This window comes from Marmota monax, unplaced genomic scaffold, assembly GCF_021218885.2.
Source record: "Marmota monax isolate L192 unplaced genomic scaffold, Marmota_monax_Labrador192_F-V1.1 WCK01_AAM20220418_F8-fsc00037, whole genome shotgun sequence".
NCBI lineage: Eukaryota > Metazoa > Chordata > Mammalia > Rodentia > Sciuridae > Marmota > Marmota monax.
In genome coordinates, this window is record NW_026693245.1 from 8667616 (window position 1) to 8955973 (window position 288358).

Genomic DNA, 288358 nt, shown 5'->3' on the forward strand with positions numbered 1-288358 from the left:
AAGTGCTCAATAACTATGCTGAATGAACATATAGTAGTTCAGAGTCTGGTATTGAACAGACTGTTCAATAAGCATTTGTGAAAGAAAGGCATATTAGTTGCTTCGTGACCAATCTTCTTGCCTTATTTTCCACTTGTATGCAGTTTTTACTGTTGTTATTCTTTCTAAAAACAAAACAAATAATATATAAAATAAAATCATATTGAGTAAAACAGGAACTAATAGACTGTTTTAAAAAATATGTTAGGGTTTGGGGCTGGGGTTGTGGCTCAGTAGTAGAGCACTTGCCTAGCATGTGTGAGGCATTGGGTTCGTTTCTCAGTACTGCATATAAATAAACGAATAAAATAAAGGTCCATTAACATCTAAAAAAATTAAGAAAGTATATAAGGGTTGCTTTCAAATTAAAGTATCTAATTCATTGGTTTTTAGCATATTCATAGTTGTGCAATGATCACCTGAATCTAATTTTAGAATGTTCCCATTAACAGTCACTCCATACTCCCTCATCCTCTGGGCCCCACAACCACTAATCTACCTTCTAAACTAAAAGAATGTATTTGCCTATTCTGGACATTTCTTTTGAATGGAATCATGCAATATGTGGCTTTCATTTAGCATATGTATGATTTCATTTAGCACACTTCTTTCCTTCTTTTGTTCCTTGCTAAGTTGCTGAGGCTGGATTTGAATTTGTGATCCTCCTGTTTCAGCCTCCTGAGCTGGTGGGATTACAGGTGTGCAGCACTGTGCCTGGCAAAAATACTAGGCATCTTAATAGCTAGATGTAAGGCAAAACTCATTTTGGGTTAGTTAGTTGAGCATCTTTTTAATATCCTGTTGGCAATTTCTATGTTTTCTTTGGAAAAATGTTTACTCAAGTCCTGGTCCATTTTTTTTTCAATTGGGAAAGTTTATTTTTTTTGAACATCGAATTGCAGGAGTTTCTAATATATTTTGGGTGTTAACCCTTCCAGATACATGGTTTGCACATTTTTAAACCATTTCTGTTGGTTGCTTTTCATTCTGTTGTTTACTTTGCTGTGCAGAAGATTTTTAGTTTGATGTAGAAACTGTTTTTGCTTTTGTTGTCTGTGCTTTTGGTGTTTGATCCATGAAATCATTGTTAAGAACAAAGTTGTGAAACTTTCCCCCTATTTTCTTTCTTTCTTTCTTTTTGGTACCAGAGATTGAACACAGGGGCACTTAACCACTGAGCCACACCTCCAACCCTTTTTTATATTTTATTTTGAGACAGGGTCTCATTAAGTTGCTTAGGGCCTCACTAAGTTGCTATGGCTGGCTCTGTACTTTGAATCCTCCTGCCTCAGAGGTCTCACTCCATAGATAGCCGACTCCATTGCTCTGGGCCTGAAGTATTGCAGAGGAAAGCAGCTAGGATATGGCAATCAGGAAGCACAGAGTTCCACTCATCAGACAAAAAATGAACTCCAAAGGTTTGCCAACAGTGACCTACTTCCTCCAGCCACACCCTACCTGCCTACAGTTACCACCCAGTTAATTCAGCCATGGATTAATCCACTGATCAGGTCACAACTATCATAATCTAATCATTTCACCTCTGAAAATCGTTGCATTATCTCACACACATGAGATTTTGGGGGCCATTTCGTATACAAAGTAATAAAAGTTTTATAGTTTCAAGTTTATGTCTTTTTATCCATTTTGAATTGATTTTTTGAATAGAGTGTACATTAAAGGTCCAATTTCATTCTTTTGCAAGTGGATGCCAGATTTCTCCAAGTGCCATTTATTGAAGAGTCTGTCTTATTTTGTTGTGTGTTCTCAGCCCCCTTGTCGAAGATTTGACCATATGTGTGAGTTTACTTGTGAGTCCTCTATTCTGTTCTGGTCTATGTCTTTAGCCAATATCATACTGTTTTGATTACTGTAGCTTTGTAATATGAAATCAGGAAGTATGAGACCACCATCTTTTTTTTTTTTTTTTTTTTTTGAGAGAGAATTTTAATATTTATTTTTTAGTTTTCGGCAGACACAACATCTTTGTTTTGTATGTGGTGCTGAGGATCGAACCCAGGCCGCACGCATGCCAGGCGAGTGTGCTACCGCTTGGGCCACATCCCCAGCCCCCGAGGCCACCATCTTTATTGTCCTTAATAATATTAAGACTGTTTCAGCAGGGCTGGGGATGTGGCTCAAGCGGTAGCACGCTCACCTGGCATGCGTGCAGCCCGGGTTTGATCCTCAGCACCACATACAAAGATGTTGTGTCTGCTGAAAACTGAAAAATAAATATTAAAAAAAAATTCTCTCTCTCTCCCTCTCTCTCTCTAAAAAAAAAAAAGACTGTTTCAGCAATCTGGTGTCCTTTCAGTTCCATTTCAGTTTTAGGATTATTTTTCTATTTATCTAAAAAATGCCATTGAACCTAGGGAGGATTGAACCCAGGGGCATTCTACTACTGTGCTACATCTCCTATCCTTTTGAGACACGGTTTGCTAAATTATCCAGGCTGACCTTGAACTTGTACTCTTCTGCCTCAAACTCTCCATTAGTTGGGATTACATGTGTGTGCCATCACTCCTGGCTCAAATATTTTATTCATTTTGATGCCATTGTAAATGAGATTGTTTTCTGAATTTCTTTTTGGGATTATTTATCATTAGAAATGCAACTGCTTTTTGGTGTCATATCCAAGAAACCATTACTTAATCCAAGGTCCTGAAGACTTACTTTTTTTTTTTTTTTGCTACCGGGGATTGAACCAAGGGGAGTTTTACCACTAAGCCACACCCCTACTCCAGCACTTAAAATTTTTTTAGTTTGAGATAGGGTCTTGCTAGTTGCCAAGAGTGGTCTTACCTTCCTGCCAGTCCTCTCTGATGACGACTCCTTCTACTTCCAAATGTCTCTGGTATAAGAATTGATTTAATGAGAATAAGTGGCATATTCCTATCTATACCAACACTAGGATTCAACAACTTATTTGAAAAGCATGACATTTTCTCACCTGATCCTGTTTTTCTTGCCACATTATATTAAACTTCAGGGCACCCTCCCACTTTCCCCAATGACTATAGCACCTGGCCTGGTCTTCTCCATCCCTTTCCTGCATTCAGTGCTGATGAACCACATGCTGGTCACGCTATTCCTGGACCTATCTTCAGTGACTTCAATCTCCATTTTGCTATGTATCAGTAGGGAAACGCTTTAGGTTTATTTATTATTGGAACATGTACATGTTAGACTTTGAGTTATGAAATTATCTTCTTTAACCAACCTCCCTACCTTTCACTTATTCACAATAAATTTGAGATTAGATTGTGATCCCTTTGTTTTCCTGGTCCATGGCCTGTTCTGGACCCTTTTATTTCTATCTAAACATTTTTAGTCAACATGTTTCAGTGATAGTCTCCTTCATTCTAAGATCCTATAATCATGTGATAAAACAACCCCACCACTGACTTTATTTGCTCACCTTAAGCAATTAAGCCTTGCTGAAGAAAGCCAAGAGGCTTCCAACTTGTTCCCTGTAGTATGCTTCTTTAGTTCTTTTTGGGCTTTCTCTGATGTCATCCTTACACCCTGCTGGGTATTTCCATCTTGTCCATTAATTGGTAAGAGTCTTCCCACCTAAAATCATCTCATTCTTTAACCTACTATGCTCTTTTCCCTCATAATATCCATAAAGAATATTACTTACTTGCTGCCCCAGCTTTTCATTTACTCCCTAAAATTATGATTTGTGCCTGTGTGGAAAAGAGTTAACAGAGCAGGCCAAAGGTCTTTAGAAGGAACTGCTTACAAGAATGGCAATTTGGATACAGCCTGGGAAGTAGGCTTTTAAAAAATTCTTGCTTTTTAGGAAAAACTGTTTTGTTCTAGAGGCATGAAATATCCATTTTTCTTCAGGAATTCTGAAGTTTTGGTAGGTATGCCTGGACTTTGTTCCTATGTGATATCCAAATGCTTGGAATGATCTAAAGTGGGCTACTCAGGACTGCACAACACAGAGGAAGCCTGTGTAGATTTTTCTAAACTTCACATTTGTGTCTTTTCCTATTGTATATCCTTTCTCTATAATAAAAGCCTCTGAGTCCTGCAGAAGTCCTTCTATTTAATCATCAAATGTGTGGATAGTTGTGGGACTTCTGACAGTGTCCTTTCTTGCAACTTTCAATTCAAACTGTTCTAAAAGGTTGACATATTCATCAGGGGGAAAAAAAAAATCTAAATCTAGTAGCCTTAGTCCATAGCATCTATTGACAATACTCCTGGTTCCAGAAACTCTCCCTCCTTGGCTTCCATGATAGCCCTATCTTGGCCCTTATTCATCCAGCATTTACTAATTACCTGTATGTGCCAGGCCTTGAGCTCGTTATATATTAATGAAACAATCATGAGGCAAAGTATGGTTTAGTGGAGAAGACAAAAAACAGATCTGAGAAAAGTACTATGCTGTGTTACTAACAGGGGGATGTACTTCAGTAGGACGGTTTGTTCTATAAAGATGCAGTACATTATTGCAGAACTTATGTGAAAATGCTTAAAAAACTGCTGGGCATCTTCTAGGAATTGAAAAGGAGTCTGGAGTGACTGGAGTACAATGAGAAATGGGAAAGCAGGGAAAATGAGGGTAGTAAGGTCCAAGTCATTTAGAACTTTGTAGGTTACATACAGAACTTTATATTTTGAGAGTAATGGGAAACCAGTAAAGGGTTAATCACCCAAGTGGTATAGCTTTTATCTTTCAAAATAGGGAGTTCTATGAGATTTTAAAATTTAAAAATATTTTCTCTGGGGCTGGGGATGTGGCTCAAGCGGTAGCGCGCTTGCCTGGCATGTGTGCGGCCCGGGTTCGATCCTCAGCACCACATACAAACAAAGATGTTGTGCCCGCCGAAAACTAAAAAATAAATATTAATAAAACAAAAAAAATTTTCTCTGTTCTTTGATGATTACTAAACTCCTGTATCTTTTTTTAAAAAATATTTTTTAATTATAGGTGGATGCAGTATCTTTATTTTATTTTTATGTGGTACTGAGGATCGAACCCAGTGCTTCATGAATGGTAAGGGAGCGCTCTACCTCTGAACTACAACCCCAGCCCATCAACTCCCATATCTTAATCATGTCTGAAGAAGACTAACTTTATGACCCTAGTCTTTTTGTGTATATGTGGTGCTGGAGATTGATGTGAGCCACTGATTCACAATATCAAAGGAATAATGGTTATATTTCAGAAATTTAAGTAGTTCTAGAGTCATGATGCTTTTGCCACTTATTATCAGTATGATTCTAAACAAGTTATTTCACTTCTCTATGCCTCAGAGCACAGAGAAATGGGGTTAACACAGTTAACTACCTCACAGGATTTTGTGGAGTACATCAGTTAACAGACAAAACATTTGGGGCACTAGCTTGCCCATACAAAATGACTGATCAACTTTAGTTCCATCTGTAGGACTCTAGAGTTCCTATGCCTCTGTGTGTCTCAAGCTGAACTGCCTCCAGCACCCCATCTAGCTCTTTCCGCTGGCATTCTTCTTTATATTAAGGGCACTAAGGAGATTCCAAACTGTTGTCACATGGACTCCCAGCTGTCAAATTCAAATTCCTTGCTATACTGCAAGTAAAACCGAAAATTAGAGACTGTTACTAAGTATTATCATTCACTTCCATCTATATATAAGTTGATTATTTGTCAACAAATATTAAAACTGAGTATCTATTATGAGAGTCAATTGTACTAGGTTTCTATAAAATTCTAATCTTTTGTCCTTCAGATATAATTTCTACTGCTTGATCTAAGAAGGACTGTATTTGAAGTTCACTAACAATCTACTAATGTAAAATGAGAAAGTAGCCGAGTGCAGTGGTGCATGCCTGTAATCCCAGCAGTTTGGGAGGCTGAAGCAGGAGGTTCGCAAGTTCAAAGCCAGCCTCAGCAACAGTGAGGCACTAAGCAACTCAGTGAGACCCTGTCTCTAAATAAAATACAAAATAGGGCTGGGGATATGGCTCAGTGGTCAAGTGCCCCTGAGTTCAAAAGGAAGCAAAACAAATAAAATGACTGAAAAATATCTAAACCTGCATGTGGTAACACGTGATAATTCCAGCTACTTGGCTGTGACAGGAGGATTTTGAGTTCTAGGCCTGACTAGGTAACATAACAGGACCCTATCTCAAAAAAAAAAAGTTAAAAAAAGAAAAATATCTATGCATGTTTTACTATCTCAACTTACCTGTTCACTTGTGGGTACCAAAAGCTTGGTTCAAAGGTGGTAATGTTAAAGCTTTGGAATGACGAAATAGGGCAAGCTATCTAACCCAAACTTGATAAGTAAAGCATTCATCATTTCTGGCCATCCTCCAGCACTACATCTTTATGTTTTCTGATACAGAAAGAGGTGGAATCTATTGGTTGTACACTTATTTAGGTTCCAATTTTGAGTATCAATTGTTAAATAACTAACTTCTGAAGTTGTTCTTTTTTATGGAAATTTAATTATAATAGCTTTTAAGTTCATTTTGTTTTCTGGGCTAAAATGGTCTAAATTCTCCAAACCTCAAGGGCTGACAGAGGATGAGGCAGCTACTCAGGAAATAACAATACTAAGTTATAGATACTACAGAAGAGGATACGGCAGCTACTCAGAAAATCACAATACTAAGTTATAGATACTTCAGACAAAGGTCTTGCCCTTAAGGCACATAACAGTGTGCAAAACATGGATGATACCAAAGAATTTATTGTAAATGTAGTGGCAAATACACTGAGAATAATCATCATTAAAAAGTAACTAGAAAATTACACATGTTGAAAGTCTGTGCTTTTTCTTCCCCCACCACCTTTAGGTTAATGGCTAGTACCAACATTTTAGATAATGAAATACTTAATAAGATGGTCCATTTTCACATAATTTCACGATTGTATCTTCATCTTAATTTCAGTATCCATTACTATTCTCTGTTTTAATCAATTCTGTAATGATCTGTAGAATCTTGTCATCTGAGTAAAAAAAAAAAAAAAAAAAAAAAAACACCCATGAATAAATTCAACACTGGCTAACTTTCCAATGTATATGCATGTAAATAAGAGGAATTCTCTTTAAAATATTTTCTTAAATTAAGAATACAAAATCAAAACCAACAATATTCACTATAATACTAGAGATACCTATAAAATATTATTTGTTGTCCTATAAATGTTATCTATTATTATAGTTTCACTATAATTCAACAACAATAACAAAAAAAAATCAACATTTTGGAAAAAAGTCAATATTGATTATGTACAGGCTAAGGTCCAAAGACATAATGTGGTAAAAACTGTTTCTTTTCTTTGTAAGAAATATTTTCTTTAAAAATTCAAGATAAGATGTTTGCTTACAACTTTTTCATCTGGTTGAAATAATCCTATTGACTTTTCCATGTTCCTCAGAGTATGGCAGGATTTCCATAAAATGGGCAAGGAAGAAGAAACTGTTATCAGTTTCTTCATGTTTAGACCAAAGGAAATAAAAAATTGTAACAGGGAAGTGTTCTTGGAGAGGTGTCAATGGGGAAGTGACAAGCTTCTCTACATAACAAAGGGAACCAATACCCACTGATTTGACAAACATCAAGAGAGGAGGCATTATTTGCTAAGGTTGTTCTGTTAACAACTACCCTGAAATTGTGACTTCCTAAGAATCTCATAATCACTCTTTTAGAAAAGTTGTAATTATCAGAGCTAATTCTAAATTCTAATACTGAATTCTGCATTTACACTTGGTTTAAATGCTCTGAATTTCAGTGGTTGCAATGGAAATTTAAAAAAAATTTTTTTTTTGTAGTTGTAAGTGGACAGAATGCCTTTATCTGTTAATTTTTATGTGGTGCTGAGAATCAAACCCAGTGCCTCACACATGCTGGACAAGTGCTCCGCCACTGAGCTAGAGCCCCAACCCTGCAATGGAAATTTTGACAAATGTTATGTGATGGTGTGATGGGAAGCATATAGCACCAATAGGAAGATATTCTCTTCCTACAACTTCATTCTAATCAAGTCTCTATTATACAACCACTAGTTTACAAGAAATACAGGGACTAGAAAAGATGTTAAATCAAAGCATAAGGATGTAACCACTCAAAGCCTAAATGTGGAACATTCTCCATTAGAAATATAACCCAAATTATTAAATAAATGAAATTTGTTAATTTTAATAAATTGCATTTAAAAGGGGGATGATAGTAAAGCAGAAGTATACAGAATAAAAGACTGAAAAAAATGGCTATAGGTTTCTCCTATAGAGATCAGTATGTCTGGGATAGTCCTTTGGACCCTGCATTTTTATAACTGTCAGGATGATTTTTATGGTTAAGTGTCAATTTCAGATTTCTGTTGAAGGATAATGTATTTATTTTTTACAGATTAACAATTCTGCATTTGTGAGAAATGCATGGTAAACCTAACAGAAAGTTCCTAATTCTTATTTTTTTTTTTTTAAATAACTATGTTACTAGTTTACTAGGATGCTAATTAAGTAGTAAAATTTTATGCTCATTTTTATTATCCCTTTTTTTTCTGTGAAATGGTCAGTTTAGAAGCAAAGTTTAGAAGAGGTAGGAGTTAAAAGATTTTTTTTTCTATTTTTTTGATACTAGGGATTGAACCCAAGAGTGGTTGTTAACCACTGAGTTAACCCCAGCCTTTTTCTTTATTTTGAAACAAGATCCTGTTAAATTGCAGAGGGCCTTGCTGTCTTTGAACTTGTAATTCTCCTTTCTCAGGGTCCTGTTCTCTGGGATTACAAGGGTGTACTACTATGCCCAGATAAACTAAAAGAATCTTAAGAGAATATGTAATTTGTGAATAATCAGAAATTATCTGAGTTTGATGGAATTCAGCATAAAATAGATTTTATTAAAATTTTTTTTAGTCACATGGAATTTATAACTTCAATGTGCTATCGTGTGCTTTAACTTAAAATAAATTATAAATACTGTCTTCCACATATATATTCTCTTCCACTGTCATCATAATCAAACACTTACTTTCAAGGGACATCTTTGGATTTTCAAGCTTTTTTCTTAAAACAGAATCAATGAGAATTCTTAGCTGCTTGAAAATTACAGCTATCTTTACAGGAGCCTGTTGAGAGAAGATGACAGATTGGACAAAATTGATCCAGGTGAATTTGAGTGTCTTTAAATAAATTAAGGTAAGACTATATATCTTTCATCTTACCTGCCTTAGCAAAGCTTGACTTTTAACATAAACACAATGGAAAAACATTAGCAAATTACTTCTAGTAGTTAAGCTATGCAAACATATTGAAATTCTTACTAAATTTGATATTTGTTCCCCAAATAAAGCAACTATTATTCCAATAACTTTTCTTATATAATTCGTGGGAGTTAAGACTAAAGTTTGGGGATGGAAATTTTTTAAAAGCTTTATTGAAGTATAACTTAACAAACCATAAAAACACACTCATTGTTAAGTATCTAATTTCAATGATTTTTAGCAAATTTATAGAATTGTGCAACCATCACCACAATCCAACAATAGAAATTTCTACCACTAAACTTTTTTACAAAGTACCAGATAATTTTTTTTTTTTTTTGTACTGGGGATTGTACCTTGTAGTGCTCAACCACTGAGGCACATCCCCAACCCTTTTAAAAATATTTAGAGACAAGGTCTCTCTAAATTGCTTAGGGACCTCACTAAGTTACTGAGGCTGGCTTTTTTTAAAAAAATTTTTTAGTTGTAGATGGACACAATATCTTTATTATATTTATTTATTTTTATGTGGTGCTGAGGATCAAACCCAGTGCCTCACATGTGCTAGGCAAGCACTCTACCAGAGCCACAACCCCAGCCCCTGAGGCTGGCTTTGAACCTTCGATCCTCCTGCAACAGCCTTCTGATAATGCTGGGATTACACAATGCGTGCCATTGTACCTGGCCAGATAATTTTTTAAGTTACATGTAAAATTCACCTCTACAGATCTGGGCATACAGCTATCATGGTGAAGCCTAATAAAATTTTTTAGATTTGCTTAGTTTAAGCTGGTCGATGTTGATGGTGCTACAAAGAAACAGATGCACTTATTGCCAGAAATAAGCATATCTAGGTTTAATTTATACAGAGAACTTGACAATATGTATTAAAAACTGAATCTGTTTGGTCTTTGTGTGGCCAAACACAGTGGAATGAATGATCCTGAATTTGGGGATCAATAATTCTACATCTGAATCTTGCTCTACCAATAACTAATCCATGTAATCTAGAAAAGTATTTCTATATAGCAGCATCTCTATAGAAAGGAAATTAAAAAAAAAATCTAATAAGATTATTAAGATATTATATTTGAGATAATCCATATGAAATTAACTATTGATATACCTAACACATGACAAGTTAATAATTGTTACTGATAACAAATATATATACTTTTATAATAGCAATATAACTTGATTTCTAAATTTAATAGATTTAAAACCATACAGGCAGGATAAAATAAAGAAGTCATTTATTTTAAACTGTAAGAAGAAAGTAAGTAAACCTCAATAAAAACTTAAAAATCTACTTCAATGTTATTAGAAGTTGAAAATTTTTATATAATGAATAAAATCAGCTGTGCTCTGTACCTGAAAATAGATCCAGCCATCAACAGAAAGAAGACGTTCTCTGTGTTGAACTTCTATATCACCACCAAAGAGTAAAACTGGAAAAGGGGTTATTAGGGTTGTTTCCCTCAAATACACTCTGGCATACCTTATCTACATAAGAAAAAAAAGGGGAGAGAAACAACTTCACAGTCTAAAAACAAAAATTCATTTATCTGTTTCATATAAGCATTTTTCAATAATGTCACTCTTTTTAAATCATTCTCTTATGTGAATTTTTCAATTCTGCAGTAATTACTATCATCACCTATGTATTAAAAGGCATTTTAAATATTTTTTTTTTTTTTTTTTTTAGAGAGAGAGAGAACTTTTTAATATTTATTTTTTAGTTTTTGGCGGACACAACATCTTTGTTTGTATGTGGTGCTGAGGATCGAACCCGGACCGCACGCATGCCAGGCAAGCGCGATACCACTTGAGCCACATCCCCAGCCCCAGGCATTTTAAATATTATCTGTAAGGTTGAATTATATGCCTTGACCATAAATGAAACTATGTATAAGTAATTATTTAATGATATTAAATAATTAATGTCATAATAATGTTATGATTACATTTCAAAGTTTCTGGTTTCTAGATAAATGTTCAGTCAGTAATTTCTCATGTTTTACATTTAAGTTTCATAATATATTGAGTGTTTTCAAGCCAGTGCTAGAAATTATGGATTCTTGTTACTTTAAAGGTTAAGAAATATAATAAAGGCACTCTTATAGTAACGTGGGAAGAAATGTGTTTCAATTTGATGTTTTCTTTCTTACTGCCTTAAAACATGAGTCAATACAATAACAAAAAACACACACAAAAAACCAAAATATAAAGCAAATAAAATGTCATCATAATCTCTACCATACATTTAAAGTAAGAGAATGGAATAGCAATGTAGCTATGATTCAGAAGACTGTTTTAATTGTAATCTATAAATATTTGCTATTAAATTAGGTGATACTATGACTCAGACTCTTGCCCACTAATCCATAGTTCTACTACCCCATCCAAGATTCCTCTTATTTGGAAATGGAACATACAACTTGGTCTTTTTTCCCTTTTGAAACTTTATTAACTGATACCTTAATTAACTATCTGTTATAACTGTCTTTATTCCAAGTACAAAATTCAGAGAAAATTCTACTATTTTTCTCTTACTAAATGAAAAAGACATAAGTATTATTTTTGAGAAGCTATGTATGTACATCTAGATTTCAAACACAAAAAAGAATAGCTCAATTTGAGAACTAAGTTAGATATTTGTTGGGACATAACTTGTTATAAATGACTTCTAGAAAAATGTTCTGAAAACTAGAATTTAAGAACAAGTACTTTACCTTCTCCTGGTATAAGAGCCATCCATGAGTTTGTAAATCACGATTTACTGAGGATGGATGTACTTGTGCTTTGCCTTGGGCTGTTTCCACTATGCAAGCCAATTTTTCTGTAACATCCACTGACTTTGTATAGATTATCTTCCCCACATTGTCATATAGTCCAGCAGCCAATACAGCTTTAAGAAGGGCAATTTCTTGGAAAGAGAGGGTCTGTGAGGCTCTGTTTTCCTCCCAGCTGGTAGAAGTTGAGGCAGATGAAAATCCTGCAGCCTTAACCAACTTTATTAATTCCTGCTTTACATCCTAGATTGATTTATGTTTTTTAAAAAAGACATAATCACAATTGATTAAAAGAGAGAAATTTCCAAATAACTTTGTAATTTGTATTACTGTTTTCCATAAAAAACAGACAAGATGCCAAATTATTATTTAGTTGACTTCCACCCAAATTAAGTTAGGGTAGAGAAAAGAGATACTGGAAAGTTAACAATTAGAGCCAGATCTTTCACCATGGTAAGATTTTAGATGTTATAAAATATAAGCATTTCTATGAGAGCTGTTTCAGTAGTAGCTATCCTTTTTTTACTCAATGAGGATGGTCACAGAATAACAATGAAAAAGAATTAAAGAACTGTGATTACATTCTCTACCTTTTGTCTCTGGGAATCTGACCTTAATTTCCTAAAGAATTCGACTTCTTTTAATCTAAAATTGTGACCTAAAACATTTTTCTACCTTTAACAGTGCCAATCAGCAAAGATTACTACAGGAAGGATGAACATTTTTCAAAGTACACAGGATATAAGTAATTAAAAGGTGACATTTACACTTAGGATATTCTTTAGGCTTTTGGTCTGGGGTAAAATAAACACTGATTCCAGGGGAGGAAAGACCAAACAGCTGCTCTAACACCAGAGTTAGCAAAGAGATCTAAAACCTTGCAGATCAGAGTAGGTGAAGAAAAGGATCAGACAAAGAAGGCAGTGAGAAACAATCTGGAGGTTGGGGGAAGGTAAGGTTTAAGTTAAAGGAGAAAGGGCTAAACTGAAGAAATTGCCACCTTTGGACCAAGGAACCAGTATTTCCACATACTGAATTTCAGTCAGTTGGCCCAGAGTGGCTATTTTCAGAATGTAAGAACCTCTATAGGATGATTTACCTGGTTTGTTAAAAAACAAAACAAAACAAAAAGGAAAAAACAGGAGGGGGTAACTATAGATTAAGAGACTTAAGGGATATATCAACCAAATTTAATGGGTATTCCTTGTTTGGATCATGATTTGAATTAAGTTAAAAAAATTTATGAGATCATTAGGGATATTTAAGCACTGTATAAATATTAAGAAAATTTTTAAAAGGTGTGAAAATATTAAGGAAAACAAAAATCCCATACTTCAGATATACATAATGATCTGATGCCTTGGATGTGCTTAAAAATAATCTAGAGGGCAATTAGTAGGAGAATATAAATTAAAGCAAGATTGATCACATGTTGATAATTATGGAAGCAGGAAATGGTTACCTGGAAGTTCATTATAATAGTCTGTCTATATTTTAGTATAATGAAGAAAACAATTTTCCAGATTCAGAACTGTAAATTATGCCCCTTTGAGATTCTTTAAGTGGAACCGAGACTGATAGAGGTTAACTATCCTAATTCCCATACTAGTGTTATTTCTAAGGAAATATGCTGCCTTTTTAAAACAAAAAATCATTTCCCAAATATATACAATTGTTAAGTACTGTTTTAAATCACTATGTCATACATATTGGTTACTTGTTGGAAGTAACAATGGAACAAAAATTATAAGTTTATTAATTCAGTAAGTATTTATTAAATTCTTACTGTGTGTCAAGCACTAGTCTATACATTCTTCTTCTTCCCCCCTCCACCTAAAAATAAGCCTATCATAGTTTTCCATCTGACTTTAGAGAAGTGTGTTAATTACCTCTAGGGTTAACAGTGATGTTCTATTAAGAAAGTTCCTTCGGCAATACATGATTTCAGATCGATAGCCTCCTTCTTGCCGTGCTTTCTTCCATCTAGATAAATGAAATGTTGATAAATGAATAAAGTTTATGTTTTCTTTCCAAGTTTTCTTTTTCAGAGGTTGTAACCAAAGTAAGGTTTAATTAAATTATAATCATTTAAAGAGAAAGGTTCTTGCTTTTTATAGCAGCTACATTTATATAAGAATTTCAACTACAACATAAACTTTTTGTTTACATATAGTAATAAATTACTAAATGACTCCAAACATGATAAATGAATATATGTAATCTCAAGAAAATTGTTTTTAAATTTTAAAGAGCATAAAACTATGAAATTCTAACATACTGTGACAAATGAAAAAAACTTGAAATGTCAATAATTTTAATGACAAAGATTTCATTTCTTAAAAAGTAAATAACCTCAGGTCATTAGCATATTGATACCATGTAGATTCTTTCTTTTTTTTTTTTTTTTTGAGAGAGAGAGAGAGAGAGAGAGAGAGAGAGAGAATTTTTTAATATTTATTTATTTTTAAAAAAATTTTCCACGGACACAACATCTTTGTTTGTATGTGATGCTGAGGATCGAACCCGGGCCGCACGCATGCCAGGTGAGCGTGCTACCGCTTGAGCCACATCCCCAGCCCACCATGTAGATTATTTCTTTACCCTAGATAAGCATTGTAGATTGTCAGATGGTCTGAATCTGCCATAGCCAAAGCTGATTTTGCAAGATCTGCTTCATCTTTTCGACCAATTGGTGTGGTAAAAGGAGACTTCTCTGTCATAACTGCTGCCAGTGTTGCCTATCCATAAATAACCAAATAATTTATCATTAGAAGTATACACTGAAACAGATTTACAAAAGAAAGCAAATCATAAAACAATCACACTGTAAGTTGTCCTTATTTTTAATAATACCATATTCCATCATAGCTAACTTATATTTTCATTTTAAGTAGTAACTCTCAGTTTCATTTTAAAAAATGCATTACTTTATTTTTATCTTCTGAAGGAGGTAAGGAACCCAAATTAGAGAAAAAAACTGAAAATGTATATAAGTGATTTATAGTCTGTCATGTAGGTAGAGGCAATCTCAGAATCACAGCTCAGTTATCTTAACTCCTACTGCTAAATCACGGATTGCCATGCCTTTTAAAAAAATATGCTTAACTTGTTGCAACTTTTCAGACAAACTATCATGGTAGAGGTAATTTTTTGAATTTGGCACAATCCTGGTGAGTAACCCCTTCCTCTCTTCCTTCTTCCCTCCCTTCCCCTCTCTCTTCCTTCTTTTCTCCTTTTGTGGCGCTAGGGATCAAATCTAGGGTCTCATGCATGGTAGGCAAGTGCTCTACCATGAGTGACATCCCCAACCCCACACCTAGATCTAATTACTAAAGAAAAAGAGAGAAAATAATAGTTGTTTTTAAACAACCTTGATTTATGCCCAGAAAAGGACACAGCTTGATAAAGACAGTGCAGAATATGTGCCCAAAGATTCAGACAGATGCATAGAATGAATGAATGAATGGAGAAAACAGAATCCTGATAACTACTGGCCCAGAAAGGGAACACAGATAAAAGAAAAAAAATAAGTTTTGATTCTAGTTTTCAAAATCTGTGGTGTTTAAAACTTCCTTTGAATTATCTACCATATATTCAACTAAATAAATATTTCAAGTGGGTTGTTTGATAGCAAAAGTTCAGACAAACTGAAGTCACATAACAGTACCTGTAGTATACTTAAGTAAATGAATAGATTTTCAAGTATATAAAATAAAAATTTAAAACTTAAAAATTATTTCCAAACTTGAGAATTTCCTAGCAAAATGACATTTAAAGTGAAGTAGCAGCAGTATCATTTCACTTACCACTGGATTGAGACAGCCAAATATGGCACCAAAAATAAGCATCTTGCCAATTTTGACATTCACAGGTAAAGCTGCAAGGTGTTGGCCCAATGGAGTCAGTTTAGGTTCATTTAGTTCACAAGCTCCAATTTTTCGGAGTAAATTCATTGCATTGCTGATTACTTGAAGCTGAGGAGGATCTAAGGCTTTGGATAGGAAATCCTCAGGAGAACCAAGATTACATTTCTGCAGATTGAAAGAGTGATAAAATTGGTATGTGAGCAGAAAGAATTGATACTACACAAACAGTGGAACTAAATTTTGAGTTCAGTAAAATTTTAAGCAAAGAGGGTAAATGTGTAAGGTTATCCTTATTATTTTTCTTATAGTGGGGCTGGGGAGATGTATGTGTTTGGAGGCAAAGGTAGAAAAGAGGATGAGATCTTCCAGTCCACATTTTTGGTTTCTTCACTACTGATTTTAGTCAAAACTCTAAGAAAAGGAGGATATTATCAGTCTAGAAGTCCTTGGTCTGTTAGTGCTTCTCAATTTCAGCATTACTAAAAGTTTGTGCTGGGTAGTACTTTGTTTTAGGGAGCTGTCCTGTGCACTATTCATATGTTCAGCAGCATCCCTCATCTCTACCCACTAGAGACCAGGAACATTTATCAATCCCTGCCAGTTATAAAACCCCAAAATGTCTCTAGACAACTCCACATGTCCCCCTGATAAGAACTACTGATCTAGGTTGTATTTCAATACATATGCTGTATTTTAATAGAAACTATGAGTATTTATGGCAAAATCAAAGCACAGTGGATTTATACTTATAAAAAGATGGAAAGGAGCACATATTAAAGAACAAGATACTTGAAAATCTATAAAGCAACATAAAGGCAAGATAAGTTTATATTTTTTTTTTCTAAAAAGGGTGAAGAACAAAAAAATTCATCTAAGTTCCTAATAACAAATACCATAATATGAAGACATAATTCCTCCAGAGGTACACGCAAGATTTCAGGAACAGAATAGTCCATAAAGCCTTCAAATCTGAAAAATAAGATAATATATCTGGAATGCCACCTAGTACTGATTTGGACTTTTTGAATTTGAATGCGGTGCCATACCTCTCTCTCGTGTATAATCGAAAGCAGAAGCCATCTCGGACCCGCCCAGCTCTCCCCTGGCGCTGCAGAGCACTAGCTTTACTCACAAAAGTTTCGACCAAGGAACTCATTTGACTGCTTTCATGGTACCTAAAGAAATGTTTTAGGAGAAAATAAGTAGATAACTCACATTAAAATTGGAAAAACCCAGAAATATTTGACTCTTAACATTAAGTTAAATATAGGTTGTTTTGATAATGAAGTTTTTAATACCAAATTAAAAGCTCTGGTACAAGGAAAAAAGACAAGCTTGTGTCATTTACCCTTTCTCAAATTAATCTGATCAAGGATTATTATTATTTTTTTTTAGTGGAATACCTATGTAACAAGAATTCTTTGAAATAGTTTGAGAAGTGCTAGTGTCAACATTAAAATTCATCATACCTTTCATAAGATAAGTTAAACATTGAAAACATTTCCTCTAGAGGTACGATCAAGAACTTATTTTTTATTTGACAGTATTATTTTTCAAATATTTCTACAGTGTCCTAATATTAGGGATAGTGTATGTAATTATAAAGTAGTAAAGGCAGTGTACCCAATTTATGCAATATAAATATTAAAATATTTATAAAGTAGTAATTGTTTTGTTGGTGATTTAGTTAAGATTATCTGTTATGTTCCAGTTACTGTACAAGGCACTTTCAATTAGGATATCTTCATTTTTCTCACTTACACATAAAAAAACTGATGATTAGAAAGTTTTTACTTTCTTCAAGATAACAAATCAGAGATTTAAATCCAGCTGACTCTAGATTTATGTCCTTTTGTTATTATCCCACAAATAATGTTTTTCTTAAACAATTTATTTTAGAAACAAAAAAATCTACAAAAAGTAATGTAAAAATTTTTTAGCACTTTCCTAAAAGTAGTAGCACAATGGCCTCACAACCCCATGAAATGAAATTCTTAACATTTAGCCTCAGACATTTTAAAGTTTCCTATAGCTTTTCTAAGGCTTTTTGCTTTGGGCAGAATTAAGACATTTGGGATTTTCCCTATATGATTCTGTAATTTCTCCTAACAATTCAAGAGCCCCAAACTCTTTCCAGGTTAAAAATGTCTTGATCTGGGAAATTCAAACTTACTTATTTTCTTTTGTTCTTCCAGTATCAATTACAAATACAACATCTGGAATAGTGATACCCGTCTCTGCAATATTTGTTGCTAAAACAATCTGAAAATAAACAAAACGCTAAAACATTTAAACAACTTTCAGCAACATATCATCATTTAAACTTCTTTAGATAGTTTGAACTGATGAATTTTTAGTATTGTTCGTTTTTGAGACAGCATCTCATTAGGTTGCCCAGGCTAGTCTCAAACTCATGGGCTCAACGATCCTCCCACTTTAGCCTCCCAAGTAGCTAAAATTACAAGTGTGCATCATCATGCCCAGCAGAACTGATGAATTTTTAAAAATGAATTTCAATTTTATTCACAAAAACTTAAAATTTGTTATTATTTTGTAATTAATTTGCTCTAGTTTCATCAGCTCAGTTTATTAAAGTTGATTTTTATTATAAGAAAAGCAACATTCCCCTAATTCTAGTAAATCATCTTAAAAAATGACAGAGTAGAATGGGAAACTGGGTCAGTGAATGGAGACAGCTCAGTGCAACCTTTCAGATTTCTTAGAAGGAAAAAAAAAAAAAGGCAGATGATTGACAACTGCTTACTATCCTGCTTCTTTATATCTTTGCTTTATGAGTTTGTCCTGAATTACCTCACCTGTAAATTAGGAGGTAGAAACAGATAAATTCTGCAGTCTAAACTCTCTAGTTCTAAAATTATTAACAGTGATTACTGAATAGTGCAATCTTTTGCATTTTTATGTTGTTGTTGAATAACTGGAGATAAAACTTAGGAAATTCTGAGTCAAATCCAATAAGCATTGCTCTACTTCTGTGTATTTTGATATTGAATAATTGCTTCTTATTCATTTATTCTAGGAAATGAAACCCAGATTATGAAGAGCTGGATGGGACCTATGTGATCATTATATTTCAATAGTGTTTAAATTTTAATTTTTTTCCTTTGGGTTAAGAGATGGAACTCTTTTCTTCAAACAAAATCTTACAGGGAAGCCCAAATGTTGAAGATCAGAGCATAGCCTCAGGATCCCTATAGTTCTCAAGGCACAGTTAGAAAATCAACAGTTTAATTCAACCTTTCTTAAAGAAAAGTGAGGTTGAGTAGTTGTCAAAGACTACACAGATGGTGGCAATTTAGCAACTAGAAACCAGGCCTCTTGCATTACAGTCAGGCTTTTTCCAACAGCTATATCTTTCCCATAGTTCCTAGATTGTGCTCAGAGAAAGGGTTCAGAATCTGAGATACTCTTTGTCAAGAAGAATCCTGAGGAGAGGACACAATGAAAATACTGAGACTATTTCCATAATATAATGATCTTTGTACTATAAAAACATTCAGGAAAAAAACAGCTTAGAAATAGGAATTCTCCTGGGACTTAAACAGCTCCTGATATCCAATTTCCTTCAAAATGCCTTCCTGGGAAAAGTAGTGATTTGTTTTTTTCACAAGCAACATTTATGCCATATTTTCAACTACCACTCCCGTCAAAAGTCTTGTCCCTTTAATAGCATGTAATGTAAATATTCAAATGCTTGAGTTTTAATATTGGGTTCACTTCTGACTCAAGTAGAGCACTAGGAGTCTGTCATGAGTAGGTACTTAATAATTTCCTTCGATCATAAAAAGTCACAATGTTTTCATGAAATATGATCAGGTGGATCACTATAAATTTGATGTACTGAATTTTACCTTCCTGACTCCTGGAGGAGGAAGTGTGAATGCTGCTGCTTGATCTTGTGTTGAAAGAATAGAATGCAGAGCTATCACCTTATATCTGAAAGTTAAAATCATAGTTCTTAGCAAGAGTTTCTCTTTAGAAGACACTGCAAAGAATAACAAAGTTTATTTGCATATAGAAAGCAATTTTCAAATGGTTTATCATGAAAAATTTAAACACACAAAAGTTCATAGAATAGTTGAATAAAATCCCATGTAATATGAACAAGTTACAGATTGAATATCCCTTCTCTGAAATGCTTGGGGTAAGAATTGTTTCAGATTTTTAAACATTTAGAACTTTGAATTTTGTATTAAGGTGGCTCAAATTGTATATGAAATATAGGGTCTAAAGAATTTTTTAAAATGTCGTAATGTTAATGTGAAAACCGTGATATCAATAGTAAATTATATCAGAACAGATGAACATTTGCGTAAATACGATAATTTATAATGTTGTTGAGTTATTTTGTGGGGTGATGCTGGGGATTGAACTCAGGGGCCCTCAATCACTGAGTCACATCCCCAGCCCTATTTTGTATTTTATTTAGAGACAGGGTCTCATGTGTTGCTTAACACCTCACTGTTGCTGAGGCTGGCTTTGAACTTGCGATCCTCCTGCCTCAGCTTCCTGAACTGCTGGAATTATAGGCATGCACCACCATGCCTAGCTTCTTGTTGTTTTTATAAGGTTAAGTGGATTGGGGGGAGAGTCACCATTTTATGCTTAATCACAGGATTCTCTCTACTTAATCATACTAAGAAAATAGAACAAATGCAGCTATAGTATGTAAAAATTTTTACTATATGAAATGCTATAATAGAAATATTAAACACAAAGATTTAACTCACTGTTTACATTTTTCACTTAAGGTGAAAAGACTTTGAAAACTCTGATTAAGACTTTTTTGTTAATATGTATTTTTTTAGTTGAGGGTAGATACAAAATACCTTTACTTTTTTTTTTGTGGTGCTGGGGATCGAACCCAGTGCCTCACGTGCTAGGTAAGTGCTCTACCACTAAGCCACAACCCCAGCCCAAGACTTTTAATGTTTCAAATGTTTTTCTATCTTAAAATTACAAGGAATATAGTGAAGATTTGTAGTTACCGTTCAGAATAAAATCTTCTATCATTTGACAGGAGATCATACAACTGTTGAATATGAGCAAGACCTGGTAAAAAGATCAATACTGCTCCTTCAATATTTCTGAATTGGGGACTTTTGTCTGAAATTTTTAAAAAAGATAAAATATTGAAGATTAAAAAACAGCATCTAAAATATTAATAAAATAGCTAATAAAATAAAGAAATATTTTATCAAAACAGAGAGACACTAGAAATATACCTAAATATACAAGAAGTTCCAGAATGAGATCCAGGTTGATTTTGTGAGGATTCATGTAGGAAATAGCATGCTGAGTGCGGTTGCTGTACTTTTGGTAAAAAGGATTTAAGTCGGCACTTGTTCCAGTATAAACTGGAATGTGTTCCTAAAAGAAACACACCACAGAGAGCTGAATGAAAACATTAAATATTTTTGTAAGAAAAACGAAGTTATTTACATCCATTCAAATCTACTTTTTTCATTGTCACCATTACTGTTGTTAAAATACAGCAAGAGTACAATTTTCAAGTGGAAAAAATTTAAAACTTCAAATCTCTCCTATAATTTATGTATTATTCTGTGGCATTTAAAAAGCAGTCAGGCCAAGAGAGGACATAATAATTTTAATATGGTAATTTATACCTACCTCATTCCTCCTACATTCTACTTTGGCTATAAATTCCAATAATCTCTTTTGAAATAACTAAACTTTTCTAAAGTTGTTTTTTTAGTTTGTAATTCCTATCTTTGGAATTTCAGAGAAAGATTTTAGCTTTTGCTTTCTGGGGTTATCTGTCTTTTAAAAGATAAAGTAACTTTAATTTTGTATTTCCATCAGTTTGGATATTTGCATGAAATACAAATGAAATGTCATAGATGTACTCAAAATGCTGGATATAGTACCACTGGTTAAAATGTCAGATAATGTAGCTTTCCTGATGTTTCTAAAAACACACAATTGAGACTAACTCCCTAGGAAGAATTGTGCTTGCCCCAAATATTGTCCCTATATATCTAAGACTGGCTCTTGCCAGGAGGGAGGGTACTAAGAAGACCAATGGCAAAGATCTAGATTTTGGGCCTGCATCATCTAATCACTTACGGTGAAAAGACAAAGTATATAAAACCACTATGAATTTACTCCTTAATAATTGATCACTGCTATGAAATTGTTATAAAAGCTGCTTCTTATTTACATAGTCCTTTAATTTTTTGTGTTTGAGTGGCTCAGAACAATGTAAGAGAACAATTATATTACAAATTAAAGACTATAAAACAATGCTTAAAAAATGATCTTTAAACTTTATTCACACTCGTATCTGTTTCTCTTCTACCAAATTATACCCAAATCTACTGCGTGAGCCATATGAAATTCACATGGCAGGTTATGCCCTGGATATCAACACTAGATCTCTTTCAAAAGATTTTCTTCTTACGTGGTACTTTTTTATCCCCCCAGCTTTGCCAGTGACATTAAGGGTTATTTCTTCTTCCTCCTCTAGAAATTTTTGACAATATTCCGAGTCTTTTTCCAACACAAAGCCTGTTTCTTCTATTATATCTTCAAGATGAAAAACCTGCATAGAGTAAGGCAGATAAATGGGTGAACCCAAATTCATTTCAGAAATATAATAAAGAGAAAAAGGGGATTATCACCTTTTGAATGTTACCAAACTAGATTATGAAAACAATTTTTTTCAGCATTACTTGGAAATGAAGAATTTTGTTAATACAGGTGGGTTTGTCACTTAAGTCTCAAGACAAATTACATTATGATGTATTTTTTAAATGTGAAAATGGATAAAAGAATAGACTTCAGCAGCTGAACTAAAAAGATAAGCATTAAAATCAGGCAGAAGGGGCTGGGGTTGTGGCTCAGAGGTAGAGTGCTCGCTTAGTACATGCAAGGCTCTGGGTTCGACCCTCAGCACCACATAAAAATAAATAAATAAAGATATTGTGTCCAAATCAGGCAGAAAAGAAGCTTCAAAGATGACCCTAAACACAGAATAGGTTAAAAAAAAAAAAGAGTTCCTTAAAGCCAGGTAGCCACTCTCAATCTGGATATAATGGTTTTAATGTAGAACTAAGTTTTATGCTCTGTAGCCCTTAGGTCAGTTGTCAGAACACTCCTTTCCATCCTGTCCTCTCTCAGGCAAGGCAGCACCAGCCATGTCATTCTCAAGGCTATCTCCAGGCCCTCTCTCGACTTGTAGAATCCAAGGAATAGTTTGGGGCTCAAACTACAAGGGACTATGTTCTGGGAAAACTATGTTACGAATGCAGCTTTTGCTTACACACATATTACAAGAAAAACTTACCTCAACAGGATAACTTCTTCCTGAAATTCTGAGAATAGGGCAGTGTGTGAAATACGTAGAGAACTTTTCACTGTCCACAGTGGCACTCATCAGAATCAAGTGTAGATCAGAACGTTTCTGTAAAATTTCCTTCAAGATAACTAATAAGAAATCTGATTGGACACTTCTTTCATGAACCTAATATAAAGATATACCAAAATTAATCATATATAAGGTCTAGTAAGAGGTTTAAACAATTCCACTTGCCACACTGTAGGCTTCTACCCTAGGATATGGCTTGGAGATCAGACCACATGTGGCTGATAAGAGTAGACTGTCTCTCAAACTTAAAGGAGTGACTCCTAACTCTCTGCTATTAATATAAAACTCTACTGTTATCACTACAGAAGACAGATGGTTTATCCACTATGTAGGAAAAATGGAGATAATCAGTAGCAATCTGACAGGTTCACTATTACCATTCACCAAAAAGAATTTTATGCCCTTCAGTGCATGCACTTTAGAGAAGATCACTGTGAATCTCCTATACAGCATAAACAAGATATATTCTCAGGACTTAACAAATATCTGCTAAATATACAAGTCTATCTTCTTTCTGTACTCTTATTTCTATTCCCTTTTATAACAGATATAAAGTAGCATACAAGATAAACTACATCAAGATAACAAAACTGTGTTCATCATTCACTGGCTTGGAAGGCAGGCAGTAGTGGTTAAGTGTTTGAGCTCTGGAATCAATTATTTGGGCTTAGTTCTTGGCTTAGTGATTTCAGTCAAGTTATTTAACTATCTCCAGGTCTATTTCTTTTTCTATAAAAGGAAAACACAAATCATGTAAACTTCATAGAGCTGTTGGGATAATCAAATGAGATAAAACAAAATCTTCAAAACAGAGCCCACCAAACAGTAAGTTCTCAGCATTTTGTTAGATGCTGAGGTTTGCAAAAAAAATCCAGACAGTTTTCTTTATTTAAGGATTTTTAGTCATTTGGGATATTGTATATGGTGGCCCAAAATCACATTGATGGGTAGCTAATTCAGGTGATCAGGAAAGGTACCAAGAAAAATTGCCAATAATTCTGAGAATTGAATGATGAGTTTGAAAAAAGGTAGTGGGAGAATAAAAAAAAAAAACAAAACAAAAAAACAAATAAAAAAACCAAACAACAACAAAAAAACCACAGGATGAGAAAGGGAGGACAGGGTGTTAGGTCAAGGGACACCAACATATAAAATCATGCCCTATGTTCAATCTCTAGTAACAAATAAATAAATAAATAAAGTACATAAGATGGAAAGGGAGATCGTAATGTACTTCAGGGGAAAATAGAAACTCCAGAGGTACCCCATTAATAGTTGTGTAAGATCATATTAGAGAGCTGAGACTTTATGCTAATAAGTCAAGGAGGGCAGTGATTAAAGCATTTTAAAGCAGGGAAATCATGTGGTTTGTGTTTTATTTTAAAAATAAATGCTCAGGAGTCTGAGGCAGGACTGAGAGTTCAACATCAGCCTCAGCAACTTAGTGAAGATTTGTCTCAAAATAAAAAATGAAAAGGGAATGTGGTTCAAAGGTTAAGTGGTCCTGGGTTCAATCCCTGGTACAAAAAAAAAAAGGTTACTGGCTACAATTGGTCAATGTAATAGAGGAGAACAAAACAGAAAGCTGAAGTTCAATTTATGAGAGGCTTTTATAGTAATAAGATGTGGTGGTCTCATACAAGGGTGATACCAGTGAATTTAGAAAAAAGTGAATGAACTTCAGAAAGGCAGAATATACATGAATAGGTGAAAGGATTTAGGGGACTTGGGGGAAAGAAAGAAAAGCTTGGATGTTTTTACTGTGGGGGTTTGACTAGGTGATTGTGAGGATCATTCACTGAGATTCAGTGAAGAGAAGGGGCAAGATACAAGGAATGTGCAGAAGGGGTAAAGCTGAGTTTTGGAAATGCTGAATTCCAAGTTTCTGAGACTGAAAGTATCTAGAAGGCGGTTGGATATTTACATTTGAAGGTCAGGAAAGAAAACACCTGATGGATGACATGGGTCTGGCAAACCTCATCAAACAGATGATAATTAATACAGATAAAGATTGCATTAAAAATAAAAAAAAAAGAAGATAAAATATGTAGACTATTAAGATCACTTGGTATAGGTGTTCAGAAACTGTATGTTAAGTATATGAGCAGCCAGCAAAAAACGTTACTTAATCTACACATTGACTATAAACTAAAACCAATCATACAATTCCCCAGGGAATTGTACTGTTTTGAGCATCTTCATAAAAGAGTCTTGTATAATATAATGAACTCTGCCCAACATCTCTTACATCCTTATATTTAACATGATAATGAATTTCACTGGGCTTATTTTATTCTTACTATATTGTTTAAGGGGTTGATGGTATGAAGGGAAGCTCAATTCTGTTAATCATTTCTACAATATATGGCTAATACTAAACATCAAAGAAAACACCTTCTGGAAGTTGATCTGGTTTTTAAATTACAGTTCATCTGGATCTATATTTACCAAGCAATTTTCTGCCAATAATTTGGAGGTTCTGGAGAACTTACTGACTAGCTGACAGAAATAATTCAACTCACCTAGGAGTAAATATTTCTCATTATAAATATATTTTTTGCCTCATTCTGACTCTTGATGGTACTGATATAATCTAGGTCTAGGCCATGCAAAGCCATAGCTGTGACCCTCATCATCTTGTGCACCCTATGGGTAACCCTTCCAGGGAGAAGGAGTTATCCAAGGGCCTACTAAACAGCCATTTGGCCTCCTTCTAACATGTTAGTGATAAGGTACAATCTGCCCCCATTAAGGAAAAAAGACTCCTTACATAAAAATTCCTATACTTACCTACTACCACAATATTAATTATTAATATTTCTATTAACATTTTCTAACCAAAAGGAGGAAAATAACAAAATAATCTCCATGTTGTTGTTGACTGATTAAAAATCACTGAATGACTAATTTTTACAATTGCTTTCTTAATTTAGTGAATGAATTAACATTTACAAAAAACTTCACACCAGAGAAATTTTTAGTATTTTCTGAATAATAAAAATGCTATATATCTTATCTCTTTTTGAAAAAAAGATACACAATCAAATTACTTAACATAGATAGGCTAGTATGCCATTTAAAATAATTATAGTGTGAAACTTTTGGTATAACTCAGTGTGTATTCCAATTTGATTCAAGTAGAGGTAGGTACATCTGGAGAGAAAAAAAATGACATATTAATGATTTTTTTTGCCTTTTGTTTAAGAGTTAGAGCAAACCTTTTAAAAACTAAGAGGCAGAATAGTGGTAAAGAGCCCAGACTGGTATCAGAATGCCAGGGTTGAAGAACTTACTGGCTATGTGAATTTAGCAATATGTGACATCTATGTACTTTGATTTCCTCAACTGTAAAATAAAGATATCTATTTCATTAGGTTGCTGGAAGGATATAATGAATTTATATAAGTGTGTGTGTGTGTGTGTGTGTATTGGTGAATGATCCTTTGAATAATATCAAGTATATACCAAATATTAAAGAGCATTTATTAAATAATTAATGAGACAATGGTTAGAGAAAATTAAATAATTATTATTTGTAAAGTATCTGTCATTTAGTAAGCATAGACAAATGTTAGCTAGTATTAAAAGTAACATCTTTCTGTTTTTTAAATTTTTATTTTTGCTGCCCTGGGGATGGAACCCATGAGCATTCTATCTCTGAGCTATATTTCAAGTCCTTTTTATTTTGAGATGGGTCTTGCCAAATTATCCGGCTGACTTGAACTTGGAATCCTCTTGCCTCAGTCTCTGGAATAGCTGGGATTATAGGAGCGTGCCACTGGGCATGGCAGAAGTAGTATCTTTTTAATAGAAAAATGTTAGAATCTATTCGGACACAACTATAAAATTTACTTACCTCATCTACAATAACATGAGACACATTAGTTAGAAGACCATCTTCTTGAAGTTTCCTTAGTAAAACTCCTGTAGTACAATAAAGTAACCGGGTAGATTCACTAGCTCGAGATTCCATCCGGATCTGATATCCACACAAAGCATTCTGAAGGAGAACACAAATTTTGTGATTATATTCTCACAAGTAATTTGGGAAACAGGCTATAAAAAGTGAAATAAAAATAGGCTGGGGATGTGGTTCAGTGGTTAAGTGCCCTGGTTTCAATCCCTGGTACATAAAAAAGAAGAAAAAAAAAAAGAGAGAGAGAAAAAAGCAAAAAGAAGCATAAATGCTGATCTTGCTGCTATAGAGTAGTCTAAATCTATTTAAAGCAATTTATTATCATCAAGTGTTTCCCTAGTTTTCAGTTACATAAAACTATACAACCCTTTGTTCCCTTTAAGGAATTGATGCAAAAAGCTGTTCAGCTGGCTTCAAGTACCATTTATATGATCATTAAAACATTGGTAAATATTAAACTAATCTTCTACTATAGTATCTTGGAACAAAAACATTGAGGTACTCAGGAACAGAATTTTAGAATAGCTTCCACCAAAATCCTGTAAAGCAGATGAACAAAGCGAGTATCACACCTAATGGAAATCTTCAAGTCTCATCCATTCCTATCATACTTTCTTTCTTACTCCTGAAATCTTTCCTTTGACTTATGCATATGTGTGTCACCCCCTACAGCTGCAGCAAAGAAACTGTCTATCCTCCTCCTTATATTCTGACAGAAACCCAATTAGCTAAAAAAAAAAAAAAAAAAAAAAATTAACGAGGTTGCTCATCCTAGAGATGAAAATATTGTATGCCATCTCCAGAAAGAAAAATTCAAAGTAAATAAACTGAAAGTTACATGAGCTATATTTGTTATACTTGGTTCTAACCAGCTTAATTTATTAAATGAATCCCTAATTCTTTATAGTCAGCCTGATTAAGGTTTAGTCAATTTTGCGCACATGAAATGCATGATAATAGTTGAGTCCTTTTTCCATTTTTTAAAAAAATATGTGGTTTGAAAATAGCTTAGAATTTTCATTTATGCTGTTTTTCCCTTTGCTCATTAAAAAGAATGAATGAAAATCATTCAGGGATGCATTCCATAGAAAAGACTTGCAAAAGATATAATAGATTAAAATATGGATCTGTTTATATTTTTTGTTTGACTTTGTACGTAACTTATTTGAACATTCAACTATAAAGATAATATAGTCTTCTTTTATATGAGAATTTTAATGACAGGATTAATGATAAACTTTTCATATGAAGGACAATAGCATAATATCCAATTAGAAAAAACATGAGAAGTGCCTGAAACATGCTATTGAATGACCAATAACAGCCAGAATCAAATATGGTCCAGGTTCCAGTTGGATCCCAAGAGCAAAAATGAGTAATGTCATCACTCACTGAGGTGGAGTACAGTATCTTACCCTTCCTCCAGGTCCATTTTCACAGCCCAATTCATCACACACTCTGGTGGCTAAACTCACTGCTGAGATTCTTCGGGGCTGGGTACAGACAATGTTACATTTACTTGTTTCCCGCTCATTTAGGAGCAAATCTTCCAATAAAAAATGTGGAACTTGAGTGCTTTTACCACTCCCTGTTTCACCTGCCACAACTACTACCCGGTGCCTTTTAAGGGTTTCCACAATTGAATCCCTATGTTTGAACACAGGTAACTGTTGTCTTTCCTTTAGAAGTTTTTGATATTTGGGTGTACTTTGCAATTTTCTAAAGAGGTTTCTAACAGGTTCTAAATCTTCTGTATTTGCTGACTCTAAAGACAGTGTAGAAAAATCCTCGTCAGAAACTAAATTTTCCCAAGATTCCTCAGGATCATCAGAATTTTCTCTTTTATTTTCAGAATGCTGTTGTTGCTGTTGCTGCTGCTGTTTCAACTTATTCAAAAGTTTGGCAATAAAAAGATCACGTGGCTTATTAGTTTCCATTTTATTTAATTCTTCCCTTTTCTTTTCTGCATCACTCCACTCCAGCCAAACATCTCGGTAAGTGGGAGGTAGTAACTGATGAACAGACTATAACGGGAGGGAAAAAAAAGCAGTATTTTATTTTCACTACTGGATATCCAAATTCAGCAGATCTAAGCTTAGAAGGATAGTTACATTCTTCTTAAAATGTAATTGAACAAACTAGTAAGTTACTATTTTAAGATACATATGCAAATGATGCAAATTCATAAGTAGCTTATTATTTTCAGGTTTCTTGACTTATTAGCTATGTGATTTTGGGGGCAGTAACTTTTTTGTGCCTTAGTTTCTGCATTTAAAAATGAATAACAATAGTCTCTTCATTATAGTCTCTTCAATGTCTTATGAATATTCTTCATAAGATTATTCCAAAGTTAACTTTAGGTCAGCACATGTGAAGTGCTTATTCCTAGAGCATGGTAAACTATAGAATAAATGTTTATTATTTATTCCTACAGTGGTACTATATAAAATGTAAATGAACCATAGAGCACTTAAAAAACATACAAAACTTCCTTTGAGATTCTGGCAGTTGATTAAAGTTATAAATTAAAGTATTTTAAATGAACTATATTGGGTGGAATCTAATTTTATAGTATGAAAGAACTCAAAATTATCTCTCTGACATTGTAATTTTTACCAAGTAAATATAGCTTACAATACTTTATCTTGCAAACAAAAATAAAGTCATACAAACTTGGCCAGAAATTAGAAAAGAATTACTATTTGGAGTTCCACTTAATTAGCAGCTAAAATTTTCAATGGCTCTAATTTCCCAGTTATTATAAAAAGGAAATGCCAACAAGCCAAGTTTTAAAAAGAACATGAATTCTGTTAAAGAGAATGGAACTGAAACCATTCCTTCAGTTGTACTTTATTCTTATCTTTCCTCAAACTGGAAATATATTATTCATATAGCCTAAAGCTGAAAAAACCAATGTCTATAATGTTAAAGTTAAGAGACAATATAACACTAAAAGAAAACAAGCCAGTGTGGTGGCCTGTAATCCCAGAGCTCAAGAGGCTGAGGCAGGAGGACTGCAAGTTCAAAGCCAGCCTCAGCAAAAGCAAGGTGCTAAGCAACTCAGTAAGACCCTGTCTCTAAATAAAATACAAAATAGGGCTGGGGATGTGACTCAGTAGTTGCTCCTAGGTCCAATCTGTGGTATCCCCCCAAAAGAAAACAAACGTTGAAAAATTCTCTTTAAGTGAACGAAATTGCACTTTTAATCTGTAAATTAGTATAGCTAAAAAAATTAGATAAAAAAACTGTCTCTTTTGGACTTCGACTTCTATCGAAGGAGAGAGAGAGATTGAGCTGTGTTTAGGGGGTGAAAGGAAGCCAAACTCAAATGGTTTAGTATCCCTTATCCAAAATGCTTGGGACCAGAAAGATTCTAGATTTTAGAATATTTGCATATACATAAGGAGACATTCTGGGGATGAGACTCAAGTCTAAACACAAAATCCATTTATGTTTCATACATACCTATACACATAGACTGAAGACAATTTTATATAATATATTAAAATAATTTTCTTTGTGAATAAAGTTTCTTGGTATAAAATTTTCCATTTGTGCCATCATGTCAGTGCTCAAAAAGATTTGGATTTTGGAGCACAATTTCAGATTGGAAATGTCTAACCTGCACATCCATTATTTCACAAATCATTTTTGAAGCCTCTAGGCCTAAAAAGTCTCACCTGCCCTTTCACTAAACGATACAGGGCTAAAGTAGCTCCCAGGTGCTGAGCTTGCATGCCATCCTCTGTTAAGATTGTAGGGCATACTACTAGGACATCATCATCAGACTTGATTACTCTTACCCTACAGAGGAGTCAAAGAAAAAAAAAAAACAACACTGAGGTCAGATTATCAATAAAGTGAAAAATCCGTTAACAACTTAAATTTATATTAATTATTTTAATATTTTCATGAAAGATGCTGCATACGAATTTATACACACTATGAACCTGAATGTGAATTCAAGTTGCTCAAATGAGTTTCATTTTATACTTTTCTAAAAGTCATTTCAGTTAACCAGAAAAACATACCTACATTTCCAGTATCTACCTACTGGGACTTTTTCAAAGGAAGGATTTGGACTCTTAGGAAGATTCTTCCTAACCCAATCGATAAGAAATTGTTTGGGAGACTTTCCAGTCCAGCTTCGAGCAGTATAGTCAAAATTTCTTACATCATGAGATTCTTTCTTTTTATCTAAAATGGAAGACAAAAAAATGGTTCTTTAAACTAGTCATGCAGTAATATAAATTCTCTTTTGAGTGATCAAAGTCCTCTTGCCTTTGGGAACAGCACTTTTGGAAGACAACAGGAAAAAGGTTAGACAGAAAGGTTTGCTTTTCCTTAAGTAGTGAACTAGACCATAGAAAATTCTGCATCTTTAAAAGAAACTGTCTTGTTGAGCACTGTGGCACATGCTTATAATCCTAGCTACTCTGGAGACTGAGGCAGAAGGGGTTTCAAATTTGAGGCCAGACTCAGCATCTTAGTGAAACCGGTTCAAAAAATAAAAAGGGATGGGGATGTAACTCAGTGGTATTGCATTTGCCTAGCATGCACAAGATTCTTGGTTCAATCCCCCGTCCCTGCCACACACACTCTTGAGGAATTTATATATTCTTATAAAATGTCCACCTGAATGACAACATTTGGTAGGCTACCCCATAAGCAGTTACTGAAAAATAAGTTAGATGTCACTTTAGTTACTACTACCAACTTCAAAGGTTTCCTGTTATATAAAATATAAAATGAAAATTCCTTATTATTGCCAAAAACCTTCAGTGGCCATTTCTGCCCACCAGTTGCCACTCATCCCTCATGCCCATTATGCTGTGATCACACTGGCTCTCAAGTCAATTCCCCAAATGCTTTAAGTCTGCCTAACTCAATACAATATAGTAGCCACCAGCTACATGTAGCTAATTAAATTAACTAAAATTAAAACTCAGTTTCTCAGATATAGTAGTCATATTTTTAGTGTTTCATATTCATATTTCCTAGTAGTTGGATATCACAGATATAGAACATTTTTTAAAAATATTTTTTAGATGTTGATGGACCTTTATTTTATTCATTTATTTATATGTGGTGCTGAGGATTGAACCCAGTGCGTCACACATGCTAGGCAAGTGCTCAACCACTGAGCCACAACTGCAGCCCCTGATACAGAACATTTATATCACAGAAAGTTCTGTAGAACAATGCTGATATAAGCTCTTTTTTCACCTTAGATTTCTAATGTTCTGTCTTGCTTCTTTGGAGGCTTTTTTTCACCAGCTTGCTACCAGGCTAATATCTACTCATTTGTCAGATCTCAGAGCTAAAGTCACAGCAAAGCCTTTCCAATCAAATTAGGCCATCCTGATACCTCTATGTTAAAAGCCAGTTTTATTTGATAGTGCACATCACAATTCAAAATTACACATATATCTGTTTAAAGTTTACCATCCCTACTTAGGCTACATACATGAATAGGGCAGACCAGGTTATTTCGTCCACTACTATATACCCAACACTTGTCATTATGAACAATGATTCAATAAATATTATTGAAAGAATGGATATTTTAATATGTAACAATTCAGTGTAGAACTATAATATGCAATCTAGAAATAAATAAATACTAGCTATATAAATATATAAGTACTAACTATATCAATAATTTACCTAGGAGCACACAGAATTTCATGATCATTTATGTGTGGTGGCATGGAAGGAGCTAGGGAAGGCTTAAAGAAGAGCTGCTGTTTGGGTTGTACCTAGGGATAGGTTGGCTAGTAGCACGTAGCAATAAGAGCAGAGTAACGGAACCATGAAACAACAAATGTTTTGAAGAATGATGTGGCTGGAGTATATATAGCTGAGAAAACAAGGTAGAAAGGTTGGTTGTGGCAAAGAATTCTGAATGCCAGCTAAAGGATTTGACCTTGTTACTGACGTAGTCTTTATCATGATGAAGGTTTCTATCAGGAGGGGTTAGGGATGTAACTCCTGACTTGAGTTCCTGAGTTCAATCCCTAGCACCACGGAGGGGGTTAAAAAGGTGTGTGTTTGTTTTAAATAGGAAACTCTCATTTCAATCTGTGTTACAGAAAAGCACCTGGTGTTTGGAGAATGACTGGAGAGGAATGAAGCTGAGACAAGGTATCTGTGATTCCAAAATGCTCTACAAGTAAGTTACCACAATTGTTACTGCTTTAAAAAAAAAAAGCTTATCAAAGTGTAATTACACGGTTACTTAGGCAGTTTGCAAAAAGTCAAAGTAACACACTTATGACTGATATTTTGTTACTCATAAATTATATCCTGACCACTTTTCCTTCATTTTACCTTTCTCTTCTTCCATAGCAGCTGCAGATTTTTCAAATAAATTAAAGTTCAAAGCACTCTCCCCTTCTGTGGCTATAGAAGGCTTTTTCCTTTCATTTTGTTGATGTGAAACCTTTATGGCCGGGTTGAATACTGGATGGTCTTCTAAAGTTTCCATTTCTACCAAGAAAGATATTTAGTTTCATTTACTTTTTAAATTTTATATTGTTTTTAAAAAAACTTCATCAGAAATAAATACAAGGGGGTTAGGGTTGTGGCTTAGCGGTGGAGTACTTGCCTAGCACATGTAAGGCACTGGGTTTCATCCTCAGCACCACATAAAAATAAATAAAATAAAGCATTGCGTCCAACTACAACTAAAAAAATAAATATTAAAAAAAAAAAAGAAATAAATACAAGGAATTGTGTTCATGTCTTTTTCTTGAATGGACATAGTATTTTAATGTATAAATCTGGGGTTGGTGAACTATGTATAACTTCTAGGACAAATCCAGCCTGCTGCCTGTTTATGTGTGGCTGGTGAGTTAGAATGGTTTTTATATATATTTTCAAATGGTTGAAAAAATAAAAATAAGACTACTGGGTGACATGTGGACGCTATATGAAATTTATAGTTCAGTATCTATATAAAGTTCTATTAGAACATAGCCATTCATTTCTATATTGTCTTATGGCTGCTTTTATGTTGTAATAACAGAGTTGAGAAGTCATGACAGAAGCTGTATGGTCCACAAAGTCTACAATATTTATAATTTGGCGTGTTATAGAAATAAAGTTTGCCAATCTCAAACATGAACTGTCAGGAAAGAGCAGACATATTTTTAAAAAGACAATACATTTCTACACCTAAGAATTTGAAAATGTTTACCTCTTTGAAATTTCCTTATTTTTTCTTGAGCCTCTCTTTGGCCTTGTTTGTTTTTTTCTAATTTAAAAGTAGCTGCTTGCTCCTTTACATCCAGAAGTTTTGCTGCAAGAGTCAAGTATCGTTCATTCTGTTCCAAATAAAATAATCGAGAAGAAATAAAAAGAGCAAGATTTATCTATGGCACTATATTATATTAAAACCTATGATCTTTTGGCTTGACCCTTTAACCCAACAGAGCTACTTTTAGGATGTTTTCACTAGAGAAATAAAACAAATGGAGCAGAGAGACATTTAAAAAACAAAAATGGAGTTCTGAGGAAAGCGGATGTGACAAAACAAGGACATGACTCTGCTAAGCAAAAACTACAAGAGTTGAAAGCCAGACTCAAGTTATGGTTTTTTTCCCCCTTAGGTTAATAAATGATGGCAGACTATAAACATAAAGGCATATGATAGAGAAAATAAAAGCATATGTGGTGCTGCTATGAAATAATTGTTAAGAGGAAGAGGAAAAAGACAATTAAGCAAGCAGAACAAGGTGAATTCTGGGACCATTTTGTGTAGAAGCAAACATCAAATGGTATTAAGAGGAGGCTTAGGTATCTCCTCAAATTCACCAAAATCATACTTATCCTTTCAATCTTTCCATATAAGGCACTGATACTACCATCCCTTTACCTTTGTATCTGCCACCTTTGGCTCCCTTAACATTTTTATCCCCAAGGAACGTATCGCCTTAACTTTTTAAGTGGAGAGTTCAGTGGCATTAAGAACATTCATATTGCTGGGCAACCATCGCAATTACAGTGGATCTCCAGAAGTCTTTTCATATGGAAAAACTAAAATGCTATACTGATTAAATAGTAACTTCCCATTCCTCCCCCTCCTCCAGCCACCAGCAACCCCTATTCTACTTTCTGTCTCTATGAACTTGACTATTCTTGGCACCTCATATAAGTGGAGTCATATAGTATCTGCTTTTTGTGACTGGCTTATTTCACTTAGCATAATGTCCTTAAGGTCTACTCACGTTATTGCATGTGCCAGAATTTCTTTTTTTTTAAGGCTGCATAATATTCCTTGTATGTATATATATGAAGCATTTTAATTTTTTAAATTGTCAATGGACATTTATTTATTTATATGCAGTGCTGAGAATCAAACCCATTGCCTCACACATGCTAGGTAAGCACTCTATCACTAAGTCACAACCCCAGCCCCTATATGAAGAATTTAACTTATCCATCAAGTACTGGTTGATGTGAATTGTTCCAGCATTTTAGCTATCAAAAAAAAAAAAAAAAAAAAAAAAAAAAAAACACTGCTAAAAACACAGTGTAAATATCTCTTCCAAGACTCTGCTTTCAATTCTTTTCAGTATGTACCCAGAAATGGAATTGCTGGATCATAAGGTAATTCTATTTTTAGAGGAACTGCCAAACTATTTTCCACAGAGGCTATACCACTTAATGTTAGCACAAACAGCACACATTGGTTCCAATTTCCCCATCTTTATCAATACATTTTTTGTTTTTTGGTAGTCACCACCCTAAATGGTAAGAAGAGGTATCTTGCAGTGGTTTTGATTTGCATTTCCCTAGTAGTTAATAATGTGGAACATCTTTTTTGTGTGTTTAGTGCCATTTATATATTTTTGGAGAAATATTCCTTAGCCTGTACATTCAGTAAAGCACCAGTTTTTGCTGATTTTTCCTTTGAAATGTCTGTCTTCCTTTCAAATTTCAGTCATTATATCACATCTGAGTAAGTGCAACAGCTACCAAAATGGGTAGGGTAGCTTTTCAAATTACTTTGAACTCCCTCAAACTACTCAATTTGAGCTAAAATGTCAAATTCTTCTTGTCAGTCAGCCAGTCCTATAGTGGCTTTTTACCATGTAGTTAACATTCATTTTCTGGGTATCAAAGTCTTCCAGTCTTAAGTGAATTCATTTATTTACTCCTAACATTTATCTTTGCACATCTATTTTTTAATACCTAAGGACCTGTGTATAATTCCACCTCTGCACCCCTTGCTTCACATTATTTTATTCATTTGGCCAACTTTCTATCATTCTTTGCCTGTTTGAACTCTATGCATCTTTCAAGTTTCATTTCTTTCAAGTCTTGACCTAATGCTCCCATCAGAAGACACCTCTTCTTTCTCTGAAACCTAAAGCAGACTTAAATTGCCCTAAAGAATTTTATTTTGGGGCTGGGGTAGTGGTCTAGCAGTAGAGCGCTTGCCTAGAATGTGCAAGGCACAGAGTTCAATCCTCAGCACGAACAAAGGTATTGTGTCCAACTACAACTAAAAAAAAAAAAAAAATTAAAAAAAAATTTATTTTTGATTTTAATAAGGCACAAGGCTAAAAAACTCGTGTAGGAAAAAAAAAAAAAAAAAAAAAAGGTTTCTATCCTACCTTACTCTACTAAACCTAATCACTAATAAGAGCTTTCTGTGTGTCTTCTAAACTTTAAGACTGTCAATATGTGTTTTTCTTTTACACAAATGGATTCATCATATTACACAGTATTCTATAACTTATACCACAATGTTTGTTTTTTCACCTATTGACAAACATGTGTGATCTGCAGTGTTTGGCTATTATGAGTATTTGCATACAATGTTTTCATTTTTAAGGAAATATCTGCACATGAAATTGTTGGGCCATTTGGAAAGTGTATGTTTAACTTTATGAGAAAGGGCCAAAGTTTTCCAAAGTGGTTGTATCATTTCATACTCCCATTAGCAATGTATGAGTTTTCCAGTTGCTCCAAATCCTCTGTAACATTTGGTATTACAGATCTATTTTAAAATTCAGTCATTTTACAAGAAATATAGTGATATCTCACTGTAGTTTTAATTTCTCTGATGACTAGTGATATTGAACATATTTTATGTTCACTGGCTATCTAAATATCTACTTTTATGAGGTGTCTGGTTTTCACAAGTTCTTAGGTAGAAGTCCTTTGTCAAATATGTGTATTTTAATATTTTCTTACCACAACTTGCTTTATTCACTGTAATTATCTGGATCTTACATGTTCCCAAAGACCCTTAACATAAAGGCTTGGCCACTAGCTTCTGGTGGTAGAACCTATAAGAGGTAGGCCTAGTGGAAGGAAGTTAGGTCACTAGGTGAGAAACTTCAAAGAGAATACTGGGGATTTAACCCAGGGGTAATTTAACCAGAGAGCTACATCCCTATATCCCAGCCCTTTTAAAATTTTGAGATAGGGTCTCACTAAGTTGCTCGGGAGGCTTCACTAAATTTCTGAGGCTGGCCTTGATCTTAACATCCTCCTTTCTCAGCCTTCTGAGCCACTGAGATTTCAGGCATGTACCCATGCCCCGGGCAAACATTTCCTCTTTATAAGTGGATTCTCTATGGTATTTTGTCATAGTGACAGGAAGCTAACATATTCCTTTCTTAGCATATTCTGCCTTACATTATTATTTTATCACATGATATTTATTTTCTCTCCAAACTATAGGTTTACTCTGTAAGGGAATGTATTTTACATTTCTTTATTATTTAAAGCCCTACCTCTTACAGGTTCTTTATTATTTAGCACACTCCCTACATGTAACAATCATTCAAAATATTTGATGATTATCTCTTTAAATGTGGGGAAAATGTAACTAACATCTATTAAGAAATTACTCTGGGTCAATTTTTTACTTACTTGTTATTTTATTCCATCTTTATATCAATCTGTAGAGGTATGTCTCCAATTTACAAATAAGGAAACTAAGGGTCAAAAAGTTAAAAATCTTATCTAGGAATATTCACCTAGAAGCCTACTTACAGGGTCAAATTTCTCTTCCTCTTCTAAACTTTTAGAATTCTCACTCTTATCTTCTTCATTTTGTTGTTCAGCATATCGCAAAATCCACTCTTTCATATTTACTTCCATAGGTTTTTCTTCTTTTTTTGTCTAGGAAGAAAAAGCAAACATCTGAAAGACTTAAAAGTTAGAAAAAGGTGTCAAAATCACCAACTGTCTGTTTTAATACTTCCTCATACGAAAAGTGGGCATATAAAAGTCTCAAAAATCATAATCTTTATTCAGTGAAGTAAAAATGAACGCAAGTCAATTTTACTTTGAGAAGTCTAAACTGGCAAAATCCAAAAAATATTTTTACATAAAGGGGTAAAAAAGAATGAAAAGAACACTGTTAAAAACTAGTATTGTTTCTTGAAAACTGGGGTTTTATGAGGATGATGCTTCCATAGGTGTTTGATAACATGAAAAATATTTAAGTATAATGTCCTAATAAACTACACTTCCCAGGGTTCACATCCTCCCACAATTGTCTTCTATAGAGATTTTAGGTTTGGCCATGTGACTTGCTTCAACCAATGGGAGATTAGCAAGACTGATTAAAGCACAGGCTTGATAAGAATTTGTATACTGGGGCTCATTGTCTAAAAATACAGTTGGGCTTCTATATCTGTTGGTTCTGCATCTATGGATGCAACCAACTTCAAATACAAAATATTCAGGAAAAATTGCATCTGCACATAAGAACTTTCTCTTGTCATTATTTCTCAAGCAATATAGTGCAACAACTATTTATATAGGATTAAAATATATGAGAGGATTTGTCTAAATGATATATCAAATACTACATTGTTTTCTTTAAGAGACCTGAACACCCACAGATTTTGGTATTCTCATAGGTCCTTACAGATATCAAGAGACATGTATATTTCTTCTTGGAAGCCAGATGCCCTGTAAGGAAATCCAACTCTTCAGAGACCACCACATGAGGAAACCCACACTTACTTATCATGTGAAGAGACTGCACGATGAATGGATGCCTGGATAGTCTCTAGCAGAGGCCATCAGTCACGTGAGCGAAGAAGCCATTTTATTTTATTTATCTTTTAAAATCTTATTAATTTTGTTTTTACTTTTTTGGTTCTTTTTAGTTATACATGACAGCAGAATGTATTTTGACATATTATACATATATGGAGCCTAACTTCCACTCTTGTGGTTGTGCGTGATGTGGAGTTACACTGGTCATGTATTCATATATGAACATAGGGAAGTTATGTCCAATTCATTCTACTGTCTTCCCCATTCCCATCCCCTCAGTCCAATCTGGTGAACCTCTACTCCCCTCCACCCCCATTGTGAATCAGCATCCACATATTAGAAAGAACACACGGCCTTTGGTTTTGGGGGATTGGCATGATAGTCTCCAGTTCCATCCATTTACTGACAAATGCCATATTTTCATTCTTTTTTATGGCTAATATTCCATTTTGTATATGTACTATGTTTGAAGAAGCCATTTTAGATGTTCTAGCCCCAACAGATACCTCCTAGAACAGAACTGTACAGCTGACCCAGAATCATGAGAAATAATAAATAGCTGGTGTAAGCCACTATCTTTTCTGGCGGTCTGTTATTGCAATAATAGATAATTAAGACAGGCTGTGATAGAAAAGTCTGGCAAACCATTTATTATTTTTAAGAAGTAAAAATGTTATAGAAACCTAATATTTGTATTCTTAAAACTATATGTACTTCACTCTGATCTTATATAACTTTTAATGTTTAATTCTTAAATTACCTTAATCTTATGGTCTTCTTCCTGTTTTTTTGTTTTAATTTGCAATGGAGGTGTAATAGTGGCTTGTATTTGAGGAGACTGAAATTTTGCCCTACTTTTAGGTTGCGGCTCTTCAAATTCCTGACTGAATCCTTCAGGAAGCGCATCTTAAGATAAAAACAAACTGTGTTGAAAATAAACATGCATATGATACATAAAACACATTTGCTTTACAACAGATAACAAATATTTATTTGTTAAACATAAATCCTGAAAAACACTTAAGAGCATCTAATTTCCTTCTACCTCTTATCTTCTAAAAATAGAAATCTTAATAATGAGCCTGGTTTTACTTGTCAAACTAGATGTGGGTATACTAATCAGGCTCCCACATTTTTTTTTTTTTGTTAAATATTTTTTTAGTTGTTGATAGACCTTTATTTTATTTATTTACTTATATGTGGTGCTAAGAATCAAACCCAGTACCTCCTCACACATGCTAGGGGCAAGCACTCTACCATTGAGCTACAACCCCAGCCCTTCTCCCCAATTATTTTTTTTTTATACAAGGGATTGAACACTCAGGGGCACTCAATCACTAAGCTACATCCCTACCCCTATTTCTGTATTTTATTTAGAGTCAAAGAGTCTCACTGAGTTGCTTAGTGTCTGGCTTTTTGCTGAGGCTGGTTTTGAACTGGCAATCCTGCTATCTCACTCCTGAGTCGCTGGGATTATAGGTGTGCACCACTGCGCCTGCTCCACCAAATTTTTAGAAAGAGATCATAACACTTTCTACTCTTGCTTTCTGTCATAGCATGTGGTAGTATCCTCAATCACAAAAGCTGTTTTCACTTCAGATTCTTTCCAAAGATTACAACCATGATCCTCTGTTTAATCAAATGTTATTAATTTAAAGACAGCCCTAATTTGTAAAACCAAAATCCAGGAGACCTAGCCTAATAAATTATAGACGGACAAAATTTAAATTTTCTTGCAACCATAACCTCCATGGAAAATACACTGACAACAGATGAAGGTAAGAACATTTAAAATAAAAGTAAACAGCTACAACTGTGAAACATTTTAAGGACCAGTCAAAAATTTGATATGAATACTGAAACTATTTAAAAACATTTTAGAAACTGAAGAAATTTAATGACAATACTATTTACCATCTGAAAGGTTTAAACAGAGCCAATCCAAGGCAGAATGAAGATCACCTCCATGTAAGAGTGTATTGGTCATGGCATCTTCTATGTCCTTGGTCTTAAATGAAAATGCTTGTAAAGCCATGTATAAATCCTATAAAAAGGAAATATAAAAAAGTCACATGTCAATTTTCTTTCAGTCCTAATTTTATTCTGTCATTCATTTTAAACTAGAAAGTCTGACACAAATTAGAATTTCAGAAATATCTTTTGTGAGGGAAGTGAGGTTATAGCTCATGGATAGACTACTTGCTTAGCATGCACAAGGCCTTGGATTCACTCCCAGCATTACCACCCCCCCCCCCAAAAAAAAAGAGAATAAAATAAAGAGAGGGAGAAAAATAGTTATTTCACTCCCTCTTATTTGAAAAGTTAAATGTGCTCACTGTAGTGAGAATTTGGGAACTATAGATATATTTTTAAATGATGGATTAGGAGAGATTGCCCATTTTCTCACTGTTCAAAGATAATATTTGTAGTACAGTATGTTTCCTTTCAGTCATTTTTCTAAAATTTGGAAAACAAATTTCAAATAACATTATAACATAAATCTCTTCCCCAAAATTACTAGAAACTGTTCAACAGCACTTATCACAACATGCCTATTGGTAGATATAATTACATACTTTCGTAAATCTGAACACTGAGAATTTTTTATTAGCAATGCTTCAACGGACATCTTTGTATATAAAGCAGCTTAACATTCTTTCTATAGCATGATCTTTAGATTGGGCAGAACTGGGTTTAAATATAGATTCTGCTTACATGTTACTTATTAATAATCTTGGGCTATAACCTGTCATTTTCTTAAGCCTCAATTCTTTCACTTGAAAAAATGGGATCAAAAACATTACTTTGTAAGATTATTCTATCAGAGAAATGTAAGCAAAGTACTAACAAATAAGGGCTTAACAATGTAATTTTGGGACTGTAACTTAGTTTTCATGTCACAATTTAAATGTATGCACTTCTATCAGGTATAATTTCTTCTCCATTCTTGCAGCCAGAAATCGTCTATATGAAATCTCAAAGGAAACTGAAAAGTCTTCTTTATCTCATATGTGGGCCTTTCTTAAAAATACCCTGGTAAAACTACTAAGGAACTTACAAAGGTCTGCAAAATACCTGTAACTTTTTAGCTGTAAGTCTTCCAGAAATCACTCCCTTGTCAATATTTTGCTTTTTATGTTCATTGATCACTCCAATAATTCTTTGCTCTAGTTTATTATTAATTACCACCTGTTGAGGTCAAAAAGGTCACATTAATTAGAAGCTAAATTATTAAAAGATTAGAAGCATATCAAACAGCTTTTTATCAGCTACAAGCAGATACAATAATAATAATAATTATTTTTTTTAAGACTACCATTCATCTGACCACAATCCTACGTCATACTTCAGGAAAAATGGGATATGAAAAAAGCAATAAAATAAAATTCCCTATCCCTCCCCCCCAAATTATCTTATAAAGCCTCTTGAGAAGACACTGTCCTTGGACCACCCTTGGGTTGCTATGATAAAGACAGATTACTAAATCCTACACAAAATACTGACTAAAGAAAACTTAGAAATGGAGCCCAGAAATCTGCCTTAATGTAAATCAGCCAAAGCACAAAGGCTGAAGGAATAAATGCTACCCTAAAAAAAGACATATCAAATAAAAGTAAAATCTTTTTCTATATAGTAATAATAGGCTATACAAATTCTTTTTCTTTTCTTTTCTTTTTTTTGTTACCCGGGATTGAACCCATGGTTGCATAAGCACTGAACCACATGCCAGCCCTTTTTAAATGTTTTTTTGAGACAGAGTTTTGCTAAGTCCTTAGGGCCTCACTAAGTTACTGAATTTTCGATTCTCCTGCCTTAGCCTCCAGAGTCTTTTGGGATTACAGGCCTGTGTCACCATACCCAGCAGGTTACACAGTTCTTTTGGCTCCTAGAGTTCAATTCCCATTTTTTCCTACTAATAATTTATCTTTTGTTCTTTCCCTATTTTTAACCTAAGAAACACACAAGCATCTACTACAAAAAATACCTTTACTGTTTCTTAACTGAATGTGTACTAACAGCTAAGCTAAAAAATATACTTCGGGCATTCAGCCTAGCCAGGAAACAGACAAATAACCCAACATGGCAATGCTTTGCAAAGATATTTTCAGTGTTGTGAAGGGACTTCATGGGGGCCACACAGGTAACAAATGAAAAGGGGAAAGTGATGATATTCCAGGCAGAAAGCAAAGGCTTAAAGGCATAAAAATCATGTGGGATCTGGGGAAACAATGAATGTGCTACAAACTAAAGTTTTAAAGTGGAGAAGAGGCAGGAAAGGTATAGTAAGTCAGATCTGAAAGGATTTTATGTATGCCATGCTTAGAAACTTGATACTTTTCCAGACCCTCTCAACATATGTGTATAATTTATTTCTAATTAGTAGAAATTAGTTCTTAGATTACTATGCATAAAAATTTTAAATAACCCATCATTTTCTTATACTTAAGGATACTTTTTTTTTTTTTTAAAGGGAACATTTCTTGAAATGACTTAAAAACTTACTCACTTTCAAAATAGATTTATCCAGATTTGCAGGACCACCAGAATCATTTGCAGAATTAAAACTATAAATTTTCGGACCTGTATGTAACAGACAACAAATAGTTAAGGCAATTTAATGATTAATATCCATTATATTATTTTCCTGTAAATATTATATGCTGAATTTCAGCTATCCCCTACTTTACCAAACTCAGCAATCTAGTAGTTAGTAATACCCCTCTAAATTTTCTAAACCATTTTATCAATTAACATTCTTCTTGGTTAACCAGTTTCTCTTGAACTACAAATGCCTATATATCTTTCAGGTTAAATCCATCATTAACTTTGTATTTTTTAATCAGATGTTTTTCTTCCTGGCACGTAGCTAAGGCAACTTCTTGGAGAATATGAGATTGTTGGGAGAGAAGATGGTAATTCTGAAGACAAAACACTCTTCCTTGAAAGTGGGAGTGAAATGGAAGTAGGTGTTTCCATCATCTTTTCTCCTTGAACTCAAGCCCAAAGTTGCTGAATTAATTCCCTATGGCTGCCATAACAAATCATAACAAACATGATGGCTGAATACAACAAAAATTCATAGGGCAGAAGCAAAAAATCAAGGTATGAGCAAGACCATGCTCTTTCTTGCTTTATGCAAGACTCCTTCTCCTCTTCCAAGTTCTGGTAGCCACAGGTGTTGCTTGGCTTGTGATAGTTTAATTCATCTCTGCCTAATTCTTTATATGGCCTTCCTATGTCTTTCCATGTCCTAATATTCCTCTTTTTTCTTGATATTAGTCATTGGATTTAGGGCCCACTCTAAATGTAGGATGATTTCATACTGATATCCTTAACTAATTACATCTGAAAAGACTTTCCCAATAAGGTCACATTCTGAGATTCCAGGTGGATATTACTTAACTCAACCCAACAGTTGCCAAGCCTGTTCCAGTCAAGAAAAACACTGTATATTCTCAGTCCTCTAACAATGAATAACCCGGAAGGAATAAATACTATTTGCAAATTTTTGGTCACATGATCTCTTTATTCTCTTAAAAATTGAGATTCCAGATAGTTTTTATATGGGTTATATCTGTTGATTTAATTTACTACATTATAAATTAACAGGGAAAACTCAAGTATTTATTAATTAAAAATAATAAACCCATTGTTAATATACATAATATATTTACTAATATATATCTATATTTAAAAAAAATAGTTTCCATTTTTTGCAACCCCCCCCCCCCCCCCTTATATTTGGTGCTAGGAATTGAACTTAGGGACTCATGCAACAAATCTAATTAATAGCTAGTATCTTTGTCAGCTTAGGCTGCCTAACAAAATACTACAGACTTCTGGGTGACTTATCTAACAGAAATTTATTTCTCACAGTTCTGGAGTCTAGGAAGACTAAGATTAAATTGCCAGGTAGGTAGACTTCTTTTCTTGGTATGTAAGTGGCCACTATTTTGCTATACATTGTGACTTTTCCTCTGTGCTTCCTTGGAGAGAGATTGAGCTCTGAGAAATCTCTTCTTATGAGGATACTAATTCTATTGAATCAAGACCCCATCCTTATGACTTCTTTTAACCCTAATCACCTCCTTAGCGATCTCCTCTCCAAATACAGACACATTAGGGGTTAGGGTTTCAATATATGAATTTTGGCAACAGTCAATAATATCGGTTTCTGCATTCAGTCCACCATAATAACACACTTCACGTATCCTCTGGAAAACTCCACTTTACACTCAGGAGAAAATGAGCAAAAGAAAAGACAAGTAACAATTTAAGAATAATACCAGAGGGGCTGGGGTTGGGGCTCAGTGGTAGAGTGCTTGTCTAGCATTCATGAGCCACTGGGTTCAATGCCCCGCACCACATAAAAATAAAAAAATAAAATAAAGGTATTGTGTCCATCTACAACTACAAAATAAAAAAAAAAATAATACCAGAATCTTATAAAACTTAGCTACTTTTTTGGGGGTAGGGGGTACTGGGGATTGAACTCTGGGGCACTGAACCACATCCTCAGCCCTATTTTGTATTTTATTTAGAGACACGGTCTCCCTGAGTTGCTTAACACCTTGGTAAATTGCTGAGGATGGCGTTGAATTTGCGATCCTCTCGCTTCAGCCTCCCAAGTCACTGGGATTATAGGCCTGTGAAACTGTGCCCGGCTACCTACTTACTTTTATAAACCCTAAAATAAGGAAATTTTTTTTTTCTCACTTTGAGACACTTAAACATCAAATTTAAGTGTTGCTTATTATGGTTTCAAAAATCGAAGTCTTTGGCTTACATTAAATTCTGTAAGATTTAATATAATTAGACATTTTAAAAGAAAAAAACTTTTTGAAGGTAACTATTGGAAAGTAACTACTGTTCTTTTACTTTTGGGCAGTTTGAACAAGGGATATTTGTGGTTTCCTGAATTTCTGCTGTGCTGAGGTACTGAAGGCTACCTGGAATATTTTAAAAGATAATAAAAATTCTATAATAGTGTTAGTTTTCTTCTAGTCTTAGACTTTACCTTACTTCTAGTAGTTTCTCTTATAAATTCATGTCAATAGTCACAGAGTGCATTTCTGGAGAGTCTTAACTGTTATTGTAAGCTCAAGCACACAATTAGCATCCACAGTTATAACCCTTCTTTGTGTGTATGTGTATGGTACTGGAGATTCAACTCAGGGATCTCTACCACTGAGCTATAATCCCAGCTCTTAGACAGGGTCTTGCTACAGAAGCTTGCCTTAAACTTGTGATCAAATTCTCCTGCCTATATACCATTTTTGGGAGAGGTACTGGGGATTGAACTTAGGAGCACTCAAACACTAAGCCATATCCCCAGCCCTATCTTGTATTTTATTTTAGAGACAGGGTCTCATTGAGTTGCTTAGCACCTCGCCATTGCTGAGGCCGGTTTTGAACTCATTATCCTCCTGTCTCAGCCTCCCAAGCCACTGGGCTTCTTTAACCAGCATGAATAGATTCCAAGATTTGTAATGCACAACTTTTGATGAAAATCCTCCATTTAAAATGTATCTATATTTCCTGACATAGTACAAAGTACAATAAGCAAAATCCAGAGTTTTATGATGCGTTACTACAAATATAATACTTATGTAATCAATCTTAGAGAAACTATTGAAAATGCTTAGCTTATGTTTTATTGATTTCCGAGACTGCTTTAATTTTCTCTTTTGTGATTCTTTCTTCTTCTCTCCTGTCAGCTGCCAATTTTCAGAATGTCAACCTAACAAACACTTCCCACCCTCAGCTTTTCTCTGTTACACAGCAAAAAGTGAAGGTGCCAGAATAAATGAGATATTCAACCTTATTAAGTTAGTAACTCTAAGTTTAAATACAATTCTAAGTCAGTAGGCCATGGAATGAAGTTGGTTCTTACTCTTTTGCCAAGAAAAGTGCTTGACAGCTACTTTCCTTACTGCATATAGACATTTTCCAGTAAAATTTGGTTCTGTGTTACAAGTAGTAGATGTTACAGGAAATCTAACTAGAAGGATGGTGGTATGTAGCATCTCCAAAAGTATTATGAGTTCCAAGTTTATAAATCTGAAAGGTCATGGAATAATGCAACATTTATAACTGTCTTTTAAAATTTTATTATATTGAAGTTGAGGCAAAGAAACTGATTTTCTCAAAATGATTTGGCTGATGAAAAGAAAATTAGCCAGAATCAGTTTCATATTGCCAAGTACTCTTTCTTTTGAAACATATACATTTTATACTGTTTTGTATTTTAGATCCAACAATGATGCTACTGTCCTCAAAAGACAATTGCTTTTGAGTTGTTAGACTGTCTTCTAATCAAGGTTATACATTACTCTGGTCAAAATAAGATCTTGTCTCTATCCTCATGGCGCTAATATTCTGAAGTAATATAATTACCAAGCAACTTATTACCCAAATAAGCTATGAAGAGGAAGTACAGAGTGCCAAGAGAATAAATGAGTGAATTGATGTAATCCAAGCAATTATGGCCTGTGGAAAGTATACACTACCAGAGCCACCTGACTGATCATTTTAAATTGCAAACTGGTTAATGTATGTTCCCTATTTAATATCAACACAAACCCCTTTGCACAAATCCCAAACTGGTTAATGTATGTTCCCTATTTAATATCAACACAAATCCCATTGCACTTGGTCTGGACCCTTCCTAGACCTCAGATGTCATTTAACACACTCCTTCTCATCTCATTTAAACTTTACTATTTTCTGTCCTTCACATAATGTTTTATTTTGGTGATCTCACCCCCAAATATTTAAAATGACATATTTTATGAGTTTATTCATGACATCAGTCTCCCAGTATTACTTCCCTCTTAAGATTTTAATTCTTAAATAAATTCAGATTTTCAGAAACGCTTTCTGTTGGAAGAAAAAAATTATTGAGCCTCTTATTTTAGTCTCATTCATACCATGACAAAGCTGCTGAACTAATTATAAGTAGACTAAAGGCAGTGATGCTTCTAAGGCAAAAACACAGAAACATAAAGGACAAAGAGGACTCAGAAAGGGCAAAGTAGGGAAAAGTCTTACATCTCAAGGCTTTTTTTAACTGTTCCCTCTGCCTAGAATGCTCTCCACCCATTTATTTGGGTAATTAAACTTAATACGCCTCCTTTGCTTAAATATCACCTTCTGTGTGATGCTTTCCCTGACCACCCTCTTTAAAATTCAATCTCTCCACACCTTCCTCTCTATTCCACCTAACCAGTTTTATGAAAACTTCACAGCACTTACTGCATCCAATGTAGAAGAGAATCTTCTGCCCCCAAATGTCCCCACCATTTTTCCTCCTTGCCTTGCTATAATGTAAGTTCCTCAAGAACAGTGATGTTTTATTCTTATGGTACCCCAGTGCGTAAAATTTTGCCTGGCATATAGTAGCTCTTCAAAAACTTTTTTGATGAAATGAGAAAACAAAAGGGTAAGAATACCCAAAATTGTGCCAAAAGCCCATTTGATGGCACTAATGGTTTTATACCTTTAGAGTACAGCACAATTTTGATATACTCTGCTATGTACAATCCTTCAAAGTATTTAGAAAGATACAAAGAAATGGAACAACTCTCTATGTGAGGAAATAAAAAGAATTGAGTGCCTTACCACTTTTCCCCCTCCAAAGTAGGCCTATTATCTGAAAAGATTCAAAAAGAAAAACAAACAAAAAATTCTGTACAAATTTAGTAGATAACCTCTTGTCTTTATTTCCTTTCTTGATTTCTTGGCTTTGATAATTTCTTTGAATTTTTCTTTATCACCTATCCATGGATTCTTTTGAGTGACAATCTGCATAACATTAGGGATGAAGATATTAATACATATCAAATATATTCCATAATTTTGTAGGATATATAAAATATGTAATCCCTCATATACCATAAGGCAAGACCTAACTGTCAAAAAGAATGATATAAACAACCATAACACAATAGTTAAGGATATCAGGATGAATTCAAAAAGGAGTTGATACCTAATATGGTATTATAGAGTTTTGATAGATGTTCTACAGACAGATGGCATTCCACAAAGAGAAAATGGCAGAAAACCAATAGTTTCATTTAGAGCAATAAAAATGCACCAGATGTCAACATACTTTATATACAACCAGAGACATGAAAAATTGTGCTGTACACATGTAGTAAGAATTGTAATGCATTCCACTGTCATTTATTTATTTATTTTAAAAAATCAATTAAAAAAAAAAGAACACAACAATAAGTATTAGAGAGGATGTGGGGGAAAAGGCTCACTCATATATTGCTGATGGGACTGCAAATTGGTGTGCCCAATATGGAAAGCAGTATGGAGATTCCTTGGAAAGCTGGGAATGGAACCACCATTTGACTCAGTTATCCCACTCCTCCGTCTATATCCAAAGGACTTAAAAACAGCATACTACAGGGACACAGCCACATTATGTTTATAGCAGTAAAATTCACAAGAGCTAAACTGTGGAACCAATCTAGATGCCCTTCAGTCAATGAATGGATAAAGAAAATGTAGTATATATACACACTGGAATATTACTCAGCAATAAAAGAGAATAAAATCATGGCATTTGCAAGTAAATGGATGGAGTTGGAGAATGTAATGCTAAGTGAAGTTAGCCAACTCCAAAAAACCATATACCAAATGTTTTCTCTCATATAAAGAAGCTGATTCATAGTGGGGTTGGGAGGGGGAGCATGGAAGGATTAGAAACTCTAGATAGGGCAAAGAGGTGGGAGGGTAAAGGAGGGGCATGGAGGTAAAAAAGATAGTGGAATGAGATGGATATAATTACCCTAAGTTCATGTATGAAGACACAAATGGTGTGAATATACTTTGTATACAACCAGAGATATGAAAAACTATGCTCTATATGTGTAATATGAATTGTAATATTCTGCTGTCAAATATAATTAAAATTAAAAAAATAAAACAGAATGTGCCAGATTTACTACAGCTAAAAATACAAAGGCTGGAAAGAGGATCATCAATTGTGGGAGACCAACCTTACACGTGACTGAGTCACTCACCCCCCTCCGCCCCCCCCCCCCAACTGTGGCACTCTGCCACAGAAATGTGGCAAAGCTTTCCCCACCCTTCTTGGGTCCAAGGGTGGGTGTCTGGTCCATGGGTGTGTCTTGCGACAGCCCCATGGGTGAAGCTATGCTCACCTGTTCCTTTGTAATATAACCCCTTGCCCTGTTTAGGATAGAATCTTCCATGGAAGCGCCTTGTGTGTGTCCCCTTCTCTTACTGTGCCCTTGGGTGTGGCCTACCCAGGTGTCAGTCAACCTGCTGACAGGGGACATCATGAAGATAGACTCAGCCCCCTGAAACCTGACCCCTTGCCTCATTTGAATAGCTTCTCCTCAATAATGGGGATCAGCCTGAGCTCTAGCTGTCTCTTTCTGCAGATCCTTAAGATCAGAGGAGCTGTCACAGCGACCCCAAAGGTATTTGTGTCTCTTGTGTGGTTATTTCGTGCAGCCCAGTTAGCCCAGTTTATCTGGAGTGACCCCTGGGCCTTTTAGTTGAGAGAACAGAAACCGGGCAATCAATATTAGATGAACAATTTGGATTTTCCTGCAAAGTCAGTGAGGAAGCCATGGAAGAGAATGGTAACTATAAAGATCAAAGCAACATTTTTGGAAGATCAATCTGATGCTGATATATTGGAGACTGGAGGAGAAAACAGAACAAAGTTGGGTAGACCCATTAAGTGACTCTGTTGGTACTCTAGGAATTTGTGATTATTTAGACTAGAGTGTAATAGCACATGAAAAATGAGAGAGTATACAGGAACAGATATGCAAGTGAAGACTTCACAGAGCCTGGCCATAGACTGAATGCAAAGAATAACAGAGAGCATCAAAAGTAACTTTTGGGGTTGGGGTTGTGGCTCAGTGGTAGAGTGCTTGTGTAGCACGCATGAGGCACTGGGTTCGATCCCCAGCACCACATAAAAAAACTAACAGAAATAAACAAAATTAAAATATTGTGTCCATCTACAAATAAAAATAGATTTTTTAAAAAGTTACTTTTGATCTTGGATAAAAACTTATGTGGAAAGAGAAATAAGGAAGTAGAAACAAAGTTAATTTGTGGAGAAAAGAGCAGTATAGTATTAGCCATGTTAAATTTGAGATGCTTCCAAAAAAATAGGTCCAGGTTAATGGTGAAATGGCTGATTTGTGCTTGAAAGCAAGGCTGGTGTATGTTGGAAAATTACCTATAAAGAAAAGACAGAAGTAATGGAAATAGGTGAACTCTCCTAAGATCCTAAGAGAGCTGGAGGAGGGATCTATATTGTAAAGGATAGACACCTTCGGAAAGGTTCACATTTTGGAGGAGAGTGGAGGAAATAGGAGTCAAAGAATACAACAAATGACTATCAGAAAGTTAAAAGAATTCAAAGAAACTTCAGTAAAAGACAAAGGGAAACCAAGATGTGGATCCAGAGAGTAAAATTACCACAAATTAAGGAGAAATTCTACATATTGGTAATGACAAACATAACAACTCTATAGTTAAAAGATAACAAACTGCAGGGTAAAGAAATCTTACCCACCTTTTAGCTGAAGGTTTGGTATCTGCCCGTTTCTCTAGTCTCATCTCCTTTCCTCTTTAGCAATGCTCATATTCTATGAATTCCTCAAGAGCTCGTTCTTGACTCCAAATCTTTGCATGTTGTTCATTACTATTTGCTTGGAATACTATTTCTGCCATGCCTTATCAAGTTAACTTCTCATCTTTTTGATCTTTCAGCTTCTCACCTTTTCTGAGATCATTCACAATTCCTGCTCCTCACCATAAGAATTAGATTATCTTATTAAACTTTCCCCACACTTTGCAGCACTTACCAATTATAAAGCAATTATGCCTATCTGTGTGATTAGTTAATGCCTATCTCTGACATTAGACTGACTGGCAAGCTGCAGGAGAGGCAATGTTTCCATTTAGCTCATTTCATTCCCCCCCCCATTCCAGATGTCTAAGTATTTGTGTGTATGCATGTATACACACATGCTTAGCTAACAGAAGGAAACTGTGTATTAATTTCATCTTTTGAAATCGCCTTAATAGTGGCCTGCAGATATGCAGCAGGAGTTGGACATCTCCAAGGTGAGTTTTCAAACCAATGTACAGAGTAAGCAAAAAATGCAAGGATGCGGAATAAGAGTGAAGATAATTTTGCAATAGGTTACATCAATGTTCAGTGTGTAAGTACTGTAATTCCTATTAAGTACTGATTTTTCCAGAGCATAGAGTGTACTACATCATTACTAAACATGATAAAAATCAGGCAAGAAAATGGGGCAGGCACGAGGAGGTAGAACTCCACTACTACCCGTCTCTGCCTTAGCCTAGCCAGCTGGGTTGATGGTTCAGAATGGATCCCTATTGAAACAGCAAGAAATGCAATTACTTTGTTCTTGGAAGAAAAGGTGCGTTAGAAGGGAAAGGTCAGGCTGCAACAGTGCTACTGCAGGAATTCTGGAGGCTCAGAGAGCTTAGATTTATCTGAAAGGCGGCTAGGAGCTAACAGCTCCGGGTGTGGGAGATACAAATTTTTAGCATGATGGTCCGCCCGGGTTCGAAGGTTCTTTCCTGGGGACAAGGAGTAGAAAGTTCAGGGTGGAGAGTTCCTCGTACCTTGCTTGACTCGGGGCTCCCGGGTGATGGCAGCGGCGGCAGGAGGCGGCCTGGCCCCCGGCTTCTTGCTTTGGGTTTCCCCGTCAGCTCCAGCCTCTGCAGATTTGGCTCTGGAAGCAGACACAGCGGCTCGGGCCGCCGCAGCTCCCGGCGCCTTGTGTTTCTTGTTTTTACCGCCCATGCTGTTGCAATTGCAGCAGAAGATTCTTCCAGGTCTCAGTCTGGCCTCTACCACAGCAGAACCCACGAGAGTTCTTCACATTACCCGGCTCCCGCGCCGCCATCCAGCATCCTCCATCCGGGCTTCTCAGACCTGGGCGACTGCTTCACTCAGTTGGTCAGATTCACCAGGCTCCGCCTCTTTGCCCCCCCACCCCCACCCCGCTTCGGGAACCTGCCGCATGCCGGCTACCGAGTGCTGCGGTACGCGATCTCTTTAAAACCTCTGAACTGTCTATCCGCTAGTAATCCAAAAGGAAAGGAAAGATCAAAACAAAGAAACAAAAACAGAGAAATTCCTTCGGTCGTGCGACTCTATTACTTTTGTCTCCTACGGGCCACGGTTGAGCCTCCGCCTGGCGTCACTGTCGGGGCGGTCGCGGAGCCTCGTGGGTAAAAGGAAGATTCGGTCTGAGCTCGGAAAGATGGCGGAAGCGTTTGGGGATGAGCTGTTCAGCGTGTTCGAAGATGACTCCACCACTGCGGCCGCAACCAAAAAAGACAAAGAAAAGGAGAAGGGAAAATGGAAGGGCTTGCCAGGGTCTGCAGAAAAAGCCGGGTAAGAAAGACGTCCAAGATGTTTTTTTTTTTTTTTTCTCGGTGCCGAGGGCAGAAAACACGATTCTTAGGAAAAGCACAAAATGTGTGTACTGTGAGTGAAGTCGGAAAGTGAAGGGGTTCTGGAAGAAGAGAGGTAGGATAATACTGATTGGGGGAAACCCGATCTTGGCTTTCCCCCGTACCGCCAAGCAGCCTGAGCCTCTGCCACAGCTCTTTCCTTTGGCCCACGGTACTGACTCCCATCTGCGCCGCGGGGCCGTGAGGTTTCCCTTAGGTTCTGGGCAAATGCCCAGTTCCTAGCACGTAATCTTTTATAAACGAAATTGATGACTAGGTGAGGGGCAAAGAAGCTTAGAAGAAACGACGTGGGGGTTAAAGAACAAATAGAAACAAGGGAGAGATTCTAATCTCCACGCTATAGATTTCTCGCCCATAAAATGGAAATTTGATAGTGTCTACCACTTAGGCTGTCATGAAGATTAAATGAGACAATATGTGTTAATCTCCTAACAAGAGTTCAGTACATAATAAAACCAAATAAATGCAAGCTATGAGGAGTTTATTTAGAAAATATTTAAAATTACTAGACCCTAAACGTGTAGAGTAATGCATATAACCACCATAAAGTGTTTATAGCAGAACAACGGAATTCTATTATTTGAATTATGGAAAATAAGGTGGTTCATTATTAATTAACAATATTTATTCTTGTTGTTGCCTGGAAAATACCAAAGAGGTGAATGAATTAGGCATGATTTCATTCTTGAGGAATTTTCTAAGGGGACAGAACACATTTTAAAGAGTTATAACTTTGCATTAGTCAGCAATGGACATAAAATGAACGGTATGTACAGTTAAGTACTATATAAGTTTGAGATATCTGTGATGTTTAGGGGAGCTTAGATAACAGGATATTCTGGATTGAGGAAATAGTAAATTAAATTAGTGTTTCCTAACTTGGGGATGGGATAAGTAAAAGTATAGTTCAGGAAAATTACTTGATTAGTGATTGGCAAAGTATATTTTAAGAGTATAGACACTGAAAGCATGAAAGTAGGTTGGAAAGTATTTTCATTTGTCTAGTTTTGAGATGAAAAGAACCTCAGGAAGTAGGAGAAGGAAGGAAAAGATATGAACATTTTGTCAAGGACAAAATTAAGGAGAACAACAGAAGGGGGGTCAGAAGAGACAGGTTTTTAAAATGTGTATGTCAGGGAGAGAAAAATAGGTAAATTCAGAAGTTTTGAGACAAAGTGAAGCAATGGTAATACATCCTTATGGAAATGTACATTGGGTAATTTTAATGAGGGTTGTAAGAGAGATAGACCTGTAGTACTGGCAGTCTCTTATCTCAATAATGTTATTTGAATTGGTGCTGGTTGAGGTGGCGATCCCTATGGGAAAGTATAATGACACAGCAGAGAACTTCAAGAGAAATACTTAAGACCAAAGAGAGATTAGAGGGATGGCAGAAAAACCTGGAGTGTGAAAAATAGTTTTCACCTCTCATTGAGTTGAAGGAAGTGGAAAAGTTTGGGGGAGCTTAAGTATTTTTCAATAGTTACTTTTTAAGTGAGCAACTACAGTATTACAAAAATAATATATGTATGATTTCCAACTTTATACTTTACTTCACAGATACTAATTATTCTACTTTCCAGTGCAGTAGGGTTAAGTTTAGTAGTCTGAAATATAGAAGAAAGTTAATTTATATTTTAATTTTATTAGGAAATATGTGAACATTAGAGAAGGGAAATATATAAGAAAATACAGAGCATTAGTAACTTCAGGTACTTTTTTTCTTTTTTTTACTACCAGGACTTTAAGTTAGGCTTTCTCATCTAGGCATTTTAGGAAAGAATCCAGTTTGCCTGGGATCATAATCATTGTGTATAATGTGAAATTCTATCTGGTCTCTAAAGCAGTAGGGCATATTCTGAAACTGTAGTGAAAATTTGAAGATCCCAGGTTCAAAGACAGCCTCAGCAAAAGTGAGATGCTAAGCAGCTTAGTGAGACCCTGTCTCTAAATAAAATACAAAATGGGGCTGGGAATGTGGCTCAGTGGTTGAGTGCCCCTGAGTTTAATCCCCAGTATTCCCTCCCAAAATAATAACTGTCTTTATGTATTTAATACTTTAGGCCAAATGCTTTTCAAACTAGGAGATTCTCAAACCATATATATATGTAAAAGGAATGTCATGTACCTACAATTTTGTTTCAGCAATATCAAGTAATGGTAAATCTATTTCCACCCATACTAGGAGATTGTCAAACTATATACATATACTTATGTTACATAAAAGGAACGTCATGTACCTATACCTTTGTTTCAGCAATATCAAGTAATGGTAAATCTATTTCCACGCATACCCTCTTTTAAATCAAATACTACCTATCATGTTATTTCTCTCTCTTTCAGTATTCATTTCATCCCACCCCCTCTAAACAAAAACAAAACTAATAGTAATTCTTTGATAGTGTCTACTCAGTTCATAGTGAGATTTCTTTTATTGTCTTTAAGGGGTTTTTTTGGTAGGCGGTTTGTTTGAATCAGGAACCAGACAAAGCCGGTATACTGTTTTAGTTGTTACTCCTTAAGTCTTTTCTCCATCAATCTCCCTCTTGTTTCTTTATGTCATACATTTCTTTTTTCTTTAAGAAAGAGACAGACTGAGAGGGAGAGAGAGAGGTTTTTTTAAATTTTTTTTTTTAGTTTTCAGCAGACACAACATCTTTATTTGTATGTGGTGCTGAGGATGGAACCCAGCGACACATGCATGCCAGGCGAGCGCGCTACCGCTTGAGCCACATCCCCAGCCCCTATCATACATTTCTTTTTGGAAGGACGAGTAAGAGAAGAAACCAGGCCACTTGTTCTGGAGAGTTTCCCACATTCTAGATTGCTTTATTAGACAGTCATTTAACTTGTTTCTCCTTCCTAAGTATTTACTTTAGTTTTAACTTATATCTAGTTCCACCATTGTCCAATAGTCACTATTCACATAAAGCATTTAAAATATGGCTTGTCAGAACTGAGATGTACAAAAAGTATAACATTAGATTTTGAAGACTTAATATGAAAATAGAAGGTAAAATACCCCATTAATTTTTTAAACATTTTATTAGTTATTGATGGACCTTTATTTATTTGTTTTTTTATATGTAGTGCTGAGAATCGAACCCAGTGCCTCACATGCCAGGCAAGCACTCTACCACTGAGCTACAATCCCAGTCCCCATTAATTTTTATCTTGGTTATAATTAACATATTTTGCATAAAGTGGGTTAAGTAAAACAAATTAAAATTTATATTACCTGTTGTTTTAAATCTGTTAAAGTGATTACAAAATTTTGAATTTATACGTAGCTTACATTATATATATGCAAATTCATTTGGCAGTGGTAATCTGGAGACTTGATTAGATTCAGGTTCTTTTGTTTTAGATAAGAATAATTTATAGTGGCATGATGTATTTCTGTTGCCCTACATCATAAGATGCAGATTATCTGTTCCATTCCAAGATTAATCAGTAGGTTATAATGTTAACCAAGATCCCTCATCAGCCTTTCACATAATTGCTTTAGCATCTGCTAATGGTTGCCTAAACCCATCCTTTCATTAGTAGTTGCAAAGTAGAGATTTTTCTATTTTTATCATTTATTTTTGCTTGAGTTACCTGTAATGTCTCTTAAAAAAATTCCCATATTAGCTCTTTATCTTGAATCATAGTTTGTAAAGAAAAGGCAGAATTAATGCTTGATTCTTTTCAGTTTTTAGAGAAATGAATTCCTTGAGAACATCCTTTCTTTTGTGTGGTTGCCCACCTGCCTGCCTTTCTTCCTTCTACCTGCCTTCCTCCCTTCCTTATATACTTGAAGTACACTAAACCATTACCACAATCAAGATTGAAATATTTCCATTACCTCCTGAAGTTTCTTGATTTTCCATTGAAATGCATACCCTTTCCTGCAGGCAACCACACAGATCTGTTCCTATAGAACAGCTTGCATTTTCTAGAATTTTACTTGAATTGAATATTATTTAATCTGTTCTGTGGACATATCGTTTATCTATTATGGACATTCATTCAAGTTGTTTTTATTATTATTTCTGATACATAGATGTCCAATCACAGATCAGTGAGAACCCTGCATGTTGGTTCTTACATCAAAAACTCCATCAGTTTTAATTACTTGTGCTTTTTCTTTTTCTTTTTTTTTTTGAGGGGGGGATACCAAGGGCACTTAACCACTGAGCCACATTATATTCTTAGATAACCCTTTTTATTTTTATACAGGGTTTTGCTTAGTTGCTTAGGCCTTCACTAAGTTGCTGAGGCTGGCTTTGAACTTGTGAACCTCCTGCCTCAGCTTCCCAAATTGCTGGGATTAAAGGGTGCTTTCTGCAAAAGATTGTCTGAATTGCCTAAACATTTTCTGCCCCAGACTGGGATTGAGATAGGGATTTAGGATAGAGGGAGAGAAATACTGAATCTTAAAGGAAACACCCACAGGCCATTGAGATGTAGAAAGCATAGGTATAAATTTCTAGCAACAAGCTGCTGACCCCTGCCCTTGTGAAATGAGGGAAGTAGACAAGTGCAGGGGACATTGGTACAAAATTGTTCAGCTCCACCCTGGATCCACCTCCGAGTCAGGCCCCTGATACAACTCTTCTATAAATATTGTACATCCAGCCCAAGTCAAAGCTGCTTCTCACTCTGGAGATGACGTTCATTTTCCCTTGAATGTGTATCAGCCTTCCTAAATAGAGTATGATGAACTTGGATTTTTGTTTATCCAATATATGAGAAATTATATTTCAATTACTGTTAATTTATAATTTTCTTAATATGAATAAAGCAAAGCATCACTTCTTATGTTCAGAAGCTACTTGATTTTCTTTTTTGTGAGTTGGTCATTTTTTTTTTCATATTTTAGAAAATGGATAGTTAGTCTTTTTCTTCTTAATTGTAGAAGCCCTTTTATATTATGGATATTGTTTCTCTAATCTAAATTACATGTATTTTTCCCCTTTTTTGACATTTAAAAATATTTTAATGAGCTACATGCCCAGCCCTGGTTTTACATTTTGCATGTGTATCTCACCATTTTAGTCCAGTGCCTTTTATGGTGTTGAACAGGTTGTCCAGGTATTCTAAAACAATTCCTTTACAAGTATTGTAGGTATTTACAAATGAACAAAAATAATACATGCATTCTATTATGACATATAGCCAAACTTAACACATTAGGAATTAATTTTAACTTGCTTTTGTATACTTCTCCAAATAAAACTTTCTTGAGTGCTGGAATTATAAGCATGTACCACCGTGACTGGCCACCATTCTGTTTTAAGCCTAGTCAAAAAGTAGGTGTTTCTCTTTGGCATGTGTTATTCTCCAGGCATGATAACAACAATTGGTTGTACTAAACAATCAGTGCTCAATTTTTATTACAGATATATCTAAATGTCATTCAGATAGCGTAAGTACTTTTAAAAACGTCTTTTGTTTGTTTTTGGTACCAGGGATTGAACTTGGGGAGCTTAGCCACTGAGCCACATCCTCAGCCCTTCTTTTTATATTTTATTTAGAGACAGGATCTCTCTGAGTTGCTTAGGGCCTCACTAAGTTTTTGAGGCTGGCAGAATGTCTTATTTTTTTATATAATTCTAGACTTTACAGAAAAGCTGTAAGAATGGTATTAAAATCGTTATACATTTCACCTAAATATCCCAAATATTAATATTTTTACCACATTTGCTTTCTTCCCACACATATATGTACATATGTATATATGTGTGTGTGTATATATATATATATATACATGTTTGTATGTTTATACTTTTCTTTGAACTATTTAGAATAAGGAACTATTTAGATTAAGATGCAGACATGTTCCTTATTTACCTCTAAATTCTTGGTACTTCAGTGTTTGTTATCTGAAAATAAGAGCATTCTTTTATATAACCACAGTACAGATTGCAGTGATCAGAATTAGGAAATTAACATTGACATAGTATTATAATCTACAGATTTATTCAGATTTTGACAATTACTTTAATGCCCTTTATAAGAAAGGGATTCTATGTTGGAGTACATAATTTGGTAGTCATGTCTTTTTAGTTTCGTGTAGCCTGGACCAATTGTTTGACTTTCATGAGCTTGCAGTCTTTGAAAGATTACAGGCTGATTTTTTTTTTTCCAAAATTTTTTTTAGTTGTCAGTGGACTTTAATTTATTTATATGTTGAGAATTGAATCTAGTGCCTCACACATGCTAGGCAAGCGCTCTACCACTGAGCCACAACCCCAGCCCAGATTACAGGCTAGTTCTTTTGTAGATTATGAGTTACAGTCTGATTGGTTATAATTCTTTTTGGTCAAATTTATTGTTTGATAAATTTTTTTAAAAAACTTATGTGACCATTTCTTTTACTCTGAGTTTAAAAGTACTTTAAAATAAACCTAAGAAAATATGAAATAAAAAAGGAATAGTGTTCAATTTTACTAGTTATAGAGTATTCTGAGCTTTGATTTGCACCATTCATCTGTTTAAGTAATGATGTTTTTCTTCTTAACGGTGTATACAATACATGGAGCAGTAGTTTTTAGTATTCCTCTTAAAGTAAGAACTGATATATTTCCATTCAGGAAACGTTTTGATGCCAAATTGCAATCAGAGTCAACTAATAGTGGAAAAAATAAGAGAGATGTGGATTTTGAAGGCACGGATGAAACCATTTTTGGAAAGAAGCCCAGGATAGAAGAGTCAGTAACTGAAGACTTAAGGTAATATTTCCACAATAGTAAATGTTAGTAACTCTTAATTTGGTATGAAGTTTTTAAAATTGTTTATATATTGGGTTTTTTAAAAATATTATTTTAGTTGTAGATCGATACAGTATCTTTATTTATTTATTTTTATGTGGTGCTGAGGATCGAACCCAGGGCCTCACGCATGCCCATATATGTTGGCCAAATATATTATATTTTATAATATACTTTTTGCTGAGTTAGGAAAATGAACATGATATTCTTTATATACTATGCAAACATGTAAATATAACACATTTATGTAAGTTTGGAGAATTGGAAGACAATATAGAAATGATTCATATTTTGATACTTTAGAGCCAATTTTGGGAGAAGAATCTTGAAACTTGATTTTTTTTTTTTTAAAGGATAAGTTATGTTTATTTATGTCTCAAGGTGATCACTGAAGAGTAAAATAGGAGAGAAGAATAAAACTGACCCAGTGGAAGGAATAAGTGGGAAGGACCATTAGAAGAAATTAGATATTTATTGTTGCATGTAGCAGTAGAGTGGTTATGAATCCTAAGACTCTTGTCAGTGAACAAGACCCATGGGTATATATGGCTGAATATTCCTTGGTATTTGAATTTGTCAGATTTTGAAAGCTGTAACTTTCTACAATGATACCAGTGTTTTTGGTTGACCTGATTTCAGTTGTGGTGATGATCTTTGCAATTTTTTTTCTTTATGTATTATATTCTAGTTAGGCACTACCATGAAGAGCTTATTCTTTCTGAGATTTTTTTTTGACCAGTGAACTAGTAAAATTATCTGCTACAAATGATGGTAGATGTTTCACTTAAATATTTAATATGTACCATTTACCCAAGCCAGTGCATAATATTACCCAAAATTAGTGTGTAATATTGGTAGTTTAAAAGTCTTCGTTACTGGGCTGGGGTTGTGGCTCAGTGGTAGAGCGCTCACCCAGCATGTGCAATGTCCTGGCTTCAATTCTCAGCACCACATAAAAATAAATAAATAAAATAAAGATATTGTGTCCAACTACAACTAAAAAAAAATAAAATAAAATTGTAATTATTGGGTTCTATCCAGATACATGGATAAGTATGATTATTGACTCTAGCACAGAAATATATATAGTTTTCTTGAATTTTTCGAGTCATGTCATCAATAAACATAATGCAACATTTTGATGAGAAGGAACATTTCTGTAAATTATAGCAACATCTAAATTAGACTACTTTATCTTTTGTGTTATGTAATGATTTTTATAACCAGCTTCATGTTTTGAAGGAATGACAGTACTTTGAAGAGGTATTTTCTGTTCAAAATAGTCATTGGAACTAAACTGACATAATTCTTTCAATATAATCTTCTTGATGGTCTATTTGTTCTGTGTTTATAATAAATTCCTGGAACATGTTGAATTCTCAGTATGCATTTGAGTAATGTGACAGATTTTCAGAGTATTAGTAGTACAACTTTTTCCAATATGAAATATTGATAATTGGGTAGTATCATTTTCTTTAACAATACAGATAGGGGGCTTATTTATAGAAAAACAATTTTTGTCATTTTAACAATTTTTTTTCTTTAAGTTTGGCAGACCTGATGCCCAGAGTTAAGGTACAATCAGTTGAAACTGTTGAAGGATGTACACATGAGGTAAGCACAAAAGACATGTACTGCATTAGTAACCTAAGTGGGATTTTTCTTTATACTCTGTGGTCTGATGATCAGCAAGTAATTTAACCCTGAAGGCCTTGGAAACAATAAATGGTTTTTGTGGCAATTCATAGTCAAGAGAAAGAACGTGGGAGCTTTGTAATAAAGTCTTGGTTCAGACGCTAGCCCAACATTTTTTCTAGCTACAGTCTTAAGTAAATTTGTTAACCTCTTTGAACATTGTCTTTTGAATTTGTAAAATTGGAATGATTGGTTTTACCTTCTGGAGTGTTAGTAAATATCATATAAGAAAATTCAGTGGAGTACTCAGCACAGAGTAGATGTTTAGTATCTGTTTATTCTTATACTCCTAAAGTCAACTAATGGTGATATTTTTGCAGGTCACTTGATATTTCATGTCTTGCTCCAATGACTGATAAATTGCAGTTTCTCTGTTCTGCCACAAGATGGTGATCTTTGATGGCTTTTAGTATCCATTTAGAAGGGAGGATTTATATTTCTAAGTCAGGACTTTGACACTATTTCTTTTTATTTCAAATATAGCAAGTTATTACTGGTAATTAGAGAATATTTTTCTTAAATATATATTTTTATTTATTTATACGCGATGCTGAGAAACAAATTCAGTGCTTCACACATGCTAGGCATGCGTTATACCTCTAGCCACAATCCTAGCTCCCTGGAGAATCTTAAAGTATCTATTGAATGAGCAGAGAAATTCCAAATTAATAAAAAATGGTTTTTATATGGAGTTAGAACTTTATTTGTTAAAATAGCTGTTTTACTAGAACGTTAGGTTCTTAAATATCTATCCCTTAGATAATATTTAGTTTTTCAGATGTAATGCCAATTTGATCATTCATTTCACTCTTAATTTTAGACTCTATACTATCTGGGCTTATGAAAGTCAGGGAAGAGGAAAGGAAAAAATGTCTATATCTCCTGCATTGAAGAGCTCAAAAGTTTCCCTGTGCTCTGTGATTATCTTTAATTCTGCCATTCTATCATCCCCTCTTACTTTCTGAGCAGGTAACTTTATCAGTTACTTTATGTAGAGGCTTGAGTTGGAAAGTATTATAACCTCTTATCACCAAGCCTGTCTGTCTCTGTCATTATCTACCAAAAGAAAAATACATTACCACTTCAGGCTAACTATGATTGTTCTGCCAGTGGTCTTGACTATATCTTATCCTGTCTTCAAAGAGACTTTCTCAGTTTTGTTTTCCCTTGTTTGTGGAGTTTCCTTTTCTGTATTTGCCATTTCCTATCAGCATCTGAACATTCAAAAACTTCTCTTTTGTTGAAAATTATTTTTCATCCACTATATGTACTGTATTGTTTTTCTCCCTGGTTATAGTTATTCATTCAACAATATCTTTTGAGTGCCAGGTACATTTTACTGCATACTGAGTATGAAGAGATAAAAGAGATACAGTCCCTTCTTAGAATTGCTATTGAGTTGTCTGCTTCAGGAAACCCTCTTAGATTTCTTAACCTTTCATTTATCTTTCAAGCCACTACAATTAGATTTTTCCCTATTTCTTTGAAACTGCTTTGGTAAAAATCACTAGTGACTAATTACTAAGTATTTAATTCTTGATCATTCTACTAGTGTTCCACTTTTCTGACTCCTTAGTCTCTATGTGCTTCTTTTTCTACCTCTGTTATTTTGTTATTATTCAGATTGTTTTTAGAGAATAAAAACACAACTCTGATTCTTATAGAAGTAAAAACATAATTTTGTTTTTGGTGCTAAATCTCAGGAATGTTAAATTCTTAATTGCTTACTGTTGATATTCGTTATTCATATCTTAGAAAGTACCAGGAGAGATGTGGTAGAAGTCAGTTTACTTAGCCAGATACGGCTTACCAGTTGGAGCATACCTTGGTGGGGATCACACCATGATTTGAGGCCTAACTTTCATACTCAGCTCTAGAAAATTGATTTTGTTATAGTAGCAAAGGTTGGGTACTCTAGGATAGACTCAGATTCATCATACATACAAGATGTGGTGGGGATGGGGGGCTATACCAAAGAATCTCGTTTCTTTTTTTTTCCTAGTTGTCGATGAACCTTTATTTTATTTATTTACATGTGGTGCTGAGAATTGAACCCAGTGCCTCACACAGTGCTAGACAAGGGCTCTACCACTGAGCTACAACCCCAGCCCAGAAGTTTTCACACTGTTAAACTATCAAGGAATCAAAGTTAGTAACTTGGTCTTGGAATCATAATAAAGAGAAATATATAATCTTAAAGGAAAAACTGATGAGAACACTTCATATCCCTCATGTTTGTTTACTTGTGAGTTGTTTAAAATATCTCTTTTATAAATTGTGCTGTATAAACTACCAAATTCTGACTTCTGGTTTTACTTTATAGATTTCATTTTGAACATCACATTTCTTCTGACACATCATTCATACTTGGTATTATTCATTAAGTTTCATATTTTCTTAATTATTCGATCTTTAGTCATTCCTTACTGAAACTCTACTCACGTTATCTATAGAATAAATAAGAACTAATCTTATTCAATATTTGTTAATGGAAGTTTTGACATTTAGAAATGATTCCTAATTTCTGTGTGTACCTTACTTTAACCTGTGGCTTTTTACACTAATTGTTTACTTTCCTAGTGTATGGTTAGGAATGTGTAAACATTGGTGATATTAATCTTTTTAAGTCTTGAGAGTTTGGGTACATTATGAACTCCAGATCTTAATCTTTACTGGAAGGAAATTAATTTCCTGTTCCAAGCAATCAGAGGTATCATTTTATTCCCTAGACTTTTCTTTCCTGTGGTGACATCCCATTTTCTATTCTTCAACCTTTTTGAGTATTTTTAATGTCAATCAATATATTAGGAATGGAAAATGTAAATAATAAATACAGTTTCTTAATAAATACAGTTTCTTCAGGGAGATAACCTTACAAGTTTCAGTTACATTACTGTTAGACCAAAATTAGTAGAGGTATTTTTAAATGTTGTAGTTTGACCTTTTTGCTTTGTTAGGCAGGGTAGTTAATTTTATGTCTAAGACTATTGGAAACGTTCTAGTTGATCACTCTGATTTTTTTCAAACCATCGTTGATTTTTGAAGTGCTGAATATCAGTAAGTTTTTTTTTTTTTTAAATTTTGACATCAGGTTGCACTTCCTGCAGATGAGGATTATTTACCACTTAAACCTCGAGTCGGAAAAGCAGCAAAGGTATGGACTTTGGATAACACAGTTTATAAAGTTTGAGAGACTTTTTCCTTAGAAATCTTTAAAAAAATTTTTTTTACTTCCGTGTGTGTGTGTGTGTGTGTGTGTATGTGTATCAGAAAGATGACAGCTAAAGAATATAGTGGGAACTATATTAATATATAATCATGCTGGAAACTAAGAATTATGCGATAGATTTTACAACATTGGAATAGTGATTGTTAACCTTGTTAAAGAATCTAATGAAAGTTGTCAACCTTTCTTTAGAAAAAAATGCACATTTGTAAGTGGTGCTGTAGTTTTAGAGGTTCTGGAAAAACAGACTGATTTTATTAGATGAATTTTGAAGTCCTGATAGACCTTAAATGATTAACAAATTTTTTTTTTAAACATTTAATCGTTAGTTGTAGGTGGACACAATACCCTTAATTTAGTTTTTATGTGATGTTGAGGAACGAATCCAGTACCTCACGCATGCTAGGCTAGCGCTTTTCCTCTGAGCCACAACCCCAACCCCTGATTAACAGATTTTTGAGGTAGTTTTTTCCAGGTAATTTTCTGAAATAAAAAAAGGAAGTATGTAGGAGTAAGCTTGGAATTCTTAAAGCCTCATAGTTATTTTATTCTGCTTTTGCTGAATAAACTGAAGTAAAAGACTACATTTTTCAGAGCCTTAGAGTACCTTTCTCTGAAGTAATACATACCTGTTTTAGGGGTTGTAAAGATTAATTATGATATATGGAAAATGTGGTGCACAGTGCCTATCACACAGCATGTTTCTTGTAAATACTAATGATTGTTTTATTATTATTTAAATATAATGTAATAATTAAAAGATTAAATGGAAGAGTAATTTATGCCATTTGGGAAAAAAAGTGTTTTTACTCTTCCTAATGTTTTCTTGTAGGTGGTATATTTCCTAAATAAAATCATAAAGAAATGCTCCCAGAATGCTTTTGGCGGCAGTCTTTCTCTTGATGATACCTAGGTTTTTTCATGCAGATATTAATGTTTTGTTTTTGTAGGAGTACCCGTTTATTCTTGATGCTTTCCAAAGAGAAGCCATTCAGTGTGTTGATAATAATCAGTCTGTTTTAGTATCTGCACATACATCAGCAGGGAAAACTGTATGTGCTGAGTAAGTAACTTTCTTTTTAAATAAAATCCTGAAATCACTAGAAAGGGATAAGAGAAGGCATCCTTGCCTTGTTCCAAGTAGTAGGGAAAATACATTCCATTTTTCATTATTAAAAAGAACATTACCATAGGTTTTTCATAGATACCCCAGTTTGGGGAAGATCCCTTCTGTTGTTCCTAGTTTGCAGAATTTGTGTATGTATATGTGTGTGCACACACATGTATGCATATAAAAATATTTCTGTACTAGATTTTGTCTGATGTTTTTTGGGGTCATGTATTGAAAAGATATGTTTTTGTTTTGATTTTTGTCCTGCTATTGTGACGAAATATGTTGATTGGCTTTCAAATGATGAATAATTCTAAGAAAAGCAGCATTTGGTCATGATGGTCTTTATTACCATGTTGTTGGATTTGGTTAGTTTAGTTTTTGTTAATTTTTATATCTGTTCCTGAAGAGTATTGCTTTTTAGTTTTATTATAATGTCTTTTTCTGGTGTTAGTAACAGGGTGATGTTTACTTCTATATTTTTCTTTGGTTGATCTGACTAGAAGTCTGTTGATTCATATTAATCTAAAATTTCAGCTTTTGATTTCATTGATTTTCCTCTATTCTGTTTTCCTTTTTATTGACTTTCTCTCTGATCTTATTCTTCCTTTCATTAATTTTGGGCTTTAGTCACTCTTTTAATAGTTTCTTTAGGATAAAAAGTTGAGGTAATTAATTTGAGATATCTTTTTCCTAATATATGCATAATTTAATGAGGTAAACTTCATCTAACATTGTTTTAGCTGTATCCCACAATCTTTTTTATGTTTTATTTGATATATTTGTAAAATGTTTTTAAAATCTTGATAAATTATGTTTGATCCAAGTTCTGTGTGGTGTCATTTTCCTTCTGCATGAAGAAATTCTTTAAATATTTAATATTTAAGTTCTTTAAATATTAGTGTAAGTCTACTAATGAGAAATTATGTTAACTTGTATACATCTAAAATAGTCTTTCTCATTTTTGAAAAGATATTTTTCCTTAGTTAGAATACTAATATTTTTAAGATCACCTTTTTGACTTGTACAGTTTGTGACCAAAAAAATTCTCTGAGATCCTTTGTTTCTCTGTATATGTCTTTTTTTTTCTGGGTCTGCTTTAAATATTTTATCTTTATCACTGGTTTTAAACATTTTTGCTTATGATACACCCACCCTAGTGTAGTTTTCATGGATTTCGGGTTTGTTTTTTGCAGTGTTCCCATGGTTGTCCTTCTAGGACTCTACTTACTTTATGACAGTTATCTCAACTTACTGATTCTATGTTCATTTTTTTTTAATGTTTTATTTTGGGGTCATTTCTAATATAGCATCTCAAATTCATTATCCTCTGAATTGTTAAATCTGCCATTAATCTCATTTAGATGCCTTATTTTAAAATTTCAGATATTGTGGTTTTCTTTGCTAGAAGTCCAACTTATTTATTTTTTGTTCCTTATCATAATACCATAAAGTACAATCCTGAATGTCATAGTCTTTCAGGAGTATTGAAATCCTGGAAGATATAAATCCCTAAAGTCCTGAAGATCAGTCCCAAAAAATAAAAATCCCAAAAGTTGAAAATTTGACAAAATCCTGAAAACCACAGTTTCCAATGGGGAAAAAATGTCTACATGAAAGTTGTAGAAGGATGAATTCTTGGAAGGAATTAATGTGTTTTCTGTTGTTAGCACAATTCTGTATGTTTTTAAAATGAGGGTGTTTCTAGTGGAGATGAGTATGTGAATCTCAAGTGGGTGAGGAAGATCTGCTTTATAGAGAATGAATATGAACATATTCTTTAAGAAGAGATGTGCCTAAAAGAGGAAAAGTAGCTGTGATAGCCACATGATGCTTGGAAATAAAATTAACAGTCATGAGAGTTGGCCAACTCTTAAGACTACACTGGTACAGTTGCCCAAAATCTGTCCCTATAGGCAGTTTTTTATATGTTGAAATTTTTTTTCTTTTTCTTAGCATTTTTTTTTCACTTTTTTGTGTTTCTTGCCATTAGACCCAGGCAAATGATCATACTGGGCAAGTGCTCTGCCATTGAATTATATATACTTCAGCCTTTTTTCCCACTATTTTCCAGCATTTAAAAAAAAAAAAAAAGTTATGCTCTATGTTTCATCTTTGCTTCACTTCTAATATTGGAGAATAAATTAAATAAAGAGAACTCTAATTTATGTTTTGCGTTTTTTGAAAATTTAATTATTTGAAAGTGCATTACTACAACATTGATTCGTATTTAAGCACTGTCCCTGAACAGAAAAACATTGAAACTTTATCAGTAAATAAAAGAGACATCTTTTTGTACATCTGCCTTTGTGAAAGTTAAAGTTTCTTGAGATCTTGATTCTTCGGGCAAGCTGCCCATGGAGTGGCAACCTATCAATTTTTGATAGGTCTCCTTAAAAAGATGGGTTGTTTATTACATTATTTCAAATGATTGAAATTTAAAAGCTGAGTACACACAATTACTAACCATAGTGATATACATTTTACTTTTTGACCTATTATGGTTCATCTGCTCATAATTGTTATATCCATGCATCTATCAATATATCTGAGTGTTTATGCTCACAAAAATAATATGTTAATATAGCCTGCTATATTATGTAAAGTGGCCTATTAAGTGTTGTTCTGTGTTTTATATATTTCTCAGATTTCCTTACAAATGTACATAAACATCTTCTAAAGAATTTGAAATTTTTTCTTTTACCTTTTTGAGATTTTGAGTTTGGGGCATTTTGATTTTGGGAGATTTCAGCATTAAGAATTACAGTGTTCAGGTTTGTATCTTTCAGGATTATGACTCAAACCTGTATTTTTAATATATCCCATGTATCTTAACATTCCTTTAGTTTTTTGAAAATATGGAATACAGTTAGAAAACTTTTTAAATGTTCTGGTTATTACTGCTTTTGTCTGTGTTATTTTCTGATCTGTTTTGATATATTAGACTTTTTCTTTCATTATGTAAAAGTATGTTCCTGCTTCTTTACGTACTGCTTTGATTGGTTGTTTGGCTATTTTTAGTTTTTAATCGCTTGACCATGTTGTGACTTTACATGATATTTTTCTGTTTCTCGTGCTTGAGTTTGTTGGCCTCTTAGATTTGTGGGTTTGTTATGGTTTTCATCAAATCTGGGAAATTTTAAAATATTTTCCCATCACTCTAGTCTTTTGAGGATTTCAATCATAGTTGACCACTTTAAGTTGTTCCAGAATCCACTGATATTTTACTTGCTATTATTTTTTTGGTGTTTATTTTGATTCATTTTGGTAGTTTCTATTGCCATGGCTTCAAGTTTATTCATAACTCTTCTGCAGTATCAAATCTGCCCTTCTCCTATGTTTTTCATCGTAGACACTGCATTTTTCATCTTTAAAGTTTGACTTAGGTCTTTCAGTGTTTTCTAGGTTTCTACTTAACATGTTATTTTCTTGAGCATGTAGAATATAGTTATGTAATGTTTAACATCCTTATTTACTAATTTGGTCGTTGGTCTTATGTTTCATTCCTGTACATACTTGAGATATATGTTCTGTGTTATAAATTACTTGGGAAAATGTCTTCCTATTGAGGCTTACTTTTATGATTATTTTAGGCAGGATCAGAGCAGCATTTAGCCTAATGGTGGGCATATGTTTCTCACTACTCAGTACTCTTCTTGCTATTCCACCCAGTGTCTTGTGAATCATAAAGTTTTCCAAGGTGGTTGGTAGAAATCCAAATTACTCCCAGTTCTGAGTGAGATTTGATCATTTTTATCTTTGCTTCTTTGGGTTGGTTTTTGTCTGGTCTCAAATAGTTGCCTAAGATTTTACTGGTCAGTACTGTCTGATTACTTATAAAGGCTCAGCAGATATTCAGCACCCTCTCTCTGCAACTTTGTCCTCTCTGGTATTCTGCTCTGCAAACTCTTAATTGCCTTGGCATCCCCAGACTTACATGTTGATCCATTCAATTTAGGAAAACCTCTAGGTTCTGCCTGGGCTCCCCATCATGGAATTGTCTTATAGTTGTTTCAATTGGGTGGGTAAAGGTAATCCCCATTACTCTGTCTTAACAATAATTGGATGTTTTCTGTATTTTTAAAAAATATTTTTTAGTTGTAGTTGACGCATACCTTTATTTTATTTTATTTATTTTTTAATTTTATTTGTATGTGGTGCTGAGGATCGAACCCAGTGCCATGCTCCTGCCAGGTGAGCGCGCTACTGCTTGAGCCACATCCCCAGCTCCCTTTAAGTACTATATTATATTAAATATTATATTATAAAATATTAATATTTTATCACTTTAAAGATTATAATTTGCATTTTTAATGTCATCACCAAGTGATATATGTGTATTAAAGTTAGAAAGGAACTTGGCCAAGCTAAAAAAAGTAGATTGTGTTCTTAGAAGAATAGCATTACCTTAGATTATTAGAGGGAAGTGAAAGGAGAGGAAGGCAGGGGATGGGGATAAGAAAGAGAGAATGAAACAGACATTATTTATGTATGTATGTGACTGTATGACCAATGTAATTCTACAATAAATTATATATTTCAATCATTCCTTGGTATTGGTGGGGAATTGGTTCCTGTTTCCCCCTTGAATACCAAAATCTATGGATGCTCAAGTCACTTATATTTAAAATGGCACATTATATACATGTAATCTACATACATCCTCTCATATATTTAAGTCATTTCTAGATTACTTATAATTACCTAATACAATGCAAATGCCAAGTAAGTAGCTGTTATCCTGTATTGTTTAGGGAATAATGATAAAGTCAGGTTTAATACAAAGTTTTTTCCCTATCTTCTGTCTGAGGTGTGTTAAATTGTAGATGCAGAACCTATGAATATGGAGAGCCAACTGTTTTTCAATAGTGCACGTATCTAATGTAGGAACAAACACACCTTTGTTGAATATGTTTAAACTTTTATTTAATTAATATTTTTAAAAATATATGACAATTTAAAGCAATGATTATAACTGTATTGCAGGGTTTACAGTATATGCAGTTGAAATAGATTCATACATGAGATAATATTAAATAGCACAAAAAAAATATTACAGCCAAGATTTCAATATAGTATTTTACAGAAATTGTGATTGTGATAAAGGTGAAGAGAAAAGCAGTAGAGTAGCTATTAAAAAGGTAAATCGAATAAAACTAAAGACTCAAAAAGGGAATTAAAATGGTATACTAAAACAATAGTGATTTACACGATAGAATGTAGTAAAGGAGAAAACATGAAACAGACAAGAGACATCAAAATAATATTATCAAAATAATTGCCAAGTCAACAACAAAAAGCAAATGTAAATCCAACCATATCAATCACTAAATTACTAAAATCATATAAAATATCTTCTCCAACCAGAAATTAAATTGGAAATAAAGAGCACAAAGATATAGGAAAATCACCAGATGTTTGAAAAGTAAACAGCATAAGAGAAAATCAAAAGGGAAATTAAAAAATGAATGAAAACAAAACCATAGAATTAACAAAATTTGTGGGGTGCATCTTAAGCTGTACTAAAGAGAGAAATTTAGAGCTTTCACTATTTACGCCTGAAGAATTACCTAAAATCAATGGTTTGGATGCGAATTTCCCCCAAATGCTCACATGTGAGACAATGCAAGAAAGTTCAGAGGATAAATGATTGGGTTATGAGAGCCTTAACTCAATTAGTGAATCATTCTCCTGATGGGATTAATCAAGTAGTGACTGAAGGCAGATAGGTTGTGGCTGGGGGAGGTGGGTCATTGGGAGCATGGCATGGAGTATGTATTTTGTATCTGGCCATGAAGTCTCTCTCCCTTTCTTCTTCTCTTTCACTCTCCCTCTCTTTTTTTCTCTCTCTCCCTCTCTCTGCTGTCTGATCATCATATGAGCTGCTTCCCTCTGCTAGAAAGTTAAGACAAGAGTATTGTGATTTGGAGTCCCGCCTGGGCATCTAAGACTTGTCTCAGAATTTAAAAATAAATTTAAGTACTCTGAGGACTGGGTTCAATCTCTGCTACTGCCCTACCAATAAAACTTGTTTACTCATAGAGTTCTTTTTTTTTTTTTTTTTTTTTTCATATTTTTTATTTTTTTTTTTTAGTTCTCGGCTGACACAATATCTTTGTTTGTACGTGGTGCTGAGGATCAAACCCGGGCCGCACGCATGCCAGGCGAGCGTGCTACCGCTTGAGCCACATCCCCAGCCCCTCATAGAGTTCTTATAATGCAACAAGACTAACAAATCAATTAAAAATATCAGCAAAAATCTGAAATAAACACCAAAATTAAATCACCAAAGATGGATAAATAGATAAGTACATGAAACAGTGCTTACCAGCATCATTAGTCATCACAGAACTGCAAATTAAAATCACTATATGACATCACTACATACTCACTAAAATAGATATAATAAGAACTAATAACACCAAGAGTTGGCAGTGATACAGAGAACTAACACCTCATATATTACTGGTAGGAATAAAAAAAGTTAATGCCACTTTGGAAAATAGTTTGACAATTTCCAAAAGAGTTAAATACTTATTTTCATTAAAATGTAGAAATTAAATTTCTGGGTTACCCAAGAGAAATGAAAACACAGACCCAAAGACTTACACAGGAATGTTTTTACCTGTATTATAATAGCCAAAAACATGATCATGGTTATCTGTGGCTGAAGGTACAAGTGAATTTGAATGCAAATTGTATGGATGCAAGTCTCCTAAAACTGATGAGGGTTATATAGTTGAAGTAACTTTTTAAAACTCACTGACCTGAGTATTTATAATGAGTGACATTAACTGCATGAAAATTATATAGTAGGAAAACTGTGTCCATAACCCTGGCAAATTTTTTAAAATATTCTCTCTGATTTTCTATCCTAGGATTTGAGAGCAGGTTTCTGTACACATGTGAAAACTTTCTCTAATATAAATTCTCCTCTTTAGGAAAAATAAAAACCAGGTTACATAAATGGCCAGAATCCAAATGACTATATACGTTAACTTTAAAAGCATAGTGCACCCAATATAGCACTATTTTATTTGTCTCTCTAAGTGAGATAAATAATTGAACTAAGAGTAGTTAAACCTATTTTCTATAATACCTATGTCTTAGGAGGAAACTAGCATCTAACTGCAGCACCTTTTGAAAAGGAATGAACTGGTAAGAAATAAGTCAACTCCACTGAACAGAACTGGAGTGGTAGAGGACTGTACTGTATTTGGGGCTGGAAAATAGATCAAGACATCTGCAAAGAGTTGATGCCATAAGATGACACTGCAAAATCCAAAATCACTCCTCTCTTTCTGAGAAAATTTCATAGGCTAAGAAAGTGTGGACAGAACTAATAAATAGGTGACTAGATAAGTGTTGACTGTACCAAAAACATGAAATAAAATTCTAGGGGTTGGTGTTGTAGCTCAGTGGTAGAGTGCTTGCCTAGCATGTGTGAGTCACTGGGTTAGATTCTCAGCATTTTGCATATAAATAATAGAATAAAGGTCTATCAACAACTAAAAAAAATACTTAAAAATTTCTTTTAAATTTTATGGCGCATGAAATATATCACTGTGCCAAAGTAAAGGGAATGATAGGATGATTGGTGTCATTTTATGTGTTTCTTTTTCTACGGTCTTTACTTTAATTGCCTCCTGTTAATAGTACCTAATTCAGGTGCCAGCAGAAAAGGTAATAGAAAAATAAAATATTATAGATTATTAAAAGTCAAACCAAAAAAGTCAAGTCTGCAACAGACTACAAAATATCATTCATGTTGAAGAATACAATCTACTTTTTTAGCTTGGCCCAGTTCTTCCAACTTTAATACACAAATATCACTTGGTGATGACATTAAAAATGCAGATTATAATTAAAATATTATATTAAATACTATATTATACAATATTAATATTTTTCTCACTTTTAGATTATAATTTGCATTTTTCATGTATATGATATATGTATATTAAAGTTAGAGAGGAACTGGGCCAAGCTAAAAAAAGTAGATTGTGTTTTTAGAAGAATAGCATTACCTTAGATTATTAGAGGGAAGTGAAAGGAGGGGAAGGCAGGGGATGTGGGGATAAGAAAGATAGTAGAATGAAACAGACATTGTTTATGTATGTGTGTGACTGTATGACCAATGTGATTCTAAAATATGTATACCCAGAAAAATGAGAAATTATATCCCATCTATGTATGATATATCAAAGTATATAAGTGCATTCTACTGTTATAAGTAATTAAAACAAATAAAAAATTTAAAAAAAGAAAGAAAATACTAGCAAAAAATTAAAAATTTTATTTTATTTTCCTATATTTTGTCCAATAGAAAGACTCTCATAAGTTTATTTAACCAGGGCTGGGGATGTGGCTCAAGCGGTAGCACGCTCGCCTGGCATGCATGCGGCCCGGGTTCGATCCTCAGCACCACATACAAACAAAGATGTTGTGTCCACTGAAAACTAAAAAAATAAATAAATATTTTTAAAAAAAAAAGTTTATTTAACCAAAGAATGTAAAAGAATTTTACATATAAAATAATATATAAAAACTAGAAACTTTAAAAAAAATGCAGATTATGATTCAGTGATTATAGATAGGGTGAGGCCAGAGATTATCCAGTAAGTTCCCAGGTGAGAATCAGTGTGTCTGGTATAAGAACAATACTTTCAGTAGCAGAACTCCAGGATAATTTTATTAATATTTTTAACTTTTTATTTTAAAATTTGCAGACAGGAAAGATTTAAAAGGAAAAATTTTTCAGCAAGCTTACCATGGAGGCATAATTCAACATTTTGCAACATTTTTAAGAAGAAAAAATTGGAAATAATCCAAATACTATCAGGAGATAAATAAAACCATTGTCGTCTATCCATATATAATACAGTACAGTTTTAATTAGATATATAAGTGTGCTTTTGTCCTGTATATCCTTATGAATAACTCTAAAAACAATAAGTGTTTCCTTATATCCTTACTAATTCTAGGCTATAATTTAAAATTTTTATCAGTCAAGCATATCTGAAATGATATTTAGTTATTTTCATAAGCATTCCTCAATGAATTATATCTTTATGCCCTTACATATTCCTTTTTAAAAATTTGTTAATTTTCAATATATGGATTTGGACATATCATACATGTATGGAGTATGACTTATTCCAATTAGAGTCTCATTTTGTGATTTAACATGATATGGAGTAACATTGGTTGTGTATTCGTATATGAACATAGGAAAGTTATGTCTGATTCATTGTTCTGTGTTTTCTATTCCCATCTCCCCTTCCTTTTTATTCCCTTTTTGTAATCCAGTCTAATCCCCCAACCCTTATTCTATGTTTGCATTCACATATCAGAGAGAACATATGCCTTTTGGTTTTTGGGGATTAGCATATTTCACTTACTGTGATAGTCTCCATTTCATCCATTTATTGGGAAATGCCACAATTTCAAGAATAATGGTCTTTAAGTACACCCATGTATTTATTTTTTTCTTTATTTCCTTTGTCACAGTAGTGGGGATTGAACCCAGAGGTGCTCTACCTTTGAGCTACAACCCTACTATTATTTTTCATTTGAGAGGGGGCCTTAAGTAAGTTGCAGAGTCTGGCCTGGAACTTGGAATCTTCCTACCTTAGCCTCCTGAGTACCTGGGATTTTAGGTATACACCATTGTTTCTGACCATACAGTCTTAGTCTTAATTCCTTGATTCTTTGGTTGTGTTTTCTTTCAGCCTGAAGTATTTTTAAGAAAAATTTTCATAGATCTGTTTGTTAACACTGAATTTCTTCAGTTTTTATTTGAATCTTCTTTATTTTGCTTTTTGTTTTTAAAGGATTGTCACTGGATATAGAATTCTTGGTGTTCTTTTTTTTTTTTCTTTCAACACTCAGGACAAATCATTCTCTTAATGCTGTTTCATTCTACTTTATTGGTTTGTTGGTTGGTTGGTTTTGGTACCAAGGATTGAACACAGGGGTACTTTATCACTGAGCCATATCCCCAGCCCTTTTTATTTTATTTTTTTTATTTTGAGATAGGGTCTTGCTAAATTACTTAGAGCCTCACTGAATTGCTGAGGCTGGTTTTGAACTTGCAATCCTCCATTCTCAGCCTGCCAAGCCACTGGAATTACAGGCATATGCCCCTGAGCTTGACTACTTTGTTGTTTCTGATGAGAAGTCAGCCTTAATTATTGTATTCTTTTGTATTTTGTTCTCCTCTGCATATTGTTTTCTGTTGCTGCTGCTTTTCAAAGACTTTGTTACTCAGTAGTGTACTATGATGCTTACTTGATAAGGTCCTTTTTCAAATTCTAATTTGGTTGTGTTTTTAATAGTTTTGGTTTCTGTTGAGATTGCCTACTTATTGAATCTTTGTCCTGTTTCTCTAATTCTTAGAAAGTAACTTCTTATATTTTAAGGACATTTTTCTAATTGCTGTTTTAGAGTTTTTCTCTGCTAAGTCCATTATCTGGGCCACTCTGAACAATTTCTTTTCTTTCTTTCTTTCTTTTTTTTTTTAATATTTCTTTTAGTTGTACACAATACCTTTATTTTTGTTTATTTATTTTTATGTGGTGCTGAGGATTGAACCCAGGGCCTTGCATGCACCAGGCGAGTGCTCTGTGGTTGAGCCACAACCCCAGTCCCACTCTGAATAATTTCTTAAATCTGACTTTCCTTTGATTATAGATCATAATTTTCTGTTCATTTTATATCTTATAATTTTTTTAAAAGTAGGCATTTCAGATAATGCATGTAGCATGCTTGTATTTTTTTTTTTCATGCCTTAAAATTCCTATTTGATCATTTTGGGACAACTTTTAATTTTTTAAATTGCTGGTTTCATTATTTTGGGTGATAATATTGTTTTAGTTCCTCAACTAGATTATAAGGCTGTAGTGGACAGAAACTGTATCTTAAACAAGGAGGATCTACCATAGTGTTAGAGGTAATTCTAATTTCATGGTCTTTGTTTAAGTACTTTACAGAATTTCTGTTAAAAACAAATAGTATTACTATAAATTCCATAGCTGCAGAAGAACTTTTCTATAATCAGAACCGACTATAACTTTTAGTTAAGAACTGATTTGATTACTATTATACCTGGGAAAAAGAATACATATAGATTGACTTGTTTTGAAACTCTGGAGAACAAATACCCACTTGTTTTCTATGGTTTTCTCATCGTACTCTGTAAATGTATAAACTGACAGGCAGAGAGGTTCTAAACTTGGAGGCCCATTAGTAATATCAAAGTTGTTTTCTTGCAGGAAATAGGGTAATCATTAGTAGTCCATTAGTATTGGCAATCAAGTTTTATTAACTGAATGAGCAGAGCTAAAATTAAAATGTTCTTATTCATTTATACTATTATATTTAGAATTTATTTTAAGATTTATTAGTATTATTGTAATAAATAGAATAGATATAAATGTTCTGCAAAGTCAGTATTGGAAATAATGAAGGAAAGATTGAACATTAAATTACATATTAACAATTTAAAAAAAATTTTTTTTGTAGTAGTAGATGGGTGCAATACCTTTATTTTATTTATCTTTATATGGTGCTAAACCCAGGGCCTCACATGTGCTAGGCAAGTGCTCTATCAGTGAGCTGCATCTTCAACTCCTACATAGTAACAATTTTTGAGATCCTGTACTTGAAAGAAGTTTTATAATTTCTTTATTGTTAATTTCATTTTACATTTTTAGGTATGCCATTGCATTGGCCTTAAGGGAAAAGCAGCGTGTAATATTTACCAGCCCAATTAAGGCTTTGAGTAACCAGAAGTACCGTGAAATGTATGAAGAATTTCAAGATGTTGGTCTCATGACTGGAGATGTGACTATTAATCCTACAGCATCTTGTCTTGTTATGACTACAGAGGTAATTTATATAGTGCCTCACTTAACTTTCCCTTTTAAATTTAGCTAATATATCTATTAAATTAGAATGTAATATTTTATCACTTTTTAAATAAAATACGATACTTCATTTTCTCAGTAGACTTATTTGAAATGAATACAATTTATTTTAAAATGTTCTAGTAACATTAAATGTATTTCCAAATTACTGCTACTCCTCATGTTGTATGGATTCTTTTTTTCAAGTACTTTAAAGTTTTTACTGTCAGTGACATGAAAATGTTTTGTTGATTATGTATACATAGTTTCTTATAAGTAGTGGCTCTTTTTGTTCCATGTGATTTTGTTTTTTTTCCTCTGCATCATCTAAGTGTTGATTAAAGTAGGTAAATAATCAGCTTTTTAAAAAATGCAGTATTTAGCCTCTTCTTATAATCATAGTTAAGTTTTGCAATATTTAATAACTAAGGTTTACACATGATTAGCTATCTTTACTGTTTGAGGTACTTTTGCTCATACTTTAGTAATATCCTTTCATTTTACAAGAATATAGTATAATAGCATAAATTAGGTTCTGTCTGGAGAGTCAACAAAAAGCATCTCTCACTTTTCATTTTGGTGTTCAGTATAACTTAGGCACCAAATCTATCTATGGAAATTTTCTTTTAACTCCAAAAATAAAAATAATAATAAAAAAGATTGTTACAAAGAGTCTGTGTTGTGAAGTGATGATGCAGTAAACAAGGGGCAAACTGTGGGATCCATTGTCTCAGAAGATAGTTTAACTTTCTTTCAAATCCTAGGAAGTGCAGCCCTTGGGAAAGTGCTGTGCATAAAAGAAAGTGGCTTTATATCCTAAAGCGTAGAGATGATAATGGTTCTCTTCTTGGATTATATTTGATTAGTAATTCAAGTTGAGAAGTCAGAGATATGTAGCCATCTAAAATTATTTTAATATATCCAAAGAATATCCAGAATTCCTTAATGGGAAAAAGAAAGTTTTTGTCTATTAGATGTTGTGCTAAAATCCTGCTAAATTCCCCTCCCCTTTTTTAAATAGATTTTAAGAAGTATGCTGTACAGAGGTTCTGAAGTTATGCGAGAAGTTGCTTGGGTTATTTTTGATGAAATCCATTACATGAGAGATTCAGGTATGTTCTACAGTGCTGAGATGTATAGCATGTATTTCACTAAAGAATGGTATTAGGAGCGCTGGGGTGGTGGCTTGGTTGTAAAGCACTTGCCTAGTATATGTAAGGCATTGGGTTCAATTCTCAGCACTGCATATAAATAAATAAGGGTCCATTGACAACTAAAAAATATACATGTATAAAAAAGATTTTGACCTTAAAAACAAAGGCATTAAGATTTTGAACCAAAACTGCTCAATTTTGCTTTCAATTTTTGTGTTCCTAGGATTCTAATAAGTTATAGCTTCTTTAAATTGTAGAAATCATCATGAAACATTTTCCTCAGGATTTCAAGTAAAGCTCCTTAATAACTTTTGGTAACTTTTGTTGGATAAGAAAATACTAATTCAAGCCAGGCGCTGTGGCCCATGCCTATAATCCCAGGGGCTCGGCAGGCGGAGGCAGGAGGATTTCTAGTTCAGAGCCAGCTTCAGCAACTTATGAGCAAGGCCCTAAACGATTCATAGAGACCCTGTCTCTAAATAAAATACAAAAAAGGCCTGGAGATGTGGCTAAGTAGTTAAGTTCACTCCCCAGTACCAAAAAAGAATAGAAATTCAAATAAAGCAAATTAGTGCTGGGGATATAGATCAGTGTTAAAGCCTGAGGACTTGGGTTCAATTCCCAGTATCACAAAAAAACAAAAACAAAACAAAAAGCAAAACTGGCTTGCTTTTAATACAGAACTCTTTAATATCAATAACATTAAAGAATTTCTAAAACTTCTTACAAGGTTAACATTCTTGATTTTTATTGTTAGTTTAGTTTTTTACAGTAAACTAAAATGTGTGTTTATGGTAAAAAGTGGAAGTAGCATGTGAAATAAAAATGAGCAAAGAGAAAAAATTATTTATATCCTTTATTCTGGCTATTACATTACTATAGTGGAAAAGTAAGTATACTGGGAATTTTGGGAGTTCTGAGAGAGTTAATGTTAACAAAGAGGTTTAAAGGGTAATGTTTCATATGTACACACTAAAAACAGGATTTTTTATTTAAAAGCACAGAATTTGCTGTGTTTTTGATAAAAGTAATAGAATTTAACAAAGTGTTTATTAGTATTTCACCCTTGTCCACTTCACTCTATTAAGCCGTGAACAGAATGGTTTTGGTTTTAAAATCATGAATCCCATGTTGATTTGTTTATTGTAGGGAGGAACCTGTCAAATTGACTTTCCTGGTTTTTTTCCATTTTACTAAAAACTGACTTATTAGAATTCTGGTGTTCATCAGATCTTTCTTTCATCTTCACAGGACCATTATGGTAATTTAAATGAAAGATGCCATATGGAACAGTAATAGTTTTAACTTCCAAATTTGTTTTCATAGTTTTCTACAAGCCATTAACCCCAGCTTTTTAAAGTGTAGTGGTAATACTGTTTCCCTGCCTTGTCACTGGGACTCTGAAGGAAAGGATTCAATCTGGAACTGCTTTTTTTTTCAGGCTATTTCAGAGTAGATGGTGTTTTAATGTACCAACTTTCTAATTCATAGCTTCATGATGAAAAGTAGTTTTCAGTAGGTTTTGTCGCTAAAAATATGCTTGTGTAAAGTGCTCTGCATTTTAAATTACTAAGCTTAAGAGAAAATTATTTTAGATAATTGTCACCAAAATGTCACTGAATTCCAGGGTATATTTATTTTTTCAGAGCGTGGCGTAGTATGGGAGGAAACTATTATTTTGCTTCCTGATAATGTTCACTACGTCTTTCTTTCGGCTACTATTCCAAATGCCCGACAGTTTGCTGAATGGATTTGCCATTTACATAAACAGGTATTTTCTTTCTCTCTTTTGATGATGCTATTATTTTTACAGATTGGCCTTACTGTACTTTTCTTCTAATGCTATTCTGATTAGAATAGCCTTACTACTTCTTATACAAGTAGCTTATCAAAATCATCTAACTTTTTAGAAATGCTGATTTCTTAGTCCCATCTCAAACCCTTGGAAGATAGATTTTTTCGAAGTTTCTAAGTTAATCCTGATTATCCACCAGGTTTGGAAATGACTGTATTTACTCTGACAGTGAGACACAAATACAAAGTAGAGTTTCTTTCCTCTTAAGGCTTTGGTACCTAGTGGTCTCTTGAACATTTAATTTGATTTGATTTTTCCCATGTAACATTGTCACACTTTCTTTTGTTTCCATTTTCTTTGCTAGTGCAGATTTACTGTCTGTCTAGGCTCTGTAACAATTATTTGTTTATGCATACTGAATTTTTTTTGCCCTTAATTTTTCCTCTGCACTAATATCCTCATGAAAAAAATTTTTTAACCTATTTATGAGCACTCCTATAGAATGTTTTTAATACTTTCCCACCCGATGTTGCCTAAAGGAGAGAAACCCAGTGGATCTAGATCTGCTGGGATAGCTAGATCAGTCTGCCGCTTTAGAAAGATTTTGAAAAACATTTGTGGGATACAAAAAGTTCATTTACCTCAGGAATCCTTTGTATCACCATATTATTCCATAGAAACAGAGCATGTTCTGTGTACTTACATTATCCCAGGAGTAGGTAATGGGTACTTGAAATATAGGATCACCAATTAGGGAATTGGTGAATTGAGACAGTCTTGTATGATTTTGGTAGACTTAATTTTTCCTCTTTCCTCTTAACTAGTTTTAAAAATATTCTTTTAAAGTATTTTATTTTTACATGCTTAAATCACCATTTTAATTACATGAGATCTTTTGGATGGGTCAAATGTACATTTTTATGTTGAGGAGATAAAAAGTTTGTGTATGTAATTATTTCTTTCTTTTTACAGCCTTGTCATGTCATTTATACGGATTATAGGCCTACTCCATTGCAACACTACATTTTTCCAGCAGGGGGAGATGGCCTTCACCTTGTGGTTGATGAAAATGTAAGGGTTTGTCATTCTGTCATACTTCATTATCTTGTTTTTCCTTGATATTGAACTAGAGAAAAATGGCAGAGATGCATATTTTTTTCTCAAATAGTTTTGCATTCCAAGATTTATTTTTTTAAATATTTTTATTTCAGAATTTGTATTTGATGCCAGGCATTGTGGGACATGCATTTAGTTTCAGCTACTTGGGAGGCTGAGGCAGAACGATTGCTTAGTCCCAGGAATTTGAGGCCAACCTGAGCAACCTAGCAAGACCCTGGCTTAAAAATAAATAAATAAAATTATATTTGAGATTTGCATTTTTCTTATGCATGAATTTTTCTGTCTTCCTTTTCTAGTATTTAAAAACATCTGAGAATTGAGGCTCTAGATGTGTTTCAGATGTTTTATGCCTTGCTTTTCACAATTCCATTCCTTCTTATTACCTCTTATTACCTCTCATCGAGGATTATGTTTTAATTATTTTAGTAACCTTTGTTTTATTTATTGTTAAATTGTTTTTATTATTTGATTAAGCTTTGTGTTTGAGTTATGAAAAATGTTTGAATTATGATTAAATGTAAATTACTTAAAAAGATCTTTGATTTCAGGGTGACTTCAGAGAAGACAATTTTAATACTGCAATGCAAGTGCTTCGAGATGCAGGTGATTTGGCAAAAGGAGACCAGAAGGGGCGGAAAGGAGGAACAAAAGGTAATTTGGAACTTTGTTTCAAGAGGAATTTACATGTAAATTGTATATTCAAATTATTCCAATATTTTATGTCTTTAATGTTTTTCTCAGGAATCTGTTTAGAGTTCTAGGTGATATATAGCAAAATTGAATGAATAAAGATTGATCTCTACATTCATTTTGATGTAATTTGAATAAAATAGAAGCCACCCAATTAAAGTGTACAATTCAGTGGTTTTTAGTAAATTCATGTTATTATCGAAGCTTTTTTTATATTTACACATAATTCACATACTATGAAGTCCGTTATTTTAAAATACATAACTTGGAAGTTTTTAGTATATTCTTTGAGTTTTAAAACCATGACCACTATGTAATTCCAAAATATTTTTATCAACCTTGAAAGAATTCCTGCATACATTAGCAGTCATTATCCATCTTATTCACTCCTTATTTTATTTATTTATTCTGTGGACTTAGGCAATTACTAATCTACTTTCTGTCTATGGATTTGCCTTTCTGTATAGCTCATATAAATGGAAATCAAAAGTGGTCTTTTGTGACTGGCTTCTTAAAGTTTTTAAGATTCATTCCACTTATACTGTGTGTCAGTACTTCATTCTTTTTTATGGTCAAATAACATTCCATTCTATGAATAATACCACATTTTATTTCTCCATTCACCAGTGAATGGACATTTGGGTTTCTAGTTTTTGATTGTTAATGAATAATGTTGCTGTAAACATTCTCTTATGTACTGCATGTTCTTGCAGGAATATATGTGTTTTATTTTTTCCTTGTTATGTATCTAGGAGTAAATTGATGGGTCATATGAAAGGCATATGTTTAACCTTTGGGGGACTACCAAATTATTTTCCAAAATGGCCTCATCATATTACATTCCCATTAGAGTGTATAAGGGTTCCACTTTCTCAACATTGAATCCAGGGATGCTTAACCACTGAGCCACATCCTCAGCCCTTTTTGTATTTTATTTAGATACAGGGTCTCACTAAGTTGCTGAGGCTTGCTTTGAACTTGCTATCCTCCTGCCTTAGCCCCTGGTATTACAGATATGTACCACTCTGCCCTGTTCTCCGCATTCTTGCTAGTATTTAGTGTTTTGTGTCTGTTCGAGTTTTGTGTCTATCCATGTAAATGTCAAGTGATATTTCTGTGTGGTTTGATATACATTCCCCTGATTGACTAGTGATTTTAAGCAATTTTTTATATGCTCATTGGTCATTTGTACATCTTTGAAAAAATGTCTATTTCTTAAACTTTGTCCACTTGTAAATTAGATTGTTTGGCTCTGTTGTAAAACTTCTTTTTCTATTCTGGATTTTAGACTTTTATCAGACAGATGATTTGTAATATTTTTTTGTGTTTGGATGGGAGTTTTTTTCTTTTACTTTATTAATGAAGTCCATTAAAGTATGAACGTTTTTCATTTTGATGAAATCTAATAGTAGATTATTTTCCTTTTATTGCTTTTGTTTTTGGTGTCATATCCAAGAATACTTTGTCTGACTTAAGATTATCAAGATTTTATCCCATATTTTAAGAGCTTTATAGTTTTAGCTTTTATGTTTAGGTCTGTCATCCATTTTTAATTAATTTTGGTGTATGATTTATCTACTTTTTTTGCAGGACCATCAAATGTGTTCAAGATAGTGAAAATGATTATGGAAAGAAATTTTCAACCTGTAATTATTTTCAGTTTTAGTAAGAAGGATTGTGAAGCTTATGCTCTTCAAATGACCAAATTAGATTTCAACACAGGTACTACATAATTTGTCTGTAGTTTTAATGTGGTGTGAAAATTAATGTAAAATATATTTCTAGTAATGTATCTGTTGTTACTTAGTACTCAGCATGTTTGAAAAGTTTTAAGAGACCCTTGCTTTAAATTTCTTTCTTCTCTACCCTCTTTTATTAATAAAGATAAGTATTAAGCTTTATATTATTCCCAGATAACTCTACAGAGAAACATTAAAATCATACCATCTTTCTTTTCATTGCAGTTGGTTATTGTGGTTCTCTCTTCTGCTTCTTAAGAATTAGTCTTTTGATCAGACTACTTTGTCTTATAAATATTGTGCTTCATTCCTAATAGGTCACTAACTATGTTGAAACTGAAAGTAGTAAAAACTTCTAGGAATATATATTCACTATGAATATACCTCACTAGCCTAGTCAAGAATTGCAGTTGTGATTAATACTAGCCCAGTTGTCATTCAGTTCTGCTGTTTCATAGGCAGTTCTTACAGTGAGTAGTAAATGATATCTTGAATCATCCAAAAATCAAATTTCCATTTTATTGTTTTCTTTATCAAGATAGAGATTGTTTTCTTTTTTCTTTCTTTCTCTCTCTTTCTCTTTCTCTCTTTTTCCCTCCCTCCCTCCCTCTCCCCCCCCCGTCTCTCTCAGTCTCTCTCTCTCTCTCTAAAACGATAGATGGTAACTACACAGCTTCCTAATGCCAATATTTTTTGAGTGAATTGCTCTGCTTAGAAGTGTTTTCTCTAAAATACCGGTGCCAAAAATGATAAAAGTTTTCAAGATTATATGTTGATTAATTTAACAAATATGTATTGAGTAATTATTTGATAGTACAAGAGGACAGTCCAGTGATTAAGAGCATGGGCTTTGGTATCATTATTCTAACAGTTAATAGCAGTGTTGATTATATACACTAAACCTCACTTAATAAAAGGTGGGTAATAATAAAAGGTGGGTAATAATAGTTGTTGTGTCCTATATTGTTAGAAATAGGTGTTACTTGTAAAGCACTTAGTGTAGTTATTTGTTACTATTTTTATTTGCTTTTTTCATGAATTTAGTCTTCTAGATACATTTTTGAGAGACAGTAAATTTTATTAATTATGTGGTGATTTTTATCTGCTTCTTAAGCACTGATTCTTTACTTTTACTCTGTAGACTCCTATTGTAATGTGTGAAGTTTGGTATCAGACTCATTTTAATATTTATGTGCCCTTGAATTTTCTCTTAGACGAAGAAAAGAAGATGGTTGAAGAAGTATTTAGTAATGCAATTGACTGCTTGTCTGATGAAGATAAAAAACTCCCTCAGGTAAGTTTTTAAAATTACTAAGTATAGATGTTAATAAATGGCTTATATTAGCTTTTGTTACAGTGTAGCACTGCTTGTACTTTGCAGCCTTGTATACTGAAATGATACGTTAATTTGTATTTTAAAGTGCTGAAAAGGTAACTGGAGAAAAGATTTGGGAGCTTTTCACCAAAAAAAAACAAAGAAAAATAAACACATGATCTGAATATTACTGCTTTTGTTGCCACATTATGAAATTTTTAGTGCTAGTACTATTTCTTAATTCATAAGAATACCAAATACAACAAAACAGGAGAGTACCTAATCAAAATTATGTTTAGTGAGGAAATTAACACTACTGTAATCATGTTTTTCTTTTGAACGTTGAAATTGCATGAGAATTCTAAAATATGCTGATACTTAGGTGCCACTCCCAGAGATTCTGATTTGATGGCTCTGGTTTCTATACTGTTACTAGATTTCTTTCAAAAACTCCCTATGTGATTCAACTATATATCCAAAACTGAAAACTACTACTTTAGATCAACATAGTACATGAAACTTTTGTTATATGAAGACAAATATTTGGAGTAATACTCTGCTGTACAAATGAATGCTTGATTTGTAAGGGATTTATTTAAGACTTACAATAGCATGTTTGTTGACCTTTAAAATGGTATTTATAAATCTGTTTTGTAATTTTTCTTCTCAACTGAATTATTAGTATAAAAGGAATGAGCCATATCTTTATACAAAACTTTGTTATCTTAACATACTTCTAATAGTAGGTATTTGATGTTGTTTTATAGATGTTAATGATTATGTGTTTATTTTTAAATGAAGTTCATATTTATGTTAAGTCTGGTCATAGTTATTTTTCTTGCTTATGAATGACCAGTTACATTTTAGGTTTGTTTGTTTATTTTTTAAGATACAGAGTTTCACCTTGTTGCCCAGACAGCTCTGAATTCTAGATTAATCCTTCTACATCAGCTTCCATAGTAGCTTGAACTATAGGTACATACCAACATGCTGGTCTGTTAATTTATTTTGCACAGATAAACTCTATTCTCTTAGCTCAGGATTATTTTGAGAGCTTGTTTGGAGGTTCTAGCAGGGGAGCGCAGCTACTCGTATACCCTTGACCGAAGAACGGTCCTCCTCTATCGGGGAAGGTCGTCCTCTTCGACCGAGCGCTCAGCTTCGGGAGGGACGCACATGGAGCGGTGAGGGAGGAAGGGGACACCCGCCTAGCCAGCCAGATCAGCCGAATCAACCCTGGCGATCAATGGGGTGACAGATGTCGCAGCCAGATCGCCCTCACATCCATCTCAGGATTATTTTGGAGGAGATGAAATGATCCTGAAAAATTTGAGGCATCAAAGGATTTGTGAAATTTATTCACACATACTTATTATGTCATAGATAAAGGAAGGCCAGAGTTTGTTTATATTTTAAGTTAAATAATATGGCAATATGGGGTTTGGGTTTTGCTTTTATTCTGATAAGATTTCATGAAAAGGTTTTTATTCTGAAAACATTTTATGCTTTCTTTAAACAAAACATTCTTTTTAATTACCCATTTTTCTTAATATTTAGTTTAACATTTTAAAATGTCCTATCATAAATGTTATTCGAAAATCACAGGTTGAACATGTACTTCCTCTTTTGAAGCGAGGGATTGGTATTCACCATGGTGGTTTACTTCCTATTTTGAAAGAAACTATAGAAATTCTCTTTTCTGAAGGATTGATAAAGGTATGGTTTTATTTTTATTTGTAATGCCACTGAATTGTGTCCTATAGACAGTTTGAAGATTACAGTTAACATTGTTTGTGAGCAGTTTTATTTTGTTTCTTCTGTGTGGGGGATTGAACCCAGTTCCTCACACATGGCTAACCAAGCACTCTATCACTGAGCTATCCTCACAACCTCTCTCGGCAATGTTTTGATTTTTGTGTTTATTCTTAAAGAATAAATTTTGGCATGCAGATTAAAAAAGAAATCATGTTTCCTTAAAGTAAGAAATAGTATCACTGTTGAATACCTTTTGGAGAAGGTGCTGTCTACTTATTAGACATGGAGTTGATTTAATAAGTGAACTTCTTCCTACTGATTAAGAGGACTCATTTAAAGAAGACAAGAACTGCTTGTTAAAGTTAGGAAAGAGAGGACTGGGGTTGTAGCTCAGCAGTAGAGCACTCGCCTCACACATGCAAGACTCTGGGTTCGATCCTCAGCACCACTAAAAATAATTAAGTGAAATAAAAGTATTAAAAAAAAGAATTAGGAAAGAGAGTTATAGACTGTTTTGATTGAACCCATGGAAAGTCTAATTTGATTTTCTAAAAATTTACATTGATGCTTGAACCCAGAGGGTTACAGTTTCACATTGGAAACATGAGCTTCTATATGACTCACCAATTATTTTATATTTAAAAATCATTAAAATTTTAAAAAGGATGGAGCTTTATTGGAGAATTTTAAAGCCTTACATAGAATTTTTTTAAGAAATAATTTTTCATCCTGAAGAATGTATTTGAGGTATCAGGGTATCAGGGATTGAACTCAGGGACACTCAACCACTGAGTCACATCCCCAGCCCTATTTTGTATTTTATTTAGCGACAGAGTCTCACTGAGTTGCTTAGTGCCTCATTATTACTAAGGCTGGCTTTGAATTCACGAATTCAGAGACGATCCTCCTGTCTCTCCCTCCCAAGCTGCTAGAATTACAGGTTTGAGTTACTTTAATAAAGATTTGGTAATGTTTATACTGGGTCTTAATAAGTCCCTTTTTTCCCTTCTAGATTATAAATTTGTGAAGTTTTACTTTTAAAGGATTTTTTTTAAAAAGTATGAATGATAGTTGTTTGTTGTAAAATTCAAGTAATTATAAATAAAATAAAAAGTGAAAGAGATGCATTCCTTTCATTTCCCACAAATACCTTCATTCCTTTTAGCCAATGAATATTAAAGTATTATCTTTCCTATTGAGGAAAATTTGGTGTCTTAGTGACATGTACATATATCTTTTTATGCTTCAACTATTTTTGTTGGTTCAATCTTAGTTGTGATCCTAAAGACTGAGTCTGACCTCCCCTGAGATCACAGTGTTGAAGTGATTTCCAGATCTCTTGTATTATTAGTGAAGAAGCCAGGAAATTTTGCAATATGTGTTTAGAAAAACATTGTACAGTTTGAAGCTTTTTTAGACAAGTTGAGAGAATTCTTGTTACCGCCACTAGAATTTAGAATAGGCTGTTTTCCTTGAACTAAAAAATTTGGGGATACAAGGGACATCAAATAATATCTAATACTTTTGTATGCAAAATATTGCAATACATTTGCAAATAGCATCTTCTCTGTTATTTTTGTAGGATCTCATTAAATAATTAAAAATTATTGATAGTTTTTTACTCCTGAAAATTGTAAGACTGATTTTTATCTTAAAATACATGTTTAATTATATATTATTTGTTTAGGCCTTATTTGCCACAGAGACTTTTGCTATGGGAATTAACATGCCAGCTAGAACTGTTTTATTTACAAATGCCCGTAAATTTGATGGGAAGGATTTCCGATGGGTGAGTAAAGTAATTCATATATTGAAATAACTTTGATTTTTGTTTTACCTAAAATGATTTTGCTTTGGAAATTTTTCAGTCCCAAATACTTAAGAAATTGTACCTGAGCTTATATGGTGGAGATTCCTTAATTTGAAAAAACTTCAAAATAATAAAACACTAATGACCAACATGATGCTCAAAAAATTTTGGCTTTTGGAGCAGTTCAGAGTTTTGTATTAGGGTTGCTAAACTGATAAAGTCTATGCATGTTCCAAAATCCAAATTCCAAACATTTCTGATATGGGATATAGAAATCTGTACAAATTACAGATTTGAAATCTAAAAATTAATCAAGAGTAAACCATGGATCCCTTATCTATCCAGTGACTCCCAGAAGCTCCTTTGGATGAAGTAGTTTGGTGATGGGAGATAAGTCTATGAGTTATTTTTGAATTCTTTTAAACATTTTAAATCTAGAATGTTCATTTCTTAAAAGTTTAAGGTATGTAAAACACCCCTATTACAATGGCTGTTTGCAGCTCACTGTTTTCCCCTTCAAGTATAAAATAGAAGTTCTAATGGGTTTACATACATATTTTGTAAACACAGAACAAAAGAGCGTTGGGAGCATGGGTGAAACAGTGAACGGGGTAAATAGTAAATCTTAAATCCAGAGAAAAATACCCCATTCATCAAGCAGTTACCAAGATTAGATACTGGGATGCTAATGTAAAATCAAGAACTAAAAAACCCCAACTTTAAAGAGAATAGTACCACATGAAAGTTAACAGACATGCAACATGTCTATAATCTTATATCTAAATATTATAGATGCTCTGAGAAGCATTTCTAGAAGGATAATATTGTAAGAAGGGAAGTCAGTTGTATGACTCATTAGAGTCAGGGGAGACTTCATAGAGAAGGTAGTTCTTTACTATCACCAGGTGCGTCTTTATCAGGAAGGCAGTGAAGCATTGGTAAGAGTGAAAAGCAGTGATAAACGAAAATTTTCTACATTGAGTATTCAGTATGAGCCAAAGACTCATTTAGTATAACATTTGGGGAGAATTATAAGTAGTCCTTTATCTTTGAAATTTATCATTGATTCTTAATATAATTTCTCCGGGATTCTTTTCAGCTTTAGAGACGTTTCAGGCAGTAATTACTAATTATCAAAACCCTGACAAGTACCCATGGTAGAAGCATAATAACAACAGTGTTTTTTTTTTATTTGTTTTGTTTCAAAATGTATTAGATACTATAAAATAAAGAGAAATTTAAGCATAGTGGGCAATGTCAATTCTCTAGACATTTTTTACGTACCTTCAAAAATGTTTTTAACTTACTTTTTTAAATTGAAAGGGGTAATTTATGTAGAATATGATTTTTAATTATAAAGAGCTATCTTTCGTGTTTTGTATTTTAAATTAATGTAATTTTTGTTTTCCATAGTCTGTCAGCTTAAAATTAAGAGAATTCTATGTGTAAAATTGATGCTATAAGAAAATACATACTAAGTCTTTTGTAACTTGATCCTTGGCATTCGTTGTCCTTTTGTGGGAAATGTTATAGTTTGGATACGAGGTGTCCCCCCAAAAGCTCACGTGTGAGACAATGTAAGAAGACTTTGGGGCTGTGAAAGTCTTAACCTAATCAGTGAATCACTGATGGTATTAACTGAGTGGTGGCTGGAGGAAGTGATTAATTGGGGGCATGGCCATGGGGTATATATTTTCTGTCTGGATAGTGGAGTTTTTCTTTTTCTGCTTCCTGATCAAAATGTGAGCTATTTATTTCCCTCTGCCACACTCTTCTGCCATGATGTTCTGCCTCACCTAGAGCCCCATGAAATGGACCAGCCTTCTATGGACGAGGACCTCTGAAACCAAGAGCTCTCAAATAAACTTTTCCTCCCCTAAAATTGTTCTAGTCGGGTCCTTTAGTCACAGCAGGGAAATAGCTGACTAAAACGGTAATACAGGATCTCAGGATAAGGGTAAGTAAGGAGCTGAATTTAACAAAGCAGCCTCTTCTTCATGATTCAAGATCATAATTTCCTAATTATGATTTTAAAATTATCATTGATGCCCTTTGATCCTGCTGAGTTTTTTATTGAATTTAAAAAAAAATGTTTTGATGCTTATAAGAGTTGCTATTTTTGTTGTTTTTATAGTACTTCCCTTGTTCTAAGATGACTGATCTATTCTTGTTTGATATTATAAGTAGTATGCCTTCTTATAAGCATAGTGTTTCTTCACTCTTTTTGAGGTTTTTCTTTTTAATGGAATTCAGACTTATACATGTACTTATACAAATAACTATTCCCAGTGTTCATGTGGTTCAGTGCTGCTTTGAAAGGTTGCATATGAAAGATTCCTAACGTTTCTCCACTTGTTTATCCTCAGTGGCAGATGAATTGTACCAAATCCCAAGCATACATATGAAGAATTGTGCCTTTTTTAATTATAGTTTTAATTTTATCTTAATCTTACTTCAGATTTAGAAAATGAATTATGGTCAAGTCACTGTATTTGGTTGAGTTTGGTTCATTGTTTGCTTTCTCAGATTTCTCTGTTTTTCAGACTATTAGACTGAAAGTTGTTTTTTGGTTTTTTTTTGTTTTTTTAAATACCAGTGAATAAGCCAGTATTTCCTGGTAGCTGTGGTGTATTTGAAAACATGAATCAGCAGTTACTGGCTTAGAGCTAAAATTTAGTTTTGTAACATTATTCTCGGGCTGGGGATGTGGCTCAAGCGGTAGCGCGCTCACCTGGCATGCGTGCGGCCCGGGTTCGATCCTCAGCACCACATACAAACAAAGATGTTGTGCCCGCCGAAAACTAAAAAATAAATTTTAAAAAATTCTCTCTCACTCCTTCTCTCTCTCTCTCTCTCTCTTTTTCTCTGTGTGTGACGTGTGTCTCACACTGTCTTTAAAAAAAAATCATTATTCAAGTGTTTTGCATTTGGGAACTTCTACTTAAATTTTTCTATAAGTTCTTGTTGTTTTAAATCGTGTTTTCTTCCTTGGAATGTAGAAATTTTATTTGTAAAATTTAAAATAAAAATTCAAGAACATGGGGGAAAAAAAAGGAGTTTCTCCTAAACTCTATTTTAATTGTGTTCATTCAGATTTCCTCTGGTGAATACATTCAGATGTCTGGTCGTGCTGGAAGGAGAGGAATGGATGATAGAGGAATAGTAATTCTTATGGTAGATGAAAAGATGAGCCCAACAATTGGAAAACAACTACTTAAGGTAACTGAGTTAAGGTTCCATGCTTTTACAAGAATTGTAGAAATATACTTCAGGAGCAACTTCACAATTAGTTGTGTCGGTTCAAGTACCTTTCTAAAAGTAGATGATTTTCATTGAACTATTTAAATTTAGGTAGGTAGAAGAAAATAACCACTCAAGATACTGATATCTTGCATTGTACTTCAGCTAAAAGATGAAGAGCCGCTTATACAATGGAGGTGGCTGGGAAGATGCCCAAAGAGGGCAGAAATGTTTATTTCAACCTCTAGATTTAGGATACCTCTATTTGCTTCCTCCACTGTACAAGTTGCAGTTTACCTATCTGATAGGAAGTGGGACACATAATATTGATGTTTTGGACAGTCATCTTCCTCAATCTTTTCAAGCCCAAATGCTTTAATAAATTCATCTAGCAAATATACTTTTACAGTTCTCTTTGTTAATTATAAATATCTTAATCATAAATTTGTATTTTAAGCTTTATTGAAAATTAGCTTTTTATTTTGTTTGCCTAGTTTTTGAATTTTGGATGGTTGAGGAATTTTCCAGAAGTTTAACTGCTTGCTTTCCTTCTTTATTTAGTAAGAAGTCCTTAGAGAAAACATAATAAGATAGGAAACATAAAATGAACTAAACACGTAACATTAATTGCTAGCCAATTAGCTCCTCAAATGAAGCTGTAAAACATTTTAAGTTACACCTATGTCTGTATGTATCAAATAGATTTCTGTTTAACTTCTAAAACTTGGGAAGAATTTACATTGGGTAGTTATTACATACATATATCAAGGGAAAATTAGATAAAGATGTCATGTATATTTTTCTTTGTTTTTATAAAAGTGAAGACAAAGCATGACTGTACATATTCATAATGGTCATAGGGTATCATGTTTTCAGTTTCAAACATCAACACTTGAAAGCCTTTTCACAAGGATTCATATAACTTTAATTCTTCATGGAAGGAAAATTACACAAGACCAAAAATTTGTATTATTATTCTCTTTGACAAGTGGCAGATGTAACAAGTACTGTTTTTCTTTCCTTGTATTATATGTATGAAAAGAACAGAATCAGGTTGCCAGATTGTAGGAGGTAATATTTTTAGGATAGCATCTGGTTCTTTAAGTACAGTTTCATTCCATTCACTTGACATTTCTGGATTTGTTGCTCTGTAAGTGTAAAGATCTGTTGTCTTTCATTTAATTCTTAGAACATTTTCAGCAACCCAAGAAAGAAACCCTCTACTTCTTAATAGTCACTCTCCTTCACTACTAAAATCTGGCTTCTTAAGTTCTAGACAGCTACTAATCTTTCTGTTTCTATAGATTAGCTTATACTGAACATTTCAGATGAACAGGCTCATATAAAATGTGGCCTCCTGTATCTGTCTTTGTTTGCTCAATGTAATGTTTTCAGGTTTCATCTTGTGTCATGTGTCAGTACTTCATTTCTATTTTATCAGTTAATATTCCATTGTATGGGTATACTACACTGTGTGTGTGTGTGTGTGTGTAATTGCTTGATTGATTTCGGTACCAAGAGGGAATTTATATAGTCATATATTACTGCTGAATAGAGAAGTGATCCCAATATTACAATGAAATTATAGTTAAGAAGATTCTTTTAACAGAATCTTAGATTCATCATACTAAATAAATTGAAATTGAAACTAGAACAGTTAAGATGGTAGTGTAAAAATGTGGATGTGTAACCGATGTGATTCTGCAATCTGTATTTGGGGTAAAATTGGGAGTTCATAACCAACTTGAATCTAATGTATGAAATATGATATGTGAAGAGCTTTATAATGTTTTGAACAACCAATAAAAAAAAATTAAAAAAAAAATAATAAAAAAAATAAAGTTTTCACTATAAAAAAAAAAAAAAAAAAAAGATGGTAGTGTAATTTAGGTATGATTTGATGAACCACTGAACTGAAATGGTAGCAATGGTAAGAAAGCAAAAACTAATCTGAAATGTATTGAGGAAATAATCTGTAATGATTAATTAAAAGGAAGGGGGGAAAAACAGAAGAAAGAACTCCTAAATTATAACTTAAGTGAGAAACTCATTTTCCTTTAATCTATGAGAGAAATAAGTTGGTTAGATAGGGAAAAAACAAGAGAGATTTTATTTTAAATAGTATAACTATCTTATTTTTCATTCAAACTGGAATACTGTAAGATAAAAGGAAGGGGCTATTAGTATTATACCAGTTCAATAGGGAAAGGTTGGACTACCTTGGGCTTACTTGGATACAGTGTCAGAATCTATGCTGAATTTCTGGTAACTGAAAATTCAATTGTGTGTCTTGTATAGCAGTTAAAAATACAGAAGCATGGACTGTGGTTGTAGTTCAGTGGTAGAGCACTTACTTGCCTTGCACATGTGAGGCACTGGGTTTGATCCTCAGCACCACATAAAAATAAATAAATTAATTAAAGATATTGTGTCCATGTACAACTAAAAAATTTTTCATAAAATACAGAAGCAGGGCTAGGGTTGTGGCTCATCGGTAGAGTACTTACCTAGCACATGCAAGGTCCTGGGTTCGATCCTCAACACCACATAAAAATAAATAAATAAAATAAAGGTATTGTGTCTTAATACAACTAAAATAAATATTTTTAAAAAATACAGAAGTAGAGCTTGGGTTTAGAAATAAACATTTGGCATATTGAAACCCCAGATTTCTTAGAGGAGGTAATACAGAAGATAAAAATAACAGAAAATTAAAACTGAGCCTGTTTGCAGAATTAAAAAATAGCTGAAGTTGTCCAGTTCCTCTTTTCTAAGAGTCTGTTATTTATGCTAAATTTGCCCCTCTTTTGGGCCTTATTGTTAAGGTAAGTGAATAAATTTCCGAATTTTATGGCTCTTGAGGTTTTCAGAGTTAAATACCTTCATTTGATATTCTGGTAAAAGATCTACTTCTTTTTCTCATAAAAGCTGTCTACATACATTTAAAAGTCTGAATTCTAAATGGTGGGTCTGTAGTTCTCAACTTAAGATACCCTGAATAATAGAATTTGCATATTTTACTACACCGTTTAGAAATATTTAGCATACTTAGTAAAATTTCTAAATATTTCAGCATATTCCCTCAATGATTTAGTCATTCTTTTATATAATTATATACTTTCATACTTATGAGGTATTAGCATTTAAAAACATACTTCCGAAGAAAACATTGCTAAAAAAAAAAAGTTTAGATGTAAAGGTAATATTTTGGATATAAACCTTATTGTAAGTTAAGGTCACACTATTTTAAAATTCCACAATAAAATTTATTGTATCTTACAATGAAATATACTATCTATTCCTTAGTCTCGCCCTTCTTTGGTAACAGCCACAATTAGGAGGACAAAAAGGAATTATTGAAATATACATAAAGAATGGTCTTTAAATTTAGCAGTTTGTCACAGGAATTTCAGGATACTTTTATTGGACTGGGGACGGAGGTAAGTGGTTAGAGCACTTGCTTCACACATGGAAAGCCCTAAGTTCTCCAGCACCATCAAAAATAAATAAATAAAAATTTGAAAATGCATTTTTATCTGAGTATCATACCAATATAATTTTAGTGTGCTGTGTCAATATACATTAACTCATGCTTCACTAACAGATGTAAATTTAGGAACTTAAGACTTGTTTCTCTTACCTGCTATGTATTCATTGCTGGTTGGTAGAGGAGATTGTACTTATCATTGTTAGATCTGATGATACCACAATAATCTGGTACATTATTAGTCACTGTGCCAGAGGGGAAATGATAGCTTTTCACACCAGCAAGTAAATAAGCACCCAGGAAGTGACATGTCACTTTCCTCTCAATTTATTAGGGGGCCAGAAAAGCATGATCCTACCATGTGCTTGCAAAGCAGAAAACTAAACACATTTGGCATAGTGTTTTAATTACTATTGTCCTAGTGATTTCTTTTTTCCCCCTTCACTTTCCCAAACATCAACTATTTTATCACTTTACATTAGTCATCTAAGGGAAAGAACTAGTATAGTTCTGTAGTATCACATAACATAGATTAAATGATTAAGCATTATAACATTAAAATGCTTATAAGAATTTATTTAAAAACTTATGACATTGATATGTTATTCTCCCTTAGGGCTCAGCTGATCCTCTAAATAGTGCTTTTCATTTGACTTACAACATGGTTTTAAACTTACTACGTGTAGAAGAAATTAATCCTGAGTATATGTTGGAAAAATCCTTCTACCAGTTTCAGCATTATAGAGCAATTCCAGGAGTAGTAGAAAGTAAGTATAAAATGACTGTAACAGAGAAAGTAAGTATAAAATTACTGTAATAACAAAATGACTGCATTGCTGACTGCATTTGGCCACTTTTTTTTTTTTTTCTCTAGTAAGGCAAAGCTTGGTCTCTATATAAAAAAGACTGCAGAACTAAATTCTGGTCTTTTTATAGAGAGGAACATTTGGCAATACAGTTTTTTCTAGTTGGTTCCACCATAGTACAATTTATTGGTTTAGATACAGATATATGTATCACATTATTCATGTTCTGGAATAATAGTACAACCAAAAGCTTGGCATATTAAAATTTGGTTTGTAAGAAACATGTATATATTAGTCTTAACCTTTTACTACTTCTCATTATGAGAGTGTCACAGCATAAGCTTATGAATGATTATTGAAATATAATGCTTTAATGTGGATTCATTTCACTGCCTTTAGAACTTCTAATTCCTGATATTAAGATAATGATTTTTAAAGTCCAAAACTAAATTTTCTATGGTAACTACATTCAAATTGTTCATTGATCTTTATAAAGGGTAGTGTGGCAGGTCATCATATAGTGCTGATTTAAAAGTAAATAAAGGCAAAAGTTTAAGTTACTGGTTTACATAAATATTATAAAAATAGTTCACAGTTATTGCAAAAAAAGAAAAGTGCAGTAAACAGAAAAGCCAAAACCATTTATAATCTCACACAGGTGGCTGTACAACTACTGTTAACAGTTTGTATTTCTTCCATCCTTTCTCATGCTTGTGCTTTTCTTTTTTTATAAGGTAAATACAGTTGAGCTTTTTTCATAATAGTTACTATTGTGCTTGTAATTTATATCATTGCTTATTGTTTATATCATATGTTAAATATTTACCCTATGCCTAGCCTGTATTAAATGTTTTACATTTACTAGCTTGTTAATTGTAGCTTTTTAAAATTGAAGTTCGGGGGACTGGGGTTGTGGCTCAATGGTAGAGAGCTCACCTAGCATGCACGAGGCACTGGGTTCTATTCTCAGCACCACAAAATAAAGATATTGTGTCCACCTAAAACTTAAGAATAAATATTTTAAAAAGTCATAAAAAAATAAAATTGAAGTTTAAGTTCCTTTGAAAAAATGTGATTTTTTGTTGTTGTTGGGTGTGGTGGTGCACACCTGTAATCCCAGCAGCTCAGGAGGCTGAGGCAGGAAGATCACAAGTTCAAAGCCAGCCTCAGCAAAAGCAAGGTACTAAGCAACTCAGTGAGGCCCTGTCTCTAAATAAAATACAAAATAGGGCTAGGGATGTAGCTCAGTGGTTGAGTGTCCCTGAATTCAATGCCCAGTACCCCATTCCCCCAAAAGAAAAATGTGATTTTTAAAATAAGTGCATAATATTTTATTTTGTGAATATACCATTATTTATTTAACAATGAGATTTCTTTCTGTCTCTAGTATGTAGGTCAGTTCTAATCTGTTTTTTTTTAAAGTGGGGACTTACAACATGACTTACAATGTGGTTTTAACTTACTACGTGTAAGTAGAGACCCACTCACCCACTCTTTTTTTTTTTTTTTTTTTTATTAATTTGTTGTTGTCGTAGATGGACAGCATGCCTTTATTTTATTTGGTTTTTTTCATCTGATGCTGAGGGTTGAACCTAGCGCCTCACATGCCTCACCCACTCATTTTTATTGTCGCCAAATTAAATGAAGTATAATGTGCCCTAGAGGAATGGAAAAGGCTTAGGAGATCCAAGAAAGTTAAAGTCTATCTTGGTGGCTTGCTTCAACAGCACATATACAAAAATTGGAACGATACAGAGAAGATAAACATGACCCCTGGGCAAGGATGACATGCAAATTCGTGAAGCAGTTCATATTTTAAAAACAAAAATTTTCTCTCATTGTTTTTAACCTTTGCCTAGATGATAACCATAACTATTTCCCCTTAATACCTCTGGTGTTAGATAAAATCTTTTCAACATATAACCTGAAGGAGCTTTGGCATCATTTTACAGATTTAAAAATGGGTGTGGGTTAGAGCTAGAGAAATTAAGTCAGTGTCTTAAGTTATACATTTGATTTATGGCAGAATCAAGATTAGAATCTTGGACTCCTGCTACCAACCAATCTTTTTAAGAAGAGGACAAGAGTATCTCTAGTAACTCCCTTAACTGAAATAAAATAAGGATGACAAAAGAATAAAAAACTTGAGCTAGGTGGTTTTAAGACTCACCTTTAAATTTTCAGAAAGTTGTTGAATTTTTAAAGCACATCTATAAAATCAATGGCAAATATATAATTTCAGATGTTTTTATTATTTTCTTATAAAAATATATAATGCCATTTGTTGATAGCAAAGAGAAAGTATATTTTTAGTTTTAGAGAACTGTATTTTCTTTTTATATGTTTTTTTTAGTTGTTGATAGACCTTTATTTTATTCATTATTTATACATGATGCTGAGAATCGAACCCAGTGCCTCATACATGTCAGGCAAGGACACTACCGCTGAGCCACAATCCCAGCCCTAGAGAACTGTGTTTTTAAGGGAGCTATAAGTCTCCTCCCACCAAGAATTATGTAATAATAAAATAAGATCAAGAAGATTTAAGTATACTTTGGATTTGAGTTTGAATCAAATTTAAGTACACTTTGGATTTGGGTTTGAAATCAGATTAGCATGAGAGAAGGAAATTCATGAATTTTAGCTCATATCATAGAAATTTCAGATATTTTCATTGAAACAGGTATATGGTTACGATAGTTTAAAAGAATTAAAGTCTTACTAGGCAGCACTAAGTTATGCAAAGTAGGATAATTACATTTATATGTACCCAGTGGTTAGACTGGTTTATAAACTGAATAACCAAGAGAAACAGAGATGCGTGTTGGTATACTTATATTTGCTTCCCCCCGCCCTTTATGTAGTCCAACAGTCTATTTTTATACTTATTTTGCATTTCCATAGAAAATACCATAAGTACATTGGGATGTAGAGGGAAAACTTCACAAATATTTTCTTATTTATTTAAAGCCCTTCTATGACTCTGAGTTCACATTGTTCATTATGACTTTGACCAAGACTCTGTTACTTATTCTGTAAACTTAAAATATAACCCCTATTTCTCCATTCCCTATCCTCTATTTTCTCAGACCTCAGCTTTTGTTTTGTTTCATTTTGATGTAATTCCTGATGTTTACCCTTCCTAGTGTTGCTTGTATACGTGCATATCTTCTTGCAGTATGCTCAGTCCCTACATATGTTTTTAAAGAAATGATGCCATTTTTCTAATACTTTGAAACCTGAAATGTAGACTATTATTTTTAAAGATACGGAATAAATCTTTATTTAGTAATACAGTGCTTTATTTATTGTTATACATCTTTTCATACAAGAGATACTTATAATTTGGTTTACTGAATTATAGTAAAACTAGGATTTCACTGTTATTTTATTGACTAAAAAATGCAAACCTAATTTAATCCTTTTGTTTAGCTTCATTAATTGATTATACCATGGCTAATAGTAGAGTTGTGGAATTAGACATGGGTTTGATTCAGTTCTACCTGAGCCTTAATTATTTGTTCTGTGATATTGGGATAATGCATCTCATGAGAATTAAATGAAATAATGTTACATGCTTAGTAAGTGCTTGTTGTAATTACTGAGAGTATTACTCTTGATCAGTAAAGCAATTTACACTTGAATCTGTTGAAAATTTTGCATAGTATTGGGAGTGGCAGTTTGTTTCTCTGTCATTCACAGGTCTCTTCTACGTATTTGGTTGCAAACTGTCTTAAGAGTTTATAGGTGTGTTTTAAATGTTACTTCCTAAAATACTGGTGTCAAGTACTCATAGGATCTTCTACTTTTTACCCTTCATTGAAACCAGCTTCTTATGCTGATGTACTTTTACTCTCTGAATGTGATAGGAGATATATAGTTGCCCTACCCACCCACTCCTACCACCATCCACAGTTGAACATTGCTTATTCAGCCACCCATGATCAACTGTAGGTGAAAATACTAAATGGTCCAGAAATAAAATAATTCATAAGTTTTAAATTGCACTCCATTCTGAGTGCCATCATGAAATCTTGTACCATCTTACTCTGTCCGCCCTGGGACAAGAATCATCCTATCATCGTTGCTGTATATACTGTCCACTTATTAGTCACTTCATAGCTGTCTGAATTATCATATCTATTATTATTGTATCACAGAGCGTTGAAGAAATAGCACAAAGGTAGTGATGCTGTAAGTTCAGACATGCTAAAAAGAAGAAGGTCATAAATTACTTCCTTTCAGTATCATCTTACATTATCACAAAAAGAAGAATGTAGTACAGTAAGGTATTTTGAGATAGAGTCCACATTCACATGGCTTTTATTATAGTATATTGTTTATTTTATTATTATTCTTAATCTTGTACTGTGTTTGATTCATATATTAAACTTTATCATTGGTTTGTATGTTTAAGTTAAAACATGGGATTTGGTACTATCCATGGTTTCAGGCATCTACTGGGGTTCTTGTAACGTATACCTCATGGATAAGAGAGCACAACTTTTTTGTTCTTTCTTTAGCTTTTGAGAAGAGATTAGAGAAATTGAATTCTTTCAATTTGGAGAAAAATCAGGGCTTGCCTATACTTACTGACTTTCTGGGGTGGTATAAAACTGTAGTAAGTCTTAGATACAAAATAATGTGAGTTTTAAAAATATCTTTAAATATTTTATCTCATTAGTTAAATGATCTAATATAGAAGTGATTTGGAGTAGAGGAAGGTAGATAATAGGGAAGCATGCAAGCAGATAATTTATTATCTCCTTAAACTCTTTCTGTTAATGCTGTGTTCCAATGAGTACTTCATAGTGTTACTTCGTAAATTTAGGTGGAAGAGCTGGATTATCATTTCATTGTGCAGTTTTTATTTTCATATAACTTCTTAATGACTTCTGTTATGTATCTTTTTGTAGGTTTTTAGTTTTTTTCTTTTTCTGATAATTTACTGCCATATTATGTATTGTTATGGACAGCGTTCTAGCCTTTAATGAATTAAATACAATCCCTGTAAGCAGTGATGCAGTTCATTTAAAAGTAACCAGAGCTGGGTGTGCTGGTGCATCCCTGTAATTGCAGCTATTGAGAAGGCTGAGGCAGGAAGATCACAAATTCCAGGCCAGCCTGAGCAACTTAGCAAGACCCTGCCTTAAAAATAAATAATAAAATTGCTAGGGATATAGTTTAATAGAGTGCCACTGAATTCAGTACCCCAGTATTGCACCCCCCCTCCCAATAAAAAAGATCCAGTCATTTAAAAATAACCAAGGTAATGCTTTATACTCAAGGGAATACAAAAGACTAGCTATTTGAGAGAACAGTTTGTGAAATGGTTGATAATAGTATTAAAATTAGCATGTGTGAGACCCTGAGTTCAATCCCCAGTACTGCCAAGAGAAAAAAAGAAAATGGGAGAAAATATTTGCAAGTTATCCATCTGGATAATCTGTCTAGTATCCAAAATATATCAAGCACTGTTACAACTCAGCAACAAAAGGCAATTCAGTTAGACATTTTTCTAACTTATGTAGAAATGGCCAAGAAACACATTAGTCATAAAGGAAATGTAAATCAAAACCACTTCAGTCACTGAGGTGAGTTTTTTTTTTTGTTTTTTTTTTTTTTAAGTAACTATACCATTTTCTTAATGCTATAGTTACTGTGGACAGTAGTTTGGCAGCCATCCTCAACAGATTAAATACAGAATTACTTTGTGACCCAGCAACTCCACACCTGAATATATATTCAAAAGAATTGAAAATGTGTTCATATAAAACTTGGTCTCATATGAATGGTCATAGCAGTACCATGAACAGTAGCTAATATGTGGAAACAATCCAAATGTTCATCAGCTGGTAAATGTGTAAACAAATGTAGTATATTCATATAGTAGAATATTATTCAAACATAAGTCATGAAATACAGATACAAACTACATCCTGAAAACAATATGCTAAGTAAAGGAAGCCAGACACCAAAGGCCACATATTGTATGATTCCATCTATATGAAATATGTAGAATAGGCAAATGCATAGAGAGACAGAAAGTATAGAGAGAAAGATTGGCAGAAGCAGGAATAAGGAGTATTTGCCTAAAGGATATGGAATTTCCTTTGGAGGTAGTGAAAAAGTTCTGGAACTAGATAATAGTGGTAGGGGGTACATTGTGAATGTACTGAATATTACTAATGGTACAATTTTATGTGTATTATGCCACAATAAAAATAGTTTGTTAACAGTGGGTTGGAGGTATAATGAAATGAGTAAAGAAAGGCGGTCAGCACTAGAAGCAAGATTAGGGCAGCAAGTAGAATCCAGTATAATTTGATTAACTAAGAGATAAGTTGGAGACAAAGAAGGTAAATCTTAACAGAAGGGGGAAAAACGAGACATCATGCCCTACAGTCTTCTCTGAAGATCTTTTTCTTAAAACATATAATCTATGCAAACTAACTTTTCCAAATGTAGTTATAGTGGGAAAATAAATTTCTTGGTTATAATTTATGTAAGGTATATAATTTTTTATATCATGTATATGTTTTATTTACAGAGGTAAAGAACTCAGAACAACAGTATAATAAAATAGTAATTCCCAATGAAGAAAGTGTAGTAATCTATTATAAGATTAGACAGCAACTTGCCAAACTGGGTAAAGAAATTGAAGATTATATTCATAAACCAAAATACTGCTTACCATTTCTACAGCCAGGCCGTTTGGTAAAGGTATGTCTTTGTTCCTTCATAAAATATTTGAATATTTAAAAATATTCTGGATACTGTAATATTTTCTTTATCTTGATAAAATGCTTCTTGCTACAATGGTTTCTCTATTATATTATTTAACTATTTCACATTGCTCAGGTAAAGGCCTTTTTTAAAACTTTATTTATTTTAATTAGGTATATATGACAGCAGAATGCATTTTGATTCATCATCCACAATTGCAGCACAACTTTACATTTCTGTGTACACAATGTAGCAGTGTATGAGACATATATGACCATATGTGCAGTCACATGTGTCTCTAGGGTAATAATGTCCGTCTGATTCCACCATCTTTCTAGGTGAAGGCCTTTTAATCACCACCAGTTTTCATTGTGGGGAATATAATTTGAAAAAGTCTTGGGGTTGAATATAAATTATTTTCAGTTATGAAATATCTTTAAAATGAGGCCATTTTAATTACTAGAAAAATTTATTAGATATAAAAAGACTTGAAATACACTGACATTTTTAGCATTTGTTTGCCAACTGAGACATTTCCTGTTATTGCTATTCTAGGGTCTATGAAATTTGCCATTGACTTTTTTCCCCCCTGTAGTATTAATGTCTTGTTCCTGAAATTTAGCAGTGATTTTTAACAAATATTAGGAAATTCAAGTTTTATTAGCCTATAATATAAGACCTGGAAGGCTACAATTGTCTTTTTTGGATGTAAACATTATTATTTTTTGCTGTCTTTCAGGTAAAGAATGAAGGAGATGATTTTGGCTGGGGTGTAGTGGTGAATTTCTCAAAAAAGTCAAATGTTAAGGTAAACCAATTTCCTTTGAGTAAAATTTCATATATATTGTTGTTATTGAAATGTTTTTTAAGACTCATGAAGATTATCTAAATATAAATTTACCCTAAGAGGAGAAGTAATAAACTCTTACCTTAAGGAATTAATGTTTTGAATAATTTAAATTTTATACTTCATAGTTAATTTTAAAGCATTTCATCACATCGGAAGGAAACTTTTTTATCCCTCACTTTTCCTCAGCCCCATACAATTGTTTGTCTGTTTTCTATCTGCATAGATTTGTCTATTCTGGAAGTATCATGAAATAAATTTTATGTAATATGTAGCCTTGTGATAAGCCTTTTTGACAGTATAATGGTTTCAAGGCTTATCAGTATTTCATTCTGTTTTATGGCTAGATAATATTCCAGTATATAAGGATATACCTTATTTTTTTATCCATTTATCCGTCCACTGACATTTAGGTTGTTTATACCTCTTAGCTGTTATGAATAATACTCATGTAAACATTTGTTTACAGGTTTTTAGTGAACATAGGTTTTAATTTCTCTTGTGTATATACCTAGGAGTGGAATTACTGGGTTCTTTGGAAACTGTATGGGGTAAGTGGTTGAGGAACTGCCAGATTGTTTTCTAAAGTAGCTGTACCATTTTACATTCTCATCAGCAGTGTATGATGGTTTAGATTTCTCAGCAGTCTTACTACACTTACTATGTGACTTTTTAAATTCTGTTTGGTATGTAATGGTATTTCATTATGGTTTTGATTTTATATTTTCCTGATAACTAATGATGTCCGGGAAATTTTCAGCTTCTTATTCGTCATTTGTTTATACTTTGGAGAAAAAATGCTTCGGATCCTTTTTCTGTTTTCAAGTTAGAGTTATGTGCCATTTTATTGAGTTATATGAGTTCTTTATGTATAGACTATTTATAATCTTATCAGGTGCATGATTTCTTTTTTTGTTAGAGTATCAAGTAATTTTATTTTAAAAACTTTATTGATTGCTCACTTTTCTAAAACATGTACTGAGAACACAACAAACTCATCCAAGAGTCACTAATCTTTGGAGGACAGAATGAAGCCCTATACATGGAACCCACAAATGTTTTTCCTATGCTTAATGTCTTAGCTTTTGCTTTCACTCCAGGCTTCCATGTTTTGTCACCTCTGAAAAGGGGAAGGACAGTGGTTAAAAGAATTATGTACAAGAGGGTCACAACCAACTTTTAGCTTATCTGATATTAATGACTTGTATGTTCTAGTTTCTAACTTTGAGAAACAGTATTGGATAAGCACTGTCAAATACCTAATCCCTGCTTACATTTACTATTCTTATTCTTTCAGTCACCTTTGGAATTGGTTTTTCTTTTATTGCAGCTTCTGTTTATTCTGGAGCACAAACCCTGAAATTTATGTGTAGTGTCCATGTTGAAATAAAATGTTATTTCAGGCCCACCCTAGTGACTGTAGTGTTTATACTCTGTAGTGTGTATTGGGTATCATACCCTTGGTCATGCTGATCAAGTGGCAGTCCAATGCAAGGGGCACACAGGGACAACTTTTCCACTATCAGTCTTGTTCCCTGTTCTATGGTCCTTGGACATTGCTCCACAGTCAAGATAAAAATTTTGAATTCACTGGCCCTTCCCTGCCAATTGAAATTATGCTCTTATAGAACAGGGATCTACTTCCTTGCCATTAATTCAGTGGAGTTTTCAAAAGATGTCAGGAATATTCTTTGGACACGTCCTGGGATGGGGCTGGAGGGTCCTGGCTTTCACTCTAAGGAGAGGGTTCCAGCATAGCTGATTTTTTTTTTTGGGTCATCAGAAACTCAGGAATTGCTTTTTAGATTGTGGTCTGAATATCTAGTTTAGTTTTGAATCTACCCCCTGAGAAGAAATCCTGTCTATGATTGCCAGGCTGTCCCAGCAGAAGCTGTCAAACAGGTCCTCACTCTTGAGCTGCTCCATGGTGTTGCTGGAAGGGTTGGGGGTATAAGGCAGGGCTGGTGGTGCCCCCACATTGCCCACCAGTCCTTTACCCTGTTCCTGCAAGGGAAACAATCTGGCTTCTGCCCTGGGACTGAGAGCCCCACTGAGTTTATGGTGGCAGAGGTAACAGCAGAAGAAGCCACCCACAGGTGCATAGTTCCAAACATTGTCTGTTTTGTGGGTTGTCTTCACTGTCTTGATAGAGCTCTTTACAGTATAAAAGTTTTTAATTTAATGGAATCTAGTTTCACTTCTTTTCTTTTGTTGCTAATGTTTTTGGTGTTATCGAGACCACTACCAATATCAAGGTCTTGAAGATTTACCCATTTTCTTCTAAGTATTTTATAGTTTTAACTCTAACATTTAGGTCTTTGATCCTTTTTGAATTAATTTTTATGTATGTTGTGTGATAAGGGTGCAAATTTATTCTTCTCCTAGCACCATAGGTGAAAGTTCTTCCTCATTTGAATCATTTTGGCACCCTTAACAAAACTCTGTTTATGGTAGACTCATGGGTTTATTTTTGGACATGCAATTCTTTCCCATTGATCTGGATGTCCAGTTCTCAAGCCAGCACTTTTTCTACTCTTTCAGAATTGTTTTATTGCCATCTTAAAAATATTAAACCTTCTAATTCATGAACACAGCATATTTTTCTGTTTATTTAGGTCTTAAGTTTCTTTTTTTTAAATATTTTATTAATTGTTGATGGACCTTTATTTATTTATATGTGGTGCTGAGAATCGAACCTGGTGCCTCACACATGCTAGGCAAGCGCTCTACCACTGAGCTACAGCCCCAGCCCGGTCTTAAGTTTCTTTCAGCAATATTTTATTTCCCAAGTATAGGTTTTATACTTATTTTCCTTAATTTATTCCTAAATATTGTAATCTTTTGATGCTACTATAAATGAAATTACCTTCTTCATTAAAGGTGTATAGAAACTTCTTCATATAGAAACCCAGTTGTATTTTATATATTGATCTTATATCCTGCAGGACTTATTTATTCTAATTTTAGTGGAATATTTAGGATTTCCTATATATTGAATCATGTTGCCTACATGATTCACTTCTTCCTTTTCAATCTGGATGCCTTTTTAATCTGGATGCCTTTTATTACATCTTCTTGCCTAATTCCCCTAATTAGACATTTTAGCAAAATGTTAGTAGAAGTGATATCCTAATGTTAGGGGGAAAATGTTAAATGTGATGTTGCTCTTGTTTTTTTTTGTAGGGGCCTTTCATCAAATTCAGCAAGTTCCCTTATTTTCTGGCTTGTTGGGTGTTGTTATCACGAAAGAGTGTTGAATTTTGTCCATTATAGCTTATGTGCCTATTAAGATGATCATGTGGATTTTTTTATTCTGTTTTCTATTCTGATGTGACATATTACTTTAATTGATTTTCAGGTGTTAAACCCACTTTGGATTCCTGTAATAAATCCCGCTTTGTTGTGCATGTTATTTATTTTGTATATTGCAGGGTCCAGTTTGCAAGTTTGTTTTTGAGAATTGCTCCTAAGAGATACGGGCCTTGGGCTGAGGGTGTAACTTAGTAGTACAGTGCTTAACTAACATATGTTAAGCCCTGGGTTCAATCACCAGCTCCACGAAAAAGGAAAAGAAAAATGAGATACTGGTCTGAAGCTTTCTTGTGGTGTCTGTCTTATCAATGAGGTAATGTCAACGTCATTAAATGAGTTTAGGAAGTGTTTCTCTCCTTCTATAAATGTTTTAGAAGAATTTTTGAAGAATTGATATTTAATCTTTAAATATTTAATTGAATTTGGCAGTGAAGCCACCTAGCCCTAGACTAGTTCTTTGTGGGTATATGTTTCCTGGATATGACATATTCAGATTATCTGTAACATTATTCAGTAACATTCAGAAGTTTGTATCTTGTTAGGAATTTAGTCTTTTTCATCTTGATTATGTAATTTATTCATATACAATTAAAATATTGCTTTATAATCCATTTTATTTCTGTATGGTTGTTCATAATATCTCCACTTTCACTTCTGATTCTAATAATTTCAGTCCTCTCTTTGAGCAAAGGTTTTCAGTTTATCTCTAGGTATTTTCTAATTTCCCTCTTAATATATTCTTTGACATCTTGATTAGTTAGGAGTGTGTAAATTTCCATATATTAGTGAATTCTCCAAATTTTTTTTTAAATTTCTTTCCATTTTTTCAAGAACATACTTGGCATTGTTTCATTCATTTTGAATGGATACAGGTTCGTTTAATGGTCCAACATAATGTTCTGTCCTTCAGGTTTTCTGTGTGTAGTTGAGTAGAATGGATATTCTGCTATGTGGGGTGGGATATTATAGAAATGTCTCTTAAGTCTAGTTAGTTTAGGGTGTTGTTCATGTTTGATATAGTATAGACATTTGAACGGTTAACTTTTGCATGATATATCTTTTCCTCTCTTTTATTTTCTGTCGTTTTCATATCAGTAAATTTGATGTGTTCTCTGCTCCTATATACAGAATATAGTGTGATCTTGTGTTTTTATCAAACCTAAAAGTCTATTTTGGGGGGTTGTTTAACCCATTCACATTTAAAAAGGAATAGTTGAGTTTATATCTGTCATTTTGTGTTTTATTTTCTGAGTCTCATGTCTTATTTCTTCTATTTTTCCTTTTTTGCATTAAATGAATATTTTGCATTGTAGCAGTCTAATTTCTTTTCACAATATATTTCCTAGTGATTGCTAGGTTTTTCCATATACATTGTAAATTACATCAATAGGCCTTAGGTTTGTACCAAGTTATTTCCAGTGAGATATAGAAACATGATTTCTATTTATCTCTACCTCATTTTCCCATCTCTTTACCGGCTTAGATTCTCCTCCTCCTCCCCCTCCCTCCCTCCTGTTTCTTTCTTTTTTCTTTTTTTTTTTTTTTTGCAGTGATAGGGATCAGACCCAGAGACTCATGTATTTTAGGCAAGAATTTTACCATTTTTCCTCTTTTTATAGTATTGTTGTAACACATATCTATAAATATTTTAATCCAAACAATGCGTTGTTATAATTATTTCCTTAGTATAATTTACAGCTTTTCAGTATTTTTGGTGTTGGAAATCCAACACAGGGCCTTGTGCATAAGAAGCACCTACTTTACCACTGAGCTATAACCCCCAGTAGTTTTAATGGCTTTTGAAGAAGCTTAAAGCTTTTAGAAGAGAAAAGAGAAAAATTATTTTTGTAACTGTAGTTATACTAACATTTATCATTTCTTGGTTTCTGTATTTGTTCCTATGGATTTGAGTCATCTGAAGTTACTGGTTTATCCCAGAAGAGCTTTGTTCCCACCACCTCTTTTGTGCTGCTAAATACACTGCATTTTGATATATTATAGCTTAATAAAACAGTATATACATACTGTTTTTACATTGCTTCTTCAATAACTTAAAAGGAAAACTCATTATTACCTCTCTTTGTGTGTGTCGGGGGGAATTCATATAAATGTCTGGTGTCATTTGCTCTCAGACTGAAGAACTTTCTTTAGTATTTCTTTTGAAGCAGGTCTGCTAGCAACAAATTCTCTGTTTTTGTTTATCTGGAAATGTCTTTATTTGGCCTTAATTTTGGAAATTTTTCTGAAGAATTCTCAGTTAACAGTTGTGTTTTATAATTCGGGGTGTTTTTTTGTTTTTTCCTTTGATATGCCAACCCACTGCTTTCTGTATTCCGTTATTTCTGCTGAGAAGTTTCTGTTAATCTTGCTGGAGTATTGTAAGTGTTGTGCTGCTTTCAAGATTTTCTCCTCATGGTTTGTCTTTCTTCATTTTTACTGTGGTAAATTTCTAAGTATAAAACTCTGCTGTGTACTTCTTTGCATTTATCCTAAAGTAGAGAAAATTATATGGAGATTAAATATTTTTCCCCCTGTCAGTTTGGGCAGTTTTCAACCATTATTTTGAGAAATTTTTTTCTCTTCCTTTCTCTCCAAACCCTCCTTATATGTGTAATTTTGAGTTTATTGGTGTCCCACATTTCTATGACATACACTAAGTTCATTTTTTTAATTATTCCCTTTTCTTTGAATTGAATAATCTCTATCCATCTGTCTTTAAGTTTGCTAATGATTTCTGCTGCCAGTTCAGATCTATCATTGGGCCCCTCTAGTGAAAAAAAGTTTTTTTTTCATTTCAGTTATACTCTAAAATTCTAGAATTTCCTTCTGAATCTTTTTTATAATTTATCTCTTCATTGATATTTTCCAGTCAACACCACATTGTTATACCTTTTATGTTCCCTCATACAGTTTATCAAACATAATTATAATGACTCTTTTAAGTCTTTGTTTTAATCAGTATTCGGTCAGTCTAACATCTAGTTTCTTATATGCCTATATATATTCTTGGTACATGGGTCATAGATAATAATTGCCTGTTTCTTTGTACATTTCACTATTTTATTGGAAATTGGACATTTTAGATAGTATTGTAAGTCTGGGTATCGTTCTCCCTTGATTTGTTTTGTGCCTATCTAAATTATTTGAGTGAAGTCTCTTGTATCCCACTTGCCTCTTTTACACCACCATCATTAAACCTTTTACGTTGCTTCTGGGTGAGTAGGGGGAACATAACTGAGAGAGAGAGAGAGAGAGAGAGAGAGACACCACCATCATTAAACGTTTTACGTTGCTTCTGGGTAAGTAGGGGAAACATAGCCTAGAGAGACGGGGGGGGGGGGGGGAGGGGAAGGGAGAGAAGGGGAAGAGAAAGAAAGAAACTAGGTTTATTCTGCAAAGTAGAAAGCTTACAATTTAGCTTATAGCTCTCATAAATATATAGGTCTACGAGTTCTTTTCCTTACTACTTCCACCATTTTTTAGTTCCCTTATGCTTGAACTTTCCAAATATTTCTTTGGGAAAGTATAGCTGCCTATTTGAGGGATTGCCGTTCTTCCTTGGAAAAAAATCTCTAGAGCCAAAGATCTAAAGCTGGGAGTGAGGGCATTGTTTCACTTGATATGAGTAACAAAGTTGCTTTTAGGAGCTGAGGGCTGGGTTGAGGATGGTTGCAATAACCTCAAGTCTTCCCAGCTTGCTTCTCCCAACATGAAACCCAGTACCTTATAAGGCAAGGGAAAAGCTGTTGAGACCCTTAATTCTCAGCAGCACCACATCCAAGAATGGAACCTTTGGCTGACCAAGGGGTGCTGAAGAAAAGATCCCTACTCTTCAGCCTCTCTTGCCCAGAACTTAGCCTCAGCAACAAGTAATTGGGAACAGGATCAGAAATGGCATTCACCTGAGTACTGTGGGGAGAGGGAACTCTCCTGTATTTTTGGATTCACCAGTCTAGAGTTTCTGCTTCAAGCATGGGAAGAGTGAGAGAAGGGAGTAGGGATCTGTTGTTCTCTCTGAATTTTAGCAGACTTCCTTTTTTAAAAAAATATTTTTTAGTTGTCAATGGACCTTTATTTATTTATTTATTTTTAATGTGTGGTGCTGAGAATCGAACTCAGTGCCTCACACATGCTAGGCAAGTGCTTTGCCACTGAGCCATAACCCCAGCTCCTTAGCAGATTTTCTTGATAGGTTGTTTCTTGTTTGACATATATATTCTCTAAGAACACTTCTAGGGACATTAAATGGTTGGTTTTTCAAATTTTCTCCAATTTTGCTAGGAAGTGAATTTGCAGAGCTTTTTACATTACTGTAGCCAGTACTTTAGTAAATCTAAGATTTTATATATTTAAAAAAATTTTTTTTTAGTTGGACACAAAACCTTTATTTTACTTTTATGTGATAATGAGGATCAAACCCAGTGCTACGCGCATGCACTAGGCAAGCGCTATACTGCTGAGCCACAACCCCAACCCCTAAGATTTTATATTTTTTGGGAAAGAAAAGTTTTAACTAATATAATTATGTGTAGACACTATAGCCAGAGTTTTTAAAAATTATTTACCTCCATTGATCCTTAATCCATGTATAAAAGTTATACTACTCAATGAGAGTTCTTTTAGGTAGAAGCAGAAAGAGGATTAGAGTGGAATACATTCATTTTTTTTCTGTTTAAATTGGTAAGTAATTTTTCTATTGAGCCACTTGTATTTGTCTTTTCACTAAAAATGTGAAGTATATTAATTTTAGAATCTAGGTCAAAAACACTAATCTAAATATTTTTGTGGCCAATAGATTTTGACATCAATGGAGAAAAATATACACTGTTGAATAGTTTGAGTCATTTAAGGAAATACAAATTTAACTTTGACCATTTCACATTTTTTTATGTTCTACAGGTTTAGAATTATCAAAATTACATTTTAATATGGTAATTTCAATTTATAGCAAGAAATTAGTCACATTTTAAAAAGAATGAAGAGAAGTTAGGAAAACGTAAATTAAATTATGATTAAAATAGAACATATGAACAAAATTTTAAAAAAATTTAAGGTCTGACAATTATTGGAAAACTTAAACAACACAATAGCTGTTTTTTATTATGTGAAAGATGATGTTGATCCATCTTACAGCATGTTAGGTAAGAAAAATTTTATAATCTTAGGAAATATTTTCAGTAGCAAATTTTTATTTAGTGTTATAATTAAGAAAGCTTTCAAGTGTCTTCAACCTTAGTAACACTTGAGGGTATTTGCATAATGTTGTTTTAAGTGGTAGCTATATGAAGGCAGATGATCATGTATGATATGTTTCAGTTATCTATGTAATTGTTCTATAGATGGAGAATACTTAATTTATTAAAATCTGAAGACTTGTCTATAACAGTTCTAGATTATCTAGAAACATTAAAGATTGCTCCTAAGTCTTAACAGTTTTCTTTTATGCAGATATCATGTTCCCTAACACTTTGGAGTTAATTAATTCTTCAAACTATACAATAAAACTTACTTAGAAAACCTCTAAGGTTCATTTCACCCTCTGAAAAGGGAACATGACAATCACTGAGATGCTTTATAATCTTTGGCTTCTGAAGAAGAGTTGACAGTTGGTCATAACTTTGTTTAGCTCATTGTTTATAAAATTGATTTCTAAACTACTAGGCTGTATGATCTTTGCAGACAAATTATCTAAATCATAAATACATCCATTTTTGTTCGTGTCTAAATCAAGCTGAGTTATGTGTTGAAACTTCTTAAATAATCTCCTTTTGAAAAAGTTGATGCTGGGAAAAAACTAGCTTGTTTTCCTTTTGGATTGGAAAATGGAGTTTATTTTTTAATTATTATTTGTATTAGTTATTGATGGGCTTTTATTCAATAACTAATTTGTTTATATGTGGTGCTGAGAATTGAACTTAGTGCCTCACACATGCTAGGCAAGCACACTGCCACTAAGCCACAATCCCAGCCCCGGAGTTTATGTTTTTTAGGTTTTTTTTTTTTTAATTTTTTTTGTAAATCTGAAAATTCTAATTGTGTTTATGGTTTGTATTTGCAAGTATGTTTTATTTTTGTTAAATATTGGTTAGTTTTTTGCCAAAATAGTTTGTAGATACAGATTCATTTTCATTTATTGACAGATTTTTTATTTTGTAATGTCTTGGGTAGAAGCCAAGTCTTTGCCATGTTCCCCTTCAACCAAAGTAATTTTCCTTTTATATATTTCATGCAAAAGAGATTATTTGAATATTTTACTAAAGAGTAAGGAGTAATTCTTTTGGGGGGGGGGATTGAACTCAGGGGCACTTGACCACTGAGCCACATCCTCAGTCCTATTTTGTATTTTATTTAGAGACAGGGTCTCACTGAGTTGCTTAGCACCTCGCTTTTGCTGAGGCTAGCTTTGAACTCAGAATCCTCCTGCCTCAGCCTTTTGAGCCATTGGGATTACAGGTATGCACCACCATGCCTGGCAAGGAGGAATTCTTTACTGTAACAAAAAAGATCTCTTACTGTTTGAAATTACCAAACAAAGTATCATAGTACAAAAGATGTGATTAGTCCTGAGATCTAGAGATATAAAAAAACAAAAAGCCAGGCATGGTGGCACACACCAGTAATCCCAGCAGCTAGGAGGCTGGTGCAGGAGGATTATGAGTTCATAGCCAGCTTGCAAGGCTCTGAGCTACTCAGAAAGACCCTGTCTATAAATAAAATATTAAAAAGGGCTGGGAATGTGGCTCAGTGGTTAAGCACCCCTGAGTTTAATATCTGGTACCAGGAAAAAAAAAAAAGACTTTGTAAAATGATATGAAATCACATTATAGAAGTGCTAGTACACTGAATAGTAAAATCTGCTTTATCTATTTTGCTTGTTTAATTGGGGTGACATGGATATTTTATTATTTTGGTGATTTGGATAATATTTTTTTATTTTCTGATACTGATCATTTTAATTTATTTTTCCAATTTTTGCATTTTATTTCACAGTGATCTTACTATTAAATTAGAATTCATAAGTACCAAGTTGTTGCTGTGTTTTCTCATCCAGTGGCACATGTTGAAGAATGCTAAAACAACCTTCATTTTATGAAATAAGCATTTATTGCACAGTGTGTGACAGTCATAATGCTAAATGCTGAGAAAACAGATCCTGTATACATGGAACTTAAAAATTTGGGGTCCATTTTTCAAGAATTAATGAACTTTCTTTATCCTCTTTTCCTAGCCTAATTCTGGTGAACTGGATCCCTTATATGTAGTGGAAGTACTTCTGCGCTGTAGCAAAGAGAGCTTGAAAAATTCAGCTACTGAGGCTGCAAAACCAGCTAAACCTGATGAGAAAGGAGAGATGCAGGTTTGTACTTTCTTAGGCTTCAAATACTTTGTGAATTATTTTTTTATCACTGGAGTTTTAAAATGTGATTATAATGAGCATACTGTCATCATTTCTAAATTAGAAGGTTTAAGGTATTTTGGCATACATAATTAGAGCCTCTAATCATGAGGATGATTAATGAGATTTTATTTATTTATTTTATTAAATTATGACCAGGTAATAGTAATAGTAATAAAGATAAAGAGAAATTAAAAATTTAAGTTTCACACAAAGCTGCATTTTATGAGAGCTGTGAATATTTTTCATTATCACTTGTGACTGATTTTACAGTTTGAATCCATTTGTGATGTGTATTTCATTCTTATGGCAATAATGGTTGAAATAGTGTTTCAATAATGAGAAATTTCTTCCCAAGTTTTGTAAGTTAAACTTAACTTTTGTAAGCACTTAACTGCTGAGCCACATTCCCCTCCCCCTATTTTTAATATTTATTAGAGACAGGGACTCACTGAGTTGCCTCCAGCCTCATTAAGTTGCTGAGGCTGGGTTTGAACTCAAGAACCACCTGCTTTAGCCTCCCAGGTAGCTGTGATTATAGGTGTACACCACCACATTCGGCTAGGTTTTACTTTTTACTTATAATCTACTAAGATAAAAGGGGTAGGGAGCTGTTACTACTTATACCTGTGACATACCATAAATATGCCTGCCTTTGATGGATCCAGGTTTAAGAAATGACAGGTTTTGAAAATGTGTAATATTAATTGTGTTTTTATTTATAGGTTGTTCCAGTTTTGGTGCATCTCCTGTCTGCTATTAGCAGTGTCAGGCTTTACATTCCTAAGGACCTTCGGCCAGTGGACAATAGACAAAGTGTTTTAAAATCAATACAGGTATGCATGTTCGTTTTATAACAACTAGAAATTTTATATAAATAGAATTCATAAAGAGGCAACTGAAATGCTTTTAAATATAGTCCTTTCAGAAAAGCTATAAAGAGTACCAGGAGTGGCAATTATTTTCATAAAATGACTACAGCAGATAGATATACATGTAGACTTGTGCTTTCTTTGAATTTGTCAGCAAAGTGCATTACTGTTTTGTACTAAATATGATTTGCTTTGTTCATTAGGAATGAAAATAACTATAAGCTCAGACTGTGTAAAAAAAGTGTTATGTATAAAATCATGTGCCAGGACTTTTAACCATTTTTTAATATAGTTAATAAATGGGTGAAATAATTTAATTTTCCCCTAGAAAAAGGAAGGTTTCAAAGTTTTGTCAATAAACAATTAAGTAGCATTGAGGGATCTGTACAGGAATCTGAGAAAACAAAAATAAATAAATGGAATGCTTTTGGGTTAACATAGGAATTTTTAAGCTATGGTTCATAGGGGGATTTCCTGAAATAAATGATTCTTTAGAAAGTTTTATAAAATTTTTATGTATATGTGGATATTGTTCCAATAAAATGTTCTGGAAGACTTTAAAAGTTCCCAAAGAGTTTAAAACTCTCCTAACTAGGCTGATGATAGATAAATGTATTTTACAAGCTCATCAAGTATAATGTCCTGCTGAAATCTTTTTTTCTAATATTTTCAAAACAGTGGTTTAGTTATGAAGAGAAATACACGTTAGTCATTATTAAGTTGACATAAATAATGCAGTCATTCTGAAAACATGATTTCTTTGTGCATCTGCATTAGGTCAGTTTTTCTGCTAAATTTAAACTTAAATTGAAATGAATTTTTGTTTGGCAAATTGCATTCTTGTCCTTTTGTCTTATAGATCACTGTGCTTTGTCCACAGAAACACATTTCAGCTTTGACATTATCTTTGTTAGTAACTTCACTTCATCTCTCTCCCCCACCACCCCCTGGTGTTGGGGATTCAACCCAGGGCCTTGTGCAAGCAAGGCAAGTACTCTACCAACTAAGCTATATCCCCAGTCCCTACTTCATCTCATTTTTATCTCATTATTTTTAAAAAAGTTAGGCTCTTGTTTTATTTTGCCCCTTTGTAGACATTTATGTTAGTTCCCACATGCTGAGAGCCATAGCCAGTTGGAATGATGCTTGGCATTTTTGCCAGAACAGAGTGGTTGAGAAGTGATGCCAGCCAACCATTGAGATGATGATGGTTATGTTATTAGACCCCTGCTGTCAGCCTTGGCCTGCTACTTTGGAGTTCTGGAGGGGATTCCCATTGGTTGGGGAAGTGCTGGAGGAGGGATTTTCCGGAGGATGGATTTCTGGTTGGTGTGGTGTGTCCTGGGAGAAGAAAATAAAGGGGGTGCAGAGAATAAAGGAGTTCCTGTTTTGAATCTACAAGGCTGTGTGGTGGCTCGGTTATTTTGTGCCCAGCCAGACTGCGGCAACCACATATTAGGAAACCAGTGGATGAAAAATCAGGAATATTATCCTGGTAAAAGAACCCTTCTTTTAATGACTACAGAGTTCTCTTTTGCTATTTAATTTTTATACTTTAGAAATAAAATTTTAACATTTTTCTTGTCCTTGAATTTCATGCCTGTACTCTGTTTCTTAATACATAAAAATTACCCAAGTTGATGTATAAGATAGTGATTTTTGTATTAACACTAGCCCCCTTTGAGTAGGGCAGACAACTGGAAACTTCTATGTGCACTTAAAAACCATAATCAATTTCTTAAAATAGTTTTTATTATTGACTGGACATCAATGTTCAATGTCTTTGAACCTTTTATATATGTTCATTTCTACTCTTATTGGTGCTCCTCCTTATTTTCATTTGTGGTTTTTTTGTTTGTTGTTGTTTGATTTTTTTTTTGATTGTTTGTTTGTTTTTTTGTTTTGAGATGTGGTTTTGCTGTGTTGCCCCGGCCACTCTCAGTCACTCTTAGACTCCTGGGATCATTTGGGCTCAGATGATCCTCATGCCTAGGACTACAGATATTTACCCTAGCTAATGATGATTGTTTTTGTTGTGGTGGTGGGGCCAGGGCCCAGCACATGCTAAGTAGGCACTGACTAGTCAGATTCTGTCTGACCTTTAAGACCTATCCAGAACTTACTTATCTCAGTGAGATACCAGCCTGTGGTGAATTACCCCTTCCCTAGACTCATATGTTCTTTACTTAATAGGTAATAAAAAAGTTAGTATTTAAAGGATTCCAGACACTTTAAAAGTTTCTGTTTTCTAATTCAGTAGTGCCCTGTCTAGGAATCAACTCCAAAGAAAATTCTGGAAAATTCAAAACAATTTGCACATAAGAGATGTTAAATACAGAATTATTTTACAACAATCTAATATTGATGATGGCCTTATTAGATCAGTAAGTTGTAACTTACGTATCCTATTCTATTGACCTATGCGATACTAGATTTATTAGAGACTTATAATAATATTTCCCTTTATCAGTAACTCATAGCATAGCAATTAAACAGGAGTTTCAAAAACCATTGCAATTGGAAAATGCCTTCCAGTTTAACTGAGAAAAAATATATGTAGCATCCTTTTTTTATGTCTATGTGCATATAGAAAAAAGATAAAAGGAAGTATTGACTTAGTTTACTGTTATTAATTGTCTTTAAGAGAAAATGAATTTTACATATTATATTTTGTTTCAGGAAGTTCAGAAGCGTTTTCCTGATGGTGTTCCTTTATTAGATCCTATTGATGATATGGGCATTCAAGATCAAGGTTTGAAAAAGGTCATTCAGAAAGTAGAGGCTTTTGAGCATCGGATGTATTCTCATCCACTTCACAATGATCCAAATTTGGAAACTGTGTACACACTTTGTGAAAAAAAAGCACAGGTATGGCAGAAACTTCATTTTTATGATAAAATTCTATGTACTTTATTAAGTAAATGTGGTTTTCATTTCCTTGTCCTATTGGTCTGATCAGATAAAGTGGAATTTCTGGCTCGATTTTAAATTATCAACTTTCAAACCTATCAGCTCTCAATAGCAAATCAAAATAAAGTCATTATAGTATAGTTCTGTGTTTAATGGATGAGGTTTTTTTTTTTGTTTTTTAAACAGCACAATACTCACCCTTTTAAAGTGTCCCAATTCAGTGGGTTTTTGTTTCTTTGTTTTTTACTACATTCACAACACCACTATCTAATTCGGAACATTTTCTTCACCATAAAACAAACACATCCAATAGCAGTCACTCTCCATTTTCTCACCCTTCAAACCCTGGCAACCACAAGTATACTGCCTATTCCAGACATTTCATATAAATTAAATTACATAATATGTGTCCTCTGTGTCTGCTTTTTTCACCTAGCATATTACCTTCAAGGTTGAAGAATTGGTACTTTATTCCTTTTATAGCTAAGTAATATTTCATTGTATGGATATACCATGTTTTGTTCACCCATTCATCAGTTCGTGGACATTTGATTTTTATCCCACCTTGGTTATTTTAAATAATGGTACTATGAACCTCTTGTACAAACTTCTTTGTGAACCTGGGGTTTTTTTATCTCTTTTGAGTGGAATTGAGTAGAATTATGGGATCCTGTGGAAACTAGGTATATTTTTGAGAACCTTCCAAACTTTTCCAAAGTGGCTGCATCATTTTTGTTATCCAGCAATTTATGAGAGTTCCATGTTGTCCACATCTTGATTAAAACTTACTGTTGTCTGTATTTTTTTACTTTAGCCATTCTGATAGTTTGAAGGTGGTAATAGATTAGTTTTTTAAGGTAGTTGTAATTTCTACTCAGTAGAAGCAGTCTTACAGCCATTACGAATAGTGAAAAAACAATAGAAAAACAATTTTGAAGTAAACACTCTTCTTTCTAATAGTCTCTCCTCTTGAACTATAATGTTTTAATGTGTGCAGATTTACCTTCCTCCATTAAAGTGATAATTCCTTTCTCTTATGCTTTTTTGGCTTTTATTACAAACTACTTTTCATCAATACATTTGTCTTTCTTTCTCACAAACTAGATCTTAAGTTCCTTAGGTTCAAATGTTCCATATTTGTAACTCTCCCATAGTGTTATATATTTATTGTAAAGTAGATGCCAAGAGTTTCTGTCCTTTGGCTTAATAGAATAATACATTTAGTTCATAGTTTTAAAACATTCTTTTTCTAGCTTTTTGTGAATTGTGATCTCCCACGTGACTACAAGACACATTTTGCATCTCTTACCCCTAAGAAGCCTTCCAAATCTGGCCCCTCAATTGTCAATATTTTAAGTTCTTACATCTACTGATATAGGTTTCTCACTTAGTGGAATTGAGACTGCAAAATGAGGCAGTAAAAAGGATATTCTTATAGCATTATTTAAAAAAGCAAATGACTGGGACTGGGGTTGTGGCTCAGTGGTAGAGCACTTACCTAGTATGTGTGAGGCATTGGGTTCGATCCTCATCACTACATAAAGAAATAAATAAACAAAATAAAGGTATTGTGTCCATCTACAAGTAAAAAAAAATAAGAAATTCTTTATTAAAAAAAAAAAAACAACAAATGACTTAAATACTTGGGAATTAATCTAACCAAGGAACTAAAAGAGCTCTACAATGAAAATTACAGAACACTGAAGAAAGATTAATTTCTTAAAAGATGGAAAAATAGGGCTGGGGCTGTAGCTCAGTGGTAGAGTGCTTGCCTAGCATGTGTGAGGTACTGGGTTTGATTCTCAGGACTGCATATAAATAAAATAAAGATCCGTCAACAACTAAAAAAATTTTTAAATGTTTTTTTAAAAGATGGAAAAATATCCCATTTTTTTGATAGAATTAATATTGTCAAAATGGCCATATTACCAAAAGCAATATGTAGATTCAACACAATCCCCATCAAAATACCAATAGTATTCTTCACAGAATTAGAAAAACAATTGTTAAATTCTTTTGGAAGAATAAGAGAGCCAGAATAGCCAAAGCAATACTAAGCAAGAAAAGCAAAGCAGGAGGCATCACAGTACTTGATCTGAAATTACACTACAGAGCTGTAGTAACAAGAATAGTATGGTATTGGCATCAAAATAGATAGAAGGACCAATGGAACAGAATAGAAGACACAGAGACAAACCTATATGTCTACAGCTGTTGGACATTTGACAAAGGTACCGAAAATATATTTTGCAGAAAAGACAGCCTTCATAACAAATGATGCTGGGAAAACTGGATAGCTGTATGTAGAAAAATGAAACTAGACCCCTATCTCTCATCCTATACAAAACTGAAATCAAAATGAGTCAAAGACTTAGACCAGGAACTTTATAACTACTGGAGGAAAACACAGTCAACACTCCATCATACAGTGTTCCTTAACAAGACACCCCCCACCCACAAAGTGTAAGAAATAAAACCAAGAATCAGTGAGATGTCATTAAACTAAAAAGCTTCTGCACAGCAAAAGGAAATGATTAAGAGTGTGAAAAGAGCCTTCAACATGGGAGAAAATCTTAGCCAGCTATTCCTCAGATAGGTGATTAATATCCAGAATATGTCTAGAATTCAAAAAACTTAACACCAAAAAAAAAAAAACTAACCCCATCAACAAATGGGCAAAAGAACTAAACAGAAATTTCTTAATAGAAGAGACAAATGGCCAACAAATATATGAAAAAAATGCTCAACATTTCTAACAATCAAAGATATGCAAATCAAAACTACACTAACACTTCCTCTCACTCTAGTCAGAATGGCCGTGATCAAGAATATGAGCAACGATAAATGCTGGTGAGCTTGTGAGGAAAAAGGTAAACTTGTACCTTGTAACCACTCTGGAAAGCAGTATGGACATTCCTCAAAAAACTATACCACATGACCCAGCTATCACACTCCATGATATTTTCCCAAAAGATCTAACATTACATACCACAGCAAATTAGCCACCTTAATGTTTATCAAAGCACAATTCACAGTGGATAAATTATGGAATCAACCCAGGTGCCTGTCAATAGATGAATGGATTAAGAAGTTTTGGTGTATATATACAATGGTTTCTACTCAGTCATTAAAAAAATGAAATTATGGTATTTGCAAGTATATAGATGGCAATTGAGAATATCATGCTAAGTAAAATAAGCCAAATTCCGAAACTCAGAGGTCTAATATTTTCTCTCATGTGCGGAAGAAAGAAAGGAAAAGAAGCAAAATAAAGGAAAGGGGGAGGGAAGGATAGAATAACATAAAGGGAAGATTAGTAATGCAAAAGGAGATTGAGAGGCAGAGGGGAGGGATGGGTTAGGGGAGGCAATGCGGAAAGAATCCCTTAAAAACCCACACACATACTACAGGAAATTTCACCTTTATGCATAAATAAAAAGAACCAGTCAAATATTAATAAGTAGATAAGCAAAATAAAGAAGGGAAAAGGGGGAGGAGGTTATGAACTAAAATTGAATTTCATGCATATATGAGCTTATTGGGGTGAACCCAACTAGTAGGTATAACTATGAAGCTCTAATTTAAAAAAAAGAAAAAGCAATTTAATATAAACAATCTCAGTGTTGATTGGTAGGAAATGCTGATCAATACAATGGAAACCAAGATTCTCATTAAAGAGAAAGTTGGATTTATATGATCTCTTTGGAAAAGAAATCCTAATATTAAATGGGAAAGGAAGCTTATCTCACTCATGTGTCATGGGGGAAAGCTCCTATGCTTATATATCCATGCATTATACAGAGATGTGTATTCTTTTTCCCCCAGGTAGGGTCTCACCATATTTTCACTTTATAATTGAGCTTTCTTTACTTTCTCTGCCTTAGATTGCAATAGATATTAAATCTGCAAAACGAGAACTGAAGAAAGCAAGAACTGTCCTACAAATGGATGAACTCAAATGTCGCAAACGTGTTTTAAGAAGGTTGGGATTTGCTACTTCTTCTGATGTCATAGAGATGAAAGGACGAGTAGCTTGTGAGATAAGCAGGTAAAGTATTGTTTTTCTGGAAAGTTGATTTTAAGATAAGATAATATTTTTTAAATGAAAGGTGTTTATCTTTAGCAAAAAGCTGTGTTAAATATAAACGTGTCATAATACCTTTCACATTACATACAGTTTTAGATCACAAAATTAAGATATTAGAAAAAGGTCGAGTCTCAGTAATTAATACACAAACACACACATGCGCACCTCAGCCATTTGATATATTTTATATGAAATAGTTTTTTAGGGGCTGGGGTTGTGGCTCAGTGGTAGAGCGCTCACCTAGCACGTGTGAGGCCCTGGGTGGTATCCTCAGCACCACATAAAAACAAATAAACAAAATAAAGGTATTGTGTACAACTAAAAAATAAAATATTTTTAAAAAAGAAATAGCTTTTTAATGCATAATGTAATTTTTACATAATCTTAGTTTATGCATAATCATGTGTGTGTAGAGAAAGAGAATTTATTTATTTTTATTTTACATATATGAACATTTCTCCATCTAGAAACTAATAGATAACCATTATCTTTTTATGTGTGTTGGAGATTTTACTGAAATTTTGGGCTAACCATAAGATATTACAATAGCATATTAGAGATCATAGCTTAAAAATGGATATAAGATAGAGTCATCTCTCTGTATTCTCAGGGTTCTGCATTCACGGATTCATCCAAATGTGAATAGAAAATATTTTAGGGGAAAAAAATGGCATCCATACAGCACACATACAGATTTTTTTTCTGGTCATTATTCCCCAAATAATACAGTATAATAATTATATATTGCATTTATAATATGTATTATAAGCAATCTAGGGATTACTTATATAAGTTTGATCTATTTATTCATATGCTAAAATTCATGTTACTAGAATTATTTTTTTCTGGTATGACCTACTGGCTAACAATAAAAATTTATTAAATCTGTAGCCAGATTTAGTCTTGGAAGAATGTGTATTGATTTTATCTTAAGATACATTTTCTGTTTATAGAACTGATATTATATCAAAGTACATTAATATTTTCTCAAAATTTGCAAAAATTTGGGGTCATTGTATACTCCTTCTGTCTTCCTATATCAAACTCTCTGCCCTTTTAAACATCGTCACCTACTAATGTACATTCATTATTTCTTGCCTAGTTTACTGCACTAGCTCCCTATTTATTCATTGCCTACTTTCTTGAGATTTTTACATCCTTCAGACTGCCTTTACAACATTCTTTCTAAAACACAAATTCTTGCATATCATTCATTGGTAAAAGTTTTTTTGTGATTCTCTATTGCTTTTTAAGCATAAATACTATAACCTTGTATATTCTTGCTCTTCCTTCTTCAGCCTATTTATTGACACATTCTTCAAATACTGTTGCTTTGGTTGACATGACTTTTTCTTTATCATTACCTTCCATCCTGCTAATTCCTTAGTCTTTTTTTCCAAGATCTCTTACAATTTGCTGTGGGCCTCTCCAGTCTGACTTTAGGCTCCTCAACTTTTTATACATAACCACCTGTATGAACTTCTTTAGAGCACTCTGTTAGACCACTGTTCTGTGATGTTTGGTTTACTTGTTGGCCTCCCACGTTAGACTGTGGTTATTGGAAATAGTCTTGTCTTGTTGGTATTGTCTTCTTTTGACTTAACTCTCGATTTACCTTAGTGGATCCAAATTTAGTTTTTTTACTTTTATTTTTGAAGTTACATTTGTAAAGATTAATAGTTTGTAGCTATATGCTTTTTAAATTTTAGTTGTAGATGGACACAACACCTTTATTTTATTTATTTATTTTTACATGGTGCTGAGTATCAAACCCAGAGCCTCATACGAGTGAGGCAAGCACTCTACCACTGAACCACAACCCCAGCTCTAGCTGTATACTTTTTTAGTATGAAGAAAAATTTATACGGTAAGCAACAGTTTGTTTTATTCAAAGGCTGTTGCCCATCTTGAGTGTAGACACTAGAAAAATAAGGTGTGATATGTGGGCTTGGTGGGCATAAATTGTGATTTCTAACAAAGTTCTTTTTCATATCTTGATGTAGGTTCTCACTAAGTTGCTGAAATTGGCTTTGAACTCATGATCCTCTTTCTTTAAGTCTTCTTAGTCGCTGGGATTACAGGCGTGCACCACCATTCCCAGCAAAATAATACATTTTATTAAAACAGCATGCTGAAGGTATATATAGTCAACATTTGTTTTATATGCTGACATTTGATATTTATTCTTTTTTCTTTTTCCTTTGACAGTGCTGATGAACTGCTTCTAACTGAGATGATGTTTAATGGACTTTTCAATGACCTTTCTGCAGAACAAGCAACAGCGTTATTAAGCTGCTTTGTGTTTCAAGAGAATGTGAGTAAATAGATTTAGCATATTTGATTTACTAATTCACACGTGCTGTGGTTTAGGTTAAATTAGTGTAATAGATGGTTCTTTTTTTGTGGTCTTGGTCAAAGCACATTTAACACAAATATAGTAGGAAAGAATTGAATAATTAAGTGTGTACATTATTAGAAGAGTAAGATTTTATCTGTGGACAGTTCATCACTAATCCGATTCCAAGTTTTTTATTTGCTTTTATAACCCAGTTTATTACTCAGTTCTAGAAAGAAAAAGATAAGTGGAAATAAAATTTAGGAATATCTAATAAAAATGAAGATAGATAATAAGGTTGAATTAAACACATCCCACTATGAGAGATAACTGCGAAGCAATTAATCCTGTGAGAAACTGAAGTCTCAGTTTTCATGGGCAAGGTTTAAGGCAGTGATGATAAAATCCTTGTTGGTTTAATATGAGTAGTTAGTAATTAATTTTTAATATGAGTAATTAGTTAATTTTTAAGAATTCCTAAAAATACAGAAATGGCCATAATTCAGTGGTTGAGTGCTTGTCTTAATATGCACACGACCCTAGGTTTGATCCTCAGTGCCACAAGAAGACATTTGGAATAAAGTGCCGAATGGAGCACACAGAAGTACTAATTACCCTTGTACTGTTTTCCCCAAACCAGGATGGTTTGCTTTTAAAAGTAAAATATATTCTAGAGATTAGTGCTCTATCTGATGTGTGTGTGGTAAGAATTTGTTCCCAATTAGTAGGCTCCCTATTTACCTCACTATGAATTGTGATGCATTCTTGTTGTCATATATAACAAATTAAAATTTTTTTAAAAAGTAAAAAAATATTGTTTTACTGTTCAAGTTTAAGGTATAATTCATTGTAGAGAATTAAGACAAGGACTTAAGCCTTGTAAAAATTTAATCTTGTTTTCTAAATTTTTAGAGGATGTTTTACTGTATTCCATAGTTTGATTTTTAATTAAATTGTATAAGACAAAGTGTTTTTTTTCAGTTCTGCTGTTGATCTGTTTACCTATTAATGATTTTCCTTTTTTGTAACATGCCACAATTTTTATTGCAGTGTGGCCATTTTTGTGAAGGTGGAGAGTTTGATCTTAAAGCAATGTTTCATTTAAGGCTTTTTTAATACAGAAATTGCCATCATGACTGACATTTGAAGTCTCTTTAATGTTGCAACACTCATGATAAACATAAAACTATACTTATTCAGTAGTGTACACTCAGTGGAAAACAAAAAGGCATTAATAACAGGTATTTCTTTTAAGAAGATATGCAGATAACAGGAATGAGCACTGAAGCACTAGCATAAATTGATGACAGAGTTAGCAAAACAATCGGCATTTCTTTTGAGAGATTGAACTCATTTTTTTTTTTTTTTTTTTTTTTTTTTTTTTTTAATTTTTTAATATTTTTCAGTTTTCAGCAGACACAACATCTTTGTTTGTATGTGGTGCTGAGGATCCAACCCGCGCCGCACGCATGCCAGGCGAGCGCGCTACCGCTTGAGCCACATCCCCAGCCCCTGAACTCATTTTTTATAAAGTGTTTTTCATGCATAGTGTAATATGCGTACTGCCATGTCTCAAAAAAAGACTAAGGCAGGTGAGGTGCATGAATGCTCCAGTGCCTCACAGAACTACTGTCAAGTGCAACAAAATAATACTGAAAAAATTTCACCATCTGACCAGTACAGGGTTATTTCAAGGCATTCAGTGCACTGCAAGAGGGGCATATAACCAGTTGTTTGGGGAAAAATAAGATAGGAAGGAATCCTTGGGTTCTCCATAAAAATACCATATTAGAGAATAGAATGGCAACACTTAATAGGAGGCTTAAATGAATCATACCTCCTTCATTCATTATGTTGGAAAGGCCAGGTGGGAAGGGAAAACAAAACAAAAGAAAACAAAAAACCACCTAATGCTTTTCCAGTGGACTGGGCTGGAAAAGTGAAACCCTCTTGTGATCCAGAAGGCACATGTCAGTCATTTTACAATGGTTTTCCTTCATGTGAAACTGTTGAACTGTCTCCCAGTTTCTCTGTAAGTATCGAACGGTCCTTAATATCATCCAAGCCATTTATTTGCCACTTGTTTAATACCTGTAAATTTCTTTTTAATGGTATCTTTAGAGCACCTAAAGATAGAGCAATTTCTGTGGTGTCTCTGTCAGCCTTACTCCAGGCACCACAGATACAGCAGAAAGTTTTACTTTCATGAATCTTAGATGCAAAGTTAGTGAAGATATATAAAATACAAACATATTCTGTCAAGTAGTGATGAAAATTGGGAGAAAAGTAAAAGGGTTGGATAGAGATCCCTGGGTATTGGGGTTACTACTATTTTAAATAAGATTATTAGAAAAGGTTTTCCCAGTAAACTGTAATTTGAATTGAGATCTGCAGGAGAGATGAAGGGGCATATTGTGTTCTTATCTGGTAGGACAGCATTAGTAAAATTGTACTTGTTCCTCTTATATCAAGACCAGTACTTTGTACCTATAGTGGCTAGAAAAAAAGGAAGGTGATTAGTTGCTGTTGCCCATGAATGGACATAATGTCAAAGACATTTAATGGTCTTATATTATTTACTAAACTGAGATGTTGAGTTCATACTGGCTCTTTTGCTTTTTCCTCATTCATCAATAAACTTTGGTTTTAACAGGAACAATATAGAGTCTAGTTCATGCTTTATTACATAATATGCACATGTGCATGATACAAATCAAAACTAAGTCATTTGTAACTACTGATGCTTAAAATGTAGGGAGGTGCATTTCAACTAATCTGTAATTGCTTTTTTAAAAAATCACTTGTAATTACTTTAAATTCTGTCCTACACATACCATTCTTCCTCCTCCTCGATTGTGATTTCCCACCCCTATTACCTCCCCCATTCGGTCCCCTTCCTCTACTTCACTGCTCTCCCCTCTATTTTCATGAGACCACCACCCTCTCCCACCATATCTTTTAGTCCTTATTTCTCTCTAAGTTTCTGTATATAAGAGAAAACATTTAACCCTTAATTTTCTGTGTCTGGCTTATTTCACTTAGCATGGTATTCTCCAGTTCCATTCATTTACCAGAATGACAGAATTTCATTCTTTATATCTGAGTAAAACTTCATTGTGTTTATATACTTTTCATTTGTTGACACACAACCTTGGCTAGTTCCGTAACTTGGCTATTGTGAATTGCACTGCTATAAACATTAGTAACATTTATACCATTCTTACAATAATTTTGTTGTATATTAACTCTACCTTTGTCAAAATTTCTTTATTAATAATATTTTATTTTTATCACAAGCCTGTCAGTTTTATGAATCCGGCTTTATTATTTCTAACAGGGCAAGAGTTCAACATTCAGAATTCAAGGAACTTGTCCAAGTGTATTGTGATGGACATGAAACTTTATTATAATCTAAGTGAAAAATTGATACTCTTTATAGTGGGAAAGCAGTAGTAAGAATACTAAAAGGGTTGGGGTTATAGATCAGTGGTAGAGCACTTGCCTAGCAGGTGTGAGACACTGGATTCAGTTCTCAGATTGCAAATTAATTAATTAATTAAGGTCTATCAACAACTAAAAAAATATTTTAAAAAATACTAAAAATCAGATTGAACTTTGTTATGCTTGTTAAAGAGCTGGAAATATCTGGGTAAAATAAAAATTAAGGGCAATATTTTTAATGTCCTTTATCCATCTCAAATTTCCAGTTCCTATAGAGTTCTTACGAGTTTCCTGTGATTAAACCATTTATGGTGTTGATGCAACTAAACTGTATGTTTGCAATATTTGCTGTCTTTCTTGGTTCCATTTGTAATGATAAAAATAGTACACTTTGTAAATTTAGCTGTGTAATATTTTCCTCTGAAATATTGAGAATGAAAAGTTATATTGCTTGTAAAGTTGATTTGAAATGCAAAATGCTAATGACTCTAAAAGTCATTATAATTTGATAATAATGGATAACACAAAAGCTTTGTTTGATTTTTAAAAACAGGTGATATGCACTGCACTCTAAACTTATATTTTTAAACTTTTTTTTTCCATAGTCTAGTGAGATGCCCAAATTGACAGAACAGTTAGCAGGTCCACTTCGACAAATGCAGGTAAGATAGTATATTGTAAAATAAATGTTGTGATAGTGTAATCCTAGTACTTTATTATTCCACAGAGACAACTGTAGTTGGGATTAAATATATCATTTGATGTTAGTCATTTAATGCTGTTTTATTAACATTTTTATTATTTTCATTTTAGTAATTAAACATTCTCATTACAATGAATTGTATATAGTCTCTGAATGCAGATTTAAAACTGAATAGTGTGGATAGGATATTGACAATTCATTGCTTACATCATTTTCTTCTTTAGTGGGAAAAATGGCATTGCATACATTTAGTATACTTTTGGCACATTTTTCCATTCTAGTTAATAACAACATTTTAAAATCTGCTTTATCATTAGTTATTTATCACTAAATACTCAAAGCCTCAGTATCTTATAGAAATAAATCTGTGTCTTTTTTTATTTCCTGAAAATGAACTATTTTTTTATCTGCCTTTTAAGTTAAATAAATCATAAAAAATAGCTCTCAGTGGAACGTTCAGTATCTCTTAATGTTACTAAGAAATGAGAAAATAAAATGTTAAGATATATATACTTTTAAGTATTGCTGGGGAAATATATACTTTTCCATAGGATTTGTTTTCTTCTAAATGCTTTGTTATTGTTTTGGTTTTATTAATGAAACAATTAGAGATTTTTCATTTTTTAATTTTTTTTTTAGTTTCATTTTCATTTTTCATTTTTTTATTTTTTTATTTTTATGTGGTGCTGAGGATCAATCCAGTACCTCACGCTTGCAGGGCAAGCACTCTACCACTGGGCTACAACCCCAGCCCAATTAGAAATTATTTAAATGGTACTTTCTGAATAATTTTAATATAGAGTTCTCAGGTTTTGTAGAAAAGAAACAACTGGCTGAAAATCATGTTCCTGGTATATTTCTTAGCCACTTCAACATGAAGAAAAAAGCTTAACTGTTTAATCACTTAGCATTGTGCATCCTTAGAAATAAGACTATCCAAATTGCAGAATAACATCTAAAGTATAGGGAACTTTGTGTAATACTGACTTTGGAATCCTAAAGAAAAAAGTGATGTAGGAGATCACGAGTAAGGAATTTTAGCTATGTCTTTTATTTTTAAAGGAATGTGCTAAAAGAATTGCAAAAGTTTCAGCAGAAGCAAAATTGGAAATTGATGAGGAAACTTACCTAAGCTCATTCAAACCTCACCTAATGGATGTGGTATATACCTGGGCAACTGGAGCTACCTTTGCCCACATCTGCAAAATGACAGATGTCTTTGAAGGTATGGTTAAATTTTGTGTACACGTACATATTCCCAGTATAAGAAATATACTCAAGATAGTCTTGTTTTAATTAAACGTGAATAATATATTTTTTTTAAATTTTGATAGTAAAATGGAATCTTCTGCCCATGTTGGTTAAAAAAAATATTTTCTACAGACCTTTTGTATTATTCAATAAGCACAGTCTGCTTCTACTAAATTACTTAGGAAACTATTTTAACAGAACATAACTCTGTGCCTAAGTGTGTGCATTCATAAATAGATGATCTTAGTAAGTTATATATGTGTATATTTTTGCAGTTTGCTTTTGTTCTCTTGGTAAGAACTTAATGGTTTGCTATAAGATTTCATGAAAAATAGCAGAGCTGAAATGATTAATCATTGCATGTGTAATAACAAACATGGCTTCATTCAGACTATTATTACAGAATGAAGCAAATTAAAATTAATGAGCAGAATTTTAAGAAACCGAAGAATAACTGTTATCTGCCTGTCATATAATAATTACATTTTGTCATATAATAAAATTACATTTTGATATACCCAATATTATATGACTTCCAGCTGATAATATTATGGAAATAATACATTATTGATTTTAGGAGTCAGTAATTTGTATGATGAGGTTAAATTTCTCTGCCACAGAATTTTTTTTATTAATTTTTTAAAAATAAATGATAGCAGAATACATTACAATTCATATGACACATATAGAGCACAACTTTTCATACCTCTGGTTGTATATAAAGTATGTTCACACCAATTCATGTCTTTGTACATGTACTTTGGATAATGATGTCCATCACATTCTACCATCATTGCTAACCCCCTGCCCCCTCCCTTCCCCGTCCTATCTAGAGTTTGTCAGTTCCTCCTCTGTTCCCCCTCCTTACCCCATTATGAGTCATTCACCTTATATCAGAGAAAACATTGAACATTTGTTTTGTTGGAATTGGCTAACTTCACTTGGCATTATCTTCTCCAACTCCATCCATTTACCTGCAAATGCCATGATTTTATTCTCTGAGTAATATTCCATTGTATATATATGCCACATGTTTTTATCCATTCATCTACTGAAGGGCATCTAGTTTTGCTATTGTGAATTGTGCTGCTATAAACATTGATGTGGCTGTGTCTCTGTAGTATGCTATTTTTAAATCCTTTGGGTATAGACCAAGGAGAAGAACAGCTGGGTCAAATGGTGGTTTTTCATTCCCAGTTTTCAAGGAATCTCCATACTACTTTCCATATTGGCTGTACCAATTTGTAGTCGCACCAGCAGTGTACCTTTTCCCTCACATCCTCACCAACACTTATTGTTATTTGTCTTCGTAATTGCTGCCATTCTGACAGGAGTGAGAAGAGTAGTTTTGATTTGCATTTCTCTAATTGCTAGAGATGATGAACCTATATATTTGTTGATTAATTGTATATCTTCTTCTGAGAAGTGTCTGTTCAGGTCCTTGGCCCCTTTATTGACTGGGTTTTTATTTTTTTGGTGTTTAGCTTTGTGATGTGTGAAGGGTAAAAAATTGCTCACAAGATGTAGGTTCTCTATTCACCTCACAGATTGTTTCTTTTGCTGAGAGGAAACTTTTTAGTTTGAATTCATCCCATTTATTGATTCTTGCTTTTAATTCTTTTTTCTTTTTTTAATTGTTGATAGACTTATTTTATTTACTTATATGTGGTGCTGAGAATTGAACCCAGTGCCTCACATATGCCAGTCAAGTGTCTATGATTTAATTCCTAGGTCTTTGATCCACTTTGAGTTGAGTTTTGTGTATGGTGAGAGATAGGGCTTAATTTCGTTTTGTTGCATATGTTTTTCTAGTTTGCCCAGCACCATTTATTGAAGAGGCTATCTTTTCTCCAATGTATGTTTTTGGCACCTTTGTCTAATATAAGATAATTGTAATTTTGTGGGTTAGACTCTGTGTCCTCTGTTCTGTCCCATTGGTCTACCAGTCTTATTTGGTGCCAATACCATGCTGTTTTTGTTATTATTGCTCTATAGTATAGTTTAAGGTCTAATATAGTGATGCCACCTGCTTCACTCTTCCTCCTAAGGATTGCTTTAGCTATTCTGGGTCTCTTATTTTTCCAGATGAATTTCATGATTGCTTTTTCTATTTCTATGAGGAATGCCATTGGAATTTTGATCAGAATTGCATTAAATATGTATAGTGCTTTTGGTAATATGATCATTTTGATAATATTAACTCTGCTTGTCCAAGAGCAAGGGTAGATCTTTTCATCTTCTAAGGTCTTCTTTGATTTCTTTAGGGTTCTGTAGTTTTCATTGTATAGATCTTTTACCTCTTTCTTGATTTGATTGCCAAATGTGGTTTTTTTTTTTTTTTTTTTTTTTTGAGATTATTGCAAATGGGATAGTTTTCCTCATTTCCCTTTCAGAGCGTCTGCCATAGAATATAAAAGTTCTAAATTAAGATCGTTTATTATATTGATCTTTATGGGTTTTAAAGTTTCGTTTTTGATTTTCAGGGTTTTTTTTCCCCCCTTCTTCTTTTTTTTTAAAGTTATAGATGGACATAATACCTTTATCTATCTACCTACCTATCTATTTATTTATTTATTCATTCTTATGTGGTGCTGAGATTGAACCCAGAGCCTCACACATGCTAGGCATGTGCTCTACCTTTGAGCTGTAGCCCCAGCCCAGTTTTAAGGTTTTTAATGTCATAGTTTATACATCGTACATTGTTTTTTAATTAATTTAATGTGGTGTCTTAGAACTTTCCCTAAAGATAATAAATTTCTAAACCATCAATTAGTGAAAGGCCCCAGATACTCTGCTGAGCATTTTGTTACTGAGGTCACAGTTAAGTAACTCATCATGCTAAGAGTTTTGTAAGATTTGCATCTAATCACTAAAATAGCATTTCATTGTAAATAGTATCATCTCCATTTTGCATAAGGAATTCAAGGTAAATAATCTTGCTAGTGTCATCATACCATAATTTGACCTCTGTGACTACAAGTTGATAACTTTGTTTAATCACTGTAACAACTTATTATTAAACTTTGAACACCTGAAGACTCCTTAAACCCTACCCTAGAATATACCATCTTCATCCGCAAAAAATTCATGCTTTTAGGAATGGTAAGAAAGTTCATAATAGTTCATGGTAGGTAGCAACAGTTGAGTCTGAGAAAAGTTAGGTGTGACATACCTTAGTTGGGAACATTGCTTAACACACAGGAACTTAGGTCAGTGATGGCAGTTTTTGTGTTTCAGAGATATCAAGGTAATGAAATACAGCAGTTCTACTCTTCATTTAGCCAACGTTTTGAAAAATACAGATGAAATTCTGTGCCTCAATAAATACCTGCTTCTCAAGTAAAGTCAAAACACTGACACAAAACAATAGTGAAACATAGCAGAGATTAGTTTTTTTAAAAAAATAAAAATCAAAGGGTTAAAAACCCTAAGACTAACTAATAACATTTAGTTATTTCTATAAATTTTTTTGTGGATTATTTTTCTGTCCTTTTCTATGCTTAAATGGAAATGTTATCGCAATATAGATGATAAATCCTGAAGCTGTATAGTTCTGCCCAAGTACCTGTTGCCTCTGTGAATTGATCTTTTTCACAGCATACTGCCTCTTTTGAATTTGGGTGGGAGTCATTTCTAGATTATAATTTGCTCCAAATCTAAGTTTGAAGAATTTGAGAAATTCAGTTTTCTAATTATAACTTGAAGTCAGGTCTAACATCAGCATGATTTTCATGTTTTTCTGGTCTAAATGCCATTAGCTAAATCTTTTCTTTCTAAAGTTGGGACAGACTATATATATTAACTCTTAAAAGCAACATGATTAGCCAGGTGCAGGGTGGGGTAGGGGTGCACGCCCATAATCCCATTGGCTTGGCAGACTGAGTTAGAGTTCAAAGTTCACCTCAGCAACTGCAAGGTGTGAAGCAACTCAGTGAGACACTGTCTCTGAATAAAATACAAAATGGCGCTGGGGATGTGACTCCATAGTTGAGTGTCCCCGAGTTCCATCCCCAGTACCAAAAAACAAAACATAATTAAACAAACAAAAAAACTTGAGAACCTTGATTTACTTAGAATAATAGTTTCTTTTTCCATCATAGTGTTTCTCTCTTCTTAATTTTTATCATGTTATTTAGTTCTTCTATTTCAAAATAAGCATTCTCTCATCTTTTTAATTTATTTATTTATTTTTGAGAGAGAGAGAATTTTAATATTTATTTTTTAGTTTTTTTCAGCGGACACAACATCGTTGTTTGTATGTGGTGCTGAGGATCGAACCCCAGCCGCGCACGCATGCCAGATGAGCACGCTACCGCTTGAGCCACATCCCCAGCCCACATTCTCTCATCTTGTTATTTTACATTTTTATATGATGGGGAAAATATTATAATCAAAGCTCTAGCTCATAGTGTAGTGTGTCTTTCTTTTTAATGTCATAAAATAGTTGCATTGGAATTTTTTAATGTGCTATGTTCAAAACATATTTGTTCCTGATAAGATTCTTAATTTTTTTTTTTTACATAAAATTGCCTGATTTATACTCTGAGCCTCGGAAGTAGTTACACATATTCTTCAACCATTAACTGGGGCTAGTTAACACTGTAATGATTAAGAACATGTGTTTTGAAATGTCTGATGCTAGCGAACCATTTATAATGGTATTCAGTTCAGGAATTTTGAAGACTATATTTAAAACTACTCTGTCCCCCTAAGAAAGGATAGAACATATTGTTTCTTATTTTTATTAGCTGAATTTAAACGTAATATTTTTGTGGGCTGACGCCTAGGGTTTCAATCTTGCCAACCTTGTAGTGGATCTAAAACACCAGCTATTACTACTTCCTGACTATGCATAAACAATATTATATTTTTAATTGTGCATGAAGGATGAAAAAAGAAGTTGCTTTGCGTTGAGCATTCATCATTAGGAAAGCTTCTGTGATGAGTTATCTCTTGAAATTATTCACTCTACTCCTGCCCTCCTGCCTCCTGTGGATTATTTATTTATTTATTTAGTTAGTTAGTTTTAGGTGGACACAATATCTTTATTTTATTTTTATGTGGTGTTGAGGATCGAACCCAGTGCCTCACGCATGCCAGACAGGCGTGCTACCACTTGAGCCACATCCCCAGCCCGCCTCCTGTGGATTTTTAAAGCAAAACCTTTGTAGTGCACTGCCCAACTCTGTTGCCACATGTTCTTTATATTTCCTTTCCTAGGACAGAGTACCTCAGTGTGGTAAAAAATTTTCCAATGAATTTGGGTTTTTTGGTACTTCTGCTAATAATAGAATAATAGTTTATTAACATGTTTGTGTTTAAATTTTGGTACATTTTGAGTGCCAAGTGAATTAGTAATTAGTATCTGATACTTGTTCGTTTGATGACTAATTCAGAGACCTTACTGGGGATCAGGTACTGTGCTGAGTTCAGTGTGTGAAGCAACATCTCTGCCCTCAAGATAGGGTTCAGCCTAAGCTGGGATTTAGTGGTAAGTAGTTCCAGGTTATAGTTGTGATCCTAACCTCAGGCCAAAGTAGATGGGAATATTAAATTAGGGCATGAACTGTAGGTAACCAGTTTAGGGATGCCAAAAAACTGAAGGTAGAAATATTGTCTAGAGAAATTTGCTGCTTTCTATCCTTAATGAGTATGATACTGTTTTGTGTGTGAACTAAGTAACCCTGATGTTTATAAAATGTCATGAAAAGTAGTGATTCATGCTACAATATGAATGAACCTTGAACACATTAAGCTTGAGTGAAAGAAAGCAGATACAAGGGTTGCACATTGTATGATTTCATTCATATGAAATGTCCAGAGTAGACAGATTCATAGACAAAGCAGATTAGTGGTTGCCAGGGGGTGTGAAAAGAGAATTGGGTGTGACAACTTGCGGAGAGATAAAATACTCTAAAATTAGGTAGTGATGCTTGTTACACAACTGTGAATATACTAATAACCACTGAATTGTACCCTTACTTAAAGAGTGATCTTATAGAAATTAGTTCTTCCAGAACAGTGATGTGAACATGAATCTGGAAAAGGTCAGTAACACTTTAACAGGTTTAAATGGTGAATTTTATGTTATGTATTTTATCACTGTTTGAAAAAGGGGGGAAAAAAAACAAGGACTAGGAAGAATTTGATTTCTGCTCTTGCAGGATCAGAAAAAAAAAGATTTGTAGCAAACCAATAGTAGGTTAGTGTTTATCAGCTTCAGATAGCATGGGAATCAGATGGCTTTGAAGCTTTTATCTTGCACCCAGTCTGGCTGTTCCTATTTGATGAGGCAGGATGACTTTCAAAACTGGGAGTGATAAGTATTGGGTTACAGAGAATTGTAGTAGGTAGGAAAGATTCTAGGGAATTTAATACCTAACAGTAGTCTTCACTAATCCCTTTGGGGAACAACCTCTATTCTAGGCAGCTGCAAACAGGTTTATGTTTACACATACACTGTGATTTGTTGATGAGACTGTGGGCAAACAGCCAGACCCACTGCATGTGTCATGCCGTACTAGTGGCCTCGTTTTCTTAATTGCTCTGTAATCCAAAACTGTGTCAAATCTAAATTTTCCAGAATTTGAAGTGTTTACAAAGTGTAATATGAAGTACACTCCTCTGTACTTTATCTTAATAATTTATTTTGTATGGTGTAGCCTCTGGAAACTTCAGCAGATAGTAGTTAAAGTGAGTTTTTTAAATGTGTAGAAATATTAAAACAATATCAGATTGTGTTTCCTATCTGGTTATGTAGGTAATACGATAATTATCTCCTCTATTCAAACCCCCTGCCCTATGTCTAGATATACAGAAGCTTCTGCAACTGGATTCCCTCTTTCATTCCAAGATAGCATTGGAGCCCAGTATTCAAAGCATCTGAAAACAAATAACTAGTCAACATCTATTGATTTGTGTCAACATTTGTTAAGCACTTGACATACGTTATTTCCTTCACAAATTAGGGACCATTATCTCTGCCTTACAAATTAGTAAATTGAAGCTTTTCATAGGTTAGTTAATGGAAGACATTTGGAAGGAAATATAATCATTTACTTTGGAGAAATGTTGAGTTTGAAGTTCCTGTGATATATCTAGGTAATCAACTCTTGACAGTAATTTCTAACTACAGTGGCATTGTTGGGTTTTGGTTTTTTTAATAACTGTGGCCTACTTTTAAAGATTTAATGAGTAGCTTTCATTTATTTAGGTTAAAAGTGATACAGCAAAAACATGAGTGATATTCTGATGATTCAGGTTTGTACCTACTACTTTTAAAAGATAATATTGAGGGTCTACAAGGAGTTAGCTTCACACACACACACACACACACACACACACACATATCACAAACCATCCAGAACCATATGGTAGAAACAGACTCATCAACTCTTCCTATTGATATTTGAATTAATAGTATCAAAATTTTATGGGCAGTTAGAGAATAGAGACACATAGGCTCCCCACCTGCCTTCACAACTGCCACCTTGTATAAGGACACACCAATAGAGGGGTGAATAAGAGCTGATTGAAGAGATGAAGGTGCTGTCCATTCATTGAGCCAGGAATTTACCAATGAAGCTAGAGATTGCTGCCTTCTAGTTGAGCAATAGCTAGTGGCCATCCTGGCTGCCTCCTGTTTCCAGAGTGTATACTTAACTTTTTAACCCTTATTTGTGAAAATGGTTGCATATATTTACTTCATGGTTTTGCTTTCAGTTCCATTTCACATTGTTATAACCTGAAGGTGCTTTGTGCATCCTCCCTGTCTCACCATAGGCAGCCATCCTTCAGATGCCATTAAGACCTGCTTAAACATTTTTTCTTTTAGATCCTTATTCTAAAGGACTTCAGTCAGGTTCACAGCAAAAACCCAGTACCATCAGCTTTTACACATTCCCAGCTTGTAAAAATCCGAGATTCTTCCTTGAACTCTTTCATAGCTCCAAGGTTGAAAGACAAGCTATTTCTGTAAAGAGTACACACCCTTTCTCCACCATTTCAGATTGGAGGATTTGTGTGGAGGGGCAGAGTCAGGAGTCTTCTAGATCTAAAACTGTTGACCTGGACTTGAAAGGTACTGACTCCCTCTTATGTTTCTCACCTCCAGAATAGTAGCAGCAATGTTAGGAGTGGCTAGTGACACAGTCATATCTACCTAGAAACAGTGTCTTCTGTAAAATTACTGTTTTCTCCATTAAAGGTTTCTAGTAAAGAAACAGCATACCTTATCATTAATCTGTTCTTCTAACTTTCAAAATCTTGAAATACCGTATAAGTGTCAATATGAGTTGCTTCAATATAACAATGGAAACTAGAGGTGACTGTCATATACCCACTGATTTCTTTAGAGGCTGCTAAGGAGAGGACCCAGTCACTCTGTTTAGATTAGAGAACCTTTCCATTAGTTCCCTTTTTCCAGCCATGGAGGTAGAATTAGGAAGTAACTGGAATTCTTATTCTTTTCCTCATACATCACCAACCTGGATCAATTGGGTAACTTACTTCCTCTGTTACTGTTCTTCTGCAGAAATGTTCTACTGCAGAAATAGTAAGCTGTTTGGCTTGGTGCCACCAAAGTCCTAGTCTGTAATCTTAGTAGTACAGACCTTCCTAGTCATAGTAGCAGTAGTAGAAGATGATCGTTATTGAGCACCATCTGTGTGCTGAGCACTTTGTACTTCATTTAGTCTTTCCCATAACTTGTTAGTGCCATTTAGTGAGTACAGTCACTCAGGTGATAGATGGTACCACTGAAATGCACTCTCGGGTCTATCTACTGCCAGAGACTGTCCCCTCCATGCAGGACTTTCTGGGCTTCCTCTGTCACTTTCCTTAGAGGAAACTTCAGATCCTCACTGCTTTCCTTGAACATCAGCCTTAACTCTGCCCCAACTTTCCCTTTGATCACTTCTGTTCCAGAAGAAAGAAGAAGCCATTAGCTCTGACTTACCTAGAAATTCACCTGCATATATCCCTGTCCTTAATCTTATCTTCCTCAGAGGAAACCCACCTGTTTCTCTGAATCCTATAGCCTTCTTCCACACTTCTTGCCAGTCTCCTCAGTCTTGAATCACATCCATTCTGCTGCTGCTGTTTTAGCATATAAATCTGCTTTAATAATCCATACCATCCTCTAGCTACCAAGGTAACAGTGGTTAAGAACAGAAATCCTGAGCTTAAATCCTACCCATTCATTAGATTAAGATCCTGGGCAAGTTTACTTAAGTGTGCATTAGTTTCTTTGGGGAGGATAATTGCTCTTACCTTATTGTGAGAATAACACAATATGTATAGAATCTTATGCACAGTGCCTGTCACATAGCACTTAATAAATATTAGCTGCTGATACCATTTTTTAGATTTGTTATCTTTCTCATTTCAGTCCTTCATTCCTCTTATAGCCAGTCTCTTGGTAAGAGTAGTCAGTTGCCTGCTTCCTATTTCCTTCTTAATCTGCAGTAATCTGGTTCCCTATTTCACTTAAATTATTACACTGTTTGGTTGCCAGAAAGTATACCCTTTGTCTGACTAGATCTTACCTACCATTTTTTATTACTCCCTAGTTCTTGAAACCTGTTAGATAAATGTAAATTCTTTGGCATGACCTAGCAATCAAAATTTTTACTAAAATCTAGTTGTTTTAAATATATAAACTGAATTTAATTATGTTAAAATTAATAAATGTAATATAATATACTTACTAGATAAAATTGTAGAAAATCCAGATAAATCCTTCCTATGTGGGTTATCATCATTTAAATCTTTTTTGCAATACTAAGGACTGAACCCAGGAGTACTCTACCACTGACCTACATCCTTAGCCATTTTATTTATTTTTATTTTGAAACAGGTTCTCACTAAGTTGCCTAGGCTGTCCTCAAACTTTGGATCCTGCCTCATCTTCCAGACTACCTGGGATTATAGGAATTTGCCACCACACCCAGTTTGGGCATTTAAATCTTACTGTCTGGATTCCACCCTGTATTGTGGCTCTTACCTTGATCAAGTTATGTATGTAACTTCTCTGAGCATTTCCTTTTCCCTTTTTATAAAATAGGGATAACAACAGTACTTCTCTCACAGAATTGTGAGGATCAAATAAGAGAACATTCAGAGTATAGACTTGGCACAAAATAAGTACTTAGAAAATGTTGGATAGTACCAACATTTCTCAAAACATATTTACCTTTCCTGATGCCTTAATATCTTTATAAACATCTATTACTCTCAGCCAGGCACTGTGGGGCACGCCTGGCTGAGAGTAATAGATGCAATAATCCCATTGACTCCGAAGGCTGAGGCAGGAGGATCACAACCTCAAGGCAAGCCTTAGCAACTTAGTGAGACACTATTTCAAAACAAAACAGAACAAACAAACAAAAACCATAAAGGGGGTGGTTTTATTTGGGATGTAGCTAAGTGATAAAGCACCCTGGGGTTTAGTCCCCAGTACCACAAAAAAAATGTTAGAAAATCTTCTAACATAGGAAAACCTTCTAGGTTATTGTAAGATGTGAATATATGTGGAGGTGATATACCACTCTTGACCCTAGTGTTTGATGGCTGGATTTTATGGAATTAGTGTCTTTTTCGTTACTACTTTTTGCTTTTGTCTCTCATTTAGTGAGCTTTCCCCTGATAGAAGCCTAATAATTTTACAAAATTGTATAGTAGAAACAGGCTGAAATTGAGAGCTTATTTGGGGCTCACAGTTTCAGAGGTCTCAGTCCGCAGATGGCCAACTCCACTATTCTGGGCCCCAAGGTGAGGCAGAACGTCATGGCAGAAGGATGTGGTGGAGGAAAGTAGTTCAGAACATAGCACCAGGGAGCAGGGGTGGGGTGGATGGGGGGAGCACTCTGCTCACCAAGGACAAAATATATACTTCAAAGGCACACCCTACCTGTCTAAAGTTATTACCCAGTTAATCCATTAGTTCAATTACATTAATATGTAGATTAGGTTAAGGTTTCCCCTAACCCAAACATTTCACCTCTGAACTTTCTTGCATTGTCTCACATGAGCTTTGGGGAACACATCATATCTAAGCCAAAACAAGGACCTTATGCTGCTCTCTCTTCTACTTCTCATTTGTAAGATAAAAATATAATTTATTTATTTTTTTCTTATTTGTGATCATGCAGATTGAACGAGGGCCTTATGCATGCTAGGCAGAGTGATCTACCACTGAGCTATATCCAAGTCCCAGTTATTAAGATTTAAGAGGGTACTCTCTGGTCCCTTTGGGTTTTGTCTCACTTAAGAGACAAATTCTTTAAAAAGGGCAAACTCTAAAGGAATGTAAAGTTACAGTAAGGCTCTTTAGCCAAAATATTAAAAGTCCATAGATTTTTTTTATCCTTCTATCCTCGTATCAAAAGGTCTACAAATGGTCCACACAGTTCCCGGAAAAAACTTCCAGCACTACATTGTTCTTGTCAGGTCTTTTGGTCTTAGCAACACAAAGCTGACTGAAACAGGCCTAGATGACAAAGCTATTACTTAGCAACAGAATCTGAACCCAGGTTTCTATGTAGTCATCTTTTCTTTAAACCCCAGCTCACTTCTTTGAAGCAGAGCTAACATGGATGACATCATACATGTAGAAAATGTATTTCAAGTGAAATAAGCCACTGGATTGGATAATATGAACTAATAGGTAATTTGGCAAAGACATACTATTAGTTGTCTTTCTAAACACTACATCCTATTATATTTATTACTAAGCTCGCTTGACATTCATGGATACTTATTATCCATAATGCTAGACTTTTTTTACATGAACTTTTATATAGAATAACTAACCATAATAAACTGTGACTGTATTTAAATCAGTTTCACAGGGGCTGGGGATATGGCTCAAGTGGTAGCATGCTCACCTGGCATGCACGGGGCGCTGGGTTCGATCCTCAGCACCACATAAAAATAAAATAAAGATGTTGTGTCCACCAAAAACTAATCAATCAATCAATTAGTTTCACAGCAATAAACTGAAGCAGGGATAAGTTACATACCTTCCCATTGTCCCAGCTAGGGTCTAGGGTAAGTAGTATACAAGCCTGTCAGTTCCTTAGCAGAGCTAGTGCCCATGTCCTCCTTATAGCATCCAAACTTGCATAAATGGAATATAGATATATAATTTTAATAGTTGCATAAGTTTTCAGTCTCTTAGTGCTGGACATGTAGGAAACTTTTAAATTTTTGCTATTTCAAACCATGAAGCCTCAAACATAGTTTTGCACACTTATGCCCTTAAAGCAGAATTAATATTTCAGAAGAGCTTTGCATTAAGTATTGAAACACCATATTCTCTGTGTTTTCATTCTCCTAAATGAGTTGAATTGTCTCATCTGTTCTTCCCCTCTTGTGCATATTGCAACATAATGTGAGGGGCATTAAAAGGTAAAAAGGAAACATAATGTGGCGGGTATTAAAAGGTAAAAAGGAAACTTCAAGGGCTGGGGCTGTAGCTCGGTGGTTGATCACTTGCCTCACACGTGTGAGGCACTGGGTTCGACCCTTGGCACCACATAAAAATAAATAAATAAAGGTCTTGTGTCCATCTACAACTAAAAAAATATTTAAAAAGAAAAAAAGGAAACTTCAATATCAAGCAGTGATTTCGAGAACTTGATAAATGCTAATGAATTATTCTAGTGTTGCAAGTAGTTAAAATGTTATTCACTGTTCCTACAGCTTGAGGTTTTTTTGTTTTTTTTTTAACTTTTATTTTTATGTGGTGCTGAGGATCAAACCCAGTACTTCACATGTGCTAGGCAAGCACTATACCAACTGAACTATAGCCTCAGCCCCCTACAGCTTGCGTTTTGATAACCAGTATTCCCAATGTATTTCAGATATTAAAAGCGAAATCTGACAATTCTTGGTTCAGGCAGGTGGCACTGGAAAGTGATCCCAGACCCCTTCTACAAGTCTGACAGAAGTGAAACTGTTTATAGCTTCAGTGTTTTGTTGTTGCTGGATTTGGTTTTGTTTGTTTTTGGTACTGGAGATTGAATCTAGGGCACTAACCACTGAACCATATCCCCAGTCCTTTATTTTTTTTAAATTTGAGACAGGGTCTCCCTAAGTTGCTGAGGCTGGCTTTAAGCCTGGAATCCTCAGCCTCTTGAGTCTGGGATTACATGTGTGCACAACCATCCCAGCTTAAGCTTTGATATGAGCATTTATTTCACTCAGTCAAGATACGTAGCAAAAAGCTTATCTCTTTGTGCTTCCATGAGGACATACTGTGAAGAAAGCACTGATGAAACCTACTAAGGTCAAAAAGAAAGACCTTTCAAACACCTTGTCTAATCCTGTTACCTTCTCTCCACAAGATAGTAGGCATGGTATTCAGGTGCCTCAGTAGGTTATACCCAGGGTTTCTAATAGTTACAATTCCCTTGCCACCACCTGACATTTCCTCATTCATTGTCATGTTTGCTAACCTTCCCCAGAGTTGTTCTCTCCTTCTCCCAGGGCATTTTGTTTACCTGCTTCTAAACAAGTGTTACCATTTTATTAATCTGTCTCTTTACCATTAATCAAAGGTGGGAATTAAACCTTTCTTCTTTGTAGTCTTCCTCACATCTAGCTGGCAATTAGTCAAGTTTCCTAGCTTATTTATTTTGCAGAAAGTGCCCCAAAGTACTAGTTAATCCTTGCAGGTTCTTATGCCTTGCCTCTTAACAAAAATTCTGCTGTTCCTGATTATATCCATTTTACAAGTGATTTGTTTTTCCATCCAGGCAGCATAATTCGTTGTATGAGGCGCCTGGAAGAATTGCTTCGACAGATGTGTCAGGCAGCAAAAGCCATTGGAAATACTGAGCTGGAAAATAAATTTGCAGAAGGTCAGTATCCAGTTCATAAGCTTTTTCTAATAATTTAGGTAATTTTGAAGTGCTTTTTGTTAGATTGCCCTGGAGCACCAACTAATAATGTTTCCATAAAATTTTAAAGGATTTATATGGTAAAGTTTGACTATATTTGTGTGTGTGTGTGTATATAAAACTATGTGTATATACACACACATACTCATTTACATGCATTTTTTTTGGTGCATTTACTATGTGCCAGGTATATTTTAAGCACTAGGAGATATAGTAGTGAACAAAGATAGAAATCCCTGCCTTCCTAGACCTTTCCATTCTGGTGTGGGAGAGATGGACAGTAGAGTCAACAATTAAAATATATCAGATGGTCATAATCTACTGGAAAAGAAAAGAATTGGAGGACGGATGAGATGACCCAGAGTGACATTAAAGGCTCGTTATAATACTTGCTGTGTTTAAGTAATAGCAAGAGGTTAGTGTGGCTGGTACAGTAAGCAGGGAGTAAAAATAGGGTTGGAAGGAGAAAAATAACGATTGTGTAGCTCCCAGCCCTGGTATTTTTACTGGATTTGAAGCACTGGGGTGGTGTGCTTTAACTGGGATTTTGTAATAATTCTCCTTGAGTCTGTAGGATAGCAGGGTGGGAACAGGAAGACCATATCAGGAAAGGCTGGCTTGGTAGGGGAGCCATATGAATCATGACCAAGAAAAGGCCATGAACTTAACGCATCAAAGAATGGTAGCCATGTTGTTACTCCTAGTCGATTTCTGCAAATAACTTTGGTGTTGAAAGAAAAGGTTTGTAAAAACTGGCTTAAGTTTCCACGTGGATAGGGCCGGGCTCATTTAATCACTTTTTACAAATGAAGATTCTGAAAGCAGTATATTTCTATTTGTCCTACCTTAGTCCAGAAAGAATTTCACATGGTAACTGAATGTCTTTGGATGTGTAGGGTGAAGATTCCTGGTTTTGGATCAACTTCCTTTGACCTCTTAGTCCTTTCTGAAATGTCTTTAAGCATCCCCTCCCCCACTCCCCCAAATACACATAGGCTGGTTCCTCAGGTTTCTACCATATAGGTAGCTGTGAACTATACCGTATAGGTATCTTTTAGACTAGCAAGATTATGTTTACTTTCTGGGTTGCTCTCTCACCAATTTAATCTGGATATTGTACTGTCATTAAAATCGTCAGTAAATTAGAAAGAAGTTTTGTGTTTTGTGGTCTTGAAAGTTTTAACCTTTTCTTTTCTCTTCTCTTAGGAATCACCAAAATCAAGAGAGATATTGTGTTTGCTGCTAGCCTCTACTTATAAGGAGCTTAAAGAATGTAATTTTAAAGATTATTTACCACCTGTCTGATTATAGTTGACTACAAATGCTTAAAAGTGTTGACGTAATTCTTCCATCTCAACAGTTGTCCTCAAACATTTTAATATATATTTAAATCAAACATTCTAAGAAAGCATATTACATACACATGTGTACATAAGCATTACTTTTTTAATAAAAATTGTACAGGTGGGGCATTGTTTTAGTGGAAGGCTTGAAAATTTTTTAATGAACTTAGAGCTATTGGGTAATCATTTTGTTAAATGGAACTATATACACAGATAAAGTGGGCATCGAAGAGGTATAGCAGCAGTAGCAGCAGTCCCTTAAAGGCCTGTACACTGGGAAGAAAGATGCATCCTCGTGCCTTCTGGTTGCAATCATTTTCCTTTAGAAAGTAGGCCAGCTTCATCTGGGTGACCTGCCACCCTTCAAGGTTGGTGATTGTTCCCAAAGTGATTTCCTGTTGGTGTTTCATTCAAAGTTGTATGAGAGTCCTCCTGTTTTCTTTCTTTAAAAGGAGAATTCCTCTCCTTGAAGAAATCTGATACATATACAGCCTACAGAGAGAACAGGGCAAAATATTTAATGATATAATTTACAAAAATTTATAAACCATATACCAAGCTGCAGGAAGCAATTTGCAGAGATAAATATAAACGAAAGGATATTCATCAGATGGTATACATTCAAGGGGAACATTGTTATGCCTTTGGCAAATAGTTTCATTCTACAAATACTTAGTGAATTAGTCTTCATGTAAATTAATTGTTTTAATTCATACCAAAAAGAAAACTGGTTTATAGCCAGAGGCTTTTACAATAAAAATTCTAAGATTTGTATGACTTTTGCAAAGAGTTACTAATTTTTACCTGCTGTCTATCCTATCATGACTTAACACCACTGGGGTTCTTGCCCACTAGGAGTTACTGAGCCACACTCCACCTGTTATAGTTTTTTCAGTGAGGAATTTCTTTTGTCTATTTATATATCTAAATTAACTTAGCAGTATCAAAATGTAGTCTGCTGCCCTGTATACTTACAACTAATATTGCAACCACCGCTCCTTGAATGAGTCCAGTCAACACATCACTCCAGTGGTGTTTGTAATCAGAAACTCGAGAAAGGCCCACATAAATGGATACAGCAACAAGACCAAATTGCAGTGTGGGACGTAAGAGTCTTGCCCAATCTCCCTTCATCCTGGCTTGAAGATAAATCTGATAGGAAAGAAAACAAAATATTTAACATGCCAACTAAAAATTGTACTTGATTATCACAACATCTCTAAAGATGTGGCATTTAAAATGATTATCAAAATTACATATGGAATAAGACTTCAGGCAAACATTCTTGTACTCATTAATACCTAAAAATTCTTTGAAACAAAAACTATTCTTATGCCAATAACTTGTGTTTAGAAGAATTTATAGCCTATTTAGCTACACTGTCCTTCAAATGGGAAATAAGGCAAGAGTTGTTTATGACTTTTAAGACAGGATCTCAGGGCACCTTTTCCCCTTATAGTTGGGCTTGTAATTCTAATGGGCAAAGGCAATGCTGTTATTAGTTCTGAATCTTGGGATAAACCACTAGCATTTCTGTGCACACCTTGCCCTTGCCCTGGGCCAGACTACTATGTTTTCTGTCTGGCCTCTCTGGGCATAATTTACCACTTTAATTGAGAGCTCTGCTAGCCTCAAACCATATCACAGGGCAAAGAAGACTAAATCATCTGTATAAGTAAATATGATAATCTTCCCAGATAAGTAATGCAGGGTGTGATTTAGTCATGATCCAGCAAAGGAATATTTTCTTTCAGCAGCACCCAGTGTACACCTCTTAGACCTCTTGAGACCTCCTTTCCCATATCTGCCTGCCTTTGACTTTGGTTGCATCAGTATCTAAAGAAATTAATACAGAAAGAACTCTAGTGAATCTGCTCTCATTTAGAAGAAAAAAAAAACTTTTCATTTAAAAAATTCTGTTCAATAGTTTATTGATTCACTAAATGCTTTCCTCAGAAAACAATTTACATGGCTCTGTTCACTGATGCTGCCTGTTCGATACATAAATCCATTCCCCATTTCTTGGGCACTGCTTTGGGTGTTCAGTTCTCAACACTGGCAAAGACCCAGAGGTCTAATTTTATCAAGTGTATACTATAAACATCTGGTACGCTTGAGCCTAACTCATTAGCTAATGTAAGTGTTACTTTCTACAGAGCCTCACCTCCCATCTTTAAATGATTAAAATTCAAACTGAAATAAGTAGTAAGAAGATTCATCTAAAGATTTTGAAAAACGTCATTTTATGGAAAAAAGTTCCTTAACTGTAGCTAAAAGCCATGTTTTGGATATTAACTGTCAGAAAGTTAAGCTGTCACCAATAAGGCATTCAGACAATAAAACACCCTGGAATTACACTTATCAATACAAACATCTTACCAGTATCCATCTCTGCTAAAAACAAGGCAAGAAAACAACTCTAAAATGGGCTTAAGCTTGTCCCATTTTGTACTTTCTACCTAAGGGAAAACAAGAGACAGGCATTTTGAGATCTTTACTGAGGATTCCAAAAATCCCTCTAAACAATATTTTCCTTCCAATGAATCCTGACTTTGACTCTTAAGTATCGTGGAGACATATGTTAACTGTTATTTTGCCCAAACTGCTTCACTAACATCCCAGGGGAAAGAATAATTCACTATGGATCAATAATCAAATAAGCTCCAAAACATTTGAGGTGATTTTTCTCCTTATAAATCTACGTTAAGTGTAGCTGTTTCCCCATCACTCAAACATTAACTGTGGACCCAGAAATTATTTCACTCTGAGGAGATTTTCACATCTCCCAATTAGGGTTCTAACTTTAGATTCTAGATTCTGGCTCCTCTAGTGACCAGTGGCCATCACTTGAGTGCAGTGTATGGACACAATAACTATTTGTGCACTGTGTAACCTGGCCAGGGCACTCAGTATAAGCCTGCAAAAAAGGCAGGCACATGGTAGAGCCCTTTTCTTCCCTGTGAAGATCCTTATATTTCAGTTGAGCTTGAGGAAATAACATCAGGAGTTTCCTAGACCAACTTTCAGAGTTATTATAATAACTCCAGACACTTCTCCCCTCTGGACCAAAAGTCTCCTGTACAGCACACAGTGATAGTGGCTCCACTTCTTAACCATTTTGGGGGGGCTATAGTGCAAACCTTAAGATCCCAGCCTCTACAGACAATATGCATATGGCTTTCTCTGCCACTTACTTTCCAAAATTGTTCCCTTTTGCCTACCATGATACTTCCCATTCCTTGAATTTATAACTTTTTTATAAAGTTATGACTTTAAAAATTCTACTCCTTGCCTTTGGGGTTTCTTGACAGAGGAAATGAAAGTCTGTGGTCAGTCTGCTATTTTTGTCCTGAAGTTCCCAAACACATCACACTAGTGCTTCCTCCCCAGAGTAAAGAACATGACTACTAACAAGTGGCCAGACCATAGGCGTGCTTTGGATGCCGATAGTGTCATTCTACGTTGCCGGTGATTTGGGGCAAAGCAAGTAACAGTATGACTCCTTTAAAAGGAAGTCTCCATTCCTCCATATTTCCCCAACTGCTACAAAGAAACTGAAAGTCTGAAGCTTCTCAGCACTCTTAGCTCTCAGAACTAGAAAGAGGGACAGAGCTCATGCTTTAAATGTCTAACAATAAAATGATGCACTAGGTCCCTGATTTGCAAATTCATTGCTTCCCCCCCTCTCCATGCATGCCATTTGCTAATGATACACACACTGAGCCTATCAAGGGTAAGGCATTTGGTTGCTCACCTCAAGAGCTGTAAGAATTCAGGCCCACAACAGATATTATGTGTGGTCCCAGCCAGGCTCAGCAGCAGTGTCTGTTACTTTCAGATTTCCACAGGCAGTTGAAGGGGTGAGCCCTATTTGGACACCACCACCCTGCCTTCTCTTCTAGGAAGGCAATGACTAGAAGACTTAAATCAGGCCTCACTCAGATGTCCTGGGCCATTTCTCCCTCAGGACTCCTACTGGAATTATGAAGTAGTTCTCTATTTTCAGAAGTTGTAGAAAGGGCACCTAATGGGTAATATAATAGTTTTTTTGCAAACTAAATTTCTGAGGAAGCAAAAAGCTACAGTTAGGTAAGAGAAAGAATGAAGGAGAATGGCAGCCACACTGAAAACTCAAAGTGGCCCTTAAGACACACAGAGAAGGTAGGTCCTATCTTCACTATAAACCCCTTTTAGGAGGTCTGAGTGCTACTTAGAACCAAAAGAAAGTCAATTAAGAGCCTCCCTGGTGTGTGTAACCAAATTTCTGGTTTTAAAATTTTGGATTTCTAGAATTCAAATAATACAGTTTTACTTCTAAGACATAAATTGAGAGGGGAAATGGCCTGTTTATATACCTGGGTTCGAACAGTGAGAAAAACAGAAAATAAAATCCCTTCAGTTGCAAACATACTCAGTGTCCACTGAAGGCATCACTACAAGGTTCACTCCTGGGACTTTTCCTACAGACAGTGCAAGGGTGTAACTCCTAGGCCAAATGAGATGGGGACAACTAGAAAGAAAGGGGGATATAGAAGCAACACCCTGCAGTTCTTTAAGGAGGGCTCCTCAGAGGCAAAGGCAATGTGCTGCTGCAGGCTCCAGGCAGCCTGCTGCAGACCAGCAAAGCAAGCAAGGCAGATGGCAAGCAGAATCCACTCATGGAGAGGATGATGTTTTAACTAGGGCATTCCACAATACTAAAGTCAGAAACAACTTCCCAGCTGAGGTAAAGAGGCAGTGCTGGAAAAAGAGAGCCTAGTCCAGGAAGCCATGCTGACGGGGATCTAGATTTTAAAGGAGGAAGCAAAGGGAATTAACCCAACAGTTAGCCTGGGACAGGGAGAATGGTTTGGAGAGACTCTCCAGACAGCTGCCCAGACCTTGCTCTGGAAAGAATGATTCCCTCTATTACCTACCCCTGCTCACAAATTTGAACACTGTCCTATTTACAAAAGGAACACCCCCAGCCTTCCACTGCTGTCAACTGCTGACAGGAATAACAACTCTAGGACAACTGGAAAGAGATGTGTGGGTATCCAGGACACAGCCAGGCTAAAGAATTATAACATATACTTCACTAACCTACACACACACACACACACCATTCTCATCTACACAAATACCTCAGGAGTCTGTCCAGGACACAGCCAGGCTAAAGAATTATAACATATACTTCACTAACCTACACACACACACACACCATTCTCATCTACACAAATACCTCAGGAGTCTGTGATACACGTGAGTCAACCTCAGGACCTCAGAAGGAAACTGCTGCTAGTTCTCTGGTTTTTTTTTTTTTTTTTTTTCTCCTCTTTATCCCTTTATGAGGAGAAATTCGTGTGAACCCTTCCAGACTGTGACTCTAAGAAAGAGCTCAGCAAAAACAAGTAGTACCACTGAGTATACAGCCCAGATTTTTGCTCAAAGAAAGAGCTCAGCAAAAACAAGTAGTACCACTGAGTACACAGCCCAGATTTAGAAAGCAAAACTAGTTTGAGATTGACCTTAGAAATCTACCAGTATCCTCCAACATTGCCCTCAGTAAAACCAGGCATCACTACTGGCCCCTCTGAAAAGGAAGGTTCCAGGTATGGCTTATGCCTCCAAGAAGAGGAAAATGAGCAAAAGTCAGGCTCCTGAGCCACTCTTCCCAGAAGAGGTCCTGGTCAGAAAACCCAGCTGTGGGATCAAGTGTTCTGTCTCCTAGCAAAGTCAAGCTCTCCTCCACATAGCATGCAGACAAGCTGCTTTCTCCACTGAGTTTAAACAAATAATTAGTTCTTAGCTGGGACATTACTAAAGATTTATACAGGCAATTCTTCAGAGGAGTAAGGACAGAAAACATCAATTTGCTCAAAATAACCAGATTTTGTAATCTAGAGGTGTAGGAAGCTGGCATTCCACCAGTAGGTGGCAGATGCTTCACTTCTCTGAAAAGTGCCGAGGCCTTCCTCCTGATCCAAACTGATCAACATTGTGGCTCCTCTTCATGAAGACCCCCAAAGTCACTTAACAAAAGTACACAAAGACCTGGTCAAAGTAAATGGTGCTGATTCCACTGCACAGGGAGGGCTATATTAAAAAAAAAAAAAAAAAAAAGAAGTAGTAGTAGTAGTAGTAGTAGTATACACACTCTTTCCGTTATGTAAACAACATGCATTTTTCCTTTATATAAAAAAAGTGTTTTTAAAATAAAAAAAAAATCAACATCTGTAGCACTACTTGAGTATTCTTTCATTATTTTACTATCATTAAGGGTTATGCGATCTTCATGTTTTTGTTCCCCCAAATTCATATATTGAAATCCTAACCCCCAAGGTGCTAATATTTAGGAGGTGGTGCCTCAGTAGGTGATGAGATCATGGGGGAAGACCCCTTGTTATGGGTTTAGTGCTTTTCCTTACAAGGGACCCCTGGCTCTTTTAAGAAAGTTCTCTGGCTACTTCCACAGTGAGGATCCAGTAAAGTTGGCAGCTTACAGGCAAGAGAAAGGTGCTCACCAGAACTTGAGCATGTTAGACCCAGCTCTCAGACCTCCAAACTCCAGAACTCTGAGAAACACACTTCTAGTTTATAAGCCATTTAGTCTATGGTAATTTATTATAGTAGCCCAAACTAAAACATAGGCTATAACCATTTTTGGCTAAAATTTCTGAAACAACATTTAACTTCCATTAAAGGGCTAATTATAGCTCACTTAAAATCAATCTGTTGAACTATATATTTTTTGAAGCTGATTAATTTTGATTTTTTCCTCTCCTTGACTAACCTTGTTAATACTTCTTAAAATACTCCATTCTTAAAAATAAGTAGGATTTGTTCCCCTCCCCACTTTTAAACTAGAGTCAAGGAGTCAGCTTACAAGCTAAGAATGGTTTCATATTTTTAAAGCATTATTTTGGGGCTGGTGATGTACCTCAGTGGTAGAGCACTTGTCTAATATGTGCAAGACCCTGAGTTTGAGGCCCCAGCACCACACACAAACAAAACATTTCTTAAAAGAACAAACAAAAACATTTTTTAAAAGCTTAAATATGTTAACTGATCTTTTACTGAAAACTTTTGTTAATCCCTGAACCAGACTAACAGCATGCTCAACACCAAGAAATAGAACTCTTATCTACTTATTTTTGAAACACCACTTCTAAGACCTAGTCAAGAAAACTAACAACTGTAGCCAGGAGACCACTGTAAGGTAGGCCTCACCTTAGCCTTCTCTGGCTTTGATTTTATCATCTTTGGGATTTATGGAGTTCCTAAATTTAGACTTGAAACCCACCTCAGGCAGGACTTGAGGTGTGTGGGCCATAAATTGTCCATCACATTCCCAATCCTTAGTATTCCACAGTTTGGGAAACATCTTCATCAAATATCAACAGTACTAGGTGGTACAGGGTCAGTGCTAAATGAAGGACAGTACAAATTTTGGGAAAGTGAGTGGTTTGAAAGAGTCAGGAAGTCTTACATAGGTGGGTGGCAGTGTCTAAACACTGGGAGGCTGAATAAGAAACTCTGAGCAGGGAGGAGAGTGGCTAGAGCATAGTACAGCTACTAACAGCAGTGATAAAAACAATCTGGAGCTTCAGCCTCAACCGGATGGTACCAGAAACCATTCTTATCCCATTTACTCCTCTCCTGAATAATCACGTAAATCTGGAATCTCTGACATTCAACCAAATTCAAGGGGGATCACTAAGCCCATGAAGGCCACATGCAAAGCAGCCCTGCCCTGATCTCCAGCCAGCCATGTGCTTTTCACAGACTCCCTGGCACTGTGAAGTGCACAGGATTAGGTTTCCTGCCAGAGCAGAACAATGGCCAGGATATTTAACTTATAAGACAATTTTAACTAGAAGTTCATTCCTGGGTGTCAGGAATTCTTGCAGATTTAAATGACTGTACATCTCCACCCATTCTGGGCCTGACCCATAATGCCAAGATGCCTAGGGAAACAAGATGAGTCACTGCCTTAGGAATTTGGGGGAGAAGAGAGGTTAAATGTTGTATATAAATAGGAAAGCAAGGAGATAGCTGTATATTCAGGGCCAAAATAAAAAATGGGGCCTATATCCTAATCAAGTAAATATTTCCACCATCCAGAGTCAGTGAAATGCAGTGCATGATTACTCTCAGGCCTTGGTCTCTAAGAAATCTGGCTTTTTTTTTCTCATTATAATTTCATCTAAATGCTCGCACTGACCCAATTACTAAATTGTGGTTGAGGTCATTTTCCCTGCGCATACAGCCCTAAACTGTCTCCTCATATGCTGCTGCATATCCACAGAGCAAGCCTGCCAATTGAGGCTCTCTTTGCACACATTTTATCCTCTCTGCATGAATTTCAGATTTCACAACTCCATACAAGTTTCTGTTTGGATACACAGATTTCACAGATGTTCTGAGAAGGGCCAAGGAAGGAGAGCAGAAAAAATGATAAATGAAATATGCATCAAAATGTTCAAGATTAAAAACAGTGGTCAGTCACCATTTTACTTCAAGATCTGCCTCACCTAACCTTCAAATTAAGTGGGCAAGGGTTCAGATCAAGGAAGCAATCAAATAAGGGCCACCTAGTCAAGAGATGCCCAGAGAGCTCACAGACCTCAGCAGTCCCTTTCCAAGGCCTCTGCTCCCCATCTGTAAAACTGGCAATTGCTCATTTCTATTCTTCATGGAGATTATTAGAAAAAGTCAAAAGTAAAATTAGCATAGCTAGGCATGGTGGCACACACCTATAATCCCTGTGACTCAGAAGGCTGAGGCTTTCAACTCTGAGCCAGGCTGGGCAACTCAACAAAACCCTGTCCCAATTTTTTTTTTTTTTTGAATTATAAAGGGCTGGGTATGTAGCTCGATGGTAAGCGCCCCTGGGTTTAACATCCAGTACCACACACAAAAAGGTAAAAACAGTGTTAAATGCAAATCATCATCAATATCAACCAAAACTAGATTCCTAGGTCTCATACAGAAGGACTGAGATGGCAGCACACGTAGGTGAGTGAATAACTAACAAAAGTCACTCTGGCAGACCTAGCTCTGGGGTGGATGCACCCACCCTTAAAATGTCATTCAGTAGAATCACAAATCTATGTTTGGGGGAAAGTTCTCAGGCTCTTAATGGCTCTTACCACTGTCCAGCCTCCACCTTCTCCCCTAGTGCCTGATTTAAAAAGCAAAACATGTTGCTTCCATTTGGAAAGAATGCTGATTTTCCCTAATAAGATAAAAGGGGATGTCAGAATACTATTTGCTATTAACTGCCTTGAAATAAGTCAAATTTTCCATGGCAGGTCTACAGAAACATTTGGGTATGTATCTTTAAAAAAAAAAAAAAAAAAAGCACTAAATTCTGTTGAATTTGTACCTTGTTGCTTTCTCACAAAACTAAATTAACATAGGATGAAAGTTGCGCAGTTTCCAGAAATATTGGAAAAGCCAAAACTCTGTAATGGTTTGAGTTGTGTGTTTGAATTTTATATAACACCTGAAATTTACATTCTTTTCATTGTGGGAATTTGGTTTTTTCAAATAAAAGCAAGATTCTAGTAAAGTTAACTTTAAATTCTGAGACCAAATTAACTCTCATCAGTCTATCCTTAATATTACACAACATGGATTTTTTTTTTTTTTTTTTTAGTATTTTTCTTTTAGTTGGACACAATACCTTTATTTTATTTATTTATTTTCATGTGGTGCTGAGGATCAAACTCAGCATCTTACACTTGCCAGGCAAGCACTCTATCACTAAGTCACAACCCCAGGCCCACACAGCATGGATTTTTAATCTAAGTCTTAAATACTTACATAGCACTAAATGTAATCAAAGGAAAAACCAAGGGATCTGCAAATTTGCACAGAATACAACTATATAAAAAACCAGTTACAAAGAAAATTAAGAAAAAAATTAGAGTTGATCTATTAAGACAGAAATCTTATCCCTTTCCCCCTAAATGTTGATAATACACTATACAGTTTTATATATATATATATATATATATATATATATATATACACACACACACACACACACACACATATACACATATATACACATACACATATATATATACACACACACACACACACACACACATTTATATGTATATGTAGAGAAAGAACATAATAAAATATAAAAATAAATTTAAATTGACTTTTAAAGATCCCCTGAATATGTCCTAGAGTTTGGTCTTCTATTAATTACTCTCCAAAAAAAAACCTTATGTATTAATCTCTAACTTGATAAGCAAACAATGGGTGCATATCTTTTCTAACTCCTCACTGCCAAGCTAGTAAAATGCATCAGCAAACTATGTGCTGCTCAAAAGCCTAGCAGTCAGACTCGGACCTGGAAGTCGAGCAAATGACCACTTCCAGAAGTAGAAGCCTCTCTGGTCCAGTGGAAAGCAGTTTGGGAAATGTTTCAGAATATGAAAGAAAAACAAAACCTGCTCAAACAGGAGCAACAACAGCTGCCCTCACTTACAATAAGCAGGATTCAGCTCACCAGAGCAGGCCCTGGGCATAGCAAAGAGGCTGCTGAACGCCCACAATGAGCAATGGGGAGCCTGCTCCCAATTAGGGTGCCCGGGACTCTGGATCAGTGACCTCTATGAGTACACAGAAGACATCTGTGTGTTCCAGAAAATGTCCCAATGACGGGTATCCCATCAGTTCATTCTTAGCAGGAGACTTAAAGATTTGATGGTCTGTTTGGCTTTTGCCACTTGCAACCCAAGAGCAGACACTTAGGAGAATCAAGCATCCCACGCATCACATCCCCAACCATCAGCAGACATGAGGTACTTACTGCCAGGAACAGCATGCAGTACATGGAGAACGAGGAGTGGCCAGAATAGAAGGACAACCTAGAAGAGAAACAAGAGAGACATTCATTTTTCTCCCTGAGGCAGAGCCTACTTTTGGAGGGCCTGCATATATGCTGGTGGTGAACTCATTTTGTTTTGCAGTTCTTTTCTTTCTTCAGTGCAGAAGATCAAACCCAGGGCCTCGCGTACACTAGACAAGCACTCTACCACTACCTGATCTCATAAATCTCCTTCCCTTCAGAGGGCACAAAGCTCCCTCCTCCTACCTTCAGAAATTAGAAGGATGAGGGTGGAGACGCAATTAAGACAGGAACTGTCAAGGTGTCCAAAGAGGACATGAGGTCAGATTCATATGTGGGATCATTTTATTGAAACCCAAGATGGGTGATGAATCATTGTGACCAAACTCGCCAGGCATTTCTATAGCTGTTGGAAGAGCGATACTGACAAGCTGTAACTGGCACAAAGGGCTTTGACCTGACTGCATAAAAATCCATATGACTGTGATTTAGGTTTTCCATTTGCAGGGTTTGTACCTGAATAAGGTAATGCCTCCTTTGGGACACTTGGAAGTTTATCCCTTTTCTCTATCCATATTAATAATTTTGTGTTTTAAGTGAACACACATCTTGCCTTAGATTTCCCACAATATGAAATGCTTTTGACATTTATTTTTAAATTGTGCTCTGATCATTCTGTACCAAATGAACATCTTTTAATATCTATAAATATCTGAGTATCATTTTCCCACCTAAAAATGATAGTGATGGCAAATTTTAATTTTATAGCACTTCTGAAAAAGAAAGATAAAGCTTACTAATATTCAAGATCTAAATCATGCTCTCAAAGAATTACCTACTGATGCAAGAAGACAAGCACACTCTAGATACAACCTACACATGAAAAGATACCCATACAAATAATTATGATGTTTCTCCTGACTGCTTTTCCCCTATACAAAAATAAGAACAAAGGTATTTTACTTATTCAAAAGGAATTTAAAGCCTATGTAGGTTCCTGGGATTCAGAAAGAAAGAGAGACTCCTAAAACCCAAAAACAGAGAGTGATGTGTGTAAATCTGGCCACAGAGGATAGGAGAGAAAGTAAAGATTTCTTAAACATATATTGAGAATGATTCTATCAAGAATTTGCTTTTCCCACCCAAAATTCTGATTGTCATATACATTCCTAAGAGAATCTTCTAATGTCCTGTGCTACCTAGGAATTATATAACTAAACCTGCTAACTGTTCTGGTTTTAATCTAGGTAAAACAGATAAATAAAGCACTGCTTAGCTTTTCTGTTTGGCCACACAGAGTGTGTAGAGTACTGTTTGGCCACATAGAATGGGTAGAGCAGAGTTCTGTACATTTTATAGTTAGTTTCAATAAACTGAATAGCCTACATATTAAAAAAGACAATTTTAGGGACTGTCAAGGCCCATCGAGTGAATGTAACTATGATGACAGAAACAGGCTCAAAGTCAAGCCATTTCATTTCACTAAATCCTATACCTTGTACCATGAAATCACAAACTGGAAACTTTAGTAGTTTAAACAGCTCTCAATCCACAACAGAGCAATTTCATAGGATGAAAATGAAATAGTTGAATCAAGAAGTCTGCCCATGACTTCAACAGGGATTAAAAAAAGAAAGAACTACTCATTATCACTTTCTAAATCTTTACACACAGTAACTTATCAAACAGATCATGGTAATATGAACTTTTACTTCTGTTAAAAAGAAAACAGACCCACAGAAGACATAAATTCAAATTATTCATATTCCATACAAATCTAGTTCTACTGGAATCTCAAGGAAATGCATTTGCTCCTACAGATATCTTATCATATCCATAATCCACAAATGAACTAAATATTTGTATGGAGCCCGGTGTGGTGGCGCACACCCATGATCCCAGTGGCTCAGGAGGCTGGGGCAGGAGGAGGCTTGTGAGTTCAAAGCCAGCCTCAGCAACTTAGTGAGGCCCTAAGTAACTCAGCAAGATCCTGTCTCTAAATAAAATGTAAGAAAAGGCTAGGGATGTGGCTCAGTGGTTAAGCACCCCTGGGTTCAATCCCCAATGCCTGCCTCCCAAAAAAATTGTATGGGTAAATTAATAAAATCCAAAAATAAGTCCAAATGCTTGTGTCTGCTTCACAGTGATCTCAGCTGAAATGTTTAAGACTTTGTCCCTAGCTAAAGATCCTTCCCTTGGGAATTTTAACCAGTCCCATCTCACTTCATAACTGCCCCAGTGATGAAGAAAAAGTAACAATTAAAGCCAACTGTCATCAAATCTTAGGAAAATGTTTTCAGAGGGAAAAATGTATTTTCAAATGCTGCTGTTTTCACCAACTCTAGGGAATGGTCTGTTAAACATTAAGGAACCTTCAATTAGTAAGTACATTCTTTGGTCTTGATTATGTAACTTACTGTGAATGAAGTCTTTTTACAAATGGCAGATTTAAGATTTCCCCCTCTTCCTTCATTATCCAGGGTACCCCCTTCTTCTTGAAAAGGTGATTAAACTCAGTCTGAACCTCAATATCATAGCCATCACCCCAACTTTATATCTGAGTTCCCACTGGATTCAGCCATACTGCCACCTCTGTACTCCCAACATCTACATCCATATTTGATCTTAAAATCTGCAAAGACAATCAAATCCAGCCTTTATCAGTCATCAGAAACAATTAGCTCATATGAACCATTTCTTAAGCGTTTTGGGGCTCATGAGGTTAAATCACAAGGAACCCAGCCAATCATCCCTGGGCTCTTCCCTCACTAACAGACTTTCTTCCTTCTTTCCTCCCCATTCTCCAGAGTTTAAAAGCACTGGAAACCACAATTTTAACTATCCTTTTACTTTGGAAGTATCTTTATATCTTTGTGGGAGGAGCAGTACTGGGGGGTTGGACCTAGGACCTCATGCATGCTAAGCAAGCTCTCTACCATGGAGCTACATCTCCAGCCCTCGCTTACATTTTTTTTTTCTTTTTTTTGTACCAGGGATCGAACCCAGGGGCACTTACTACTGAGCCACATCCCCAGCCCTCTTTTTATTTTCTAATATATTTTATTTAGAGACAGGTTCTCGCTGAGTTACTTAGGGCCTTGCTAAGTTGCTGAGGCTGGCTTTGACACTCAAGATCCTCTGGGCCTCAGCCTGCTGAGGGGATTACATGTGCGCACAAGCATGCTGGGCGCATTCATTCTGGAATAATTTTTTTTTTTAATACAGAATTCTAGGTTAATGATTTTCTTCCTCGTGACTCTGAGGATATCATTACATTATCTATGGCTTCTGCTTTTGCTGTTAAAATATAAGCCTCTGTGCCATTCCTTTCTGTATTCTGTCTTCTCTCTTTCATTGCTCCCCACTGCCCCCCATGCCCAAGTCTTCAATAGTCTACAACTATCATATATCAAGTAGGGACTTCTTTTTATTTACCTGGTTTGGTACTTATTGGCTTCCTATATCTGAGTATTTATACTCTTCACCAATTTTGTAAAGTTCCCAGCCACTTGGAATACTGCATATCCTCTATCCTACTATCTTTTTGCGAGTTTCTGAATGACCTTGTAATCTACCTTCTTATTGTATCCCTCTCTCTTAACCTTCCTTCTGTATTTCTGATCTTACCTTTTTAGGTCTACCTTTCACTTCAGTTTTCCCTTTCACTGTGTCTAATCAATCTGTTCCATTTTTAAAATTTAAATTACTAGATATGTTTCATTTACAGATCTCTTTGGTTTTTTTCAAATCTATCTGATCAATCCTATTAACATATTTTCAAGCTCCCCTTAGTCTACACAGCAGACATATTTATATTCTACATGGTAATTCTAGTATCTGCAATCTTTGAGTTTATGTAACTTGTTATATTTGCTGACTCTCACTTAAGGTAGCTTGTTTCTATGTATGTTCATTATATTAAAATATGTGTTCATGTCCTTGGGACTCCATCATTGGGGAATCTCAGAGATCCTGGTTTAAAGAGAATTCTTCCAAGAGAGACTTGTATCAACTTGTGCTGTGTTCACTATAGATCCACTTTGACCTTCAAACTTTTTTTCTTAAAAAAAGACATACAGGTAGCATGAATTCTGGCTCCAGACCAGTGAGTGTGACTGTGGTCTTGTGGTTAAGAATTCTTCTTAATATCTCCCACGTGGAGGATACTGCCCTTTGGGAGTCCTTACATTATCCCTGTGCCTCCTGTATGTCTTCTTACTCTCCTCAGTCTGTCTTCATCACCTACACTTCATATTCACAGTCTACCAAACTTGGGTTCTAGGCTTTCAGAAAATGGCAGACAGGGCACACATTGGATCTTCAACACTAACTGATCCTGGCCTCGGGTCTCAGCTAAGCTATTTATACATTTATATGTATGTATGTCTATACGTGTGTATGATATATATAGATATAGGTATAATTTTTTAAAATAGGGTCTTGCTATGTTGTCCAGGGTGATCTTGAATCCTGAGCTCAAACATTCCTCCTTCCTCATCCTCCCAAGTAGTTGGGATTATGTGCAGGTGCCACTACACCAACTACCACACACACACACACACACACACACATACATATATTCACACATATATATCGTATATATAATTTAAGAAACAGTGCATATGAATGTGGGGGGCATATTTTCTAGCATGTTTAGTTGAACAAGATCAGAAGGCATTTCTAACCCTCTATATCGCCAAAAATAGAAATAGGCTTTAAAAAAAAAAGTAAAATGCTATCTAAAAACAATCATTTCAGTAGGTGACACAACAGTTTGACAAAATGTGATTTGTTTTTAATCATACAGTGGCCAATGCTCACAAATGCACAAATGTTTCCAATTACTGATATACCACCAACCCCTGGGTATGCCAAAGTTGGCTCTGATGCAAATTACAACTTCCTTTCCCCCTAAAAATTGTTCTAAAATTGATTACTTAAAGCAGTCCAATGCAGAAAAGTTGTCAAACCACATAAATTGTTATAGAGTTACCGAGTACATTCAGGTACATGATACACATTACCTATGTTCCTCACAAAACTCTTATGTGCACACAGAGAAGATGAGCTTCACACAGTTTCAATAACTTGCTCAAAAGCCCCAACTATCTCTTTCATGCTCAAATCTGAGTCTTCCCAACTGTGCCAGGATTTCACTACAACGAACAGTAGAGAAATCCAGAAAGATTTTTAATCCTAACATCTCCAGGCAGTGAGAACCAATCAGAAAGAACAGAAATTATAATTTATATGTGGCAAAATGTATGAAGTAGTATGTATGAAGCTGGACAATCTATGAAAAAATAGATGTTGTCAGTAACCATTTGAAGAGAATAATAATTTGTACACTCCAAAGGCAAAATAATAGGAAGACAATTACAACAAGAGACAGTTTCTTTACAACTTATTTCCTGATTTTAAATATTCACATAAACCATATTAACTTGAACTGTAAGAGAAATTTCCCTTTGTGGTAACCTTTAAATACTGAATTATCCTGTTTTTTTTTTTTTTTTTTAAAGTTTAAAATGTCCTATACAAACGGACATGTGAGCAATGACCTCTTAATGAACACTAACTTTTCCTAAGTATTAGTTCTACTTTATTTTGAAAGGATGCTGATAATAACCATGCTAAAGGTTCCAGCATTAGATATCAAACATTGTAGATAATCAGCATTAGATTATGTACAAAAATCCCATATCTAGGATACTAAGTAGGTGATGACGGGGAAAATGTGAACTTCACTTACACACTTTCAAGAGGATGGCTTGACTATCTACCCACATGAAAAACATATTTTTGATTCAGTAATTCTACTTCAAGGAATCTATCCTAGAGAAATGCACACAAAGATTTGTGCTGAAACACAACTGGCAATTCAAGGACCCAAGAAGGGTCCAGCCCGACTTTGTATTTTATTTAGAGACAGAGTCTCACTGAGTTGCTTAGTGCCTCACTTTTGCTAAGGCTGGCTTTGAACTTGAAATCCACCTGTCTCAGCCTCCCGAGCCACTGGGATTACAGGCATGTGCCATCGTGCCCGGCCAGATTACTTTTAAATAATAACTTTCATAAATAATACCTTTCATAAAGTGAAGGATCTTTTTAAATCACCCCCTACTTAATCTTATATGTTGATATTTCCATATAGACATGATTATAAAGAAGGTTGTTGAGCTACTGACATACACATGAATAATACAATAAACCTGAACAAATCAATTTTTTGGAGGTATAAGGAATTATCTGGTAATGTCTACAATTAGACCATTTATAGAAGAAGCAATCCTAGCAGATTTTACCAAGTGCTTAAGTACTACACCCAGCCAGTCTACTTAGAATGTGTTTTACTATTATAGAAGGCATGTGCTCAAATTTCAGCTTTATTTACCAGCATGAGATCTGCATTTAAGAAATTATTTCTCACACTTAATCATATATATTGCAATTAACCTTCTAAACAATACAAGACTGCCATAATCTAAACATGAGTAAGTTTGTTTTGAATATCTGATTCACAAAACTAGAGATCAGCCACTCGGAATTGATCGGAAACACCAAGTTTGCACTTTGAAATTTAGGACTAGAAATGTAGTTCACAGGTAGAATACTTCCTAGCATATGCAAGATCCATTTGCAATGGTAGTCTTAACCACATGTTTTAGTGTTGCAAGTACAGCCCCATTTAATGTATAGCAAATTCTCAAGTATTAATTCTAAACAGTAAGTATAACTTTCTAGATAGTGCAGTTAATAAGTATTCCATTAAAATCCATTTATTTCCTTTATTTTTTTTTTTTTTTTAAATCTAGGACCTAATGGCCACCACAACTGAAGTCTGGGGAAATTCCTATGATATCAGTGATGGCAGACACAGCACAAGGGCATGCACATGTGCAGGAAACAGAGATGGGGCAAGAAATTAAGTGAATGAAAGGGAAAAAATCAAAAGCAAAACCAAAATTATAGGAGGATATTCTCATCCTAACATGTAACTCTGACTCCTTTATATTATCAACAAAAAATGACTCATTTGGAGTGTTATGTTCCCTTCTCCCCAGTGTCAAGCCATTATAATTTTATTAGTAAAAACTTATATGGGGACAGGTAATGAAGGTAAATGAGTCAAAAGAGCAGATTACACCATAATACTAGCCTATAGATAATATTTAAACAGAAATGTTTTTGCATTTTTTTTGGCTTTTTGGCTTTTAAAATTCAAGAGAAAGAATAGGAAAGTCTATATCCAGCTAAACTATATTCCACAATAGAACAGAAATGCAAAGCCACAGTTATGTATCATTATTATACAGCTCTGAAACTGTTAATAACATTCTGGAAGCACAAATGGAAATCACAATTTTCTGTGAAGATACAAAGTCTTGCCATAATTTCATTTCTCCATTTGATGATTCTTTCTCCTTGCTTTGGAAGCCCAAAATTTAACACAGGATCTTCTCATTAAAAATTACAATTATTTTTAATGCGTGTAAGTCTACAGTGTGAGTTACATAGATGCTCATACTGTTTTTAAAGAGGTTGTTTTCCCAGCCCTTCTATAAGACTTGAAGTACACAATTCATATGCAGAATCCTTAAAAGATGGCAGAAAAAAAAAAGCCTATATACACTTAGGTCAAAAGTATAATCAGAGTGTAGCAGAGCCTGGTGGCACACGCCTGTAATCCCAGAGGCTGAGGAAGCTGAGGCAGGATGATCCCAAGTTCAAAGCTAGTCTCAGCAAAAGCGAGGCTCTAAACAACTCAGGATGATCCCAAGTTCAAAGCTAGCCTCAGCAAAAGCGAGACTCAGTGAGACTCTGTCTCTATTAAATAAAACTAAAAAAAAAAAAAAAAAAAAAAAAAAACAGGGCTGGGGATGTGGTTCAGTGGTCGAGTGCCTCTGAGTTCAATCTCTGGTACCAAAATTAAAAAAAAAAAAAAAAAGGACAATCAGAGTAACTGTACCTGTCAGCCAATTTATACACTCTAGGAAGGGAGTATTGACACATAACAACTGAAAAATGATTTTTATACATTTTAAATAAACTATTTCTTAACATATTGCCAAAATGTGATAGCTTATATATAGAAACAAAATCTCATCAACAAGAAATATCTTCATAAAAAAATTTTGTGCCAAAATTTATGTACCTGAACAAGAGAAACAAGAGATGTATGAAGAATTTGTGTCTTTTAAGAATCATTTACAAAGACATTTTCTAGAATTCAGGCAAACCCTTATAATGACTTTCTTAAATTCCTTGAATGAGAGAAAAGATTAGTTTCCCTGTCTTTTATGGTGGTTGATCCAGGAGATATATTAGAGAGACAGGCATAGGGCTTGGTGGAAAAGTACAAAACTGAGAATCAAAGTCCTGAAATTGAGGTCATAGCACCACAGAACTGCTTCTAGGATAAAAACTTAGATGCTAATCCTCACTCTGCTCTAGGTGTTCATTCATGGAAGTGGGACTGTACTACCCTCTCTGTTTATGCTGTAAGAATGCTACAAGGATAAAAACAAATAGCAAATGAGCAGTACTGAGAAAATTTGGATATGTACACCATTTATTAAGAAGATGGTTAACTCTCAGATTAGTTTTTTTATCACTGAAAATAAGCTCCCTTCTTTGGTTCCCAGTAAACAATAAAATAATACACCATATTTTTTCCTGTTAATTCACATGTTACCTTTTTTAAAAACAACAATAAATAAAGTGTTCTTAAAGTTATCTGAATAAAATTAATTTGCAGTCAAAAGAATTACTACAGCTAGGCATAGTGATTGTAGTCCAGGAGGCCGAGACAGGAGGATCACTTGAAGCCCAGTAGTTCAAGGAGAGTCTAGGATAAATGGCATGGCCTATCCAAATAAAAATACAGAAAGAGAGAATGGAAAGACAAGTGCAGACTGGGAAAAGATATTTGAAATGCATAGCCGATAAGGAACTTGTATCCAGAATATATATTTTAAGAAATTTCAATACCCAAGAAGAAAATATAAACAAGAAAACCCAGTTTTTTAAATGGATGAAAGATTTAACAAGAGTGAAGTGGCAAATAAGCATATGCAAAGATTACCAATATCATTAATCATTAGAGAAATACAAATTAAAACCACAGTGAGATAATACTATATAAAATAGCTACAATTAAAAAGATTAACCCCATATTGGCAACAATGTAGAGCAATTCAAACTCTCATATACCACTGATAGCAATGTAAACTGGTACAACCACTTTGGAAAAGTTTCAAAGATTCTTAAAAAGTAAAACTTACAACTACTATATGACTTGCCCATTCCTCTATGCTATAGATTGAATGTGTCCCCCAAAGTTTATATGTTGGAAACTTAATTCCCAAGGCAACAGTGCTGAGAGATGGGATCTTTAAAAGGTGATTAGGACATGAAGGCTCTCCCCACATCAGTGGATAAATGTCATCATCACAGGAATAGGCATTTCTCCCTCTCCCCAATGAAGCCTTTGGCCAAGCTGCTGATATTCCCTGATGCAGCAAGAAGACCCTCATCAGATTCTGCCCCTTGAATTGGGACTTCCCAGTCTCCAGAACCATGAGTCAATAAACTTATGTTCATTTTAAATTACCCAGTTGGTGGTATTCTTTTTATAGCAGTACAAAACAGACGAAGATAGAAAATCTAAACTGAGACATTTTTTTGTTGGGTTTATAATATACATGGATGTAATAAACATTTTTTCCAAGTACATATTTGCTCTTGCCACTTCTTTAAACTTTATATAAGAAGTTTTAGCCAGTATTACAAGACAAGGCAAAAAATCAGAAAAAAGAAGTAGTACAATTTTCTTTGTTCACAGCATAAATAGGAATATAGAAAATCTTGAGGAGTCAATAAAAGTTACTCCAATTAATAAATTAAATTAGCTTGGTTGTAGGACACAAAATCAATGTAAAAACCAATTGTATTTCTACACAATCCAAACAACTAAAAATTAAAGATACTAAAAAAAAACCAGCTTTTCACAATGGCATCAAGAAACATTAAAAACTTAGCAATGTGTTTCACAAAAAGTGCACAAGACCCAGACACTGAAAACTTAAAAATACTGGTAAGACAAACTAAAGAAAACCAAAACAAATGAACAGATATACCAAATTCATGGTTTGAAAGACTTGGGCAGCAGAGAGCCATAGCTTCCAGTTAGTCACATGACCAAGAAGGTAAACAACTGATATTCTACAGAATACTTTGTTGTTAAGCTTAGATGTCTAATAGGTTAGATATATTAAATGCATTTTTTACTTTTCAGTTAATTGATGAACCCATCCTAATTCCATCTTAAGATTGGGAGTCATTTTGTCACAAAGTCAAGAAAAGTTAATTTCTGTTTTACTATAAATTACTGCGATTGCTAAACTTGTTTAGAATTCCTGCCCATGCCTTGAACTCACCCATGCCTGGTTTTCCCTGACCAGATAACAACCCTCTCTGAAACCTTAGCGGCATCTCATAAATTCTGATGTTGGGATCTGAATTTACTCCCTACCTTGAAATATCATGCCATGTGGATCATTAACCTACTATGATACTTTGATAAGCATAATACAAAGGCAGATAGTAGGTTATCAAAGTCTTGTTATCTATAAGTTCTCAAGACATCCCTTTGCAACTTTTTGTGCTATAAAATCTCATTCTTGAAGAGCTGGGGGGCTGGTCTCTAGCCGTGTTAGGGGAGACAGCCGCTGATCAGCTCCCTTTGTGTACACAAATACAAGCTTGCTTTAATTTGATTTAAAATTGGAGTAGGTGGTCTTTTCTTTGTGTCGGGGTTCAACATTAATGATGGGTTCATTATAACATAACCCCATTATAAGTCAAGGAGCAGCTGTGTTTTTCTTTTCCTTTGTGAGCTAAATTCTTAAAGGTAGTTTTCATTCTTCAATTTAAATCCATATGGTATTTTTATGAGGCTGTACAGTTAAACTTCAAATGAAAGAAGAAACTGATAATTTTATTCTACTAACTTTGTTTCTCATGCTGTTTTTACTCAGTTATTCTCTATAATTTGTCCTAAATTTCAGCCTCAGTTCCAGTAAGGTTCCTCAGTTCCCAGCAACTCATTTGATCATTCCCTCCATCCCGACTCCACCACCACAAACTCTGGAATTCCACTTCTATTGTTAAAGTCCTCTATCGTTTCCTGTGTCTTCCAACTCTTCCCTGAAAGTTTATCTATGAGTCATCCAATTAAAGAGCCTTTCCCTAGGTCTGCTTGGCCCCTTAGTTCTATCAAAGCAGCAAAAGAGATCTCCATATCCCATACACCTTAAGAGTCCAGTATTAATATTAGTATCTTCATTACTTCTCAAAGCCATTTCTAGACTGCTCTTACTCTACCCCTCACCTGAGATCAAATAAAAAATATCAACTGCTACCTAAAAATATCACCTTCTCTTTTTTCAACTTCTACCTCCTCAGTCACTTTTCCCTCCTTTAAGTCTTTACATCCATATCAGTTCTCCTTATCACCTCAAAGCTTGCCATTCAGTAGCATGAGCTCTCCATTCTTCAACCTCATCATCACCAGGAGGGTCCTCTTCCATTCTCATCATTTGTTTAATGAGTATTCTTCCACAAAAATGGGGGCCCAAAGGCTGGGGTTGTAGCTCAGTGGCAGAGCCCTCACCTAGCATGTATGAGGCACTGGGTTTATTCTCAACACCACATATAAATAAATTAAATAAAGGTCCATCAACAACTGAAAAATGTTTTTTAAAAAAATGGCAGCCCGAAATGTCTTGTTCACTGCCAAATCCCTAGCATAGGGCATAGTTTATACTCTAGCTAAATAAGGTGTTTTTTTCATCCACACTAAATGCAAAAACTGCTATCTACAGGCCTATATTGCTTACAAGAGAACAAAGACAATGAAGTATCTTGAAATCATATAAAACAATCAAAGGATGCTTCACCCAGAAAAAAATGTTTGCTGGATGATGAACAAGTAAGGGAAATTAATAGCTATCTTAAAATATAAGAAGGTAACCATACAGAAAAGACAAACCTGGCAATTTTGAGACTTGAGATGAAGAATTGGCTCTGCTGCCAACTATGGCTTCACTTAATGTTACTGGGTCTGTTTTTTTAACCTCATCTATAAATTAAAGGAATTAGACCTTCTGGATTCTAAACACTGTATTTCTTTTTTTTTTTTTTTTTTTTTGGTTGGGGGCAGGTAACCAGGGATTAAATTCAGGGGCACTCAACTACTGAGCCACATCCCTAGTCCTATTTTGTATTTTATTAGAGACAGGGTCTCACTGAGTTGCTTAGTGCCTTGCCTTTGCTGAGGCTGGCTTTGAACTCGCAATCCTCTTTCCTCCGTCTCCTGAGCCGCTGGAATTACAGGCATGCACCACCATGCCCAGGTTAAATATTGTATTTTATTCATGGCTAACAGTAATTTGGAATACAAAAAGTAGTTTAATGAGGGTGTATAAGAAGGCAACCTGGGCTGGGGGTGTAGAAAGTGAGAGGGCACTTTCCTAGCATGATAAGGCCCTGGATTCTAATCTCAATAAGGAGGAGGAAGAGGAAAAGGAGTAGGAAGCAGCAACCTGAGGACTAAGAACTGTCATGATGTGAACCTCCCCTTACAAAAATATACTCTAAGAATACTACAAGATCTAGCAGAGCTTCATAGAATGGTTGGATTGGATCAGGATTGAGCAAACTGACTCCTGGGACAGTTTTATTTTGTATAAATAAAGTTTTACGGGATCACAGCCACACATTCATTTACCTATGGCTGCCTTTCTGCTATAATGGCAGAGTTCAATATTTGTGAAAAAGAACATATGGCCTCCAAATCCTCAAATATTTTTAATCTGGCATCTTAAAGTTTGCTGACCCTGGCCTACATGATCTATATAGTTCATTTTACATTCTTACACACTGGCAATGAAAATAGTTTCAGTAAAATGCTCTTAAATTGATAAAAAACCACAGTTAAAAGAGGAAAAATGACCTAATCAGAATAAGTTATACTCTACATACATATGTCAAAATATACTCCACTGTCTTGTACATCTAAAAAGAACAAAGTTTTAAAAATTAAAAATATTTTTAAAATAAAGAGGAAAAAAGAATAGAATACAAGACTTGTACATATATGATTTCAATTCACTCCCAGTGATCACACTACCTTCTCTCTTTTTTCAGCTAGCCAATGGCTTGTGTTCCAAATCAGTGAAACCTTCCAGTCCAAGAATACCCAAAATGAAACAAGCATTACAGACTTAACACTCACCTGCCTTCCTTAACTTTGTCTGCATTCCCTCGACATATGTAGTTCTCAATATAGCCATCACTGCAGTTGATTTTTGACCAATCCGGGTCACAAACATCCAAGAAGTGAGGTCGCAGTCTTCCTATCGAATACTTGGCAATGTCAGTCAGGGACTGACTAGCAGCTGCACCAAATAAAAAGGTTCCAATGGCTTTGTAAGTAGTGGCTATGTAACTATTCCTGATAAAGGAATTTGAGTGCAAGAGTTTAAAGTAAACAGACAGAGTTTCTCCAATAAGCATCTGAAAAAGAAAGAAAGAAAAATAAAATATTAAAGTTGTAAGCAAGCACTTTAAATAAAAAATAGAAAATAAAATGATAAATCAAAATAAGATCTTTGTTTAAAAACACCCCACCCTTTTATTTTTTTCCTTTACAAATGGAGAGTCAAATTAAGATATCTGAATCTGAAACACCAAAAAAAAAAATGTGTCAGGTCAATTATGGACACTGCTTACATTAATCACGACTGAGCCACATTTCAAAATACCTAAAAGAGCAAGGCTTTATTTCTTTCATTGTATTCAAATAAAGTGAGCTTTTGATAAGTAGACTGTGATGTATCCTAGAGGGCATATTCCATGGCTTATTCAAAGAACACAACTTCCCCAATTAGAATCTCCCTATATGTAATAAGCACTTATCTGTGACAGTCTTCATTTTTTCAAACATTCCTTTGAAGATATCTATCATATTAAAAAGGGTAGAACAGTTTTAGGGAACAAAAAAATCTAATTAAACAAAGGGATGTAAGACTGATACCAAAGTCCAGAAGACAGAGATTGAACTAACAGCATTTGAAGTCCTATCTTCCAGGAGTCTTTAAGCTAGTCTCCCATAATGGGTCTCATTTTAAAAGACCAGACATATACTCTCTTCCCCTTCCCCCAAAGAAACATTTCAAGCAAATCTTTCCTCTTTGTTTTCCACTGACTTTTGTGAAATTGGAGTTAAGGCCTTCCCATAAACTATTTTATGAACTTCCCCCAATTTTAGTAGTGTCTGTGAACATGGGAAAGCACACCAGCAAAATGAGTTAAAAGGTATAAAAACTTTTCCAAGGGCTTTTCAAGTTCACAAACCAATACCTTTAGAAACCCAAAGGATTCTAAATGGCAATGTTATAAAAAATAACATTTCCTGGTTAAAAAGGACGATAAGCTACACTATACCTTCCTGAAACCTAAACAAATAGGAAACAGTCTCCCTACTAATTTGCACTGGGGAGGCCCAGGGTTATAAATAAAGAAGTTTCACTTGAGATATACACTAGTTTTTTTGCTTCCTCTTAAATTTGTTACAAAGCATTCAAATATTTCCAATTAGTGAGGATTAGCTGTTTTCTTAAAGTTATTAATACATATGAATTATACAAATTAATAGATTTCACTGTGGTATTTCTATGCATGTGTATACTGTGCATTGATCACGTCCACCCTCCCTTTTACGCTTCCCATTCTCTATTAGTAGTCCTTATTCTATTTTTAGGTCTTTTTCTTTTTTTTAAAAACGACCTTTAGAGTTAGCCTTACCATAGCTGAAATACATGGTTGTCTCCCAAAAGTGATTTCATGGCTCCTATAATTCCACAATTAGAACGTTATAACTTTGACAAATAGACGATACAAAGCCAAAAGGATTTCTTAATTGTTCAGTATAAAACTAATACCAACACAGTTACCTAAACAAAGCAGGTGGTCAAATTTAATTGAAGTTACTATCTCTTGGGTAAAAGTCAAATCCCCTTAAATATATTTAAGCACCACAGATATATAGTCCTTATTGTGAATGAATTGATCAGACCCTTTCCTGAGAACAGGTCACAGGAAAGGAGAACTATGTGTACTTCTGAGGACATTATACCTTCCCAATTTTGTTTTGGGTTATCCCTGTCTGCCTCCAGTAGCCCTAAAAAGTATATATAATATATTACACACATACACACACACACACACACACAGCCTCCTCCTTAGGCTATTAGGGGTCCCAGTAATTCCTAATAGATTAGTAGTCAGAATGACTTCTCTAATGTTTCATTTTGGAATTGACCTTTGATAATTTAAAAAGATACTAACTTTTTAATGTTATAATTAGTTACACATGACAGTAGAATGCATTTATGCACTTTGATATATCATACATAAATGGGATATAATTTCTCATTTTTCTGAGCGTACATGTTGCAGAATCACATTGGTCATGCAATCACATATGTACATAAAGTAATAATGTCTGTTTCATTCTACTATCTTTCCTATCCCCACATCCTCTCCCTTGCCCCCCCCATCTAGTCTAAGGTAACACTATTCTTCTCTAATGTCACCCCTGCCCCTGCCTTATTGTGAATTAGCATCCGCATACTAGAGAAATCATTCAGCTTTTGGCTTATTTCACTTAGCACGATATTCTCCAACTCCATCCATTTATTGGCAAATGTCATAATTTCACTCTTCTTTAAAGCTGAGTAATATTCCATTGAGTATATATACCACATTTTCTTTATCCACTCATTCTATTGAGAGACACCTAGGTTGGTTCCATAGTTTAGCTACTGTGAATTGAGCTGTTATAAATATTGACATGAGACGTGGAAGTTTCAACTGCTAAAACTGTGGTTAAAGTTGATATACACAAAGGACTTAAAATCAGCTTATCAACTATCTTGACCACAATTTTAGCAGTGGAAACTTCCACATCTCAGTTGTCAGCTGTTCTCCTTAAGCAATCAACTACTTTCCAGAAACAGGTGCTGAGTTTTGTGAGTGTTCCTAGTCATAATCATTATTGCTTAGGGCCACCTACTCTCTGTGCTTGCCACTGATGACAGAAAATCAGTTTGTTGGGAACACTTGAAGCAATGGCACAGATTACCAAACTGATCTAAAGAAGCTGAAACTTAAACCACTACTATTGGGATGGCTGGGCAGGGGAGCTAAATTAAAGCTGGGAACCATCAGGTTAACTTACATCTTTTTCTTTTTTGGGTGCTGGGGATTGAGCCCAGGAGCTCTCTACCACTAAACTATATTCCCAGCCCTGTTCATTTCTTTGAGACAAGGTCTAAGTTGCTTAGGCTGATCTCAAACTTGCAATCCTCCTGCCTAAGACTCCAAGTTTCTGGGATTACAGGCATGCGCCACTGCACCTAGCCACATCATTTTTTAAAACATGTGCTCTCTCTTTATGGAGAGAAACAGACAATATAGAAGTTCTAAGCCAAGTCTTCAGAATTAGGTGTAGAGATATATCCATCCCTTTGATGTACACAAGACAGCCTTATTTTTTTGGTTTCATTTTAATACCTGACTCTGTTCTTCGAGTCATTTATGCTAATTCTTAACTTTTGGTGAAATCTATACCTAAGACAACTGTGGCCCAATTAATCTTAGAACTGAGAAGTCTTCTCATGTGTTTTTTACACTCTAAAAATATGATGAACCATTAAAAAAGTAAAGTTTGGGGGAGAAAAACAAAATACTTATGAAGATCAAAGACAATAATTATATAAATCAGCATTTCAACTTTTTTAAACCTATGTCCCAACAGTAGTCTCTCACCATCTGCTTTATACCTCCAATAACCAAGAGTGTATGTCTCTATTATCCCTATAGCTTCATATCTTTCAAAAGATATGTTCAAACTGTTCTCAAAAGAACAGTCCAAAATCACTGATACATTTCCATATCTTCCATTCCCTTCCAAATGGCTCTGCCTCTATTCCTTTATTCTACTGAATCTTTATGAAAAGCCAAAAACACATCATCAAATTGAACACATTTTTGTCAACTTCCATTTACTTTGACTTCTTGTAGTATTTGGCTTCACTGATCATTTCCTTCTTATTGACATTCTTTGTCTTCTGAGAAACTATATTACTGTTGGTTCCCTACCACACTCCCTCAATTACTCATATAATTATGGATCGTTTTTGCAAGTCATGTCAATGCCTGGTATGATGTGTGAATCATTACTTTTAAAAGATGACTTATTTTCTAATAAATAAAATTAAACATATACAAGTCTAACCAAGCATTGCCTGAAAGAAGCTGAGTTAATAAATAACTGCAATTATTTTAAATTAGTACATGAAACTACCACCCTAAGCAGAGTTTGTCTTTGCTGATACTGCATACTATAGGAGAGTCACAAGTTACTCCAAATTACTCCATAGTTTCAATAATACAAAATTTCATGTAAACACCTAGGACATGCCAGGATATATGCAAGTGGTGAGGACAAACAAAATATCATCTTTGCCTTTGAGAAGCTCACATTCTTGTAAGACAAACATTTATACAGTAGAGGTGGTTTTCTTTAGTGTGCACCAAATGTATGAATACGTTAACTTTCATTGCTAATAATCTAGTGATGGTTCTTAAGACATTATATTTCTGAATTAAGTATGTTTTTAAAAATCAACTCCCAAGCTGGGCATGATGGTGCACACTTACAATCCCAGCAATTTGGGAGGCTAACCACAAATTCAAGGTTTGTCTCAGCAACTTAGACCTTGTCTCAAAAACAAAAAATAGCCAGGAGTAGTGGTGCACACTTCCAGTGGCTCAGGAAGCTGAGGCATGAAGATCTCAAGTTAAAAGCCAGCCTCAACAACTTAGTGAGGCACTGAGCAACTCAATAGGACCCTGTCTCTAAATAAAATATATAAAAAAGGGTGGAGGATGGGGCCCCGTAGTTAAGTACCCCTGGATTCAATCCCTGGTACCAAACAAAAACAAAAAATAAAAAAGGCTGTGTATGTAGCTCAGTGGTAAGGTGCCCCTGGGTTAATCCCCAGGACCAAAAATAAATAAACTCCCAAAACAAATAAGATATATATATAATAATCTTGTTGATCTTTCTCTTGCATAGAACTACATCTTCTCGTTTCTATAAAGCTAGAAGTATGGAGCACAAAACTGTTGAATTAAGTGAGAATTCTGAATACAAAAATTTTTTAAATCATTTAGTTTAATCACTGAAGTCTTCTCCCTAGGGCCATACTCTCTAAGCATTTTCACTTGAAATATTAGAAAACAACAGCTACCATTGTGACTCAAAGACACAGTCTTGTTTTCAGTACCAGTAAAAATTCCTTCATATTCACCGCTAATTATGGAACTTTTTATCTCCCATTTATGGTGTTGTCTAAAAATTATTTAAAGTAAACATGGGTTGAATGAAGTTTTACCATTAGTAAGCAGATTTTCTTTTCTAGAACTCAGTGACTAAAGACAGTAAGTATATATGTATATACACACAGATACAATGAGTTATAAAATACTCTATATAAAGTATAGTAGAACACATTGCTATAACATTTGACTATATCACACTGCTACTGAAACAATGGCAAATCAGAGCTCTAATAATCATACTGAATGAAAAACATCACCATAAAATCTATACATACTCAATAAGGCTCTTCTAATTAAACACTGTTATCTTCTGGTCTCACTAAAAGCAGCTCAGATTATCTTGATCAAATAAATCTTCAATTAAAGGTAAAAACAAAACTCGCTATTTAATCATTAACAGACTAACTCAAAATTAAGCTAAGCACCCAAAAGTTGGAAAAGTGGATTTAACTTACGACAACAATACTGAATGGAATGATTATTCCACCTAATAACGCATAAGGTATGGTGTCTTCTTTGTAAGGGTACTTGATGGACTCATCATTACAGAATACTCCTCGTTGGAAGGGGGTATGCCTTGAAGTAAGAATTGCAAAAGGCAATCCAGCTAGCAAAAGGGAATAAATGAAAATATCATTAAAAATTATCAAAACTGATTAACGGCAACAATCTCAGCAGATGCTTAAAAATGCATTTGCCATGAAAATAAGTGAGCACATACATAAAAAGGAAATGCAGCAATGCATGCAACAGAAATTAGAAGGATTACAGTTTAGGATAAAGGTGGTTTTTCCTACAGAAAACAAAGCTTCAAAGTCCTCTATTAACAAATTTAACAAAAAGCATCTTCCACTCTTATGTCTGCCCAATACACAAATGTATTTGGGAAAAATCTCTTCTCATGCTCTTGTTTTTTAATCACCAGGTTTTCAAGACTATTTCTAAACCAATCTGTCATGGACTTTGCTTCCAAAAGGAAAACATTTGACAGTTCCTTTTTATCCCTGAAACTACCACATTTGGCTAAGTCATGCTCACTAGCTATCAGAGTATCTAAATAAAACTTGATCTATTCATTACTATCCAGAGCAGGTTGGAGCTACTATGAAAAGGAATTTGAACTCAAGCCAGATATATTAAGAAAAGATGGACAATGGCATCAAACACAAAACCACCCAAAATACAGTTGTTTTCTTCATAAATGTTTTTTTGTAAATATGCCTCACACTCACTTCCTAAAGTGCCTAACTTAAGCCTAAATAAGAACTTTAAGAATTCAATTATCCTTTACTTCACTGAACCTAGTTAACTGATTAATATGGCAGCATACTGACTAGAGCTGCTTTGTAAAAGAATGCAGTTTAGCAGAAACCCTCAATATAAGATCTGCTTCAAGACTGATCCAAGTCTGATCCAAGTTTGAAAGGTTCTCCCCTTTAAGCGTCCAATGCTCCCTGCAGTATACTATAACCACACTAAGCTACCATGCTCACTGCAGATTCAAGTGCTCTCTCTCTCCATGAGGCAAAAAGACTTGATGCTCATTTATGATTTTTATCACTTTCACTAAGGCCCTAATGAATGAATGACAACCAAGGACCGGTACTGCTACTCTGCCTGAGAATATCACAAATACCAAATTTGTTCAACCAACAAGGGCCAAAACGAAGGAGTACAAGTGATCACATTTCTTTTCCTGCTAGCTCTTTTACTTCTCTCTCCATTTTTCATTTAGAGACTGAATATATGAACCAAAGTTTATTACTTTACATTAGCCAATTTGCTAACAATCATTGACTCTTTAAGTCTTGAAGATGTTACAAGGTTCCCAAAGCCATATGTATAGTAAATGCTAGATGTAAAAAACTAAATAAATAAACTTACAATAAGGAAGAAAAGGTGGAAAACAGACTGTTGAGGTTTTACATAAAGAATAAGAACAAAAGCGCAAAGCTACTAAAATATACTCTACTCTCTGGAGTTTAAGTGAAGAGACTGCATCACAGAAGGCCTCAAAGATATTTTTAAAATTGATAATAATCAATATTTGTCATCTTCCATATCAATTTGCTAATTGGCCCTTATACTACATACCTCTGATATCTGTACTTGGCTCTTAGTTGGATTCACCAAATTGCTTGCCTTCAGGTGAAATGTCCAAGCCTCTAAATCATATACTTTGCTTACAGCATATCTTCAAGAGATTTGCACAAACTTTTTACACTTATCAGCTTATACAATGGAGGTAAACACACAGATTTTTTTTTATTGTTTCCTGTCCTGTATAGTAACTAAACATCTACCTTTCAATCAATAACCACACTCTAACCAATTGGACAAATTTATTTTGTATTTACAAAGAACAAATACTTTCATTCATTTTATTAAAAACTCTATGAAAAATAATGGAAACTTTTACTATGCTCATAGCATATCACTTAATTGCATTTTTCAATAAGCATCTCTTCCTTTTGAAATAAGACATTTAGTACAGAAAACAAATTCATGTATGATTAGTGGTCTAAATTTTTAGGCTTTGTATCCTTATTCTAAGGAAAACATCATGTTAATACACCTATATGTACTAAAAATGCTAACGTGTATATCCATTAATATTAAGGTTTTGTTTTCTTTCTTTGACCACAAAACCATGTTAGAAATTATTCTTAAATTTAATAAAAATTGTGGGCATTTTGCAGGATAGGGAGAACGAAATAAAATCACATATAACAATAGTTCATTTTAAAAGATAGGAATGTTCAAGTAGGGAAATATTGAGTGAATCCATTCTGCAAAGAATTCTGCTAGGGGATACCAGGTTTACAAAGGTGGATAAAGCATAGTACAAAATTATAGCAGAGAATAAACAGATACAAAGAAATCAGAGTTCAAAAAAGGAGGAAAGTTGGTGACATTCTAAAGTAATGATATTCAAAAAACTATCCGTTATCAGTTTCTCAATCTCAGTAGAAGGGGTCTAGGAGAGAGATAAAGATTTGGGTCTGTTAAAGATCTCTGAAGTCACAAAGAGAAAGATATTGTGCAGGATGGCTATTAAACAAACAGAATCACAGGGCAACTGTGATATTAAAGGGATGAATAAGAAAAGATTCATGGAGGGGCTAGGGTTGTGGCTCAGTGGTAGAGTGCTTGCCTAGCATGTGTGAGGCACTGGGTTCGATTCTCAGCCCCACATATAAATAAATGAATAAAATAAAGGCCCATCAATGTCTAATAAATAAATTTAAAAAAAAAAAGAAAAGATTCATGGAGGTAGATTTGGGTAAGTTGAAGGCAGGTCAAAAAAGAATAACATTACCTAGCTCAAGTCAGGACAGAGCATTTCAGGAAGTGGAGATGCATCCAGAGTCCACTGTATTTTCAACTGCTAATCTTCATTAAAGAAGTTTTAATAAGGAAGAAAAGGTGGAAAACAGACTATTGAGGTTTTACATAAGGAATAAGAACAAAAGTGTAAAGCTACTAAAATATACTCTACTCTCTGGAATTTAAATGAAGAGACTGCATCACAGAAGGCCTCAAAGATATTTTTAAAATTGATAATAATCAATATTTGTCATCTCCCATATAAGCCTATGCAATGCATGACACCAACGTCTTGCCCAATGACATTTCATTTTCACTGTCTATTTAAACCTGCTTGTAGACATCCCAAAAGGGGATGGAAAAGAAGACCAGAGAGCAAGTTGTTCACTGACCCACCTAGAGCTCAAAAAAGATGAGCTACTTCAGATTCCAATTCTGGAAACTTGGGATTGGCACAAAGACTGAATCCATCTGAGCTGGCCAACAGCAATGGGCTATATACAAGAAGGCAGAAGATAAAGTAGGTGTGTAGAGGAAGAAGTCACTAGCCCGATCCTTTAAATTGTGAAATGGACAAAGTAGCTTTGGTTTCCCATTGACAAAATACCTCACTGATCTTCTTGTTTGAGGTTATTGAAGTGCCTTACATCCTTTCCAACAAAGTGTAATTTTACTTTAAGCTAGTTACAAAGGGTTATCTATCTACTCTTTGCAACCACAAGAGACATAACTAAAAGAAACTTAATTTAACAAGTCTCCATAACTGGAGAGCACATATATTGTTTTTGGCTTTGGTTACCCTTTATGATGTTGTGGTAGACATTTCCAAACATGAATCTTTACTTGCATTTCTAATTGCTTCCCTAGCACATATTTTTATGTGGAATTAAAGATATAAACAGTAATACTCTTAACTACTCCAAAAAAGGTCACTATTCAGCACTATACCAGCCACAGTGTACAAAAGTGTATAAAAATGCTAACGCTTAAAATAGCTGATATTATTTTTGACATTTACTAGATTTCAAGGCAAAAGTGAAAGGACTGGATTTGCTTTATCAATCCAAATCAAACATCCTTTTTCTTTAATCTGAAAAAAAGTGCATCTCTAAGACAATCCCCTTTCATTATTTCTTAAGTTCCAAATAACTTTTCGCTTGATATTTCAGCTGGCAAAATTAATTTTCCTTCCCCTCTCCTTTTTTAAACAACTTTGAGGTATAATATACATTCAGTAAAATACATCCACTACAAATATATAATTCCTTGGTTTAGATAAACTTACAAGGCTACATAATCATCAGTATAATATAGTTTTAGAACATTTCTCTTACCCTAAAAATTTCCTTGAGCCTACTGGAGTCCCTATTCCCACCACTAACCCCAGATAACCACTCATCTACTTTCTGTTTCTACACAGATTTGCCTTTTCTGGACATTTCATAAAAACTAAATTATATAACATATGGTATTTTCTAAGTAACTTACTTAGCATAATGTTCTTGAGGTTTGTCCATGTTGTAGCACACATTTTGTTCCTTTGTATTGCTAAAATATCCTCTTTTACATATATACCACATTTGGTTTATCCATTCACCAGTTAATGGACATTTGGAGTCGTTTCCAGTTTAGGGTTGTTATGACTAATGCTTTTTTGAAGATTAACATACAAGTCCTTGTGTAGATATGTTTTCATTTCTAAGAGGTAGATAACAAGTGGAATTACTAGGCCATTCAGTAAGTTTATGTTTTAACTTTTTAAGAAACTGCCTATTTTCCAAAGAGACTGCATCATTTTACATTCCTACATCCTGCTTTTTATCATGGCCACATGGGTAGTCACAGTTGGCCCATTTAAGACTCTGATTCCCTACATGGTCAACTCATATTCATTCACAAATAAGCACAGCTTTCTCCTCCTACCAGTGAATATTTATGATTCAAAGGGCAGCATGTGATATGTCAACTCATTGTTTCCACAAACTACCACAAAAATACTTCATCTTTTACTAGAGATAGGAAAAGACAACTAAGTACACGGTCATACTACAGCTTTTTTTTTTTTTTAACTTCCTCTTGCACAAATACTCAGGATCTTGTTGGAACTATAACAGAAATACTAAGAAACAGTTTTAGTTAGAAAGACTGGCAGCAGGGTGTCAGGGTGTCCAGCAAAACTGAGAAACTATAGAACTCTTCTAATGTTAGTGAAAACTATACCAGTACCTCCACTAAATAATGCTGTAAGGTTCATCTACACTGTTGTACAAGCTAATTATTCTGTTCCTTTTTATTGAATAGCATTCCATCATAGGGATATAAGATGTTTTAGTATCCCAGAAGAGAATGACATATAACTAGAAAGCCCACAGTAACAAATCATTAAAGGACACACTGCCTCAGAGCCAAGAGTAACAGGCAGTGGTCTGAGAAATCCTGACACACAGGGCTTTGAGATTTTTTGCAAGCTTTGAATCCAACTTAACAGACTGGAAGATGAAAGGATCCCATTGGCAGACCAAAAAGATCCCATTAAGTATGGAGGATTATGTTCATTTTGTGAACTATTTCAGGTATAACATTCTCCTCATAATGCCTGAAGGGAAGGATGTAGATGGAGGTTAGAAGCCTCAAGAACCCAGAAATCTATAGGCTACACTGTGAAAAAAAATGGGCCAATTGTTATTTTTTGCCCTCTGACTACCAATGGGCTAAATAGACATGTAATGTGTGTATGTATTTAGTCTCTATTAGGTCATCTGAAAATCTACCTATGTTTATTTATTAGTGGGGAAAATTCCAAATAGAAGAGTCAATTCTGAAAATACAATTGGGGCTAAGGATAAGGCTCCCTCATAGAGCACAGGCTTATGCCCAAGGCTGTGTTTAAGTCTCAGCACCAAAAATCTAACAATAATAATTAAAAACAGCAAAGTGTTGGTAGTGTAGCTCAGTGGCAGAGCACTTGCCTAGCATGCATGAGTATCCTAGGTTCAATCCTCCGGCACACGCGCCACACACACACACACACACACACACACACACAATGTCTGAGCATGATGGCGCATGCCCCATAATCCCAACAACTCAGGAAACTGACACAGGAGAATTCCAAGTTTGAGGTCAGCCTCAGTAATTGAGCAAGATTCTCAGCAACTAAGCAAGGCCTTTCTCAAAATAAAATGTAAAAAGGGCTAGGAATATAGCTCAATGTAGCACTCCATACTTCAATCCCCAATACTGGGTGGGTGAAGTAGGGAGGAGAAAAAAGAAAAATAAAAGTTGTCAGAAGAGATAAGTAACCAAAATATAATCATGGTGACAGTTAAAAAAAAAAAAAGCCAATGTCTTACTTTTCCTTCTGCTTACATTTAAGAGAATGAAAGTCACTCTGGTGACTGCTTGAGAACCTGTCCAGTTACTTTGCTCAGTTCATGCATGAACTGAAAAGCACTGGTGTACATGGAGATAACATGAGGAAACAGGTCAGGAATCAGAAATAAACATAATTATTGAACTACTTCAAAAAAACAAGAGGGTTAGGGCTGTAGCTCAGTGTAGAATACCTGCCTCATGCATGTAAGACACTGGGTTCAATCCTCAGCATCATATAAAAATAAATAAAGATACTGTGCCCATCTACAACTAAAAAATTATTATTTTTTTTCATAATTAATCCACCATAATTATTAACTGGGTAATAATTAATAATAATAAATACTAATGTGTTTGTCTGATTTCTTTAGCAAGCAAACTTTGGAAAAACATTCTCTTATTCTAACAATAATACATCTCATTAAGAAAATAAGTTATAAAACAAAATTCATGAAGAATCTTTCAAAACTAATACAAATTTATGAGTGTATAATCCAAAAAATCTTTGCCTACATGCACATCTAAAAAATTATTTTTTAAAAAAAAGAAGAGATGGGAACAAAGACCACGGGTACTATATAACTAAAAAACTAACTGGACTACTTAATTCCTTTATTACATAAAGCATGAATGTACTTCCTTTCTTGTAAACAATTCAGAGCAGTGACCTTATGCTTGATGTATTCATGAGACATGGAGTGTACTTCAATAACCGATTTTTCCCACCATCCCAGATGTGGAACACCTATAAAAACCTAAATTAAGCAAAAATATACCACCTATAGTAACTACGAAATGATTCTTATATTCAGAGTTGTAAACTTGGGGCTTAATGGCTTAACATTACCCTTGACTAGAGGCAAAATAATTATCTGACCTACAGTGCAAATTATATAAGCTAAAGACAGAACATTTCCTGATTTAAAAACCCTTTCACCATATCTTAAAGATCTGTGAAACAGTTTAATATTTAGTAATATTTAATAATTATTTAATATTTAATAATATAACATGTAAAAAGTACATTTAAACTCAATTCAGTATACAGAACAAAGGCTAAGAAACTCCATCTATAATAAAAGTCTTATGCATTCAAGAAACTTAAAATAATTGTTATTTTTGTCAACATTAGGGAAATTGTATTATAAAAGCTTATAACTCAACTAGAGAGACTAAGATCTTAATACCCTGAGCACCATGTCTTTAACCAAGAAGTACTCATTCAATTCAACTCAACAATTAACTGAGTTTCTACTCTTGTATAAGGCACTAGTTGGGGGTGGAAGATGGGCCTAGCACAATGACCCCAGGTTTTCCACCTGAGTAACCAGAAGTTTAAAGCTGCATTAACTGAGATGGGGAAGACTGGAGATGGAACAAGGAGCCAGGGATAGATACAACAATTCAATCTTGAATAAACAGTCGGAGATGCCTATTTGTAGAGGCGTCAAGTAGGCAGTGGATGTAAAATCTGCAAAGTCAGGGAGGAGTCCAAGCTAAAGATATAAAATTGGCATAGAGACGGTATAACAGTCATGAAACCAGATGAGATTACCGAGGGATTAAGTATAGCAAGAGGAGAAAAGAGGATCCAAGCACTGATCCCCAGAGTACTACAAATTAAAAGATTAGGGAGAAAAGAAAAACCTTACAGAGAGCAATGAAAGAAAAGAAGCAGTCATTATTAGGGTAGAATTAAAACCAAAAAAATACAGAAAATCCCAAGGAATCTATTCTCCAAACCTAGAACTATTAAGTGTCGTAAGATCACAGGATATAAAAATCAATCCTACTTATATATACCAGCAATGAACCATTGGAAGCTAAAGTTAAAAGTACAACACCATTTATAGAAGCATAAAATATTGAAATATCAAGCTTATACAGTATCAGTGGAAGGCTAGGCACATATATGAATGAAGCAAAAATAGAGTCTAGAAAAAGATCCACACAAATAGAGTCAATTAAGTTTTTTGTTGTTGTTTGGTTGGTTTTTGTGTTTTTTACTAAGGTATAAAAACAATAAATAGAGAAAGGAGAAAGGAGACTCAAAGGTGTTGAAACAATTGGTCATACATATACTATCTTTTATAAAATTCACAAATGGGTCATAAAGCTACATATAAAACTAAAAATTATAAAACTTTCAGAAAAAGAGCTTTACAATCTAGGGTTAGAGAAAAAATTCTTACACAAGATACCAAAATCACAATCCATAAAAGAAAAAATTATTGATAAAAATTGGAATCATCCAAATTTAAAAACTTTTGTTCTCAAAAAATAACTTTAAGCTGGGCATGGTGGTACACAACTATAATCTCACCTATTAGAAGATTGAAGCAGGAGGTCTGAAAGTTCAAGGCCAGTCTGGGTAACCTAGCAAGACCCCATTTCAAAATAAAATTTAAATCGGGTATAGGCTGAGGATGCAGCTCAGTGGTAGAGTTCTTACCTAGTATGCATGTAAGACCCTGGGTTTAATTCCAGAACCAAGAAAGGGAAAAAAAAACAACACACACACACACATACAAAAAGAGAATGAAAAAACAAACCACAAATTGGGAGAAAACAGACTTCATCAAAGAGGATACATGGATAGCAAGTAAAGCACATAAAAGATGTTTAGCATTGGTAGTCATTTGAGAAAGGTAAATAAGGGTCTAATTAGATATTACTAAACATCTACTAGAATGGCCAAAGGGTGGGGAGGGTGATACAGAAAATACTAGTGCTGGTGGAATGCAGAACCTTTACACATTACTAGCAAGAACACAAAATGAGACAGTCACAATGGAAAAGTCAGGCAGTTTCTTAAACGTACATTTACAAAACAACAATAACAATTCACTCCTGCATATCTACCCAAGTACAATCAAAACTATGTGCACTCAATATATGTTCATAGAGCTTTATTTGTAATAGTCAAAAACTAACGAAGAACCAAGATGCTCCTTAACAAACAGTGATACATCCATAAAAATGGGGTACTTCTCAGCACTAAAATAGGTACTACTGATGCATATAAGAGAACTCAAGGACAATACTGTGAGTTAAAGTGTGTGTGTGTAGGGGGTTACTCTTAGAAACTGAATGAAGAGCAACACAAAAATGGTAGCTGCCACTGAGCCAAGAAGCCAGGACCTATATCATTCCCACTGAATGAGTAACCATGGAAGACAATATCAAAATAGAGAAAATCGGAAAATGGTCTCTATAGAATTGTATTTAGGAGTACATATCAAGAAAATCACACTGGGACATAAAGAGGAATGGATTCCCAGTTCTGCAATTTTGTAAATTTCTCTACTGAAAGAACTCTATGGCTGGGGCTATATCTTAGTGGTAGAGCACACGCTTTATATAAATAAGGCCCTGGGTTGTTCAATCCCCAGCACCAAAGAAGGAGAAAAAAATCAAACTTCAATCATCCAAACATAGTCTTCAAGGTGCTTATGCAGGATTCCAGGTTATATCTCATCTCTGAATTCTCTTCTACGAATCTCAAGAAATACTTGAATACTTGAGGATTGTGTTTTTCGTACTCTAGAAGTGTTCTTCACAGAGATTTAAAACCTCAACATCTACTGAATGATAAAAAAGAAACAATTAAACTGGCTGATTTGGGTGTTGCCAGAGCTTCTGGATACTTACAGCACATATATATGACATAGTAACACTGGAATATATCTCCAAAGTATTGAAAGGGTCAACTAATTACTCAACAACAGTTAACATTTGGAGTATAGGCACCATATCTGCAGAATTAACAACTAAGAAGAGTGGTAACTTTTCTATGAGGATTCAAAAAATGAAGCTCTTCAGAATTTTCAGAAATTTATAGTCACTTAATAGCTATAAAAGAAAGACCTACCACCTCAGAGACTTGTTAAAATAGAAATCTCTACATATCCACCACAGTACTTTGTAAATAATACTCAACAAAAGAACACAGCCCTCTGTTTATATGCACAAAAACTCTAAATCAAACAATGAGCATCCGAATTATATTTTCGTTTTTTTCATTGTTCTTTTTAGATATACATAACAGTAGAGTGTATTTTGACACGTTATACATACATGGAGTATTACTTATTCCAACCAGGATTCCATTCTTGAGGTTGTACATGATATGGAGTTTCACTGGTCATGTATTCATATATGAACATAGGAAAGTTATGTCTAATTTATTCTACCCTCTTTTTCTATTCCCATGCCTTCTCCCTTCCCTTCATTCCCCTTTGTCTAATCCAATGAACTTCTATTCTCACCCCTCTGCCTTCATATTGTGTGTTAGCATCCACATATCAGAGACAACTTTCAGCCTTTGGTTTGTGGGGATTGTCTTTTTTCACTTAGCATTTTCAAGAACAGCAACATTATATAGTACACAAAATGGGCACCTTTCCATTCATCCATTTCCTTGCCCAATGATTTTCTTTCTTTCTTTTTTTGAGAGAGAGAGAGAGAGAGGAGAGAGAGAGTGAGAGAATTTTTTAATATTTATTTTTCAGTTTTCAGTGGACACAACATCTTTATTTTATTTTATGTGGTGCTGAGGATCCAACCCAGCACCCTGCGCATGCCAGGTGAGCGCGTTACCGCTTGAGCCACATCCCCAGCCCCCCAATGATTTTCTTACCAGGATCCTTGGAAGAGTTACTTTCCATATTGGCGGGGGTGGGGGGGAAGTAATCTGCTGCAAAATTAAATAAGGGTGTAATCCTTCAACTTATAGAGAAATTAATTTGATTAGAAATCTCATTTTTCCTGACGAGTCCCAAAAGGATGCTTTTAGATATGTTAGAAGATTAATACTCAAGTATAATCATTTATCTGCTTAAACACTGGTGCATATTTTACTAAACATTAGTATTATATTGTGCTTCAAAATTCCCATGTGTTCTACTAAGAAAAATCAGTAAATCACTAATTGCCCTGCTAGAGTCCTCGGATATAACAAGATCTGCTCCCATACAACCCTGTAAGGCAAGATAGCCATTAGAAAATCATCCTATTAAAGATTCCTCACCGCTGCTACCTATTCCCATACCAGAAAGACAGCAACTAGGTATCTTCTCCTAAAAGTAGGTTGCTCTAATACAATGCTCTGTCCGAGCTGGTATTGATTACTCAATTGTTCAAAAGCAGATGTTCTTTCTACAAATAATACAGAATTCTATTTGCTATCATGCAGGAAACATAGGTTCATGGTAAAGAAAAGAAAAAGCGCCATTCTTAAGACCCCATCTCCTTGTCATTCTAAATACAAAAGCCTAAAGACAACTGACAAAAATAGGAGAGATATTGATTATTAAAAACAGGATCCCAAAAGAATTTTGCTAAAATGGAATACTGAGTGGTATTCTGAAGAGCCTGATATGCAGCACAAGCTATTTTTGTTTGTAGCTACGCTGGAAACAATAAAGTGGCTTCTTTCCAGAGCACTATTTCTGCTCACACTTCACAATTACTGAATAAGATATATTCAAAAGCACTGCAATGGACATGCTTATTTCTTATGGTTTACATAACCAATCCTGCATTCAAATTCATTAAAGAGGTAAGCCCATTTATGTCATTCTCAGCTTATAGTTTCTGCTCCTCAACAAAAACTAAATTGGGGAACTGGGCACAATGGTGCACATCTGTTATCCCAGCAACTCAGGAGGCTTAGGCAGGAGGATCTTGAGTTCAAAGTCAGCCACAAGAAATTAGTGAGGCGATAGGCAACTGGGTGAAAGAAAAAGAAAGCTGGTGGCACATACCTGTAATCCCAGTGGCTTGGGAGGCTGAGGCAAAGGATCACAAGTTCAAAGCTAGCCTCAGCAAAAGCAACGCACTTAGCAACACAGTGAGACTCTGTCTCTAAATAAAAACAATACCAAATAGGCTGGGGATGTGGCTCAGTGGTTGAGTGCCCCAGAGTTCAATCCCCGGTACCAAAAAAAACAAAACAAAAAAAAACTAAATTTGTTTTTTTTTTTTTAAGTTGCTAAAAGTAACCACAAAATATGGCTAAGAAATTACATAATTTTAAATAAGCTTTTATTAAAAGGCCCAAAATCCCTTATTGAGGAACCTAAAGTCCTCAAAAATCCCATTTAAAAAAAATTTTTGGCACTAAAACCCACTCTGAAATTATCTTATGTCAAAACCTGCCTGGAATAAATGATGGAATAAACATAAACTTTACCCCACTTACTATGACTATCCTAGACCCTGCTGAGGGTTGTTCCATAAAGGCATGTGAATCATATAACCTTTTGAAAATTTCAGAAATTTTCAAAGTGTTTTAGACAATGGACTGTGAACTTGTATTTGGATAAAATCTTCATTGTGTAAGGATACTTCTCAATTAAACTCTTGTTTTTCAGAGAGTCAAAAAGGTTTTAATTTTTTAAAGGTCTACTGCATAATAAAATTTGAAAAAATAATAGTCCCTTACATAAAATGCACTAAGTACCCCACACATATATCTTCTTAATTATAGGACTAGTGAATACTATAAGATTTTGGTTCTTTATGGTTTTTTTCCATTATAAAAACTAAAAAATATGGAAATTGCTTTCTAAATTTGTCTTCATTAAATTATCTTATAAATAAAGGTTTATTTTATTTACTAAACCATCAATCAATCCTATACTCCTTCTTTTTGGTAAGACCCAAAGGGAAGTGGGCATAGTTCAATGGTAAAGCACTTACCTAGCATGAACAAGGTCTGGGGTTCGATCCCCAGCACTGCTTTAAAAAAAGAAAGAGAAGAACCATCTATGATCTCAGGTCAAAAATACACACACTTATAAAATTCATTAACTAACAAGTTATATGAAGCATAGCTCTGAAACTACTTGTTTTATCTTATTAAATAATCTTATTTCTAGCACTTGATGGTACTAATATTCACTATGAGGTCAATCATTTATAGCAATCATTATTTAGCAAAACAGCACTGACATATTATCAGACTATATGAATCAACTTCTTAAATAATTTTTTTAAAATAAAAACATTTTGTGTTTAAATTCACTTTGTGTGTATCTATGGTGCTAGGGATTGATCCCAGAATGCTAGGCCAGTGCTCTACTGAATTATAACTCCAGTTGCCAAATTAACATTTTGTTGTTGTTGTTGTATTTTGTTTTTTGCTAATACTGGGTATCAAACTTACGGCCTCACACATACTAGGCAACTACTTAACTATTGAGCTACATCCCCATCCCTTACTTTCATTTTTAGAGCAGTCTTACATTTACACAAAAACTGAGAAGAAAATGGTTCCCATATACTCCCTCTCCACCATCACTACTGCTCAATTTCCATTATTATAAACATTCAGCATTTGTGTGGTACCTTTTTTTTATAATTAAGGAACCAATATCAGTACACTGTTATTAACTCAAGTCTATAGTTTACATCAGGGTTCATTCTTTGTAGTTCTATACTCACCATTACAGTCATATAGAATAATTTCACTGTCCTAAATATTCTCTTGCTCTGCCTATTCATTCTTCTATCCTCCCCTTAAACTGATAACTGCTGATCTTTTTACAACCTCTATAGTCTTACCTTTTCTAAAATGTCATAGTTGGAGTCACACAATATTATATCTTTGAACATTAGCTTATTTCACTTAGAAACACGCATTTAAGGTTCTTCCATGACTTTTCATGGCTTAACAGCTTTCCATTTTATTGCTGAATATCAATATCCTATTGGGTAGACACACACAGTTCCTTTATCCATTCATCTATTGAAGGGCATCCTGGTTGCTTTCAAGTTTTGGTAACTATGAATAAAAATGCTATAGACATTCATGTGCAATTTTTTCTGTAGATGTAAGTTTTCAACACATTTGGGTAAATACCGAGGAGCACAAAGACTATGTTTAGGTTTGTATGAAATTGTCAACTTGTCTTCCAAAGTAACTATACCATTTCACATTCCCACCAGCAATAAATGAGAATACCTATTATTTCACACCCTCTGCATTAGCATTGGCATCATCAATGTTTTAGTTTTTCATTATTCTAATATGTGCATAGTGTTATCTCACTGTTGTTATAATTTGCAATTCCTAATAATATATGATACTATCTTTTTATATGCTTACTTGCTGTTTGTACATCTTCTCTGAGGAGGTATCTTCAGATATTTTGCCCAATTTTTAATTGGGTTGTTTTCTTATTGTTGAATTTTAAAAGTTCTTTGTACATTCTGGATGCAAATCTTTTATCAGATGTTTTCCAAATACTTTCTACCAGTCTGTGGCTTGTTTTTATCATTTTCTAAACAGTACCCTTCAGGGACCAGAAGTTCTAAATTTTAGTGAAGTCCAACTTATCAACTATCTCCTTCACAGATCATGCTTTGCTGTTGTATTCAAAAACTCACTGCTAGACCCAAAGTACAGCTTTATTTTTAAATACAAAAAAATTACAAACAAGTCAAAAGCTCAACCAATTTCCCACAAAAATGTAAGTGCATAACATCCTCAGCTAGAATTTTCAAAGCTGCATTTATGAAAAGGGAAAATAAAATCATGAAATATTAACATAGTCCTTTCACGTCTATCTAACAGAAGATATTCCCCAAGTAAGTCATACAGAAATGCTCTGTATTCAAACTCTGGTCCACAACAGAAAAATATAGATATCTTTGTATTTGTTTTTTGTATATTCATAGATGATAGCTTTGTAAAAGAAAAAATATTTAGTCTGTTGTATACAAATATTAGGAATTAATGAAAAAATAAATTTAATTTTTCATATATTTTAAAATAGATGCATATTAATCTATTATATTAATCAAAAATATTTATTTGGTCTATTTTTCTGACTGTATTTGTTCAACAAATATAGAAATTATTTTGCTTGGAAAAGTGGGAAGAGATGGAATATAACTCTGAATACAAGTGTGGGTGGCAAGAAGACTTAATTCCTGGTAGTAGCAAACTGAACATTTCTTTTCAACTGTCTTCTTACATATAATTCAAGACAAAGCTTATTTAGTAGAAACAGCTTTGAGGGTTTCTTTTTAAAAAAAATTCAGACTTTCCATCTAAGAATAACATTTAACCAATTCGAATCCTACATATTTGTCAAGACATGTGTAGTAAAAAAGTTAAAAGACAATGTCTACTAAACTAGTAGAGCTGAACACAGCACGAGGTTATAGGCCTTAACCATCAACCTTAGCAGAGGCTGATATGCTGAAACTACTGTGTAACTCAAAAACTTTCAATTTCTTTGCATGTTTTGTTTTTTGAGAATGTATTTTCACTGTGTTATGCAGGTTGATCTTGAATTCCTGGGTTCAAACAATCCTCCCATATTTGCCTTCAGAGTACTTGGGACTAATACATGAATACCACTGCACACAGCATTCAGAGCTTTCTTTTCTTAGAGTGGGGTGGTAACTGAACCCAGGGAAGCTTTACAACTATACTACATCCCCAGCCCTTTGTTTTTCAGTTGTTTTTTTTTTTTGGGGGGGGGGGCAGGGAACCAGGGATCAAACTCAGGGGCATTCAACCACTGAGCCACATCCCCAGCCCTCTTTTGTATTTTATTTAGAGACAGGGTCTGAGTTGCTTAGTGCCTCACCATTGCTGAGACTGGCTTTGAACTCACAGTCTTCCTGCCTTAGCCTGCAAATGCCATGATTTTATTCTCTTTTATTGCTGAGTAATATTCCATTATATATATATATATATATATATATATATATATATATATATATATATATATACACACAAATATAAATTATTTTGCTTGGAAAAGTGGGAAGAGATGGAATATAACTCTGAATACAAGTGTGGGTGGCACACTTGTATTCATCTATTGAAGGGCATCTAGGTTGGTTCCACAGTTTAGCTATTGTGAATTGTGCTGCTACAAACATTGATGTGGCTGTGTCCCTGTAGTATGCTGTTTTTAGGTCCTTTGGGTGTAGACCAAGGAGAGGATAGCTGGGTCAAATGGTGGTTCCATTCCCAATTTTCCAAGAAATCTCCATACTGTTTTACAAATTGGCTGTAGACCAAGGAGAGGATAGCTGGGTCAAATGGTGGTTCCATTCCCAATTTTCCAAGAAATCTCCATACTGTTTTACACATTGGCTGCAACAATTTGCAGTCCCACCAGCAAAGTACGAGTGTGCCTTTTTCCCCACATCTTAGCCAACACTTATTGTTGTCTGTATTCTTGACAACTGCCATTCTGACTGGTGTAAGATGAAATCTTGGAGTAGTTTTGATTTGCATTTCTCTAGTTCCTAGAGATGTTGAACATTTTTTCTTTTTTTTTTTTAATTTTTATTGTTGGTTGTTCAAAACATTACATAGTTCTTGAACATTTTTTCATATATTTGTTGATAGTTTGTATATCATCTTCTGAGAAGTGTCTGTTCAATTCCTTGGCCCATTTATTGATTGGGTTATTTGTTTTGTTTTGTTTTGGTGTTTAGCTCTGTGAATTCTTTATATGCCCTAGAAATTAGTGCTCTATCTGATGTGCAAGTGATAAAAATTTGCTCCCAAGATGCAGGCTCTCTATTCACCTCACTGATTATTTCTTTTGCTGAGAAGAAGCTTTTTAATTTGAATCCATCACATTTATTGATTCTTGATTTTAATTCTTGCACTATAGGAGTCTTATTAAGGAAGTTAAGGCCTAATCCAACATGATGAAGATTTGGGTCTATTTTTCCTTCTAATTGATGCAGTGTCTCTGGTTTAATTCCTAAGTCCTTGATCCTCTTTGAGTTTTGTACACAATGAGAGATAGGGTTTAATTTCATTTTGTTGCATATGTTTTTCCAGTTTGCCCAGCACCACTTGCTGAATAAGAGGCTATCTTTTCTCCAATGTATGTTTTTGGTGCCTTTGTCTAATATAAGAAAACTGTAATTATGTGGGTTAGTCTCTGTGTCCTCTATTCTGTACCATTGGTCCACCAGTCTGTTTTGGTGCCAATACTATGCCATTTTTTGCTACTATTGCTCTGTAGTATAGTTTAAGGTCTGGTATAGTGATGCTACCTGCTTCACTCTTCTTACTAAGGATTGCTTTATCTATTCTTGGCGTCTTATTTTCCAGATGAATTTCCTGACTGCTTTTTGTATTTATATGAGGAACGTCATTGGGATTTTGATTGGAATTACACTAACTCTGTATAGTGCTTTTGGTAGTATGGTCATTTTGACAATATTAATTCTGCCTATCCAAGAACAAGGGAGATCTTTCCATTTTCTAAGGTATTCTTTAATTTCTTTCTTTAGTGTTCTATAGTTTTCATTGTAGATGTCTTTCACCTTTTTTGTTAGGTTGATTCCTAAGTATTTTATTGTTTTTGAGGCTATTATAAATGGGGTAGTTTTCCTCGTTTTCCTTTCTGAGGATTTGTCACTGACATACAGAAATACCTTTGATTTATGAGTGTTGATTTTGTATCCTGCTACTTTGATGAATTTATTTATTTACTAGTTCTAGAAGTTTTCTTATGGAATTTTTTGGGTCTTCTAGGTATAGAATCATATCATCAGGAAATAGTGCTAATTTGAGTTCTTCTTTTCCTATCAGTATCCCTTTAATTTTTTTCATCTAATTGCTCTGGCCAGTGTTTCAAGAACTATGATAAATACAAGTGGTGGAAGAGGGCATCCCTGTCTTGTTCCAGTTTTTAGAGGGAAAGCTTTCAATTTTTCTCCATTTAGAATGATGTTGGCCTGTGTAAGAAGATAATCTGAAGAAGTAGGAGGTAAGGATACAGAGTTATCATATCCTAGGAAGTGTGAAAGAGAAATCTAAAGAAGAAGGTTATTAGCAGGAGAACAGAGAGGAAGTAATTTTGGGTAGACAAGTAAGAGGGAAGACAATAGAGTACATAAAGCAAACACACATATATGTTAAGAAAAATACAAAATGTTAATATAGTAAAAATTGGATGAAAAAAAGAATACACAACACAACTGTAATGTACTATTCAGTCGTCTCAGACCTCAATATTCTAATTCATGCAAAGTACTTAGTTTCACATATGTTGGGGGTGTGAGGGCAGGAGAATAGAAAGGGAAAAGAGAAAAAAGGGGAAAAAAATCTCAAAGGAAGAAATAAGGATTGTTTTGGTTGGAAATCAGTATCTTTCCTGCTTCCTTTCTCATCCAATAGGTGGGGTCGTCTGTTGTTAGCTGGTATCTCCCCCTCAGGATGGTGAAGGTAACCAGGGAAGAAGGGTTGGTCCTGGGTGGAGGGCACCTGGAAGTGGAGTGTGGTACCCGCTGGTCCCCAAAGGGAGACTTCACCTCAGGGATCTCTTTTTGGGCCTGCTCCTATAATGTAAGCTCCTGGTCTTATCTCCTTATCTCACCTGAAGACCTCCCAGTTCCTTGTATCTGTGTTAGTCTCTAAACTATACCACACTCACCTTCTCCCTTACTGCTTCCTAATAAGGGACCTTTCTCTCCTGGACTCTAGTGTGTGGCACTTTGGGCACCCTGCACACCTGCCCTGCTGAGAGCTGTTTTTTTGTTGGGCAGTCACTTTGCCAGATTAGCAGCTGCTGGGGAGAAGATGGAGTTAGAAACTGGGTACCTGGCCAGACAGAGTTCCAAATTGGTAATTGCCCCATTAAAGATGGTGATGAAGGTGACCCAAGATGGAAGCATTTGTTTTCAGTGATGGGGTGTCAGGTTCGGTAAGGGGAACCGGGCGATGGCGTTGAATGATGAGTTTAGACACTGGTCTGTGGTATGCAGTGTGTGGCTGAGGCTGTCTTCAGAGTCTGTGTGAGGTTCCCCAGTGCAGGCAGGCTATGGCACATAGGGGATTATCTCCCTTGCTGTAGAGTCCCAAGATGGAGGCGACCAGAGAAGCCACACGTTGGTTGATGGGGGTCTGTCTATACAGGAGTGGCGGCTGGAGATCCTGCACGTGAGTAGCTGCCAGGTGTCCTGCATGGGAGCTGTGTCCAGGATTTCTACTCAGGTGGGTGGCCGAAAATTTTGCACAGGTGGTGATGCCAATGGTCCCACTTGGGCACCTGGTAGTCCTGTATGGGTCAGTAGTTGGAGACCTACTCTGATGCTGAGGCCTGGAGCCCTGCACGGGCACAGTGGCTGTGATTCCTGTGTGGAAGCAGGAATATCAATTGCAAAGAAGCAGTATTCTCACTTCTTGGGTCCCAGGCCACAGAGTGACACAGAATGATGCCCCCCTCTGGCCCACCACCTTGGATACCCTAAGCAAATAGCTTTTAAAGAAGCCTTTATGAGCATATATTTCCCTTAACAAATCACACCATCTGGAAAATCACAGGATTTAGTGAGCTTGGGTAGGTGAAACTAATAAAGCTTCAGTTTTCATTAACAGTATATACTCCATAGTTACATGATTTATCTTTCCATTAAGTTTATCCAATACTTAGTAAAATTTATTAAAATATTTAAGTGTTCTATAAAATAAACATATATGGCAAATACTTAAATATACCAAATCTAAGCATTCAGAATATTTTCATGTCAAAAGGATATTTAGGGGCTGGAGCTGGAGCTCAATGACAGAGTGCTTGCCTAGAATGTGTGAGGCACTGGGTTCTATCCTTAGCACCACATAAAAATAAACAAATTTAAAAAAATACAATAAAGGCATGCTGTGCATCTACAACTACAAAAAAATACAAATTCATTATTAAAAAAAAAGATATTTAATCCTACCCATTACTTCTTCCAAAGGTCTCATGTAAAACAAAGTTTTAAAGAAAATGTCCATGATTATATTGCAAATAATTGAGAAATGAATGCATCTGGCATTACTTCATCTTATGACAGTTATACAAAGAAGAGGTGCTGGAACAATTATTCATAAGAACTTAATAGTATGAGTATTTACCACAATGATGTACATAGAAAATACAGTTCCAAATGGAAATAAGTAAATGAGAAAACTCATTTTAAAACTAGGAAACCAACTTTTATAATATGATATTTCTTCAATTCTAATAGGCATTTCCCCATAATTTAGATCAATATAATAGTATCCTACATTTTCCTGAAAAGCTTTTTAATAAGTTATCTGATATTAAGAGATAACTTTGGAAATATATCTCCAAAGAATTCATGTATTTCCAAAGAATTAATCTGAATTTTCAGGATAGTAGTTTTTAATCAAACACTAACAACAATCCTGCTCTATTTCATACTATATAGTTTTTCATTAAAACTTTCTATCTCTAGGGGTGGAATATAGCTCAATTAGTAGTTAGTAGTGTCTCACACACACAAGGCCCTGGGCTCAATCTCCAGCACCACAAAAAGAAAAAAAAAATTCTATCTCTATTTTATTAAATGTCTATTACATTCTAAGCACTGTGCTTGGTTGGCACTAAGGATATGATGGTGAACAAAACAAACCATCCCCACTCTTAGTGAAACATATTGTCTACCAGGTGACAGCAGTACAGCACCTTTATCATGGAAAACAGGGAGACAAGAAAGTTTTAAACAAGACAATGTCTATGATTATAGCAAATCACTGAAGGATGCATCTAGTATAACTTCACTGTTGGAAGGAAGAAAACCAAATGTGGTGATAAGCTGTCTGGATACCAGCTTCCCAGACCAGTACAAGATAGGAGAGCAAGAGAGACTTGCCATGCCATAAAACCCCACAAACACCAATGCACTCTTGCCATTGAGTAGGGTAAAATTCCAAAGCCTCTTTTGCCATAAACAACACTTTACTTATATATTACTTACCCCTTGGAAAAATAAATATGAACACATCCATTCCTTATTACTTACTACCCAACTTCTTATCTCTACATAAGCACCTTGAAATAATAAAAAATGGACCTTATTTATCTGCTTTGGGGAAATATTCTTTACAAGCTATGTACCAAAAACAAAGAACTTCAGAAATCCCATATACCCTCAGTAAATGATTTCTCTCATCTTCCCAAACATTATCAAATATCATTCTTCACAGATATAGTATTTTCCAGCAATTCAATTCAAAAATTTTATCCTGTAGTCTTCTTACCCTCAGGTGTTAATAAAGGGAGTAAAAGTGATTTAAAAACAAAAAATTAGGACTAATTATAGTACCAAAACTGAAAAAATATTTTTCCAAGTTGTAGTTTATCATTTAAAGTTGTGGATATTGGGGCTGGGGCTATAGCTCAGTGGCAGAACGCTTACCTAGCACACACGAGGCACTGGGTTTAATCCTTAGCATCAAATAAAAATAAATAAAATAAAGGGATGCTGCCCTTAAAAAAAGTTTTTAAAATATTAAAAAATAAATTTGTAGATATTATCTACTTTAAAAAATATATTACACTAATAACACTTGTAATAAAAAATCTGAGAATGCAAGAAAAAATATGCACATCTTATGTAAAAGCCTGATATCTTCTCTTATGCTAGTACACAGGTAACTTTACTTGAAAAGGATAATTTAAAGTATATTATTGAAAATTTTGATTTAAGATGCTATTTCCATTTCTGTGTTTTTCAGAATAATCATTTAGAATGACTTCACTTGGCACTTTCTTGGAAACAGATGAAACTTTATGTATACATAACAATTAAGCTTCTACCATTAAAGAGAAAATAAGTATATAGTTAATAGTAAATTTCAGGTACAGAAAAATGAAAATGATATAATTTCTAATTTTTTTTCCAATCTAAAATAGGTTTCATTACTTGAAAAAGCAATGTATATTCAAAGGAGGGAGAAAAAACAGAAAATATAGATGGAAAAAATGAAAATAATTTCAAATACTAATAAACCCCACAAACACAATGCCCTCTTGCCATTGAGTAGGGCAAAATTCCAAAGCCTCTTTTGCCATAAACAACACTTTACTTATATATTACTTTACCCCTTGGAAAAATAAATATGAACACTATTCAGAGAACCATCACTATTCTCCCCTCCACTCACACTTTATATATTACAAAAATATTTTCATGTCAATAAATATCACAAAAAATATAAAATAAAGTATTTGTTTCATCACCAAAATAAATCATAACTGAAACAGCCCCCCCATAGCTGGCTTAATTTATCTCTTTCTGCTATAAAAAAAAAAAATAATGCTATCGGCTGGGCATGGTGGTACATGCCTGAAATGCCAGCTACTCAGGAAGCTGAGGGAAGAGGATTGCAAGTTCAAGGCCAAACTGGGCAACTCAGCAAGACTGTCTGAAAACAAAATAAAAAGGGTTATGGATGTAATTCAGTGGTAGAGCATTTGCTTAGTGTGCACAATTCCCACTACCACAAAAATAAAAGGAATCCTGTCATGAACATTTTTGTAGCTAATTCTCTGCACAAAACTATTATTACTTCCCTATTATAAAATATATCCAGTATAATTTCTAGATCAAACAATGTATTATTTTTAATATCAATTTACAGTTCTGCCTGGCATGTAAGAAAACTTTTTTCTATGCTTGACAAGCCAAGAAAGGTTCTTACCTTTGCTAATGTGACAGATAAAACTGTCTTCTCAGTGTTACTTTAATATAAATTTCTGTATTTCTTAAGAACATTAGCAGGGCATGGTGGCACATATCTGTGATCCCTGTGACTTAGGAAGCAGAAGTAGAGGCAAAGGAATCCCAAGTTCAAGGTCAGCCTCTGCAACTTAGCAAGACCCTATCTCAAAAATAAAAAGGGCCGAGAATGAAACTCAGTGTTTAAGCACCCTTAAATTCAATCTGCAGCGCGCATGCACGCGTGTACACACACACACACACACACACACACACACACTCTTTGGCCATCTTTCTTTGGAGCATTCATGTATTTCTCACTAATTTATAAGAAGAGATTAGGCCTTTTTCACATATATCCACATGCATTTCTAGTTTGTAATGATGTGATTTGGGTCCCATGAATAAAACACTATCTCTTTATATACTGGTCATGAAAAAGCACCGACTATAACCATTATTTTAGGTAAAACATTTTTACTAGAAGCTTATATCATAGACTAATCAAAACCTAAGAATAGCAACTGCTCAGGTCAGTACTCAAGTCAATTTAAAATAACAGGTCAGAAATAGATAAGAACTTTCTATTACCAAACTATATATGTTAAACCCTAGACATAGTGTACTTATTCATTATAACATGTAGATTTGAGATTTAACACTGACTTCATTATTACTATCAAAGTTACTATCACTACTCTCAGTTTATGCATACATTCAAGTTTTTACCTTCTTCTAAAAATGTAAAATTTTGCAAAATTAAACATATGGGAACTGCTAAGGGATAAGTACACCTACAGAAAGCCAAAAAATATGGCAGAAAACCCAAAACAGAAAAAAAAAACTTTGAGCCATATAATTAAGAATTTAAAATCTTCTGAATCTGGTACCTTTATTGCTAGCTAATAACAGCAGAGCATACATTAATTTTTTAAAAAGATTACAGACCACAGATTTTTAACTATCACTGCTTTAAAATGTAGATTTTCTATCCTCAAAATCTTATTGCTGGGCTGGGACTGTGGCTCACTGGTAGCACACTTGCCTTGCATGTGTGAGGCACTGGGTTCGATTCTCAGCACCTCGTAAAAATAAATAAAATACAGATCTATCAACAACTAAGGGAAAAAATATTTTTTAAAAAATCTTATTGCTTGTCAAATTATAAAGTGTATGTATAAAGTTACATCAAACATAAATCATTCATATTAGAGAAAATAGTCGACTACATCTGATGTTATGTATAAAGATTAAACAAACCTACCCTAGGAATTTGCAGGCATCCTCTCATATTAATCCACAAGCCATAAGCACAGCTAAGGCCCAGAAACTGGACAAATACTACTAACATTTCTTTTAATATAAGTAAATTTGCATTAAAATATCTTTCCAGGTCAATCCTCTCAAACAAGCTCACAGCAATCAATATCTAAGATTTATACCAAGTCTTTTTCCACTACATTTTAAAAAATATAAGAACTTATAATGTTTTTCATCTAAACTGATACTTTCATATTTATTTCAAAAACATGTCAAAGTAAAACACAGGGCACAAAATTGAATCTGCAGCATGCTCTTAATATAAAAATGGTTGCACTAAAGGAAATAACACTGAAATGTTAATAAAATAGTTGTCTTCAGGTAATAGAAATATAAGGGTTATTTTCTTTCTATTTTTAAGTTTGGTTTAATATATAAATGAGTATGTACTATTTTTATAACTAAATTTTTAAAAAATAATGAAGTGGACCAAATTAAGCAATTAAAAATAACTTCCTAATCCTCAATCAATTATCTCCTCAAATACAGGAGTAGTTTTTTGTTTGTTTGTTTGTTTGTTTTTTTAACTATGTGATAATAGCTTGAAAGAAAAAGTGGTTACAACAAATACTTTGTGTCTCCTGCAAGTTCAGTAACAGTATTATCATGTAATGACAGTATTGTATGCTTCCCTGTACACTGTTCATAAGCCTAATGGCTAAAATAGGTATTGCCAGTTAAGGTAGAATTTACTTTTTAAGAAAAAGTAACTCCTTAAACTAAATCCCAGATTTTCTCTCCTTTATTACTATAAAAGTGGTTCCAATCAAATTAGAATTGTTATTATATAAACATACTTATATATCTTAGAACACAGTAAAATCCAAGTCCCTTTCACACCTTCAGGATGAACATCAAGGGGGGGGGGGGGAATCTGCCAGTGAAAAAGCAAAATGAACTCAGATAAATGAACTGGAAAACCAAAGAATGAGGTTATTATTCATAGCCAATTTGAAGGCAAAATAGAAATGAAAACCCAAACAGTCCTGTTGTGAACCATGGCTGCTGAACTACTAAGAGACTAAAATTTTAAGTCAAGTACCTGGGAAAGCCAACCGACAAGAGGCAGGAGGTCAAAGAATGCATACATGTGGCCTGATCTGCTGTACTCTTTAGACATTCTAGACGTTTTAAGTCCCTTCTATTTCAAAGTAACACAGAAAGACAAAGGGCAAGGTTTAGGAACTGGGACCAATTTTAACTCACTGGTGAATCTTAACCTAGAATGGAAAAAAAAACAAAACAGTAAAACCCAATATTATCCTAAAACTATCTAAAAACCAGCACAACTTTAAAAGTAGTGGTAATTTTAATGTATTCTTAAGATTTTATTTTGCATGTGTATTTAAAATCTTTGTTTTGTTTCCTCAAATTTAGTAAGTAAACCTATCTCCATTTTTATGATCTCAATTTTCACTTATTAGTATGAAAGCAAGCATAATCTTAGTTTCAGCATTGCCATAAAATAGCTTACTGAACTTGAACAAGTATATAGGCCTAAGTTTCTTCATTTGAATACTAAGAGGAATTGATCCAAATTATTTAAATGAACCCTTCCATCCTAAAATAATCATGCTATAATTCTTTAGGAAATATCAAGTGAGTAACACCCACCTTTAACAGGAGAAACACCCATGAAATGAAACAGTGGGTATATTCTTCAAGCCACCATACACCACATCAACAATGGTGAAGATAGGTCTTGATTCACTCCCACCCAACTCCATCACATCATCCAACCTTAAGCACAACAAGCCCAACACTACCTACTTATTAATTTACTTACAGAGGAAATGGGTAAGCCAACCCCCACTATGATGAGGACAGTAGATGTGACGGTACTGTCATGGTACGGAAACTTGATGCTGTTGTCTGTACAGAAAAAGCCTCTCTGAAATGGATATATTTGGCCCCAATTTAGAACAGTCATAGGCATGGAAGCTGTTGGGGAAGGGAAAAAAGACAGACATGATTAAACTCAATTCACTTCTTTAGGAAGTAAAGTCTACTGAAGGGAATGCAAATCTTAGTTACATTTTGCCCTTTGTGGAAAAAGATAAATACTTCATAATATCCAAGAGTGAATTCTGAGGAAACCATGCAACATTTGCTTATCCAAAAATAAATTCTCTTATTTGCATTGACCTCTGATTCTAAGGACAATCTATAAAAGAAATCTCCCAGGGAGAGGAACAAAATTGGCCCACTGAAAAATAAATTTGAGAAAACAGGATGGTTTTCTATTTTAAATTCTATAGCTAATTCAGATTTAATTTAATTATTTAATATCTTAATTATTAAAGGAAAAGGCAAAGTTCTGGAAATAAATTTAGCAATGGCATCATAACAGTCAAATGTAGTTAAGTAGAAGAAAGACTTAAGAATTTGTTTCACATTAGAATGTAAACTAACAGATTTAGAAAAAATAAAAACCTTAAGTATACTTGATCACAAAAAAAAGAAAGAAAGGAACAAGCCCTTTGTTTTCCAAAGACAAATTAAAAAAAAAAAAAAATTGGGCTTTTATTAACTCAGGCAGAGCTCCAAAACCATTTTAACATGTTATAGAGAAATAGTTTTCAGTTAAAATTTTCCATCTAAATAAAATGACCCTGAAAGACCAAAGTTAAATAACTTAAAGCAACAGTGTTTTTGGTGATGTTTGTTTTGCTCTGTTTTTTTTGTTGTTGTTGTTGTTGGGGTTTTTTTTGTTTGTTTGTTGTTGTTTTGTGGGTTTTTTTTTTTTTTTTTAGCAGGGTCCTGCTATTTTGCCCAGACTAGCCTCAAACTCAAAAGTTTTCCTGCCTCGGCCTCCTGAGTGGCTGGGATTACAGACATGCACCACACGATGCCCAGCTAGCAGCTTCTTAATATGTTTAAAATATACCATACTTTTAAGATTTGTTTTATAAAATTCAAACATTCAAACATCTACTCACTGTATGCACAATACTAAGCTAAGCCATATATAGTAAAAACAGAATGCACACTCAGAAAATTGTTTAAAAAAAAATACCAAAATATTTTTTGGGAGAGTGATTCAAGGGTTCTGTATCTTTATTGTGATGGTAATTCCACAGCTCTATTTTTATTGTATATACATTTTAAAAGACATAAGAGGCAGAAATATGCCATAAAAAAGAGGAATATGAGTAATTATTAAAATGGCATAAAAAGATATTTGGGAATTCAGAGGTCAAAGTAAATGAAAGTGAGAAAAGATCATTAAAGAGGAGGAACAAAGTAGAACTTGAAACAGCAGATAAATCACAGGCAATTGGGAGGGGCACAGAAGAGCAGTTAGTGGTTGAGGGATGCAAGGGCAGCATGAGAACTGCATCAAGAGCACAGAGGGAACAAGCAAGGAGTGTCCAAGGTACATTTTACAGCATGCTAATACGTACTGCATGCTCACACATGCCAGGCACTAGGCTACACAGATCACCTTCATTCTTACTTCAACCCTGTATAGCAGGTACTATCCGTACTCCCATTTTTTACTAAAGTTATCATCGAGGTTTAGAGAAATAAAGAACACTGTTGAAACTGTAAGTGGTAGAGCCAAGATTCCAAAACAATCATTAAACATATGTCCTCCCATGGATACAAATGATCTGGCTAGAGTAACAGGATAAAATTGTGGCAAGAAAGATAAGAGTGCCGGTCATGGTGGCACATGCCTGTGATCCTAGCGACTCAAAGGCTGAGGCAGGAGGATCTAGAGTTCAAAGCCAGCCTCAGCAATGGCAAGGTGCTTAGCAACTCAGTGAGACCCTGTGTCTAAATAAAATACAAAATAGGGCTGGGATATGGCTCAGTGGTTGAATGCCCCTGAGCTCAATCCCTAATACAAAAAAAAAAAAACAAAGGTAAGAGTGGGGGCAGGACATGTCCTTAAAAACAGCTTGTTCAATCAAATACATGTTGCATTCATAATAAAAACTCAAAGTTAATGAAACAATATCTTCTTTTCTCCAAATTTTGCAAGGTTTTTAACTGGGCTTAAGATTTTTGTGTTTATTAAAGGATTATGGCTTAAAATACTGGCCTAGAAAAGACCTTATCTTGTGGGGATATATATGTGTATGTGTGTGTGTGCGTATGTGTGTGTGTGTGTGTCACTGTCTTCTTTTGCTCAGGGTCAGCAACATGGTAAAATGAGAGTTTTAAAATTAACATCCAAACCAGCCTAGGTGTCCAATGGATGAATGGATAAAGAAAATGTACATTTAGCTACTCCAGAGGCTGAGAAAGAAGGATTTATAAACTCAAGGCCTGCCTGGGCAATTTATTGAGACTCTGTCCCAATAGAAAATAGAAAAGGTAAGGAATGTAGCTCAGTGATAGAGCATCTTCATAGCATGTGTGAGGCCCTGGGTTTGACTGTCAGTACTAAAAAAAAATTCTATAATAATCTTACACTGAGTTTTACCTGTTATGATAAATTCATACTGTACGTAACTCCCAAAAAGCATTGTTTTCGTTTTCTTGCAGACATCTTTCCAGGGAACTTTCTACCATTTTTCATTTGAGACAGGGTCTCAGTAAGTGGACAAGGCCAACCTCAAACTTGCAATCTTCCTGTCTCAGCCTCCCAAATTACTGGGATTATAGAAGTGCACAACCATGCTCAGCTACCACTTGTTTTTCTTTACTTTTGCTTCTATATACTAAATATTAGCATTTACTTACTTCAGTCTTTCTCTAAAAATTTTTTTTAGATTTATTCCACTGGAATATTTTGTAATAGCACATCTTTAAGGAAGTATACACTATATGTAAAATGGGAGGGATTTCAATTATCAATTAGAAAAGAATCAGAAAACACACACACACACACACACACACAATCATTCCAGGTATTCATTTATCTAATCATAGAAGAAATGCACTAAGACAAACGTATGCTGGCTAAGAGTTGAAAAGACTGAAATATTTGTGCAGCACTGTCGGCCATGGTCCCAATAGGAAACAGATGGCACGGCACGTTCAAACTGAATAATTTGAGAATTAAATTAAGGAACTATTCACAAATAAGTAGTCAGTGTTTAGAAAATCAACCAAAAGACAATGAAAAGAGGTGGGGGGCGTGGAGGGAGAAAGGAAGGAAGGCTAGCCAGGTAGCAGGCCATTCTTCTTCTGCCATGTTTTCCACTGTCCAAATCCACCTAGAAGCCAAAGGGCAAGGTCAGGCTCCTAGCACAGAGAGTGGGGTGGACAATGATAGAAAGAGCAGGTCAACTGAGACAAATATAGACATTCTAGTTCTGGAGGTAAGAGAAAAAGATAAGGCTAGGCAGGTTTTCAGTAGAGAATAGACAGGGCCTTGAAGTGGCTAACTCAAGAGTTTAATAAAGGAACAGGGTCTAAATTAAGACTACAAATTAAGAATTTTGGACTTTATTCTATAGGTAAGGAGACACACAATTTAATCTGTGCTTTAATGTAGTATGGAGAGTTCTAAGACAAGCTATGTAAAGGGGAAAGCAATATAAAGGAAGAATGGAGGAAAAGGTGAGAGACAAGAAATATTGGTGTATATGAAAGGTTGAAATGACATAGCAATGGAAAGAGAAAAGAGATTTTAAAGATGTCTTGGGCTAGGGTTGTAGTTCAGTGGTAGTGCACTTGCCTAGCCATGTATGAGGCACCACATGTAAACAAATAAATAAAATAAAGGTCCACATGTAAATGAATAAATAAAGATTCATTAACAACTAAAACAAATATTTTTTAAAAAATTAAAAGAGGGCTGGGCATGTGGCTCAAGTGGTAGCGTGCTCGTCTGGCATGCGTGCGGCCCGGGTTCGATCCTCAGCACCACATACAAACAAAGATGTTGTATCCGCCAAAAACTAAAAACTAAATATTAAAAATTCACTCTCGCTCTCTCTCTCTCTCTCTCCCTCCCTCTCTCCCCCCTTTCTCTTTATATATATATATATATATATATATATATATAATAAAAATAAATAAATAAAAAGATGTCTAGAAGGTTGTTCCTGTAGATTGTGAACCCTGTAGGCAGACATGGATGTGTGTGTCTCTAAAACAAGCACATACATACACACTCTTCAAGCTTGGAATCTTGCAGAATATTTTTCATTTTGTCCTTACCCTAAGTAGATTACCATTTAATAGCATTCCCTCCGCAATCTTGCTTACAGTAAGCACTTCAAGGAATGTTTATGGAATGAGTGAACAAACAAATGAATAAACAAATGAGCAAAAGCCTCTGAAGCATGTAAATAATTATATGTATAACCATAACTTGGATCCTGAAAGTTTTAAATGATTTTTCTCTCCAAAAGGCTCAAGCTCAAATAAACCAGGAAAAGAAAAGGTGGAGAGGCTGTGGGAAGAAAGGGTAAACAATCTGAAATTCAGGGATGTGCTGGGGAGGCTAGGTGTGCAGCTCAGTAATAAGAATGCTTGCCTAGCATGTGTGAAGTCCCGGATTTGATCCCCAGAACTGGTGGGTGGGGGGAAGTACTTTCAATTCTGTACTCTAAACAATTATTTCTTCAACTTATTGTCCACTGGGAACACAAATGTCTCAAAAAAAAATAAAAAATAAACAAACTGAATATACCCATGTTAATTGGTAAAACGAATTTATAATTCACAAATTCCTGAAATCTTGAAGACAATTTTTGTACAGCACAGCATTACCTCCAAGCAAAGTTTCAGACAGGGCTGTTATAGAAGCACTTCTCTCAGCAGTGCTCCTTACTTTTTACTAGTGAGAAAAGAAGTTGAGAACCCAACTGCCTCCTCTTTACTGATCCACCCAAAACAGAGATCTGCAGAAAAGCAGAATGATCAGATTTCCAAATAAGATGCTAAAAAAAAAAAAAAAAAAATCATACTTCAAAATAAGACTTTACAAGTAATTAACAATCAGCTCCTAGTCTTTTCTTTAGAACCACTAGAAACAATCAAATCTGAAATGGTATCACAAATCACACATATACTCCACTCCATAATATAAATGTCATCTGACACATCTTCAAAGTTAGCAAAGAAACTAGCCATCTGTGACTTTGCTCCAAGATTCCTTACATTCAACTTTATAGTATATAAGATATTATGCACTCTCACTAAAAAGGACAAATCATAATGTGGTTTCTTCTTCACCAATAAAAAACAATATTTGCTCTTACTGGAAGTACTTAAAATCTGGACAGCCCATCTTATGAGCATTTAAATAGCAATCCTGCTAGTTTGGGAGCACAAATATGCTTAAGAAAAAGATTTGCTTTATAGCAAAAAGATTTATATCATGGTTGTTTGTGGATATTTACTTTGAGTCCTTAAAAATTTTGCTACTCAAATGAAACATTCAATCATTTTACATAGCCCTTCACATACATGTCCAAGAAAAATAGAAACATTTATTGAGCAACTATTATAGGTCAACACCATGCTAAGGCATGTGCACATACAAGTATATACTGTCTTCATGTAAGAATATGTTTATATTTCACATTTCCTACAATATAAAAAAATTCAAAACAAAAAACCCTAATTAATAATATAAATAAGAGCAATATCCATGGAAATGTGTTCATTATATTGTTCAGCAAGCAAAATAATTCGTAAGAACTTTATATATGGTATAATTTCATCTATCTAAAATAAACTATTTGTTCACATATAAATATACATTTGAAAGCACAGAATATATAACTGACTTTTAAGCAATTATCTCCAGAAGATAGAAGATTTATTTCCTACCATATATACTTGCATGTCAGAATATTTCCCAACAAAAGTTCATCATTACATTTGAATTTTTTTAAAATGCTTTATCATGTCAATTGCAGTGCCACAACCTATAATCCAAGCAGCTCTGGAGGCTGAGGAAGGAGGATGACAAGTTCAAAGCCAGCCTCAGCAATTTAGCGAGGCCCTAAGAACTCAGTGAGAGATTGTCTCAAAATAAGAAATAAAAAGGGCTGGGGATGTGGCTCTGTGTTAAGCACCCCTGGGTTAAATCCCCAGTACCTCCCCAACCCCCCGCCCAAAAAAGCTTTATCAATGAAAACATTTTTAGGTATGTTTCCTAAAAATATGCTTACAACTTTTCTGAAATTATACATACTATCCTTTTCCTGAATTTCCCTTTACTGATATTATATGTACAAGTATACTAAAAAGATGAAAAAGTAAAGAGGTGTGAAACCAGTCTGTTTTCTTATTCTGTTTAAAAAAAAAAAAAAGGAAGAAAAAAAAAAAACCGCCTTTCATTTTATCGCTGGTTGGTACACTCCCAAAGAAGTAGGCTATAATGAAATAATTACTTTGTAAGTTATTCCTCTCTCGCAACTTTTTAAAAATTTGTTCTGATTAGTTATACATGATAGTAGAATGCATCTTGATACATCATACATAAATGATGCTATAACTTAACATAACATAAATGAAGTTACATAAATGAAGATACATAAATGAAGTTATAACTTCTCATTCTTTTTTTGGTGGGGGAGGATCCTGGGAATTGAACTCAGAGGCACTCAATCAATGAGCTAGGTGGGCAGCTCAGTAATAAGAAAGCTTGCCTAGCATGTGTGAAGTCCTGGGTTTGATCCAGCCCTATTTTGTTTGTATTTTATTTAGAGACAGGGTCTCACTGAGTTGCTTAGCACACCTCGCTGTTGCTAAGGCTGGCTTTGAACTCACAATCCTCCTGTCTCAGCTCCAGAGCTGAAGAGATGTGCACAACTGCACCCAGCTTAATTTCTTATTGTTCTCTTGTACATAATGTAGGATCACAATGGTCACGTAGTTATATATGCACACAGGATACTAATGTCTGATTCATTCTACTATCCTTCATCCCCCCTCCCCTCCCTTCACTCCCCTCTGCCTAATCCAAAGTACCTCTATTCTTTCCTAGCCCCATCCCCCTTATTGTTAATTAGCATTTGCATATCAGAGAAAATATTCAGCCTTTTGTTTTTGGGAATTGGCTTATTTCTCCTAGCATGATATTCTCCAGCTCCATCCAGTTACTGGCAAATGCCATAATTTCATTCTTCTTTAAGGCTGAGTAGCTCTTGCAACTTTTGAGATCTATGATGATCTACTACATATAAAGTAGATAAATCATGATAACAATTAAATCTAATATCTCCTAAAAACGTATGAAGCAGGGCTAATTTTTCACATTACCATTTCATCATAATATTTTGGGTCCTTCTAGAACATGTTTTTATAGAAAGTAGAAATAATCTTGAGACTCAACAGGCTGGTAAAAAGGGTTGAATATAAACCACAATGATGAATTAGCGATAACTTCTTGAAAAATCTTATAAAATAATGGCAGACCGGCAAGTGATTATAAAAGGGTGGCAATGCCTTTAATTATATAAAAAATAAATAAGTAGCACTCTAGTGAGTTTTTTAAATTTCTCTTTTAAAAAATTGTCAAAGTTAATTACATATTTATATAAGCTAGCTTCACTCTGATGGGAAAGAAATGATAGAAAATAATTCAGGGCAGTGCTATCTAGTAAGATTTTCTTGACAAAAGAAATGTTGAATACAATATGCTATCCAATATGGTAGACAGTAGCAGTGTAAGGCTACTGAACACCTGAAATCTGGCTAATGTGACTACATAATTCTAAGAATAACCAAATCTCACTAAAGTGAGATATAGTCATTGTTGTTATAGCAATAAAAAACAATTCTTTCTTGTTAGGCTTTCAAATATTCCAAATATCTCTTAAGTAATGGTTCTTAACTTCTTGGGGACAATGGGCCTCTTAAGACCCTAATGAAATTATGAACCCTTTACTTTAAAATATACAGATTTTTGACAGTTTTACCACTTGCATCCCACTGCAAAGAAAAGGAAATCAATTAACACTTTCATTATAAGGATATGAGAAATATAACTTAATTAGTATTCTGAAGGGCACAGACTATAGTGATGAAAAAAATATGACTTCAAAACCAGCTAGAATTAACTTAATATTCCTGATTCTTCACCTTTCTGATTTTCCTTCCTCTCTTCTCTTCCCAATTTTGCCCTCCTCTGCTCATCCCCCTTTACTTTCCTAATTATTATTCTGAAATGTAGAATTGAAATCATTTATACTATTATTAATGTTTATTGGTAATTTTATGTTTCCTGTTCTAATTTCAAAGGCAAAGGCTAGGGATGTAGCTCAGTGGTAGAGTGTTTGCTTAGCATGCACAAGACCCTGGGTTGTATCTCCAGCACTGCAACAACAAAAACAAAAACAAAATTAAAGAATAAAGCATAAATATATTTCTTTAAGGAAAAGTGAAAGCATTTATTGAACACCTACTATTTACCAGGTATTTCCCTACATATTATCTCTAATCATAACAATTCCATGTGGAAAAAAGACAGTCCTCTCAAAATCTGAATGTTTGAGAGAAGTCAGTAAATCATAGATCAAGATACATCAAAATATAAATTACAAAATAGCTGGAAAGCAACAATGAAAAGACTACAAATCAAAAGTTAAAGTATACTGCTAAAACACCACACATAAAAATTCCAGTCTTGCCAGGTGCAGTGGCACACGCCTGTAATCCCAGTGGCTAGGGAGGCTGAGACAGAAGGATCACGAGTTCAAAGCCAACCTCAGCACCAGCGAGGCGCTAAGCAACTCAGTGAGACCCTGTCTCTAATTAAATACAAAACAGGGCTGAGGATGTGACTCTGTGGTTGAGTGCCCCTGAGTTCAATCCCTGGTACTCAGAAAAAATTATAAAATAAAAAATAAAATTAAAAAATAAAAATTACATAGTCTTAGCTGGGCCCAGTAGCACCTGCCTGTAATCCCTGTGGCTCAAGGGGCTCAGGCAAGAGGATTTCAAGTTCAAAGCCAGCCTTAGCAACTTAGCAAGTCCCTGTCTCAAAAATTTATAAATATGTTCACATATGAATACACCATCAGTGAAACTCCACATCTTATAAAATCACAAGAATGGGATTCTAATTAGAATAAATTACACTCCATGTATGTACAATATGTCAAAACGCACTCTACTATCATGTATATCTAAAAAAGAGCAAATTAAAAAATAAAGGACTGGGGATGTGGTTCAGCAGTTAAATGCCCCTGGGTTCAATGCCTGGTACCAAAAAAGAAAGAAAGAAAATTATGTAGTCTTAAATTCTTACATTAGAAATTAATGAAACAAATATTTGATGCAATAACTTATTTTTAAAAAGCTCAAGAAAAGGGGCTGGGGATGTGGCTCAAGCGGTAACGCCTGGCATGCGCAGGTGCTGGGTTCGATCCTTAGCACCACATAAAAATAAAATAAAGATGTTGTGTCCACCAAAAACTGAAAAACAAATATTAAAAAAATTCTCTCTCTCTAAAATAAAAAAGCTCAAGAAAATAAATGAACTATAGAACAGAAATTTAAAAATACAAAAATAGATAAACAAAATCAAGAATTTGGTTTTGTGTTTTTATGGGTCGATAATCAGTCTTGCTTTAGTTTAAAAAAGCAAGAGAAAACTGAAACAAATTATTTTTTAATTAATAACATTACTCAGATAAATTTTATAAGAAACTCACAGATACTAAGTAACTCATTCAAGAATAAACAGTTCTTGAGTGTGTACTAGAGCAGATAACCAGTATTCACAGTTGGTAAACAAGGAAGTCAAGATTTTAACAAAATGTTTCTCTTCTTGACACTATATCATATTGCCACCTATCCTTCAGGAAAGGAGTCTAACCTGCAGGGACTCAGTATCAATAATTTTTTTTAAAATGATCTTATCTCTTAGGCCACTTTCAATGTATGATTCCATGAGCCCAAGCTGCTCTGTATAGACAAACACCTGATTTTCATCTGTTGGCCAGACTGGACAGGACGTGGAGTTAGAACTGCTCCATGCGGCCTAGGACATCTATTACTCTACTACACTTGGACTAGTAGCCATCCTGATGTCTAACTACTCTTTGCTGAAAATGATGAAAGAGAAATGTGGAACCGCAGCAAAATTTATAAGAATAATAAACAGTGGAAGAACTGCTTGAGGAACTAATGCTTTACCAAAAATGTAATGGATAAAACTCATACAGAAGAAACACATTACATTAAAAAAACATCCAGTTTATGTAAATGTAAACATGTTTAGGCATTTTTCCACATGTATATATTTGGATATGACAAGTAAGTCTACAGATACTTTGGTGAAGTTTGCCTCTGCAAACTCTTTCATTTTCTCCTTTTAGCAGTTGAGGGTAAGAAGTAAATACATTTTTTTGTCTCTTTACCACTTTGTGTTATCTGAGCACGTTTTAGAAAGTTCTATTCATTCCAAACTTAAGTAGTGTTCTCTGTTTCCAAGTGAATTTGGACAAAATACATTTTGGGGAAAAATATGCAGTATTTTTGCTTTCTTTGGAAGTAGGTATTACAAATTCTGTCCAGAATCAAATTAAAAATTCTGCTTATCAAGTTATTTCTGAACATAAAGGCTTTTATTAATCTTCATTATAAAGGAATTAGATGTCCTAAAGTAAAAGAAGTCATTCAAAATTTTACCAACTTAGTGAAACTAACTTCATAAGACAACTAGCTATCTAGTTTTCCTCTACTATAGATCAAATGCACAGATTACTTTCTGATTATTAATCCTGATCATTTGACGAATGTTTCATTTCTAGTACATGGCTACCCATTTATATCTGGCACTCAGGAGACAAATCTGACCAAAGAGGATTTATCCATCTGGATTATCAATCATAAAGGGAATAGTTAATCACATAAGACCTTACTTATTAATTAAGCTTCCTCAGAAAGAAAGACAAAATCCATAATTTTGGAAAGCAAACAGAAAATCAACATAGCAAACTAAAAAAGAAATCAACTACAGATGAGTAGCCCTTATCTGAAATGTTTATAACCAGAAGTGAGTGAGATTTCAGAGTATTTTTTGGATTTTGAAACCTTTGCATAGATTTTACAGGTTAAGCACCCTTAATCAAAAATCCAAAACTCACAATATTCCAAAAATCCAGAACTCTTTGAGCATTAGCACTGAAAAAACTTCAGATTTCCAATTTTCAGAATAAGAATGCTCAATTTGTATTCAGGAAACTAGGATGAGGAGAATAAAAGAAAAGAATACAGGAAAATGAAAGGGCTTTTTTCAAAAAAGCAGTAACAAGCTACTTTTTACTTAACTCTCATATGTCCTAACAGGGTGATAAATGTTGTATCTAAATCTTCAATAATGTTAAAAGTAAATATAATTACATTCTGATGACAAAGAAACCTGTCCAAGGCCAATTAGGTTGCAGATTCACACAAATGCCACTTACAAAGGATCAGAGTAGGAAAAGACCAATGTGCAGAAAAGAGGTCACTGGAGATCCTTAACAGAAAGACTGCAGCTCTCAGAGAGTAAGAATTCTTAAAAAGAATTAAGGAATAGATAGAGATAACTTTAAAATGCTCTCTGTTAAAAGGAAGGGAGGGAAGAGAGGACAAATAGGGCAGAAGGGCAAAGATTCTGTTTGTTTGTGTTCTAAAGAACAATAGTGAGCTGAAGTGGTGGAATGGGGTGAGGGGTCAGGAGATTTGAAAATTCAAGAATAAGGATGAATGGACAGTGCTCCAAGGGAGATGGCAGTAAATGTAAATGCAAGTAGACAACAAAGATCATCAAGAGTGGGGTAAGCTCATGTTGAAAAAACAAAACAAAACTTTCACATTTGATTTATATAAGTTTCATTGCAGTCAAGCCCTGGGTCCTCTTTGCAGAGGCCATGCCTCTGTTTAGTATTGGCCCAGTGATGGAAATAGTATGGCAAAGACAGCAAGCTAAGATACTGTTAGCATCCATATCTACTGCCATATAGAACATTTACAATGTAATCCTTGTAATTCTAGATCACAGCTCCAAGAAGACACAGATAGGTGCTTGGGACAAAAACAAAAATAAGTCATTATCCAGAATAAGGCCCTCAACAAATATTTGATGAATGAACAAAGTCACTCTGTAAGACAGGTATTAGTAAATATTGCAAAGATTAAGGAGTGACTCAGAGAAGTAACTTAATTAAAGTCATACACATAATATACAAGGGTGAAATTTAAGATATTTAACAACTAGTACCATGCCAGCACTGTCATTCAGAACAGACACAGGTGATGCTGGGGAAGCTGCAACCTTTTAGTTATAGGATCATGGGGAAGAATCAGGAGAAACAGGGGCTAGGGTTGTGGCTCAGTGATAGAGCACTCACCTAGCACACCTGAGGGCTGGGTTCAATCTTCAGCACCACATAAAAATAACAAATTAGTGGTTAAAAAATAGGAGAGAAAAAGGTAGATTACTGGCAAGGCAAGGGAGACTCAGATATATACTGACTATCAGCCTTCACATTAAGTGGGACACCCAGGATTCTAACCTGTACTCATCTGACTCTAAAGCCTTTTTATAAATCAATCTGGAAATAGAACTGTTCGGTAAAGAGCAAGAACAGAAGACAACTGGAGGTTATGTAAAGAGTAGAAAAGCTATTCAAACCAACTGGAATGAAAAAAGGAATTAGAAATGAATTAAAGATTAATAACTGAATTCAATCTATTGCTAGACAATTAAAAAAAAAAACGGGATGGGGTTATGGCTTGGTGGGTAGAGCACTTGCCTAGCACGTGTGAGGCACTGGATTCAATCCTCAGAACCACATAAAAATAAATAAATAAGATAAATGTATTCTGTTCACCCACAACTAAAATATTTTTTTAAAAAACAGGATAATCCAACTAAAGTAGGGTAGATATAAATAAGGAAGAAGAGAAATACAAACAAGCAGAGCAAAACTACAGCATGGAGGTCTTCAATTTCAGGTAAGTAATTTGATTAAAAAAAAATCAACACTGAAGCCAGGTGCAATGGTATGTGCCTGTAGTCTCATCACTCAGGAGGCTGAGGCAGGAGAATCACTTGATCCCAGGAAGTCAAGACCAGCCTAGGCAGCACAGTAATGCCCCCAGAAAGAAAAGAAGGGGGGAGAAAGAGAGGGAGAGAGGGAGAAAAGGAGGGAGAGAAAGGAAAAAAAATGAAGGAAAAAAAAGCCTGGTTCTTAAGCAAAGAAAGATGGTATGTAAGATGCATTTCCAGGACCATGAGTTTTGCACAGTAGAGGTGGAGAATCGGCAAAGCCCAGAGGCAGGTGAGAGGGATCAGTGCACTGAACACCTGGGTGGGATTCACAGATGATATACATAGTGTCAACAAGCAAGAGTGCAAAGAACAGGATGCCCTCAGCTTTTATACACACCTACATTCTGGTCAGTGACTTGCAGCCACCACCCCTCTATATCTAACACAGTTCTATTATAAAAAGCAGTTGGTAGGGCCTGGCATGATGGTTGGTAGGAGCCTATAATCCCAGAGGCTTTGAGAAGCTGAGGCAGGTGGCTCACAAATTCAAAGACAGCCTCAGCAACTTAGCAAGGCCCTATGCAACTTAGTAAGACCCTGTCTCAAAAAAATAAAAAGGACTGGGGGAATAGTTAAGTGGTAAAGCGCCTCTGGGTTCAATCGCCAGTACAAAAAAAAAAAAAAAAACACTCTCTTTAAGTTGAAACAAATGGGAGAAAAAGTGATATTTGCCACAAATGGTTTTTTATATTGCATGGTTTGGAGCCAAACACTATCTACAAAGTCTTCAATGCTATAGTATCTTAGTGCACTAAGACATTTAAAATAAAAGTATATATTTAAAAGAGCTTTCTAGAAAAACTCAGGACTGAGAATGTAGCTAAGTGGTAGGAAACTTGCCTACTAGTATGCCTGAGGCCCCTGGGTTCAATTCCCAACAATGAATAAAATAATTCAGCCAGGTATGGAGGTGCACCCTTTGATTCCAGCAATGTAGGAGGCCAAGGAAGGAGGAACCCAAATTCAAAGAAAGCCTCAGCAACTTAGTGAGGCCCTAAACAACTCAGTAAGACCCTGTCTCAAAATTTTAAAAAATGAAAAGGGCTGGGGATGTGGCGCTCAGTGGTAAATGCACTGGATTCAATCCCTGGCACCAAAAAAAAAAAAAAAAAAACTTCAGAGTTATTAGGGCAGGTCACTTTACTATGGCTCTGAGATCTCTGCATAAATAAAAAACAAGTTCAATTATTTATTTTATTTATTTATATACCAACAAAAATTAAAGTGAAGAGGTGGTTACCTGTTGTTTCCTCTCCCAGAAGACACACTGAACACTACCAACTGGCCAAGAACAACGTTTATTCCTTCCAGTCCCTCATGGTAACAGCTTCTCCCCGCCCTTCCCCTCAAGTTGGCAAAGTTCATATCATTAGTAACATTCTATACAAACTTCTTCTTTTTCCACATCTTTTGTTGGTGTTTTACAGTTGCACATACTGGCCAGTTATTACTCCCCAGTACTTTCCCACTTCCTCCCTCCATCCCTCCCATCCCTTAGTTCCTTTCCTCTACTGATCTTCCTTTGAATTTCATGAAATCTGCCACCATCTTTCTTTTCCTTTTCCTCTCCAGTTTCTGCAAATGACAAAAAACATACAACCTTAACCTTTTGAGTTTGACTTATTTCACTTAACATAATAATGGTCTCTAGTTCCATTCATTTTCCTGCAAATGACAATTTCATTTTTTCTTTATGTTGGAATAAAACTCCACTTTGTATACATACCATATTGTCTCTACCCATTCATCAGTTAATGGACACCTAGACTGGTTCCATGTATGGCTATTGTACATTATGCTGCTATAAATATAGGTATGCATGTATCACTATAATATGATGACTTTAATTCTTCAGGATAAATACCAAGGAGTGGTATTTCTATATGCAATAGGCAAGGAGATAACTTCAGTGATTGAGACAAAAACAGCTGATTTTTTTTTCCCTATTTTTCCCTTCCCTGGGGCACTTACCAGGAAATCTAGCTGAGGTTTCCAGGTACATGAGGCCATAACTTAATCATTTCTTAGCAAAAAAAAAAAAAACATTGTTTACATGAAATTGGAGTTAGGATAATGTAATCAGATTGAGAGGGGACAAAAACCTACAGCAAAATTGTACAGTAACATTTACATCATAAATGGCTGGTCTAATCAGAAATATATTATACTAAGTGAAAGAGACCAGACCAATCATGCTATATACTGCATGATTTCATTTATATGACATTATAGGATACAGAACTAATCATTGGTTGCCAAGGGAGGAGGGCAACAAGAGAAGTCATTTACAAAGGAGAAGAATAAGGGAATAATAGACACATTCAGAGGGGTAATTAACCAATTCTGTATCTTGACTGCATTGTGGCTACATGACTAAATTCTAAATTGCCAAAATTCATAGAACTATACATGAAAGGAGTAAATTTTGTTATGTGAATTTAAAAAAATACTAAAAAGGTTTGCTTAAGCTTCATCTCACCTCTCTACTCCCATTACCCTTTCAAACCTCTTGACATGACCTAGCAATGACCCCACCCCATCCACCTAGCTAATGCATACTTGCCATTCTGGCTTCTATTAAGATATTCCTGCCTTTGGTGTGGCAGGATGGGGTCCTAGACAAGTTGGGTAGTCAAATATACCTGGCATGGTTTACTTCTGGCATTCTCCCAGATATTACTTGAATGAGATTGAGCATTTCTTTTTTTTTTTAATATTTATTTTTCAGTTATCGGTGGGCACAACCTCTTTGTTTGTATGTGGTGCTGAGGATCGAACCCAGGCCGCACCCATGCCAGGCGAGCGCGCTACCGCTTGAGCCACATCCCCAGCCCCTGAGCATTTCTTAACCTGAGTTCAGTTTCTTCATCTAGGGGAGAAAATAAATATTATTTACATATCTCCCAAAGCTTTTGTAAACTAAGAGCCCAATAATGTGTCTAATGGGGCACATTAAGAGTGTTTAATAAGTGCATATTCCCTAATGTTTTTTCTCTGCTCTCTGAGAGCATGCACCTCACATACACAAATCCATCACAACGTGAAATCCACGTATTATTAACTGTCTCTGAAAATAAAATCTGTGTGTCTCTAATCCTTAAATTTACATAAACCAATATGTTGTCTGATAGTCAATAAATTTACATAAACCAATATGTTGTCTGATAGTCAATAAATTCAAATTATTGAAAAATAATTTGTCTACCTGATCTGATTTTGTTAAAAGAGCTACTGGAAGACAGAGAGATACAAACAGAAAAGGACAGAGTACATTGAAATAATCTGGGATAGATGATCTGAAGTTTTGAAAGTTTCTACAAGGATGTTGTATGTAGCATAACAGCACAAAATTGCAAATAACCTAAACATTCAAAAATGAAGGTAAACTGGGTATGGCAGCACACATCTATAATCTATAAAGATTGCAGGTTTGAGGCCAGACTCCAGAACTTAGCAAGACTGTCTTAAAATTCAAAGAGGATGTGGGGGGGAGAGGGTGCTTAAGGATGTAGCTCAGTGGTAAAGTGCCCCTGGGTCCTCAGTACCAAAAAAGGAAGCAAGGGTGTGGACAAAGTGGCATATGCCAACTACAGTGAAATACCATATAACCATTAAAACTTTGTAGAAAACTATGGGAATTTTTACAAAGAACATAAAATGGAGACAGAGGAGCCAAGCAATAGTCCCTGCTACCTGGGAGGTTGGAGCAGTAGGATTGCTTCAGCCCAGGAGTTTGGGAGCAGCCTGAATGACAAAGCAAATTCCACCTCAAAACAACAACAACAAAAAAGAAATATATGCAGTAAGTTCCCAACTTTGTTTAAAAAAAAAAAAGTGTGGGTATATGATCATTTTAAAAGCACCAGAAAGATTCCCAACCAAAATGTTGAAAGGGTCTCTGGGTTGTGGTAAGAAGATAACTACATCAGCAGTTTTAAGAGCTACTACATCATTTGTTTTATGGGCTTTTTAGAGCTTACCAATTTATTACAGTTCATTTTAGAAGGTTTAGAAATCAAATAATAATTGTTTTTAAAGAAAAAAATCTAACCTAGAACTTACTAATGGCAGTATTCCATACCATCCAAGATTCTAATATCTAAAAAATGGGGGTAAGTGGATTATGTCATATCTATCTAATGAAATACATGTATTTTCAAAGTCAAAAGAGTAAAATATATTATAAACTATATACCTTTGATAAAGCAAGGCATGAGGTACATGCCAATAATTCCTAGCAACTCTGAAGGCCAAGGCAGGATAATCACAAACGTGAGGCCAACTTGGACAATTTGGCAAGATTATTAACTTATCAAAACCCTATCTCTAAATAAAAAATACAAAAGAGCTGGGTATATATCTCAGTGGGAAAGTATCCTTGGTTTCAATCCCCAGTGCCCCCCCCACACACACACACACAAAAGATAAGTGTTCCTCTAATTTAAAAAAGTAGTCTTTTTTTGTTTATTTGTTTGATGGATCAGACAAGGTCTCCCTATGTTGCCTAAGCTGGCAACTCACAATCTTCCTCGTTGAGCCTTCTGAATGGCTAGGAATACAGTGAGTGTCACCATGCCTGGCTTGAAAAAGGTATTTTTAACTTGGAAAATCTAGCAGATGCACAGGAACACTTTATCAAATATTAACTATATGTATTTAAGTTGTCTTTCTCTTTAGCCAGCAAACTACAGAAGACAATACAGGATAGTGAATCAAGAGGAAAGTTCTCCCTTTAGATGGTTTCTATGGAGTTTATTTAGTGTCTAGTTTAAATTTGTAATCTATATTATTTTATTCATGTATTACTTAAGCTTGTAAAACAAAGCACTGTATTCGGGTGAGAACACCTAGTTAAATTATATCTCCCTTTGAACTTTTAGTGATGGGACTTCCATTCTCAGCAATCCCAACTACGAAATTTCCTTAACCAATGAAGTCACAAGAAAAATTTTTTCCATTCAGCATTAAGGTCAATGTTCCAAAGAATAATAAATATTGATTTTGAATAAAAGTGACAAACTCCAATGCCCTTACAAAATTATGAAAAAGGTTAACACATAGCCAGACATGGTGGCACATGCCTGTAATCCCAAGACTCAGGAGAGTGAGGCAAGAAGATGGCAAGTTCAAAGCCTGCCTCAGCAACTTAGTAAGGCTCTTAGCAATTCAGTGAGACCCTGTCTCTACATTTAAAAAAAACGGTGGGGGGGGTAGGGTGGTGGTGGTGGTGGATGTGGCTCAGTGGTTAAGCCACCCCCACCCCCAGGGTTCAATTCCTGGTAACAAAAAAAAAAAAAAAGGTTAATACATAAATGCCTCAGAAGTAGTTGTACAGAGTGGTAGTTGAGAGTAAATGTTAAAACCTTTAAGCTTTAGCAACCATACTGATGGAAATCAGATTGACTTGGTTTCATAATATTGGACCAAAATAAGTTATCTCAGTACTCAAAATGTATGTAGAAAAAAATTCAAGAATCTATAATAGGAAGTGGGGATGTAGCTCAGTGGTAGAGTGCTTGCCTAGCATGCACAAGGTCCTGGATTCCATTCCCAGCAGCACAAAAAAATGAAAAACTTCTGAATAAAATTCAGACCTAAGACCTAAAACAGTTCACATCCCCCACACAACAAATAAAAAATATATTTTAATTCTTGAAAGTGTTAATGTGAATTCATCATATCTAGTCTGAATTATGCCAAATGACAAGACCTAAAACCTAAAATAAAGTGATACTAACTTTAGCATCTCAGAAAAAAAAACATAAAAACTCTTACTTTGGCAGGAAGTCACCAAATTGGCATACCTAAATTAGTACACTTTGTTTAAAATACACACTTTCTTTTTTAAAGGCACACAAATATAAGGCATACAAACAAAGAAGTTTGGAAAATTTCTTTTTACCAGTTATGATTATAGTAGTAACAAATCATATATCCATTTTTCCAAAAATGTATGTTTATATTCCTAAAGTCATCTTATACAGAACATGAGCTGAAGAAGGAAAATATCCCACAAATTATTTCTTTAAGGCTAAAAGCAAATATTCAATGCTGGAACTATACAATAAACAGCTACTGAAGGCATAAATTGGTTTGTTGAGTGACTAAAACCAAGGACTTTATTTACAGATACTCATTTAATTCTAGGAAGCAGAGAGTATTCTCTCCATTATGCAAGTGAAAAAACTGAAGCTTAGCAGAACTAAAGAAACAACAATGTGACCTGAAGCAAACAGAATTTTGAAATTTTGAATATCAGGCTCCAAATTTCAAACTGTATCCACCACACTTGATGATAGTTTTGAAAAACAATGTATCAAATAATCCATTGATGTTAGCAATGAAGGTTCTGTAAAGGAGAATTCAACTATTTCTTGACAACTGACCTAAAAAATTATTTCCCTTTATCTGTCAAGATCATTCTCATCTGGCAGGGGGTCCATGCCTGTAATCCCAGCAATTTGAGAGATTGAATCAGAAGGATCACAGATTTGAGGCCAGTATGAACAATTGTGCGAGATCCTCTCTCAAAGTATAAAAAGGGTCAGGGATGTAGCTCAGTGGTAGAGTGCCCCTGGATTCTATCCACAGTACAGACACACACACACACACACACACACACACACACAAAATCATTCTTCAGCCAGGCACGGCAGTGCAAGCCTGTAATCCTAGAGGCTCGAGAGACTGAGGCAGGAGGATCTTGAATTCAAAGCCAGCCTCAGCAAAAATGAGGCACTAAGCAACTCAGTGAGACCCTGTCTCTAAATAAAAAAATACAATATAAGGCTAGGGATGTGGCTCAGTGGTCAAGTGCCCATGAGTTCAATCCCTGGTACTAAAAAAAGAAAAAAAAAATTCTTCTCCCATCTCCCATCCAGCACATCATAGGAAACCATGGCAACCTATTATCTTATAGGTTATCTTATAATTTATATCTTATTATAGGATAAAAGTTTATATCCTATAATAGGATAAGTATAGTGCTTCAGATGATGTCCCTAATAGATCTTCCTCCATTCTCCTCAGAAATGATTCTATTATTCTATGCTTGAAATTTTCTCAAGGTTGATGATGCACTTATTCACTCAGCTAGTATTTGGGTGTCTTTCTTACCTGCCACATTCTTCCTTCTTTCTCATTCTGACTCTTTAAAAGAGTAACTTATACCCAGCAATTTCCCTTTCTTCACCAACTACCTATTTCTCCGTCCAATTTGGCTTCCACTCTGAATTGGCTTTACATAAGTCTCTCACTGATCTTTTGTATCTAAACCCAAACTCCATTTTCCAATCTTTATACAGATCTTTCAGAATATAGACATTGTTACCACTCTCTCCACTTGGCTTTCCAGAAACACTCTCCTCATTTGTAAACACTCCTTTTCAGGTTGTCTTAATTTTCCCCAACCAATCTGAAATGTAAGTTTTCTCAAAGCTCAGTTCTAGACCATCTTCTCATTTTATAACTTCTTCCTGGGATTTCATCAATTCTCATGACTTCAATTGCCACAAATATGCCAATGGTTCCCAAAAGTCAGAAGTTTTCTCTGAGCTCTAAAACCATTTATTCAACTAAAGACTTCATACTTTATACATATTCCAAGGACATCTTAAATATAACATGACCAATACCAAGCTCACTATATCCTTCCTATCAAATCAGGTTCTCTCCTAGTTTTCTCTAGCTCAGTGACTAGCAGGAACCAAAATCCATCCAATTATATAAGTCAGAAAATTCTGAACTATCTTACATCTCTCTATATACCTTTTCTCCACATTGAACCTGCCACCAAGATGAGTACCCTTAATCTCATAGATGCTATCTACTTTCATCCTTCTCTACCACCATCTCCTTAGTCTCACTACCATTAACTCACTACCATTATCTCACTTCTACCATTACAAAAAGCCTCCTAACTGATCTTAAATCCAAACCAGCTCTAATCTGTTATTCTACCTACCAGCCAAAGTAAAAGTCCACACTCTTAACTTTTAGGCATCCCAAGAACAAAAAAATTTTTTTTTAATTCTGCAAAGTTTCTACACATAAGTAAAAATAAATAAAAATGTTTTCTTTGATATAAGGAGACTGATTCACAGTGGGATAGGGAGAGGGAGCATGGGAGGAATAGACAAACTCTAGATAGGGCAGCAGGTTGGAGGGGAAGGGAGGGGACATGAGGTTAGAAATGATGGTGGAAGTGATGATCATTATTATCCAAAGTACATGTATGAAGACATGAATTGGTGTGAATATACTTTGAATACAACCAGAGATATGAAAAATTGTGCTCTATATGTGTAATAAGAATTGTAATGCATTCCACTGTCATATATAAATTAAAAATAAAAATGTGTTTCATATTTTGATAAAATACAAAATATTTTAATAAAATTCTATTGAAACTGAAAGTCAGCCTAGCATTCTAAGTTGTTTAAAATAGGGCAACAATCTTTTCTCTTGAGTAATTAGAGTTTGTGCAGATATAATGCTAGCTCACTTTAAAAGTTTCCATTTATATTCCCCCGCCCCCCGCTTTTTTTTAACCAGGATTGAGAATTGAACAGAAGACACTCTACCTCTGAGCTATACCCCAGCCCTTTTTATTTTGTATTTTGAAACAGGGGTCTCACTAAATTGTCCAGACTAGCATCAAACTTGCCATCGCCTGGCCTCAGCCTCTCAAGTAGCTAGGATTACAGGCATGTGCCACCACACCCAGCTTCCATTTACATCCTTTATTACAGAAAGTACTATACCCTTATTGCCCAAGTATTAGTTCATCTTTATTGCCTATATCAACTATAACATTTCTGCCATCATTCCATTTGATATATATATTTTTTTAATTTTCCACAGTGGCCCATGCTTCACAGCTATTCAGAAGGATGAAGCAGGAGGTTCACAAATTTGAGGTCAGCCTCACTAAGTCCCTTAGAGGGAGCATGTCTCAAAATGAAAAATAAAGAAGGGCTATGGATGTAGCTCAGTGTTAAAGCACCCCAAGGTTCAACCCCCAGAACCAAAAAAAAAAAAAAATTTAAACTCCTTGCTTTAACAACAATTTTGCTTACAAAATGTTCAATGAAATTACAGGCTTCCTAACCTGGTGGTTTTTTTGTTATTGTTGTTGTTGTTACTGTTGTTGGTTGGTTTGAGATGGGAGTCTTACTATGTTGCCCAGGCTGGCCTCTAACTCCTAGGTTCAAACAATCCTTCTGCCTCAGTCTCCTAAGTAATTGGTCTATGGGCAAGCACCACCAGCTCTAGTATTTCATTCTTTATCATAATGCCTGAGGACATGACAAAAAGAACAACTATAACATTCTTCGAAAGTTCTTCCAGTGATCTGCTCTTTTTCCTAGTAAATCCTAAATATAGATCTAATTAATTGGCCAAACTAAAAGACAAAGTCTTTACTTCAGGAAATTTGAATTGCTATGTGACCCTTATACACTTATTAAACTGAAAATCAGAATCTCCACTGAAATCTCTTAATTGGACAGCAACTTCATCCATTGTGAAGCATGTCCTCATGATGAATCCTCTCAAGTGACCTCAACTCCTTTCAAAGAAGCCTCATCCTCTCCTGAACCCCTCTTAAAAGCCAAGAACATACCACCTGGCAAAATTCTTTCATTTTTTCTTCTTCTCATTTTTCCACTGTCTTCTGTCACCATTTTTATCAGGAAAAACACTTTTTCAGCCAAAGCCCACATCAGAGCCTCTGGGCTAGAGGTTCCCTTGAGGTTAAAATTTCAGTCATGATTATTAAATAGCTCAATGCTTTTAAATATAAGTTTTAAATGACAAGCAAAAAATATGGCTCTTATATAGGACTCAATTTTGCCAAGTTTTTTTAATAACTTGGGCCATGGTATTATGATATCTGAATTCTGGTGCACATATTTTTAGTTATTGTTGGGTCTCTATGGCTATAGCATAGACAAAACTCCTTGTGTTCAATGTCTACATCCCAATGCCCTACCCTAAGTAGTAAAGTATCCTGCCAGCTACAGCCTCTCAGTAACATTCAAGTCTTACCATTCTAATCATAAATTGGCTAATGAAATGTAAGACTAGTACAACTAGTACTGAGGAAAGTAGAAAAAGAATCTTATATAATTTATTTTTTTTAAAGTCTGGTTTCCTATTTATTATTCTACACATCATAGGTAGATTGCAGTGTTAAAGAGATTCCCCTAGTGTGTCAGATCTTTGCCCCCACAGAAATGTCTCTTTATATTTAGTAGACTGTTAGAAGTGAGGTTTTTTCTTTGTTGTTGTTTAATTGAACAATAAGTAAATATGTCTGTCATTTTTCAAAATTGGAAATCCTCTTTGCCAAAACTTCAGTGAATCTGACCAGATTATATTCTGTTTGGCTTTTCCATGTAACATGTATCACCATTTTTCAACAGTGTAACTGACAAAGGAATACCCAATAAGCTGCAAGATGTCAGGAGCTACTTGGCCATAGATAAAACTGTATGCCTATCTACATATGGCAAAAGAAATTCAGGCAAGAGGCCTATATTACTTTGTATATTGGAGCCCATTTTCCTGTATTACTACTTCCTAAGTGCATCAGTCTTCAGCTTTTTCCCCATTTTCTACTGACAGTAATACCCCATTCTTGGTCAGGCTAAATTTATAATTAATATCCTGAAAGTCTGCTGCAGTTTCTCAAAATATTCCCTTGTACACCAAGTGTTCATTGTCTTCCTACCCTGAGTTCACTGGTGTCAACTTCTGCAACACGTTCTGTAGCAACTGATTCTCCTTAACCAGTGAGGTTCATTTACCACTATGATCTAGCAGTCATTATAACTTAAATATAAATAAATAAAATAGCCATGTGATTTTATTCATGAAGATTGCAGGGAGTATAGAGGTAAGACAAGAACCTGACTTCCAAACCAATGGCTTTTAACTTGAAGTTACACTTTAAACTCTTTCAATAAAGTTACACAAATTAGCAATCAATGAAAAATTACCTACAATGTCAAATCCTAAGCATGGGGAAAAGTCCATGCAAAAACTTATTTTCATAAAATGGAACTATTCATTTGTATATTCAACAGCAGTATTTAGAATTTAACCCATATTGCCTGACACTTAAAGTAAGTTTTAATGTAGATCCAAAACTTGCTACAAAGTTAGCATTACCCATAACCTGCCTAACAAGTTTTGATAAAATCGTGAATTAGGAAACCTTTTCTCCATGTGGGCCATTGGGTCAGACGTAGACAATATTGGGAAAGGAGCACATTTAAAATTCCTGTTTCTTATCCATGCCCTTTGAAAAAAAGTAAAATACAATTAATGTCACTTGCTTCTGCTACATGATTTAACTAAGCTAGGGATATTTTCTAAATCAAAATTGAGATGTTATTTTTGTGTTTTTAAAAATCATTTCTAAGGAAAAATTTTATGAAAGTATGAATTTTAATTATACTTGATCATATACTTAACAAACTACCCTCTCTGAAGAACATGGTTATCTAAAATTAGAGTTATCCCAGAACACTAGAGATGAGTGTAATTGTAATGTACATCCCTTTCTTATACTGTGGAAAGAAGAAAGGATAAATTCTTACTTATCAAAAGAAGTTATAAAGGCAACTGGTCTATTTAGCTTGGTCAACCTACACCAAAAGCTTCCTGTTTTAGGCTCTGAGTACTAAATTAGGACTACCCAAGCCATGCTATCCTCACCTCCCAAACACCTTTGTTTATTCTTATTTCTGGCTTGCTATTCTCTCTTTAACCATAAAATTTCTTTTGGATACCTTGCCAATGAGCTGTGGAAATGCTGCTCACACCGAAGTACAATGAGGTTATATGACCCCAGAAAAAAAACTGATTAGAAGTAATCAGAACATTTTTCATTGTAATTTGGGCACTGAAAACTGAAAAACTAACCAGATTCCCTCCTCAATGCTATTTAAACGGTCACTAGGTCTACACCAATAATTTTCCAAAAGAAAAATCACCAGCTCACAAAATCAGATTGAAAAAGCATAGTGTCTCAAGGGTACCAAATGGGCTTATCAGCTTAATAATGATGATGATGACAACAACAATTGCAGAGTGCCTACTGCAGTTCAGGACTATGCTAAACACATCACATACATTGTCACACACATTAGCTCATCTGATTTCACAGCGCTATGAGGAAGGCATGATTAGCTGCAACTTTTTCCTCATTAACTGAGGAAACTCATAAGGAAGTCAGGTGACCTTCCAATAACACATAGTAACAGATGGAGCTAGAATTCAGATCTCAGAAGAGTGGTTGATGCAAGTATGTTGCCTATTCCTTCTTGTAACAAACATCTGAATGCTTATTATGTGCCACACACTTCCTAAGCACCCATGTTAAGAGTGTTTTCACCTCTTAATGTGTACAGATTAGTATCCTTCTAAACTTTCTACAGGAATTATTTCCAGAACTAGCCAAAAGTAAAAATTCCCAAAGTTTTATATTATCTCTGTCGTAAAGAAAAGCAAAGATCTCAGGGGAAACCATGCTGAAATAAAGATAGGCTTCATTAAAATATCTACCTATCTCCCCTTACATGGCTCTGTATATCTCTTGAGGATTGAGATCTTGTCTCACTTGATCTTGGTATTCTCAGTGCTAAGCTATAACATATACATTATTATTTCTTATGTGTCTGTTTTCTACCATAAGCAAGAAGCTGTCAGACATCCATGGGTTTTGTTTTTCCAATCATTTTTGTATCCCCAGTGGTAGAGCATAAAATGAAGCTAATACTATACACCTCATAGTTTGTGATATTACGTGAGTTTATATAAAATATTTACCAAGGCACATCATAGGAATTCAGTAACTAATGGTGTTCTTCTCTTCTCATTTACCTTTCCAGCACTGAAGCAGCCAACCCATGTCTCCCTGCTGCTGACACAAATGAACCAAAAGGCAAGGCAACACATGGCTTAACAGCTAGCAATTAACTGAAGAGCTCATCTGCTACACATTTCCTATGTTATTTTTCTGGACACCCCACCCTGAAAAAGACTCAGGAAACATTTCTAAGCAGTGACAACTTAAAACTGAATCACAAGGTTCTAACTATATCTGCTGGAATGCCTTACCAAAGGTAACTCTGAACACTGTATACATGATTCACTCAAAAAACAAGAAAGGCAAAGGTCTTCTTTCCCTGTGAAGATTAACAGGAATGCCTACAACAACAATGCTTATTCGAAGAAAAAGGCTATGGGCATGTTATTTGAACAGGGCAAATTAGTTATATCACAAGTTATCATTTGTTGCTAATTCTTGATGTTATTAGGAGTTTGAATTATAAAAATTAGAGTGCCTTTTTTAAACAGTAGATACTTGTTCAAACTATGGTAAGCAGAAATTGACTCTTGAATATACATCATAACTAAACATGATTAAGATAGTCATAAGGGGCTGGGATTGTGGCTCAGCAGTGGAACACTCGCGGGCGGGACCCAGGTTCAATCCTCAGCACCACATAAAAAAACATAAAGGCATTGTGTTGTGTCCATCTACACCTAAAAAATAAATATATATAAAAAAAGATAGTCATAAAATATTTAAGCCACCTACAATAATCATTGCTTTTATATAGCCAACTAAATCTCCCAACTCCTACTTCCTCACCACTATCATTTATTATAACCTTTCCCAATCTAGACTAGTTAATCAGTACTCAAAAGTTATAAGACTCAAAAATGCACTTCTCCCCAGGCACAGTGGCACACGCCTGTAATCCCAGTGGCTGAGGAGGCTGAGGCAAGCGGATCACGAGTTCAAAGACATCCTCAGCAACTTAGCAAGGCCCTAAGCAACTCAGTGAGACCCTCTCTCTAAATAAAATATATAAAAATGGTCTGGGGATATAGCTCAGTAGTTAAATGCCCCTGGGTTCAATCCCCAGTACAAAAAAAATAAAATAAAAATGCACTTCCCAATTCCTAACCATACCACTTCTTAGCTGGGTGGCCTTGGGTGATTTCCCAACAATTCTAGGCCTCAGTTCCATCATCTGCCAAAGGAGATGACCAAGCACCCCTCCTGAAGCAAGTTATTGAGGGACCCACAGGCTACACAACATCTAAAGAGCATTAAATAAACAGCAGTTATTATAATTATCCATTCTGATATTTAAAATTAAAGGTGACGATTAACTAGTAAGAATACCAAGGTGTCTAGTGATTAGAGAAATGCAAATCTAAACGACTCAACGATTTTATCTCCAGTCAGAATGGCCATCAATCATCAAGAATACAAGCAACAATAAGTGTTGGCAAGGATGTGGGGGGAAAGGTAGACACGTACATTGCTGGTGGGATTGCAAATTGGTGCAACCACTATGGAAAGCAATATGGAGATTCCTCAGAAAACTTGGAAGCCAGGTGCAGTGGTGCACACCTGTAATCCCAGTAGCTCAGGAGGCTAAGACAGGAAAATCGCAAGTTCATAGCCAGCCTCAGCAAAAAGTGAGGTACTAAGCAACTCAGTGAGATCTTATCTCTAAATAAATATACAAAGTAGGGATGAGGATGTGGCTCAGAGGTCAAGTGCCCCTGAGTTCAATCCCTGGTATCTCTCCCCACAAAAAAGAAAAGAAAACTTGGAATGGAGCCACCATTTCGCCAAGCTATCCCACTCCTCAGTGTCTACCCAAAGGACTTAAAATCATCATGCTACAGTGACACAACCACTTCAATGCTTATAGCAACACAATTCATAATAGCCAAACTGTGGAAGCAACCTAGATACCCTTCAATAGATGAATGAATAAAGAAACTGTGATATAAATACACAATGGACTACTATCCAGCAATATAAAGAGAATAAAATTATGGCATTTGCAAGTAAATGGATGCAGTTAGAGAATATCATGCTAAGCAAAGTAAGCAATTCCAAAAAACCAAAGGCCAAATGTTTTCTCTGATGTGCTAATCCATAATGGGGGGGGAGGGGGCAGGATGAGTGGAGGAACTTTGAATTGGGCAAAGGGAAGTGGGGAAGCATGGGGATAGGAAAGATGATGAAATGTGATGGACATCATTATCCTAGGTACATGTATGATTGCATGAATAATGTGACCCTACTTTGTGTACAACCAGAGAAGTGAAAAATTATGCTCTGTGCACAATGAATTGAAGAGTATTCTGCTGTCATGTATAACTGATTAGTATAGATTTTTTTTTTAATATTTATTTATTTTTTTAGTTTTCAGTGGACACAACATCTTTGTTTGTATGTGGTGCTGAGGATCGAACCCGGGCCACACGCATGCCAGGCGAGCGTGCTACCGCTTGAGCCACATCCCCAGCCCAAGTATAGATTTTTAAAATTTTTTAAATGTGATCCATATACACAATGCAATATTACTTAGCCTTAAAGAAGAATGAAATAATGGCATTTGCAGGTAAATGGGTGAAGCTGGAGAATATCATGCTAAGTGAAATAAGCCAAACCCCAAAAACCAAAGGCCGGAATGTTTTCATTGATGAGCGGATGCTAATCCATAATGGGGATGGGGGTATGAAGGGACTTTAGATTGTGCAGAGGGGAGGGAGGTAAGGGGAGGGGAGGGGGTATGGGGGTGGGAAGGACAGTGGAATGAGATGGATATTATTATCCTATATACATGTATGACTACACTACCGGTATGTGACTCTGCACCATGTTCAGCCAGAGGAAGGAGAAGTTGTGCTCCATTGATGTACAATGTGTCAAAATGTATTCTACTGTCATGTATAACTAATTAGAACAGGTTAAAAAATAAAAATAAAAAAATACTAAGGAAGAAGGAGCTAGGAGTATGGCTCAGTAGAACACTTGCCTAGTATGGGTGAGACCCTGGGTTCAATCTGAGGGGGATGGCCATGGATGAATACCACAATCTATTGACACATATAATAATCCAGCCAGAAAACTGGCCTCTTTTCTATTATGAAATGCCCTTTCCTCCTTTGATCTTCAACACCTGCTCTCCCCTATGCTTGGAAATTTCCCCCAGCTCCTCGTAGCCAATTCATTTTCATCCTTAAATCTCAATGTAAATAGCTCTCAATTCAAATCTCCCTTTCTCAGAGAAGCCTTTCTGGAGACTATCATCCCCCAAAGTCTCACTGTTATAACCCTATTTTAATTCTTTCATAGCCTCAGTAATTATGATCTCTCAGTACAGAGAGCTTACCTTTTTCACAGTTATTTTCTATTATATTAAGCACTTAATGTATGCTCAATAAATAATTAAATGAAAGATGTTGAAAACTCAAATACTTTTAAAAAGTTAACACTGAGCTCATACAACATAAAAACAATTTCAGGTTAATATGTGTTAAAACAAATATCTGAAAAACAAGGATAAGAGAAAGAGAAGGTATGAAGAGGTATAACAAAATAGCTTTTTTTTGCTGCTTGCTGAACTGCAGAGAGGAATTCAAATGATAGAATTTACATAAGTGAGAATGTAAAATTATGTTCATTCAAATGTCTTAGGACTATAACTCTACTTTTTTACAAGGGGAGAAATCATTTCCAAGACCTCAGCAAAAAAAAAAAATAGTAAAGGTGCAGCTAAGTCTGTTTTCTGGAGTAAGCTGAAATTCAGGAGTTATCACTGCATAAAGTAACAGTTTTTCTATTTGTCTAAGTATATTCTACCACAGATCTATTCAGATCAATTTCCACCTTGCCTGGAATACCACCAAATGAAGACTATATATGTGGTTTCACACATGACTGATAAAACACTAGGCTTCAAAAGCATTCCATGAGGACTAGTGGGAAACATTTTAAAGTTCCTAGCACAAAACTAGCTGATGTTATTTCTACTGATACAATTATCATGCTATAGATGGTAGGATTATAAAAGATTTTACTTCATAAACATATATCAATAGGAATTGTGACCTATTCACAGAATTGGGAACATCTCCAGCAACACCAAATCTAGCAGCAGGGAAGCAGATCTCTCAGGCCTCCTGCTGATGTCTCTCATATTGGCCAAAGCCAACCAGAAACCAAAAAGCAAGGGCTCAGCTGATGTAGCGCATGTAAGCTACTGCCCAGAGCACAGTACAGGATAGAAAAAAGATCTGGTGAAGCAAATGGAGAATATGTACAGAAAGGTACTCCAAGTGATTCCCACACAGCAAAACACAAACATATGTTTCACTTAAAATTTGAAAGTTTAGTCACTTTTGTTGCCAACTTCTTTTTTAGTAGGGTAAATATTAACCTCAACTTAAATTTCTTATCCAAAAAAAAAAAAAAAATCAGAATAATTCCCCAAAGTGAACAACATATCAAAAATTTTGGTACAGCTCAGCCAGAAATGACTAAATGAGAAAGAGATTAAGATTCATAGCATGTCTCTGAGTTTCCAAAAGTATGTTATTCAAAGAGAATATAAAGGAAGAATTTAGATTTCATAAAATATATGAGGAAAGTTCTCTGAATATTTCCATACTCTATTCCAAACAAGGTAAATTTAACTTAAAAATCAACTGTATAAAACAAGTAGGGCCAAATAGTTATAATCCAGGCCTCTACTTTGTTCCAAAATGCTCACTTAAAGAAAGAAAAAGTCTGATTCAACAAATAGCCAGTTCAACAAACTTTTTTTCAATTCCTTCCTTTTGTGGCTAGAAAAGAAAAATTAAATGATATACAGAAAACAAACCAACAAACTTTTATCAGAATCAAGTTTCATTAATTGAAGTTAGTAGAACTGAACTGCCCAATAGTCAGGATAGGAACTGTGTTCTATTGGTTCACTGGCTTATTTTTATCTTCTGTGCCTAAACAATGTCTAGCACCCACCAGATAGTCAATAAGTATGTACTAAATAATGAGTGGATGAATGAACAAATGTTAGGAGAAAAGGGAAAGCACAAAATGCTGGAGGTTATTCAACAAAAGCAAATTTTTTCAAAATCTTCACCACCACCACCACCACCCTCCTCCCCTAAAGCCACCTGAAAGGAATCCAAACTGGGAGTTAGGAAAGGAACAACTCCTTAGGGCATATTAGTTTCGTAGAATGATGTCAGCATTATGATAATGACATATGTCATCAGTATGATATAATTACTAATAGTAGCAGGGGTTCCACAACCACCTGGCTTGATTATGTTATTACTGACAGATTTTTTTCTATACTTATTGACTTTGATTTGGCATAATGGTGATACAACATTTAGAGCATGCTGGGGTACCTCAAACCCCTCCCTCCTGAGAAAGTCAACACTGGCATCCATGGGCTTCTGTTTGCATCTGCTACTAAGGGAAGCTGTAATTGATGTTTAGTGCAGAGAGAGAGGCTGTATCAAATCTGTTCTGCACATAGATGAATATTATCAGTTAGGGTCCTAGCAAAAAGAAGCACACTACCTGATATATTCAAGAGAATGTAATGAAGGAAGCATTTTCAAGGTGTAAGCAGGATTTGGGGAAAGCAGCAAGGGACAATGCTATATCTTCAGATGGCAACACCTGAAAGTCATTATCATCTCTAGGTCTGAAGAGGCAAGAGAAGGGTTACCAGAACCCATAAAGATCTCTGTAGCTGACTGGAAGAAAGAGCCACTGAATAGGGGTGACCTACTCAGAACATCCAAAATCCAGCAGGAGTGAAGTGGCTCTTCCAGGCCTCCTGCTGATATCCCTCACATTGGCCAAAGCCAACTAGAAACCAAGACAAGGGCTCAATTGACATAGCCCATGTAAGTTCTTCCCAGAGCACAGAGCAGGGTGGAGAAAAGAGCTGGTGGGGCAAATGGAGAATAGGTAACACAGAAAGGTATTCCAAATGATCACCACCCAGCAAAACATAGATATATAGCTTTTGCCAGTTCCACCTAAATCTTGTAAACAACATGAACTGCAAATAAGTCATAAGTATAGGTACTTACTTAGGTTCCTAATGCCCTAGGTCAAGTTGGAAAAAAAAAAAAAAAAGAAAAAAAAAGTCTACAAGTAATTCTAGGCATCTTCTGACATTCTGCATCTCTAAAAGTAAAAAAATAAGCCATCTCTCTATAAATGGAATACACCTAAGATAAGGCCCTTCTCTGCTCCTCTGCTCAAAAGGTACCTATTCCATAACTGCATTATTAAACTTATCATGACATATTATAACCTCTTATTTGTCTAGAGACTGTCCTATTATCTTTGTATCACTAGTACCTAACAAAGTACAAAGTTGGCCTTTCAATGCGCACTGAATCAATTAAAGGACTCAGGGTCAATTAACTGGTTGCCTAATGGTATGGTGGCTAAAATATGGAATGACCTTTAGCAATTAACTAACAAGTTATATTCTGTACATGCCTTAATAAACTGGGCTAAAACAGTATCAGCCCACCATCATTGTCTGCAGACCAGCTTTTCTCATGTGCTCAATGTATATGGCCTTTATTATCAATCATCAAAAGAACTAGGGAAAGATGGCAAGATTATGATTCATTTCAGAAAGGATTCAAATATACTTAACCTTTCAAAATGCTCATTCTTTTTCCAAGGGCTTACCAGATTTCCTGAAGGAGCCAACAATTCAGATAGAGAATTCGTGTTTCACACTGATAATAAAGATGATTTAGGGACAACACACACACACACACACACACACACACACCCCAAGAGAGAGATGCATATTTACTGATCACATCAACAGGCATCGTCCTTGGTAAAATTATAAGCACTTATGTAAGAAAATCACATAATATCATTAAAATGGATATACTGTACAATGTTCGGGTGGTCATTAACAGAATCTGGAACATATGCACATTATAATTATGAATCATTTTCACATAACCCTGTACTTATGAAGTGCTTAATCATCTTTTTGTTGGTAGTCAACTTCTACCTATGAATGCCTCACAGAAAAAGGAAAACGTTAATAACCCTTTTCAAGCTGAAAGGCAGCCAAAATCCTGCTGTCAGTGAGGTGAATAAAAACCAAATTTAATATGATACTTAGACTCTACTAGAAAGGATAAGTTTTCTATAAATATGTCTTCCAAAAGTTGGCATGACAAACTTCTCAATCTTCTGGACCACTGCTTTTACTCACTGTTATAATGGAGAGTTGATGTTAACTCTAATGTCATCTTACCTATCTAATTAAGTCAGTACTAAAAAAATCACTTTCTATTTAGGAAAAGGGAAGTCTGACCTTATCTTTACAATACACTTAATATACTTTAAAAGAAATTTCAATAATATGAAAACAGATAAATATGTTTCAAATACATGAAGTATCTTAAACTAAATGCATAAGTCCCCAAAGAAAGCTTTTTCCAAAACCACCAAAACATTTCAAATGTCTTTTTCAAAGTCATCATAGTTACTTTACTGCCAGGTCAATGTAGCACTAAAATTAACCTCTAATAGGACAATTATGTGATGTATGCATCATATTAAAAATATAGGCCGGATGTGGTGGCACACGCCTGTAATCTCAGTGGCTCAGGAAGCTGATATGAGGATCTCGAGTTCAAAGCCAGCCTCAGCAATGGTGGGGCGCTTAGCAACTAGGTGAAACCCTATCTCTAAATAAAATACAAAAAAATAGGACTGCGGGGTGTGGCTCAGTGGTTGAGTGGCCCTGAGTTCAATCCCTGTTACCAAAAAAAAAAAAAAAAAAAAAAAAAAATATATATATATATATATATATATATATATATATGCAACAAGAACTTGAAATTTATAAAGTTATACTGCTTATAGGTTCCCCCACTCTACATAATTTTTTAATACAGATCTACCATATGACTTTGTGTTTAATAACTTTAGTTTCATCTACCTAAGAGTAGTACGTATGTTTCATCCCTACTCATCAGTGTTAGGTCCACAGGGAGAAAAAAAATCATGCTTTATAAATTAATAACTCCCAGTAGGCAGGAAAGGGTACCGTTGATACATAAAAATTACACAATATATAGCTATTAAGGATGTTATCCAATAGACTCATTACCAAAATTCCTGATTGAACATTTTCCTCTTCCTTCACTAAATATAAATGAAGTTTAACCAAGTTCCACTGATGCAGAATACATCACAGTATATTTTCAATGTAGCATCTTTAGCAAAGGTAAAGTTTTCATTACAAATGAATAAATCTGAATATATTTTAATTACTATGCCCTGACATCTGAAAGGACTATTTCTATAAAGACTGTTCCAAAACTGTATTCCCCTCTCCTAAGCTTAATTCCTAAAATTCACCGTGAAGCTATAAAGTAGGTGTCCTGGTAACAACAACAAAAAAAATCCATATTTATATATATATATATATATCAAAAAGAAATTTTGTCTATAAAAACAATCTTGTCAAATTTAAGCGGATTAGACAATATCACAAGCACCTAAGAGGTCAAGTTTGAAGCAAGAGAGTAGAATACTCAGAAACTATTGGATTAAAACCAGGGGAATTTCCTTTCTCTGAAAAGCCATTATTCAGATTTGCATCTAGGATGCTAAAAAACAGACATCTCAGATCCTGGGAATTTGCCAGTAGTACTACTTAGATTACTTAAACATGAGTCGTACTACCCAAAGCTCCAGCAGATTTTGTTGTTTTCCATAACACACATAATTCACAACATAGCTGCCTTCCATAATATATATTTTAAAAGGTGAAACCAACTCCTTCCAACGCCTAACCCTTATCCAGATGATTCCAATTCTTCCTCAACAGGAAGAAGCACCTGACAATCAGAAACCCAGAACAGAAGTTGTCCAATCAGGAAAACTTCGCCAAATGTGCTGCAGCTTAAAAATGTCTAGTGCTTCTTGCGGGCTGTCATAGGAAATGGAAGCTATACCATGGCAAGGTTTGCGCAGAAAAAGAAACAGCAGGTCTGAGATACATTCCCCTAAAAGCAAGCCTCTTCAGAACTATAGGCAGAAACTTGGCATCGTCATCCCCATATGCAACCTGACAATTTACAACCTGGCAACACCTTCTAATTAGAAACGTTCTAGCCTTTTATAGCCGAAAAATCAAACTGCTTCCCACAAGTAAAATAAGCCAGGCACTGGCGCCTGCTACTGAGAAGCCCTAGTGCATCAAATCTCCAGTTTCGCTACAGAACCTGAGGAGCCAGCGACCAGGTTTCTCCGAGTTGAGAGGGAGGAGCCCACCCTGCCTGCTAGAGTGGACCGGGAAACAGAGGACAGCAGCAAGGCACCGAGCGCAGAGGCGTGAACAGCGTCCAAGCAGAGGCCGGCTCAGCACACCCGCGGGCGACAGACAGGAGGTCACGCGGGGGCTAGGGTGCAGGTTGCAAAGCGGGGTCCCGGGCTGCAGAAGCCGCCCCCGCGTCTCGCCCCGCTGCAGCGCGAGCCTCAGGCACACCCCCCCGCCTCGCCAGTCCTCGGCACTGCAGCAGTCAGTCCTCTTCCAAAAGACCCCGGCCCACACCCTGGCGCACCCCACCGCGGGCCCGCGCGCACACGCCCCTCGGCCCGGAGCGCGTACGTACCCAGCAACACGCACAGCACATCGAGGGCCACGTACGGCAGCCGCGTCTTGTCAAACATGGTCTCGGCCCGGACCCCCCCCCCCGCACAGGCGGCGGACAAAGCTGCGGGCGGACGGCCGAGGCACCGGATTCTCGAGCCCGGCCTCGGGACTGGCCACAGCCCCTCCCGGTCGGAGGAGAACAGCGGAGGGCAAACTGGAGCCCGGCGGAGCTCCGGTCACTAGCAATGGCGCCGGGGACCCCTCCCCTCGCGGCTCCCGCAAACACTCGTTCGGGTCCGAGGCACTCGCGTGCCGGCCGCAGCAGCCCTGTCGCCTGAGGCCCTGTTCGGTCGGCCCCGGCCTGCCCCAACTGCTCGCAGTGCGGATCCCGGCGCCCTCTCCAACAGGCGGGGCGTGGGGACTCGTGCTTTAAGGATGAGGACCGGTTGGGAGGGAGGAACGCAGGCTGGGGCCCCACCCGCCGGGCAGCGCCGGACCATCCAGCGCGCGGCCTCGCAGGCTGTGGGAGCGCGGCAGGGCGGGGCCGGGGAAACCCCGGCCGGGGCGGGCAGCCAATCAGCGCGCCGGCCCCGCCCTGCCGACCTGCGGAGGCCGCCCAGAGGTTGAGTCCGGGCTGGCCCGGGCGGGCGTGAAGGCAGCAGGGTCTGGAGCCTTTGCTCCCCTGCGCATTCTGCTGATGATCTGTGCACTCGGCCACCTTAACCCTGGCTGCTAGGCAGTTCTGCTTTCAATGGAGAACTAAGCCTCCGGTCCACGATCCCAGAGCCTCGGCTGCCTGCCACCCCTCTGTTCTTCTTTGGAAATGGGTAATGAAGAGGTCTGAGTAGACGGTGACAAAGATTCTCCGTAACCAAATTTTAGTTAGGCTTCTCCGAGTCTTCTGTCTACTGGGCTGTACCATGGCCTTCCTTTTTGTCCTAGCAGAATACTGCTAAGTCATCCTCTCATCCTGACACCTGATCACTCTTGGTATTTTGACACTTCATATCTGAGGATATTTCTTTTATTCCCCCGCCTGTGATGTATAAATTCTTGGCCTGCCTTTGTTAAGAATCCCCCCTGCCTTTGATGTTCTTCTCCTCCTAGTAATTTTCAATCCACTTGTTTCTTGGCTATAAGTCTCCAGCTGTCTTTGCTGTTTTCTGAGTTTCCCTCAGTTCTCCCCCGCCTCTCATATCAGTTAGAACTGCTATTACAATGGACTTTAATGAATACTTCATCAAGGGGATGTGGCTCAGTGGTCGAGTAAGCTTTCCTAGCATGTGCCAAGCCTAGTTTCATCTCCAAGAGCGTCAAAACAATTTTAAAATTATGTTTTAATAAGTATCCAAATATTTTTTCTTTAATAACAGCAATCTCTCTGCCACATTCCCAGGAGGACCATAGAGTGTGTGTATATATATATATATATATATATATATATATATATATATATATATATATATATATTTATTATTAGTTGTTCAAAACATTACAAAGCTCTTGACATATCATATTTCATACCATAGAACATATTTTAAATCTCAATTGCCTAATCAATAAAAAGGGGATGTTAATAATCCCTGCTCTGTGTTCTAGTCAAAGAGAGATGGTGAAGCCCAGAAAAGATAATATGAAAGTTGCTTTATAAAAATTAAACATACAGATGTTAACAATTGGTATCTTTCTTTATTTATAATTTACCCTCTTTTACAAAGATATAAAGCACAAATCACAAAATGTGCCTACTTGTGAGGATGGCCTCAGGCCTGAACCTAAGTAACTCCATTTTAAAAATTCCAGTTTGAAACCTGCAGTCTCACCAGGTACACCCACAGAGCCCTCCAGTATGGCCTCAGACAAGTTACTTACCCTCACCCTGATAAACAGAGTGAAGCCCCTGGCAGGCTGTCCTTGCCTGATGAGAGGGAAAAGCAAGAAGATCAGGGTGGATACCACCAGACCAGATGTTTCTGACCCCAAGGTAAATGATGTCATGGAGAAATCCAGTGGTAGCTGATAAGGATTGAAAGGGGGGATCAAAAGCCCCAAAATTTAGTATGAATAATAGAGCTAGTGAACAGGGATTCAGACAGCCGAAACAAGGATACACTTGAGCTGGAGAACCTGATGAGGACCTGACATCCCATCACTTGTCATGGTTTCCTGATCTTCCGTGTGATCCTAACAGCTCCAAACTTTACCGCCTCGTCTGGACCCTGGTGAGAGCCACAACTTCTCCCTACGACTCTCTCCTCAACAGGCTGACCACTCCATGCCAGGAAGAGCCTGCCTTGGTTCCAAACCTGGTCACCGCGGTCGAAGTGAGTGTACATCTGGTGGACCTAAAGCCTAAGGCTTAAGACTTTTGAACTTAGTGTGCAGGGGGAATGTCTGTCATTAGCCTATCATGATTAAGTGTGTTTTGTAGTGCTTAGAGTTAATCTAGAATTATTTGCTGTGAATTAATTAATCTAGAATTGTTTGCTGTGCATTAATTATGTCTATTGCAGTGCCTAGCGTTAAGGATTGTTGTTTTCTTGATTAAGAACCTAGAGAATGACTAAGATTTCATCTCACTCCAGTCAGAATGGCAGCTATTATGCATACAAACAACAATAAGTGTTGGTGAGAATGTGGGGAAAAGGTACACTCATACACTGCTGGTAGGACTGCAAATTGGTGCAGCCAATATGGAAAGCAGTATGGAGATTTCTTAGAAAATTGGGAATGGAATCACCACTTGACCCAACAATCCCTCTCCTCGGTCTATACGCAAAGGACTTAAAATCAGCATACTACAGGGACACAGCCACATCAATGTTTATAGCACCACAATTCACAATAGCTAAACTGTAGAACCAACCTAGATGCCCTTCTGTAGATGAGTGGAGCTGAATGTTTTCTTTGACATAATGAAGCTGATTCATAGTGGGATAGGGAGGGGGAGCATGGGAGGAATAGACGAACTCTAGATAGGGCAGAGGGGTGGGAGGAGAAGGGAGGGGGCATGGGTTAATTGATGATGGTTGAATGTGATAATCATTATTATCCAAAGTACATGTATGAGGACACGAATTGGCATGATTATACTATGTATACAAACAGAGATATGAAAAATTGAGCTCTATATATGTAATAAGAGTTGTAATGCATTCTGCTATTATATATAAATAATTAAAAAAGTAGTGAGGTACTGTTTTGGGTACAAAACTGGAAAAAAAAAAAAGAAGCTGTCGAGTGAAATTGTATTGAGTAATTTGAGTCAATAAAGCATTGAAAGGGGCAGAAGTGCGTGGACATTCTTTATTTCTCCCCTCGACTGCATACATCGCAATTTTGCCCCCTTTCCACAGTACTATTCAGATTTTCCTGCAAAGCACCCCTACTACCAATGGAAAAATAACACTAAACTCAGAAAGTCTGAAAATAAAGCTCCAAATGACCCTGAGAAACAAAATATATATTTGAAGAAGTATACTTTTCTTTAAAAGGAATGTAGATTTTTTTTATTTCACCTTTTGTTTGAATAACTTCCAAAAGCTTCAAACAATTTATACCTGAGAAAGGTGTGCCATTGTTTATTCTGTGGCTTCCCTTGCTTACAGAGCTATAAGGGCCCCAGATTGCAAGGTCACAGTAAATTGAAAGTACTTTTGATAGATTCTAAGTATTCATTATTCAAAAAAAATACTTATTGAGTTGGGCCTGGTGGAACATGCTTTTAATCTCAGCAACTCTATAGGCTGAGACAGGATGATCTGAAGTTCAAAGCCAGCCTCAGCAACTTAATGAGGCCCTGTCTTGAAATAAAAATAGAAAGGGCCGCGGATGTACTCAGTGGTAAAGTGCCCTTGGGTTAAATCCCCAGTACAAGAAGAAGGAGAAAGGAGAAAGGAAAGGAGAAGGAGAAATATATTTATTGAGCACCAACTGTATGTCAGGTACACAGTCTAGGCTGTGTTTTATTTAAACAGGTTTTGAAATAAACATTTACTTTTAAAGTGCTTTTTCAAAAGTTTTTCAAAAATCTTATTTTGCTCATTATTCTTTCAGCTTTTTTTTTTGGGGGGGGGGGTATGGGGGATTTAACCAAGGGGTGCTTTACCACACTTAGCTACATCCCCACATCCCCAACCCTTTTTTTTTTTTTTTTTGAGACAAGGCCTTGCTAAATTTCTGAGGCTGACCTCAAACTCTCAATTCTGTCTCAGCTCTTGAGTTGCTGGGATTACAGGCATGCACCACCACGCCTGGCCTCAACATTTATTTTTTAAAACAGCTTTATTAAAAGAGATAATTCATATAGCATATACTCACCCATTTGAAATATAGACTCCAATGCTTTTTAGTATATTCATAGAGTTGTACAATCATCTCCACAACTTTAGTACATTTTCATCACCCAAGAAACTCCATAACCATTAGTAGTTATTCCCAATTTATCTCCCACCCCCAAGTTTCAGGCAATCACTTATTTGCTTTCTGTCTCTATATATTTGCCTATCCTGAACTTCCCCCCCACTCCTATCTAACTGTAAATATATGTCCTTTGATCAGCATCTCCCATACCCCAACCATCTAAGCCTCTGGTAAACAGTATTCTACCTCTGTCCTTCTATGATCATTTTTTAAATATTTTTTTGTTGTAAATGGATCTTTTACATATATATATATATATATATATATATATATATATATATATATATATATATATATATATAGTGCTGAGGATCGAACCCAGGGCCTCACACATGCCAGGCAACTGCTCTACCACTGAGCTACATCTCCAGCCCCTATGATCACCTTTTTTTTAGTTTACATATAAGTGAGATCATGCAGCATTTGTCTTTCTGTGCCTGGCTTATTTCACTTAATATAATATTCTTCAGGTTCATCCATGTTGTCACAGATGATTTGATTTCATTCTTTTTAGAACTGAATAGTATTCTATTGTGAATATGTACCATATTTTCTTTATCCACTTACCCACTGATGGACACCTAGGTTGACTTTGAGTTCATGTCTTGACTATTGTGAATAGTGTTACAATAAATGTGGAAATATAGATATCACCTCTACATGCTGATTTCACTCTTTTGGCCATAGACCCAGTAGTGGGATTACTGGATCTTAAGGTTGTTGTGTTTTTAGCTTTTTGAGAAACCTCCATAACTGTTTCCCATAGTAGCTGTACTAATTTACACTCTCACTGACAGTGTATAAGAGTTCCCTTTTCTCTACATTCTTGCCAACAAGAATCTTTTGTCTTTTTGATACTAACTATTCTTACAGGTATGAAGTGATGTGCATTTTCCCTGAGATCAGAGAGTCATGCAACATTTATCCAGCCACCCCGTATTATATATACCAGACCCAGAACACATCTGTGGAGAAGCCAAAATGAGCAAGAGAAAGTTCACTTTCCTCAAGGAGGACAATTCAGAAACCCGGCATATAACTAACTGAATACAATATTGTGACAGTGTGTTGGTGTATAGCAGACACAGAGGAAAGAGTGGGAACTTTAGAAAGATGCCATAGGAAGGTGATATTTCCATTATTTTTTAGTATTTTTGAGTCAATAAAGCATTGAAAGGGGCAGATTACAACAAGGTCCCCTTGCTCTTTGGGTCCCTCATCATCCAAGGGTCGGTCCCTAGCCTTTCTCCCACACCAGCAGACATTTTCTTAGGCTAGAAGGAAGTAAACAGTTTTGTTTTTGATTTAGTGTTGTTTTGTTTTTGTCCTTCGGAAGAGTTGCAGATAATAGCTTTAAAAATAGATTAATAAACCAAAGTCCATTAAAATTCCTTAAGTCATTTCCTGTTGTTTTAAATGGTATTTGTGCTCTGCACAGATTACAACAATCACTTTTAATTTGAGCAAAGAATGACTAAGAAATAACTTTGTTTTAGAGTGGAGGGTTTTCCTTGTGGGGGAATTGTTGGCTTTGGTCTGTTGTGATTGGATTCTGGTATGAAACCTTGGAATTGAGGATGAGTTAAATAACTTAGAAATGGTGGTGAAATAATTAAAAAAACAACACTGATAGAATGGTGACACCATTAACACCCCCTGGAGGACAAGTGTAAGTATGTCCCTGGACTGAACTCAGCGCTTTTCTTAAATTTTTACCAGTTTGTCCCAGGGGCTGTATTTTTCCTCTCTAGAATACAGGCATCAAACAAAAATCAAGATAGAATGATCTTGAGAAGAAAAATCCTGAAGAAACTAATTTCCTCTCATCTTTTATTATTGAACTTCATGAAGGGAGTCTGTAATCTACAAGCAGCAATACTTCTTTCAATACTTCTGTATGCTCAATTCTGTCCCTACCCCTCTACTTACACCACTTCTCACTATATTTTTGGTTGGTCTCCCTCTTTCCATTCCCACAGTGCTTCCTCTCTTAACTACTTACTTATTTCAAAAAGTGTCTGCAAAGTAATAAGAATGAGGTATTTGTGTTTCCATGTGTGTATATCCTTTTGCCCCAAGTGAACTAAAGTAAATATAGTTTTTATTATACTCAAATAGCATCATAAAACTAAAACAATTTAAAAAGTAAACAACTGGTTTCCCAGTGCATGTGCCCCGAGAACAAAATGTCACAATGTGTTATACTAGCATCCTTTTTACATTTACTGTCAAAGCTGTTTTTTCTCACTTTATTAAAGTTTTTATCATGTAGCAGGGCACAGTGGCACATGCCTACAGTTCCAGTGACTCAGGAGGCTGTGGCGGGAGCATCCCAAGTTCAAGATGAACCTCAACAATTTAGCAAGGCCCTAAGCGACTTAGACCTTGTCTCAAAAATAAAAATAAAAAGAACTGGGAATGTAACTCACTGGTAAAACACCCCTGGGTTTAATCCCCAGTGCCAAAAAATAAAAAATAAGAAGGGCTGGGGGTGTAGCTCAGTGGTAGAACATCACTGGTTTCAATCCCTTGTACTGAAAAAATAAGTAAAATAAAAGTATACATTATTTAGCTTACTTGCTTTTTAGCTTATAATCTTAAGGTCTTTTGCCATTGATTATTTTTGTTTGTTTGGTTTGGTTTGGAATTGAACCCAAGGGCATTTAATCATTGAGGTATATGCCCAGCCCTTTTATTTTTTGTTTTGAGACAGGGTCTCACTAAATTACTGAGACTGACCTCAAACTTGTGCCCTCCTGCCTCAGCCTCTGAAGCCACTGGAATTATCGGCATGCACTAACATGATCAGCCTGCCATTGATTTTTTTTTTCACTCAGTTAAATTTCTTACATTAATTTCTGCCACTGTGGTTGCAAGTCTATCATATTACTATGAATTTATCACTTTATTTATTCTCTGACGTATCATCTGGGTTATTTCCATATTCAAAAGGAATGCCGCTGTCTGCATTCATGTACATGTTTCCTGTGTGGAATTACTAGCTATGGGCTGCATCATGAGGTATGCCCACCTTCAACTTCACAAAATAATCCCACATTGTATTCCTAAATGGTTATGCCATTTCACCCCTACCCCCACCAGTGAGGGGTAAGACTCCATCATCAACACAATGTTTTGGGAATTCTTAATTTTTTACTAGTTTATGGGGTATAATGTTTATCTCAATGTAATCTTAGTTTGCACCTCACTGATCATTAATGTGATTGGATTTCTTTTCCTAAAATTTTTCTCGAAAAATGCCTCCTCCTCTATTTTCTTTCTGTTAAGACATTTGGCAATTTATCTTTTTTTTTTTTTTTAATTTTTAGTTTTTGGTGGACACAACATCTTTATTTTATTTTATTTTTTTATGTGGTGCTGAGGATCGAACCCAGCACCCTGCACACGCCAGGCGAGCGCGTTACCGCTTGAGCCACATCCCCAGCCCCGGCAATTTATCTTATTCTTATTAAACCATAGGTGTTCTTTATATATTCTCAGTAGCAGTCCTTTGTGCTGTTATATTATTCTCTTATTGTAAAGCTTTTCATTTTACTCCTTTATGAGCAGCCATGTGATGAGTTCTTGTAATGTAAGCAGAAGTTTCCTATGAAAGTTATTGCTTTCCTGACCAAAGGAAAAGACTGGTTTCCCCTTTCCACCTTCATAGACATAATGTCTAGAACCACAGCAGGCTACGGATCACAACATGTCTTGTGATCATGAGGGAAAGACCAAGCAAAGCAATGTCACTGCTCTTTACAATGTTGAGTTACTTAACCAACAACAGGCTACCTCTGGATTTCTTATATGAGGAAAAAAAATCATGTTTAAATCTAAAATCTTCACAACAGATGCAAGGCTTTGATTTATATTTCTGAGAAATTGCATGTTATATTATTCTAAACAAAACCATTTAATGGTATGGTGGCACATGCCTATAATCCCAGCAGCTCAGAAGGCTGAGGCAGGAGGATTGCAAGTTTGAGGCCATCCTCAGCAATTTGGGGAAGCTTTAAGCAACTTAGTGAGACCCTGTCTCAAAATTAAAAATAAAAAGGGCTAGGGATGCGGGTCAGTGGTAAAGCTCCCCTGGGTTCCATCCCTGTTCCTCCCTGCCAAAAGAAAAATTTTTTTGAGCTAACTTAATTTCTGGTCCTTGAAACTTCAAAGCCCTGAATAGAACAATTTTAGTAGGTAGAAAAGACTGGGAGAGGTGGTGCGTGCCTGTAATCCTAGTGGCTCCGGAGGATCATGAGTTCAAAGCCAGCTTCAGCAATTTATCCAGGCACTAGCAAGTCAGTGAGACCTTGTCTCTCATAAAATACAAAATGGGGCTGGGGATGTGACTCAATGTCGAGTGCCCCTAAATTCAATCCCTGGTACCTCCCCAACCCCCCCAAAAAAAGTGCTGAGGGAGAATGAACCTCAAGTGATTGAACACAGAAGGAAAACCAAAAGTCTGAAGTCTTTGAGTAGGAAAGACTGTACAACAAGGATCTCACACTGGGAACTGATGGGACTTAAGATTCTAGAAGGTAGATGATAGCAATATATATATATATATATATATATATATTATAGTTAAAAAACACTTTCAGAGGCATAGACAAATTACTGAATAGGTACTGGCATGCTAAAAATAAAAATAAAAAGATAGTCATTTAAAACAAGTAATCTGGTAGTGAGAGGCAGTCAGCATCTCTGCAGTGGCTTGTACACTAAAGGCATATAAAACTTATCTTGTAAATTAGATTATCTGCATTCTGGTCCTTTGCTAGGTTCACTGTTTCGTTTATTTGTTTGGGTGCTAAGGAACTCACTCAGAGCCTCAGTGATACTAGGCAAACTCTCTATCACTGGACTGTACGGACCCTTAGCCTTATCTTATCTAAATTGTTATTGCTTCCCTCACTTTTTAAGCCTTGTTACAAAGTACAAAGAGAAAAGTCTTCTGTTAATACTTATGCCAGGCAACCAATGGGGGGAACTTCCTTGCAATCCTTAGTGAAAATTTATAAAAAGGAGATTGAACACCTTGGATTAGAGTTGGGGCCCTATGGATGGACAAGCTTTCTACAAAAATAATTCTTCTTCAAGACTCTCCATCAATGTCAAGCTTGGAGGACCTAAGGGCTTGTTCTGTTTTAGGATGACGTAGTTTAAAATTTTGTTGTTGCTTTTTGTATTGAGAATTGAATATCCAGGGCCTCCTGCAGGCAGTATTTTCTTAATAGGCTTATTATAATGGTCAGATACAAAAACGTAGGCAAAATTGCTTAGCATGTGTCTGACATGTGCAGTCTCATGATACCTATTTTTTCAAAACAAAGACTTCTGTGAATCTCCACCCATTATTTCTGCTTCCCTACCACCCACTCAACCCAGCATCTACCATGGTTCCTTAATCTACCAAAGAAATGGGGTTAGTTTGACATGTCTTGTTTTTAGTAAATCCACACCTGGCCCTGGTATTCACCACTTCCTTTCTCTAAGATGCTCACAAATTATTTAATAATTTCTCTAAAACTGAGTCACGAGATATATGCTAGTAACCTATAAATATCTGTAGTCTTAAGCCATCACATATATTTTTCTTTTTAAAAAACTGTGAATGGGAGTACTTGCTCCAAGTGCTCATCCTTGTATTGTTAGGGCTGGTTGACATGTCCTTAAGAAAAAGGAAAAGGTCCTCTTTAGCTCCTAGAGTTGTACTTGGCACATAACAGTTTTCTTTTTTTAACTGCTTGAATAAACAAATTAATGAAAAAAGAAAAGTGAAACAAGAGTTTAAGAGAGAGTCAAGCTTGACCACCGCCACCCACACACACACATAGCTTTGGTTGTTGTCATTCTACATTTGTCTCCCCACAAAGTTAAGCTTGTCTGGGTTTGGAGATGAGAAGTAGGGTTAATTCTTCTGCCATTATTCTTTCAGATCTATGACGCACCTTCATAGACGCACTATTTTTATGTCCTTGATGATATGAATTATTTTTAAAAGTGCCCCTACCCCCTTCTCAGTGTCTTAATTATAGATGACTCCTCATTGTACTGTAAAGGAACTTTTCAGGTCCACCTTGTGTTATCTTCTATGCAGATCAGACTCACAGATGCATTTCTAGAAACTTCCTAATCCTCAGAGCACCTTCTTTTTCAGAGTTTCTCACACGATGAATCTCATTTGACTGTCCTTTGGACTTTTACAACAATGCCTTTGAAAAGTCTATGGCAACGATACTCAGACTTTGAACCTAAGAACTGACTGGGGCATTCATTAAATATACAATCACCAAGCCCCACCTCAGAGATTCCAATTCAGAAGGTGTAGTACAGAATCCAAGTATTATTTTGTTATTATGTGCAACAAATTCCCCAAGGAGATTCTGATGCCCATCAGAATTTGAGAACTTCAGGCCTATTCAGCCCTCATTTTCACATCTTATTTTAATAAAATGTAATTGCTTTCTTCAAAGAAATTGCTACATGTTACAATTTTGCAGTACAACCTAGTAATTAAACATCTGGGCTCAGGAATAAGACTCCTAAATACTCCACTGAATACACCTGGGCAAATTACTTAAAACTTTCTGTTGCTGGGTGTGGTGGTGCACACCTGTAACCCCAGCAGCTCAGGAGGCTGAGACAGGAGGATCATGAGTTCAAAGCCAGCCTCAGCAAAAGCAAGGCACTGAGCAACTCAGTGAGACTCTGTCTCTAATTAAAATACAAAATAGGGCTGGGTATGTGGCTCAGTGGTTGAGTCCCCGTCCCTGAGTTCAATCCCCAGTACCAAAAAAAAAAAAAAAAAAAAAAAAAAAAAAAAAAAAGCTTTCTGTGCACCAGTTTCCTTATTTGTAAAATGAGAATGTCAATAACAATAGTAGCTATTTCATAGGTTTATTGTGAAGATTAAATGAGCTATTATGTCCCTAACAGCACAGGACCAAGGTGTATACCAGCTCAATAGATGCTGGACATTATTATTCAAAGATTCCTGTAATTCTCATAAGATTGAGGTTGATAACATGCCCTATTAACCATGAGCCTAAGGATAATGTTAAGGGATCCTCCAAATTCTTTGCAATTGCATATTCATGTCTATGTTTATGCATTTTGCTTGAACTGGCTTTATAGCTGTCCTCTTCTCAGAGGGATCTCCATACTATACAGATCCCTAAAGCCTTGCTTATCAACATGTACCCTACACTAGCAATGTCTGCATTAGTAGAGATTTCTAAGAAGTTTCACCAACAACAGACTACCTCCAGATTTCTTCTTATGTGAGAGAAAGAAAAAAAAAAAGTTTAAGCTTAACATCTTCACAACAGATGCCAGACTCAAGAGCACAGAATCAAAGCTACAGAATCAAAACCTGATTTTTAATCAGTATCCCAAGTGATTCCACTGTATATTCAAGTTTGAGAAGTATGTGTCCAGAAATCCCCCAAGTTTCCATATGGAGAGAATCATCTGGGACATGCTAAAAAGCAAAGACCTTGAGCAAGTTTATCAAAGATTATTTGAGCAAAAACAACAATGATTCATGAATTAGACAGCCCTTAAGATCGGAGCAGGTTCTAAGAACTCCTACTTGTTACATGGTCAGGCAGCACTATGGACAGAAAAAGGAAGTGGGCAAAAAGAACAGCTTAATTGGTCACAGCTCAGCATTTTGTCTTATTTGAATCAGTTGGCTGCCCATGGTTGATGAAAGTTCAATTGTTATGACTGACTGAAACTCAGCCGTGCGTCTACTCTCAAGTTAGTTTCACTTAGCATGAATGACTCCATACTGGTTTGCAAAGAAAACTTTCGGTTCCACTACAGAAGATTAGTTTGAATCAAGGGCCTCCTTCAAATTTTATTCAACAAATGTGGGTTAAGTATGTAGATTATCCAGCATATCTCTTGGAAGTTCTGATTCATTAAACTTGGTTAATTTAAAAAATTAGTCTGGATTAGTCTTATATTTAGGGAAGGAAACATACAAAGATAATCTGTCTTTAGCTGAAAGGCCTTTCTTGCAGCAGCCTCTTCTACCTTTGCACAGAAATTTGTATTTTTCTTACAGTGCTTGCCATATCTTACCTTTTAGTCATAATATCATAGACTCCCATACTTTCCATATAAAACAGAAACTCAGCTGGTCACGGTGTCATACCCCTGCATTTCCAGCTACTCAGGAGGCTGAGGCAGAAGGATTCCAAGTTTAAGTCCAGCCTGAGCAATTTAGGGAACATCTGTCTCCAAACAAAATTTTTAAAGGGAGGCTAAGGGTGGCAGAGCACTTGCCTAGTATGTGCAAGGCCCTAGGTTACATTCCCAGTACCACAAAAAAGAAAAGATAGAAACTCAGTGAAAGCAAGAATTATTTTTCACTCATTTTTTATATGACTGACGAATATAAAGCAGTGCCTTAATCCATAGTAAGAGCTCAATGAATAGTTAACAGGTTTCAACCAACATCGTTAAGGGATGTTCTGCCATGTAGTAATCCAGAAAAGTGAAAAACATGAAGCCTTAAATAGTCGTGAGTCACTTAATGGAGGAAGAGCAATAAATGAAGTACTTTATACCAGAAACTGTTAAGTGTCTTACATCCATCTCTCTCCATGAAAAATGGCTGGGAGATATTAACCAACTTGTTTGCTCAAGATAACATAGCAAAGTTATTGGTAAAGCCAAGAGTCAGCATGGCCTGATCTGACCATGTTATGCTAGGTGGGAGAAATAGGAAGAAGAAAGTACTAAGCGAGTTAATGAAGCAAGTGAAATAGATGTCAAACTGGTCAAAAACATGCCAAATGTCATAAAACCAACAGCTCAAGGCAGAAGATTGGAAGCCTCATGTTAACAATGGACAGAAAGTGATAGTCTGGGACCACTGTAGGGAAGGAAATCTTGAGAAAAGATGAGTGTGAATTTAAGAACCTCAAAAACCACCCATGTCTTGACTAAGAGAAATATACATGTCCTTTCTCATTTGCCCCATTACCCTTCACTCTCCAGAATAAGGTTTGCATTTTTAATTTTTTTAAAATTGGTACTGGGGATGGAAACTCAGAGGCACTTTTCCACTGAGCTTCATCCCTAAACTGCTTAGGGTTTAGGGATGAAATTGCTGAGGCTGGCCTTGAACTCACAATCCTCCTGCCTCAGCCTCCCAAATCACTAGAATTACAGACGTGCACCTGGCTGGTTTTCTCTTACAAGCAGGCCAAACACGAGAGCATTCAGTGAGTCAGATTTTCTTGAGTGCATAATTTTTTAATCCATCCAGCTACCCAGGTAGAATAGAACCACACACAAGCTGCTTTGTGAAAGGGAGGCCTACGATTTGCTGGTCTCTTTGCTTCATTTGTGGGCTAGCTACCTCCCTCTGTCTCATCTTTTAAAACAGTGGCCAAGAGAAAACATCATTACATTGACTTGAAATAATGCCTAACCCCTCTCTCTGTGGTTTCCTGTTTCTCTTACTGCTATCTTTTTTTTTTCCTAGTATGGTTATGCTGTAGAATGAATGTCTGTGCCTCCTCCTTAAAAAATTTGTGGTTGAAACCTATATATATACACACATATATGTGTGTATGTGTGTGTGTGTGTATGTGTGTGTGTGTATAATTTGTCAGTAGACCTTTATTTTATTGATTTATATGCAGTTCTGAGAATCAAACCCAGTGCCTCATACATGCTAGGCAAATGCCCCACCTCTGAGCCACAACCCCAGCCCTTGGTTGAAACCTCAATCCCAAATGTGATGATATTAGTAGGTGGGAACTTTCTTTAAAAGATGATTAGGGATTAGTGCCCTTAAAAAGAGGTCTCAGAGAGTTTCCTTGCCCCTCTGCCAGGGAAGAACTTAGCAAGAAGGTAGTTATTTATGAACCAGGAAGAAGGCCCTCAAAAAACACCAAATATGATGGGGGCCTTTGCTTGGACTCCCTAGTCTTCAGACAGTGAGAAATAAATTTCTTTTGTTTACAAGCTCTTGGTATGTGGCCTGCCAGGGGTGGGGAGGGGTGGGGGGGTGGTGACAAGCAATTTGTGAAAGTTGATACAGCAGGAGCTGCTTTATTACGGGACAGAGAAGTATATATACCCAACTAATTACACACAGCTTAACTTAATTAACATAAACTAGATACAGCAGTCAACCAATAAGGAATCCTCATCATCTTAATGATTACACACAGCTTAACTTAATTGACATCATCTAGACACAGCAGTCAGTCATTAAGGAATCTCCATCATCTTAATGGCTCGCTGGCATTACTCAGAAACCACTCCTCCTAGCCTACTGCCAGGCGCCATCTTAACTTGGTTGTGGCCTTCATCAGTGGCCTTCTGTTATAGAAACCCAAATGGACTAAGAGATGTGAGATGAAGTCTACAGGACTCTCTAAAGAAAAGTTCCCTCTTCCATTCATAGAAAACTAAGTAGGATACACATGTTTTACTCTCAGGCTCTGTTGGTCTGGAAGTCTTAGTTCCCAGCAGAGGGATGCTACCACTTGGAAATTTCTTTTACCAAACTGAAACCTGTTTTAGTTAGCCTTTTTTCTGCTGTGACTAAAAGACCTGACAAGAACAATTTTAGAGGAGGAAAAGTTTATCTGGGGCTCACTGTTTCAGAGGTCTCAGTCCATGGATAGCAAGTTCCATTCCTTGAGGCTTGAGGTGAGGCTGAACACGATGGTAGAAGAGTGTGGCAGAGGGAAGCAGTTCACATGATGATCAGAAGGCAGAGAGAGACTCCACTTACCAGATAACAAAATATATACCCCAAAGGCACACCCCAGTGACCCACCTCCTCCACCCACACCATACCCACTTTGTTTACCACTCAGTTAATCCTATCAGGGGATTCATCCACTAATAGCGTTAAGGCTCTCATAACACAATCATTTCTGCTCTAAACCTTCTTGCATTGCCTCACACATGAGGTTTTGGGGGACACATCACAGCCAAACCATAATAAAATCTGAAACTTCTCCAGACCATTTGGGGCTCTCTCTGTCATCAAAGGTGTCACACAGAATGACACCTCCTTGGTAGCTATGATGACAGCTAAAAGCAAAGGATACACATAATGGGTTTGCAGAAAGGAATTCATAAATATCAGCTGTATACAGGTGCAGAAATAAGGAGCAACTGCCTTTGTCTGTATCTACTTATTGTTGAAGTTGCTCCTGTTAATATACAAATGTTGTTTTCCCCTGCCACTCCCCACTACCCCTACCATACATAGGATGTGTTAAAGCAGCTAAATTTTGCTATGAATCTATTAGTAGCAGAATGATGAAAAAAACAGCAGAATCAAAGGAAAAATGGACAGCAACTTCATTTCAAGTCTGAGGTGTACCTTGTGGGTTCGTATTGCTAGGGAACAAACCCAGGGCCTTGCATATGCTAGGTAAGTGCTCTACCATTGAGCTACATCCTCAGCACTGAGGTGCTGCTTTTGATGAGACTTCCTGTCATTTTGCCTTTAGATGCCATAGCAGGAATTTTCTTTGGTTGTGATTCTGAGGAAAACCAGAGTATGTTTGTTTGTTTTGGGTACTGGGAATTGAACTCAGGGTTGCTTAGCCACTAAGCCACACCCCCAGTCCTTTAATTTTTTTTTTGGCGGGGAAGGGGGACACTAAGTTGCTGAGGCTGGCCTTGGACTTATGATCCTCCTGCCTGAGCCTTATGAGTTGCTGGGATTACAGGTGTGTGCCACTGTACCTGGCCTCAGAGTATGTTCGTTAAACATATAATATTTAGCCTTTGTTAGAAAGGGATGGATAGTGTTCTGTCCTGCCCAGGAAAGGTTAGAATGTTCTGCACAATCAGGAAGTCTTTCAGAGTGTGTATTAGTTCCACTGTCCCCTACCAACCATTTACAAAAAAAGGACCATAGGCTTAGAGGGGAAATGAATTTGGCTAACCTGGTGGCCACAGATGATTATACCAGTTTATCCACTCCACAGCCTGTAATACCAGATACTCAGGAAGAATGAGGTAGGAGGGTCACAAGTTAAGGCCAGCCTGGGCAACTTAGTGAGACCCTGTCTCAAAATAAAAAACAAAAAAGGGGCTGGAGTTGTAGCTTAGTGACAGAGTGCTTGCCTAGCACGTGTGAGGCACTGGGTTTGATCCCAAGCACCACATAAAAAAAAAAAAAAAGAAAAAAAGAAAGAAAGAAGGGCTGGGGTTGTGGCTCAGTTGTAGAGTGCTTGCCTCACAGATGTGAGGCACTGGGTTCGTTATTCAGCACTGCACATAAATAAATGAATAAAACAAAGGCTCAGCAACAACTTAAAAAATATAAAGAAATAAAATAAACTTATTTTTTTAAAAAAAGGACTGGGAATGGTAACTCAGTGGTAGAGCACTGGTTCAGTCCCCAGTGCCACCACCACCACAGTGAAGCAGAAAGGAGACTATGCTGTGAAGGAGGAGACAAGAGAACAGTTGTTACTTAGGGTGCTTCAAGTCTCAAATGCTGTCCACTCCCTTAAATATGCATCTTTGCAGTAAATTGTTTTGTGTTCTGCAGCAAACTTAAGTGATTCTGTACCTAGCTATGGTAAAGGCCTAACATGATACCACTAAATATTTCAGTAATTTTACTTTATTTTATTTTTGCAGTGCTAGGGATTGAATCCAGGACCTTGTGCATGCAAGGCAAGCACTCTCCTGATTGGGCTATATCCCCAGCCCTTCAGTAATTTTAAAAACACACTTTGATGCATATGAAGGCACATTTGTCACATGTGTAAATTATAAAGCATAACAAAATAAGGGCTCACCACCTAAAACATTGCCAATGTTGTTAAAGTTTCTCAGGTGCTCCTCTTTGAACCCATAACCCCAGCCTGCTCTATCTCCACCAATACACGGGAATGGTGATACTGAACTTTGTCTCTATCATTGTCTTTCTTTTAAAAGAAAATCATGTCTTTACAACTATTTGTCTTTAACCAATATTTTATGTGTTTTGACATTTATAAAACCAGTATCATGCCATGTATACCAGTGAGGACTTGCATTTTCTTTATATATATATATATATATTTTTTTTTAGTTGTAGATGGACACAATACCTTTATTTTATCTTTGTTTATTTTTATGTGGTGCTGAGAATCAAACCCAGGGCCTCATATGTGCTAGGCGTACGCTCCACCACTGAGCCACAACCCCAGCCCAAGGACTTGCATTTTCGGTATTTCATAGCATGTTTTGTGTTGTTGCCTGACAGTATAGATTAACCATTCATGATGGCTAGATTTCTATTTGTGTGAATATGTCACCCTTTAATTATTCACTCACCTATCAATAGGCCTCTGTGTGGTTTCTAGGGCTTTTTGTGGTTCAGAAAATGTACCTAATTCAGAAATGAACACTCTTGAACATTTTTCCGGGTGCACTTGGGTAGCAGAACTGAAAGAGCACTTAATATGAGTGGAATTGTTAGGGCCTGTGGGAGGCTAATAAGCACCCCTTCAAACGTGTCCACATCCTCATCCTCCACACCTGTGACTGCTACCTTGTACTGAAAAAATGTCATTGAAGATGTAATTAAGAGGAAGATTTTGAGAGAAGGGGTCCCTAATTGCAATCACAAGAGTCCTTTTGAGGGAGTATGAGGGAAATTTGACTACAAACAAGAGAAGAAAGCAAGATGCCCTGCCAGCATGTTTTCAGCCCAGGAAAACTGATTTAGGAGTTTTGGTCTCCAAAATTGTGGGAGAATAAGTTTCTATTTTAAGCCACAAAGATTATAACAGCCCTAAGAAAACAATACAACACACATGAGTTGAACTTTACAAAATAATACCAAGCTATTTTCAACCAATATTGACAAAAATCTACCTTCAATGATGTGTCAACATTGCATATCAAATATTAGCTATATATATATATATATATATATATATATATATATGGCTAATATATATATATATATATATATATAGTGTGTGTGTGTGTGTGTGTGCGTATCAGGGATTAAACCCAGGGGTGCTTAACTACTTAGCCACATCCTCAGCCCTTTTTATATTTTATTTTGCCACAGAGTCTCTCTAAGTTGTTTAGAGCCTTGCTAAATTGCGGAGGTTGACTTTGAATTTTGGATCCTCCCACCTCAGCCTCACAAGTACTTTTGGGGATCTTGAAGAGATCATTTGGTTGGCCCCAAGTCACACGTATAGCCAGTACTCTGATGCATGAACAGGTTTTTAGGCTCATTGACATGCCATTCTTTATTTGAAAGATTTCTCTGTTTATTGTTGTTAAAACAAGAGCAGGTTCATGTAGGAACACTGACCTGGCCTCTGCAACTTGCAGAAACAGCTTTTTCTTCTTCATGACTGAGCCTCCAACCAAGAACAGTGAAGAGTTTGAACTGCAGATAAGCCCTACATTCCCTTTACTCCTTCCATATCCGGTTTGATTTGCAGCAGTTCATAACTCTTAGTCCAGCCAGACTTCCAATAGTCTAGGAGTGTTGCCACTGTTACTGAGAGTAGCAACCCATAAAAGATGAAAACATGACATTAAAAACAGTGTTGCATTTCTAATTCAAAATCAGAAGAAGGAAGGTATGCTAGTTCCCTATTGCTGCTATAACAAACTACAACCAATTTAGTGGCTTAAAACAACACAGATTTTTTTTTTTTTAATCTTATAGCTGTGTAGGTCAGAAGTCCAACATGAATCTCAGGGGCTAAAATTAAGGTATTGGCAGGGCTGTGTTCCTTCTGGAGAACCTAAGAGAGAATTAGTTTCTTTGCCTATTCCAGCGTCTAAAGGCTGCCCATGTTCCTTGGCTCATGCTCCATGTCCTCCATCTCCAAAGCCAGCAGCTGGTATCTCTCTAACTATATTAGAAGGTTCTCCAATTTTACGACATATATGACTTTGGATTGGGATCACCTAGATATTCCAGAATAATCTCCCCTTCTTAAGGTCTTTAAATTTAACCATGAAAAAAAAATTCCTTTTACCCTAAAGATCAACTTATTCACAGTATTTAGGACTTGAATATCTATGGCGGTGAGTTATTCTGCCTACCAAAGAAGGTTTATATAAAGAGTAAAAACATGGGGAAAAATGTGATGCTTACTTAACTGCAATTGCTATAGATAGATAAGCCACATGTGTTAGTTTTCCATTGCCTGAAGTAAACAATTTATAAGAAGGAAAGATTTATTTAGGCTCTTAGTTTCAGAGATTGCAGTCCATGGTCATTTTGCTGCATTGTTTTTGGACTTGTGTTGAGGTAGAATATCATGTCAGGAGGCTCATGGTGGAACAAAGCTGCTCCCCATATGGTGACCAGGAGCAAAGAGAGAGAGGAAGGGGCCAGAGTGTGTCTCAATATTTGCTCTGATCGTTTATTCAAGAGCACACCTCCAGGGACCTAACTTCCTTTCACTAAAGGTTACACCACTTCCCAATGCACCATCAGTTCAGGACCAAATCTTCAATGCTTGAATCTTTGTGGGACATCTAAGATCCAGACCAAAACACCATATTGTTCAGGGGGTCCATTAGTACACTGTAAAGCATAATAAATAAATTAATTTTTGCATGATTTCCATTTAATAATAATAGAATTACATAGTATATACTATCACTGGAATATATGAGTTTTATAGTTTATACATCTTTCACTTATTACTTTCTTTTCACTTTTTTTTTAATATTTATTTTTTAGTTTTCGGTGGACACAACATCTTTGTTTGTATGTGGTGCTGAGGATCGAACCCGGGCCGCACACATTCCAGGCGAGCGCGCTACTGCTTGAGCCACATCCCCAGCCCACTTTCTTTTCATTTTTAAAAAATTTTTAAAGGAAAAGCATTCTTCTTTGATGTTTATTTATTTATTTACTTTTATGTTTTGCTGAAGATCAAACCCAGTGATCAAACAGCAGAATAAAATAGACATTATTATTGCTGTGTGTATATATATGACTGCATGACCAACGTGATTCTGCAACCTGTACACTCAGAAAAATGAGAAATTATATCCCATCTGATTCAAATGTATGATATGTCAAGATCATTGTACTGTCATGTGTAACTAATTAAAACAAATTTAAAAATTATAAAAAAAATAAAAGGCAATTTGACAATTTATATCCAAATTTCAAATGCAGATATCCTTTGACCCAAAAATCTGACTTTGAATAATTTATTCCTCATGCAACTTAAAACTGTCTCAAAATAAAAAATGAAAAGGACTGAGGATGTTTAGCTCAGTAGTAGAACACTTGCCTAGCACCTGGGAGGCCTTGGGTTCAATCCCTAGTACCACAAAAGGAAAAAAAAAAAAGCAAGAAGAAAGAAATCAACCAAAATTCAGTACCCCAAAGACAAAAACAACTGATGTTACATAAACTTTTTATTTTTCATATTAAAAAGTACATATACTATTATTGAATGAGACTAATTACATGAAAAACTTGATTTCATGAAACTTAAATAAACGATTATTTATATACTATATACTAAAAAATTAGCTCACTAATCTCAAAGTATTTTGCTTTCTCCTAAGTCTTAGTTGCTATCATGGTAAATTAAGATTTTAATTTTTTAGGAATGTTATCAGTTTTACTAAGAAATTATGATAAAAACCTAGTATTACAAGCATCTGGCATTGTTTATCTCATTAATATGCACTTGTTGCAAAAGTAAGATACTGACTAATGTTCCTTGCCCAGCAGATAAAAATAAATTCTTAGTTCATAAGCCTGGGTTTTTGTAGTTTAAAAAAAAATCCTAACTTAAATCCAAGAAGATATTCCTCAGTTCAAAAAAAAAAATTCTGGGTGCTGAAAAATAAAACTAAATAACTTTAGAAAAATAACCTGCCACTTTATTTTCATTGGCAAAAATAATCACAGATAAGGTAAAAGAGAATCTCTTTCGGACTCGGATTGTAGCTCAGTGGTTGAGAGTTTGCTTGCACTGGGTTCAAACCTCAGCACCACATAAAAGTAAATAAATAAAATAAAGATATTGTTGTACCCATCTACTATATATATATATATGTATATATATATATATATATATATATATATATATATATATATATATCTTTCAAATTCTTCCCACTAAATCTGATCAGATAGTTTCCATCACAAACTATGCACATCCAATCAATTCATAATTCCTAAGCAGCATTATATGCTAGTCACTCCACTGGTATGACTTCCAGAAGACCTTAATTCCCTGTGACCTTTATGAAGACCCCAAGATACAGCCTATGGGAAGGCACAGTACTTCCTCACACATTTGGAGAATCCTAAAGTCTCCCTATGGAGAATCCTAAAGTCTCCCTATGTCTGCAGGTCTCGCCAGTCCCATCTGCCCCAGGAGTGACTGGTGGCCTGGCTCTGAACCATACCTAGCCCTTCAGCTGGAGTCCTAAATCAGTCCAGATCCAACAAGGAAAAGAGAAAGTGTTCTGACTATTTAGAATAGAGGGAATTTAATGAAGGGAACTGCTGACTAGGGTGATGGAGTAGTGGAAAACCAGTAGAGAATGTTAAAGCATCCCAGATAGCAGCAGTAGCAGGGAGATTACTTCCACCTCTACACTAGAGGGACAGAGGAAGAAGATGATATGATTCAAGTCCAGGAGCTCTGATCTGCTAGTGCGAGCAAGAACCACAGTTGGAACCTAATGAAGACACAAATGCAACCAGAGAAGGGGGCTAAGAGAGAGAAATGTCCCCTTTCTCCCTTCTGTCCTAGAAATTCTTGCCAGTACCTCTCCTTGGCCAACCTCAGCTAGAAGACAGTCTATACGGGCTACAAAACAGCCCTCAGGGATCAGATCCCATTACACTGAGCAGAGCAGAGGGAAAAGCAAATCTTACATCCTAGGACTGGTGTGGGACTGGTGCAATATTTCTTGGATGTCACATGCTTCCCGGTTGCTGGTTTCCTTGCAGCTGAGCTCTGCACACTGGCCCCCAGAATTCCCTATCATCTCAGGAACACCTATTGCCAACTCCTTGCCTAAGTGCACATTGGAATGAGTCGGAGACCATTTGAAAAAGTAGATTCCTGGGCTTCTCCCCAGAAACCGAATAAAAGAGTCTTTGGATGTGAAGTAAAGAAACCTCTATTTTTAACATCTCGAGGCAATTCTGATATAGATGGAATCACCTAGACTCATTTTTTAAAAATATTTATTTCTTTAGTTTTGCATGCTGGGACCAAACTGAGGTCCTCACCCATGCTAGGCAAGCACTGTACCACTGAGCTGCGTTCCCAGTCTGGGACTCATTTTTTAAAGCAGTGCTTAAAGATAGGGCTACACTAGCTCCAAATTTTCTGGACTCTCCAAGTCTTTCATCCTACTAGAATTAAATCTACCATGTCTACCTGGTTTGTAGAATGAAGGCGATCTCCAAACAAAGTAATAATATTTACTATATATAAAAAAAGAAGGCTAGGCATGTGGCATAGGCCTGTGACACCAGCAACTTGGGAGACTGAGGCAGGAGGATGGAAATTTCAAGGCTAGCCTCAGCCACTTAGTGAGACCCTCAGCAACTTAACAAGACCCTGTCTCAAAATAAAAAAAATAAAAAGGACTTGGATGTAGCTCAGTGGTAAAGTGCTCTTGGGTTCAATCCCCAATAGCCAAAAAAGGGGGGAATGGCTTTAGAGATACTTACATCATCACTAAAATCCAAATGATGGATGAATTTCATTATCATTCTTATTAACTGTATAATGTCTAAAAATATTTGTGACTATACTATTTTTATAGTTTAACTGCCCAGGTTGGCCATTTTAGATTGTAGCCGTAATTGTATATAGTTAATATAGTTTAAAAGGCACTAAACATCAGAAGTGTGCATCTGTGGAAGACAGAATGGTTGTTTTTGTTTTTGTTTTCAGATTTGGTCCCTCTTCTTACAAATATCTTGCCTATGACTTTGTTTCATTTTCACTTGCTTTAGACCTAACCACTGTCTAAGGAGGTACCTCAGGGATCAAGTACAGGGCAAAAGATGGAAATGATGAAGCGAGGCTCTGAGCCCCCTGGTAACTTGAACCAGAGTGTTTTCTTTAACATTTTGCATATTAGGTTTCCATATAAAGTTTTATTTGAAAAACAGTTGCACTTTTTGATTTTTGACAATGCTTTATACTAAGCTAATTAATAAAAAGCTTCCAGAATTTCAGACCATTTCTAAGAGCCAGGTTCTTGATCAAGGTGTGATTCCCACCCCCCAGGATTGGGGATGAATTCCAGGGATTATTATTATTTTTATATTTTTATTTTGAAATAGGTTTTGCTAATTTGTTGAGGCTGGCCTCAAACTTGTGATCCTCCTGCCTCTGCATCACTGGGATTACAGGCGTGAACCACTACACCTGGTCAAGGTATGATTTAGTGCAATGTGGAACCACATTTAAACAGGCTCACTAATCTCTAATTAACTATAAGAATGTTATTATAGTAGTATAAATATCTGAGAGCTACAGGAACACTGTAAACAGAAATAAGTGGAAGAGAAATCAGGTCAGCAAACATGATGATCAGAAAAAAATATTGTAGATTCCTAGATCAACTGCTAATGAACTATTTTAGTCAAAAACTCTCTCTTGCTCTCTTTTCCCCCAGTTCTGGGGATTAAACCCAGGGCATCAAGCATACTAAGCAAGTGCTTTACTACTGGGCTATAGCCCAAGCCCCATGACGTGACTATATTTTTAGAAAGATTTTTCACTGAAATGTACAGATTATGTGGTTTGGATTTGCCATCAAGTACTAATTCTTCATCTTTGAGATATTGATTTATTTCCTCAGTAAAATTATGGAATGTGACTTTTTCTACCTTTATCTTTTTCCTACATTTACAAATATAATACAATTTTTTAAACCACTTACATATTTCTTTGCCTGCTGCAAGACATATTTTATAGTCACACTGAGCCCCACTTAGGATGTAGTGAAAGCCAGCTACTAGTGTTAATTGTTATAAATAATGAGGGAGAGGGGTGGGTATAGCTCAGTGGTAGAATACTTGTTTAGCATGCTCAAGGTGGAGGAAAAGGAGTGTCTTATGTATACTATTTGCAAGATGGATTAGTATAAGTGCTAGTGACTTGAATTATATTTATCTGACTTAGTATGGAATCACTTGTAGCCATTAAAACAAACTTACAGGGCTGGGGTTGTGGCTCAGTAGTAGAGTGCTTGCCTAGCATGTGTGAGGCACTGGGTTCAGTTCTCAGCACTGCATATAAATAAATGAATAAAATAAAGGTCCATTGACATCTAAAAAATATTTTTTAAAAACACAAACTTACAATGCTAATGTAACATCATGAGATAATACAATATTTAGTGAAAGTAGAGGACACAATTATATATGATGAATTATGATCATAGTAAACATGTATGCCCAATGTCCTTTGATTTAACAATCCCACTTCCCAAGTAAGGGTGAAAAGATATATATACAATGAGGTCCTCGGTATTGTTTATAATAGCAAAAAATTAGAAACAAATTTTTACTAGTAGGGATTAGATTTTAAAAAATATAAAATATTCATGCATTCATGCAGTAGAATACTATGTAGTCCTTTTGAAAACAGAGTAGATACACATATCTGGACTTTGAAAGATGTATGGATACATTGTTAAATAAAGTAAAAAAAAATGACAGAATAGAATGTATAGTATAAAACAATTGGTAAAAACATCAAATAAGTATCTATAATATATAATAGTATGTGATAGACACATTAGATACTATATATCAAGATAATATGTAGATATAAATATATATCAAGTTTTTCACAGTAATTGGTTCTGTGATGATTGGGATTATAGGAAATGTTAGTTCCTCCTTTATTCATTTCTATGTATAAATTGTTTGTAGTATGAATGATGATTTATAATACATCATAATTTAATGCAATAAATACAACACAATTTAACTTGTAATATAATATGATCATATTATTAGAATACAAAATACTAAAATTCCAGCACAGAAAATAGACTAGAACTAAATAAAGTAACATGATCTCAATGGTTATTTCCAGCTGATGGAACCATAAAAGATTTTTTTTTTTTTTTTTTTGTACCAGGGATTTAATCCAGGGGCCCTTTACCACTGGGCCATGTCCCCAGTCCTTCATATTTTTTTTATTTTTGAGACACAGTCTTGCTATATTGCTTATAGCCTTCCTAATTTGCTGAGGCTGGCCTTGAATTTGCCATCCTCCTGTTTCAGTCTCCCAGTTACTTGGATTATAGGTGTGTGCCACTACACCTGGAATCATGAAAGAGTTTTTAAAAGTATTCCTGCTATAATAAATTGTATTCGATGTGGGTGCTGCACTTTAGTAATTAAATAAGAAGGTAGGGAGGCTGGGATTGTGGCTCAGTGATAAAGCACTTGCCTCACACATATGAAGTACTGGGTTCAATCCTCAGCACCACATAAAAATAAATAAATAAAGATATTGTGTCCATCTACAACTAAAAAAATTACAAAAAAAAGAAGAAGAAGAAGAAGAAGAGAAAGTAGGGATTCAGAAGGAGTGTTAGGAATTGAATTAGGTAATTTAAACACCTAAATACTTTCTAGCTTCTCTTCTTCTTTATTTTGGTGTTGGGGGGAGGGAGGTTCTAGCTTCAGTTCACTCTGCAGCCATTGATAAATGAACTTGAGAACACCAACAGTGCAATGAGCTGGATCAGACCATGTCATAAGGAGACCAAATGACAGGGGAGAAATCTTCAGGGATAGATACATAAATTGCTTTGGCTGGGGATTTCCACCTAGTGTGTTATTGCCACTGTGGTAATCATACAAACTGCTGACCCTTGAGTTTCCTGGTGCAAAGGGCATTTGGTCCTGGGGCCCAACCTCTCCATTTGTTTGCAAGAAGCATCAATGCATGTGACTCCAAGCTTGAGTCCATTTTAAACACGCAGTGGATTTGGCAGATTTCAGGGAGCATTAGAGCCTTCAGGCAATCCTTCAACCCTCTGATACCAGCTTATTTCTTAGAAGAGTTCACAGCCTAGTTTTTCCCAGAAATGACCCTCTGAAGCAAAAATATGGATACCAGCTCCTCACTTCAGGGATTCCTTTACTGGTAAACTCCCTTGCCGGCTGATTTTAATATGCCAAGAAAACTTTTGCAGCAGACTTTAGCTGCCCCACAATTTGAATTCCAAAGATCATAATCCATAAATGGTACGACTCTCAAGAGACTTCTGCCTGGAGAAGGAGACTTCTGTTTTTCTCAGCATCTCCAGTCCTTGCTGATTTTCCATTTTACTGACAAAGGAGGGACAGGGAAAGGGCACACCAAAGGGCTGCCACGTCAACAACTAAGATGCCATAGGTGGGATTCCCTGAAAAACCAGAGAGACAATCAAATTTATCACAACTGAGTCACCAAACAACACTATTATTTTGTAAGGAAATTTGCTGATGGAAACTGTTTCATTGATGGAAAAATCATCGAATTGCTTCAGTTCTTTGTTGTGTTGTTTTTAATTAGTATGCCCTGAGGCTTTGTGGCAAGGGTTACAGAATACATAAATAAGGTCATTTCTTGACATAAACCCTTTCAAACGCCAAAATTAGAGGGGAAAAAAAAAGAAGAGTTATTCAAATGCCACAGAGACAAAAATCTGCTTTTCTGGGACAAAGGGAAACGAATGATTTAAGTTCGTGGCAATTTTTAGTCTCATTTACGCACATACAAATAATCCTCTTTAAAAATTCTATTCAGCACTTGGGTACAAGTACATGGCGTACCCAAGGAAGTTCAAATGTCGATTATCATTATTAATAACCTTGGTTTCCTTGCTTGTTGACTGCCAAATAAAACAACACATTAAGCAGAAGCTGATACAGAAAACGACCAGGAGCACAAGTATCCTAGATAGAAAAGGCTGGGTCAGTTTTTCCGTTTCCTCTGGGGAAGGGCTTCTCCACTTGCAAAGGCGGACCCTTGGAGAAGGCTACCACAATGTGTCATGCTGACAAACGTCCCATTTCACAGGCAAAAAAAAAAAAAAAGGATCCTGCATTTCCTTGAATTAGATGGAAACAGAGACAAGCACTCCAGAGAAGGTGGTTTGCTTAGCAGGCAAGAAAGAAAGAGCCCCTGAGGGACGCACCAACTCAGAGGCTGTGTTTTCTCTCTGGACATGCAGCCTCCATGTGGGGTCAGGTGTGGTTTGGTGTTGTTTTCTCTGGGGATTTTTGCACAGAGTCTTCCTATCTTTGTAGACAGTTCTCAGTCAGTTCTGAGACAGCAGACTGCAGCGGAGATGCTTTCGCCCCAGAGGTATGCAGTTTTCAGCTAAAGTGGCCAAAGGAATGTCCCAACCAGGCATTTCTACCAATGAGGCAAGCTAAGGGATTCTTTCCACTTTTAGGAACTTCTCCGAGCTGTGGAAGGAAGAAATGAGTATGGTTTTCTTTCTTTCTTTTTTCTTTCTCTTTCTCTCTCTCTCTTTTCTGCAGTGCTGGGGATTGAAGCCAGGGCCTCTGCCACTGAGCTACACCTCAGCCTCCCCCCCCCCCACCTTTTAAACCTAAAAAAGGAACAGTAATTGTAGTTGTCACAAGCTACCTTGACAAAAAGAAAAAAAAATCATATATATACACACATGATTATATATATACATATATTAATAGCACCAAAGTTTTTTAAATCCTTGGAACATTAATGAGAACTAATGATTGTGTTGAGACCTTTATATTAATTGAGAGTGTGTGAGTGTGTGTTTGCACAAGTATGTGTGTATGTGTGTGTGTGTGTGTTGTGTGTTGTGCAAGTTATATGTGCACAGTACCAGCCATCTATTTAGTGGCTCTATATCTGAAGAGAGTGGGTAAAGCAAATCATTCTACCCATGGTCTGGAATAACTTAAGACTGCAGAAGAATAGACTTTATTTCAACAGTCTGAAAGTGGAAGAATCCGAATGAGGTTTGCAGCAAGCTGAAGAATGTCCTTGACATTCAAACCACACACTCTAGCCTCGCTGACTACCAGATCCGTAATTCTACTCCCCCCCCCCCACCCCACCCCCGTGCAAGTTCTGGGCAGTGTCAGAATTTGTCCTGGAGGCCTCGAAACTCAGTAAGGATTTTATTTCTTGGAGATAAGCCTAAGATCCAGTTGTACAGGGTTGATTTCAATCTTCCATAATGGAGGTCATTGCATTAAAAATATATAGCAAAAAGAAGACTGTGTGGCTTGAAGAATTCACATTTATCAGATGTATACCAGGGTGATTTAGCATTTATACAATATTTGGTTTCCATGTTGAAACATTTTTTAAATGAATCTACGGATCAGTTCACTGGAATGTTCACCGGGTACTCTTGCAATTGTAAAATATTAGCTTTTGAAAGGGTTGTTGAGCCAGTTTACATTCGATTTGACCCTTAGGAAATCTCAGTGTCTCTTGGTAAAGGTCAGTACTATGACTAGAAAAATGACAGAAGAGATTTCTTTCTATAGTGGATCAGTCCAAGCATCTTTCATGTGGGGAAAATGTGAGTTATTAACGTCAAAGTATAAGTTTTTAGAAAGTAAAAAATATTATCCTTTATACAAATCTTTAAATTAGCACATAACAAAATTTTATTTACCTTATGAACTTGGAGGCCATCAAGATGGTAAAACTGGTAGGTAAGAGTATTCAAGAGACTGAAAAAAATATACATTTATAATGAAAGAGTATATTGAGTATGTGTGTGTTTACACATATATATGTATAATGAAAGAAAGAATCTAGGAATAAGATTGATACATATTAAAACAAAAAACAATTGGGGATGGGGGGAGCATGGGAGGAAGGAAGAAACTTTAGACAGGGCAAAGGGGAGGGAGGGGAAGCGAGGGGGCATGGGGTAGGAAAGATGGTGGAATGAGATGGACATCATTACCTCAAGTACATGCATGAAAACACGAATGGTGTGACTCTACTTTGTGTACAACCAGGGACGTGAAAAATTGTGATCTATGTGTGTACTATAAATTGAAATGCATTTTGCTGTCATGTATAACAAATTAGAATAAATAAATAAATTTTAAAAAACCAATTCATAGGAATGCAAAATGGTACAGTCACTTTAGAAGACTGGCAGTTTCTTACAAAGCTAAATATACTCTTACCATACAATCCAGCAATTATGTTCCTAGGTATTTACTCAAATTAGTTGAAAACCTACATCTGTACAAAAACCTGCACATGAAATTTTATAGCAGCTTTAGTTATAAGTGCCAAAAGCTAGAAGCAACAAATATGCCCCTTGATAGTTGGATAAACTGTAATATATCTATACACTGAAGTATTATTCAGCATTAAAAAGAAATGAGTTATCAAGCCACAAGTAAAAGTGGAAGGTTTTTTTTTCTCCCCCAGTGCTGGGCATGTAACCCAGGGTCTCACACATGTTAGACAAGTGTTGTACCATTGAGTTACATCCCTAGTCCTGAGATAGAGAAATCTTAAATGCATAATGCTAAGTGAAAGAAGCCAATCTAAAAAAGCTACATATTATTATTTCAACTATGTGGCCTGGAAAAGGCAAAACTAGTGACAATAAAAAGATTAGTGGTTTCCAGTTTAGGGTGGGGAGGAAGGGTGAAGCACAGGGGATGTTCTTAGGACAGTGAAACTATAACTGTAAAGTGATACTGTAATGGTAGATTCGTGGCATCAAGCATTTATTAAAACGCATAAAACTATACAACACAAAGAATGAAGTCCAAGGCACATTGTGACTTTAGTTAATAAAATGTATCAATATTGGTTCATCACTTGTAAGTAATGTACTACACTAATACAAAATGCTAATAGGGGAAATTGTGATGAGAAATGGAGACAGGATACATGGGAACTGTCTGTGCCATCTGTTTATCAGTAAACCCCAAACCATTAAAAGAACTTTTAATTAAGGACTTTTAATTAAAAAAAAAATCAACATCCTATAGGGTAATAATAGCCTTTGTGATTCCTTTTTCTATCCAACAGAAATTATTTCCTCTGGTCAATTTTGCACATAAATTTCCAAATTTGAGTTCCCTACTTGCATCAGTCAGAGTCCAATAAGGACACAGAAGTTATTACCAATTATTTCAACAGAGAGCAGCTAATCTAAAAGATTGCTTACTAAATATTAGAAAGCCAGAAAGGCAGAGAGAGAATATTAAAATATTATAGCAGCAGTAACTTCGGGAAGTGATTATCACCCTTATGTCTGAAGAAAGGAAGGGAAGAGGCTGGATTATTAAAACTAGAGCCTTGAGAATGGGGCTGGAAGATCTAAGATGCTGTTTGCCTGATGCCTCAGGACCTCAGAGGAGGAAGTCAGATCTCTGAAGAGGGGCTGTGGCTGGACAGTGCTCCTATCGCTGAGGAGTGCCATGAGGCTGTTCTTGGGAATGTGGACAACCCACAAACTGGAATCAACTGCTGCTACTAGAAGTAACTGCTGCGGCCATGATGAAGAGCAGTTCCAGGGACACTGACAACAGGAAGAGAATGGGAAGGAAGGAGTGCCTCCTTCCCCACCGCCCCCTATTGGCAGCAGCAATGGGGTGGGGGGGAGCCAGCTAGAACTCCTCCACATATAAAAAGCAGAGAATAGATGAGGGGAAAAATAGCCTTAACAACCAGCACGCTGCTCTAACTGGACACCTGCAATGGATATGTTTGTTCTCATGGCAAAGCAATGGGTTTGGGATTCAGATAGACCTGGTTTTGTATTGTAGTTTGAATATCTTGTAATGGGTTACTCTGGCAAATACTGTATTTTATTTCATTTACCAGTAAAAGTAAAACAAGTAAGGCCTCATATGAAAAATAGGGACAAGAATGCCTATCTCTTAAGGCTTTTGTAAGCATTAAATAAGATCATGGTGGCACATGCTATAGTCCTAGCTGCTTAAGAGGCTGAGGCAAGGGGATAATTTGAGCCCGGGAGTTCAAGGGATAGCCTATGCAACACAAAGAGACCCCCTCCCCTGTCCTCCCTTCCCCTTCCCCCTCCACCTCCACCTCCTCCTTCTCCATTTTTGATACTGGGGATTGAACCCAGGGTGCTGTACCACTGAGCTATAAGCCCAGCTCATTTTATTTTATTTCAGTTTGAGACAGAGCTAAACTCAACTTAGCAAGAGCTGAATTGCCCAGGCTGGCTACAAACTTGAGATTCTCCTGCCTCAGCCTGCCAAGAACCTGGAATTATAAGAGTATGCTACTACGCTTGGCTAGAGATCCTCATCTTAAAATTATAAATTACCTACCACAGTGGCAGAGCCAGGATCCAAACCCAGGCAGTGGCATTTTTTTTTTTAAGTTACACATTTATTTGCATGTGTAGGAGGGAAAAACACAACCTGAACTTCATGAACATGTTACTTGCTACTAGGATCTATTGCTTAGCAGGAAGTCAAATTAGAAGTAAGTAAAAGAAAATGGTACATTGAGTTAGTAGAAATAGCAGGATAGGAGGTCCTTGGTTACCATAAAAAATTGTGAAGGTGGCTCGGAATGCTGAAGCATAGGAATGCTCTAAGCTTAAAACAGGGAGCTGGTTGGAAGGCCTGAGGGGCTCTACCCAGTAGCCAGAACCCAGGATTCTCACAGGAGCACATGGTCCATCAAGAGACCCCATGGAGAAAAGCACGTGTTAATCTGTTCTACAAGATACCTTAGTGATGTTATGAAGCTACAAAGGTGATTTTTGTTAAGAGAAAAAAGTCTTCTCGGTGTGGCCTAGGTGAGGCAGGGATTGCAGGGCAATCTGGGCTGCAGGGCCTACGTGAGACTTGGGGACACAACTGTGGGGGCTGAAGGGACACCTGCCCTGCCACCATTTTGAAGAAATTTGTGCTTGGATGATTGTGTGAGGGATGTGCACAGCCCGACTTGAGGCTTCAGGAAGGACACTCAACCCCATCCCTGTCCCCTAACATACAAAAGACACTAAATCTGTTTCTGTTGATGACTCACTGTAGCACCCCAGAGGAGGGCCAGAGGGCAGGTGAAGGGCTGCTGATGTCTTCAGGTATCTGTGGATCACCTTCCTCCCTCCTGCCGCTGGCCCAGCCTCATATCAGTTTGACATGTCCCAGAGCGGGGAAGCCCAGGGCTGTGTCACCAGTTGGTCACATTCTGTACATTTGTGAACCAAGAGGAGGTGTCTGTTGAGATTTTGCCCCACCCAAAACCAAATTATTAAAAGAAAAGATTTATCTCCCACAAATGTGAAAAATACTGTTTCCCATCATTTAAACCTCAAAATTCTCCTTCTCTCCCTCCCTTTCTTGCTTCCTTTGTTCCTTCCTTTCTCTCTTAGACCTTTATGGTTATACACAATAGTTGGGTTCATCCTGACAAACTCATACATGCATAGAAATTAATTTCAGTTCACGATCCCCCACTTTTCCCTCTCGTCCTTCCTCCCCTCACCCCTTCTCCTTCATCTACTCTACTAGACTTCCTTTCACTCAGGTATTAATTTGTATTTGATTGGTTCTTTCTGTAATCTTAAACTTCCCTCCTCCTTTCCTTTATTTTACTCTAGTTTCCGCATATCAGAGAAAAATATGACCTTTGAGTTTCTGAGTTCGACTTATTTCACTTAGCATGATAATCTCCATTTCCATCCATTTACTGGCAAATGCCATAATTTCATCCTTTTTATGGCTGAGTAGAACGCCATTGTATATATGTACATATAATGATTTCTTAATCCATTCATCTATTGACAGGCATCTGGGTTGATTCCATAATTTAGCTATTGTGAATTTTGCTGCTTAAAACATTATGTGGCTGTGTTGCTGTAGTATGCTATTTTAGATCCTTTGGGAAAATACGCAGAAGTAGGATAGCTGGGTCATTTGGTGGTTCCATCCCTAGTTTTTTAGGAAACTCCACAATGCTTTCCAGAGTGGCTTAATTATTATGTAGTCCAACCAACAGTTTAAAGGTGTACATTGTCTCCCACAACCTAGCCAGCATTTATTGTTTGTGTTCTTGATCATTGCCATCCTGACTGAAGTGAGAGGAAATCTTAGTGCAGTTTTGATTTGCATTTCCCTGATTGCTAGAGATGTTGAGCATTTTTCATATATTTATTGACTTTTTTGTGTTTCTTCTTTTGAGAAGTTTCTGTTTAGTTATTTTGCCCATTTATTGATTGGATTATTTGTTTGTTTTTTGGTGTTAAGGTTTTTTTAGTTCTTTAAATATTCTAGATATTAATCCCCTGTTAGAGGAGCAGCTGGCCAAGATTTTCTCCCATTCTGTAGGCTCTCTCTTTATGCTCTTAATCATTTCTTTATCTATGAGAAGATTTTAGTTCAATGGCATCCCACTTATTGATTCTTGGTTTTATTTCTTGCACTTTGGGGGTCTTGTTACTGAAGTCAATGCCTACACCTATATGATGGAGTGTTGACCCTATGTTTTCTTCTAGCAGTTGCAAAGTTTCTGGTTTAATTCCTAAGTCTTTGATCCATTTTGATTTGAGTTTTGTACATGGTGAGAAAATTTTGTTTTCCTACATATAGCTATCCATTTTTTCCAGCACTACTTGTTAAAAAGGCTATCTTTTCTCCAAAATATATTTTTGGCACCTTTGTCAAGTATTAGATGGCTGGGGTTTGTGGATTTGTCTCTGTGTCTTCTATTCTCTTGCATTGGTCTTTCTGTCTATTTTGATGCCAATATCATACTGTTTTATTACTATAGTATAATCAGATTAGTAAATCTCAAAATTCTTAAAAAGCACTTTTGGAGTTTTTCCTTACACAGCTCAGCCTTGTACTCTGAGCTGGTCTCAGCACCTTTTACTAGACAGTTAAGTGTGAGTGCTAGGGACACAGGTACCATCTGGAGATGTGGAGAAGTTGAAAGCCTGAGGAACCACTGTATACAGCACACATTTCTGAGCCCAAGGTGGCTCAGCTCCCTGAATCTCAGAAATGCTAGGCTGAGCTGCATCTTGGTTCCCAGTGAGGCGTGGAAGAGAAGTATGCATCAGGAAGGGAAACCAAGTCAGGGAAGGGCCCTGGCCAGGGCTGGCAAGCACTCTCAGCAGCACCCTGGGGGACTCTGCTTCATGTAGCATGGCTAGCAGAAGATATGGTCCTTCGGAAGGTAGCAGCCCCTAGTCTATGGGTTCCACAGACAGAAGATACTGCAGTTCAGCATCTGCAAGAGTTTTCATGAAAGTTTCTTCCCATGAACTTGATTTTGAAGGCATCCTTCCTACTCAGGGGGATGATAGGATTCTCACAGATGCTGAACACAGAGCAAATTTCCTGTAGAAGTCCTCCAGGAAGTACATCTGGTCTGGCTGTCGAGGGCAAAGCTCTCTTTCCTGATGCACCTCACCATGTGTGAACCTGGTGCAGTTCACACATGGGAAGGAGGCGGAGTAGAAGGCCTGGCCCAGGGCCCTGATGATGTGATCCCAGACCACCTCTTCACACTCTGCCTCACTTCTCCAGGGTGTACTGTAGCAGAGTTCACAGGAGGCTGCCCATCCTTTTGATAGACGCTCTGCCTGGCCAGCTGGTGGTGGCAGGGACAGCAGGTGAAGCACTGGGCATGGTGTTGCCTCTTCATGGCCTCCATGGCCTGTTCTCAGGGGGACACTATCTTATGGCAGAAGGCACAGACATCTGTGGAAATCTCTCTTTCCAGGAAGCCAACAGGTTCCTTTAGGAGAGGTGGCAGCTCCTTCTCTGAGGGCTTGAGGTGACTGGGTCAAGGCTGGACTGATATTCCCTCTGTCAGAGCCTGTGGTGGGGATGGGGGCAGGTGCAGTGGCTCCAAGTCTAAAATGAATGATGCTCCTTTTGGGGGTTCCTCATCAGAATGTGGCAGGAGGAGGTTCAGGTCACCAAGTGTGTCCTCGCTATTTGGGGTAGGGTAAGAGGGAGAGCATCCTCGGTTGGAGAGCTGAGGTGGTCCAGTTGGCACAGGAGCTGCAGTCCTGCTAGAGGGCACCCAAGGGCTGGGTTTCCCCACTGAGCCTGCCCCAGTTGCCTTCATGGAGGCAGGGGACTCCCAGGGATGGCCACGCCTGGATTCGCAAGCCACCTACTCCTTCAGTCATAGCCACATGCCTGCATAGGGGTACGAGGGTGATAAACACAGATAAGGTGACCCTCTTCTTGGGCTGTGAGACCATTGATTCAGCTCCTGCTGGGACAGGGAGATCTAAGTCCCAGAGGTAGGCCAGCTCTACTGCCTGGCCTGCTGGAGATTGGTGTTCAACCCTGGGTAGGCCCTGGGATTTGCCAGGGACCTGAGTCAAAGATGGGCTCTCTAGCCATTCCCTGAACATGTGACCCTGGGTGGCAGGCCATCTCCCTGAGCCTCAGTGCCTTCCTGGGGTTCCTTGGCACCTCTCCAGCATGGCCTTGATTTGCTCACAATGGCGTTTTAAAGCCTATGCTCTTGGTCACTTAGAAACTGCTTTTTCCATCCACACAGAGAGCTAATTGATAGGACAAAACAATATAACTTGGGATGTAGGAGGGGTATGTGTGTGGTAGCAAAAAGGCAACACAAGGAGTCTTTGTGTGGTGGAAATGTTCTACATCTTGACTCTGGTGTATATACAAAACTACCTAAGTGACAGCATTGTGTAAACACACACACGTGCACGCACCGTACAAGTAAAACTAGATGAACCTGAATAAGATCACAGGATTGCATTAAGTCAATATCCTGGTTGTGATATTATGCTATAATTTTAGAAAACACTACCATTGGAGAAACCTAGGAGAAGCAAATAAGGGATGATCCTATAGTATGATTTGAGGGGATCTACTGATTTCTCAAGAACAATTTAAATCAAAAAAGAATACAGTTCTGAGATTGCCTTCCTTGATGAACTGAAGAGTAACTGCAAGATGGACGAATATCCTCTGAGGATATATTCTTCCTGAACATATCACACCACTTTTCTGATGATATATATATAAATAAATAGTTGAGATTTAATGCCAACGAATATAACTTTAGGAACATAAGTAAAAAGCTATAATAGCTTTCAATTATTTTTTAAAAATATGTTTTAGTTGTAAATGAATATTTTATTTAACTTATTTATTTATATGCAGTGCTGAGGATCGAACCCAGGGCCTCACACATGCTAGACAAGTGCTATACCACTGAGCCACAACTCCAGCCCCTTTCAATGATATTTTACCTCTGTAAACCTTAATAAATTCCATGTTTTGAAAGATTTAGGACACTACCCCAAACCATAAATATAAAACTTGCAGCAACACAAATTGTTTAGTCTCTGTTCATTTTACCCCATTTACTGAAAGTGCAACAGAACTAAAACAGGCTCCAGACTACCAAAAGAGGCCTTTTGAGCCACATCCTCCAGCTGCTTTCCAAGATTCTCTACTTCAGCTTGTGTGGACACAGTCAATAAACTAAACTTTAGCCACCATTGGGAATGTCAACATGAAGTGACATTTCAAGAATTTAGCTGGTTCCATAGATAGCAAACTTTTAGAAAATACGTAGCCTTGTGTGGTGGCACATGCCTATAATCCCAGCTACACGGGAGGCTGAGGTAGTAAGATTGCAAGTTGAAGGCCAGCTTCAGCAGTTTAGTGAGGCCCTAGGCAACTTAGCAAGGTCCCATCCCAAAATAAAAATGGTATGGGATATAGCTCAGTGGAAAATAAACCTGGGTTCAATCCTCATCACTATTTAAAATAAAATAAAATTACATTAAATTAAAAAGTAAAAAGGAATGAATATGTAGCTTAGTGACAGAGTGCTTGCCTAGCATGTGAGAGGCCTTGGGGTTCAGTCCTAAACAACACACACGCACACACACACACACACAAATACGTGTCAAAAAACTATTGCCAAACATCTCAAGAAACTCTTGAAATCCAGCTGGTTTCCTGCAGAGCCTTGTCTTCCTTCTGTGGGTTTGCTCTTATGCAAGTGTCGAGCACTTATTTGGATCAGAGTATTTTCCTGTTGTGTGACTGTGGTAGAAAAAAATCAGTTGTTTTGAATCAGTTGCACATTCTCAAAGACTATTCTGTGATTGAGGATGTATATGAACTGATTTCTTTGTCTGTATCAGGCTTCCTGGTTAGAGAAGTGATTGAGAAGAATGAAAAATAAAATCACGTTTTTCTAGCGAAACAAAACCAGAGTTGCCCTGAGTATTCATTCCTCATCTCTTCTGCACCAGATGCTGCTGTTGCATCTGCCTTTCAGGCTTGGAGCATCTCTTCCACCACTAACACTGCTTCTGCCCGAAGTCAGAAGAGGACAAAGAATTAGAGAAGCCCTTTTCTTGGTGGCTTCATCTCATAGACCCATCTATTTAGTATGAGCTGGAAACTTATTATCAATTATTCTTTATGATACTATATACTTGTATCATTGAAATATAGTTAATCTTTATTAACAGATGGCTATTACAGAGGGGGAAAATCAAACTCTTTCACTGGGCTTAGGGAATTAGCAAGTTGTCCTGAACCCCGAACAATGGCAGTTCTATTATTGTGCTCTGAACAAGTGTATGTTCCATAAATTTTTGTTATCTGTGATAAGAAGTGAGAAAAAAAAATCCATACATGGACATACATGGAGCTATCCCCATAGAAACTTGATGAAAGACATTTGGCTTAAAAAAACAAAAACAAAAACAAAAAACATACCCTTCCTTTTGAAATGTTTCTATTATTGCTTTATTTTAAACAAAAATCTGCCTATACTGCCAGAGCTATGAATATATCTCAGAACTTTGCAAAATACCTGACAATTGTGGTGTGAGGTCAAACCACTGAAAAAGACAATGGAGTGGATTGATGCACAGAGGAGAAAATCGCCTGCATGTCTGGGCTTCTTCCTCTCAGGCTCCCACGAGCTCTGCCGAGAAGAGGCTGCCAATGGTGTACAAAGGTCTGCCTTTGGCTGCAAATAACTGTGCTATTCTGAGGACATCAAGGCCTCTCTAAGGCAATGAAGCCAGTCTACTTGTGAGTTGAGCTCAATTGTAAAAGAATTTCAGATTCCAACAAGGAAGGTTCTAGTGGAGCACACTAAGTCAGAATGTAATCAGAATGAGATGAATGCCTTTAGAAAGGTACGTGTGTGCTGAGAGTAGGCAGAAAGCCAGAATTCACTATTCAGTTCTTACAGTCTCAGCCCTGTGGAGGCCTTAGTTTGGCCTTGGTCCCAGCATGTAAATTTCCCTCTCCCTTCAAGTAAGCTGTGTTACCAATGAAAGTTGTAATGATGGGTAGAAGGGGAGGAAGAAATCTGCATACCCATCATTCCTGAAAAACCAATTGTAAGCCCAGCAGCTGTCTTTATAGGCAAAAGGTAGAATTTTTACTAATAATCAGAAAACTAAGGTCAAGTTACCTCAAATAATGTTTCTTCTGCTATTATGCCCATAGTACTCTGGACCATGCCAGGATATAAAGTTGTTTGGGGCAATGGTTGTGGGTGTTTAATCAGAGGAAATTGTCTTAAGTCAACATGCTTCCCAATGTCTCTATTTTTGCTAATGGTACCATCATTTTCCTGTCATCCAGCCTTGAAACCAGAGACCATGAACTCTTCCATCACTTGTTTTACGTCAGAAGCCAGTAGAGAGTTGATCTATTACTTTCCCCCCATTCACAATATCTTTCTTATCTGTCCATGTTCGTTTTCATTACCATATACCTTAATATGGTCATGGTCTTTTAACACTGCAATTTTGTTCCCCTCTATAAACTCATGTTCCATGTGGCTGGGTTTGTAGCTCAGTGGTAGAGCACTTGCCTAGCATGTGTGAGGCCCTGGGTTCAGTCCTCAACACCACATAAAAATAGATAAATAGAATAAAGGCATTGTATCCATCTACAACTAACTAACAAACAAACAAAACAAAACGAAACTCATGTTCCAAGCAGCATTTCATCATGTCACTCCTTTGTTTGAAAGCTGTCGATGGCACATGCCTGTGTACTAGTAGATAAAGGTCTAAATTCAACCAAGTATCCTCAGGCTACAAATATCTGGCCTGGAGTTGTACTTTCAATCCTATCTCCCTATGTGTGAAATATGCATTCTTCCCAAATGAGTCTATTCACTGTCCCTAAAACATTTGACTCACTCCTATTTTCTTTGCTTTCCCAAGACTGTGACTCCTGCCTGGAATCCCTTCCCTTGCCACTACTTAAGTCATGTGCCCTGAATGCATAGTTAACTTCTCTGGGAACAGCTCTTGCCTCCCCAGCTAAATACCATACTTAGTAGTGGGCTGGTTCTGTTCCTTTGCTCTTTTGCTCTGAAGAACTTTGTCCTTAGAGGTATGTGGAGCTTTGTTTTTATAGCTTCCTTATTTCAAATAATGAAATTGTGGCAGAAAATTATGGAATCCAGGCTGTCTGTGGTCAGTTGCTAATTTTTACCTACATTTTGGAACTTAGTGGGTTCTATATAATAAAATGGCTTCTATATATTATACAATTTAATCCTATGTGAAAATACTGAAATTGACTATTATTGCTGAAAAGAAACTGAGAGACTGTTTTATGCCTTTCTATTTCAGGTGAGGTTCATAGACCCTGGTGACTGCAGTAAGAAGATCATTAGTTTGAGGCCAACCTGGGCAACATAGTGAGATCTCATTAAAAAAAAAAATTGAGGTTCACAGACCAACAACATTATATGTATGACCTGGGAGCTTATTTGAAATGTTGAATCTTGGGCCCTAAGCTGGCCTACTGATCCCAAGATTCCTAAGGGTTCTGTGGGCACAGTGGTGTTAGAAGCATTAGGATTCTCCCTACCTCTAGATCCAGAACAATTTTATGGAAGGTGAAAAGAAGGAGGCCATGTGAGCTAGTGGAAAGTATTCTGAAATATGAGCCAGAAGCTGTGTGTTTCATGCCATCCACCAGTTCGTGATTGTGGAAAAAAAAAAAATCACTGAATCATTTTGGGCCTAGTTTTCTGATATTTCAAATGGGAATAATACCTCCCGGTTGTTTTATGAGATTGAAAACAATTAAGCAAGAGAACAAATGTGAAAGTGATTTTAAAAATCACATAAGGTTCATATATGTTGTTAAATCATTATTATTGGTGTTTTAAAAAATTTGCTTTTGTGAGTCAGACATCTGGGTTGTGGCAGAATAAGGGGCTATGACGCAGCTCTCCTGCCTTCTAGTCCCATCAGCACTGAGTAAGGCTCCATCACCACAGGCTGTGCAAGGCCCTAGGTGTCGCAAGGAGCAGCTGGAACAATCTCTTGAGAAAGGTATTTGTACATTTCAAGAGTCTTTAAATGTGTTAGTACCCTGTGACCCAGTCTTTTCTACTAGAAATCTGCCTCGAGAAAATAAACAGGAATGAGATAAAGAATTTTAAGTAATTACGTTCACTGAAGATTGACTCAGAAAAAACAGAAACAAGAACAAAACAACTGGTTGGGGATGTGGCTCAAGCGGTAGCGCGCTTGCCTGGCATGCGTGCGGCCCGGGTTTCGATCCTCAGCACCACATACAAAGATGCTGTGTCCGCCAAAAACTAAAAAATAAATATTAAAAAAATTCTCTCTCTCTTTAAAAAAAAATAAAAATAAAATATATTTTTAAAAAAAAAGAACAAAACAACTGCAAACAATCTGAATACCCAACAGTAGGGAATGGTTAAATAAATTGTAAGACCCCCATATGTGGTACGTCATGCAGCTATTAAGATTTTTCTTTAAGGGGCTAGTGCTATGGCTCAGTGGTAGAGCACTTGCCTGGCATGTGTGAGGCACTAGGTTGATTCTCAGCACCACATATAAATAAATAAAATAAAGGTCTATAACAACTAAAAAATTTTTTTTCTTTAAAAAGAGTTTTTAAGGACATGAGAAAATGTTTGATGTAATACTAAGGCCAAAAAAAGAAAAAAAGAGGTGGATCATAAAATTATATATTAAGCATGATCTCAACTATGTTTTAAGAGCTGTGTGGGGAAAAATCTACTAGGAAACATAGGAAAATATGAATAGTGCTTGTTCTTGGAAGTGGAATTTTTTGGTTTTGCTTTTCATTTTTTAAAATGATACTGATTTTGATCAATGTGCATGGGAATGCCTGAAAGAATGATTACTTTTTTTTTTAGATAATATGCATTTAAAAAATTTTTTAGTTGTCAATGAACCTTCATTTTATTTATTTATATGTGGCTCTGAGAATCGAACCCAATGCCTTACGCATGCTAGGCAAGAAGTGTACCACTGAGCCACAACCCCAGCCCCAAGAATGATTACTTTTTTTTTTTTTTTTTTTTAGGAAAAGTCATCTTTACTCTAAAATACATGCAATGGAAATACAGTTGTGTTTGTTGGTTAGCGGCTGTGGCTGCTTTATAAATAGTTTGTCTTATTATTCCCCTATCCCTTCTCTCATTTTGAACAGAAAATACATGCACCAGATTAAAATATGTGTGTGTATACATGTATATGTACATGTATAATTTTTTAGACCCAACAGTACAATTAGACACACAACATAGTATATCTTCCTCCCACCCATTTCCTCAGACCAATTCCTCTTTCCAGAAACAATTACTGGTATAATTCACTATATTAGTTTCTCTGTTCCCTTTCAGAGGCAGTATGTGCATTTTTCCCCAAAGGTAATACACTATGTAGATTTTTCTTACTTCTTTTTCTTTTCTTAAAATAACTTTTTATTTTAAAAGATTCAAGACTTCAAAAGTTACATAAATAGTAAAACTCCTACATATCTTTACCCAGATCATCAATATTTTGCAATTGCAGTCTCCCTCTTGTATATATATACATCTGTGTATTTTATTTCAATTTCTCTTATTATTATTATATTTCAGAGTAAGCTGCAGACATATTTACTCTAAATACTTGTTTTCCTGTTTCCTAATTACAAAAATATTCTCTTATATAACCATGATACAATGATCAGATTTGAGAAATTTAACATTGATATGATGCTATTATCTAAATAAAATTTTTTCCAAATAAAAAATTTTTCCAGTTGTCCCAGTACTCTCCTTTGTGGCATTTTCCCCTCATACCAAGATCAGAACCACCTGGACACATTGCATTTTGTTGTCATGTGACTTTAGTCAACCTTACCATGATATATTTTCGAGTCTATCCATCTTTAATGACATTGACATGGTCAAAGAGTACAGACTGGTTGTTTTTCATGCACCATCTTTTATTCAGTAACATGCCTTGAAGAGAATTTTAAGCTATTAATAAGCCAGCCTTTAAAAAGATTGCTTTTGGTAATGGGGATTGAATCCAGGGCTTAATACATATTAAACATGTGCTCTTCCCCTGAGCTATACCCTCAGTTCAGGCTATATAAATATACATATGCCTATATATATTACAATACTGGACGTTGGACCCGGGCCTTGAGCTCTGAGATATAGCCCTAGCACTTTTATTTTTTATTTTGAGACAGGGTCTCACTGAATTGCCCAGGTTGTCCTCAAACTTAGAATTTTTCTTTCTTTCTTTCTTCTTCTTCTTTTTTTTTTTTTTTAATTTGTTGTTTTTAGATACACATGACAGTAGGGTGTATTTTGACATGTCATACATACATGGGTGCCATTACATACTGCCATTACAATTTGGACACCATTCTTGTGGTTGAAACTGATGTGGAGTTACTCTGGTCATGTATTCATATATATGAGCATAGGAAAATTATGTCCAATTCATTCTACTGTCTTAAACTTGGAATTTTTCTGCCTCATCCTCTGGAGTAGTTCAGATTATAGGTGTGTGCCATTGCACTTGGCTTTCTTTGAACAAATTTTTGATAACATGGGTTTTCCTGGTAACAAGCTAGTACAAACACTATGTCATCTCCAGGTTATCCTGGCAAAACATATAAAACCACGAAATAGTTTATGCTTACTTTCATACATATGTTTTTTTTTTTAAAGTAGCACACATCATTGGAGAGCAGTATTCTTGTTGTTCAAAGAAAAAAAATAATTTTCTTTCTCATGTTATCATAAGAGTAATATATGAAAAAAGAGTAATATATGCTCATTATAAAAAACAAATCCAGACATTTCTTAGAAGTATAAGTAAAAATGCAAAATACACCTATTATCTCAGCATTTAGAAAGAACCACACTTCATAGTTTGGGATATAGCTTCCTAAACCTTTTGCTGTGAATATTCACACATTTGCTTTTTATTCCCAAATGAAATAATTCTATTCATGTGATTTTATACCTGCTTTTTCTTTCTCCCCTCCCCCCATGGTGTGGGGATTAAACCCAGGGCCCTTGTGCATGCAAGAGAAGCACTCTACCAACTGAGCTATATCCCCAGCCCTGCTTTTCCTTTTAACAATACGTGATGGATAGTTTCCCATTTCAATAAACATATATCTGCATCATCATTCTTAATAGTTACAGAATTTTCTACTATATTTACTTGTTCATTTATTCAATAAATATTCCTATATAGAATAGGCACTGATAAAAGCTCTTGGGATGCATTCATAAGTATTAAGTCTTTGTTGATACAAATTCACTATTTAGCCCTGTATTACTGGATGGCAAAGTCATTCAATTTTTGCCATTATTAAAAGAGCTATGATGAATATATGTCCTTATTTTTTGTGCCTTTGTCTAAATACTGCCTTAGAATAAATTTCTGTGTTAATCACTTGACCAAAAATATTCATATTTTAAATCAATTGTGGTGGTGCATACTTGTAATGCCATCAACTCCAGAGCTGAGGCAGGAGGATTGCAAATTTGTGCCCAGCCTCAGCAAAGTAACAAGACCCTGTCTCAAAATAAAACATAAAAAGGCGGATGGGGATTCACCTCAGTGGTAGAGCACTTGCCTATCATGAAGCTTCAACACCAGCACAACTAAATAAATAAATTAAAAAATTAATGGGAAAGGGGTATAGTTCAGTGGTAAAGCACCCCTGGGTTCAATCCCCAGTTAAAAAAAAAAAAAGAAAAAGAAAAAAGGGAAGGAAGGAAGAAGGAAGGAAGGTAGGAAGGAAGGAAGGAAGGAAGAAAAAAATACATATATTTTAAATATTAAATAAATGCAGATTGTCTTTTAGACAAATTTTGCCAATTAATACCCAGTGCCCAGTATGGTTTGTATTCTTGCCCACACTGAGTAGTAGTAAGTTTTTAATCTTTGCCAACCTGATAGACCAAAAATTAAAATAAATGTTAACTTGTTGGTTTTTGTAAGTTTTAACAACTCATATTTTCTACCCTGGGATGTTCTTTTTCTTAGTGATTTATATAAGAAAATTATGATATATTTTACAACTACTTTCCAATTCTTTATTTATCTTTGTCCTTGGTTTGTGGTATTTTAAAAACCATATTAAACCATATCGAAGCTAATTTATTTTTCTCTGTAGAACAACCATGTGACTTACTTATCCATGTTTGTTTGTTTGCTTATGGTGCCAAGGTTTGAACTCTGGACCTTACACATGCTAGGCAAGTGCTCTACGACTGAGCTACATCCCCGGTCCTATAGCTTTTAATAATGATAGATGATTAATAAACATACTGAGTTAAAAGTGTTTGAAATAAGCAGAAGATAGGCTTTTTGTCAACTTGAACATCTCCTTTTGAATTTCTGGCAGTGCATGTAGGAGGTGATCTGAAATCAGTTCCTTGGTGGGGTAGGTTGGAGTAGGTTGGGGTAGGTTCCTGCTAAGTGAAATGCAAGCTGAGTGATTTAAAGAAAGGGAGTGGAAAGAGAAGTAACCATCAGCCTGGCTGCAAGAGATCTGGGGAGGAAGATATGGTGCAGAGGAAGAGATGTGGTAGCTGAGGTAACGAGTGGAAATTTGAGGAAAGAAAGAAGTTTAAAGATAATTTTTAGGAAGTTTGTCAGTATGATAGCCAGTTCTCACAGAACCTGTAATAAAAACCACATCTACACACCATGCTTTGAAGTTGGACTTAGACCTATTTTGTGGTGCCAAGTGGAAGACAAGCCCCAAGGCAGGTGCCAGTGAAGCAGCGTGGCCTAAGGCAGCCGACTGTGTGGAGGGTCTGCCGTGGCGTCGCACTGAGGGTGACTCTGCAACATTCACGCCACCATTAGAAAACCAATTCCACCCACTCAAGGTAACTCTTCCTCTCTCAGCAGAGGTCAGTCAGGAATTTGTGCCAATGAGATGTCAGAGGAGGCTCCCTGGGGGCCTTCAGAAAAGAGAAGTGCATGACTCCCGCTGAAAGAAGACAAGATCTGTCCCAGATCATGTGGACTTGAGGGGAACTTGCCTTAGAAGCTAAATGGGGAGGGGGAGGCATGGCTCTCTAAAGATATTAAGCCACTGCAGCAACCATCTCTGAAGTCCACCCCACCTCTAGTCATCCTGTTTCGTGAAATAATAAATGTCCTTAATACTTCAGCCTGTGGGAGTTGAAACTTTGGACATTTTGACACACAGAGGAAATTTCAAGCAGGAGTTCGAGCAAGTTGGAACTCTGGCAAAAGTGCTAAATTCCTAAATGTAGTAGTCTGGACATTGTGCCAGATGTTTAGACTGGGCCTTTGCTCAAGAGCTGTTTTGAGCGGTCTTGGTTCCCAGAACATGTTATGTTCTCTCACCTCAAGGTCTTTGCCCAGGCCATTCCTTCTTCCTGGAACGCTCCTCCCTCTGCTCTGGCTCTATTAGGAGTCAAAGACTAGAAAGATTTCTCTGAGCCTTCAAGACACAGTTGGTCGTTCTCATGTGTGTCCTGGTGTTTTCCCAGGCATAGGCCTTTGCAAGCTATGTGGAAATTGCCTCAATCTCTTTGTGAAGACAGGGACTACATCTGTGTAAGTCACCATTGTCTACACTGTGCCTGGTATATTGCCATGCTGTGTTCAATATTTGCTGAATGAATGAATAAAAAAGTTTTTATTCTTCCTACTTGGGCTTTAAAAAGATTTTTGCCTTTTAAAAGAAAGCTCCCATTTGTTACAAATATAGATCAAAAAAAAAGCAACCATTTAATTTTTCCTACAAAAAAGCAGACTCTTCAGTACTGACTACTTAATATGTAATAAAGAGCTATAAAAATTTTGAGATATACTTCACATAACATAATGTTCACCCCTCTAAAGTATGTCATTGTGTTTTTTAGTGTATTCATAGGTTGTACGACCATCACTGCTATCTAATTTCAGAAAAATTTTCACCATCTCTGAATCCATTAACAGTCACTTCCCGTTCCCTTCTCCCAGACTCTGGTAATCACAAATCTGTTTCTGTCTCTACGGTTTTGCCTATTCTGGAAATTTCCCAAAAAATGGGATTATACTGTATGTGGCCTTTTGTGTCTGGCTTCTTTCACTTAGCCTAATGCTTTCAAGTTCATCCAAGTGGTACCATGTATCAGTACTTCATTCCTTTGTATGGATGAACAGAATCCCATTGTCTGGACGTATCCCATTTTGTTTATCCATTTATCAGTTTGTCACAGGAAAGCAGAGAACCAAAACTCCAAACCTCAATTCTTGTGTTCTGACAAAAGAAAATTTAAAGTCAGCCACAAAAAAACCATGCAAGAGAAATTTATTAGAAGCGCAAGTAAAATTAAAAGCAAAGTGAGGCTCAAGCAGAGAGCACTCTCAAGAGAAAGTGGGCTGAGTGTGGTGGCACACGCCTGTAATCCCAGCATGCTGAGGCAGGAGGATCCTCAGTTCAAAGCCAGCCTCAGCAATTTAGCCAGGCGCTAAGCAGCTCAGTGAGACCCTGTCTCTAATAAAATACAAAATAAGCCTAGGGATGTGACTCAGAGGCCGAGTGCCCCTGAGTTCAAAACCCAGTACCATCATCCACCCCCCTGAAAAAAGAGGGAGTGGTCCATCTCTAAGCAGAGAACAACAAATGCGACAACACTGTCTCCAAATTTATTACCAGTTTGATGTTTACTGGGAAAACTGGGGATCACCTTTGCCGATAAGGTGTTCAACTCCTCTTTCACATCAGACCGTGGAGTTTTCAAGCTTTGTTGGTCCTCTCCAACTGTCATGGTGGCCATCCTATTTAGGGGGTCTTTATGTACAAGTCAATCCCGTGTTAATGTGGGCACTGGGGTCAGTAACCAGTTAGAAGTTACCTTAGTGCACCTAAAGGTTATCTAGTGCTACTAAAGGAATCTTCCTTCCCAGACAAATGGAGACATCTATAGGCATAATTCCTAGCTTCACACCACCTTCAGTGGAGCTTGTCAAGAGTTAGTCCCATTAAACTTCTTTTTTTGCTGTATTTTCCCATTAGCTCCTTTGCTTCTGTTTATTTCTATAAATTACTACCACCCTTTGCTTTCTCATCCACTTTGAAAGTAACTTAAAGGAGACTCTAAAGTAATTTAAAGAATGCTTGTGACCTTGCCATGCATTTAACTGCTCATTGCTAGTTACTACCTAACAAGTTGAAGACCATTTGGGTTGTTTTCACTTTGGGGTTATGATGTGTAATACTGCTAATGTAGCAGGTTTTTATGTGAATATGTTTTCTGTTCTTTTGGTATATCTAGGAATGGAATGGATCATGTATATGGTAACTCTATACTTAACTTTTTGAGGAATTGTTCAAGTGATTACCAAAGTGGCTGCACCATTTTACATTCCCACCAGGGATATATGAGGGTTCCAATTTCTGAACATTGGAGTAAATGTTAATTTGAATAAAATTATATTAGGCAAACAGAATGCTGACATGGAGAAATAGGAATGATGCACTTTATACTCATGGTTAATGCATATGAATAATAATCTCATCAATCTGTCAATCATTTGCTATCCAAGAGCTCATGAGCACAAGGCAACAGAAAATGACTAATGGAATATATGATAGATGTAACCAGTTATCTGTATTTTTTAAAAAGCATTCATGTTGATGGATAGAAGAGCCTGAAAGAGTTGAAAGTTATGGCTGGGCGCAATGGCGCATGCCTATAATTCCAGTAGCTCGGGAGGTTGAAGCAGGAGAATTACAAGTTCAAAGACAGCCTCAGTAACTTAGCAAAACCCTAAGCAACTCAGTGAGACCCTGTCTCTAACCAAAATATAAAAAAGGGCTGGAGATGTGGCCCAGTGGGTAAGCACCTCTGGGTACCAAAAAAAAAAAAAAAAAAGAAAAGAAAGAAAGTCATGAAACAGTGGCCTTAGTCTAATTAAGCCTAAACCCAATGGCATTCAGACACGTCTGTGCCTGTCTGGGAGACTGAGCTGCCAGAACCTGACTTTAAAGAGGAACCAATGAGCTTGGGAGAGAGGACTAAGCTAATGGAAGTGAGACTTAAATAGGAAAGTTTGTTAAGGTTTCTGGAGGGAAGCACAGTTGTGAGTTTGGATTCCCCAAAATCTAGTCCTGTCTTCCTATATCTAGGACTGAATTCCATAAGAGAAAGGCCTGTGTGTAAAATCTGAAAGCATTATTTTCTTTAAATATTCTTAAGACCCTGGATTCAAAAGAGCACTGTCTCAATTAATTTGCTTATGTGGTTACATATCACACAAAAAAGAAAAAGGCTTTCTTCAGTTGGTCAGCAAACTTTGAGACTTCCAAAATATTCATTTCCACTTAAAGGCCCCATGCTTCAGGGTGGTGTCAGTGGCAACGGGCCTATTAGGGAGCAATGACTGAGGACATGGGAGACAGGCATGGAGCACCTTCACAGAACTTATAGGCAGTGAAGTCTTGCCCGCGGAAAAGAGACCGAGCAGAAGGCAGTGGTGGTAGCTCATGGGGGTCCTGAACTTTTTGGTAAGTCCTGGCGAGATGTTCCCTGGACATTGATGGGGTCTATAGGTCCTTATCAATAAAATAAGAGCAGGAGACACATGAGTCATCACTATTTGTGTGTTAACAGTGTATAACATCCTGACTGGAAATGTAGTCTAACTATTAATGAAATAAAATGAAAAATAACTGGGTAGCTGAGGAATGAGCCACACAAATTTGAGTTGAATGATTAAAAACACATTGTTCCTTTTGAGATGAATAGTAGGACTATAAAATAGAAATTTTCCACCTTAAAAGTCTTTGTTATTGTTATAGCTGATGTAATAAAACTGGTTAGTGGCCTTTCCCACCATAGGTTGCTGTGTTATTCTCACAGCTAGGAATTTTCCATTGCTTTAGAGATTAATTTTTCCCACAGTTTTCTATCCCACAATCTTTGGAGTTATAGATGAAAATGTAGCTATTAGTCAATGGCAGGAAAAGTAAATGACTGGTACAATGTGTAACAACTAAAAAAAAAAAAAATGAAGCAAGTTCAAGTTCAATTGGATCCAAGATGTTGAATAAATATAAAGCCATTGCAACAAAATCTGTGAGGAGAGCCACACCCTGGGGTTCAAAGGGAGGAAAGGGAAGAACCCATGAATGCTACCTTTTAAACCTCACAAAAAATGAGATCACACCTTTATTTTTCTAATAGGATGAACTAGTCCCCCCCAACTCTCCACCTCCGTGGTACTGGGATGGAACCCAGGGCCTTGAGTAAGCTAGGCATATGCTTTACCACTGAGCCACAGCCACAGCTTAATAGGATGAAACACATTATTTCAGGCCAATGTTCTTTTTTGAGAATATCATGAGTTATCCCATTAAAGGACACTTTCAGAAGCATTAAGAAAGAAATGCAACAAGAGTTCTTCTGATAAATTCTTGGTACATATTGAAGCATAAAATTAGCTTGGGTGGGGCATTGTGTGAGAAGCACACAAGAAAGCATGATCAGGAGGAATGCCATATTCCCTCTGTGTGTTGGGAGGAGAGATTAAGGCAATCTTTTCAAATGCTGGTGTCTTAGTCCTTTTCTGTTGTTATAACAAAATACTGGAAACTGGGTACTTTATAAAGAAAATAAGTTTATTTAGCTCATAGCTCTGGTGCTAGCATCAGCTCAGTTCTGGTGAGGGTTTGATAATGGATGGCATCAAAATGGCAGGAGTGTGTGCAGAAGTGACAGATCATATGGCAAGACAAAAAGCAAGAGACAGGGGAGGGGCCAGGCTCATTCTTTTTTATAATAACTCACTCTTTCAGAAACTAATTCACTCCTACCAGACCTGTCCTC

The 288358-nt window shown here is 35.5% G+C and overlaps 3 protein-coding genes, 1 non-coding gene and 1 pseudogene across 10 annotated transcripts; 2 read left to right on the forward strand and 3 right to left on the reverse strand.

Moving 5' to 3' along the window:
- Window positions 1-6716: 6716 nt before the first annotated feature.
- On the reverse strand, window positions 6717-53253 carry Dhx29 (DExH-box helicase 29). The gene is made up of 27 exons (XM_046456289.2): window positions 52919-53253; window positions 43767-43840; window positions 42335-42448; window positions 41174-41303; window positions 40020-40165; window positions 38243-38371; window positions 34431-34557; window positions 33563-33721; window positions 31264-31429; window positions 30913-31036; window positions 28648-29256; window positions 27173-27316; window positions 23236-23412; window positions 22351-22491; window positions 21155-21299; window positions 20918-21035; window positions 19781-19865; window positions 18085-18173; window positions 16958-17086; window positions 16805-16880; window positions 15852-16076; window positions 14647-14783; window positions 13935-14028; window positions 11986-12288; window positions 10625-10756; window positions 9022-9118; window positions 6717-6994 (listed from the first exon to the last, which is right to left on the reverse strand). The coding sequence occupies exons 1-27, from the start codon at window positions 53097-53099 to the stop codon at window positions 6933-6935; spliced, it is 4113 nt and encodes a 1370-aa protein (XP_046312245.1). The 5' UTR covers window positions 53100-53253; the 3' UTR covers window positions 6717-6932.
- A 108-nt stretch (window positions 53254-53361) lies between these two features.
- On the forward strand, window positions 53362-147277 carry Mtrex (Mtr4 exosome RNA helicase). 2 transcript variants are annotated; one of them, XM_046456291.2, is made up of 27 exons: window positions 53362-53696; window positions 60355-60492; window positions 62079-62145; window positions 65318-65380; window positions 66403-66515; window positions 78278-78452; window positions 79491-79581; window positions 81270-81394; window positions 82391-82489; window positions 83086-83188; window positions 84818-84949; window positions 86181-86260; window positions 87887-87997; window positions 89724-89825; window positions 92940-93065; window positions 97190-97340; window positions 103930-104102; window positions 104845-104913; window positions 115493-115621; window positions 116386-116496; window positions 119212-119400; window positions 123327-123490; window positions 125738-125843; window positions 129911-129967; window positions 131071-131233; window positions 145017-145121; window positions 146367-147277. In XM_046456291.2, exons 1-27 carry the CDS (start codon window positions 53563-53565, stop codon window positions 146417-146419), a joined length of 3129 nt encoding a protein of 1042 aa, XP_046312247.1. In that variant the 5' UTR covers window positions 53362-53562; the 3' UTR covers window positions 146420-147277. The 2 variants fall into 2 exon arrangements, with proteins under 2 accessions (XP_046312247.1, XP_058439103.1); XM_058583120.1 differs by lacking the exons at window positions 53362-53696; window positions 66403-66515 and having other exon boundaries at window positions 60420-60492.
- LOC124100784 (U6 spliceosomal RNA) lies at window positions 99095-99197 on the forward strand. Its single transcript, XR_006854412.1, has one exon. It is a non-coding gene; the product is annotated as a U6 spliceosomal RNA (small nuclear RNA).
- Window positions 146589-238309, reverse strand: Plpp1 (phospholipid phosphatase 1). 6 transcript variants are annotated; one of them, XM_046456293.2, is made up of 6 exons: window positions 237811-238241; window positions 202126-202280; window positions 170650-170930; window positions 157314-157371; window positions 147479-147655; window positions 146589-146995 (listed from the first exon to the last, which is right to left on the reverse strand). In XM_046456293.2, the coding sequence occupies exons 1-6, from the start codon at window positions 237866-237868 to the stop codon at window positions 146867-146869; spliced, it is 858 nt and encodes a 285-aa protein (XP_046312249.1). In that variant the 5' UTR covers window positions 237869-238241; the 3' UTR covers window positions 146589-146866. The 6 variants fall into 6 exon arrangements, with proteins under 6 accessions (XP_046312249.1, XP_046312250.1, XP_058439105.1 ...); XM_046456294.2 differs by lacking the exon at window positions 202126-202280 and adding an exon at window positions 176279-176430 and having other exon boundaries at window positions 237811-238225; XM_058583122.1 differs by lacking the exon at window positions 237811-238241 and adding an exon at window positions 201382-201559 and having other exon boundaries at window positions 202126-202263.
- A 32431-nt stretch (window positions 238310-270740) lies between these two features.
- Window positions 270741-273928, reverse strand: LOC124100660 (filamin-binding LIM protein 1-like; annotated as a pseudogene).
- Window positions 273929-288358: the final 14430 nt, after the last annotated feature.

Coding starts and splice junctions, on each gene's coding strand:
- Dhx29 (XM_046456289.2), bottom strand. CDS start 53,099: ATGGGCGGTAAAAACAAGAAACACAAGGCGCCGGGAGCTGCGGCGGCC. Junction 16,077..16,804: donor AATTATGTCTTCATATTATG/GTATTTGTTATT, acceptor TTCAATCTGCAG/AAATGTAATCTTGGTTCTCC. Junction 14,029..14,646: donor ATCTACAATGCTTATCTAGG/GTAAAGAAATAA, acceptor TCATTTATCTAG/ATGGAAGAAAGCACGGCAAG.
- Mtrex (XM_046456291.2), top strand. CDS start 53,563: ATGGCGGAAGCGTTTGGGGATGAGCTGTTCAGCGTGTTCGAAGATGAC. Junction 66,516..78,277: donor GGGAAAACTGTATGTGCTGA/GTAAGTAACTTT, acceptor TTACATTTTTAG/GTATGCCATTGCATTGGCCT. Junction 104,914..115,492: donor CAAAAAAGTCAAATGTTAAG/GTAAACCAATTT, acceptor CTCTTTTCCTAG/CCTAATTCTGGTGAACTGGA.
- Plpp1 (XM_046456293.2), bottom strand. CDS start 237,868: ATGTTTGACAAGACGCGGCTGCCGTACGTGGCCCTCGATGTGCTGTGC. Junction 170,931..202,125: donor TTGGCTTACCCATTTCCTCT/GTAAGTAAATTA, acceptor TTTCTTTTTCAG/ATGCTTATTGGAGAAACTCT. Junction 146,996..147,478: donor CGGTGGTTGCAATATTAGTT/GTAAGTATACAG, acceptor TTCTCTCTGTAG/GCTGTATATGTATCAGATTT.